The sequence below is a fragment of the Pinus tabuliformis genome, chromosome 3_1 (assembly GCF_031772625.1).
Source record: "Pinus tabuliformis cultivar Carrire ecotype Pingquan chromosome 3_1, CPIR1, whole genome shotgun sequence".
Taxonomy (NCBI): Eukaryota; Viridiplantae; Streptophyta; class Pinopsida; order Pinales; family Pinaceae; genus Pinus; species Pinus tabuliformis.
This window is the reverse complement of record NC_142301.1, coordinates 232,402,146-232,690,503: the sequence shown is the minus strand read 5'-3', so window position 1 is coordinate 232,690,503 and position 288,358 is coordinate 232,402,146. Positions and strand designations below refer to the sequence as shown.

General features: G+C 38.7%; 1 protein-coding gene across 4 annotated transcripts; it reads right to left on the bottom strand.

Moving 5' to 3' along the window:
- Positions 1-68,497: 68,497 nt before the first annotated feature.
- LOC149186655 (uncharacterized) lies at positions 68,498-226,693 on the bottom strand. 4 transcript variants are annotated; one of them, XM_089411078.1, is made up of 18 exons: positions 226,339-226,692; positions 226,118-226,210; positions 225,992-226,036; positions 225,784-225,882; positions 201,565-201,675; positions 155,804-155,978; positions 155,520-155,576; positions 134,797-134,933; positions 134,602-134,661; positions 134,382-134,513; positions 134,106-134,149; positions 133,834-133,918; positions 133,457-133,567; positions 71,271-71,330; positions 70,233-71,148; positions 69,659-69,882; positions 69,408-69,480; positions 68,504-69,304 (listed from the first exon to the last, which is right to left on the bottom strand). In XM_089411078.1, the coding sequence occupies exons 1-18, from the start codon at positions 226,348-226,350 to the stop codon at positions 69,192-69,194; spliced, it is 2,547 nt and encodes an 848-aa protein (XP_089267204.1). In that variant the 5' UTR covers positions 226,351-226,692; the 3' UTR covers positions 68,504-69,191. The 4 variants fall into 4 exon arrangements, with proteins under 4 accessions (XP_089267206.1, XP_089267205.1, XP_089267204.1 ...); XM_089411079.1 differs by lacking the exons at positions 133,834-133,918; positions 134,106-134,149 and having other exon boundaries at positions 68,499-69,304; positions 226,339-226,693; XM_089411081.1 differs by lacking the exons at positions 68,504-69,304; positions 69,408-69,480 and having other exon boundaries at positions 69,732-69,882; positions 70,220-71,148.
- Positions 226,694-288,358: the final 61,665 nt, after the last annotated feature.

Below are 288,358 nucleotides of genomic sequence, written 5' to 3'. Positions count from 1 at the left end.
TTTTTTTATATGGTTGTAGCCGTAGGAATACCCAATCACCTACGTCAAAAATTCTTTCGCTGCGATGTTGATCTGCCTGTTGTTTCATTCTATTCTGCACCAACACGAGGTTATCCTTTAAGAGTTGGAGGACTTGTTGTTTATGCTCGATGTGATCTTCCACTGCTTGAACCTTAGAATTTTATTTTAAATATGATGTGATGGATGGTGGCTGATATCCATAAAGTGCCATAAATGGGGTCATTTTTGTTGCTATATGGAAGGAAGTGTTATACCACCATTAAGCCAGAGGCAACCATTTGACCCATTGTGTTTGTTTATCAGATACAAAGCAACGAAGATATCCTTCCAAACATTTGTTTACTATCTCAGTTTGCCCATCAGATTGAGGATGATAAGATGAGCTATGAGCTAACTGAGTACCGAGACAAGAAAATAATTCTGTCCAAAATTTTCCAATGAAAATGGGATCTCTGTCACTTACAATAAGCTTTGGGTTTCCATGTAGCTTTTGAATTGTTTCCATAAATGTAGTAGAAACTGTACTGGATTTAAATGGATGTGATAATGCACAAAAGTGTGCATACTTGGTAAGTCTGTCAACTACCACCATGATGACACTCTTTCCCTCAGACTTGGGTAAACCTCTGATAAAATCCATTGAAACCTCCTCCTAACGTTGGCTTGGAATGGATAAAGGTTGTAATAGACCCGGGGTCTTAATTGTTTCAACTTTATTTTGTTGGCAAACCAAACATTCCGCCACAAACTTTTGAATATCTGATTTAAGGCCATCCCAAAAAAATTCCTTCTTAACCCTGTGGTAAGTTTTTAAAAATCCTGAGTGCCCTCCTAAGGGAGAAGTGTGCAATTCCATAAGAGTCTTTTGCTTGAGTTGGGAATTCTTACAGAGGTATAAGCGATCTTTGTACCATAATGAATCATTTTGCCAGCTAAATGTATCAGATGTACTGGAATCTTGTTGTAACTTTCAAATAAGTGCCCACACTTCTTCATCATTCTTCCATTCCTCCATTCCTTCGTTTATCCAATCTGGTTGGATAATAGAAATGGCGCACAACAATGCTTCCACATCCTCATCCTTTCTTGAGAGTGCATCTGCCACCAAATTTTGCTTCCCTTTTTGTAGATGATTTCAAAGTCATAACCCAACATCTTTGTGACCCACTTTTGTTGCTCTTCAGAGGATAATCTTTGTTCTAAAAAGTATTTAAGGCTATCATGATCCGTTTTTACCTTGAAGTGTCTTCCCATTAGGTAGGGTCGCCATTTCTTAAGTGCATGTATTATTTCCAACATTTCCTTCTCATAAATAGCTTTGTATAAAAACTTTCCCTTGATTGGACGACTTTCAAAAGAAATGGGTCTTTCATCTTGCATTAAAACAACACCAATTCCATTTCCTGAAGCATCACATTCCACAATAAAGGTTTTTGTGAAGTCTGGTGTAGCTAAGACCGGTGCTTGGCACATTGCCTCTTTAAGATGTTCGAAGGCCTTTGTTTGTTCTGAAGTCCATGAAAATGCATCTTTCTTCAATAATGTTATTAGAGGCGCTGGTATTCTCCCATAATCCTTAACAAACTTGCGATAATACCCTGTCAACCCGAGAAATCCTCGCAGATGCTTTATGGATGTGGGGATTTTCCATTCCTTAATGGCTTTAATTTTGCTAGGGTCTAACTTAACTCCTCCATGAGATACAATATGACCTAGATATTCCACCTCTTGTACTCCCAAGAAACATTTGGATCTTTTTGCATATAATTGTTTCTCCTCCAATAGTTGTAGCACCCTGTCAACATGTTCAACATGATCCTTCCAAGACTTGTTGTAGATTAGTATATCATCAAAAAATACTAACACAAATTTTCTAAGGAAGGGTTTGAAAATGGAATTCATCAAACCTTGAAATGTAGAAGGTGCATTGGTAAGGCCAAAAGGCATGACCAAAAATTCATAATGACCCTCATGAGTTCTAAATGTTGTTTTTGGAATGTCTTCAGTCTTCATTCTGATTTGATGATATCCTGAACAAAGATCCAACTTGGTGAATTAAATTGATCCATGCAATTCATCCAGTAATTCATCAATGACAGGAATGGGAAACTTATCTTTAATAGTGAGCTTGTTGAGCTCCCTATAATCCAGACACATGCACCATAATCCATCCTTCTTGTGCACCAATACTACTGGAGCAGAGAAAGAACTTTGACTAGGTTGAATTATACCAGCCTCTAGCATTTCTGCAACCATACGTTCAATTTCACTCTTTTGGGCATAGGGATATCTGTACGGCCTGATGTTTGGAGGAACACTTCCTAGAATGAGATGAATAGCATGATCATGATCACGAATAGGTGGGAGACCTTTGGGAGTATCAAATACCTTGGAATGATTGTCCAAGACTTTTTGGAGATCTGGAGAAATAGATGATTTTGATGTGGAAACATCTAGCGAACATAATTGTGCAATTACACCTCTTTGTTCCTTTTTTAGAAACTTTGTCATACTGTTAGAGTTGATTATCTTTCCCGGTTTCCCTACAATACCCCTTAATTCAACTTCCTTTCCTTCTGCAAAAAATTTCATGAAAAGTTGAAAATTAAAAGCTATTGTACCCAAGGATTGTAGCCATTGGACTCCTAGTACAACATCAGCACCTCCCATTGGAATGGAAAGCATTGGGCTAGTCAATACATATTCTCCCATGGATAGCTTGATATTATGGCACTTTCCAGAGCAATTTATTGTTCCTCCATTTGCAACCATCACTTGACGCTCTGGTGTTGGATATAGGAAGCAATTCAATTCTTTTGCTACCTTACAATGAATAAAATTGTGGGTACTGCCTGAATCAATCAACACTATTACCTTTTTCTTCTTGATTTTTCCTTCTATCTTGATGGTTTGAGGAGTGGTAATTCCAGCCAATGCATTACAAGATATGGTTGGATTCATTTCTTCTTTATCTAGACTTTGTTCCTGGAGTATATCCTCTTCTTTTGACCTTTCTTGCTTTTTTTCTTCTTCCTCTTCACAATCTATGTAGAATAATTTCTTCTCAGCACACTTATGACCTTTAGTGTATTTTCTATCACAACTGTAACAAAACCCTTTTGCTCTTTTTTATTCCAATTGCCGTGGTGTCAACCTTATAGGTTGTGGAAGACTAGGGGCAACAACACTTCCATCTTTATAGTTGTGAGTGGTATGCTTCCTGGTAACTCTGAAATCTCTACTAGAAACACATCCTAAAACTGCTGCAAAACAAGATACCTCTTCAAGACTTAATCATCCTCAACATCCTCCTCCTTGTCACTAGAAACATGCACTGCAAATAATACACACTCTTTCCTGCAATTGCGCTTAGTTTTCATAGCTGTAACTATCCTCACCAATGTAGGCTTCTTCTTTCCCTGCAAGATTCTTTTTTATCCATCATCATCCAAAAACTCAATCACATTCTCATAACAATCTACCTTGGTCCTGTGAGTAAACAACTTATCCATACCCAAAAGCATGCTATATGAACCCAAAAGCAACACATTTAGATGTGTTGATGTAAGAATACCATTCAGCTCAAATACACAAACTCTCACCCAATGATGAACTCTTTTCTTGGTCCCTATAGCTAACTACACCAACCAAGACTTTGCATGCACTTCTTTATTCAAGCCACACTTATCCACCGGGTCAGGTGTAACATAACTATAATTAGATCCAGGATCAATCAAAATGGAAACAACTCGATAACAAAGCTTACCTTCCATCTCAATAATGGATTCCTGATGATACATATGCCTGTTATCAAGTGCTGCATAGGTTCAAGTAATGTTATGCCCAACATTACCAAATGTCTATGCTTCTTGAGCATTATAGATATGAGGTTTGCCACCCTTGTACAACTGGAAAACAACAAATCCAACACTGCAACAGTTCTCTACCACTACCTTTATTCTGCGGCTCTTCAGGCTAAGGTCCATGTCCCTTCTCAACTACACTAAACTTCTTGTAAGGGGCCAAATTTATTTCTTACATGCATAGTGAGGTCTTTCCTGCTTCTGAAGCCATTTTCCTTTAGCATTCTCATTCCCTTTCCAATCACGCTTAGACTTCGACTTGCGATTCAATTTCTCATAAAAATGCTTCAATTTCCCGATGAATTCCTCTAATGACCGAGGCCCATCATACTTAATCTGATTCTTGAATGTTAAAGGAAATCCACTGATGAACCTTTGAACCTTCATCTTCTCATCCTTGAGCTAAGCCACATACCTCAACAACTCTAGAAATTTGGTCGTTTACTCTTCATCTGTCATAGATCTCATCTTCAACTCATAGAATTCCTTATCCTTTCCATCATAGTATCTCTCAAACAAGTACTTCTTCCTGAAGATTCTTTTAAACTCATTCCAACTTATCTCTTCTATCTTGATGCCTATGACACGCTTCATGTCTTCCCATCAGATATCTGATTTTTCTTTGAGATTGAAAATAATTATCCTGGATTTCATATTCTCTTTATAATCACACATTTCGAAGAAATTCTTCATCCTAAGTAGCCATGATTCTACATATTCCAGTTTCTTCATCTCTCCATCAAATGTAGGAGGCTTGGATTTCTTGAACTCATCTTGCAAGTAGACTCTCTCACTCCTCTTGTAAATATGATGGCGGTGATGACAATGATGTCTCGCTAAACCAGAACTAGAATATAACCCATAATCAATACCTCTCCTGTCAGGTGTATCCAACCATCTGCCACCTCTAACTATGTCATCCTTGTCCAACCTTTATCCTAATCGAAACCTGTTGCCATATGCCCCATTAGTCCTTTCCTCTTGTCCATGATTTATTCTTGGTTGTCCCTATCTCTACAAATTCGATAAGATTTGAAGGATCCCTGCATTAACCTCATCTTTATTTTCCTAAGATCTCACAAGCCATTCCCTTGACTCAATTATCTTGTCATTATCTGCCTTGCAACTTCTGATCTTTTCCTTCAAGCTTCTTAGTGTATCTGCTATATCAAGAGAGTACTCATCTCCTTGCTGCTTGACTGATCTATAAGGAGAATCACGTGAGCTGTAATCCACCATTTTGCTCGTCATCTCTAATCTTCTTCTTCTTGCTAACTTTTCCTGTTAGATAAACCAAAAAGAAACATGATCAAACAAACCTTAATGAAGTTTAGGGGAGGTTATCTCGTCTGCAAAAATCAGTCCAGATTAGCATGATATATATATATATATAGTGACATCAACATATCGACATCATGCATGATAACTCAACTATAACACTGCCTATATACATGACAACCATAGCCACTGCAATGCATACATAACAATCACATCCACCCATATAGTCCAAGTGTTTGAACTTGGAAGCCTTGATACCAATCTGTAACCACCCCTCTGAGAATTTACCTACTTTTACAAGCTCCCACAGTAAAGGTGAGGTTGAGTGCTACTATGACATGACCTGACCTCCAAGTTTCAGTTATGGAAGTGAGGTCTACAATACGATCACAAACTGACAACCCTTAGGGACTAGATACCACTTAGGAGGCTGCGAACCACCCCTTTGTTAGAAAATTATATATTACGGAGCAATGGAACACATAAATTATTGCAGAAATATAAACACAGAGAACGCATAAAACAAGAGAGACACAGATATACGTGGTTCACCCAGTTTGGGCTATGTCCACCCCGAACAGCCAGTCCTTCCTTTCTATTATCCAGCAAAATGAAGAGACACAACCTACAGCAAATCCGCTGTAATATCCTCTGTTTTCTCTCACAGTCTCACCTCTCAGTTTCTCACTCACAGAATACACATCTATATCTCAGCCTCCAATACAATGCCCTCATACAAAGAGAGGGGTTGCCTTCTAGGGCAAAAAACCCTAAACTAAACATAAGTTCTACCGTCAGATCATCTGCCTAATGAACGGCCCAGATTGACTAGAAATTACTATACTTTTACAAGGAAATTTTACATTTGTTTTTAGCTTCGAGGGCACTGCCCCCCCCCCCCGTGTGGAGGGGTGTACAAATTTCCTAGGGTATACATCCGGCTGAAACAAAGACCTCTGAACAATCATGCTCCACACACAACAATCTCCCACTTGGAGAATGATTGTAGAAACTCCACCACTGCTTCATTTGCTGGACAATGACTCCTCTTTGGACCTGGCTGTTTCTCATCTTCATCGTCATCCTTGAAAACCAATTGAAACTGAGCATATTCTCAGTTTCTCCCTGGTTACAACTTTTGTTAGCATATCTGCAGGATTCTGGCTAGTGTGTATCTTTTCCAGCTTCAACTCTCCATCTTCCAACACTGATCGTATGAAATGGTACTTGAGATGTATGTGTTTAGTCCTAGAATGAAATGCTGAGTTCTTTGCAAGATGAATGGCACTTTGGCTATCACTGTATAACGTGCCCATATCATGCTCCTTACCCAATTCACCCATAAACCTTTGTAACCAAATCATTTCTTTACTAGCCTCTGTAGCAGCAACATACTCTGCTTCTATTGTTGAAAGTGCGACAACACTTTGGATTTTTGAAATCCAACTGACAGCTGTTCCTCCAACAGTAAATACATATTCTGTAGTGCTCCTCCTGTTATCTCTGTCACCTGCCATATCTGCATCAACGTATCCCTGTAGAGAAATGTTTGCACCACCAAAGCATAATGCTTGATTTGTGGTACCTTTCAAATATCTGAGAATCCATTTCACTACCATCCAATGTTCCTTTCCTGGATTGTTCATGTACCTGCTTACAACTCCCACTGCATGTGCAATATCAGGCCTTGTGCAGACCATTGCATACATTAAGCTTCCAACTGCTGATGCATATGGAACTTTAGACATATAATCCATGTCTTCTTGGGTCTTTGGGCACATTTCCTTGCTAAGCTTGAAATGGCTAGCAAAAGGTGTACTAACTGGTTTTGCATTGTGCATATTAAATCTTTTCACCACCTTTTGTATGTACTCATTCTGAGACAATGTTAATTTACGATTTTTCCTGTCTCTAGTTATTCTCATACCAAGGATTTGTTTTGCAGCTCCCAAATCCTTCATTGCAAATGAATTTGCCAATTTTCTTTTGAGTACATTTATTTCCTGCATGTTAGATCTTGCAACAAGCATGTCATCCACATACAATAATAATATAATATAGCTACCATCATTTTGCTTTTTCAGATAAACACAATGATCAGAGTGACATCTAGTATAACCTTGTTCAGACATAAACTTGTCAAATTTTAGATACCACTGCCTTGGAGCCTGTTTTAAGCCATACAAGCTCTTCTTCAACCTGCACACTAGTTTCTCCTTCCCTTTCACCTCATATCCTTGTGGCTGCTGCATATATATCTCTTCCTCCAAATCCCCATGGAGAAAGGTTGTCTTTACATCTAACTGCTCAAGATGCAAATCTTCAGCTGCTACAAGAATTAAAATAGTTCTTATTGAAGTCATTTTAACAACAGGAGAAAATATTTCATCAAAATCAATACCTTTCTTATGTGCAAACCCTTTCACCACAAGTCTAGCTTTGTACCTCTGTTTTTCTCCATCTTCTTCCTTCAGCCTGTAAACCCATTTATTCTTCAATGTAGTTTTTCCTGCAGGCAACCTGACTAAATCCCAAGTCTGGTTATGCATTAAGGAGTCCATCTCTTCTTCCATGGCTACCTCCCACTTCTTCCTGCTTTCAACCTGCATTACTTCTTCATAACATTCGGGTTCACCAGAATCAGTCAACAATAAATAATATAATGAAGGAGAGCATCGTTCAGGGGGTCTACTTATCCTGGTAGATATTCTAACACCACTTTCAGGTGTTTGGGATGCCTGTTGCTGTTGTGGTGGTTGTTGTTGTTGATTATTATTATTTTCAGGCACCTTTACCTTTTCAGTGATTTCATCAAGAACTGCATATTCCTTGTTTTCTTTTTCCTGTTTCTTTTCCTGCAACTCATTCTTATACAAGACATTTTCATTGAAGATTACATCTCTGCTCCTAATGATTTTTTGATTTTCGTAATCATATAAGCGATAACCAAAATCATTAACACCATATCCAATAAAGGTACATTTCTTTGACTTTGCCTCAAGCTTTGTTCTATTTTCTTTATCAATATGGACAAAGGCCTCACAACCAAAAGGCTTTAAAAAGGAGTAGTTTACCTTTTTACCTGTCCATGCTTCCTTCGGAACACCACCATCCAAGGAACTTGAAGGCCCTCTGTTTATTAGATAAACAACAGTATCTACAACATCTGCCCAAAACTGTAAAGGCAATCCTGCATGCAATCTCATGCACCTTGCACGCTCCATGATTGTTCTGTTCATCCTTTCTGATACACCATTTTCTTGTGGTGTTCTTGGAACTGTCTTCTCTCTGCGAATTCCATGTTCTGAACAGTACCTATCAAACTCTTTACTGCAATATTCACCTCCATTGTCTGATCTAAGACACTTCAATTTCTTTCCTATCTCAATCTCAACCAAAGCTTTCCATTTCTTGAAAGTATAAAATACATCAGATTTATTCTTAATACAATAAATCCAAGTTTTTCTAGTTGCATCATCAATAAAAGTAACATAATAACGAGAGCCACCGAGAGATGATACCTGAGCAGGTCCCCATACATCTGTATGCACAAGCTCTAATTTTTCGCTCTTCTTTTCTTTCCCAACTCTGAGAAATCTGACTCTCTTCTGTTTTCCATAAATGCAATTCTCACAGAAATCCAAATCAACATTCTTCAAACCCGGCAACACATTCCTTGAGTGAAGAATCTTCATCCCCTTTTCACTCATGTCTCCGAGCCTATGATGCCATAATGTTACATCTGCTCCTTTGGAAGTTAAAGCATTAACAGAGTTAGAAATACCATTGCATAAATACAATGTACTAACCTTTTCGCCTTTTGCTATTACCAGGGCTCCTTTGGTGACCTTCCAAGCTTTATTTGTGAAAGTTGTCACACAACCTTCACCGCCTAGCTGCCCTGTTGAAATCAGATTTTTCTTTAGATCTGGAACATGCCTTACCTCCTTTAGTAGCCATTGGTTTCCATTCTGTTGTTTTACAAGAACCTTACCCATTCCAACAATTTTACAGGGTTTATCATCACCCAAATGAACTTGTCCAAAATCTCCTTAAACATATTCATGAAAGTATTTCTTATCAGGTGTGGCATGGAATGAGGCCCCTGAATCTACCACCCAGGAATCAGTAATATTTTCGAAAGAAAGAATCAAAGCATCTTGTAACACCTCACCTGTCACATTTGCTTCGTGATTGTTTTCTTGCTGTGCATCTCCTTCTTTTCCCTTCTGAGATCTACAGTCTTTCTTTAGGTGTCCTTTCTTTCCACATTTCCAGCACACTATCCCCGATCTGGACTTGGATCTGCCTTTCCTTGATTTATTGCGATATCCTGAGCTCTTTCCTCTTTCCATTTTTCTTCCCCTAGACTCTGCACTCAAAGCATTACCCGATGTCTCACCGGAGCTTTTCCGTCGCATTTCCTCGCTAAGGATAGCACTGACAACATCATCAAACTTTAAAGTACTAGATCCAGACACAGAGTTACTAATGGCCATTACTAAACCATTCCAACTTTCTGGTAATGAGCACAAGAATAACAAAGCTCTAACTTCATCATCAAAGTTTACCCCTACAGAACATAACTGAATTGTAACAGTATTAAAATCATTTCAATGGTCTGCAACAGATCCACCTTCCGACATATTCATATTAAATAACCGTTTCATAAGAAATACCTTGTTTGAGGCCGAGGGTTTTTCATATAGTTTCGACAACGTCTACATCAAACCCTCTGTCGTGGTTTCCTTCGAAATGTTGAAGGTGACTGATGCAGCAAGGCACAACCGTATTGTTCCGAGTGCCTTTCTATGGAGAAGGTTCCATTCTTTGTCTTTCATACCCGTCGGCATCTTTGTTTTTCAGCCCAATGGTAGGTATAGATCTTTCTGATACAGATAATCTTCCATCTGCATCTTCCACAGCGAGAAGTTTTGGCCGTTAAATTTCTTGACGCTAAACTTACCATCTTCCGCCATTGCTCCCACTCGAACCAGGAACCCTTCTTTCCTGCGAGTTTATCAGCCAAATAGACCTTCGGCTCTGATACCAGTTGTTAGAAAATTATATATTACGGAGCAATGGAACACATAAAATATTGCAGAAATATAAACACAGAGAACACATAAAACAAGAGAGACACAGATATATGTGGTTCACCCAGTTTGGGCTACGTCCACCCCGAACAGCCAGTCCTTCCTTTCTATTATCCAGCAAAATGAAGAGACACAACCTACAGCAAATCCACTGTAATATCCTCTGTTTTCTCTCACAGTCTCACCTCTCAGTTTCTCGCTCACAGAATACACATATATATCTCAGCCTCCAATACAATGCCCTCATACAAAGAGAGGGGTTGCCTTCTAGGGAAAAAAACCCTAAACTAAACATAAGTTCTACCGTCAGATCATCTGCCTAATGAACGGCCCAGATTGACTAGAAATTACTATACTTTTACAAGGCAATTTTACATTTGTTTTTAGCTTTGGGGGCGCTGCCCCCGAGCCCCCACCGGGGGACCGCTGGCCCCCGGACCCCCCAGCCGGGGGGATCGGCCCCCCCGGACCCTCGCGGGGGGGGACAAGTCCCCCCCGCGTGAAGGGGTGTACAAACTTCCTGGGGTATACGTCCGGCTGAAACAAAGACCTCTAAACAATCATGCTCCACACACAACACCCTTGTGGTAGGTCCTTGAGCTGTAACCTTTTTCATTGACCTAACACCCCAACTGCATGCACAACAAGGCCCAACAACGCAAGAGTGCAGTTATGAGTCCCCAGCCGCACGCACAAGCCTGTTTCCATGCAGTTATGACCTAAATCCTCCAATTCAGTTCTAACGGTTCTGAGAACTGAGCCACTTTTCCAGGCTAGCCTCCATACCGCTACCCATAAATGCCTATAGCTTTTCATAATCATAATTAACATGACGACAATGCCAAACATTCAAACAAGAATAAGAACTTTCCCTATATTGCTTACTAGAACAAGATATACATTTTGTCAAACATATAGTAAACATTTAAGCTACAAGTCATGAATGCATATTTGATCTTAAATCTCCGAACTTCATCTGAGAATCACCAAGAAGGTCTAATGCCATATAAGTAGTTGTAACAAAACTTGTTAGCCCATGCAATCATCAACCATTCAAATACTTATCAAATAATGAAATAGAGCCATAGCTAGATAACATCATAGGACCATGCTTATAACCAACATATAACCAAAATATTAACTATGAAAAATCAACCATCAAATCAACATAATAACAAGTACAAGTGCTCATAGATAACAATAGGAAAAGAACTATTATTAAGATATGCAAAATCTAACTAAGTCAGGGACTTCCACATACCACTCGACCATAGATTGGGTTGAACCAAATCTTTCTTTCATCCAACCACCCCTGTGGACATAATCAACCAGGGACTCTAGAGGTTAAACCACCTCCACACTCAAGCTACCGTGATCTTACCTGAACCTGTCCGGAGATCACGAAACCGAAATGAGTTTGGATGCCTCAAAATTTCTTCACCATACCTTGAGGAATTTTCCTATCTCCACCCACATATCGAGGGCTTCTCGGATAAAACCATTTCCATCCCCAACCCTTGGGAATTTTCCTGAGCCCACCTCACATGGTTCTAAAACCTTCCAACAATACAAAGCTCAATCAAGAATGAATCTCATCACACCATGTCTATCCAGGAAATGACAAAGCAACACTAAAACCAATGTTGTGAACATTACGATCAAGATTAAATTGACAAGGGTCCAAAATCGGTAGAAACCATAAAAATCAAGATAAAATTGGTAAAAATGGGGAAAAGTGGCAAAATTTAAAAAATACAAAAAAATTAAAAGAAATAAAAGATTTTGAAAAAAAAAATACAAAATCAAGATTTTTTTAGGAAAAAATCACGATTAAATCATGATTTTCTCAAAATGAAAAAATCACCGATTTAATCGTTTCGGGCAAAAAATCGCGATTTTCACAACACTAGTTGAAACCCCTATCAAACCAAGCAAAACCCATGCCAATGACAACAAAAGAACCAAATACACAAATGCTTGTACCATGCATTCACACCTCATCTAGGAAATTAAACATTCAACCTGTTACCTGCAAAATCCTCTTGCTGAAGTTGCCGATCCAACCTTTTCCTTATTTTCCTTTCTCCAAATCCAAGTGAATGACAAAATGCTCCAAGAATACTCTAAGTGTGCAAGAGCACATGAGAGAGAGAGTGAAAGGAGAGAGCAAAACTGAATTGAGAAAAGCTCAAATGACAAAAGTTGTGAATTGTTTATTTGATGCCCTTTTATTATTGATGTCTCTTTTTTCTTCTCTTTACTTCATTTTTCCTCTAATTTCCTTAACATGCAAATCTGTGCCCCTTCACGTTCCTTTTCTCATGTTTTCCTTTATTTTCATAAATAAATGTCAATTATTAATTCTTTGCCTTTGCCAATTTCCATAGCTATAAATAAACCAAAAGTGATGCCCACTATAATGTTTTTCCCACCATTCAACATGGAATACGTCTCCCATGACCTTGGTCTTATTTTTCCTTTATTATCATTTATTAGGCGAAACTTTAACCCAGGGTTGTTACAGATTCACCCCCCTCTCAGTGTTTCTGAAAAAGAGCACATTCAATAATTCCAAAAGTTGAGTTTCAAAGTAAAAATATTACAAAAGATGATTTGTTAAACCTATTCATGGGAACTTTAAAGGAAATCATCCAATATGAGGTGCATCTTTTTTAACCTAAATCTTTAGTGCATGTTTTCAGTTTGGCAAGGAAATTTGAAAGTAAAATGTGGCCTCTAGAAATTTGGTCATTAATAACCATAGCTAAGATCATACTCCCTCTCCTAAATCAACAAGGTTGTAGACTCAACAAATGGATGAAGGAAGAGAAAAGGGACTATATTGCATCTGTGACAACAAGTACAGTAAGGGGTGTTAATGCAGTGAAAATAAATTATTCTACATAGGTTGTGAGGGGAAGAAGATAAAGAATTGAAACTGTCAAAAGATATAGAGCTAAAAGTGACTACTCTAACAATATCCCTTCATGCATTGGATGACATCAATACTCCAGAAACCCTCAAGATAAGAGTACATATAAAAAAGGAACAGGCAACAATGTTGATTGATATAGGTAGTACCCATAATTTTATCAATTACAAATTAGCAGAACTTCTCAATTGTTTTGTATATCCAACACCCGAGTTTCAAGTAATGATTGTAGATGGAAGGGAGTGCCATATTATTAAACTCAATATGACAGAGTATTTGTTGGACAATCCCATAATTACAATACAAATGGTGCAAATGTTGTATTAGGGATCCAATGGTTACAATCATTGGGAATAATGACCTTTAGTTTTCTAAAAATCTTCATAATATTTGCCTCAAAAGAAAGGAAATTGAGCTTAGAGGTATCCAAGGGAATCCCTATAAAGTGATAAGCTCCAAATCGAATGACAAAATTATTTAAAAAAAGGGGCACCATGTTGTAATGGCACAATTATGTTCACTAAATGTTCAAATGTTAATATCTTCTATGTTAGGGGATATCCATAAAGTTGTAAAGAATCATCCTAAGGTATTTGGATTAATACATAAGGATGTTCCACCAAATCAAGATCATGACCAAGCTATTTACAACTGAGAAGTGTACCAAAGATAAATCAATAAGTAAAAATCATACTACAAGTAGAAACAATCCTTAAAACAAGGATTAAACAACTAAGTAACCCAAAAATTGTGAAGTACATCATTAAACAAAATAATCTACCAATGGAAGAGATGGCATATTCTTGCGTAATCACTAGTATTTAGTCAAGTGTTAAGCTCTATATAAGCCCCATGTTAACCCTAAAACCCCTTGTTATGCCCTATATATTGAATGATTACATTTCTATTTTTATATTATTATGTAGGCTAAAACCCCTCACAGTGTTATTTTATTATAATTATACCTCTTGTCTCTAATATACATACTAAGAAAACCTAGTCTTAGAATCATCAAATATTGCCTTGTACATTGTATTCATTGTAAAAGGAGGTTTCCCCCTCAAAGAAAACTGTAATTATTGGTTTCTTATGAATTTTAAGGTGCAAGGATCATAACATCATCCTTCCGAATTTGGTTGTCTTAAGAATTTTTATACTCTAAAACATGAAATGTAATTTTGAAGTCCCTATACCTTTCTTTTGTGTCATTTTTTGGCTAGAGATTTCACTCCTAGATAAACTCAGCTCTTTAGTTTTTTGTCTTTGATATTGATTTAGGAATTCTTTCCCATTCCCACATCATATTTACTTTAAATCTACCTTTTAATCCCATTTACTTGCTTTTTTTAAATCATTTTTTGGACATTAATATAATTATGTCTGCTTATAATATCCCCCCCTTGTCAAGGAGAAAATCAATAACTAGAACATGCAATCATTGCTACCACCAAGGATCACATAATACTACTACTAAAAAAATACCCCCTAGTCCAAATGATAGCCTGCAAATCATACCAGACAAACTTAGCCAAGGTTTAAATTGAGATGAGTCGCATTAGCACAAGTTCCAATCACTCAAACTATCTTTGATGGACAAATTATAATAATTCTTATGTTACTCTTTTTGTTATAAAATTTAAATAATCAATAAAATTATACTATTGCGAGCCTAGATCCATCTAACTTCGGATTTGGAAGGTTTGCACATCAAGGGATTTGATCCCTCTCGACGCATGATAGAACCAGAGTTAGATGGATCGAGGTTGGTTCCAGTAAAGGGCATCAATGTCATATTTTTAGATTATCATTATTATGTATATGTTGGAGATATACTTCATAATTTGAAATTTACATTGTTTTCTTTGCCTAACATGACCATATAATTATGTTCTTTAATTTAGTCTATGTTGTTTGCCTTGAATGTTTTGTGCATCTGTGTTTGGATGTTTTTCATGGTTTGTGTGTTTATGTGTTTGGATTTGGATGGTAATGTTTGTGAATGTTACAATTTTTGTGTTATAATTCTATATGTTTATGTAATTGCCTATTAGTTAGTGATGAAGAAGGAATACAATCAAACTTGTTAATAGCTTGCAGGAGGATTGATACTGCATATATTTCATTTAATTTTAGGTATCACAGTTTTGACAACTAATTAATTCTTAATAGTGTCCCTCCAAGTATTACTAAACATATCTTGAAGAGTAGTTTAAATTTTAAATTTGCTCAATTACCTCAATCTTTTGAGATGATAGATATTATTAATAAATTTAATTATGAAAAATGATGAAATAAAAATTTTGAATGCAAAGTGACAATGTAATAGTGTTGAATGGAAAAAAATGTGAATAATAAAAATGTAGTCAATTAAAAATAGTCTTCATTGTGATCAATCTAAAACTATTTTCTTCTACTATTCTTATTTTCATGCCTGTTAGTTTTGCCATATTTTTATATCGATTATATGAAAAGTGGAGTTGAAATCAGAAGCCATTCAAATCTTTAACTGGAGCTATTGTAGTAAACATCTTACATTTCTCTATTGCTCTCCAATATTAATAGGTTGAATTACTATAACACAAAAATCAATGCACATTGTCAATATTTTTTTGTGCTTAAACCAAAATCAACCACATTGTTAATCCAATCACTTTAAAATTAATGTACCATCATACATCTAGTTACATCAAATCAGAAATCAACGTCTACTTTGAAATCAATGCATGTAATGCAAGCAATAAAATATGATTAGAAAAAATATCTACACTAAAATCAATGCATCTAATGCAAGCAATCAAATAGGATTAGAAATCAACACCTGTACGAAAATCAATGCATCTAGTGCAAGCAATCAAATATAATAAAAAATCAACATCTACACTGAAATCAATACATCTAGTGTAAGCAATTAAATATAGTTAGAAATCAAAATCTACACTGAAATCAATGCATCTAGTGAAAACAATCAAATAGAATTAGAAAAAATCTACATTAAAATCAATGCATCTAGTGCAAGCAATCAAATATAATTACAAATCAACATCTACATTAAAATCAGTGCATCTAGTGCAAGCAATCAAATAGGATTATAAATTTCCATCTACAATGAAATCAATGCATCTAGCGCAAGCAATGAAATAGGATTATAAATAACCATCTACATTGAAATCAATGCATATAGTGCAACCAATCAAATAGAATTAGAAAACGTCTACAGTGAAATCAATGCATCTAGTGCAAGCAATCAAATAGTATTAGAAATCAACATCTACACTGAAATTAATGCACTTAGTTCAAGCAATCAAATATCATTAGAAATCAACATCTACACTAAAATCAATGCATCTAGTGGAAGCAATGAAATTTGATTAGAAATCACCAAGTATGCTAAAACCATTGCATCTAGTGCAAGAAATATTATTCCCTCTCTCCCCCTTCCATCTATATCTATATCTTCCTCCATATCTCCTCCTTTGTCTCTCTATCTCACCCCCAAACATACACACACTATCTCCATCTCTCCCATGTTACTCCCTCTTTCTCTCTCTCTCCACTTCTCTCTCTTTATGTATTTATTCTTCCCTCCCTCTCTCCCTTTCCAACACCATTTATTTGTCCCTCCCTCTCTCCTCATCTCTCTCGTCCTTCCTCTCTATCCCTTTCTCTACCCCCATCTCTCTCTCTCTCTCTCTCTCTCTTTGCCCTCCAACTTTGTTACTTTCTCCCTCCCTCTCTCCTCCTCTCTCCCCCCTCCATCTTTGTGTATCCCTCTCTCTCTTAGCCTTCTCTCCCCTCTCATTCCTCTCCTCTCTCTCTCTCTCTCTCTCTCTCTCTCTCTCTCTCTCTCTCTCTTCATTCCTCCTCTCCCCTCTAATTTAGTTTATCTCCTTCAATGCAAGCAATCAAATAAGATTAGAAATCACCATCTACACTGAAATCAATGCATCTAGTGCAAGAAATCTTCTTCCCTCTCCCCCCCTCTATTTCTCTATCTCACCCCCCACCCCCCAACACACATACTCTCTCTCCATATTTAACTATCTTTCCCTTTATCTATCTCTCTCTTCACCTTCCATTTACATCTCTATCTCCCTCTGTCTCTCTTTTATCTTTCTATATCACCCCCAAGACATACACACTCTTTCTCCATATCTATCTATCTTCCTCTCCCTCATTCTCTCTCTTCCCTCCTACTCTCTTATCTCCCTCTCTTTCCATCTCCCTTATCACTCTCGCCCCCTTTCTCTCTATGTGTCTTTGTTCTTACCTTCCTCCTTCTCCCTCTCACGTCCTCACTTTCTACTTTCTCTTTCCCTTTCTCTCCCACCTCTCTCTCTCTCTTCGCCCTCCAACTTTGTCACTATCTCCCCCCCGCGACCCTTCTCTCCATCTCTCCTTCTTTGTCTCTCTATCTCTCCCCCAAGCACAAACACTCTCTTATATATTCCTTGTCACTCCCTCTCTCTCTCCACTTTTCTCTCTCTATGTCTTTATTCTTCCCTCCCTTTCTCTCCTTCCAACTCCATCTCTCTATCCCTCCCTCTCTCCTTTCTCACTCCCTCTATCTCTCCACTTCTATCACTCTACGTATTCGTTCTTATCTCCCACATATATCTAGAGTTAATATAGATGATGATATATTATAATATATTATAATATAAAAAAATTAATATCGTATTGATTAAAAATTATTAAATTGAATAATAATAATATTAATATGAATAGTAATCTCTCAATATTAGTATTAAACTTAATGATGTTTTTTACATGGCATGATAACCAAATTTATAACAAAACTACATCAAATGAATATTTTCAAATATTACAACTTTTAGGTGGAAATATTTATGTGTATAAAGATTTTAATATATCCCTAGGATATGGTTTTCATTTTAAAGATTCATTTTACAAATAATTAATTAAAATAAATATTAAAAGGTTTTGGAGCAAGATTTTCGATGCTTTGTGTTGAATTAACCTTTTTACATTTACTTAACGAATGGTAGTGGCTTTAGTAAAGAGTAAAGAAGTTTAAAATTTTAACCAATTTGGAATTTTAATGTGGTAAATGTTTTTGTTGAAGTTAAATTTATGATCCATTCAAATTCAACTTTTTCTCTTTGATGTTATGTAGCAATCGATGGAGCAAAGAAGGTGAATTGGGTCGAGAGCTGCATATTTTGAAAATTCGTGTTGCTATTTTGTGGATTGGGAATGAAAGATGTACGTGGCGATTCAGGGATACAAGGTGAGTTTGACGGGTTTGATGTATTTGAAGAATCTGGTTGTTGAGTTGCTTCATTATTTTGATGTAGTTGATCAGTTGTAATATTCAAATTTTGACAGATAACGTTCAATGCCACCATTGCTTGAGTATGATTTTGATCAACCTTAGTTGAAAGGGTTTCTTGTTCCCTTTTTATTTCATCATAATTTTGCTAGATCTGATTCTCTATTCTCACCGTCGTATCCTAGAGCTTCTTAATATCTTCAACATTTCCTGTGACCTTATTCTCAAGTTTTGTCAATTTTTTACTGAAGTCGATCATCATCATTGATGACATTGATCGAGTGTGTGGTGGTGTATATTTAGTCAAGTTAACTCGCCTTCTTAACTTGAACTTTATTTTATTTTTCTAAATATAATAATTAATTAATATTATTTTGGTAGGAGCAGTATCAACATGAGGCTTTGATACCAAATGAAGCACAAACAATTTAGTTGTGCAAATTAATAGTTGATATATATATATTTTATTAGAAAACAATATGATGAATTACAAAGGCGGTAGGCCCTATCTTAAATATAGCCTAGGTGCTTTTACATGAGGGGGCATAATCTTTTGATCGTGCCCCTTAATTTAAACATTAAATTAAACTAATTTTATACATAACAGTTGAAGTTGTTGCCTGCTCCTGCTTCTCCTTCTGATCCTTCTTCCTCTTGGGAAACTGGGTATTGTAGTGACCAAACTCACCACATCTGAAGCATTTGATATTCGATAGATCTTTCTTCTTTTTTTTTCCTCATTGTGAGCCTTGTCCTTGACTAGGACCTTTTTTTGCCTTCCCATTTGATGCAAGGGCTACATTCTTCTCATCCTTCACACTCTTCAGTCCTTTTCCACTACTGGCTCTAATATTGCTCTCAACTAGAGCAAGCCTCACTTCTTCTTGTGTGAAATCAACCCATAATCGATCCCAACTTGGTAGATTATCTCGTCCAGTGATACCTTGGATGAAGGTAGTCCACTTCGGGGTGAAACCATTGAGAGTTGTACACACTAGCTCACTCTCTTGAGATGCTTCTGCAACTGCTGCAAGCTTGTCTCAGATATTCTACATTGTAGTGAGATAAGGAGTGACTCCACCCTTATGCATCATGGTGGTCCTCAACTTCTCTTTCAAGAACATCTGCCGGTTCTTGGAAGGATTCTGGAAAAGCATGGCGACTACATCCCACATTTCTTTTGCCATATTCTTGGCCGCTAAGTGTGAGAGTATATGACCCTGAACACCATCAAGGATCAACCACTTTGCCTTGGCCATCTCCTTATTTTAGTTCTCTAGCTGCTACAGGTTTCTAGGTACGACTACAACTCTCTTTGCATACGTCTTCAGACCATGCTCATCTAGTAAGAAAGACATTTTGGCTTTCCAAATACTAATTTGATGCTCCATCTAGCCTATCTTGATCTCAAAGCCCTGTTGAGGCCATTTCTACAAAATTGAAAACTGGGAAAATAAACAAGAATCTCCTCCCTTTCCTACTTGATTGCCTACTTTGCTACTCTCATTCCCTCTTGGAATGGGCAGATCTACTTTGCTACTGCCTTATGCTACCTGAAATCACAAATTTCCTCCTACCAACTGCATCTGGAAACCCTCTAAGAAATTCCTCTATGTGTGTTTTTCTCTTTCTTGCCCAATGCTGATTCTGCTACTGCAAAACCTGTTGCAAAACATTGCACCTATATCTGCTCAACAAATTCGTTGATCTCCTCACCAAAACTGCTTCCTGGAAAATCCACTACCTGCTAGAACTACTACTGGACAAAATTGAACTTTTCCTCTTGTCTAGATTTGGAAATTGAATTTCTTGCACAACAGTTCTAATTGCTTGGCAGGCTCTCTGTGCAGATCTGGAAGAAATTCACTCAGACTCCCTCTGAACTTCGAAATTTCTCCCTCTTCGTTATTGAGTTCCTGATATTGTCAATAACACGACTGTGATACCATGTGAAAATTTCTTTGAATTGTGGCAAATGGAAATTTATTCTTCTAACTAATTAATCATGCAATTTATTTTGTTACGAAAAAATAGCAAATAAATCACACTACAATTTCTTCACCATAAAAAATAATGCGGAAAAAATGGAAATTGGGAAATATAAAGCACACACAATAAAAATGACAACATTAGTTTTGGACAAATGCCCCTAGAAAAACCAAGTGTGGCAGAACCGGTGCAACAACTGAGGGTTTTATTATTATTCTTCAACAACAAAATTTCAGAGTACAATCAAGATGCCAAACTGGAAATCCTCTCCAAAGGAATCATTAGAAAAATTAAGGGATTTTTTCCCTTCTCCACAAGCACTCTGGCCACTCGAACTAGCTATCCAAGACCCCTGCGCAGATGTTGCACAACTTGTAATTCACATTGATTGAATTTGCATCTGATTAAGACACCTTGCCTGCTGCTGCTACTGAAAGTGATTCTTCAACCCTCATGAAAATTATCATGCCCTTCGACAACTGAATCGACTTCTCCTCCGGCTGAATCAAATTGCCTTCTTGAGGCACTGTGTAGGCCCCTGCGTAGCTTCCTGTGGAATAAATCGACCTCCTCTGGTTGACTCTTTCGACACGGGAAACCTCCACATGAATCTCTACTGCTGCTCCTCTGCCTCTACTATTGATCTCTTGGCTTGAATTCTCTTCCCGACTGAACCTCTGCTTCTCTAGGAAATCCGAACTGCGAAGATTATTCACCCATTCGATGTGTCTATCTCCATCCCGACATCCTGCTTTTATAATCTTTCGTTGGTGAACCAACGACCATGATTAGATCCCCATTAATGACTAAGATCATCTCAAACTCAATCTGTGTGAGTTTCTAGAACATTCTCACATTTCTCAATTAATTGTTGTTAATTAATCACTTTTCCTAAGTTAGAATTAGGAAATATTTAATTATTGATCAATTAAATTAATTGAGCAGTCTCTGAGTGTTTTCTCTCGAAACTTTCTCTGGGTTTTGAAGATCTCATATTCCTTTCTCGACTTCATGAATCAGGTCTGTAATATTTCAGGCTTAGCTTCAACTCTTAACTCGATTATATGTTCTGAATTCCTTCGCTCTAGATGGAGGCTTCTATTATGGTAATACAACGTCAGTATCACCCTAACTTTCTCTGTGGATGAACTGTAATAACTCGTCTTTTTCTGCATCCCCGTACCTTGCACGTGTGAATAGTATCCACCCAAAACAGATCAGAAATAACCTTGGTTATGTTCTCCCTTCCTTTTCTTGGTGATAGTCTGCCTTCTTTATGAACCTCACACTTCCTTTTAGCTTTAGACTTTAATCGAATTGTCTCTGAAATAGGGCCTAGCTGCCCTACTTATAGCTGTTGCCCATGCTAATTGGGCGACATGACATGTGGTGAACTAATGTGTCCTTTTATGAAGATATTATTATCTTTTGAAGCCGACTTGTAGGAGGAAACTTTTCTTGGTCTTGGAGGGCTATTTATACTTATCTAATGGCTCATACAAAATGCAACATGCCGAAGAAGGGTCCTTCATACATGGCATTCACTCTCTTTGACTTTTTGACCAATCCTAAAGGCTCACAATGGGAGTTGTTGTACCTTGGAAGACAACCTTTGGCTGAGGAGATGTCAGTGCCCAAGACTTTTATTCAAGACTGTGAAATTATAAATTTGCTGTCCCATTTTTCAAAACCCCAGAAATATTTGTTTTAAAGATAACGCCTTTAAATCTTTCTTGGGAAAAACACTCTTTCAAAGTGGCCTTTTAATGGTGAATGTGATTTTAAGTTGCAGTACAGTGAGTGAAATATTTCGAAGAAATATTTAAACAATAGGCTACTTGAAGCATAATCTCGTCATAAACTTTAGCAGAAATATGGAAGTAAGATGAAATGGAATACAGAAAAGAGGAGTGCATATTAAGGATATTTAACTTTAACTTACATATATCAAAATTTCAGTGAAACTGTAATGCTAAAGGGCAACAACTTCATTACTCTCTTCTATAGTAGAATAACATTAAATTGAAAGATAACAGGAAACACATATCACACTCAACATATGTCTGGAATCACTTTGAAAAATTTATTAAAAATCACCAAGAAGATCAAAATTACAAAGGAAATTTTTCTTATGAGGTCCAAAACTCGGAGCCTTTCCTCCTTCAAAATTGTCTTTTATAGTATAATTACAATAAGGACAATTATGAAACTGTCAACTGTCAAAAACTGCTAACTACTTAAACTGTCTACAAACTACTTTGTCCTTCGAAAACTATATTCATGAAGAAAATAAAACAAAATTACATCATTTTACAAAAATGTTTTTCAAAATTTCTGTTGAAGTAATAGGTGGCATTAGCTCATTGAGTCAATTGAGATTTTGATGCAGTTGAAGGCCCAAATTCTGTACTTGCTGTTGTAGGTGACATCCATTCTCTACATCTCTTTCAGACTGTAATATTTGAGCTCTGGCTTTTGACAAACCTAGTGTGATCCATTCTGAAGTTGGTAATCCTACTATAAGTTGTCTGGTTAGTAAAAAGAGTCCTTATTAACCACAACAACTGAAAATCCCTGTGTAAATAATTCACTAGTGTTGCTCTTTTTAGAATTGCAGTCTTTTCATGTGAAGTTCCAATCTTGCTCTTTGCTTCCACCATCAAAGTTTCATAAGTCTCCCAGGGAAATAGATTTCCCTATTGATCCCAGAATGAAGGAAGTCTTGCTCTGGTTCTTTTGTCAAACTCAGTATTGAATTTTAGAACAGATTCTTTAACCTCTGTCAGCTTTGTCTCAAATGTTTTCCTATATACATTCTTCAAAATCATCTTGTTTATTTCCAATACCAATTCTGTTCTATCTTCAAATTTCATTTCTCTTAACTCTTGTGATGATTTAGAGTTAAGGAAATCAATCATCTTCTTGGAAAATTGGGCACGTTGCTGAAGCTTTTTCTTGTTGGCAACAATTATGCTTTCTAGATCTCTGACAATGGCCTTTTCTTCTGCAATAATTGATAAAAATTCCCAAACATTCCTCACTGTATAAATTTTTTCATTCCATATGATCTCGTTGACTTGAATAAGGGACATATTTCCCTTCACTTTCTCCTTCAATTCCTTGATCTGATGAGAAGCAACCTGAAAATCATTTTGATATTTAGTAGTGGTTTCCTGAGCCATGGCTAGTTCGCTCTTTGTTATCTTTAAAGTTTTCTGTGTATCTTAAAAATTTCTTTGTATCTTTTTCATTTCATTCTTTGATATCTGTAGCTCGGTCATCACTTTGGTCAAATTTTTTGCAGGATCTTCAGAGTCTGGTTGTACTAAGATAGTACAAACATGTGAGCCTAATTTTCGTTGCAAAACAGAATTCATCTCCTTAAGATTAGCAATCTCATTATTCCTCTGCAAGAGTTCATTAGTTAAAATCTCCTTTTCTTTCTCCACCTAGGCTATTTCTGGGGCCATAACATGCTCCACAAAAGGCAATTTTAGCTTCTTTCTCAGTACTTGGATTTCAGTTTCAACTCCCTGCAAAAGTTTCTGAACAACACTCCTATCCTCAGGGTTTACACCGATCTTTACAATTATCTTTTTCAGCTCTTCATTTTGAGTGGACAAAGCTCTGGAATTTTCCTTTTCCAACTTCAATTGATTAACCACTTTCCCTAACAAAGCTTCAACTTTGCTAGCAACCAAGGATGTTTTGTTCAAATCCATGTATATTAGTTCTCTAGTTTTCCTGTGTAACTTAATCTTGTCAGACAATGGGATTTCTCTTGCATCTACTGTCAAGTTGATAGTCTTGAAACCAGATGATGATGAAACAATTAATGCAGAAGGATGAGAGAAATATAATTTCAATTGATTTCTCTCAAGGTCCATGGCAGAAAATGTAGGTTTTAACCCCCTACAGAAATTACCTGCATAAGACTTCTAAAAACAAAAAATAGACAATGGCGAGAGAATAACACAAAACAAATATACACAGAGATTTTCCCCTGGATCCAAAAACTGGGACTACCAGATTGATTTTTCATTATGTTACTTTCAATGTTACAAAACATATATATACATGTTGAAGCATCCATAAACCCCAATCCATTAACCTTGGATTAGAACATAACTGTAGTTCCCATGACCGGATCTACAAAATACCATGGACCAAAAACCACCGCACCCAAAACCATGTGCGAAATCCATGCACAAAACAATAGGTAGGTCCGCCCACCTAATATAGGGCCTTTGGCAAGATACAAGGTGTGGAAGATTTATTGATAATGGAATAAGCAACTAACAAAAAAGAAGTAGTGAAATATATAAAACCCTCATAATTAGCATGACTTCTTATGGTATCTGTCTAATTCACCACTGATTGCTTGTTTTTATGTTTGTCCATTATATTTAGTCCCAAGTACATGAATCTCTCCACATGAGTATACAAGAAAAGGTAGGTTACTATTGAGGGAAATCTAAAACATCCAATGAGAGAAATGTCTGTTAATTGTGAATTAACCATTTTTTTCCCAATAAGCAGGTATATCAAATACTGTCTCAGGTTGCAACATTAAATTAAACATTCCCATAATGGCCTGATCAATGACATTTGAATCCTCCCTTCCCAAAACCTTGACAATATTTTGCTGAATTGGCCTCACTTCTTTGGTAAAAATTTCAAGAGAAAACTGAGTAGGTTCCATAGGAAAATGCTATCCTGAGGGCATTGAAAAGAAAGTCATCTATGCATAGTCTTTTGCAAATAGGTTTTGAAAGGTTGACAACAATAATAATAATGAATTTCAATACAAGATTTGCTTCATCAAGGCTTCAAGTCAACACTAAGGAACTACTATATTCCAATAATAGATACGAGGAAGTTTGATGCTAATGATATTGTAACATGAACATTTCAAATGAAGCAATACTTTGATCTACACTAAGTGGCATCCTTACAAAAGGTAAATATTGTATCCATGTTTTTAGAAAAAGACCAACACGTATGATATCAATGGCTTTGTGAAAGGAAAAATGATTTTTATATATCTTGGTGTATTTTTACAGAAGAATTGACTTTAGAGAGTGTATATTTCCACAATTATTCATATTGAGAGAATTTTTTAGATGAAATTGTGTGGAGGATGTTTATTCATGTCCAACATTTCGGGTGGACACTCCACCCATTGTGAGGGACCGTGAGAATTAAATTCAATTCTCAAAGTCCCCGACGATGGGTGGAGTGTCCACCTGAAACGTTAGACATTATTAAACATTCTCCACACAATTTCATCTAAAAAATTTTCTCAACATAATTGACATTATTTAGTCAATTGGTAAACATTGAAAAAATGGTCTAGTTAAAGAGTGTCGAGTATGTTACCATTGATGTCAAAGCAGGTGCAGGATGTCATCATTGATATGTTGGCATGCATGGATGAGATGATGCATTGATTATTGGAGACTGATGGTGCAGGAAAATGAATTTACCTTGGAGACCATCATCATTGAATTCTACTCATCATGCTCATTTTGTTGATATGTGGAGTGCTTCGTGGGTCCTCACAGTTTGAGAGATGCTCGTCAGAATATATGAAGCCCCACCTTGTAGTCCAAAACCCTAAGGTATGATGATATGGCATCAAATTATTGGCTAGACTATGGAAAAGAAGGATTTTTTTTTTATTAAAAGGGTAAATCTACTAGTGATTTTTATTAAAAATTCAAAATATGTTAAGGTGCAAATCAACCTATTTACAAAAAGGGATTCTTGGCTCCAATAAGGTTTAAATTCAAAATTCAAAAATTGGAGGGAGCATTTTGGCTCCAATGAATTTGAATTTTTGAAATTCAAATGTCCCTCCAAATTTTAGTCAGCCTCTCTCTAAAGCTTAAGTCGGTCCTCATTCCAAAAGTGGTCTCCTCTCCTATATAAACATGGCACTTCCTCTATCCAAAGAAAATGAAGAAATTGTGAATCTGTAAGGTTATATCTACAGCCAAGGGTGTCCAAGAAAGTCAAAGTTGCAGAAGGCTTTAGGGATTATTTTCTTGACTTTTGGGGCTAAGATTTCTTTCATTGGATTTCTTAAGTTTTCTCTGCAGATTGCTACTTTAATCTCATCCCCTATAATAATATTGAAGCAACGCCTTATACTCCACGACCTAAGTAACCTTCATCTCTACAAATTTGTATCTTCAAAGACCAGCGAAACAACAAGAATAATTCTTAAGTATGATCTAAAACAAATTACATACCTAGCATTAGAGAAATTTTGAGGTCTAAAATAGGTCTCAAAACAAAAATGTAGAACCAAAATAAAATTTATCATAACCAATTGGATTCAAGATGATGATGTAAACCATGGGGGATGATTCACCATTTTAGGAGTAAAAAACAAAAAAAAAAAAACTATTTTTTTCAACTTATCTCCCTATGGTTTTACTCAAATTTCAAGTGAGAGAACTCGTTGGATGCACAATTTAATTCCTCATCCAAGGAGTACCCATGTTGCATATTTTCATGAAAAATGAGAAATACATGAAAAACATGACTGCAATGACATTTTTTCATTTATTCCTCACTTTTTGTGTAGTAGGGTCCATCAAAAGTATGTAACATGGGTAATCCTTGGATGAGGAATTAAATTTTGCATCCAATGAGTGCTCCCACTCGATATATGAGTAAAATCATAGGAAGACAAGTTGAAAAAGTAGTTTTTTCTTTTTCCCTCTAAAAAATTGATGATGTAATCTAATCTTATTTTATAATATTCCTTAGGAGGCCCATTTTAGACTTCAAAATTTCTCTAATGGGGAAGTCTTGTTGATAATCCTCTATGGCTTGGAGTTTATTGGATGTATAGCACATGTGACCAAGAAACTTGTTAGAAAATTTATATTACAGAGCAATGGAACACATAAAATATTGCAGAAATATAAACACAGAAAACACATAAAACAAGAGAGACATAGATATACGTGGTTCACCCAGTTTGGGCTACATCCATGGAGAAATAGCTAGTCCTTATTTTATCATATTATCTAGCAAACTGAAGAGATACAACCTACAGCAGATCTGTTGTAACACCCTCTTTGCTCTCAATCTCCTATCTCTTCCTCACTCAGCATATCGATATGATAGACACAATACAATTCCCTCGTATATAGTGAGGGGTTGCCTTCTAAGGCAAAAAACCCTAAATTAAATATAACTTCTACCGTCAGATCATCCGCCTAATGAACGGCCCATATTGACGAGAAATTACTAGACTTTTACAAGGAAATTTTACATCTGTTTTTAGCTTCGGGGGCACTACCCCTGAGCCCCCGCCAGGGGACTGCTGGCCCCCATACCCCCCAGCCGGGGGGATCGCCCCCCCGAACCCCCGCGAGGGGGACAAGTTCCCCCCGCACCCCCTTGCATGGAGGGGTGTACAATCTTCCTGGGGTATACATCTGGCTGAGACCTTTGAATACAGAAGATAATCAGGCCCCACACCCAACAATCTCCCACTTGGAGACTGATTATAGCAAATCCACCGCTGCTTCATTTGCTAGACAATGACTCCTCTTTGGACCTGGCTATTTCTCATCTTCTTCATCATACTTGAAGACCAATTGAAACTGAGCAGATTCTCAGTTTCTCCCTGGTTACAACTTTTGTTAACATATCTGTAGGATTATGGCTAGTGTGTATCTTTTCCAGCTTCAACTATCCATCTTCCAACGCTGACCATATGAAATGGTACTTGAGTTGTATATGCTTAGTCTTGGAATGAAATGTAGAGTTCTTTGCAAGATGTATGGCACTCTGGTTGTCACTGTATAACCTGCCCAACTCTTGCTTCTTACCCAATTCATCCAGAAACCTTTGTAACCAAATCATTTCTTTACTAGCCTCTGTAGCAGCAACATACTCTGCTTCTGTTGTTGAGAGTGCAACAACACTTTGTAGTTTTGAGACCCAACTGACAGCTGTTCCACCTACAATAAACACATACCCTATTGTGCTCCTCCTGTTATCTCTATCACCTGCCATATTTGCATCAACATATCCCTGTAGAGCAATGTTTGAATCACCAAAGCATAATGCTTGATTTGTGGCACCTCTCAAATACCTGAGAATCCACTTCACCGCCATCCAATGTTCTTTTCCTGGATTTTCATGTACCTGCTTACAACTCCCACTGCATGTGCAATATCAGGCCTTGTGCAGACCATTGCATACATTAAGCTTCCAACTGCTGATGCATATGGAACTTTAGACATATGAGCCATTTCTTCCTGAGTCTTGGGACACGCCTCCTTACTTAATTTGAAATGGTTGGCCAAAGGTATACTAATTGGTTTTGCATTCTGCATATTAAACCTTTTCAACACCTTTTCTATGTACTCACTTTGAGACAATATTAATTTGATATTCTTCCTGTCTCTAGTTACTCTCATACCAAGGATTTGTTTTGCAGCACCCAAATCCTTCATTGCAAATGAGTTTGCCAATTTTATTTTGAGCACATTTATCTCCTTCATGTTAGAACCTGCAACAAGCATGTCATTTACATACAATAACAATATAATATAGTTGTCATCATTTTGCCTTTTGAGATAAACACAATGATCAGAGTGACATCTAGTATAACCTTGTTCAGACATAAACCTGTTAAATTTTAGATACCACTGCCTTGGAGCCTGTTTTAAGCCATACAAGCTCTTCTTCAACCTACACACTAGTTTCTCCTTCCCTTTTACCTCATATCCTTGTGGCTGCTACATATATATCTCTTCCTCCAAATCCCCATGGAGAAAGGTTGTCTTTACATCTAACTGCTCAAGATGCAAATCTTCAGCTGCTAATAGACTTAGAATAGTTCTGATTGAATTCATTTTCACAACAGGAGAAAATATCTCATCAAAGTCTATACCCTTTTTCTGTTCAAACCCTTTCACCACAAGTTTAGCTTTATACCTTTTTCTACCTCCATCTTCTTCCTTCAACTTGTAAACCCATTTATTCTGCAATGCTGTTTTACCTGCAGGCAACCTAAATAAGTCCCAAGTCTGGTTATGTGCTAAGGAGTCCATCTATTCTTTCATGGCTTGCTCCCATTTCTTCCTGGTTTCTACCTGCACTGCTTCTTCATAACATTCTGGTTCACCAGAATCAGTGAAAAATACATAATATAATGAAGGAGAGTATCGTTCAGGGGGTCTACTTATCCTGGTAGATCCTCTAACACCACTTTCAGGTGTTTGAAGTGCTTTTTGCTGTTGTGGTTGTTGTTCTGGCTATTGATCATTATGATTTTCAAGAACCATCACTTTTCCTGTTATATCGTCAAGCATTGTGTATTCTCTGTTTTCTTTTTCCTGTTTCTTTTCCTGCAACTGATTCTTATACAAGACCTTTTCATTGAATATTACATCTCTGCTCCTAATGATTTTGTGATTTTCATAATCATATAAGCGATAAACAAAACCATTAACACCATATCCAATAAAGGTACATTTCTTTGATTTTGCCTCAAGCTTTGTTCTATTTTCTTTGTTAATGTGGACAAAGGCTTCACAACCAAAAGTCTTTAAAAAAGAGTAGTTTACCTTTTTACCTGTCCATGCCTCCTCTGGAATACCACCATCCAAGGAACTTGAAGGCCCTCTGTTTATTAGATAAACAACAATATCTACAGCATCTGCCCAAAATTGTAAAGGCAATCCTGCATGTAATCTCATGCACCTTGCACGCTCCATGATTGTCATGTTCATCCTTTCTGACACGCCATTTTCTTGTGGTGTTCTTGGAACTGTCTTCTCTCTGCGAATTCCATTCTCAGAACAGTACCTATCAAACTCTTTGCTGCAATATTAACCTCCATTGTCTGATCTGAGACACTTCAACCTTTTTCCTGTCTCATTTTCAACCAAAGCTTTCTATTTCTTGAAAGTATCAAATACATCAGATTTATTTCGAATACAATAAATCCAGGTTTTTATGGTTTCATCATCAATAAAAGTAACATAATAATGAGAGCCACCAAGAGATGATACCTGAGCAGGTCCCCATACATCTGTATGCACAAGCTCTAATTTTTCGCTCTTCTTTTCTTTCCCAACTCTAAGGAATCTGACTCTCTTCTGTTTTCCATAAACACAATTCTTACAGAATTTTAAATCAACATGCTTCAAACATGGCAACAAATTTCTTGAGTGAAGAATCTGCATCCCCTTCTCACTCATGTGCTCGAGCCTATGATGCCACAATGTCGTATCTTCTCCTGCAGAGGTTAAAGCATTAACATAATTAGAAATACCATTGCATAAATACAATGTACCAACCTTTTCTCCTTTCGCTATTACCAGGGATCCTTTAGTGACCTTCCAGGTTTTATCTGTGAAAGTAGTTACGAAACCTTCACCTCCCAACTGCCCTGTTGAAATCAGATTTTTCTTCAGATCTGGAACATGCCTTACCTCCTTCAATAGCCATTGATTTCCATTCTGCTGCTTTATGAAAATTGTACCCATTCCAACGATTTTACAGGGTTTATCATCACCAAAATATCCTTGAACATAATCATGAAAATGTTTCTTATCAGGTGTGGCATGGAATGAGGCCCCTGAATCTACCACCCGGGCATCAATAATATTTTCTAGTGAAAGAATCAAAGCATCTTGCAACACATCACCTGTTACATTCGCTTCAAGATTAGTTTCTTGTTGCGCGTCTCCTTCTTTTCCCTTCCGAGACTTGCAGCCTTTCTTTAGGTGTCCTTTCTTCCCGCATCTCCAGCACACTATCCCTAATCTGGACTTGGATCTGGCTTTTCTTGACTTACTGCGATATCCTGGGCTCTTTCCTCTTTCCATTTTTCTTCCCCTAGTCTCTGCAGTCAAAGCATTCCCTAATGTCTCAACGGAGCTTTTTTGTCGCATTTCCACGCTAAGGATTGCACCGACAACATCATCAAACTTTAAAATACTAGATCCAGAGACAGGGTTACTAATGGCCATAACTAAACCATTCCAACTTTCTGGGAATGAGCATAGAAATAACAAAGCCCTAACTTCATCATCAAAATTTACCCCTACAGAACTTAACTGACTTGTAACTGTATTAAAATCATTTAAATGGTCTGCAACAGATCCACCTTTTGACATCTTCATATTAAATAAACGCTTCATAAGAAATACCTTATTTGAGGCCGAGGGTTTTTCATATAGTTTGGCCAATGCCGACATTAAACCCTCTGTTGTCGTTTCCTTTGAAATATTAAATGCTACCGATGCTGCTAGGCACAGCTGTATTGTTCCAAGTGCTTTTCTGTCGAGAATATCCCATTCTGTGTCTATCATACTCATCGGTTTCTTTGTCTTTCTGCTCAATGGTAGGTACAGGTCTCTCTGATACAAATAATCTTCCATCTGCATCTTGCACAGCTGGTAGTTTTGGCCGTTGAATTTTTCGACCCTAAACTTACCATCTTCTGCCATTGCTCCCACTCGAACCAGGAACCCTTCTCTCCTGCGAGTTTATCAGCCAAATAGACCTTCGGCTCTGATACCAGTTGTTAGAAAATTATATATTACAGAGCAATGGAACACATAAAATATTGCAGAAATATAAACACAAAAAACACATAAAACAAGAGAGACACAGATATACGTGGTTCACCCAGTTTGGGCTACATCCACGGAGAAACATCCAGTCCTTCTTTTATTATATTATCTAGCAAACTGAAGAGATACAACCTACAGCAGATCCGCTGTAACACCCTCTTCGCTCTCAATATCCTCTCTCTTCCTCACTCAGCATACTGATATGATAGACGCAATACAATTCCCTCATATATAGTGAGGGGTTTCCTTCTAGGGCAAAAAACCCTAAATTAAAGATAACTTCTACCGTCAAATCATCCGCCTAATGAACGACCTAGATTGACTAGAAATTACTAGACTTTTACAAGGCAATTTTACATTTGTTTTTAGCTTCAAGGGCGCTGCCCCCGAGCCCTTGCCGAGGGACCGTTAGCCCCCAGACCCCCCAGCCGGGGGGGATCGGCCCCCTCGAACCCTTGCGGGGGGACAAGTTCCCCCTGCACCCCCTCGCGTGGAGGAGTGTACAATCTTCCTGGGTATACATCCGGCTGAGACCTTTGAATACAGAAGATAATTAGGCTCCACACCCAACAATCTCCCACTTGGAGACTGATTATATCAACTCCACCGCTGCTTCATTTGCTAGACAATGACTCCTCTTTGGACCTGGTTGTTTCTCATCTTCTTCATCATAATTGAAGACCAATTGAAACTAATCAGATTCTCAGTTTCTCCCTGGTTACAACTTTTGTTAACATATTTGCAGGATTATGGCTATTGTGTATCTTTTCCAGCTTCAACTGTCTATATTCCAACGCTGACCGTATGAAATGTTACTTGAGTTGTATATGCTTAGTCTTGGAATGAAATGCAGAGTTCTTTGCAAGATGTATGGCACTCTGGTTGTCACTGTATAATGTGCCCAACTCCTGCTTCTTACCCAATTCATCCAAAAACCTTCGTAACCAAATCATTTCTTTACTAGCCTTTGTAGCAGCAACATACTCTACTTCTGTTGTTGAGAGTGCAACAAAACTTTGTAGTTTTGAGACCCAACTGACAATTGTTCCACCTACAATAAACACATACCCTGTTGTGCTCCTCCTGTTATCTCTATCACCTGCCATATCTACATCAACATATCCTTGTAGAGCAATGTTTGAACCACCAAAGCATAATAGTTGATTTGTGGTACCTCTCAAATACCTGAGAATCCACTTCACCGCCATCCAATGTTCTTTTCCTGAATTTTTCATGTACCTACTTACAACTCCCACTGCATGTGCAATATCAGGCCTTGTGCAAACCATTGCATACATTAAGCTTCCAACTGCTGATGCATATGGAACTTTAGACATATGAGCCATTTCTTCCTGAGTCTTGGGACACGCCTCCTTACTTAATTTGAAATGGCTGGCCAAAGGTATACTAGCTGGTTTTGCATTCTACATATTAAACCTTTTCAACACCTTTTCTATGTACTCACTTTGAGACAATGTTAATTTGTGATTCTTCCTTTCTCTAGTTATTCTCATACCAAGGATTTGTTTTGCAGCACCCAAATCCTTCATTGCAAATGAGTTTGCCAATTTTATTTTGCGCACATTTATCTCCTACATGTTAGAACCTGCAACAAGCATGTCATCTACATACAATAACAATATAATATAGTTGTCATCATTTTGCCTTTTGAGATAAACACAATGATTAGAGTGACAAGTCCCCCCTGCACCCCCCTCGCATGGAGGGGTGTACAATCTTCCTGGGGTATACATCTGGCTAAGACCTTTGAATACAGAAGATAATCAGGCTCCACACCCAACAAAACTTTGCATTTGGATACATCTAAAGTATTCTATTTGAGGGTGTATTGCCTAGGGTTTTTGGTTTTATGGGCATTGTTTGGGTTTCTTCAAGTGTATGCACGTGGATCTACATCATATTGAAAGGCAAATAAATACGCTCAAATATTCTGAAAAAAAATTGATCTTCATTGAAGTATACCTCTATGGAATTAAGAAATCATGAAGCACCTATTTGGATATTTTCGCTAACATATCCTAAATTCAAGGATGATGTGGTATATAACATAAATAAGGAGTGTGTATTGGAATCTGGAGCTAATTGCAGCTTAGAATCTGGAGCTGAGTGTGATTAGAGTTGCAGGTCTAAGTCATAGCAACAATGTGTACAATCAAATATGGCTTCTCTCCCCCACATGTTCATGACAATTTATGTTGCACATCTTAAATGATTCAACAAGATTCGAGAAAGGGAGTTTTGTTTTAATTTATGGTGGTCCCATGCAATATCATGAGATATGATGCATAGTATGTTTGCAAAAGAGGAATGTCTTCCATTTGAGCAGAGTTTTCCAGCCTAAAAGGAACCAATTCCCTTTGAAGCACGCCTCTGAATGAGAATGAGACTTCTTTCAATTAGGGTTGTAGAAAGGATCAACATAATAATAAGATCACATATTTGAAGGCCTCAGTGGACTTCTTAAAACAACAATAGGATACAGTGACAGAGGCAACATCACACTATTGAGAGCAAGCAAAAAGAGGCAGAAACTTCAAATCATTCCAAGTTTTTCTACAACTAGGCTACAATGTTTTAGGTACTTGAGCTCTGAGGTATGAGCTTGTTTTGGTTGGAAGTTCGGTATGTTTTCATTGGTGAGGCAGATTGATGACTCTATACGCTTCATGACAAGGTTTTATATATTTGATTTGACCATTATTATTGAATGTAAAATTTTTGAGAGAATATAAAACTAGAGTGGTGATATAATTGTTACATATGTTGTTTGGATGCATTACCATGATGTTGTTGCAACTACTTCAGGCTATATTGTTGGGCCTATTCTTCTTGTAGCTAGAAGTGCCCTAGGTTACAGGCTTTCTAGAGGAAAACTCCAGTTTAGTAAGGGTGTCTTATTTCATTATTCATTTGAGTATATTAGGTTTTTTTGGGAATCATTGTAAGTGGGTCGTTTGATCAAATCCTCTTGAGGTCTAAATGTTGTTAGAGGGTCTATAAGAAGTCTATGTATGGAAATTAAGTTACAAGACTATGATATTTTGGATGTTTAGATCTTGCGCAACTTGAAGGTGAGAACAGACATCATCACACGAATTCTTGGATAGATATGAAGATTGTTACAAATTATCTTGAGCCTAACCCTAATTGTGATACTAGCATCAGAAGTTGATTGAAACTCTAATTGTGTACAATTTCGATATACTAATGTTGGTGTTGATAATGAATGCTTGATATGACTAGTATCTATATTCCTATAGCGAGCATCTTTTATGAGGCTCTCAACGGTGCCTTGGTATGGAAGTATATATGTAACAATGGAATTAGTATATATATGAATGTAGTGACCTTGATGACAGTCTCGTGATGACTACAATGACCTTGATGATAATCTCTTGATTACTGCAATGAAATTGATGACAGTCTCGTGATGACTGCAGTGACCTTGATGATAATCTCTTGATTACTGCAATGACCTTGATGACATTCTATTGATGGCAGTAACCTTTGATGTGTGGTAGTGTTGTTGATATTGATATGAAAATGTCCTTAACATGGCAGTGACCTTTGATATGAATGTAAACTTGCATAACAATGACCTTGATGTTGAAAGTGACCTTACTTTGAAAATGATATTCAGTATCAAGGAAGGGACAAGGAGGTTTAAAGGAGTTATATGATACATCAATTAAAGAGCATGAAATCAAGTGTTGACTTTCTTCAGAGTCTATAGTAGCAACAAGTTGTGTGGAGTAACAATAGTAAAGGAGTAGTAGTGGTAGTAGGAAGTATGGGGTAATAGTCATAAAGTAGTAGTGGCAGCAGGATGCTATGGAGTAGCAGTGGCAACAAACATTGAGTGAAGTGGATTGGAGAAACAAACATTGTGGAACAACAACAATGAAGAAGATTGGTGCAACAATGGAGGCAATAATTTATAGAGTGACAACAATGAAGAGGATTGCATCAACAATTTTTGTTGGTATTGTGGAGTGTCAACAACAATAGTAGTGACTGGGTGATTGGTTGATTATAAGGGAGACTAAGGAATCTTGTAGATTAAGTCTGCAAATATCTTCAGACTTGGGAGTCCTTTACTTCCTTCCAGTTTAGCTGGTAAAGCGGGTTTGTAATCATACACAATGAAGAGCCTTTGCTAAGACAAATCTTATGTGCATTGTTTTATGATGTGATGATGTTTCATATTTGTTTGATGCTCTAAATGTTTAAAATAATAATCTAACCAATTGTGTAAAAATAGGGGAAATATCGATTCACTCCCCTCTTAATGTTTCCAACAATTGGTATCATAGCAGGTCCTTTGTTGGATGCTTAACCACTTGAAGGCAGATATGTGGCATTCAAAATTTATTGGTGGAGCCTGCAGTTCAAGATAAGATGGTTGTTGATCTCGAAGAAGATGTTAATTCCCTCAAGAGCCAAATTGATCAATTGGAATGAGAAAGGGATAGACTCAAAGTTTTGTATAGTAGTCTTCATTCAGAACATAAAAAAATTAAGACCGAGAAGTTGAAGATATACAATAACTATAGATTAGTCATAGTTAAAATTAGTGTTCTTGAAAATCAAATTGATAACCAACAAATGCCAGAAAAGGATCGTGAACTTGATGAAGCAAAAAAATTAGCTCAAGGAAAACGAAAGGCCAAATAAACGAAAGCATGAAAAAGAACTTGACAAGAAAATCACTTTCTTGAAGAGGGAACTTGAAGAAGCTAAAAGGATTGAGGAATTCTTAAGAATTCAAATGAATCAGAAGGAAGAGGATTGCATGAAACATGAACAAGAAATAGTTACCTTGAGAGAAGAAGTAGACAAGATAAATCAAATATTGAGGATCTCATAGTTCTTGGATGACATTTTCAATTGCCAAAGATCACCACTTATCAAGACAAGTCTTGGATATGTTGGTGAGTCCTCATGCTGCAAGGATGAAGATGTCAAAGATGAAGAGACAACCAAATTCAAAGTTTTGCACAAGTCAACCAACACTAAAAGTTGGAAGACCAATTCCTTAAGAAATCAAGTCAATGCATTCAAGACACCAAATCATAGAAGAACATTCAAAAGTGGAGAGCAACAAAGCCTTGGATATTCTCAAGGGCAAGACACCTTTAGGAGATCATCACTCTATACACCCAGGTATGTAGGAACATTTCATGCTTATTGTTATGCATGTTTTAACTATGGAAATAGAGACAGAGAGTGCAGGGAATATAACAGGAGTAATGATAAACAGTTTTATCAAAAGAAAAGAAGAAAATTTACTGGAAGACAAGACAAAGTCCCATATGCCTATAACAACAAAAGTTACAACACATTTGCTCCATTGTTCAAACTATATGTAGAGTGCTACCTATGTCACAACTTTAGCCATTTTGCATGATATTGAAGAGGTAGCTTGAAGTGGACCTTGCAGAACTAAGAAGAAAAGACATTCACCAGGAAATAATATAAGACCACCAAGGTCTCGCAAAGAAAACATATTTCACAATGAATTGTTGCACAATTGGAAGATATGATACATTAGGAGAGTGTATTATCGGGGAGAGCCTATGTAATGGAAGAAATGTTGTAGCATAAAAGCACATTGTCATGGGGAGCTTGTGTAATGGAAGAGATGATGCAGTAGGAGAGCATATTGCCAAGGGGAGTGGATATAATGGAAGAGATGATGCAGCCAGAAAGCACATTATTAGGGGGAGCTTGTTGTGAGGAGGAGCCTATGCCAAATAAATATATCGTCAATAAGGACTCATCAGTCACCCTTTCACATTTATGTCAAAGGGGGAGAGAATCTTGGAAATAAATGAAGAGAAGAAGCATGACGTTAAGGGGAGCTTATGCAACACACCAGATGATGATCAATCATGTTGAGATCAATGACAAAGGGGAGATTGTTGAGTATGTTGTCATTGATGTAAAAGAGGGTGCAGGATGTCAAAGCAGGTGCATGATGTCACCGTTGATATATTGACATGCATGGATGAGATGATGCATTGATTAATGCAAAGTTTGATGGTGTAGGCTAATGAATTTACCTTGGATACCATCATAATTTGATTCTACACATCATGCTCATTCTATTGATATGTGGAGCACTTTGTGGGTCCTCAATTTGAGAGATATTCTAGACGAAATATATGAATCCCCACCTTGTGGTCCAAAACCCCAAGGTATGATGATGTGGCATCATATTATTAGTCGAACTATAGAAAAGAAGGATTTATTATTATAAGGGTAAATATATTAGTGATTTTTATTAAAAATTCAAAATATGCCAAGGTGCAAATCAACCTATTTACAAAAAAGGATTCTTGGCTCCAAATAAGGTTTAAATTCAAAATAAAAAAATTGGAGGGAGCATTTTGGCTCTAGTGAATTTGAATTTTTGAAATTCAAATGTCTGTCCAAATTTTAGTTAACCTCTCTCCAAAGCTTAAGTTGACCCTCCTTCCAAAAGTGGTCTCCTCTCCTATATAAACATTGCACTTCCTCTCTCCAAAGGAAAGAAAGAGAGTGCAAATATTTGGGGCTATCTTTGCAGCTAGGGGTGTCCAAGAAAGTCAAAGTTGCAGAAGGGTTTAAGGATTCTTTTCTTGATTTTTGGGGCTAAGGTCTTTTTGATGTATTTCTCAAGTTTTCACTGTAGGTTTTGACTTGAATCTTGACCCCTTGAAGACTACTGAAGCAACACCTTATACTTTGCGGCCTGAGTAACCTTCAACTCTGTGGTTTTGTATCTTAAAATACTAGAGAAGCAACAAGAATAATTCCTAAGTATGATCTGAAACAAATTACATACCTAGGGAAATGTTGTTGAACATGTTGAAGAATCTAGGGCAGATTGAATTAATGAGATTCTTCTTATCATGATAACTCTTTGAGAGGAATTTAGTCTTTAGATTATTAGCATAATATTTTGCTTATTATCATTAGTGTGACTATTTCTTACTTCAACAATTAACTATCAAAGCAAAGAGACAAGAGCACAAGATATGGCATTCTGCCAGGGCCAAAAACTCTCCCTCTTGGAGAGGAAAGCCCACACAAAATTCTTCTTATAGAGATCCTTATTGACGAACACCAAGACCACAACCATTGAATTCCTGAGCCACTCCAAGACCAAAAACACCAATCCTCTTCTTGCATTGTTGTGATCATCATCATTACTGCACTTTTTCCCAGATCATCGCTATGTCTGCACCACCGAGATCTTGATTGTTATTGCATCTCAAGACAAAGTATCATTGTAGGATTACATAGATCCTTTTCATAACAATGATTACTATGATCCTCCTTACTTTTATTGAGACTATGACTGTGCTCTTCTTGCATTGAGATCATACATACCAATGCATCAAAACTGTCATCATTGTATAACTGCTTCAGAATGGTATGATTCTCTCTATAGTATATACACCAAGACTTGACTGCGTTTTGAATAACTTCATTGAAGATGAGACATCGTATGACTGAGTTTAAATGTCGATAATATACCTTGACTGCATTTGAATATTGAACATATATCTCACAGTGAATGTAATGGCGTTGAATGTTGTAATCATTAAAGATCGAGACGGTGATTGCGTTATCATGACAATGTTTGAATGGAGACTGTATCAGGATGTCGAGACAGAGAGATTTATGCCTAGACAGACTGTGTCCTCCTGTGATTACTCTAGCTGCGTATATATAGGCATTGGTCCATGTATGCAAGCCGACGTGAACTTAGTGAACTGTTGCGTCATTTATGGAGCCGAAATGTCATATCTATATATTATGAAGCTGACTTGACTGTCTCCTCATTGTTTTGCTGGCAATATTCTTCTTTGGAGGATGGTTCTTATCTTGGAGGGCTACTTGACACTAGGTTGACCTATGTACATTACATAAATTCTCAAGAAGATCTCTTTAACACGATTTTTACTCTTTGACTTTCCAAGACCTACGGAATGAGAAAGAAACTCATTCATATAATTTACAAAAATAATATTTATTTTTCTTGACAAGTACAAAGATCAAAATTACATTGACAAATACCGAACCTAGCTACACTTTTCTTCAACACTTCCTCTTAACTAGGGAGGTATTTACAATGGTACTTGGTTATTCTCAATCTGAAGAATTTCTAATAAGAAGAATAGGATTGGTAGTCTCATCTATATAGAATCATATCAACCAGCATTATCACAATGCAAGTCCTTGACTAATAACTCCATCTCTCCATGAGACCATGAACTAAAATGTTGGCAAGACCAATGATTTATAAACACCTTCATCATTGTCTCGCAAGGTACATACCCATCTGGGTGTTCACTGAGTATGACCTTCTAAAACTATTCTTATCTTGGGTTCCCAGCCCTCAAATAATATTGGTCCTCTTGCCTACCCATATCTTGGATGCCCTACACATCCTCAAAGAGTACCAGATGCCAGATGATTACCCAACCCTCCATTATTTTTTCCCAGGTGAAGATAAGAATGTTGTGTCTATCATGTGTCTATATTTCCATTCATGGCCTTCACCTAGACTTATGACTGTTAGTCTTGGTCAAGTGCATGACACATGAAATAGAAAAACACAACTCTCACTCCTTTTTAATCAGGGGTGACCCAATCCAAGCTCGCTCTTGATCATGGACTTGTCAGAACTCCCTCTTAGCAAGGGACTCCTCTTTCATCAAAAACTTCTTTTTCGTGGGTCCTTCGGCTACTTGATCAACTTCTTGCCTTGATGTCATGAAATTCAATTAATCTTGTAGGGAATCAGCCATCGATCACTTTCTTTCTTGTTTTTTAATGTCATTCCTTTCTTCATGGAAAGTGGCCTCCTTGATACATATCTGAAACCTTCGTCATATGGTTACTTCTTCCTCATCATGTTATTTTCAGGAATTTCCATCCATCACATGAATGCAGTTTGTACTTGTACTTACAGTTCTTGTTCCAGTAACCCTGCATGAACTCATCCATATATTACTTCAAGAAATAAGAACATAACAATAAATCAAATCATACCTTTCAAGATGGATCTTCATCATGACATATTCATGTAGGTATCAACATCCTGTATATATGTTGACATATCTCCAAAGATATCCATTGTCAAGGATCTCCATCTTTCCAGACGTTCATAAGAGTCTTCATATATTTCTGGGATATTTCTTAGTCAAATCTTCTTGGTCCTTTGGATGTTGATTGCCTTCATCATGCTTGCATATCTCACAATATCTTCCTTCCTCACACATTCCTTTCCAAGAGATTTCAATCAGAGTTTCTTAATTGTAGTCAACCACCTCATACTTTATATGAGGACATATTATGTTGATTTCATCTTAGTGTGACTTTATGCCTTCATGCATCCTTTTAGAGGAGGAGATCCTTTTTCTCTTGATCATGCTTCTTAAGATAGAATTAATGACCCATGTTACCTACAACCATACAACATGACATTATAAAATTAAATATAGGCATACATACCTCATTTTACCTTTAGGTCATCTAGGCTTCTTCCATTAGCTTCCATGATTGAAGTGTCTTCAATCCATTAATATTCTTCTTTTCTTATGTCATCATAACATCATCCATGAATTCCATAGGTTGGAGTTCTTGGTGAAACACTTTCTTCCTCTTCTAGATTAGTGAATCCTCTGATAAGGATAACATTAGAGAATCTTAAGGATCTTGCATATCCTCATCCGAAAAATATTTCCTTTTTGACTTGATGTATGATGAGACCTATCCTGGATGAATTCTTCCTTTCCTTCAATGTCTAATGAGGCTCCCGTTATATCCTTTAATGTTTGACTATCGTGGATTTTGTTCTTCATGATTCCCATGAGCTCTTGCTTCCAATGTTTTTATGATGCCATGATGCATCTTATTATCATGATCATATCTAAATATTTGGAAGCTTATGATAGGACCCCTTTTGTGAGGAATACCATCTCACTCATAGCATAGATTTGTTAATCCCTCTTTCCTTCTCCATTTTCTTCAACGTCCTTCATCTTTCTAGCGATATGAATTTATTTCCATATAGCATTGAACCTTATATTATTTTGTCTTGATTGAGGACCAAACCTTTCTTTCCTTTCTGCACATGATTGAGTTCTTTAACCTTTAATAATTTTTTCTTCAACTTGTCTTTCTCTATGGAGACCACAAATTGACGAATGAGGTAACCTTTGTTCAAGTTTATAAGTCTACCAATTAGAAACCCTCCATGCACTCTACTAATTTATTCCTACCCACTTGTTCTGTTAATTAGAAATTTATTTACCATGTAAATACTGAAAATAAATACAAGTGCGTACTCAACATATTACAAATCATCAACTGAATGAAATAGAAACAAGCACACAAATGACACCGTTATTTTTGGACTAATGTCCCCGGAAAAACCCAATGCGGGAAAATTAGTGCAGCTATCCAAGGGTTTTATTAATAAGCAGCTCTTTTCTTAGTACACTGGGTACTTGACTGGTTAACCTGACAGAAATAAAAAATCTGGCAGCAATACCTCTCTTCGGAAACAGGTATTCGGAAAGCCTGCTCCACAAAAAATCCTCTCCAGCACAATCTGAAGCCTAGTGTCAGCCCTGTTGGCCTCTACGTCAGTCTGAAACCCTCTGCGTCAGCCTACTGAGGCTCTGTGCAGCCTCTCTGACTCTCCGTGTCACTCCTGCAACCTCTGCGTGGATGATGTAGGCCCTTCTGGCTCTACGCAGTCTTTGCTGCCTCTGCGTCGCTCCCTTTCACTCTGCGTGTACCTCTCTCTGCTTCTACGTTGGTCTCTCAACACTATCCCTGCCTCTCTGCCTCGTACTCGCTGCCCCTCGTTGCAATTGATCACTGATTCTATCTCTCTTAGCAAACCCCGCTCTAGAGAAAAAAATGACTGATCACTCTGATGTGTTCTCCAAGTGACCCTCAAGCATCCTCTTATACTTTTCTCTTTTGGACCATTCTAACACAATTTTATATTAATTCACATTAATATTTTAATTTCCCTAAGTTAAGACTTAGGGACTCCATTAAAAATATTAATTATTTTAATATCTCCCAAATTGTTTAGAATCTGCCCAAACCCTTTCTAGGTATTGGAGATCTCATGTACCCTAACCTCTCCACCAAATTTCATGGCTAGAGAACATCCGATGCTACCCCAAATCAACAACCTTATTGTTCAATGACATTAGTTACGTTGTTTATCAATGATGACTACCTTCTTATCATCTTTCCTAGATCTCTCAATTGAGATCTCATGAAGATATTCCTTCTTCATTGATACCTTCAATCAAATCTAAGTGATATGATCTTCTTTACTTCATTTCAAAGAGTATATCTTCTAGTATTTCACATATCTCTTTTATGTCTCCTTTCTTTCTACATAGGGATGAGATAACCTTAAGAGTTCCTTCCCATGAATTCAAAGGAGACCTTGATATGTTCACTGAATTCTCTTAACTATGAGGATAATTACAATCCTCCTTTTTCCATGCAAGGACCTTTAAGTGATTTCATATGAATCCTATGAGTCTTCTTGATGCATTCAAACAATGCTTGGCCTTCATAGACCTTTTCCATAGACATCAATGACTTCTCTTCCAGGGATTGTATCTATACTCCTTTCTGATGCAAGGAATTTCGATGACCCAATCAATTCATAGATCTCCTTGCATACATGAAGTCATTTAACCTAACTTGATTATAAAAATATACTTACTTGATTTGTGAAAACAAAATCTTCACTTTGATCATGTTGATGAAGAAGATGTATGAGGACTTCTTATTGGATGATCCTTTTTCAAATGAGAAAACCTTTCATCAATAAATGATTCACTGCTTCATCAGATGTTCTTCTTTCGTAGTATAGATCATGTTCGCTACTAGGGTTTCAACTTTCTTCAAGTTGATGTGATCTTCATTTTGAGGTCCTTCGAGCTAACTTACTTTGTGGACAACTTGATGAGTGTCTTGATGGCCTTTTGATGATGAAAATGGATGCAAAAGCTCTTGTCGTTGTAGAATTCTCTTTGATCTAGGGTTTGGTCAAGATTAGGGTTTTATTCTGCAATGTAGATCTTGACATCCTTTCAACTTTCTTTGATGCCTTGCTATAAATTTGATCCTTGAATGTCTCTTTTCTGAAGAATCTAAGGCAGATTGAATTAATGAGATTCTTCTTATCATGATAACTATTTGAGAGGCATTTAGTTTTTAGATTATTAGCACAATATTTTGCTTATTATCATTAGTGTGTGTATTTCTTACTTCAACAAATAGCTATCAAAGCAAAGAGATAAGAGCACACAATATGGAATTCTGCCAGGGCCAAAACCTCTCCCTCTTGGAGAGAAAAACCCACACAAAATTCTATTTATAGAGATTCTTATTGACTAACACCAAGACCATGACCCTTGACTTCCCAAGCCACTCCAAGACCAAAAACACCAATCCTCTTCTTGCATTGTTGTGATCGTCATCATTACTGCACTTTTTTCAGATCATCACTATGTCTGCACCACTGAGATCTTGATTGTTGTTGCATCTCGAGACAGAGTATCCCTGTAGGATTACCTAGATCCGTTTCATAACAATGATTAGTACAATCCTCCTTCTTAATTTTATTGAGATTATGATTGTGCTCTTCTTGCATTAAGATCATACTTACCAATGCATCAGAACTGTCATCACTGTATAACTGCTTCAGAATGGTATGATTCTCTCTACCGTATATACACCAAGACTTGACTGCGTTTTGAATAACTTCGTTGAAGACGAGACAACGTATGACTGAGTTTGAATGTGGAGAATATACCTTCACTGCGTTTGAATATCGAACATATGTCTCACAGTGATTGCGATGGCGTTGAATGTTGTAATCATTAAAGACCGAGACAGTGATTGCACTACCAAGAAAACGTTTGCGTGGAGATTGTATCAGGATGCCGAGACAGAGAGATTTTTTTCACCGAGGCAGAGCACAGAGATCATAGTCTGTTATAACCATCGAAGACTACATGGTCTTTCTTCCATCGAAGCACTCTTCATGTGAGATACATGTATCACTATGTCATGTGAAGTTTCAGAATGATCCGATTTGTGTCCTCCCGTGATTACTTTAGCTGCGTATATATAGGTGTTGGTCCATGTATGCAAGCCGCCATTAACTTAGTGAACCGTTGCATCATTTTATTGAGCGGAGATTTCATCTCTATATATTATGAAGCCGACTTGACTGTCTCTTCATTGTTTTGTCGACAGTCTTCTTCTGGGAGGATGGTGTTTGTATTGGGGTGATATTTGATACTAGTTTGACCCATGTGCATTATATAAATGTTACAGAAGAGCTCTTTAACATGATTTTGACTCTTTGACTTTTTTAGATCTATGGAATGAGCAAGAAACTCATTTATATAATTTACAAAAATAATATTTCTTTTTATTGGCCAGTACAAAGATCAAAATTACATTGATACATATCGAACCCAGTTACACTTTTCTTCAACAGAACATCCTCTATGGGTTGGAGTTTATTGGATATATAGCACCTGCAACCTAGAGACTTTGAATTTGGACAGATTTGAAGTATTCTATTTGAGAGTGTATTTCCTAGGTTTTTTGGTTTTCTGGGAATTGTTTGGGTTTCTTCAAGTGTATGCAAGTGGATCTACATCATATTGAAATACCAAATAAATCTGCTCAAATATTATGGACAAATCAGCTCTCCGTTGAAGTATACCTGTGTGGACTTAAGAAATCGTTAAGCACATATTTGGAGATTTTCGCTGACAAATCCTAAAGTGAAGGACGATGTGGTATGTAACATAAATAAGGAGTGTGTATTACAATAATGAGTACAATTAAAATATGAAGTTGAGTGCAAGAAGAGTTGCAGGTCTAATTCATAGCAACAATGTGTACAATCAAATATGGCTTCTCTCCCCCACGGGTTCATGATAATTTATGCTGCACATCTTAAAAGATTCGACAAGATTTGAGAAAGAGAGTTTTGTTTTAATTTATGGTCTCATGAAATATCATGAGACATGACACGTAATATGTTTACAACGGAGGAATGCCTTCCATTGGAGCAATGTTTTCTAGCCTAAAAGGAATTAATTCCCTTTGGAGAATTGGTTGCATGCCTACAAATGAGAATGAGACTCCTTTCAATTATGTGATTGTAGTTATGACATGCGTAATGTTATGCTCGAGAGAAATTGTTGGATGTTTAGATCCTGTGCAGCTTGAAGGTGAGAAGAGGCATCGTCACACGAATTCTTGGATGGATCTGAAGGTTGATACAAATCATCTTGAGCCTAACCCTAATTGGGATATTAGTATCAGAAGTTGCTTGAAACCCTAATTGTGTACAATTTGGCTACACTAATGTTGGTGTTGATGATGAATACTTGATGTGACTAGTATCTATATTCCTATAGCTCACATCTTTTATGAGGCTCTTGACAATGTCTTGGTGTGGCAATATTTATTAACAATGAACTTAGTATATATATGACTGTAGTGACCTTGATGACAATATCTTGATGTATATAATGACCTTGATGACAGTAGTAACCTTGATTACAATATCTTGATAACTGCAGTGACCTTGATGACAATAGTAAGCTTGATGACAATCTCTTGATGTCTGCAATGACCTTGATGACAATAGTAACGTTGATGACAATCTCTTAATGATAGTAGTAACCTTGATAACAAAGATGACATTATCTTGATGGAAGTAACCTTTGATGTGTGGTAGTGTCCTTGATATTGATATGAAAATGTCCTTAACATGGCAGTGACCTTTGATATGACTAATCTTTCATAACAACGACCTTGATGTTGACAGTGACCTTACATTGACAATGATCTTCAATGTCAAGGAAGGGATGAGGAGGTTTAAAGGATTTATATGATACATCAGTTAAAGAGAATGGAATCAAGTGTTGACTTTCTTCAGTATCTACAATAGCAATAGGTAGTGTGGTGTAATAGTAATAAAGGAGCAATAGTGGTAGTAAGAAACTACGGAGTATTAGTGGTAGTAAGCATTGAGGAGTGAAGTGGATTGAAGCAACAAGCATTTTGGAACAACAACAAAGAAGAGGATTGCTGCAACAGTGGAAGAAGAAAATTATAGAGCAACAAAAATGAAGAGGATTGGTGCAACAATTGCAGTTCGTATTGTGGAGCGTCATTAGCAACAATAGTGACTAGGTGATTGGCTGATTGTAAGGGAGATTGAGGACTCCTGCAAATTAAGTCTACACATATCTTTTGACGTGGGGAGTACTTTACTTCCTTCCAGTTTAGTTGGTAAAGTGTGTATCTAACCATACATAATGAAGATATTTTGTTGAGACAAATCTTATATGCATTATTTTATGATGTGGTGATGTTTCATATTTGTTTGATGCTCTAAATGTTTAAAATAATAATCTAACCAATTGTTTAGAAATAAGAGAAATATTTATTTTTTAACCAACCTTCCCAACATTTTCCTGCTTTTACAAGATTCCAGGGTAAATGTAAGGCTGAGTGCTACTATGAAATGACCCAACCTCCAATTTATAGTAATGGAAGTGGGACCTACAATCCAACCACAAACAAACAACCCTCAGGGACCACATACCACTCAAGAGGCCGCAAATTACCCCAAGTGGTCAATCCCTAAGTTGCAACCCTTTTTCACTAACCTAACACCCAAATTGCATGCACAGAAAGGAGAGTGTGGTTATGAGGTCCCAACCACATGCACAAGCCTGCTTCCTTGTGATTATAACCTAAATTCTCCAATTTAGTGCCAGGGGTTCCGAGAAATGAGCCACTTTTATAGGCTAGCCTCCAGACCACTGCCAAAACTGCCTATAACTTTTTAAAATCATACTTAACATGATGACAATGCCAAACATTCAAACTTCAAACAAGAACTTTCCCTAGACTGCCTAGAACATGATAGACATTTCATCCAACATATGGTAAACATATAAGCTACAAGTCATGAATGCATATATGATCTTAAATATCTTAACTTCATCCGAGAATCACCAAAAAGGTCTAATTACCTCTCAAGTAGCTACACCAACACTTGTTATCCCATGTATTCATCAACCATTCAAATACTTATCAAATCATGAACAAGATCCATAACTATAGCACATCATAGAACCATGCTTATAATTAACATATAACCAAAATATTAACCATGACAAATAAACCATTAAATCAACATAATAACAAGTACAAGTGATCATAGTTAATAATAGGAAAATAACTCTTATTAACATATGCACAAGCCAACCAAGTCAGGGACTTCCACATACCACTTGACCATAGATTAGGCTGAACCAAATCTTTCTTTCATCCAATCACCCCCATAACATATTTCAAGCATGAATGTGGGATCCCATAAGATAAAACAAGATATAATCTACCGAGGACTCTAGAGGTTAAACCACCTCCACCCTCAAGCTAACGTGATCTCACCTAGACCAATCCTGATATCACAAAAATAAACCAAGCTTGGATTCCTAAGAATTTCTTCACCATACATTGAGGAATTTTCCTGTCTCCACCCACCTATCGAGGCTTTTTGGAAAAAACCATCTCCAAACCCTTGGGAATTTTCTTGAGACTACCTCACCCGGTTCCAAAACCTTTCAAATCCAAAGCTCAACCAAGAATGAATCCCATCACACCATGGCTATCCAGGAAACGACAAGGAAATGTTGAAACCATTGTCAAACTAGGCAACATCCATGCCATTGACAACAAATGAACCAAATGTACAAATGCATGTACCATGCATTCACACCTCAGCTAGGAAATCACACACTCAACTTATTACCCGCGATATCCTCCTTCTGAAACTGGTGATCCAACCTTCTCCTTGTTATCCTTCGCTTTCCTTTCTCCAAATCCAAGTGAATTCCAAAATGCTCTAAGAATACTCTAAGTGTGCAAGAGTATATGAGAGAGAGAATGAAAGGAGAGAGCCAAACTGAACTGACGAAAGATCAACTAACAAAAGCTATGAAATATTTCTCTGATGCCTTATTATTATTGATGTTTCGTTTTTCTTCATTTTCCTTCATTTTTCATATCATTTCTTTAGCATGCAAATATGTGTCCCTTCACCTTCCTTTTCTCCTATTTTCCTTTATTTTCATAAATAAATGTCAATTATTTCCTCTTTGCATTTGCTAATTTCCATAACCATAAATAAAACAAAAGTGATGCCCACTATAATGCTTTTTCCACCATTCAGCTTGCAATATGTGTCCCGTGACATTGGTCTTATTTTTCCTTTATTATCCTTTATTACATGAAACTTTAACCCGAGGCTCTTACAACCCCCCCTCCCCCTTAGGGGAACACTGCCCTTGGTGTTATATGACACCTATGACCAATAAACCGTTGAAAACAAAAACATACTACCTATGGATATTTATAATATAGATCAATGCAGTATTTACAATGACATCCTGCTAAAAGAAAAGCAAACATACAACTTATTGAAGTTTTATAACCCAGCTCATTGCGTATTTACAACCATATACCGATACATATACCAAAAAATTATTTGTATGAACCAATAAATATTGAAGGATACAAAGCCCACAGATGATTAGCCATCTCCCATGTAGCTTCATTAAGCCCAAAGTGCTTCCACTATACTCTAACTTTCTTTATTGCTCGGTTCCGGAGCATGAGCTATTTCCGCTGCAATATGCACTGAGCTTCTGGCTAGAATTCTCCCTCTGGTTCCACCTGCAATACAATCTAATCAATGACATGATCAACATCCTGCACGTATCTCTTAAGCAATGAAACATGGAAAAAATCATGGACTTTCATTGTTGGCAGAAATGCAAGTCCGTAGGCCACTGGCCCAATCCTCTCAAGGATATTGAAAGGCTCACAATACCGAGGTGCTAACTTGGCACACGACCTAGTCCTCAAGGAGATCCTCTTGGGCTTGATGTGCAAGTATACATGCTCCCCAACCTTAAACTCCTTGAATTCCCTATGTTGATCTACATAACTCTTTTGCATGTCATGTGTTGCCTTTAAATTCCTCTTGATAACCTGCATTTCCTATTCCATCTTTGCCAATATATTTGGTCCAATCAACAACCTGTTCACTAGATCACTCTATCTGATGAGAGTATTACAACTCCGCCCATAAAGAGTCTCAAATAGAATCACCCTCAAAGACTCATGATTACCCATTATTATATGCAAACTCTACAAGTGGAATATACTCCCACTTCCATTTGTAATGCATATCATACATCCTCAAGTTACATATCATCAAGAATCCCATTAACACTCTCCGTCTATCCATCTGTCTATGAAAGATAAGTTGTATTGAAAGACAACTCTGTCCCCAAGCCTGCAAACAACTCCTAAAACCTAGAAGTGAACTTGATATCTCTATCTGATATGATCTTGTTAGGAACACCATGCAACCTCAGTATCTCCCTGATGAAAATCTGAGCTACCTCACTAGCTCAATTAGTATACTTAGCTGCACTAAAGTGAGCTACCTTACTTAACTTGTCAACAACAACCATGATGAAATCATGATGTCTCAATGTCCTCGACAAACTTGTAATGAAGTCCATGGAAATGTCCTCCCATTTCCACTATGGAATGAAAATAGGATGTAATAAACCAACTGGGTGTTTACACTCAACTTTCACCTGCTGACATTCCATACATATAGCGACAAACTCAACCACCTCTTTCTTCAAGATCGTCCAATGATAGAACTTTTTAACTGTTGTTAATGTCTTCTGATCTTGTGGGTGACCTAAATATGAATTGACATGAAACTCCCTCAAGATAAGCTTCTTGAGCTCACTGTTATCTGACACAAATCCTATTCATGAATCTGACCAAGCCATCTTCCATGAGGTGATACTCCTCATCCCTATCACCTTCACCCTGTTGATGTAACCCTTGCCTCAACTACTGGTACTTGTCATCATGTTGCTTGCTTGCAAAATCTTCTCCTGTAAATCTATCCCATAAGAGCTCACAACTGAAATGTGATTTACCTGCACTCTTCTACTAAGAGCATCTGCAACCCTGCTCTCATTTCCCTCAATATATCTGATCTCAAGGTCAAACTCACTAAGAGTAGCCAACCATCTAGCTTGCCTGGAATTCAAATTGGATTGGTCAAACAAGTACCTCAGTCCACTGTGATCACTCATTAGAATAAAACTCTTGCCAAGAAGATAATTCCTCCACATCTTCAAGGCATGAATGATATCTGTCAACTCAAGATCACATAGTGCAAGCAATGAAATAAGATTAGAAATCACCAAGTATGTTAAAACCATTGCATCTAGTGCAAGAAATATTCTTCCCTCTCCCCCTTCCATCTATATCTATATCTTCCTCCATCTCTCCTCCTTTGCCTCTCTATCTCACCCCCAAACATACACACACTGTCTCCATCTCTCCCATGTTACTCCCCTCTCTCTCTCTCTCCACTTCTCTCTCTCTATGTATTTATTCTTCCCTCCCTCTCTCTCTCCACTTCTCTCTCTATGTATTTATTCTTCCCTCCCTCTCTCTCTCCACTCTCTCTCTCTATGTATTTATTCTTCCCTCCCTCTCTCCCCTTCCAACACCATCTATTTGTCCCTCCCTCTCTCCCCTTTCAACACCATCTATTTGTCCCTCCCTCTCTCATCATCTCTCTCGTCCTTCCTCTCTATCCCTTTCTCTACCCCCCTCTCTCTCTCTCTCTCTCTCTCTCTCTCTCTCTCTCTCTCTCTCTTTGCCCTCCAACTCTGTCACTTTCTCCCTCCCTCTCTCCTCCTCTCTCCCCCTCCATCTTTGTGTCTCCCTCTCTCTCTTAGCCTTCTCTCCTCTCTCTCTCTCTCTCTCTCTCTCTCTTCATTCCTCCTCTGCCCTCTAATTTAGTTTATCTCCTTCAGTGCAAGCAATCAAATAGGATTAGAAATCACCATATACATTGAAATCAATGCATCTAGTGCAAGAAATATTCTTCCCTCTCCCCCCCTCCATCTCTCTATCTCACCCCCCCAACACACATACTCTCTCTCTCTCCATATTTATCTATTTATCCCTTTCTCTATCTCTCTCTTCACCTTCCATTTACATCTCTATCTCCCTCTGTCTCTCTTTTATCTTTCTATATCACCCCCAAGACATACACACTCTTTCTCCATATCTATCTATCTTCCTCTCCCTCATTCTCTTTCTTCCCTCCTACTCTCATGTCTCCCTCTCTCTCCATCTCCCTTATCACTCTCGCCACCTTTCTCTCTATGTGTCTTTCTTCCTACCTTCCTCTCACGTCCTCACTTTCTCTTTCCCTTTCTCTCCCACCTCTCTCTCTCTCTCTTCGCCCTCCAACTTTGTCACTATCTACCCCCCTCCCACAACCCTTCTCTCAATCTCTCCTTCTTTGTCTCTCTATCTCACCCCCAAGCACAAACACTCTCTCATATCTTCCTTGTCACTCCCTCTCTCTCTCCACTTTTTTCTCTCTATGCCTTTCTTCTTCCCTCCTTGTCTCTCCTTCCAACTCCATCTCTCTATCCCTCCCTCTCTCCTTTCTCACTCCCTCTATCTCTCCACCTCTATCACTCTATGTATTTGTTCTTATCTCCCACATATATCTAGAGTTAATATAGATGATGATATATTATAATATAAAAAAAATAATATTGTATTGATTAAAAATTATTAAGTTGAATAATAATATTAATATGAATATTAATCTCTCAATATTAGTATTAAATTTAATGATGTTTTTTACACGGCATGATAACCAAATTTATAACAAAACTACATCAAATGAGTATTTTCAAATATTACAACTTTGAGGTGGAAATATTTGTGTATAGAGATTTTAATATATCCCTAGGATATGGTTTTCTTTTTAGAGATTCATTTTACAAATAATTAATTAAAATAAATATTAAAAGGTTTTAGAGAAAGATTTTGAATGCTTTGTGTTGAATTAACCTTTTTACTTTGATTTAACTAATGGTAGTGGCTTTAGTAAAGAGTAAAGATGTTTAAAATTTTACCCAATTTGGAATTTTAATGTTGTAAATGTTTTTGTTGAAGTTAAATTTATGATCCATTCAAATTCAACTTATATGATAAAAGAACTATTGAACCCATGAGATGATTGTATTGTAATTTTTTTATTTAAACACATGAGATAATTGTATTGTAGTTTTTTCTCCCGACTTGATCTTACAACCCACCCTCTGCTTGCTCAAAACACTTTCAATCTTCTATTGACGAGACAGAACCAGGCAAACCTAGGTGAGGTAGACTCTAATCAGACAGGCTCTGGTAAGGTAGAATAAGGTAGGCTCAGGCGAGGAGACAGACTCGAGTGGGGACACCGGAACATATATTTGAATGACCCATTAGTAGTATTGACCTAACCACTTTCGTCAAAGTGAGCAGTTGGCTAGTACGGACTAAATCACTTTCCTTCAACCTTCAAGGTTAGCATGCATAAGCATCATGCATAAAGAAAGCTTTAGCAACCGATCCACTGAGCTCAGTAGCTTCCTCGAGTTCGTAGTCTTTCTTCTTGTCCCTATCCTTGCCGGGTTATTTTCATTTTGTAGGTTTTAACCCCGTACAGAAATTACCTGCATACGACTTCTAAAACACAGAAAATAAACAATGTGAGAGCATAACACATATACACAGAGATTTTCCCCTGGATCCCAAAACTGGGACTACCAGCTTGATTTTTCATTATGCTCCTTTCAATGTTATAATACATATTTATACATGCCGAAGCATCCAATACTATGGACCGAAAACCATCGCGTCCAATACTATGAACCGAAAAACCATCGTGTCCAAAAACATGTGCGAAAATCATGCACAAAACCATAGGTGGGTCTGCCCATCCTAACATAGGGTCAAAAACCAAAATTTTTGGGGCGTTGCCCTGAACCCCATAAAGTAGGGTTACAGGCACATCTCAAACTCCCTGTGGCCCCCCCCTACACAATCGGCGCAACGAAGGGGGGCTCTGCCCCCCCCCTCTAACCCCTCGATTAACTACGTGGACTAGTCGTGGAAAGAATATAACACAACCCAACATTCTCCCACTTGTTGTTTTCTTTCCACAGGGGGCCACAAGAGAGCTTAGTCATTTTTCTAGCCCTGAAATGCCAATTGTCTCTCTACACCAAGAGAACTTATCAGAGCTCACAGATTTTGTCAATGCATTTATAGTATTCTTCAAAGTGTCCACCTTTACCAACAACACCTTTTTGTCTTCTATCATATCCCTCACAAAGTGATACTGAAAATCAATGTGCTTTGTCTTTGAATGATATGCGGGGTTTTTTGCCAAGAAAATTGCACTTTGGCTCTCACAGTCTATCCTTATAGCTCCCTGTACTAACCCCATACTTGAACACAATCTCTGCAACCAAACTGTTTCCTTACTTGCATGAGTGGTTGCCATGTATTTTGCCTCTGTAGTTGATAGTGCCACTACAGATTGTTTCTTACTCATCCAACTGACTGCACCTCCAAATAGGTTAAACACATATCCACTTGTAGATATTCTCTGATCCAGATTTCCAGCCCAGTCTCCATCAACAAAGCCATGAATATCCAACATTTTGTCCAATCCTAGTCTTCCTTGGTAGCACAAACCATAATCACTAATGCCACACAAATACCTGAAAACCCGGTTCACTGTTGTCTAATGCTCCTTCCCTAGTTTTGACATAAACTTGCTCAATACTCCCACTGCATGTGCAATCGCTGGTCTAGTACAGACCATTGCATACATTAGGCTACCGACTGCACTTGCATATGGAACACGGGACATGTCCTCTTCCTCTTCTTGTGTATTGGGACATTGTTCAGCAGATAACCTCACACCTACAGGAATAGGAACCTTCACCGGTTTACTATCCTGCATATTAAACCTCTGCAGTATTGTCTCGACATACTTCCTCTTTCACCAGAGCTTCCTCTTTGCCCGATCTCTTTTAATTTCCATGCCCAAAATATAGTTTGCAGCACCAAGATCTTTCATGTCGAATTTGGAGGACAATTGGGTCTTCAAATCCTGGATAATTTCTTTGTCATTTCCAACCAGCAACATATCTTCCACATACAAGACCAGATAAATAACACAGTCACCAATTAATTTAAAATACACACAGTGATCTGCTTTGCTTCTGGTGAAGCCAAGTCCCCGTATAAATGTATCAAATTTCTGATACCACATCCTTGGTTACTGTTTTAACCCATACAGAGACTTCTTTAACTTGCATACCAGTTCTTTCTTACCCTTCACTGCAAAGCCTTCAGGCTTCATGTAGATTTCCTCTTCCAGATCCCCGTGAAGAAATGTTGTCTTCACATCCATCTGTTCTACCTCAAAATCAAAAGCAGCAGCGACAGATAAAAGTAATCTAATAGAAGTTACCTTGGCAACAGGAGAAAAATATCACTAAAATCAATTCCCGGCACCTGGGAATAACCTTTTGCTACCAACCGAGCTTTGTATTTCTCCACCTTTCCTTCTACATTTGTCTTCTTCTTGGACACCCATTTGCTGCCAATGGGTTTCCTTCCAGCCGGCAACTCCACCAGATCCCAAGCCTCATTTTTGTGCAAAGATGCCATTTCATCAACCATGGCCTCTTTCCAGAGTTTGCCATCCTTTGAATCTACTGCTTCCTTCACAGTTTTGGGATCATCGTCAGCAATAGATAAAGTAAAATTTGAACAGAAAGAAGATGGACTATACCTTTCTGGCTGCCTCCTTTCTCAAGCTATTATTCTCACACCCAGAGTTCGTGGCTCTTCATCTTCTGATTCCTTGTCTGCTATAGAGTCTGATTCTTCCTCCTTAAGCTCAAACTCTATCTTCTCAGATTCCTTTGGTTGGACTTCATGTTTAATAACATCTTTTACCTCTTTGAACACCACATCTCGGTTGTACACAACCTTCTGTGTGACTGGGTTCCAAAGCTTATAACCCTTTAAACCATCCTTATACCCAATAAAGATGCACTTTTCAGATTTACTATCCAACTTGGTTCGTTTCTCCTTTGGAACATGTACATATGCATCACATCCAAATACCCTTAGATGTGAAAGAGAGGGTTTATTACCAGTCCATACCTCTTATGGAGTCTTATCCTCCAAAGCTGATGAAGGTGACCTGTTGACCAGGTAACATGCAGTATCCACCGCCTCTACCCAAAATTTCTGTCCTAACCCGGCACCACTGAGCATGCTTCTTGCCCTTTCCATCAACGTCTTATCCATTCTTTTTGCAACTCCATTTTGTTGAGGTGTATATGGAGTAGTCTTCTGTCGTGCTATACCACACTTCTTATAGAATTCTTAAAATTCCTTGCTACAAAACTCTCCACCATTATCTGTCCTCGGCACCTTTATCTTCTTCTCTATCTGATTTTCCACGAGAGCCTTAAATTCTTTAAACCTGTCAAAGGCTTCAGATTTCTTCTTAAGGAAATATATCCATGTATTATTTGAGAAGTCATCTATAAATGATACATAGTACACAGACTTACCAAGTGATGGAACCTTCACAGGTCCAAACACATCACTGTGCACAAGTTCTAATATCTGTTTCGCCCTCTTACTACCAGAGGGGAAACTCGCCCAATTCTGCTTCCCATATACACAATTTTCACAGAAATCAAAATCCAGAGAGCTATTACTCATACCTTCTACCATACCTTTACCATGAAGTATTCGAAGGCCCTTCTCTCCAATATGTCCAAGCCTTTGATACCACAACATGGTCTTCTCTTTCTGCTCCACTTTTAGGAACCACAGAACTGTTGCATCCATCAATAACAGTGCTACCTTGCAGCTTGTACAGAGTTCCAATTCGAACTCCTCGCATCAATACCAGTGCTCCTCGAACCATTTTGCAGATATCCTTCTCAAACATTGTTTTTACACCTGCATCATCCAGCTTGCTTACAGAAATCAGATTTCTGGCCAATGCAAGAATATGCAAAACACCCAAAAGTGTTCTAACCCTTCCACCTTGCAACTTCAACTTTACTTTTCCACGATCAATGATTCTAGCCTTCCTATCATCCCCTAAGAAGACATCACCACCATCGTATTTCTCATACTCGCAGAACCACTCTCTATGAGAAGTGAAGTCAAAGGATGCACCTGAGTCAATCAACCATGCCTCATGATCTGCATGTGTACTTGAAGAAGCCAAGTACACATCCCCACCTTCATCTGAGGTGGTTTTCGCCTCTGTAGGAGCATCATCAGATCCCTTTCCTTTATCAGGAGATTTAGATTTACAGTCCCTTTTGTAGTGCCCTTCCTTTCCGCATTTCTAGCACACCACCTTTACAGGTTTTCCTGGAGATTTAGAACTCCCTCTAGACTTAGATCTCCCACTCGATGACTTATTTTTGTTTCTATTCTGGGACCGTCCTTGTACAGACAAGGCATCACCATTCTGGCTCTCCATATTTTTCCGTCTTATCTCCTCCGTCAGCAAGGATGAGACTATTTCATCAAAATGCAAGGCAATTGCATTGCTACCTATTGCAATAACTAGACTATCCCACGAATCTGGTAAAGAACACAACAAACTAATGCACTTATCTTCATTTGAAATTTTAATATCAACAGATGCTAAGTGACTTACCACAATATTAAATGCGTTTAGATGCTCTGTCACCAAGTCTCCATCTTTCATCCTCAGGTTATACAGATTTTTCTGCAGGAACAATTTATTCACTAGAGACTTAGATTGGTACAAAGTCCCTAACTTGTTCCACAAAGCCTTCGCCGTAGCTTCCCATGATACATTCAACAATACTGAATCTGAGACACACAATCATATTGTGCTCTTTGCCTTCCGATCCAACTTCTTTAATTCTTCATCGGACACTCCCGTTGGTTTAGTACCTGGATTTACCGCGATCCATTGATCTTTATCCACCAACAGATTCTCCATCTTGAGTTTCGACAACTCAAAACTCTGACCATTAAATTTCTCGATCTCTATCTTTCCACTACTGGCCATCTTCTTTCACCACCAGAATCGATCTCGCAGATCTCCCACTAAACAAGGTCTACCACAGGCTCGAGTGAAACCCCTCAGCAACAAAGGCATCCCCTTGAAGCCAAAATTGCTCTGATACCAAATGTAGGTTTTAACCCCGTACAAAAATTACTTGCATACAAATTCTAAACCAAAGAAAATAAACAATGCGAGAGCATAACACATAAAACACATATACACAGAGACTTTTCCCTGGATCTCAAAACCGGGACTACCAGCTTGAATTTTCATTATGTTCCTTTCAATGTTATAATACATATTTATACATGCCGAAGCATCCAATACCATGGACCGAAAACCATCACGTCCAATACCATGGACCGAAAAACCATCGCATCCAAAAACATGTGCGAAAATCATGCACAAAACCATAGGTGGGTCCGCCCATCCTAACATAGGGTAAAATGGGGTTACGGGTACGTATCGAACCCCCTATGACTCGTCCCCCTGCTACACAATCGGTGCAACGAAGAGGGGCTTCGTCCCCCCGCCCCTCTAACCCCCCGATTAACTACGTGGGCTAGTCGTGGAAAGAATATAACACAACCCAACACATTTTTTTTTCTGGCCAACATTTTTTTTCATTATTATTATTTATTGAAGAGACGAAAATAAACATTATTTGGATTTCTAATTTTTTATTTTTATGTTGGACGACAGTAGCTAAAATTTAACCTTGAGTATGAACATACTTACACATCAAGGTCACACTGGGCTGTAGAATGCGCCTCTCGGCGTAAACATCGGGGTCATACTGGGTCGTAGAATGCACCTCTCCACACAATAATATATTATGCTACTCTTTTTGTTGTAAAATTTAAATAATCAATAAAATTATCATATTATAACACATTTTCCTTTTAAGTAACCATTATGATAAATTCTCCTCTTTATAAAATTAAAACCATGAATCATAACACACATTTGTACCGTTGAAATTGAGAAGAAAATATATCTTACATATTAAAAAGATAACTTAAAGATTTAACAATCATCAACTATAGAGAATAATCATTTTTTTCCAACTTTTTAATACAATATAAACATTACGAGCGATTAATTGTGTTACCTCAAATTTGTATCATCGTTGAGTATATATTTCACATTTTCTAGAGACAATCATGTTGCAAATTCTCATGATCCCTCATGATCCCTCTCCAAATAAACTCACAAGACAAGATATTGCATTCCAACAAAACATATACAACGTTGTACTGGGGCTATTCCGAGTTGTGTGTTAAACGATATGCCTTCCAAGGAATTAAACTAACATTTGCACGAGATGCTGCAAAGGAAACGTCATAAGTCGGTAGAGCATGATATGTTAGGTGATCTAACTATAGCCAAATTTGAATGAAAAAAGAAATCTTAATGTTAAATGTAATACAATCAAACAATCTACTCAAAACAGAGGCATGCACAACTTCCTTCCCAAGTGCTCAATCCAAGAGCTTACTTTCATTAAAAATTGCATCCTAGACTGGACCTTTGTCTTTCATTGCCTTGTCTAGACTGAACCCTTCACCCTCATAAGTTCCAGATCAATTTTTTGTGCAAGTATTCTCTAAAGACATTTCCATTTATACACGCCTCCATTAACATAATCAAAGGCCTAGTTTTTTGATAAGGATTTGTGGCAACCCAAATTTCCTGCTCTGTAATCAATTTTGCATCATGAAATCCATAAATTATTCCCATGAAATATTTTTCCCAGAGTACTTGAAAGGCAACCCCTAATGTTTGAAAATTGCAGTGTAAACAAATAGTGTGCCTAAAACATTCGTCAAGCTCCAAGGAGAGAAGCCAAATATGTGTGTCAAGCGGTGAATGGACCAAGTTAATCCTTCTTATTCTTTGCAACCTCAAATACAATATCCTTGAGAGTGTAGTAAAAATTGGGCACATATAGCATAAGAAGCTCTTCACAAGGGGGCTTGGTCTTCCTTTCTTCTGTTTCTGACCTTCAAGCAAATCTTCTAAGCCAAGTTTATTCCTTTTACTACCAAATCTAGAAATTGCGAGTAGACCTTAACTTGACTTTTTGAGTTTCATTTCAAAATCCAATATTCTCACACGTAGCTTGTAAAAGGTGAACGTTACAAGCTGAAGAGTTGAAATGGAGTTAAATGTTAATACTAAACAATACCAAATATTTAGCATTGTGAATTTAAGAAATGTGATTAAGAATTCCCCAAAAGTAAATGCTAATGCTTAAGATGTTGGAAACGTGCCAAATAAATAGTAGTTTTGAAATTGGAATGACTATTGACCTTGAAATTTGTTATAGGTTTGCATTCATATTTAAGCATCATCCCATTCAACACATGGAAATTCAAAAGAGTATTGAGAACGACCCTTTGCAAAAGAAAGAAATGAGAGACTTGGGAAAGAAATATCATGAAATGCTTAACCAAATAGGTGTCCAGAATGAAGCTTGATGTTAAACTTAGGAATTCTTCAACAATGAAAATAATTATCAAATTTTTACCCAAATGAATTTTTACCAAAATTCAAGCTCATTTGTGAGTTTAGCAAGTTAGTGTTGAGTGATTAGACCATTAACCTTTCAACTTGCCATCTTAGGGGCCTCGACAACTCATAAATATACTGAGAAAAAAAAATGTATGCAGTGAATTAGATTCACAAATGTATATGTCATGAAGGTAACTAATCAATTTTCAGTGTTAAGACTGTGTATTAATGTTGCAAGATAAATAAATCCATGATTGGTAACCCAAATGTTTAGTCACCAAACAAAATAAATGACCAATCAATTATATTACTTCTGTGAGAGCATTTACCATGATTGTTTCAAATTATTTGTGCACAATATACATTTGATAGTGCCACTTATTGGGTGAAAAATCGTGAGAGCATGGAAAATGTAGTCAACCATGTATCTCAGTTATTTTTGGAGAAAATCCACAATGTTTATGCCATTTAACTCAAGGAAAACTATGTTGTTCTCAAAAGTAACTCATGATAAAATTGCAAATGTCCCTAGCCAACAAAGTATTAGATTAGGTTCGCCATTACACCATGAGTGAACTATAGGCTCGAAAGAAGTAATTTATCATCCACCATTAAACTTTTAAGAGAAACGTGTAGCTTGCAAAAAATGTAAAGAGCATTAAACCAAAGCAAACCATTTGGTTTCTATGCTGACTGCAGGGTTTCTTATCCATTAAGCAACTACAATCCTTGATGGTGTAGTGAAAAATAGAGAGGTGCATGATCTTTGATACAAGCAAGACTTTAATTGAGGGCTTATCTAAGAAAGGCCAAATGTTGGAAGCATTAAATCTTTTGCATGCAATGCTAAAAGAAGATTTCTTATTTGATATCAATACTTGCAGTGTCTTGATAAATGGTTTTTGTTTAAAGCAGCAAATGCATGAAGCATATATGCTCGTTAGCTTATTACTTGACAAGGATTACATTGCAGATAGTGACATTTATAGTGCATTTAAAAGTGCATTCTGTAAGTATGGTAATATTAATGAAGCCCTAAAGGTCTTTAATCATTTGGAATCTAAAGGATGCGCTCCAGATACAGGGACATGCAAAATTCTACTAGATACTCTTCACAGTGTAGGTAGAGTAATAGAAGTAGGTAGACCTAATTCTCCTAAGATTGCATCCACAACATAATGAAGCAACACATTAGCATCAAAGTGAGCATCACAACCTTTTTCATGAGGAATCTTCATTCCTCCAGTAATCAAGGGTAGTCTAGGTTCCAATCTATGCAAATCCAAACTGTGTCCAACTTTAAAGGGTAGCGCTGGGGCACACCTGGCTATATCACTTTCGTTTTCAATCTCAACTATGGTAGAGATAGCTTTGTATATTGTGCTTCTAAATTTGTGTCCTCTAAGCAAATTTTGGGCTTTGATAAGTACATGGATGTTGAATTTATTGTAGCGAAGTTGATGGGTTGTGATGACCCTTAAGTTGAGGGAAGTGTTGTATGTGCACTTCAGCAATACCACTACAGAGAATGCATTATCCGTACTTGTTGCTCATAGAACCTAAATCATGCAATAGACTTCCAGTGTCTACAAATAACTTCCCGAAGGAAACCCAATGAGTCCATAGAAGAATACCATGACCTTTTTATTACACCTCCCATAGAAGAAACGAGGGTTGAAATCCACAAAATCCATCTTTGAAGATCCATATGCCGCTGTAAACTTTCCAGAAAAACAAAATATACAACCATCAAAAGGTGCAGTGTTGGTATACAAAATGTTGATTTGACAGAGAATATGATATAGGAGAGAGGAAGGGAAACAAATCTTAATGCTCAACCAAAGGATATTCATATACTCTCATAAGCAGTACCATAGTATGTGGAAGGCCTTCGCGACTACATGCTAGTTGTAGTAAGTAGAACATAGTGTCAATGTGAAGATACAGATGGTAAGAATGAGGATAGCAATACATTGGAGATGAAAACATATGTTCCAAATATGTATCCATTTTGCCCCCAAAATAGAAACAAAGAGGATAAATGTTTTGGCATTTTGTAATGTCCCAAATGAAGAAATTTGGAACAAGCACTTCACATAAAACTAATCATGCATTTAACAGAAGATTGCCATGTAAAATTAAAGACAAACAGAGCACTGCAATCAATAACACACTGAACAAGAAAACTCTCAGCTTTTTTATATTAGCTAAGATGGGATTTTACATACACATACAACCCATGTAGTTGAGATGAAAAGTTGGCCTCAAATAGATCTACAATAATGCTGCAAATCGGCCTCCAAAACAAACTGAAAAACAATACACTACAACATGTGTGTCGATTTTGGGTAGCATTGGATGTGCTCAAGCCATGAAAATTGGTGGAGAGGCTAAAGCACATGAGATCTCCAAGGCCCAGAAATCGTTTGGAGAAATTCCACCCAAATGAAGAAATATTAAAATAATTAATATTTTTAATGGGTTCCTAAGTCTAAACTTAGGAAAATAAAAATCTTAAGGTGTATTAATATAAAATGGGTGAAAAAGTTCTGAGTGACGAGGATAAAGCCAGTTTTAATCTTACCCGTTGATTAGGGATTTAATCTCAGTCATTGAATTGTCAACATGAAATATATAAGAGGAGGCTTGAGAGTCAATTGGAGATACACCAAGAGAGATCAATAATTCGATTTTCTGGGACAAGGTTTGCTGAGGAAATCGAGTTAGTGATCAAAGTTGCAACGAATTGCAGTTCAACAAGGCATTTTCATCCAACGCTGAAGAATACATAGCAGAGAGGCAATGTAGTACCGGAGAGACAACACAGGCCCTAGTAGGGCTGACGTAGAGAACACAAAAGGTCGTAGAGGCTGACGTAGGCAGTGCAGAGGGTCGTAACGCTAACGATGGGATTCAGAGGTAGCGCTGGTGAGATTATATGGGGCAGACTGAGAGCAGATAAGCCGGGAAAGGGTGACGCAGTTTCAGAGCAGTGCTTGGAGCAACTTTCACTATCTAGCACAAGGAACAGTCAGAGTCACTGTGGGGTTGATCATCTGATTGTTCATTTGTCGGAATATTTGTCTCCGAATAGAGGTACTATTGCTAAGGATTTCTCTGTTGGATGAGCCATTTCTGGCACCCTAGCTGTATTCAGGAAATATGCTTAATAATAAAACCCTCATATTTGTTGCACCGATTTTCCCACATTGGGTTTTTCCGGGGACGATTGTCCAAAAATAACAGTGTCCCTTCTGTTATTGCTTCTATTTACTTCAGTGCATGATATATATATCTATGAAGGCTACATTTGTGTTTACTTTGATGTTTACGCAATTAAATAACTTGTTAATGTAAATAACAAGTAGGAGACAATAAACTTGAAATTGCAGTAGGGGTTTCTGATGTGTTAGATTCAAGAATTTTCACACTATGAGCACTGCATGGATTCACCAAGGGAAGAGATGGGTGCTTGCCCACTCTCACTGAATCACCTAAGGGTTCCCGTCAGAGTAGAGAATCGAGTTTTCAACCTCTCATATAAGAAACAATATCAAATCCAAGATATCTTGAAATGACCTCCTTGTCTTTTTATAAATATGATGGATAGATCTCCAAGCCTCTAGAAGCATCTTATTTTATTATTTTATTATTATTCTAGAAGCTCCTCCATTGACTTTATCTTAAGTAACCCTTTTATTTTATTTTATTTTACTGAAGTCACTTTTGGCCATTTTTACTCTAATTAATTATTTTTCTTTAATTAAAGTCATTTTTAACTAAGGAAAATGGTAAATCACCCACCATATTCTCTTCTGCCCCTGGAAGTCACTTCTCAACATCCTATCTTGTAGATTTTCTCGTTCTGGTTCCAACGAGCTATTATGCTGAGGCGTTCCATTGATTAATCTCCCTGGAATGCCACATCGAGCATAATTAATTAAGTTATGCCAATAATAACCCCGTTTTACAAGAATTATCAGAAACTCACGAAACCAAAAACAAGATGTGTGAAACTGCTCATGATGATAAATATGCCAAGCGAATGCCAATGGAGCTCATGAAAACTCCTCAAAACTCCATTGGAACCCCTAATGACATAAACCTGCTCCACTGACCTGGCCCATCCTCTACCCTGGAAATCAACCCTGACTGTACTATGAAGAAGAATGAAAATGGGGACATTACACATTTAGGTTGATCATTTGGCTACAAATTTGTGAATATGGAGAGCTTGTGTTGTATTTTGTCCATTGTTGAATATTAGATGATACTGCACAAGAATAAGGGGTTAGGAGCACAGATATAGAACTTGCCTTGAGAACAATTTATATACAATTAGTCCTAATAAATTATCTGAATCAAAATGCAAACTCAACTTAATACTTACACTGCACTCAAGAAGAACCAACCAACGATTACAAAAAACAATCTTGACTGAATCCCTAGATGTAGGAAATACACGACTTGAAGCCTTTCTTTAAAAGCCAGAGGAAATTCTTCATAGATCAACCGCAATGTAGACATCCTAGGGTAGTTTTCACCCCTCTGTACAAAAGTATGCATGTAAACAACACAATAAGGTCCTCTTGGAATTCATTCGAGATCTTATGGTAAACATATTTTTGTAGTCTTTGTCCACTAACAAGAGCAGTTGCAGAGATAAAATATAAACTACATCTCTCAGTAAAAGGTATGCATAATCTAAAAGCGAAAGATGCAGTACAAACCAAATTTATATTATGATTTATTTAACATGCTTAAAAATCATTAGATGGTTAATATAAAACGAGAACATCCTAATCTAAACCCCTTATTATTGCCTGCTAAGCCAATCAACTCCAGTGATTGGGGTGTAAATTCAAGTTTAACCCCTAAAATAAAGGCATCTAAGGAAGTGAAGACAAGATTGAATCAAGCTGCAGAACTTGAAGATGCACATGGAGATTTTGTTTATGTTCTGGATGAGGAACGAGCAATCGCTGAAATGGGCATGGGGAATGGTTCACATGCTCAAGGTAGAATCACAAAGGTATTCAACAAATTCAGGTGATAATAATCAGATGATGGATCTGCCTAAAAGTTATCATGACAATCATTCTAAAGCTACACTGTTAGACAATTCTCATTGAGAGTAGTCCATTCTTGGGTGCCCTTATGGTGCTAATTTACAAAATATTGCAAGTGTTGGTTAGGGAATTGCAACATTCATTGTTTCGTGCGGTATATTGTATGTTATCTCTCAATCTCTATGTACAAGGAAAAGTCCTAACCTTGTTCGGGGAGAACCTAACTGTACTATAAAGCAAATCACCTACTGCCATTTTGGTGATTTGTTAAACTCTTTAGATTAAGAAAAATTTAACCAACGAGAATCTTTGTATCAACCTAAACTTAATCATTGGTATAAGCGGAAAAGTAACTCAGGGAAACCTCACATAATCAATTAACTCATTTTGAGGATGGAATCTCCAATTGTGTATGTGTAAGAAAACTGCCTATGGTTCAAGGGTCATGTGTATGTGTAAGAAAACTCCCTATGGCTCAAGGGTCACAAGAAGGTCAACAATGCCAGTGCAAGTTGCCCAATTTGGGCAGGTTGAAGTAAAAAAGTGAGCAAATCATGAGGTGATTCAAAACCCAATATTCTTACAGGTAGCTTGTGAAAGGTGAATGTCACAAGGGAAAGAGTTGAAATGGAGTTAAATGTTAATACTGAACAATACCAAATTTTTAGCATTATGAATTTAAGAAATGCGATAAAGAATTCCCCAAAAGTAAATGCTAATTCTTAAGATGTTGGAAAAGTGCCAAATAAATATTAGTTCTGAAATTGAAATGACCATTGACCATGAAATTTGTTACAAGTTTGCATTCATATTTGAGCATCATCCCATTCAACACATGAAAATTCAAAAGAGTATTGAGAATGACCCTTTTCAAAAGAAAGAAATGAGAGACTTGGGAAAGAAATATCATGAAATACTTGACCAAATAGGTGTCCAAAATGAAGCTTGATGTTAAACTTATGAATTCTTCAACAATGAAAATAATTATCAGATTTTTACCCAAATGATTTTTTACCAAAGTTCAAGCTCTTATGTGAGTTTAGCAAGTTAGTGTTGAGTGATTAGACCATTAACCTTTCAGATTGCCTTCTTAGGGGCCTTGACAGCTCATAAATATACTGAAGAAAAAAAAACGAAGTATGCACTGAATTAGATTCACAAATGTATATGTTGCGAAGGTAACAAAACAATTTTCAATGTTAAGACTTTGTATATTAGTGTTGCAAGATAAATAAATCCATGATTGATAACCCAAATGTTTAGTCACCAAACAAAAGAAATGACCAGTCAATTATACTACTTTTGTGAGAACATTTACCATGATTGTTTCAAATTATTTGTGCACAATATACCTTTGATAGTGCCCTTTATTGGGTGAAAAATCATGAGCAGTGAAAATGTAGTCAACCATGTATCTCAATTATGTTTTGGAGAAAACCCACAATGTTTATGCCATTTAACTCAAGGAAAAACTCTATTGTTCCCAAAGGTAACTCATAATAAAATTGCAAATGTCCCTAGCCAACAAAGTGTTAGATTAGGTTCGTCATTACACCATGAATGAATTATAGGCTTGAAAGAAGTAATTTATCACCCACCATTAAACTTTTAAGAAAAAAGTGCAGCTTGCAAAAAAATATAAAGAGCATTAAACCAGAGCGAACCATTCGGTTTCCATGTTGACTGCAGGGTTTCTTATCCATTAAGAAACTACAATCCTTGATGATGTAGTGAAAAACAGAGAGGTGCATGATCTTCGATACAAGCAAGACTTTAATTGAGGGCTTATCTAAGACTCTCCCGTCAGTCGCTGGAGAGCTTGTTCCATCAAGCACATCAAGGGGCTCAAAACTATTATGACAACAATGACCATATTCTCCTGTGGAATCGCCAATCAAGTCACGGGCGTGCAAAAAAACACGTTCGCCATTTTGCAGGCCTAGACCATGGACCAGAGGCTCAGTCCAACGACTTCCAAATACCTGCAAGATCGTTCTCCGCTTCTCCCTGCTGACTCTCATCACATCGCTGCCATTTTACGAGAGGGTAGTGGTGCCATCGCTCGACACATAACAAGGTGATCACCATGCTTTAGAGAATGGATCGAATTCGCCTTTTCAACATTATCTATGCTCGTGGCCGGTTTAGTCGAAGTGAAGAGAAGGAACAGTGCCCTAAGCCATGGACTGGCGGAGCAGGCATCATCCATCGTCCTCATCTCCGCGTTGTGGCTTCTTTCCCAGTTTTGCATCGCTAGTGTGGTAGAAGTGTTCCACATGATCGGTAGTGCAGAGCAAGGGCAAGGTCAGCCTGCTGCGAGTCTTATAATTTGTAACTAAACGTGTAACTAATTTAATACTTGTCGAATTAATCAGATGGATCAAACTATTTTAATTGTCTAACACCTAAATCAAGGGCACATGAATGTACAAATAACCTGAGAGGGGAGTTGTTTTCAGAAGGGAATGCCTTACATCATAATTAAATATGAACTAATACGTCTTACGATTCATATCATACACACATTTTGGCAGCGAAAATAATCAAAATTGTTAAAATACTAAATCAATATGAATGTCCCTGTAAAATTATATGGTCAATATTTCTTAATAACTCCATTGAGTTATTTGTTGGTTCAACTGTTCAATGATTCTAGTAGGCAAGGCAGAAATTACATCTTACTAATTGTAAATAATTCAGGACCGTGCAATTTTACATAATGCTAGACAATTTAGAAATTCAATAACTGTAGTCCTGAAAATAGTGGAATTTTGCAGTTCATTATCAAAGGAAACGGGCATTCAACACTAGCACGATTAAAAACCATGCAAAAATACGTGCTTTCCTTGCAGTCTGACTGCAAATAGAATAGTGACATAAGAACACAAACAATAATCGAATTTTCTACCCAATAAAAAACATGGTTTCTTAAAATTGATTATATGATGGATTACTGGATAGCATTTTCAGTCGGATCTTGTACTTGAAAAAGATCTTCTACGCCTTCTGTACTTGGGTACATACCAACTTTTCCACTCATGTGGATTCTACAGACTTCATGTCTAACAGTCTGAGCTGGATTTATGGTATATTTTAGTGGCGAATTTTCACCAATGGTCAACTTCAGCCCTTTTTTTAATCAAAAAATGATATTTTTTTTCAATTGACCATTTTTTCTTTATAAATTCACTTGTATGTCAAAAATATAATATGCTTAGACTGGTAATATTTGCCAAAATTTACAATTTTTAATATTAAATTGTATTTTTTTCACCTACATCTCCATACGTATGGTTTTTTAAACAAAAATTATCACCTAATATACTACACTAAGGTATTTGAATCCTTAAAAAATACCCTCGTTTCAATTTGGTCAAATTCTTATTGTGTTTTTCAACAATATCTTTTGGGTACCAACTCTGGTGTGAGGAATCCAAGCTTTCTCCGCTTCTTGCCATGCTCATTTTTGCAGTTCTGACATGTATAGCTAAAATTTGTCAAAGCTACTGCATCACCAACAAATAAAATATATTTATCAAATTCGGTGTCACTTTCACAAATGAACAATATCAGTTTCAGATACATCACATGTGTAAATAAAATGCAAACCTTCATCTAAACCTTTTCCCTCCAAGTTCAAATGGGTATCAGAAAATCGCTGCTCACATTTAACACATTTGACCTGTATGAAAAACACAATCAGGTTTGTGAATCGGTGGTGGCTATATCACTGAGTGTGTTGCAAGCAATAGTGAACATCACTGTTTGAACTTCCTCAAATTTATGTTCTGCAGAATCCAGCAAGTTAGTTGAGTTACGATATGAAGGACCATTAGAGGTGCAATTAGTAATGGGCTTACTTTAGATGTTGACAAATTATCATCACAATCCTCATGTACATATCCCAATGGTTCAATAATGTTGGTTTCAGTATCATTGAAATTGCGGTTAAATTCCTTCTCAGCAGTGGAGCTGTTATCCATTTCAGTGGGGCACTGTATTTTCACTTCACCAGGTAATGAAGTCGAATGTGTACAAACAAGTGACGTAACCACCCTTTCCTGAATGTTATCTGGGAATATCCCTGCATATCACGTGCTATATTTTACACTCTGAAAAATTAAAGTGCCCATGTATTAAGAGATCAATCAAAGTGCAAGCAGTAACATGATATATATAGTAACAGTCAAACGTATCATATCTTATGGATGCCAACTGGAAGAGGGCACTTTCTTAAGGACAAACAATGGAAGCATCTTCTACATGCCATATCAGAAAAATTACGTTTGAAGCAAAGAATTGTTTTAACTGTTAGATGATGAACCGATTACTTGTTTGGTAAGGCTGTGTAAATGCAGATTACTAATAGGTAGAATTTCCAAGATCAAGAAAAGATCATGATCCAAGAAGCTCATACATACTTGTCATTATTACCATGTTTCATAAATCTGGGATGTTTTGATTCATTGCAAAAGGCAGTTAAAGATACTGAATCAAGTGCTTGTTCATTTTCCTCTCTTAAATTGCTATGTTTTGTTACATTATGAACTCCAATCTGATCAACTGAATCCCGTATTTCCTTGTTTTCCTCTGTTAAAATTTTCATGTTTGATCCATTTTGATCCACAGAGTCCACTGCCTGTTGATTTGCTTCTATTACATTTGTCTCATTTTTTGCATCCAAAGATGCAATATGATTTGCCAAATCCAGTGCCTGCTCTCGTTTTTCCATTATACTGGTTTGAAATGTCACTTTCTGAAAAGAAGCCCAACATGCTGAGTCTATTATTCTGTTGTTTTCATCTGTTACATTGGCTCCATTTGTTGCATACTCAAATACAGCCTGATCCACTGAGTCCATTACTTGCTTGCTTCCATTCATTACATTGTCCTCGCTTCTGGCATTTTCAGATGCATTCTGATTTTCTGCATCAATGACTTTCTTGTTTTCCTCTGTTATGTTTGTTGCAGTTTGATTTGATGAGTCCAATAGTTGTTCTCTTTCCTCTTTTACATATGTCTTGCTTGAAACTTCACCAATCAATGCTGAAGCTGAACCATCTGTGCTAAGGGATAACGATGATAATGAATGGGATGATGCACGATGATCTAAAGCGTATGGGTATAAATCAGTCTTTTCAGATGCTAGTAAGAAACCTGATCGGTCCAATTTCAGGAATATAGAATGTATGTTGCTGGCCTTATCCTGACAAGAGATTGATTTTTCTATATTTCTGTGATTCCTAACAGTTTGTCCGTAAGTCACTTCAGTTATAGGTGAGCTTTGAACATTAACTTGTGAAGCTTGCAAGACGGGTGCATTTTTAGATGCTGCCAGTTCTACTGACTCCTGCAATTGAAGTTCAAGATAAAATACTGTTCCAAATCTGCAACGTTCAACTAAAAAAAGATTCATGCTAGAAATATAATGGAATGCTATGGCCAATGAGTAAAGCGTCAAAAGGTTCATACCTTAGACAGTGTACATGTTTGACCACATTGAGATTTTTCCTTTCTAGTGCCCAAATAAACCTGCGTTGATTACAAAAGTCAATAAACTCAGACTAAAAGTTTTGCAAAGAAATATCATTGGTATGATGAGAATATGCAAGAAATATTAAATATTGATATATTGTTAATGAAACATACAAAGATACGAGTATGAACAGTCAAGAAAGACTGCCATATATAAAATAGAAGGGTAGGGTTACAAACAGATACACACCTGAACTGTCACATACCCCTACTAAATTTATTCTAACCACATTAGCAAAAACTTGATTTTCATCTCTCATACATTTTGTCAAACACTTTACACGTAAAACCTTTTTTCAAATACTTTGTATACAACCAAACAGTGTTGCACATATCACAATAATATCAGATTTATCACGATATTATCGCCAGAACCACACTTGCTGATATTGTCTCTTGAAATCATCATGATAATTTTCCCAGTCGAAATTATCACAATAATTTCAAAATTATCGTGAGTCGAAAGGAAATAATCACCCTACTGCTGGAAAAGGCAATATGAAGTTTCAGTTTGGGCTTTTTTAGGGTCAATTTCATTTTTTCTTGTGCTAAGATAAAGCTTTGAAGGTTGTATGAGTTTTCTGGTCATCTTTCATCAAGGAAACAAGGGAAATTCCATAAAAAAAAATTCCATCAACTGAGCATTTTTGGAGTGGATATATACTCCAATATACCAATGTTGTGAACATTGCGATCGGGATTAAATCGGCGAGAGTATGAAATCGGAAAAAATCGGCAAAAGAAAAACAAAACAAAACAAAAAATCAAGATTTTTTTTGAAAAAATCGGGATTAAATCATGATTTTTTCAACAACAAAAAATCCGTAGCCCCAAAGGATAGCTCAATTGGTCGAGTTCCCATTGCTAAGTACCCTGATAATTGGGAGGTCACAAGGTCAAATCTCCTCTACGCCCTTGGGGTTGGGCCCGACCAAATAAGCCGGCGGGTAGATCCCTTCGGGTGGATCTTCCCGGATTATTACTCGTGGATGTAGCAGTCACTTAGTGATTGTGAACCACAGTTGGAAAAAAACACAAAGAATTCCTTCACTAATCTTTGCAGTCCCTCGACCCTGCCCTCTCCAGTGCTGGATGTGCCACACACAACCAGGACCATTTGCAATCCTCAGAGTCATCTAGTCCAAAGAAAAAGAACTACAACAAATTCATTTTCTATTTGTGATATCCCCAAATGCATAAATTGATGAAGCGTAGCACAAATTTGTAATTTTGGCATTGGAGACAAGTTTGGGCCTTTTTGACTTAGGAAAAGTGGGTCGATGGGTTCCATGCTTAGGAAAGGGAGGCACTATACACCAAGAGGGAAAAATATAACTTCCACTACAATGTGGGGGCCACCAAAGGAGGCAATTCGAACCTCTAGGAAAAGGGAACGAATTGGTGGGTTATGGGGGCCACCAAGGAGAGAGAAGGACCCATGACTATAGAAGGCAACAAGGAAGCATTGGAGCTCATCTTTGGACCATTACATTTACAAATTCGACCTCTCTTGGAGTTGTTTAGTGCAAGGGATTGAAGTGTTGTTGAGCACAAGAATTTTAAGCGAAACTCCACCTTAGTTTTGTAGAACTACGAGTGTCTCCCCAGTTGGGCCTTTGGGGATTCCACTCCGGGTTTCAATAGTGCTAGTTTTTGGAGTAGCAGCAGATAAGTGTTATAGTCTCTATGGTTTCTAAGAGGCTAAGGAACATGAGATCTCTAAAACCCATAAAAGGTTTCATTAGAAAATCCTAAGAGACATCTCAATTAGAGTAATTAACCATAATTAAAATATTTCCCAAGTCTAGTTTAGGAAAAGTGGTTAATTAAATCAAATTAATTGAAGGAGGTCGATTTTGCTCTAGAGACTTCCGAAAAATTTAATTGACAAAGCCAAGATGATCATAGTCGTTGATTGAGATGTGATCATGGTCATTGGTTGCCCAATAGAAGATTATAGGAGCAAAGTCGATGGGGTTGGAGAGGACACAATGAACATTCAAGCAATTTGACTTACCCAGTTGTAGTGATTCAACAAGGGCACAGATGAAGCTAGGGAAGCATCAGAGGCAAGGGTTCAGCAGAGATTTTGGAGCAGGAGTTCGGAGGAGATTTCCTCAGTATTTTCCAGTGTTAGAGTGACAAGAAAGGGAGGTTGAATTCATCTGCAGAGGTGACTGATTCAACCAGTTCGTGTAGCCAATTTGATAGTGCAAGTGGCAGAGGAGCTTGTTTCAGAGTGTCAAAGCCAGATCTATCACCCAGAGGCAGAATGAGTGAACCTAACGCAATCCAAGAGGAAGGACGACTTGCTGGGAAGGGTTCCCAGTGGCTGTATGAATTTCTGAGAGCAACGGTGCACATTTCCGAGAGGCAGTGTGAATAGCCTAGAGAAGTGCAAGTTTCCTAGAGAGGGCAAGATCGAGAAGCAGAGGGAGACAGTTAGTATCCAGATTATTTTGCCTGAGGAGATCAGTATTTGCTGGAGGTTTTCTAGTGAAAGGCAGCGAGTTGTAATATTTCTCAAAATATTGAATAATAATAAAACCCTCATCTAGTGCACCGGTTTTCCCTTCGTGGGTTTTTCTAGGGACTATTGTCCAAAAATAACAGTGTCATAATTTTTGTGTGTGTGCGCATATTTCTCAGTTCCAGTATTTAATCTTCGCAAAGTTTTTATTTGTCAAGATCGCAATAGTGATTTAATTGTTATTTGCCATAAATTAAATTACACAAGACAAATAATCTCCAATAGATAAAAGATTAAATTTTGGTTTATTACAATCATGGGAATTTCACATGGTATCAAAGCAAATCGGATAAGAGACGCTCTAGAGCAAGGGTTGTTCAGTTCACAGGGAGATCTGAAGCACATAAATCCATATCTACGCAGGCCAAGTTAGGCGGTGTGAATTGCAGAGGAAGCAATTTGATTTCCAGTCCAAGGAAGTTATTCGAAGGAAGTGCAAGTTGTCTCAATTATAGGCAGCAGACAGTGAGGTTATCGGAAAATGGTTTCCAGAGGCAGATTAGATATTCACAGAGCAGATCTAGCGCAAAGGGTTTGCAGCGTAAGGGTTTTGCAAGTATAAATCAACACAGGGTAAGGAAGAGAAAGCAAATGAGGATTTCGACCCGGATTACATTTCTCCAGTATTCTTAAGGCCAGAGAAGGTTGAATTCAATATGCAGAGAGGGTCGAAGCAAGAAGAAAGGGATAGCCAGTTTACCCAGTTCACAAATTTGAAGCAGTAATTTTATTTCCAGTACCGGCAAGTGATCTAGAAGGAAGTGCTAGTAGCTTTGGAGGAAAGAGGTGTGAAAATTCCATGATTGCAATAAACTGGAAACTATTATTCTAATTGATGTAGTCTATTTGTCTTATGTTATTTAATTAACGACAAATAACAAATAGCTCACTACTGCAATCTTCACAAATAAAATAAATGATGCAAAAATAAAACAGGAACTAAGAAATAGATGCACACATAAAAATGGCACCAATGTTTTTGGACTAACGTCCCCGAAGGGAAAACTTGCCCAACAGATGAGGGTTCATATTTTATTATCTTCAACAAATTTGAGAGTACATAGATCTGCTTCCCAAAACACTGGCAAAGCTTTGGAAAATTTTCTCCACCACTCTAATTGGCAGATTGACTTGGAAACCTTTTGATTTCCTTGCAAAATCAAACTTGGCCTCCTCCAGTAAATGCGCACAAGAAACGTTGTTGCAGGAAATGCGCACTAACTGGAAATTGAGATACTGTTGATCCTGCACTCACACTAGGCAACTTGCTCTACCTTTTGTTATTGATTTCCAACAACTGGAAAAACGATCTGCTACCCAAATCTGTGCACTAAAGTATTCACACCCACTAGTACGACCTTTGCTATAGAAGAAATCAACCTTCCCTTTGACTCTGGAAATCTATCGAGAATCTCCCTTAGAAATCTCTCTCCAATTTTTGCTAAGCCCTCTCACTAATGCTTTTCTGGCTCGAACTCTTCCCTCGCTGAAAACTACGAACTGGGAAATTCGCACTGCCTCGCTCGCTTGCTCATTCGATGTGTCTTCTCCAAGCCCTGTTATCGCTCAAACTAGTAGGGGTCCTAGGAGATGATCCTGAAAGGGAAACTACTAGGTCAAGGGCAACAATGGATCGATAGCCCACTGTCACCTCAGCTAAGACACCCTGCTCTTTATGGACTTTCATCAATGGGAGGAGACCTAGTATAAAGGGAATCACTAGATAAATGAACCAATGAAAGGATGAGGAGTGATTCCTAAGGCCTATTCAAAAGGGAGACTCAATTGTATGGTTTGCTCGCTTGAGAAGCAAGGTATAAGGCTCCCTAGGAAGGGCCAAGGGGATTTCAAGGGCTAGGATTTGAGGATAAGACTTGTAAGGAAGATACCTAGTCTTAGAAATCCTTGTGAAAACTTGGTTTCCAAGAGGCCTTTGTGAAATTAACTTGAATAGGTTGTGGGGCCACACGAGACCAAGTGGACTTAAAATTAGGTCAAGGGGATGGAATTGATCAACCAGGGGTGTGCTTGACCTAATTGAGGGGAAGAAGGGGATCAAAGGAGAAATTTTTGGTGATTTTGATGCAATGATCCCAATGAGGGCACTAGCCAAGGGAAACCAAGGGCAAGAATTGATCTCGGAGCTAGGGCTTGAAATATCTCAAGATCCCATTGTCGGAATTGCTTCAAATTTGGATGGCTTCTAGAAGACACAACAATGCAGTAGTGGGCAAGAGATCGAACTTTTTAGATGGATGAATCGAGAGAAAATTGATGCCCTAGGTCACCCATGGATGTTAGGCCTAGAATGAAAGGGAGAGAGGTGAGGAAACATATGCTTTTGAGTGATCACCTATGGAGGATTAGTGCCTTGTCCTTTGGGAGAGATGGAGTCAAGGAGATTTTAACATTTGGAATGGATTCACTTCGTCAAAAAGGCCTTGGAAACAATTTTGCATGGCATTAGGGCATGCGAATAATTGCTGCAAGGTATTTATACTTGATCTACAATATTTGATGACTTGTAAAGATAAAATTTTGATACAAAACATCTCTAGGAATATTTACTCATTCATACATGGCCCATGACATGATGCAACGCTATAAAAAATCAAATTTCCACAATTTCGCATTAGAAAAACAATAAATTTCAGCCTAGTATAGCAAAAATCCCAGCAACATGCATGTGACAAGAGAAAATAACAAGTATAGCATTTAAAGAGTACTTACATGTAAGAAAGAGTATATCCAATCATCAACATATGCCAATAATGAAGCTCCAAGACAAAATGAAAGAGATCCAAACATCAAAATTCATCCATTCATCCAAACTCGTCCTCCAAGAAAGATAGCGAAAATCTCACAAGAGAAGATAACTCAATCCAAGTGATGATGATCAAAATGAATCATCTCACTTCTATTTATACACTCTCTATTGAATTCGATTTAGCTAAATTGGCCTAATTGAACCCTTAAAATAAAATGATGTGCATAATAACAATACTTTTCGTGACAAGCCTACCAAATAACCCAATAATACGTGAATAAGCCTCTCAAGAGGGCCAAATGATCAATAAAGTGAGTCGTTGGGCCTTTGAGGAGGCCTAATAAAGTCAATCGGGTGACATGATGTAGAAATGGACTCCCAACATAGTGGACAAGGGGTTGGCCCCTTGTTTTCCAAGCAAGAACCTGTGGTGCTCCCAAGTGGGTGTGGGGGCACAAAGACATCCAATTCTACCAAGTGGATCGAAAATGGGTATCCAAGTGGATCGAAAATGCTTGTCGACCATCTATAAGGGCTAGGATGGTGATGTGAGATTTCCATCTGCAGCGAGAGACATCCTCTAGACTCTGGAACATCTCCCAAGTGTATGGTGCAAGTGTGGAGCCGACTGGGCATGGTGCACCAGGTGCATCATCCTCATCCAAAAGGGTGGAACACAAGCAATCAATGATCGGTGCTAGGGATCCACGAAGTACAAGGCTAGGTTCGTGGAAAAGGAATATGCACAAAAAGAAGGGATAGATTATGAGGAGACCTTCACCCTAGTTCCCAGATACACTTCTATTCGGTCAATTATATCTCTAGTAGCTCAGATGGGATGGAAAATTCACCAAATGGACGTCAAGACAAGCTTCTTGAACGAGCTGATAGAGGAAGAAGTGTACATAGAACAACCAGAGGACTTTGAGACTCATGAGAGGCACACGCATGTGTGCAAGTTGAAGAAAGCTCTATACAGACTCACGCAGGCTCCTAGGGCATGGTATGGCAACAGATGGGGTTTGTCAAGAGTGATGCAAATCCCAACCTTTACTATTTGATGGTAGAGGATGAGCCTCTCATTCTAGTTTTGTATGTGGATGATTTCATTTTGACAGGATCATCAGAGCTCATAGTGGACTGCAAGTGGAACCTGGCAATAGAATTTGACATGAAGGATTTGGGGTTGATGCACTATTTCCTAGGATTGGAAGTGTGGCAAAAAGATGGGGAGAGCTTCCTTGGGCAAGGAAGATTCACTATAGATATTCTAAAGAGGTTAAGAACACAGGATTGCAGACCTATGTCTACGCTCAAGATTACCAATTGGAAGAAGATAGACGCATCAAATGACAAGGATGTCGACCCCACCTTGTATAGACATCTCATTGGATCTCTCATGTATCTGGTCAACACTAGGCCAGTTATCTACTTTGCAATCAATACCCTTAGTCAATTCATGGTAGAACCGAAAAAGGTACATTGGGCAGCAGCGACACATATTCTGAGATATATTCGTGGCACAATTGAGTATGGGTTGAAATTTAGTCAAGGAGATGGGGTCAGACTTTGTGGGTACACAGATGCTGATTGGGCAGGTAGTTCAGTTGACAGGAAAAGTACCTCCGGGTACTGCTTCAGTGTTGGATCGGGGATGGTTTCTTGGTGTACCAGGAAGCAGAAGTTAATAGGACTATGCTCTGCAGAAGCAGAGTATATGGAAGCCAACACAGCGACATGCAAAACTATATGGCTTCGGAAGCTACTAGTAAGCTTGTTCAGGCAGAGGATGGAGGCGACTAGTGTCTATTGCGATAATCAGAGTTGCATAAAGCTCTCTGAAAATCCCGTGTTTGATGACAAGTCAAAGCACATCAATATTCGATGTCACTTTATCAGAGATTGTGTACAACATGGAGCAGTCCAACTACAATATGTTCCCACAGAAGAGCAAGTCGCAGATTGTTAAAATTGGCAACTTGGGCCAAATAACACCTTAGGATAGCTCATATGATGGAGATAATTATTGCATTGGACTCCTCTTTTCGAGAGGTCCAATTTTGATGTAAAGATGATCTCATTCTGACAAGCAGAAGTGGAATTTTGAATTTATTCTCTCTCATGCACAAATTGTCAAGGTCGGCCTCAGTCAAATGTAGGCTCAAAAGCCCAATAGATGTGTCTCCTCACCCTCAACAAAGTGCATAAATAGGAGTGACCTCTCTCCTCATTTGGACATCACTCATATCATGACATATCTCTCTCCCCCTCTATTGATTAGTTCGTATAGCTTGGAGGCAACTTCTCTCTACTTCACACATGTGGCAGGAGGCCGAATTTCTAAGATTGTTTGCTGGCTGAATTTCTAGAAAACAAACCAGCGTTGACCAAGGCTCTTTTGAAAAACGATGACTGCGTTTTCTTGGGCAAAATTTTGATTTTTGGAGTCCGCATTTATTGGCACAAATATCGAGGAGTTTGGGACAATTTGACTAAGGTTGACTTCAACGTTGACTTCAGATTTGACCGTAGAAATTTGTAAGGCTCCTAAATATTTAACTAGAAATGTAAAGTTTCAGATTGTAAGGGCCATTAAAGTAGATTCATGAACCTGTAACTAATTTCTTTTATTTACAGAATTAACTAGCAGAATTTAATGAAGTTACTTACCTGTGTACTTGCAGTTGCTGATGTCTTCTGCAGCTCTCTGTGTACTTGCAGTTGTTGATGTCTCCTGCAGCTCTCTTACAATTACCAAAAGACCGAAACCACCCAGCCAAACTGAGCAGAACCTCGCTGCTCAGTCCAGTAAGCTTCTGAGTCGAAGCAGACTGTTCCCCCGTGCTCAGAACAATCCGCACTCTTCCTTCCTGTGGATAATTTCAGATTCTGCTCCTCTTCCTCCTTCCGTTCCTCTTTTTTTTTCTTCCTCTCATTCTTGGTTTATAAACTAATTCTTAGCGGTGGCCATCCTTCCTCCAGCACCCACCGCTTCCTTTCCTCACGACACCCTTCCCATGTCGTGTCAAAATATATTGATTTTAATTAACTTTCCTTTTTCTGATTTTTATTTTAATATAAAGATTAGACTTATATTAAATTACTTTATTATTAGTTTATTTTTATTATTTTATTAATTTGATTAATATAATTTATTTATTAAAATTTATTTGATATTATTTCTATAAATAGGTCGTTACATACACCCCCCCCCTTCAGAAAACTTCGTCCCGAAGTTAGAATTTTATCTTATATGAATATTCATGATAGTGCTTAGGATTATGTATTGAGGTTAAATTCTTACTTAATGTAAGAGCACTATAAATTTTGGTGGTTTGAATACTTTAGGTTTATGACTTTAATGATCATGTTTTATTTCATTAGGTCCCTCAGCTATTACAAAATCATCCTATCCTTCCTAATCTCTTCCGCTCCCATCCTATCCGTCCTCTACTGGAGTATGCCATGGCGTCAGTTATACTGACCTAACCATTCATAAACTCTAAGGATGACAACGTCGGTTATACCGACCTGATTCCCAGTAGGCATCCAGCAGTCATCATCACACGTCTAGGGGAGTGTGACTCGCACAGTCCTCCCATGACTCCAGGGTTTGGAGGATAAACGGTGGGCAACACCTCCACCCCTCTCAATAGAATTAGGGTTAATACCCTGTCATAGAATCTCTTTGAGCCTTAATTGTTCTGAGGTTCTGTCATCACGTGGTCATTTTGGTAACGGATATTATCTACAATCATAAACACTTGTCCATACATTTATAAAATGTGCATTAACATATTCAAAAACAATTAGCTTATGTATAATTTACACATGTCAACTACAGTATAACATACTTTGTCATATTCTATTCATGTCATTGACTTTCATATTAAAATGTAATTATTCTTTGATTTCTATTTCATCAATCATATTGGTACGCATAATAAAACAGAATTATCATATCTTGATTCCGATCAGAAGAAAAATCGCCTAAATATTTTAAACTTTATTATGAGAACTATAATTTAGTAAGATTAATATCATATTTCGTCTTGGTATCCCTATACCAGCGGAATTTAAACAGATATCATGTCATAAAAATTTACGTTTATATATGATCATTCAAAATGGTTCTGAACCTCTGATTTACAGTAAAGTAAATATATACAAAACATAGTTTAAAGTTCTTCAAAATTGACACAGATTAGGGTATCTTTGACATATGTTCTCTGTATCTTCCCAAGTAGCTGATCCAGGGCTATACTTGTCCCACTGGACCTTAACTTGGTCTATTAGACGATTTCTGAGTTGTCAAACTCTACGTTCCAGTATACGTAATGGTTCGACCGATATTATTCCTTCGTCCGAAACCTGCAGTTCCTTCCATTGAAGGTTATGAGATTGATCAGCTATATAGTGTCTTAATACAGATACATGAAATACATTATGAATTTTATGCAAGTGAGGTGGCAGTGCAAGACGATAGGCGACAGGTCCAACTCTTTCCATGACTTTAAATGGTCCAATAAATCGGGGTGACAACTTTGTCCCTTTTCCGAATCGAATAGAACTCTTATTTGGTCTGATGCGGATGAAAACCTGATCCCCTACTTCATACTTCCTATCAGTTCTGTGAGCATCAGCATAACTCTTTTGTCTATCATGTGCTTCCTTTAACCATTGTCTAATCTGTCTTACCTACTCTTCCATTTCTTGGATTAATTCTGGTCCTATTATCACTCGATCTTCTAACCTGTCCCAACTTAACGATGTTCTGCAAAGTCTACTGTATAATGCTTCAAATGGAGGCATTCCAATCGAACTGTGGTAACTGTTATTGTATGCGAACTCGACTAAGGATAAATACTTTTTCCAGTATGATTGCTGATCCATAACATACATTCTCAACATATCTTCAAGTACTTGATTTACCCTTTCTGTTTGCCCATCGGTTTCGGGGTGATAAGCTGTGCTTAAATTTAGTTGAGTTCCTAAGGCTGACTACGTGCAAGTCCAGAATCTTGAAGTGAATCGTGAGTCTCTATCGAATATAATATTTTTAGGTACTCCATGAAATCTAATAATTTCATTTATGAATACTCGAGCTACGTCAGCAACTTCGTAAGTATCTCTTACAGGAATAAAATGTGCGTTTTTCATTAATTTATCCACTACTACCAGAACGGCATTGTGTCTTTGAGAAGTAAGAGGTAGTCCAGTGATGAAATCCATAGAAATGATTTCCCATTTGGTCATAGGAATGTCGTGAGGTTGTAAGAGACTCGTTGGATGACAATGATCTACTTTTACTTGTTGACATTCCAAACATTTTGCAACAAATTGAATGATATTACGTTTCATGCCCGACCAGAAAAAGAGTTTCTTGGTATCTGCATACATTTTCCTTACTCGGGGATGTGCACAATACACTGCTCTATGGGCTTCCTTAAGGATAGTGTCTCGAAGATCTTTATTATCTGGAATATACATCCTTCCATGGAATCGTAAGATTCCATCATCTTCTAGTTCATATCCTTCAAACTTAGATTCTTTCGGCTTCTTACCTTCAAGACTAAATCTCACCCTTAAATACCAACTATCTTTTATGAGATATTCTAGTACTCGCTGCCTTAAATCTACTTTGATAGGTATGAGAGAGAATATCCGTGGTCTTCTGCTTAAAGCATCTGCTACTACATTTTCTTTTCCCTTAATATATGATATTCCAAAGTCATATTCACTTAGGAATTCACTCCATCGTCTTTGTCTAGCATTTAAGTCTCTTTGGGTGAACAAATATTGTAGACTTTGATGGTCGCTTTTAAGTGTAAAACTTCGTCCCACCAGATAATGTCTCCAGATCTTTAGAGCTAGTACTACAGCGGCTAACTCTAAATCGTGAGTAGCATAGAGTTCTTCATGAGGTTTTAACTTCTTGGAGGCATATGCTATTACTCCTCTATCCTGCATCAATACTGCACCCAGCCCTTGTTTGGATGCATTAGTACATACCATAAAATCTTTGTCCATATCAGGGACTCTTAAAATTGGTGCACTGGTTAGTAGTCTTTTGAGTTCAGAGAATGCTTTATTACATTCCTCAGTCCATTCATACTTAACACCTTTACGTTGAAGGGTTGTAATCGGCTTTGCAATTTTAGAGAATCCCTCCACAAATCTTCAGTAGTAACCGGCTAAGCCCATAAAGCTTCGTACTTCATGTGCATTTTTTGGTATTGGCCATTCCATGATTTCTTTTACCTTCTCAGGGTTTACTGAAATCCCTTCACCTGATATGATATGACCTAAGTAATGAATCTTTTCCTGAAAGAATGAACACTTAGATAATTTTCCATACAACTGATTTTTTCTAAGGCAGGACAATACTATTCGTAAATGATCTTCATGCTCTTTTTTATTCTTGGAATAGATGAGAATATCATCTAAAAAGACTTGTACAAATTGATCAAGATATTCGCGGAAAACACTGTTCATAAGATTCATGAATACTGCTGGAGCATTTGTTAATCCAAATGGTACCACAGTAAATTCATAATGTCCAAAACATGTCCGGAATGTAGTCTTAGAAATATCGCTTTCAGAAATCCTTAGCTGATGATAGCCTGATCGAAGATCAATTTTTGAAAAGACAGCAGCTCCTTTCATTTGATCGAAAAGATCATCGATTCGAGGCATAGGATATCGATTTTTTACTGTAGCTCGATTCAAGTCTCGATAATCTATGCATAATCTTAAGGATCCATCTTTCTTCTTGACAAAAATTACAGGAGCACCCCAAGGTGATATACTGGGTCGAATATGTCCTATATCCAATAGTTCCTTCAATTGAATTTGCAATTCTTGAAGTTCTGGAGTCGTCATTCTATAAAGTGTTTTAGAGATTGGTTGAGTACTAGGTTTCAATTCAATAGTGAGGTCTAGCTCTCTTACAGGTGGTAATCCTGGTAGTTCCTTTGGAAATACATCCGGAAATTCGGCTAACACCAGATATTGTTCTAAGGATGGTCCTTTTTCTTTACTTACTTCTTGAATTACATATGCCTGACAACCTTTTCTTAAGCAATGCTTCATTTTCATTGCTGATATGTAGCGTAAAGATACTTTTCTCTTGATTCCTTGAATTTGGATCGCTTCTCCTTCATCATTTATACCTAGAATTCTTTTCCCATAACAGTCTACCCAAGCTTGATGAGCTTCTAACCAGTCCATACCTATGACAAGATCATAAGTTCCTAAGGCCGTGACATAAACTTTCAATTTAGTCGTACAGACCCCTAGGTCAATTTTACATTGATCCACACTTAAGTCTACGGATTGGAGTTCTCCTGAGGCCATTTCTACCTGTCTAAAATCATTTTGTCTGCGAGCTGCCAACCCACATTTGTTTAATGCATATGATGAAATGAAACTATCTGTGGCACCAGTATCAAATAAGATTTTGAGTTTTATACCATTAATAATACCTGAAGATTCTACTACAGTGGATTGATGTGCTGCTTGGTCGTCGTTGACTATGGCATGAATTCTATGATTACCTTGATTATTTGACATTGGTTCCTTTCCAGTCCTATGCAATACACTTGATGAAGCTTCTGGACAATCACGTTGAAAATGCGGTCCTCCACATCCCCAACAGTTAACCTGCGTTGGTCCTCTTGAATCAGGACGTGAATTTCTAGATGAAGAGCTTCGTCCTCTCATGTTGTTTCCTCTCGAATTTCTTCCTCTATTAGTAGTTCCACGAGATGTCCATGGACTGGTGTTGGATGATTCAGCGGCTATAGTATTAATTGCCATGGGAGCTCTTGTTCCTACATTTCTTGGGGAAAATCTATTACCATAAGGTGGCCTTGAGCTGCCTCCTCTGAATGAATTTCGGGGAGCCTTTCCAGAAAACCCTGATTGTACAGGTTTTGCTAGCCCAACATCCTTTTGGATTCCTAGATGTTCTTCTGCATAACGGCCACATTCTACCACCTCAGCTACTGATGATGGTTTCCACATGTTCACCAAGGCCCTGATGCGAGGATTTAATCCAAATATGAAGCGTTCAGCCTAACGTTCATCAGAATCTAAGTAGTGAATGTATTTCACAAGTTCCATAAACCTTATCTCATATTCCTCGACTGTTTTATTACCTTGAACTAATGTATGAAAGGCTCTGGCTTCTTGTTGTTGAAAATATGGAGGTAAATACTTTGCGCGGAATTTTTCCTCGAACAGTGCCCAAGGAACATTATCTGTTGTAAGGTGTAGTTGTTTTTCCAGATTTCCCACCAAATCAAGGCACTTTCTTTTAATTGAAATACAACAATTTTTGTTTTTGCAAAAGAAGAATATTCTCTTAATTTAAAGCATCTGTTCATTCCTTCTAACCATGCCTCAACACGTTCTCCAGCTCGACCTCCTGAAAATTCTGGGAGTTTAATTTTCTGAAGCTCCCTAGAAATATCTTCCTTTGATCTTTTATATCCAAAATTCTTTGGTTCCGCTGAATTGGTTGTTAAGGGTTGCAGTTCTTCTTTGGTCTTAGCCATGGTTGACCCTTTTAATGTTTCCAATAAAGCTTCCAATGAGTTCATTATTACGGTCAACTCTGGTGCTGGAGTGGTTGGTGTTGATGGTGGTGGTGGTGATGGAGATGGTGATGACGATGGTGGTGGCATTAATGATGGTGATGCTGCCCGGTCACGTCGTCGTCGTTCATATGTCCTTACCATCATAATGATTCCTGTGTATATAAAGGAAATTTGTAAAAATTTAAGGTATTTATTCAGATTTAACATATATTTTGCAATTTCACATTTCTAGACGGGTATAGTTTTGCTATTTTTATCTGCTAGGCAGATCTTACTGGTACCGAGGTCAAGGAGGGTGGTCTCGCGACCTCCTTGTCCTAATGCAAGGTATTCTATCCTAATGCGTAACAATACTTATTTTAATGCATGGGTCTTGAATTTTTTTTATTTTTTTTTAATGGAAAGAAATATCGTATAATAAATCAAGGGTTATCTATAGTAGCAACTATATTGATATATAAAGCTAATCATAAAATACCTTTGAACCACCCCTATATTTCATTTAGTTTCATTTAGAAAAGTGTATCCTTTAAATTCTGGAATTACTTTTTTTTTTCATTTATTTAATATTTGTATCGTTACTATATTACATAACTAGATGTTTTTACATTTATGATTGTTTCACCTAATCACTGAAATCAATACAATCTTTATATTGATGATTAAATTTATATTCCATAATTAATTTCTAAATTTATATTATATACTTACATACTCAATTGTTATAGTCACTCTCATTACAACAATTCCCACATATCGTGCTCTCTCTATAAAAATAAAGATAAATAAAAATATTAAATACCTAAAAAAAAAAAAATCCAAATAAATTATTTTTATATATACGTAATACTTTCCCTCACCATTTTATAGTAATCAAATTAATGTTTAAACTCTTTTCAACCAGACTTTTATTAATTATCCTTATTCACATCTAATTTTCTTATTTTACAAATCAACTTAACTCTTTGCAACCAAAATTACTTTTACACATCTTTTATCATCGATAAACCTTATCCACATATAATCCTTTTAATTTCGCAATAATCCGTAAAGCTCCTTGTGGGCTCCTCCCTGCGGCTTCATGATTTTGTATTAAGCATTGCCTTGGTTTGTGACCTTCGTTAACATATATGGCTGGCGTTGAATGGAAACTTCGACATATAACATGTATCAATTTTTTTCTTTTCTTTTCTTTTTTTTCTTTTCTTTTTTCACATAATACATTAACCACTTCATATACGATGCTTCATAGCACCCAAATACTTTATTTTTTTTTATTCTTCACCTGGCCACTACTCGAACTCACACGTATCCGTGGGTATTCACATGAACTGCCACGACGGTGATGAGGACCAGCCTGCGGTTGTTCCAACTCGAACTCGCGACATAACCTGCAGCGTTTTCATAGGTTACCACAAGTCCGATTGCCACCGTGGAGTATTGCTAAGACATAGCGCTGGTGGATATGAAGTCGTGGGTTCAAACCACAATCCGTTTGCAAACCACTTTTATCACATAGAAGTTACGCACATCAGATTGCTAACCCTTCATATATCAATACGGATTTTTATCCTTATGATACTTGCCCACGGAGTATGCATGACGCGTGGATAAACTACAATTCTCAACCCATATCTTAACACGCAGCTAATTAACTGAGCGGGTGTCCAGTATAGATCCTTTGAATTTATGCGCAGAGATGAGAGGTCGATTTTCTACTGCAAAAAGGGCGGTATATCTGGCTGTGGCTTTAGAGGTATGGAGTCCATTTCATCATGGGATCATGAAATCCACGACGTTTGCACCTAAAGCACGAGTTTCTACCCCCTGCTGCTACACCTATGGCCACGTCCACCTAATAACCGCTCCCAGGAAGCGGTGGAGCTTAGGCTCCCTCACTTGGAACCAATTTGCGACGCTCCGGTTCGGGTGGTCATCTGTTACCAGGACGGGCCACTTCAATGTCAAGGCTACTGAACATAACAAATTGGAACACATTCCAAGGGGTAGCAGCAGGTCAGAGGACTGGAACTTAAGTTTGGATGGTGGAACTGCTCTTGAAGAGGGCTATATAGGTAATATAAAATCAATTTAAACTAACATAATATGAAAATATTTTTTTTTTTGAATCAACCTTCTAAAATTTCTCTTCATACACATTACTTGGACTTTGATTTTCTTGTCTGTACCCAGCTTGAGCACGCTTCTAGTTGGACAATTAAATATTGATACCGTATCTACCTAAGCATCATTCTTCTGCTTTTACAATAGGATGCAGGTTGTCTTTTGCAAGACGAAGCTATATGACATTACATATTACAGGAATGTGCTACCATTTAATGTTTTCTATATATCACTTTCAAACCTTTTCATTTTGCACATTGAGTATTTCATTTCATTTCAGTGAGTATAGAAAGCATTACATGAATTAAGTTCGTGGTACTCTTAGAGAAAGGAGAGATAGGCTTCTTATCTGGACAATATAAGGACAGAAGTTTGAATTCTGAAAAATATCATAATCTAATTTACAATACACAACCCTTAATTTGACTATTATTGACAGTCTTATTCTTGCATGCCTACTTACTTGAACATATTACTGTGCTAGGGACTTGAGCTTTAAAACAGTATGCTTTATTTCCCAAAATAAAACAGTATGCATGTGCATCTGTCATCAATACTGTATATAATTATAATATATATATCTTTTCTCATTAGTAGGGCAACGGCAGGGAGTATTGTTTAATGGGCCTTTAGGATTCCAAGGGTTTGAAAACCGGGCTCTGATACCAAATGTAAGGCTCCTAAATATTTAACCAGAAATGTAAAGTTTCAGATTGTAAGGGCCATTAAAGTAAATTCATGAACCTGTAACTAATTTCTTTTATTTACAGAATTAACTAGCAGAATTTGATGAAGGTACTTACCTATGTACTTGCAGTTGCTAATGTCTTCTACAACTCTCTGTGTACTTGCAGTTGCTGATGTCTCCTGCAGCTCTCTTACGGTTACCAAAAGACCAAAACCACCTAGCCAAACTGAGCAGAACCTCGCTGCTCAGTCCAATAAGCTTCTGAGTCGAAGCAGACTGTTCCCCCGTGCCCAGAACCTCAGAACAATCCGCGCTCTTCCTTCCTGTGGATAATTTCAGATTCTGCTCCTCTTCCTCCTTCCGTTCCTCTTTTTTTTCTTCCTCATTCTTGGTTTATAAACTAATTCTTAGCAGTGGTCATCCTTCCTCCAGCACCCACTGCTTCCTTTCCTCACAACACCCTTCCCATGTCGTGTCAAAATATATTGATTTTAATTAACTTTTCTTTTTTCTGATTTTTATTTTAATATAAAGATTAAGCTTATATTAAATTACTTTATTATTAGTTTATTTTTATTTTTTTATTAATTTGATTAATATAATTTATTTATTAAAATTTATTTGAGATTATTTCTATAAATAGGTCGTTACAAAATTACAACAGCGTTTTCTCTCTCCTTTGACTGGGTTGAGCAAACTATTTTGGGTTGACTTTGACTCTCTTGGAAGGCCAAATTAATTTGTTGTTGACCGAGCTGCTTGGAGGACATTTTGGTGTTGCTTTGACCAGTGTTGACTTTCTGGTTAGGGCTGCAATTGAATACTATTGAACGCTGATTTTGACAAGACTGTTTTGGGCAAGTTAATTTGATATTTGTACTCTCTCTCTTTGCTGAATTATTGAATAATAATAAGAAGATTTGATCAAAGGGTTTTCCCCACATTGGAGTTTTTCTGTGGCATTCACCAAATCTTGTGTCCTATTGTCTTGGCTTGTCTTCTGCACATGTTTTTATGTTCTATTTGCATTTACTATCAATGTGTTTAAGATAATGTGATTACTACTGGAAATAATTGGAAATTGTCATTGGGCTAAGAAGGAACATTGAACTAAATTGTGCTAAAGCATAGAACATACCATTGTCATCAAAAATTAGCATGGTATTAGAGCTCAGGTGAAGACAAAGCCCAGGCAAGAGTGAGGAAAAGCAATCACTAAGGGAAGTTGTTGGAGAAAAAACATGGAACTAGTCCCAATGACGACTACATCTTACTTCAAATCCGACTATCATGCATGGAAGATGTCTCTAGATCCAACATCGGAAGAAAATGATGCAATGGACTATGTCAAAGGAAGAGTAGTGGGGCCTCCTTCAAATGCATCCCCAACTGCACAAACAAAGTACAAGAAAGGTGAGGTTAAAGCTAAGAAAATTATTGTTGATTCTATTCACAAGCCTTTAGTTGCCTATATTTATGATTTGGAAACATCTAAGGAGATGTATGACAAGCTGGTTGGGATGTTCAAAGTAAATAATGCAAATCAAGTTCTCTTTCTCAAGAACAAGTTGAAAGACATCAAGATGGATAGAGGAGAATCCATCTAATGCTACTTCATGAGGATTAACGATATCAATAATGATCTCCCATCTACTGGAGAAGTCATTGGTGATAGGGAGCTCACTCTTATTGAACTTGGAGACCTTACAAGAGAATGGAATGTGTTCAACACCACCATCCTCAACAATGACAATGTTGGTATTATGATACAGGTATGACACAAGTATTGTCCTTGATGGCAACTCTCTCAGATGAAAGATCACAGTATAACAGGTAAACAGCAAGAATGAAGAAAAAAAGGTATACGCAAGTTCACCATTGACCAAGTCGCGTAAACACGCAGATTCACTGTATACAAATTCGCGTATACGAAAAGGTATACGTATGTTCACAATATACCAATTTGCATATACACGCAGGTTCACTATATACAAAGGCGTGTATAACGTACATACGCACTTTCACAGAAGGAAAGGCGTGTACATGTTGGAAAACTAAGTTTTGGTCGTGGTATTTGGACCATGGTATTTCGGTATTAGTCCATGGTATTAGGTCTGAGGTATTGACCCCAGGTATTGGGTCCAAGGTATCGGTCCTATGTGGTTTTGGACCATGGTATTGAGAGAAGCCTAAACCTATATAAGGAGAAGAAGATCATTAGGCCAAAGGGCAAGTGTGCAAGTGATGAATATCTGATGAAGTGTGAGATCTAGTATGCAGGTTATGGGTATGTGATGCTTTGCTAAGGATGCACCTATGTGGCGAATGAAGGTTGATGGACCGAGATCATGAAGACTAAAATGCACTATCATTATATGGTATGATCATAAATAGTTCAGATCTGAATACTGACGCATGTCTTATCCTTTATGTCTAATGATCTGGGTATATCTGAAGTAGAAAACTGCAACGAAGGTATAAGAAATTATTTTCAGATCTGTACGCTGGTTCCCTTTGGTGAAAGGGCGTATACACGCTGGTTAGACACAGCCAAGTAGCATATACATTATGAGATTTGATATTTGAAGTTGTTGTTGGTTCTAGTGGTTGTTGCAGAGTTCTTGGTTCTGCTTTGTGTTTTGGTGGTTGTGTTTCGACGACAGGGTTTTAGTGATTCAGAAATTGATAATGCAGATATAGTTGATGGTCGTATTGCAGTGGTGATTGATTTTGTATTGATGGATCCAATCTGAAAATTTATGAAACGTGGTCCTTGGAAGAAAAGAGAAGGTCGTAGCCTTCTGTAGGTCGGCGCCTACATACTAGTAAATATATCGGCTAGTACAAGAGCTAGGGGGTTGTAGCTCCCTTCCAGTAGAAGCTGCAGAACGAGAGAAGGTTGTAGCCTTCTGCAAGTGGGTGCCTGCGTACTAGTATGAGTCTGCGCCAGTACAAGATTGTAAAAAGGTTTTCTTATCTTAAAGAAAACATCAGCAGGTGGTTTTTGTCCTGCATTGGGTTTCCACCTTATAACATGGTGTTAATGTGTGTCTCTTATGTGTGATGATCTGTTCTATTTTTAATGCACCTGATTACTGTTTATAACTTTATATGGTTAATGATGTTCTGATGCACTGATTAAAGATCAACATATGATGAATTAACTGAATCATAAGTTTGCTGGATATACGCTAGTTGCATTAAACATAGTTGCATGTACACGTGGGTTTCCTTAACTGAAGTAGCGTATATGAATCTGATTATGGAAATGAAAAAGTTATTGATTTGCTAATACTGATTCACCCCCCCCCCTCTCAGTATTATTTCCAACAATTGGTATCAGAGCAGGTCCTTCAGAAGAAGCTTGATCGCTTGAAGGAAGATCCATCATCATGAGTAATCAAGAAAGAGAGGGATCCATCAGACCACCAATCTTCGATGGGAGCAATTTTGTTTACTGGAAGATAAGAACCACAGCCTATCTACAATCGCTTGGAATGGATATTTGGGAAATCGTGGAAGGAGGATATACATTTCCATCAGCAATTCCTATAGATACGGCAGGTAGAAAGCAATATGAAATCAATGCCAAAGCTGTTACTATCTTATTGGGAAGTTTGTCAAAATCAAAGTTTGTCAAGGTCATGTAGCTCAAATCAGCCAAAGAAATATGGGACAAAATCATTCTAAGCTACGAAGGAGACACTCAGGTAAAACGTGCTAAGCTTCAAACTCTCAGAATTCAGTATGAAACTCTTAAGATGCATAGTGATGAAAGCATAGCTAATTACTTCCTATGTATAGATGAGATTGTCAATTGTATGAAGAATCTGGGTGAAGAAATTAAGGAAGTTGTCTTAGTTGAGAAAGTTTTGAGATCAGTGTTGCAGAAGAAGCGCCCCCCCCCCCCCCCCGGATCCTAGGCCGGAATCGCGTCCCGTACGGAAGCGTTCCGGAAGCGCCCAAGGAAGCGCGATTCCAACTTTTCCGAAGCGCGATTCCTAATTTTTTATGCGCTTCCTGGTTTTTGAGAAGAGTTGGCCCCGAAGCGCGCTTCGGAGGGCGCTTCGGGCCTCCGGAAGCGCCACGCTTCGGGCCCGGAAGCATACGCTTCACGAGCGCTTCGGAGCGCTTCCGAAAAATCCGCGCGGGCTAAGGAAAGACACTTCATTTTTTTTAATTTTTTTAAAAGTTAACTTAACTTAGCAATGAGGGGGTGGGTTAGGGTGAGTTTAGGTGAGGAATGAAAAGCATAAAGCTCCCATTCATTTCTCATTTTCTCACTTTGAGTTTATGAGAGTTGGAGAAGAGAAGAGAGTAGAGGAGAAGAGAAGAGAGGAAAGGAGAGGAGAAGAGAGGAGAGCTTGGAGGAGTGAAGAAGGAGGAGCTAGGAGAAGGAGGAGGAGCTTGGAGCAAGAGCTTGGAGGACTTCATCTACAAGAGCTAAAGAGGTAAGTTCAAACCCCAAACTCCCTTGTTTTTTTGAAAAAAAAATTGTATTTTTCTCCTCCCTCTCCTACTCTTTCCCATTGTTTCTACTTGCTCCTTTATTTACAGGTTGTCCACCACCTATATCCATATTCCAAGATGGTGTTCTTTTGGCTTCTATGTATCATTCCACTCTTGGTTTTAATGATGGCAAGGGTGAGGAATAGAAGGGAAGAGGAAGGGGATGAACTTGGTCCTAATAGTAGTGACCCAATGTATGATGAGGAGGAAGGGTTTGAAGAGGAAGGGGATGAACTTGAAGGGGACACTGAAGCACAAGATGGGAAAGGTACATCAACACCCTTGTGGAACTATGTGACCAAACTTGATGGGGGAAAGGGTGGTGGATCTTACAAATTTGTGTGCCCTCATGGTTGTCATGGAGGAAAACCATATTGTGGTTCATATACCCGTCTGAGGAGGCATCTTTGTGGGGTGCTGGACAGTGATGAAAAAAAGGATTCTGTGGGGGTACAAATTTGCCCAAACATTTCAACTGAAGAAAGAAGAAAATACATCCAAATAGAGATGGCTGCACAACAAAAAAACAAGAAACAAAAAACTCATTCTGAATCAAGTGCAACCTCTAAATTTGGTAGTTGCCCATCTCCTCATGGTACTTCTGCAACCTCTGGAGGTAGAAGAACAATAGGGGATTTCCTTAATGTTGCTGGGAGGGATGATGTGGATGGAAAGATAGTCCGTTTTCTTTGTGCTTGCGGTGTACCATTCAATGTGCTTCGCTCTCCCTATTGGCATGACATGGTAAAGGCCATCAATGAAGCCCCAAAAGGATACAAGGCCCCCAACTATGAGAAAGCTAGAACAGTGTTATTAGAAAGAGAAAAAGCTAAGGTTCAAAGAGCTTTGACACGTTTTACACATGAGTGGGTGGATTCTGGGGTATCCATTGTATCAGATGGGTGGACAAATATTAGAAACCAACATTTGATAAATGTTCTTGGTGTTTCTTCTAGTGGTGCAGTATTTATTGCATGTCATGACTCCTCCTCCATCAGTGCAACTGCACAAAACATTGCAGATCTCCTATTGAAATCAATCAAAGATGTTGGTCCGAATAATGTGGTTCAAGTGATCACAGATAATGCAGCAAATTGTAAGGCAGCAGGAAAAATTATTGAGCGTACTCATCCACACATCTTTTGGTCTGGGTGCCTGGTTCACACATTGAACCTTTTGATGCATGATATTGTGAAACACAAAGATTGTGGGTGGATTGCTGAGGTTTACAGGAAAGGGAAGCAGCTCATTAAATTCATCACAGGGCATACAAGGGTAAACTACTTCTATGGCACTTACTCCAAGTTGCAATTGCTTAAAATTGCAAAGACAAGATTTGCTAGTTATTACCTCACCTTTAGGCGGCTAGTGAGGGTGAGACAAGCTTTAACTAATCTGGTGTGTGCTGAAACATGGGATGAAATTAACACTGACACAGATGGTGCTAATGCAGTCAAGGACACTGTTCTTGACAGTTACTTTTGGTCACAGGTTAAATATGTTTTGCAATTCACCAAACCAATTTATTACATGATCAAGTTTGCAGATTCAGATCGACCAGTAATTGGGGAGGTGTATGAGCAAATGGATAGCATGTTGGGGCAGATTAAAGACATTGTTGAGCCTAGAGATACCACCTTGTACAATTATATTCGTGTAGAGGTGCAAAACCGATGGGAAATGCTAAATATTCCATTGCATGCATTAGCATATGTTTTGACACCTAAATACTATCATCCATCATGGCTTTCAACACCAGCACCTGGGGGGGGAAGCAGGAAAAAACCACACCAAGATAGAGAGGTTCACGAAAAATATATGGCTGCATTGAGTAAATTAATCCCTGATGAGGAGGAGGCTGCATTGGTACGGAGACAGGTGAGCAACTATACGCTCAACACTGGTCCATTTGGGAGCATGCATGCAATTCAAGATCGAGAGACTTTTTCTGCTCTTGAGTGGTGGAACATGCATGGAGGGGGTACTCCACTTCTACAGAGTTTGGCATTGCGGGTGCTATCACAGGTGGTAAACACTTCTTCTGCAGAGAGGTGTTGGAGCTCTTATTCTTTCATCCACAGTGTTAAAAGGAACAGGTTGAATTTAGACCGGGCAGAGAGCTTGGTTTATGTTCATTACAACTTGCGATTGTTGTCCCATTATTGTGAAGATGCAAAGTCTAATAAAGACTTGTTGATTTGGGACAAGAATCCAAAGGAGCCCAATTTGGAGGATGGAGTGTTGCGACTAGAGCAATTAGAGGATGCTCTTATCCAGGTATGTCCATTGTGGTATGAATTTTCCAATTTTCCCTTATAAAGCATTTCTCTAATTCATGTTTTTAATTTTTTTGTTAACTAGTGTTTTTTTTTTTGCATGAATTTTTTGAGCGATTCTAGGATGATGATGACCGTGTTGATATGCCACCACCCCCACCCCCATCTGGTCCCTTGGTTCCTAGGTTCCATGGTTCAACACCAACAGCAGGGGGTTCTTCTTCATCAGTTTCAGTGCCACGACTTACACAGGGACCATCTTCTTCATTGCCACCACGTGGAGGCCCGCCATCACGTTCTATTCGTGATGGAAGGAGGAGAGATTAGTAGATATATTCACAATCTACTACTTTTTGTCATAGATTACTCATTAGACTTGTAGACTTGTGAATTTGAATTTTGAACCTTTTTGGCTTGGCGGTGACCAAGTGACATATTTTGTAAACATTATTATTTGAATTTTGGACATGACAAATGTTGACAGTTGCTCACTTGCTAGATAAATCATAATATGCTCTATGTTTTATGTTTTATAATATGCTTAAATGTTTTATGTTTTATAATATGCTTAAAAATTTGATGTATGTTTGTAATAGCTAGAATATAGATGATTGTTGTACATACTAGTAACTACAATGGAATCATGGATGCCATATCTATCTTGATTTATGCAAAAATATGCATGTTTTCATGTCTTCTACAATTAATTTGGTATTTGGGATGTTTGTTTTGAGTATAAATGCAAAAAAATATAAAAATATATATATATATAGCAGACGCTTCCGCGGACGCTTCGCTTCCTAGATTTTTGGAAAATGACGCTTCCGCGCTCCCGCTTCCGCTTCCGCTTCGCTCCCGCTTCGTGCAACATTGTTTGAGATCCTTGATTGCTAAATTTGAACCCAAAGTGTCTGCCATAGAGAAAAGCAAGATCTGCAGAATATCACTATGACGTAGCTTCACGGAATCTTAATTGCTTTTGAAATGAGAAAAGGATGACCATTAGATATGAGAGAAGCCACATTTAAAGTATCAACCAAGGGAAAAGAAAAACTCAATGAATCAGGATACATTTCAGAAGAAGAATATGAGGTAAATTTTGTCAAGAAGCTTCAATGGAGATCTAGAAGGTTCAAAGGTAAGCTACCTTTCAAATGTTTTTCTTGTGGTAGAGTTGGTCATTACGCTGCTAGATGCCCTCATAACAAAGGAAAGATGTCTGAAGAAGGTAATAGAAGTTATTATACTCATGATAATAGTGATGACTCATCCAATAGTGATGAAGATAATCAAGAAATTAAACTTCTCATGGCATATGAAAATAATGACGTAGAAAAAGAAGAAGTTACCAGATTAAAAGTTCAGCTGGAGACAGTAACCAGAGTAAGGGAGCAGCTGCAAGATGTAGTAAAAGATCAGAGCATAACAATCCAGAGACTTGAATCTAAGATCCTCTCTCTAAAAGAAGATCTTGAAGAATCAAAGAAGCAGAATGAAGAAGCTCTTGAAGAACAAGAACATGAAGTGCTCGAATTAAGGCAACAAGTGGAAAAAGGAAGAAAAGTTGAAGAAAACATAAAGAAGCAATATCTGGAAAAGGAAGAACAACATCAGGTTGAGGTAAATATCTTAAAAGGTAAATTAGAAGAAAAGGATAAACTGTTACGATTTCAAGACAATACTAAGATTTTGGATGATATTCTTAGTAGTCAAAGATCCCCTGCTATCAAAACTGGTCTTGGTTTTTATGAAACTGTTGAAGGTGAATCTAGCTCATAGGGTGAGGCAAGGAACTCTAATGCAAAACCTGAAATGCTCAACAAGGAAATAAGAGATCAACCCCAGCAACAACCAAGGAAAGAAATTCTTCAAAGAAAATCCTTTGCTCCTAACTGTGGAAGTGATAGACGGTTATTTCCTCCAATGAATAATGTTGAATGTTATGAATGTCATAATCTTGGACATGTTGCAACTAGATGCAGAAGTAGAATGGTTCAAGACCATCACACAGAAAGATCATCACGTTCCAGGTACTTTAAGGGATATTGTTTTGCTTGCAATATGTTTGGTCACAAAGCTATTGATTGCAATAAAAGGAATATGAAACATGTAAGATGTTATGCATGTAACAAGTTTGGACATAAAGTAAAGGAATGCAGGAGAAAAATTCGAACACCAAAGCAAAAGGAGCATACATCATCTCAATCCCAGGTATTGAAGAAGACAGAATTAGTGTCAGAAAGATGTGGCATAACTCAGTTAGCAGACATAACAAACCCAGGGGAAGCTGAAAGTGTAAACCTTCAATATTCCAATTTGCATACGCAGCTATTATGAAGAGAAGTCGCGTATATACGCAGCTATTATGAAGAGAAGTCGCGTATATACGCGAGTTAAAGGCTGCAGAGTCGCGTATATGGAGCTCTGAAGAAAAAGCAGCAGAACGGACTCAGGAAAAGAAGTCTGATATGGTTCGGTCATGATATATGTTGGTTGGCACAGGTTCAGGGGGAGCATATGCTTCGAATAATGCATTGTCGGCATTATGGTTAGAAGTCTTTGGTGATGATGCTTGTTGTCACACAGATTGTCCAGGCAACGCGACAACGCTCAGACCGAGGGCTATCACCCTGATCCCTGTTCTCTCTGTTTAAGCTGTCTCCCAATAGCAAGCTAAGGGGGGTAGACCCTGTGGGAAAAATGAAGACCAACTGGGAACCAATTGGGTTGGGAGACACGGCAGGGGGAAACAAGCACTTGATCAATTTTAGAATTTGATTAGATCTTTAAATGCTTAAGACCAGTGCCTTATGGAGTTAATGAAAACCAAGTAATTAATTCGTTGTTGCTGCTTATGAAGTAATTTAACGATTGCTTGAAAATATTTACAAAATATCCAACATATAATGAGCATAATATAATCCAAGCAATGATTGATTTCACCAGATGCAAAATATTCAACAGATGCGCAAAGTTCTAGCAATTAGATTTCAAAAGATCAAATACTTTAAGCAACCACGAAATTTAAATGCTAACCAGTTTCAAATAGTTAATCTCCAAATATAAACATTTAAGCACATTTAACTATACCACAATAGAAAAAAATGAATAAATAAATAAAAAGACTTTAAAAGGAATTTCCAATTTTTTAATTAGTCTTTTTTTTAGAATTTTTAAAAAAAAATTTATATATATTTTTTTATTTTTTATGAGATTTTTGTTAAAGTGAAATAAACAAAAATCTAAATCTAAATGATAAAAAAAATAATAATAATAATAATAATCTAAACTATACAATAAAAACAAAATTCCTAATAAAAGCCTAAGGATTAAATTTTTATGCTTTTTAGGATGATTTATTATTTTTATTATTTTATAACTTTTGATTTATGAAATCGGAATCAAAACAAAACTAAATTAAAACTAAAAGCCTAAAAAAAAAGCAACACCTAATCTATATACATAAAATGAAACAATCTAAATTCTAAATAAACAAAACTAAAAAAACTAAATCAAAATCGAAAATAAAAATCGAATTGTAAATAAAATTGAACCTATAATATAAACTTGCCAAAATCTTAAACTTACCATACGTACCACCATGAAAATCCTAACCCGTCATAACAAAAAAAAAAAAAAAAAAAAATTCGAATTTTATAATGAGTGACCCCAAATCTTACCCACGGCATATCGTTTCATTGTTTTTGCGTTGTGCGTGGGCGTGTGCAGGGCCGCGGAGGGAGAAGGGAAGAGCAGGATGGAGGCTCGATGGTGGAGCGATGGGATGAGGGACGGAAAGAAAAAGGACGGCAAGTGGAGAGCAATACGCAGGTGGGTTGAAGAAAAACAAGGCAGCGATGGCACGAGGCAACTACGAAGGATGGCAGAGGGTGCTGCGGATCAATGATGAAGAGCGATGAAGAGGGGAAGGAGGTTTTCGCAGCGTTTTGAGACTGCACAGGATGGAAGAGGAGATCTGTGGATGAGGATAGCTGGAGACAGACAGGCTTTCTAACACAGGTCATGAACGGTTCAATGATAGCGTGGATAATGAAAAGGGTGGTGGTTGCAAGGGATAGAAGGTAAGTCGATGGCGAAGAAAGGATGAGGGTTGCACGCATAGAAAGAAGAGTCATGGGAGTGTTGTAGTAGCATGAGGAAGGATAGTTGCAGATATGCGTGGAATGAGCAGCAGAAGATACAGGTTTGCAACAAGTTATGGCAGTTGTGTATGAAGTCCTGAAAAAAGGTAGATGCTGCTGGGATGATGGGCAACAATGTGGGAGAGAAATGGTGATGAAAACGGAGGAGAGAGCTGAAAGATGGCAACACGAAGGCTTGGCAACAATCCAAGAGCCTGCCTAAAAAAATTTTCGAAAATTTTCCTGCGAAAATGAAACCCCAGCAGACAGATAGCTTGGAGAGCCTCGAATTTCTCCAGAAAAAACCCTGCAAGAACTGATCCTGAGGCCAGATCTTACCCTCCAGGGCCTAGATCTGGTTTCAAACAAAAATTTCTTCTCAGACCTGTAACCTGCAATGGCAAAACAAAATACTTAGAAACAACATGCGCAAGAAACAAAACTAAAAACCCTAAACCTGCTAAATAATTACACTATTCACAGTTTAAAGGCTCTAAATAGCCAGATTTGTCAGTATGCCACAAAAATATTTTTTTAAGATTTTGAATATAAGATTATGTGCTTCAGAAAACCCTTCATGCATTCACCAGAAAATTTCAAATGATAAGCCCGGGATCAAAACTGGTTGGACTCTTCGAAAAATGCAATCCGGGAGTTCATTGGTTCAGCTGAGAACTTCCCCAAATGCTCGGTAATCTCAAAAAAAGGATTTCCTACACAACTTAATTCAACCATTAACAAAGAGGGAGAAAACGATACTAAAATCCAGATCTAATGGAGATACCTGCCATCATATTCAGAAATTTAACTACCATTCAAACCCTAGCGACTAAACAAGATACCTGTGTTTAAAATCACTCTTCATCAAGCTATCATCAATGGCTGAAAATAAATTTATGCAGAAAAATAAAACATCTTACAACACTTCCAGAAGAGTAACACCAGCAAGATTTCAACCCCAAAGTCTTTCTTTATTGCACATGAAAAATGACTACAAGAGAGCTTTCTTTAGCACACAACTCTCAGATCAAATCATCTCAAATGACCCCTGACACCCTATTTAAAGGAAAATTTCCCAACAGCTAGTTCGAGTGATCCATGTCAAAATGATCTTGACTGTTGATGAGGATCAAAATCTCTTTTAATCACATCCATCGAAATTTTAAATGCATTTTAATATATTAAAAAATTAAAATTTTGCATTTATTTCCTCAAAACTTTGACTTATTATTATTTTATTATTTTACTGTATTTTTCATTTTTTATTTATTTTTTATTTTATTTTATTTTAATTTTTTAATTATTTTTTATTTTTTTATTTTTATTATTTTTTATTATTTTTTTTTTTACCCTCGAACTTAGCCTTTGGGAAAAAACACCTAGGACCTAGGACTTATGAGGGGATAAAACATTTTCTAACCCTCAAGACACTTTACATCATGACTTTTACAATTTTACATCTTAAGGGGGAAAACCCATTTGACATAGACCCTCATAGACCACCCAGTTCTGCGACACAAATATAATCTAGCAGATCAAGCAATTTGTAATAATCTAACCAAGTAATCAGAATTATTTCCAATTACTTTTACATAGACTTGACCTAGCACACTAGGATTCCCCTAAGATTCTAATGACAAAATCCATTCCGGCTTTGGGGTTAGGCTGAAAGAAAACTCTGCCGATCATGGATTGGTGAGACAAAAAACCTTCCGGAACATAGATTATCACTAGAAAATTAGGTTTACCTAGGCAAATACATACATGACACAAATTTGCTAAGATTATTTACAATTTACACATGCAGACTGGGTTTACAACATAACATGATCGGGCTGATGATGATAGTCGAATGGCACGGACACGTCGATCAAGCGCTATCCCTTTTGCGAAAAAAGGGGGTGTACTGCTATGGGTAGTTGACACGTAGTGGTCAACATCTGGCTCTACTTGGGGACACGTTGCTGCATTGTAGGAATGTGAGAATCCAGAATCTGCATCCACGCAACACACAATAAAACATAAGTAGCGTCCATCCAAAAATCATCATATAACATTAAGCACAGGAAAGATATAAGCTCTTCATTTATTAATTATCTAGTAACATGAAATGTAAATCTAATCCTAAAACAAAAATGAAATGTTGAAAGGACAAAGTGTAGGGTTAGAAATACAAAGGATGTCCCATGGCATCAAATGTGTTAAATATAGTGTATACTAAGCAGGCAAATTTGTCGGCTGCTTATCGAATGTGCCATGTCCAATTCTGCATAACGTAGGACTTTTTCCTATCCGAAAATCCAGCTGCTCGCGGCCATTTGATGCATCAAATCTTCTTCTCGTTCTCTTTATTTTGCGTTTTTTCTTTGTGGCAGGTTGTATTACTGATGACGTGGAACTTTCTGCTTCAAAGCTTTCAGATGAAATATGTAAGATATGCGTGACATGTCTTTCTTCATTCTGCATTTGCCCTGTCAAGGATGATGGATCAATCTCACAGGTGCCATGAGTTATAACTTGATCTTCTATGACTGGTGGATTAACCGTGTGAGCATCAACCTGATTATTAATTTCCCTTTTATCCAAGTCACCTTCAATTAGCCACTTTTCAATGGAACAAAGGACCTCATAATAAGATGGAGCTTGTTGCAGCAGATAAGGAGGCTTTTGATCTATTGATGTTCCCTGGTTTCTTTCATCCTCTGACTGTTGTTGAAATTTCTGAACCTGTATTGTAATGGCATCCATCTGACTAGAGTGTTCAACCTTCATAGCACTGATTTCCCTGGCATGGTCTTCTTCCATGGTCAATAACTTATTCTGAAGACATATCTAATTAGCTTCCATATCTTTTATTACTTTGTCGTCCTTTGCCTTTATGGTCATCCAGCAATGTTGCATAAAGTTTATCTCTTTCTTATGATTTTCTTGCATGGTAGCTAACTGATTATTATAATCGAATGTCATGATAGTCATTTCTTCATCCATAGTTGACAATTGGTTCTGAATAGCACTTATTTCTTCTTGAAAACTTGCTTCCCTGGCAGTCACTTGATTTGAATGATTGAGTTCCATGATCATCATATTTTCCTCTAAGCCTGATAACTTGCTTTGCATAAAATTAATTTCCCTGTCATGATTAGCTTTCATGGTCTCAATTTCCTTATCATGCTGACTCTGTAAATCGATTATGTGATCATAATGTTTAATTTTCATGATTTCCATCTCCTTATAACGTTTTTCCAGGTGGGTGCATAAAGTTCTCATATCATTGGCGTAATTAGTTTGATTGATCTCCATATTTTTTACCAGCCGCATTAGTTCTTCTATAATTTGCTTATGATTTTCCCTTTCATTGTCGACACTGATTTTACAATTTGTCCCTGCTTTTCCACTATCATGGATTTGATTTGCAATGGTACAGGTGGATGGCACATTCTGATATGAAGAATTGTCTTGAAATCTTTCATTGACAACTGGACCTTTCATAAGATTACTTTCATTCTGTTGCACAATTTTAGGGGCACAAGGCGAGCTATCTTGATAACCATATCTATCTTTAAAAGCATTGACAATGTCTTGTAAAGAAGTGAAAGAATCTTCAGGACAATTATTAAACCAATTCAAAGCATCACCCTCTAAAGAAAGGACAAATAGACGCATTTTGACATCTTCATGATTATACTGAGGAGATCTACAATATATGATCATTATACGAGTAAACTTGCTTAAATGCTTTCTAACAGCGACTGAATCACCACCTGAGAACAAAGGTAATTTAGAAATGGCCACTTCCGGAACATCATGGAGAACATCAGTAAAATGACATGGGGTAAACGAATAATCCATGATGAATAATGAGGGACCAAATGGATGATAGAAAGAGATCTCTGCTCAAGAAAATCAAGAGATGAAAGAAGTGGAGTCGCCACTTGAACATGAATCTAACTCTAGGATCCAAAAAGCAACAAACAAGCAGATATGAGGGAGGCTTCTTGTCTAGGTAAAAATAAATGAAAAGAAATGGAGTCGCCACCCAAACAAGAAACGAACTGAAGAGTAGGTGTTGATTAAACGATATGACGAAAGATCAAATGACGCCAAAGAATGTTGGCCGTTTGACAGGCTAATGAATGGCAAAAAAGATGAGATGATGCCAAAAAATGTTGACTTTGCCGGCTCAAATGAATGATAGAAAGATAAATGATGAAAAGTCGTATAAACCAAGGACAGAAAAAACTCTATCCCCGGCAACGACGCCAAAAAATGTTGTCGCACAGATTGTCCAGGCAGCGCGACAACGCTCAGACTGGGGGTTGTCACCCTGATCCCCGATCTCTCCGTTTAAGCCGTCTCCCAATAGCAGGCTAAGGAGGGTAGACCCTATGAGAAAAAGGAAGACCAACTGCGAACCAATTAGGTTGGGAGACACAGTGGGGGGAAACAAGCACTTGATCGATTTTAGAATTTAATTAGATCTTTAAATGCTTAAGACCAATGCCTTATGGAGTTCATGAAAACCAGGTAATTAATTAGTTGTTGCTGCTTATGAAGTAATTTAACGATTGCTTGAAAATATTTACAAAATATGCAACATATAATGAACATAATATAATCCAAGCAATGATTGATTTCACCAGATGCAAAATATTCAACAGATGCGCAAAGTTCTAGCGATTAGATTTCAAAAGATCAAATACCTTAAGCAACCACGAAATTTAAATGCTAACCAGTTTCAAATAGTTAATCTCCAAATATAAACATTTAAGCACATTTAACTATACCACAACAGAGAAAAATAATTTAAAAAAAAAAAAAAAACTTTAAAAGGAATTTCCAATTTTTTAATTAGTCTTTTTTTTAGAATTTTTAAATTTTTTAATTTATTTTTTTTAATGAGATTTTGTTAAAGTGAAATAAAAAAAAAATCTAAATCTAAATGATAATAAAAACAAAAACAAAACAAAAATCTAAACTATACAATAAAAACAAAATTCCTAATAAAAGCCTAAGGATTAATTTTTTATGCTTTTTAGGATGATTTATGTTTTTTATTATTTTATAACTTTTGATTTATGGAATCAAAATCAAAACAAGACTAAATTAAAATTAAAAGCCTAAAAAGAAAAAATCAACACCTAATCTATATACATAAAATGAAACAATATAAATTCTAAATAAACAAAACTAAAAAAACTAAATCAAAATCGAATTGTAAATAAAATTGAACCTATAATCTAAACTTGCCAAATCTTAAACTTACCATATGTAACACCATGAAAACCCTAACCCGTCATAAAAAAAATCGAATTTTATAATGCGTGACCCCAAATCTTACCCATGGCGTATCGTTTCACTGTTTTTGCGTTGTGCGTGGGCATGTGCAGGTCCGCGGAAGGAGAAGAGAAGAGCAGGACGGAGGCTCGATGGTGGAGCGATGGGATGAGGGACAGAAAGAAAAAGGACGGCAGGTGGAGAGCAATACGCAGGTGGGTTGAAGAAAAACGAGGCAGCGATGGCACGAGGCAGCTACGAAGGAAGGTGGAGGGTGCTGCGGATCAATGATGAAGAGTGATGAAGAGGGCAAGGGAGGTTTTCGCAGTGTTTTGAGACTGCACAGGTCGAAAGAGGAGATCTGCAGATGAGGATAGATGGACGCGGACAGGCTTTCTAACGCAACTCATGAATGGTTCAATGATAGTGTGGATAATGAAAAGGGTGGTGGTTACAAGGAATAGAAGGTAAGTCGATAGCGAAGAAAGGATGAGGGTTGCATGCATAGAAAGAAGAGCCGTGGGAGTGATGTGCAGCGTGAGGAAGGATAGCTGCAGATATGCATGGAATGGGCAACAGAATATACAGGTTTGCAGCAGGTTATGGCAGCTGTGTATGAAGTCCTGAAAAGAGGTAGATGTTGTTGGGATGATGGGCAACAGCGTGGGGGAGAAATGGTGATGAAAACGGAGGAGAGAGCTGAAAGATGGCAACGCGAAGGCTTGGCAACAATCCAGGAGCCTACCTAAAAAAAGTTCGAAAATTTTCCTGCGAAAATGAAACCCCAGCAGACAAATTGCTTGGAGAGCCTCGAATTTCTCCAGAAAAACCCTACAAGAACTGAACCTGAGGCCAGATCTTACCCTCCAGGGCCTAGATCTGGTTTCAAACAAAAATTTCTTCTCAGACCTATAACCTGCAATGGCAAAACAAAATATCCAGTAACAACATGCGCAAGAAACAAAACCAATGTTACTTGGGAGCGGGAGCGACATTTTCAGAAGCTCCCGATTTGGGAGCAAATCCCGGAGCATTTTTTATAATATAAATATATATATATATATATATATATATATATATATATATATTATATTTTTATACATATATGTCAACAAAAACATGTAGAATAATGAATTAGATATAAAAAACATAAAAAAAACATAGATTGAACCATACAACAACAATCATCTAGAAGTTATAATCTTCATCAACCACGTCCACAAGTTAGTAACATAGTAACATACAACATATTGAGTCTCATGATTCATCAATATTAAAGTTTCAAGCTTTCAGAATTCAATATATAACATTTATCATCATTGATCACCATTACAACAAATAATATCTAACATGAAATGAAATGTTATAAAATGAAATGAAATGAAACAACTTTCAACTTTCATGAAGCATCATATTCATAATTCATTACTAATGAGTTATAATTGCCAACTTCAAACTTAAATTGTCATATATTGTTTAAAAAAATATCATAATAAATATGAAAGATACAATAGTTATAAAAGCTACTAGAAACTAGAAAAGAGAAATAAATCTATTATCTATTTCTTATGCTTGGGCCTCTTGCCACCACGAGAAATGTCTAATTTTTTAGTCTTGTTGGAAAATCAGGATCTTTGTCATTAATATCACCCTTTAAGCATTAATATCCAAAGGTATCTTTGTCATTACCTTTGTATCTGTATAGGGATCTTTGTCATTAATATCACCCTCTAAGCATTAACATAATATAGAACAAGCATAGCATGTCAAGTCAAGATTTTGTTTGAGTGATGTGTACATTTTTAGGAGGGTCATGATAGAGGAGTTCGACAACCAATGTCACTAACATCAAGGTACATAGAGGGATTGGTGCTCTCGATTAAATACGAGTTCCATACCCTAATACATGACAAAATTCAATGAAAACATTGCAATCCCCCAATCCTGAAATCTTGAAAAACTGATAAGTCTACTGGATTTTGAATGAAATCTAAAATTCTACTTTCTCCATATGAAATCCAATGAGGCCGGAACCACTCTCAAACATCCTGAGTCATTTCATGGTAATGTTAAAAATTTAAGTAAAAGGATGAAATTCTCCTTAATATTCATTTTCATCTTTTTACTTTAAGAATTTAACATTACCATAAATAGCATATCAATACTAGGGCCTAGACTTGATCATTAAGCTGCCCCACTCAAAAATTATTTGTTTCTTTCAAAACAAATTGCATTTCAAACATTACTACAAAAAAAAAAAATTGCAAAAAAGGTAAAACGCTCCCGAAAAAGCAGGGAACGAATTTTTTTTTAGGGAGCGCGCTCCCGAGTCGCTCCCGCCTGAAGCGCGGATTGGGAGCGGGATCGGGGGGGGCGCTCCCCTGCAACATAGAAAAAAACTAAAAACCCTAAAACCTGCTAAATAATTACACTATTCACAGTTTAAAGGCTCTAAATAGCCAGATTTGTCAGTATGCCACAGAAATATTTTTTTAAGATTCTGAATATAAGATGACGTGCTTCAGAAAACCCTTCATGCATTCACCAGAAAATTTCAAATGATAAGCCCAAGATCAAAACTGGCTGGGCTCTTCAGAAAATGCAATCCGAGCGTTGGCTAGTTCAACCGAGAACTTCCCCAAATGCCCAATAATCTCAAAAAAAGGATTTCCTGCACAGCTTAATTCAACCATTAACAAAGAGGGAGAAAACGATACTAAAATCCAGATCTAATGGAGATCCTTGCCATCATATTTAGAAATTTAACTACCATTCAAACTACCATTCAAACCCTAGCGACTAAACAAGATACCTGTGTTTAAAATCACTCTTCATCAAGCTATCATCAATAGCTGAAAATAAATTTATGTAGAAAAATAAAACATCTTACAACACTTCCAGAAGAGTAACACCAGCGAGATTTCAACCCCAAAGTCTTTCTTTATTGCATATGAAAAATGACTACAAGAGAGCTTTCTTTAGCACACGACTCTCAGATCGAATCATCTCAAATGACCCCTGACACCCTATTTAAAATAAAATATCCCAACGGCTAATTCGAGTGATCCATGTCAAAATGATCTCGACCGTCCATGAGGATCAAAATCTCTTTTAATCTCATCCGTCGAAATTTTAAATGCATTTTGATATATTAAAAATTAAAATTTTGCATTTATTTCCTCAAAACTTTGACTTATTATTATTTTATTATTTTAGTATATTTTTTGTTAATTTTTTTTTAATTTTTTAATTTTTAATTATTTTTTAATTTTTTAATTTTATTACTTTTTATTATTTATTTTTTGGACCCTCGAACTTAGCCTTTGGGAAAAAACACCTAAGACCTAGGACTTACGAGGGGATAAAACATTTTCTAACCCTCAAGACACTTTACATCATGACTTTTACAATTTTACATCTTCAGGGGGAAAACCCATTTGACACAGACCCTCGTAGACCACCCAATTCTGCGACACAAATATAATCTAGCAGATCAAACAATTTGTAATAACCTAACCAAGTAGTCAGAATTATTTCCAAATTACTTTTACATAGACTCGACCTAGCACACTAGGATTCCCCTAAAATTCTAATGACAAAATCCATCCCGACTTTGGGGTTAGGCTGAAGGAAAACTCTGCCGATCATGGATCGGTGAGACAAAAAACCTTCCGGAACGTAGATTATCACTAGAAAATTAGGTTTACCTAGGCAAATACATACATGATACAGATCTACTAAGATTATTTACAATTTACACATACAAACTGGGTTTACAACATAACATGATCGAGCTGATGATGATAGTTGAATGGCATGGACACATCGATCAAACGCTATCCCTTTTGCGAAAAAAGGGGGTGTACTGTTGTGGGTAGTTGACACGTAGTGGTTAACAATGCTTATGTGGCTAAATGATACATCTTGCTACTTATTGTTGGTTGGCCAAGAGAATGGTATTGTAGGTTACAGGGCTGGATGTTGGTGACAGATGCTTATGGTGCAAATCATATATGGTGTACGATAGTTGTTGATGACTATCATGGTCTTGTTTAGATTGTTGGTCTTTGTTATAAAAGTCATGAATATCATTTGGTGTAAAGGTCTTGCAAAGACCTAATTTGTACCCCCACTATGCATGGGAAGGATGATGTAATAATTTCTATTTTCAGTCATGTATAAACATTTGGTATACCCCCACTTGGTTGGGTGGATGAGTCAAAGTGGTGTATCCCCACTTAGTTGGGAGATTGATGTATGTATGAGCCATTGGTGATAGGAAGGTCATACTCACTTAGTTGAGTTGTAGAGTCATGTAATTCTTTTAAAAAATATTTTTGCAGACTCGGCATGTGCTCAGGGGGAGCATGGACGAATTGATACATCTTAGCATGTACAAAGGGGGAGCTCAATCAAATATTTCAGCATGTACTCAGGGGGAGTATGGACAGTAGAATGTATATCAAGGGAGAGAATATCTTGGTCCGCCCTTTGCCCTTAATGTCAAAGGGGGAGAGTGACTTGGTCTTGTTGTTGCCATCAAGTCCAAAGGGGGAGATTGTTGGCATTATGATATAGGTATGACACAAGTGTTGTCCTTGAAGGCAACTCTCTCAAGGTTAAAGATCACAGTATAGCAGGTAAACAGCAAGAATGAAGAAAGAAAGGTATACGCAAGTTCACCATTGACCAAGCCGCGTATACACACAGGTTCACTGTATACAAAGTCGCATATACGAAAAGGTATACGCAGGTTCACTATATACCAAGTCGCGTATACATGCAGGTTCACCATATACAAAGGCACGTATAACGTACACATGCACTTTCACAGAAGGAAAGGCACGCCCATGTTGGAAAACTAAGTTTTGGTCCGTGGTATTTGGACCATGGTATTTCGGTATTAGTCCATGGTATTAGGTTCGAGGTATTGGTCCTACGTGGTTTTGGACCATGGTATTGAGAAAGGCCTAAACCTATATAAGGAGAAGAAAATCATTAGGCCAAAGGGCAAGTGTGCAAGTGATGAATATCTGATAAAGTGTGAGATCTAGTATGTAGGTTATGGGTATGTGATGCTTTGCTAAGGATGCACCTATGTGGCGAATGAAGGTTGATGGACCGGGATCATGAAGACTAAAATGCATTATCATTATATGGTATGATCATGAATAGTTCAGATCTGAATACTAACGCATGTCTTATCCTTTATATCTGATGATCTGGGTATATCTGAAGTAGAAAATTGCAGCGAAGGTATAAGTAATTATTTTCAGATTTGTACGTTGGTTCCCTTTGGTGAAAGGGCGTATACACACTGGTTCGACACAGCCAAGTAGCGTATACATTATGAGATTTGATATTTGAGGTTGTTGTTGGTTCTAGTGGTTGTTGCAGAGTTCTGGGTTCTGCTCTGTGTTCTGGTGATTGTGTTTTGACGACAGGGTTTCAGTGATTCAATTGTTGGGTGATTCAGAGATTGATGATGCAGATATAGTTGATGGTCGTATTGCAGTGGTGATTGATTTTGTATTGATGGATCCAGTCTGAAAATTTATGAAACGTGGTCCCTAGAAGAAAAGAGAAGGTCATAGCCTTCTGTAGGTCGGCGCCTATGTACTAGTAAATATATTGGCTAGTACAAGAGCTAGGGGGTTGTAGCTCCCTTCCAGTAGAAGCTGGAGAACGAGAGAAGGTTGTAGCCTTCTATAGGTGGGTGCCTGCGTACTGGTATGAGTCTACACCAGTACAAGATTGTAAACAGGTTTTTCTTATCTTAAAGAAAACAACAGCAGGTGGTTTTTGTCCCGCATTGGGTTTCCACCTTATATCATGGTGTTCATGTGTGTCTATGGTTGATGATTTGTTCTATTTTTAATGCACCTGATTACTGTTTATATGGTTAATGATGTTTTGATGCACTGATTAAAGATCAACATATGATGAGTTAACTGAATCATAAGTTTGTTGGATATACGCTAGTTGCATTAAACACAGTTGCGTGTACACGCAGGTTTCCTTACCTGAAGTAGCGTATATGAATCTGATTATGGAAATGAAAAAGTTATTGATTTGCTAATACTGATTCACCCCCCCCCCCCCCCTAGTATTATTTCCAATAGACAGGATTCCGGATTTGATGAATTATTGGCTAGAGGTACTCAAGAAGAAATAAGGATGATGGAAAGAGACAAGCCATCCAATGGAAGCAATCCTACCACCTTCTCCGCTCATGCTAAGAGGAAGAACAATGTTGGTCCAAGAAGACAAGGTCAAGGGTTCAAGCCGAGATTCACATAAGGAAGGAAAGGAAGATGCTTCAATTGTAACAGGTTTGGCCACTTCGCTAGAGAGTGTCCTCACAAGTAGGATACTCCAAGAGATGATGACAACCATAACAACAACTTCAAGGGAAATGGAAATCAAAGGAACAACAGTTTCAACAACAAAGGAAAGAGGAATGCTCCCGCTGCTCGAAATGGAAATGGTCGTCCTCCCAAGAAGTTGAGAAACTCCAGGTATGAAGAAGTTAATGTTGTAAAGCAAAAAAGATTTTCTTATTTTTGCCCTCACCACCGCCTCTCCTCTGGATACATTAGATCATTGGTTGATTGATAATGGTGCCTCAAGGCACTTCACTGGGTACAAAGAGGCTCACTCAAAATTGATTGAAAAGAAGACGGATATGGAGATTATGCTTGGGGATAATGCCACTTATCCTGTGAAAGGAATTGGGATTGTTACTCTTCACTTAAATCAAAGTCGAACCCTTCATTTACAAGAAGTGTTGTATGTACCTGATCTAAAAAAGAACTTGGTCTCTATTTCTTCGATGGAAGATAAAGGTTTCAAGGTGACATTCACTGATGGAAAAGTTTGTGTTTGGCAAAGGAAACCAAGAGATGCATTCAGACTTTGATTCAAGGTTGAAAGTCTCTATAAGGTTGGAGGAAGTCTGTGGGGAGCAATGACTTGTGAGACCTCTCTTCAATCTGAATTATGGCACCGAAGATTTGCTCACCTTCATTTCAAAGCCTTACCTGAGGTAAGGAAGATGGTCACAAGTATGCCCGAATTCAACTTAGAATCTAGATCATGAAGGTGTTTGTCAGGGATGTAAAGCTGGAAAACATACATGGGGACCATTCCCCCCAAGTGAAACTCAAACCACTGATATTCTTCAATTGGTCCATTTTGATCTATCAAGTATGTTGCCCGTGATATCTTTGGGTGGATATTTGTACTATGCTATTTTTGTGGATGAATTCTCTTGCAAAACATGGATCTATTTCTTAAAGAAGAAGGACGAAGTGTTCAAATGGCTCCACTCTTTCAAAGCCTTGGCCGAGAATCAAATAGGGAAGAAGATAAAAATATTGAGGACCGATAATGGGACTGCCTATGAGTCAAATGAGTTCAATGACTATTGTAGAGAAGTTGGCGTTAAGAGGGAGACCACTACTGCATATACTCCTGAACAAAATGGTGTTGCTGAAAGGAAGAATGGAACTATCATAGAAGCCACTTGTGCCATGCTTCATGACCAAGGTCTACCGAAGTTCTTATGGGGAGAAGTTGCCAACACCGTTGTATATGTTCAAAATAGATGTCCACATCAAGCATTGGACTTCAACACACCCGAAGAAGTTTTCACCGGTAAGAAACCTGATGTTTCTCATTTTAGAACTTTTGGTTGTCCTGTATATTTTCATGTGCCGAAAGAAAAAAGAAACAAACTAGATGCATGTGGGAAGAAAGGAACGTTTGTGGGCTACAGTGAAACTTTGAAGGCATATAGAATCTATTTGCTTGGTCAAAGGGAAGTGGAGATAAGTCATGATGTCACTTTCGATGAAGATTCTGCCCTATCCCTAGGAACGACGATAATAATGAAGATGATGCAGGAAAGCAAGATGAGTGTAGTGACAAACACAATAACTAAAATCTGAAATACGGAAAGCCTGAAGAATTAATTTGTACTTACCTTAACTGCTGCTGGTTCTGCTACTGAACTGGTGATTCTGCTGTTGGTGATGCCGTGGCTATTTTGATCCAATCTCCGGGAAACCAATTCCTCCCAGCCAGACTGAACAGATGGCTGCTCAACCCAGTAAGCTACTCGCAGAAGCTTACTGCCCCCGTGCTTAGAACCTCAGGCCAGCTAATGCTTACAATATGTTTTGTATATATTTACTTCGTTACAGTCAGAGACACAGAAACATTTTGAATGATTATGGATAAACATGAAACCTTATGGCATAATATATGTTTAAATTTCTGCTGGTACATGGATACCAAAATGATATATGTGGTTCGTTTTACTAAATTATAGTTGTCAAGGTAAGGTTAAAGGCCGTTAAATGATTTTACTTCTGATAGAAATTGAAACAATATAAATCTGTTTTATTTATGCATGTTAGGGATGAGTAACTGAAATGGAAGACAGGAAGTGAATATCAAACTACATGCATAGAATATGACAAATTATGTTATGCTGTAGTATCATATGTAAATAATACATGAGTTATTTTGAATATGTTGATGCACATTTTACAAATGCATGGGTAAGTGTATGATTGCAGATAAACTATGATTGCAGATAAATGATCCAATCTCCGGGATGACCACGTGATGACAGAACCTCAGACCAATTAAAGCTCAAAGTGATTCTATGATAGGGTAGTAGCCCTAATTTTACTGGGAGGGGTGGAGGTGTTACCCACCGTTTATCCTCCGAACCCTGGAGTCATGGGAGGACTGTGCGAGTCACGCTCCCCTAGACGTGTGATGATGACTGTCGGATGCCTACTGGGAATCAGGTCGGTATAGCCGACGCTGTCACCTTCGTGTTATGAATGGTTAGGTCAGTAAAATTGACGCCATGGCATACTCTAGTAGAGGACGGATAGGATGGGAGCAGAAGAGATTAGGGAGGATAGGATGAGTTTGAATAGCTTGGGGACCTGGATAGAAAAGGTCATGTCCATTAAAACCTTGAACCTAAAGCTCTAACTTCGGGACGAAGTTTTCAGAAGGGGGGATGTATGTAACGACCCATCTAAATTGACCCATTAATAAAATTTTAAACTTTATAATATATATATATATTAAATTTTATAAAATATATAATTAGACTTTATAAAATAAATTTATAAAATATATCATAACTGAACTTTATAACATATATAATATGAATTTATAAACTATATCATTAAACTTTATAACATATATAATATGAATGTTATAAATATATATCATTAAACTTTATAACATATATAATATGAAATGTTATAAAAGATATCATTTAACTATATAACATATATAATGGAAATGTTATAAAAACATAAATGGACTTTATAAACGTAAATCTAAACTGTGTTAAAGAATCTATATATACCACAATTCATTAAAGGGGCGCGTCCAACCTGCTAAAAATTCATAACAGAGCACCTTGCCGGGAAATATCGGAGAGTTAATTGCATGCAGAGGCGTGTCAAGAGGGAGAAGAGCGGTGGCCGTAAGCAGGAGGGTGGCCACCGCCAAGCCTTCCATTATAAATCACGAATCTGAGCCGATCAGGGGGGAGGAAAAACGGAGATGGAGGGCAGGAGAGTTCAGACCAGAGGACTAAGAATTACCAGTGGAAGAGCATTAGCCGGCCTGAGGTTCTGGGCACGGGGGCAGTAAGCTTCTGCGAGTAGCTTACTGGGTTGAGCAGCCATCTGCTCAGTCTGGCTGGGAGGAATTGGTTTCCCGGAGATTGGATCAAAATAGCCACGGCATCACCAGCAGCAGAATCACCAGTTCAGTAGCAGAACCAGCAGCAGTTAAGGTAAGTACAAATTAATTCTTCAGGCTTTCCGTATTTCAGATTTTAGTTATTGTGTTTGTCACTACAATGAGCCTCTTGTTAGGATATTTTGACACATAGGAAATAGTTAAGTATAACTTGGTCTAGTATAGAGTTAGGTCACGATATGTAGTGATCCGACGATTCATTCTCTCCTCGGTATTACCGACACTTGATCCGTGGCTTAACACCCGATTGGTCCATGATCTCTATTTAAAGAGCATGGAGGGTCATTTGTAGGTTAACCGTTCATGAGAGAAGCTTATGTAAATTTTCATTCTTTTATTAATAAATTGCCTGAAGTGGCCGCGTTGGCTCAGGCTGTGGACTGTTTCCCTCTTTAAGGGTTTTAACCATGTCAAAAGTACTGGTGTATTGATCTGAGATCTGTTTGTGAGCGGTGTCCTTTGGTGTTCTGTCTGAGGAACTTACCCTGTAAATTCCTACATGGTATCAGAGCTATTTGAGGGCCGCGTCCGTTAGTGATCCAAATCTGAAGCCGGTAGAACTGCATCCGACTACCATTTCCTAGATCTACTGTTTCTGACTGCTTTCGGGCCGAGAGGACTGCTCTGTTGTGTTGGAAGCATCTGTTCCAGTGAGGAACCCCTTTCGTTTCACGCGAAAAGGTTTCCGGTAGCCCTAGCTGCGTCATTTTTAAGATCTGGAGGTATATAGTGTTTATTTGAAGATTACAATTATTTTCTCTATGTTTATTTCAGTTTCGGTTTATTTAGCTTTTTTTATTACCGGATCTATACCTTTCATTTTTGCGTATGCTCTTTGCCCCGCGACTCTGTGCGATCTGGGCAAATCAGAAACAGAAAGGAAGGATTTTTCTCATGCGTATGCTCTTTTCCGCTGCGCCTTAGTGTGATCTCGGAAAATCAGAAACATTGAGGAAAATATTTAGTTTCCAGCTAAAGCTAACTTCGAGCCGTAAGGTTCGTTTTTTTTTGTATGTCCGTGTTGGGTTTTTTGTTTTTTGTTTTGTAGGGAAAAAGAGCTTTCTCAAAGCAAGCACGCAACCCAAAGCTTCAACCCCCCTCTCTCTCTCTCTCAAACTTTTTGTATAGCTCACTTGGTTCAAAGCTAATTTATGAGAGTAGAGGTCTTGAGTTCAAGTCTCCTTTTTGTTGGAAAGGGGGCGTTTTTTTCATTTCCACACATTCCCACACTTCATCGGCATCTTCATCAATTTTTTTCAAAAAGCCATAACTTCTTCATCCGGAAGCCGTTTTCAGAACCGTTTTTTTTAAACGGCCTAATTTTTCGAAATCTTTCCATTGGAACACTTAGTTTCAGCATCTATAGCTTCAGTTTCTGTTAAAATGGGAAGTCCATGCCAAGTTATTCTTAACAGCACCAACTACTTCCAATGGTGGTCCTACATTGTGGATTTACTTAGAAGTAAAGGTCTCTACAGAATAGCCACAGGCCAAGAAACCAAACCGAAAGATGAAGATAAGGCAGCTAAATGGGAAAATAAGCAAGATCAAGCACGTGGGTTGATAGGGATGTCTATTTCTCCAGATCTTAGATTCCATATTGCAGAACTTGATGCTCCTGATGAAACAATGAAACAGATTACTAAAGTCTTTGGAATTAAAAATGAACTTAGAGCCCATCAACTTGAAAATGAGTTGCTTACATTGGACCCCAATAATTTTTCTTGCATTGAAGATTTTCTGTCCAAGTTCAAGACCCTTAGACTTCTCTTGGAAGGTGTTAAGGTTAAGAAACAAGATAGTAACCTTATATATTCCATTCTTACTAAGTTGGGACTAGCCTACTCTGTGTTTGTTTCCACCTTCCATTCTACAAGAGAAGCCTTCATTTCTCAAGGACAAGACTACAAGTCCCCTTCCTTTGATTCTTTTTGTGATTCCTTAATAAGAGAACAAGAAAAACTCTTACACCTTGGTCTTCTTAATCTTGGAAACTCTTCTAAGAAAACGTTAGCCGCCCAGCAGCAACCAAATCCAAAGAATCCTAAGAAGTTGTATCCTAAAAAGAATGGTCATAAACCAAACAAGGGTCCTAAGCAATTTTAGCCTCAAAATGAAAAGTCATTTCAACAAAATGATAAGACAAATAAAAACAAAGGGAAGAAGACTGATAGACATTGCAACTTTTGTAATCGAGATGGCCACTTAGAATCCAAATGCTTTAAGAAGATGGAAGCCTTGGAAGCAGCAATGAAGAAGCATAACATCCATTTGGAGCACTCTTCAACATCAACTTCATCTTCAGGAATGGCACTTTCTACATGTGGTTGTCAAGCATCTCGGTCTGGCTATGCACTAAATGTATCTTCTTCTTCTCATTCTCATGAGTGGCTCATTGATTCTGGAGCTTCTTATCACATGGCCAAAAACAAAGCCATGTTTTCTTCTTTAAATGATTGTAACACCAAAAATATATATGTTGGTGATGATAGATCTCTTAGTGTTGTAGGGACTGAAACTGTTCATATAGACAATGGTCAGTTTAATGATGTATTATGCGTTCCAACCTTATCCTGCAACCTTCTATCTGTATATCAGATAACCCATTCAGGTGAAGGTAAAATCGTCGAATTTTCACCTCACGATGTTGTAATTAAGGACCTAAGAGATCCTAGACAGATTTTAGCTACTGGCATTACTGATGATTCTACAAGGTTGTATAAGTTTCACAACTTTGGGTCATCAAATCTTCCCTCAGTATTTGTTGCTCATAATGATGAAGTGAGCAAACTTTGGCATGAGCGATTTGGTCACTTAAACTATCGCTCTCTTCAGAATCTATGTAAAGAAAATATGGTGACAGGTCTTCCAATGGTATCTTGCAGAGATGGTGTTTGTTCCGGATGTGTACTCGGAAAACATCATCGGGACAGTTTTGAAAAACATGCCTCTTGGCACACCTCAGCCTCTTTACAGCTTGTGCATAGTGATTTATGTGGTCCACTTCCAGTTGTTTCCTTCTCTGGCTACAAATATTTCTTAACTTTCATTGATGATTTATGCAGACGCACTTGGGTATACTTCTTAAAACTCAAGAGTGAAGTATTTAACATGTTCTTGGCCTTTAAGGCCTTTGTTGAAAAACAATCTGGACATTAAATTCTTAAGCTAAGATCTGATAATGGCGGAGAATATGTTAAAAACAACTTCATCAACTTTTGCACTAAGCATGGAATTCAAATGCAACATATTGTTCCATATACTCCACAACAAAATGGTGTAGCTGAAAGGAAGAATCGCACCTTAAAGGAAATGGCTAATTGTGGGCAGAAGCAATTAACTGTGCAAATTACATAATAAATCGCACTCCTACTAAGGTTTTAAAGAATATCACTCCAGAAGAAGCATGGAGCTCAATTAAACCAGATGTATGTCACTTTCGTGTTTTTGGAAGTGAAGGATGGGCCCATATTCCAGATGAGAAACATAAAGCTTTAGAACCTAAGAGTGAAAAATGTATTTTTGTTGGATATTCTGAAGATGTCAAAGGATATAGACTTATTCCACTTAAGTCCAAGAATGTTATCATTAGAAGAGATGTAAAGTTTGCTAAAAATATACCGGCCTACGAGTCTAGTTCGGCGGATGTGCCACCTCTTCCTATCTCTTCTACTTTTGAAAATATTTCTTCTTCAGATGATGAAAGTGAGGATGACAATCCTCCCCCACCTTCTCAGGATCCTCCTTCAGCTCCTCAGCTTCCAAAATGGGTCCGTGCTACTCGGGATGCAGCAGGTGATCTTGCCAGTGATCCTACAGATCAGCGACATACACGTTCTCAGTTCGAGAGAGCCTCTTCTTTACTGGCTCAAGCTTCAGTGAATTATGATCCTGACACCTTTGCAGAAGCTTCAGGCCATCCAGATTGGGAAGCAGCTATGAATGAAGAATATCATTCATTATTGGCAAATGATACATGGGATCTTGTTCCTCTACCAAAGGGACGAAAACTTGTTAGATGCAAATGGATTTATAGAACCAAGTATGGACCAGATGGGAAAGTTGATAAACATAAAGCTTGTGTTGTTGCTAAGGGATTTTCACAAGTCGAAGGCATTGACTACACTGAAACCTTCTCCCCTATTGCCAAAATGAACGCTATCCGCCTTGTTCTTTCCCTTGCTGCCTCTTTCAAATGGGAAGTCCATCAGATGGATGTTAAATCTGCCTTCTTGCATGGGGACTTGCATGAAGAAATCTATATGGAACAACCTATTGGCTTTATACAAACAGACTCCAGCCTTCTATGTCGGCTTAAGAAATCCCTTTATGGTCTCAAGCAAGCTCCTCGAGCTTGGTATGCCAAAATGGATAACTTTCTTTTAGAAAATGGCTTTTCTAGGTGTCATTCTAACAATATTGTCTACACCAAGAAAGTGGGCAAGTCTCTTATCATTCTTGTTCTTTATGTTGATGATCTTATCCTGACTGGTAGTGATCCCAACCTCATAAACCATGTGAAGTCTAGCCTTAAAAGGAAGTTTGAAATGACAAACTTAGGACACTTACATTATTTTCTTGGTCTTCAAGTCTTGCAATCCAAGGAAGTTATTTCCCTTTCCCAGTCCAAGTATGCTTGTGATATTCTACGCCATTTTCACATGGAAGACTGTAAGCCAGCCCCTTCTCCCTTCAGTCTGGAGTCAAACTTTCAGTCACTTGTACTTCTCCTGAAGTTGATGCTACCTTATACCGTCAACTTGTAGGAAAACTTTTGTATCTAACCCATACTCGTCCTGACCTTTCCTTTGTTGTTGGCCTTGTTGCTCCGTTTATGCAAAACCCACGTGAAAGTCATTGGAAAGGAGCTAAAAGAATACTTCGTTATGTTCGAGGTACAGTTCAGTTTGGGATTCATTACAGTGCCGAAGCATCTCCTCTATTGGTTGGTTTCACTGATTCCGATTGGGCTGGTGATCCTGATGATCGGAAGTCTACTGCAGGTTATGTGTTCACTCTTGGTTCAGGACCTATTATATGGGCTTGCAAGAAACAAGGTGCCATTTCTCTTTCTTCAGCAGAAGCAGAATATCGTGGTGCCGTAGAAGCTAGTAAGGAAGCCTTGTGGCTTTGTCAGATCCTGTCAGAGTTTGGCTTTCAGCAGCAACATCCGACTACACTTTGGTGTGATAATCAAAGTGCCATCCAACTATGCAAAGATCCAGTCCAACATCAGCGCAGCAAACACATTGAACTGCACATGCACTTCATCAGAAAGCTCATCCACGACCATGTTCTTGAAGTGCAATATTGTTCAACAGATGATCAAGTTGCAGACATCTTTACAAAGGCTATCACAGAGGCAAAGTTCACTAAACTTCGATTTATGGTTGGAGTTCAGGAAGTTGTCACTAAGGGGGGATAGGCTCTAGTGCCTCCTTCCTTCTCCTATTGTGTCATATTTGTAAATCCTTCAATCCTATCCCAAGTTGTTCTTAAGGGGGGATGTTAGGATATTCCGACACATAGGAAATAGTTAAGTATAACTTGGTCTAGTATAGAGTTAGGTAAAGTGTGTTTCTTTACTATGTACATTTTGTAACTTACAATCCGACGGTCACGATATGTAGTGATCCGACGGTTCATTCTCTCCTCGGTATTACCGACACTTGATCCGTGGCTTAACACCCGATTGGTCCATGATCTCTATTTAAAGAGCATGGAGGGTCATTTGTAGGTTAACCGTTCATGAGAGAAGCTTATGTAAATTTTCATTCTTTTATTAATAAATTGCCTGAAGTGGCCGCGTTGGCTCAGGCCGTGGACTGTTTCCCTCTTTGAGGGTTTTAACCACGTCAAAAGTACTGGTGTATTGATCTGCGATCTGTTTGTGAGCGGTGTCCTTTGGTGTTCTGTCTGAGGAACTTACCCTGTAAATTCCTACACCTTTGTCTGATGATCTGATGCTTGATGTTGAAGATCTGATGGATCTCATTGATCCACCTCCTAGTGAGCCCACTACTTCAAGAAAAAGACCTTTGTGGCTCAAAGATACTCTTGAAGATGTTGAGAAACATATTGCACCAAGGGGGACATTTCGTGAAAGTAAGAAGCAAAACAAATACCAAGGGTACTTAGTTGCCATGAGTACCATTGTACAATCTGAGCCTTGCACATTCAAAGAAGCCGTAAAACACCAAGTTTGGAAGGATGCGATGAACGAGGAGTATGAGTCGATCATGAAGAATGTTGTCTAGAATGTGGTTCCTAGACGCAAGGACAAGTTAGTGGTCACTTCAAAATGGCTCTACAAGATCAAACATGCTACTGATGGGAGTGCTGAAAAGTTCAAGGCCAGATTTGTTGCTCGAGGCTTCTCTCAAAAGGAAGGAATAGACTATGATCAAATATTTGCATTGGTTTCCCGATATACCACCATCCATTCGATCATAGCCCTTGCCACTTCGCAAGGATGGAGCCTACACCAGATGGATGTCAAAACTGCCTTCTTGCATGGCTCGCTTAAAGAAGAAGTCTATGTGGAACAACACAAGGGGTTCGAAGTTCAAGATCGTGAGACACAAGTATGCAGGTTGAAGAAGGCCCTCTATGGGTTGAAGCAAGCCCCTAGGGCTTGGTATGAGATGATTGATAGCTATCTTATGAAGTTGGGATTTACAAGGAGCGATGTTGACCCGAACCTATACTTCAAGATTGAAAAGGACAAGCCTCTCATTCTAGTCCTTTATGTGGATGATCTCTTTCTAACAGGTGATGACCCTCTCATTCGTCAATGCAAGAGGGAGTTGGCCTCCGAACTTGAGATGAACGAACTACGACTGATGCACTACTTCCTAGGGCTGGAGGTCTGGCAAAAGCCAGGTGAAATTTTCCTTTCTCAAGGAAAATACATTTTGAATCTACTTGAGAGATGTGGGATGGTGGAATGCAAGTTTGTATCTACTCCGATGGAACTAACCTTTAAGAAGCTATGTGGAAGCAAAAATCGGTTGCACTAAGCACCACCGAGGTCAAATACATTGCTGCAAGTATGGCCTGTTGTGAAGCTGTTTGGTTGAGGAAGCTCTTCAGTGAGCTATTTGAGCATGTGCTGATATCACCGTGATCTTCTGCGACAACCAAAGTGGGATTCGTCTATTAGAGAATCTTGTGTTCCACGACCGCTCCAAGCACGTTGATATCAAGTACCATTTTATCTGGGATATGGTACAACGGGGAGCAATAAGGCTCCAACACATCAAGACAAACGAGTAGGTCACAGAAATTCTCACGCAGCATTTGGGGAAGGTCAAATTCTTAACCTTCTGAGAGAGACATGGAGTCGTGGAATCACCCTCCTATGAGGGTCGGGTATTAACTGGACACTGAACTCTGGGAGCTCCTGGGGGCTTGGGGTACTTCTTAGAGCTATGAGCGACCATAGGGTGAGTGGTTCACCTTCCCCTAGTGGTGCACTAGATACAGGGTGAGTGGTTCACCTTCCCTTGTGATACCCCATGATGGTTGACATGTGTGTAAGGTGAGTGGTTCACCTCCCCCTACTAGGACACATGTATGTAGGGTGAGTGGTTAACCTTCCCCTACGATTGACATATGCATAAGATGAGTGGTTCACCTTCTCCTATGGCATATAAACAGGATGAGTGGTTCACCTTCTCCTGTTGATGCCCCAGCGCACATCCTACCCATAGAGTTTGGGACTCATGGGAAGTACCTCTTGTCTGGCCAATGATTTGGGAAAAGATGGTTAGGGACCATAGCACTACCAATGGACGCATTGTGCACTACCGTACTCCCTATGACTAGGATGCTTGGTGTTCAACAACTTGATCTAGGATTAAGGACTAGCTTTTGTTAGTGGAGAGTGGTATGATCTTATGACTCACTCTCGATCACTCTTCATTATTACTTCATGGTTCAGTAGAGCAGAGTGCAATGATGACAAAAATGGTGCATGATGACAGGATGGCATGATGATGATAGATGGATTGGTAGGTGGAATTCTTCTTAGTTGAGAGGGAGTGTTAAAATTGGCAACTAGGGCCAAATTCCACCTTAGGGCAACTCATATGATGGAGATGATTATTGCAATGGATTCCTCTTTTTGAGATGTCCAATTTTGATATAAAGATCATCTCATTCTGACAAGCAAAAGTGGAATTTTGAATTTATTCCCTCTCATGCACAAATTGTCAAGGTTGACCTCAGTTAAATGTAAGCTCAAAAGCCCAATAGATGTGTCTCCTCACCCTCAACAAAGTGTATAAATAGGAGTGACCTCTCTCCTCATTTCGACATCACTCATCTCATCACATATCTCTCTCTCCTCTCTTGATTGGTCCGTACAGCTTGGAGGTATCTTCTCTCTACTTCGCACGTGTGGCAGGAGGCCGAATTTTTGGGATTGTTTGTTGTCTGAATTTCTGGAAATTAGTCCAGCGTTGACTACGTTTTCTTGGGCAGAAATTCGATTTTTGGAGGTTGCATTTATTGGCACAGATATCGAGGAGTTTGGGACAGTTTGACCAGGGTTGACTTCAGATTTGACTGCAAAAATTACAACAGTGTTTTCTCTCCTTTGATTGGGTTGACCGAACTGTTTTGGGCTGACTTTGACTCTCTTGGAAGGCCGAATTAATCTGTTGTTGACCGAGCTGCTTGGAGGACATTTTGGTGCTGCTTTGACCAGCATTGACTTTCTGGTTAGGGCTGCAGTTGACTGCTGATTTTGACAAGACTGTTTTGGGCAAGTTAATTTGATATTTGTACTCTCTCTCTCTTTGTTGAACTATTGAATAATAATAAGAAGATTTGATCAAAGGGTTTTCCCCACAGTGGGGTTTTTCCTTGGGATTCGCCAAATCTTGTGTCCTCTTGTCTTGGCTTGTCTTCTGCACATGTTTTTATGTTCTATCTGCATTTACTATCAATGTTTTTAAGATAATGTGATTGCTACTGGAAATAATTGGAAATTGTTATTGGGCTAATAAGGAACATTGAAGTAAATTGTGCTAAAGCATAGAACATACCATTGTTATCTAAAATTAACACAGATAAACTCACGAAAGCTCTAGGGAGAGCTAAGTTCGTTTATTTTAGAGAACATATGGATATGGCAGAGAACCCATTTCAGTAGTAGGGACAAGCTATTTTGGATACCTTTCAGTTGCACATGTTGCAGTTGCAGTAGCAACAGATGAGAGGGAGTTGTAGTGCAGAAGCAGTGTTAGCAGCAGTTCAGCAAGGTCAACAACATCGTACATCAGAGTTGCGCAGTGGTTGGTGGGCAGCATGGCCAAACATCAGCAACGCGACAGGAAATGATACAGAGACAGGGTGCTGCTACAAGATGAGCGTAGCACTAGAACACATTCCTCGCTAAGAGGAAGCGTTAGTTTTTGTAGCATCAAATGTGTTCTAGCTTTGAAATTTTGTGGAGAGGCTAGAATACATGAAATCTCCAAAACCTAAAAATCGTTTCTGGAAATTATACCTAGAAGTGTCTCAATTAGATCATTAACTGATTTTTAAATATTTCCTATGTCTAAACTTAAGGAATATTGTTAATTAATCAGTATTAATTGAGATAAGGTGAGAATCATCTAGAAACTCACACAGATTGATCCAATGATGATCCTAGCCATTGATTAAGTTTTAATCTTGGTTGTTGGTGCTCCAACAGAGGATTATAAGAGGAAGTCGATGTGGTGATCGAGAAATTATCCAGTGTAGATACTCAGTTGCCCAGGCAATTCGATTTTCTCAGAAGCAGCAACTCAGCAGAGAAGAGAGAGCTAGAGGGTGAGTAGTAGGTTGAAGAGGAGGGCAGTAGCATTTCGGGAGGAAGTTTTTCAGTGCTCGAAAGAGGCAAAGGAGAAAAGGCCGAAATCTCCAGAGGGCCAACGTAAGCTCTACGCAGAGGGTGACGCAGGGAGCTCAGCACAAAGGCTGGGGAAGTGATTTCGGAGGAAGAAAATAGTTGCAGGGTTAGAGAAAATGATCCAAAATGGATTTTGGATAGACTCCTAAGTCTAAGTAGTCCTCACAGAGGAAAAATGGAAGTCCAAGGAAGTTCCTGGAAATAGCCCCATTGCAGAGATCTTTTTCTTCTGAATCTACTGCAACTTGAATGGGCTAAAATGGACTTAGGATGTAGAAGTTATCGCATGCAAAAAATGCCCAGTTTCTTTGAAAAAAGAGGCAAAAACCCCTAAAAATGGCAAAAACCCTTAAAAAGAGAAATCGCATCAAAAAAAGGCAATGGCCAGATTTTACGCGAAGGTGGAGGAAACTCCGATCCATCGTTCTGATTGATCAGATCGGAGGCAAACAAAGTTGCGATATCGGCGCCTGGATCAGCCGATCGTTGATCACGTGATCGCCGATCGCCGATGATCGGATCGGTGAATCGGTGTCGGCGATACACAGAACCCCTAGCCAAGCGACATTGTGATCACTGATATTGGCAATCGACGATCGACGACCCCCGATGCCGATGAAAAGGCCAGACTTGATAAGATCACAGAGCCCGATTGTATAAAATTTCAAGTCCAGAAAAAGGACTTTTTCAATGTAAATCGCATTTTTGTTAAATGAACGAAAAACCAAAGAAATGTGAATAAAGCGATGAAACCAGACCCAAAAGGGTTTGTTAATGCAAATATATATTATTTCAAGTCCGATATGAGCGGGATTTTCTTGTTTCAATGTATTTTTAAATACAAAGGGAAATCACGATACAAGCGGGATTTCGGGTGGGCCGAAGGCAGTAAGTGGTTTTGGTCGAGCTCCACCCGAGCCCATACAGTGGCTGCCGTATATCCAAGCCCTGGAGAGAGAAAACCACTCTTTCGGGCGGTTAACTCTCGTATGCATGGGCCGCCCGAAATGAACCACAGTCGTTGGATCTAGATCTTCCAGATCAATGGTGGAGATGCGATAAGCAATTAAAAGGTGGACCCGATAGAAATATAGGGCAGATTTATGGATATTTGAAGTCCGATGAATGGTGTTTTGGCTTATTTTTCCGTGTTTTGCAGTGTTTCTCTATGTAAACAGAGAACGACTGTTTCTAGGGATTTCAAGCGTCGATGGGTCCATTCTATTACGGAACAGGTGGCCACCATCCCTGAAGGCATTTAGCAATGATTGCTAATGCTCAGAGGGGGATTCGAGCGGACAGAGGCCAGGAAGCCAGAAGAGGGAAAATGAACAGACAATCACCGATTGGCTTAAAAGCCATGAATGTCAGAGACAAAGGGGGTTGTTGGGGTTGTTGCTAAAACAGAGAATAAGCAAGAGCGTAGAAGCAAAAAGAAGCCGAGAGAGCAAAAGCTGAATGCGCAGAGCAGCCAAGGGAGTCACTTGGAGTTCAAGTGAAAAGCCAAAGAGTTGTACATTGCTGAGAGCCAAAGAAGCCAGAGCCAGAGCCAAGAGCCAGAACCAAGAGCCAGAGCCAGAAAGCCGAGAGCTTCAAGAGCCAGGGATAAAATGATGTCTAAACCCATTGTTTCTGTGTAAAACCAATGGAGTTGAGCCAGGGAGCTTGTAAAATGACTTTACCATAATCCCAGAGAGCCTAGTTGAATTGACTAGAGCTCGCGGAGACGTAGCCCAAGAGTTTTGGGTGAACTCCTAATTAAATTGTTGTCTTATGTGTTTGTTCTTACTGCTGCATTATTTACTGTTATATGTATTTATATATCAGCTTCAACTCATTAAATTACAACAAATAAACAACACCAACATACACCTTCTATTCAAGCACATATTTAATTCTACACTGGTTAATCATAAAGACTTGGGAATATTTAAAGCTTTGGAAGTGGGAGAGGTTCTTGTAAGTTAGACAAGAAGCCTAAGTGCCCTACTGTTCAAATCAAAAAAAATTCACAATATTTTTTCCAGTATTTTCCTCATATTAGATTGTCAGTTGGGCATCTAAATTATTGTACTCAAAATTGTTGATGAACATTAATAATAAAACCCTCATCTTCGGCACCAGTTTTCCCAAGTTGGGTTTTTCCAGAGACAATTGTCCAAAAATAATTGTTTCAAAATCATTGTGTGTGTGCTATAATTTCTCAGTTTCTAGTATTTTATTTTCTGTAGTATTTTTATGGTCAAAATTGTAGTTGTGATTTTATTCGTTATTTGTCGTAGCAAATAAATTGCATAATTAATTTTTGAGTTAGAAGAATAATTTCCAGCAGCTACAATAGATAAAATTTCACACCTTATGCATACTATCCATATGTAGTGGGTAGCAAAGGCATTTGTCCAAAAATAACGATGTCACAATTTTTGTGTGTGCGCTAACATTTCTCAGTCTCCAACATTTTTATTTCTGCAACGTTTATTTTATTTTGTGAAGAAATTGTAATGTGATTAATTCGATATTAATCAGAAAATTAATAAGCTGAATAATCAATTAGGAGAATTAATTCCAGTTGTTGCATTTCAAGGAATTTTCACATGATATCAAAGCAGGTTTGATGGGCAGGAAGCTCAAAGATGGAAGAGAGAAAATTTTGTCATTCAGAGGGAGCAGCAAGTCAAAATTTTTAGGGGTTGTGCAATGCCTAGCCAAGCAATGCGAATTGTTGGGAAAAGGTTCGATTTTCCAGTTGCAGTGGTAGGAAAATTTGATTTGTCCAGAAAAGCGATTACAACTAGCAGAGGGAGCAGCAACTCAATATTTTCGCTAAGCAGATTTCTTGTCTGGGCACAAAGGGTTTGCAACAATTTGCTAGAGTAGATTCAGTGTCGGGTGGAAGAGAAATTGCACACACAGAGGGAATTTCTCTCAAAGGGTTTCTAGCTTTAGAAATCCAAATTTCCAATTGCAGAAGGTAGTAGCAGCAGGAAAAATTTCTCTCCAGGAAGGACTGCGAATAGTAGAGCTAGAGGCCAAGTTGGGAAGACAGATATTCTGATATCAGTCTCCCAGTTTTTGAGTTTCGCGGATTTTGTAGCTTTTCAGAGATAGTCGTACTAGATTTCCAGAGGAGGTCAGGCGAGTTAGCCAGAATTCAAATATGGGCAGTAGATCGAATTCTAGTCGTCGGGGCAGGTGCTGAAGGAAGTATGAGTTATCCAGTGCGAGTTGCAAAGAGAAAAAGTGTCCCAGACATGGACCAAGCTCAAAAGGAGATAGTGAAGCACCAAATCCAGGAGGAGGAGGAGCTTGATACTCCAGTGTGCCAGAGCAGGGTCTAGTGCAAAAGCAGCAAGGAGATCAGTTAGATCAGTCCCAGTTGTTGTAGCAGGATCATCACCTTTGCTATAGGGGCCCACAGTATCATAGTAGCAGGTTCAATGTCAGCAGGTGCAGTCAGTTATTCAGATGACAACTGCATAGCAAGTTGTAGTCAATACTCGAGAGAAAGTTAAAGATCTAGTTGCAGTGACATAGGCAATACGAATTGCAGTTGCAGTTCACACAAGAATATTCCAAGCGCAGAGCCTTGCAATTCAATTTCCAATGCAGGAGGACAATGCAAGTTCCAAGGAGGGAGTAGAGAGATTTCCCATAGGGAGATCGAGACTCAGAGGGAGTAGCCCTATGGAAGCTTAATGCTTCAAGATCTGAGAATATCAAGTACACAGCTACAGTGATAGTAGCAACAGCAATACAATTGCTTCAATAGTATCAGATCATAATTCACCATTTTTGCGGCTATACGTCCAGGAGTGAGGTGGGGTGATATGGAGCTTGAGTCCCAGAGTTGCGCAAAGATTTGTGTAAGGTCCAATGAGGCGAGCATCGAATGGTGTTTCCTCATGGATCATTACCCTTGCTACAAGGGCCCACAATATTCAGTAACAGGAGGATCAGTGTCAGTTGGTGCAATTAGTTCCAGAGTGACAGTTGCAAACTAGTTGTAGTCAAACGTTGAGGAGCGCAAAGCAATGTTGATAGCAGAGAAAGAGGCTCAGTAACAGAGTCAGCAACAAAGCAGATTTCTCAATAGACAGTGCAGAGGCTAGTAGCAGTTAGAGGCTCAAGAGACAGTTGTAGCACAAAGATGTTGAGAAAACTAGGGCAGCATAGTTAGGGCTTCTTATTTAATTGATTTCTCTTTCACTTGACAATTTCTTGTGATTAGTTCTTATTTCTTCTTCTTTGTTATTACATGTTTATCATCAAGACAATTGCCAAAACTTCAAAGACAATAAGAGTACACATGATGAAGGCACTTAGCCAAGGCAAAACCCCTAACAAGGGGAAAACCCAGTCAAACTCTTCCACTATTAGATTCAAATCAATTTGAGACAATCTTGACCACTTGACCCAAACAATGACCTCCTTCAATCCTCCAAGTCAGCCCAAGATTCAAGGGTTTGACTTCACATACTTCAATAGTTAACAAGACTTGAAGTAGTCATCAGAACTTAACATACTTTAAGAGAACTTCGTTTAGGGACATTTGTACTTCGTAGGAGAAGAACTTCACATGACAATAAATCTTTACTTTGAACCCTTTCCAATTGCAACTTTATATTTTTTGCACCTGCAATCTACCATTGATATCTTCGCATATGTGGCAGATTAATAACAAATTTTCGACTAATCTTGACCTCCTTTTCTATGCCTTCGATCCTTTCTTTAGATTTCCTTTTTCACACCCTTTAGTTGCAAAGATATATTGTCGATGATAATCTTCATCCAATGGCTCAAATACATGGCTACATATAGGCTTCTATTGGATGGTCGAGTCCTTTCATGAGGGCAACTTGATATCTGCTTGCGGCCGACATGGAAGATGAAGTATACGTGACACTTTTGACCTTAAAATTTCTTTCTTGATTTTAAAAAGCCCAAGAAGGGTCTAGTACAAAATAATGATGACAATGACTCAAGATATAATCCTAGAAGCCTACAATGGAGGCTTGACCTATTAACTATTGACGCAAGCATGAAACCCATGCTTTAATAAATCAATTTCTTTTAATAATAATAAAATATTTTTCTTTCTTTTAACCAATACAATTATGAAGACCGACACTAGTTACATTTCTCAACAAGAGACACAGTTGACTCGGTATTTTGGATGCTTCTCAATTGCAGTAATTGCAGTAGCAGCAACAACATTCAATAGGGAGTATTAGTTGGGTTGCATTGCAGATGTAGAGTTGGCAGTTGTACAGTGCAGTGTCAGCAACAACATAGATGCAGCATGGTTCAACTACAGTCAACGAAAGATGAATCAAAGTTAGCATTGCAGTGCAAATGTAGAGTTGGCAGTTGTACAGTGCAGTGTCAGCAACAACATAGATGCAGCATGGTTCAACTACAGTCAGTGAAAGATGAATCAAAGTTAGCGTAGTGGCTAATGGACAGTGACTAAGGTAACAACACAATGATTCAGGGAGCAACACTGTGACTAAGGGAGAAATGCAATCATTTCCAACAAATTTTCTTGTGAGACATCAACAGCGTATGTGGGAGGATGATGCAGATGCCAGAAACAAGGTGTTGCAGCGGTTCAACACTAGAACACCTTCCTCACCAAGAGGGAGTGATAGTTTTTGTAGCATCAGATAGTGTTCTAGACTCGAAACTTTAGGAAGTGGCTAAAACACAGGAGTTCTCCAAAACCCAAAAATCTTTTCTGGAAATTCAACCTAGAGATGCCTCAATTAAATTAATTGGCCATAATTAAAAAATTCCTAACTCACACGGATCAAATTGGAGATGATCTCAGCGATCAATTAAGTTTTAATCTCGATCGTTGGAGTCCCAACTGGAGATTATAAGAAGAGGTCGCTGGGTAGATGGAGAACACACCAGTAGTGTGAGTGCCTTGACAAATTGAGCTATCCAGCATCTGAGGTCGAGCAGAGGAAGAGAGTTCGATCCAGAAGGGATGCAGGTGTCAGAGGTAAAAAGACAATGATTCTTGAGGAGAAATTCCAGTTTCGGAGAGTCAGCAGCAGAAGTGTTGCATTTCCCAAAGAGGTTGCGCAGAGACTGTATAGACAACTTTAGAGGGAGATTGATTTTGCTGAAGGGAAGCGTGATTCAGTTTCAGTGGGCCCGGAAAATCTCCAAGAGGCCAAGCAAGTCACTTCCAAAGGTAGAGTCAGCCAAGACGTCATCATTCCAGCAGTTCCAGGGGTATACCGAGTAGAGCTTGCGCAAGCATTGCGCGGGGGATCACACAGATGCCAGAGACTGTATGGGAAACTAGTTTTGCCAATTTTTGAAGCAGGATCAGACATGGTGTTGAGGTATTTGCCTCATAGATATTTTAGCCATATCATTATATTGATTGGATAGCCAGTTGGGCATCCAGAGATTGTACTCGGAATTTCATTGTTGCATAGTAATAAAAACCCCATTACTCCACCGGTTTTCCCATATTGGATTTTTCTGGGGACTATTGTCCAAAAATAACGATGTCACAATTTTTGTGTGCTAGCATTCATTAGTTTCCAACATTTTTATTTCCCTAGTGTTTATTTTGTTTTGTGAAGAAATTGTAGTGTGATTAATTTGATATTCATCAAAAAATTAATAAATTGAATAATGAGTTAGGAGAATTAATTCTAGTTGTTGCATTTTAAGGAATTTTCACAAAAAATACATAAACTTGATAACACTAGGACTCACCTAAGACCTCATCAATGAGCTTCACTCTAGCTTTGGGGTATGTCTGGGAGAAAAACCCTCAATTATCCATGTTTACAAACACAGACAATTTGGTGAGGTTAAAAACTCGCTAGAGTGGAAACCGTTGAGAATAATCATAGGCTTACCTAGGTGTTGTTACATGGCTTAATATTCATACTATAATCATTTTTACAATATAAAAGCAGAATTTGGGATTATAATGATGACATAGACGAATAAAAAAAAATATGTTGCTTTATACCTTGCTTCTTGGACGGTTGACATATACATGTTCAACATGCATCATTGTCATCTACAATATTTTGTAGGTCAGTTTCAACATGCAGAAGATTATCTGGTGGTTGTTTTTCTCTCAACTAATTCTAGCTATTGTACCAATCTATTATATCATTGTTAATAAAGCTCAGTTGTCGTATTTCTTATGTGTTTCTGAGTTCCAAGTTGTAAATCTATTTCATTTTATTGTAATTTCATGGTGCTTGCTTTATTATTGATTGGAGGAATTTATGGTTGAATTTTTATTAAGCAATTTCCTAGCAAAATTATAATTCGACATATTACACTAATAGAGGTCCAACATCCTAAGTGTATAGTGTAAGGAGGGAGAAATCATGGAGGCATGAATTACCCCTTTCCTCATCTCTCTTTTACCACGCTTATAGTGCCCCTTTTACTTATTAATGATTTGCTTTGATTTAGGTGCATAGCTTAGGAGCCCAAGGTTGCCTTTTGAGATTTAGCATTTAATACCCCTTAATGATGAGTCAATGTATCACTAATCAAGGTTGGGACAATACAAGAGTTCCTTTTATAGATGGAGCATCATGTGCTCAAGGACTGGGTGATGGCTAATGAGGAGAGTAGAGCTCATGCTAGGCTTTTCCCCACATGCTAATCAAATATCCCAAGTTCCAACCATCTGTTGCACTTTATCTTTCTCTTTCATTGTGGATTTCTTATGTTTTTAACTTTTTTTTAGTTGCATCAACCTCTAGGGCAATGTTTTCTGGCCCAGACTCTAGGATGAAGATGAAAAGGTGTCAATCCTCATGACCAATAACCACCAACCCAAAGAAAGGAGATGCAATAATGGAAAAGATGGAAAGTGGAAAGTATGGAATATCACAGACACACTATTTCAATCAAAGCCTCCCCAATAGTGTCCTTCCTAAAACCCTAAGGCCTTAGAGGAGGTCCCACTGGATTAGAGTCAAACACTAACCTCCCAATTGAAGTGATGTTACAAGAATACAGTCAAGATTGATATTCATCTAGTTCACCCTTTGATCCATATTAATATGCCCAAAACATTAAGTGAAAGCACATGATTACCAAATGGTTAAAGTACCTGCCAATGGATCACGTGCCTTTCTTTAAGAAGTAATGCCAGACGGGAGAGGGAAATCTAACCAGAGCAAGAAGTGGATGATCTTGGCATCATGTCATGTGCTGATGTAATGTCCCAAATCATAAACTTTTGGAACAAGCGCTTCATATAAAACTATCATGCATTTTCCAGAAGATTACTATGTAAAACCAGAACCATAAATCTATAAATTGCACAAAATCTCATTAAAAGATCACAACACAAGGAACAATGAGAAATGCAGCAACCAAAATCCAGCTTTATTATATATAGATAGATGCCAATACAATAGATGGGAATGACCCTCTGGTCTCCAAACTAAAATAGAAAAACAATCACTACACCTATGGATTCAGAATGAATCCACCAAGGGGAGATGGGTGCTCGCCCAATCTCTCTATATCACCCGAGGGTTTTCATTCTGGGGCTACCAAATGAAGTAGAGAACCAGGTCCTCAACCTCTCATACAAGAAACAATATCAAAAACCAAGATGTGCTCCAATGGCCTCCTCCTCTTTTATAGATCTGATGGACCCCTCTAGAACCTTCTATTTTATTATTATTTTAATCATGGAGCACTTTTCCCTCTTTTATTTTAATTAAAATATTCTTTTTAATGCGGGAAAAAGGTAAATTGGCCACCATGTCTCCTCAGGTCACTGAAACTCACACCCAGAAGTCCCATCATGTAGATCTTCTCGTTCCGGTTCCAATGAGCTATTACACTAAGGTTTTCCATCAATTAATCTCCCCAGAGTAACACCTCGAGCATAACTAATTAAGTTATACCCACTAATAATGTTGATTTTTGAAAGTTGTCGGAATGCAACAGAACGAAAGACAAATTGTGCTGATGATGGAATATGCCAAGCGAATGCCATCAAATCCCATAAAAACTTCTCAAAACTCTGTCTGGACCCCTGATGACATAAACCTGCTCCACTGACCTGGCCATCCCCTGTCCTGGAAGTCCACCCTAGCTGTACTATGAAGAAGAATAAAAATGGGGACATGACAGCTGATCAGATAGGGCTGCTGGCTGGCTGGTCATCCAAGGAGGAGAAAAGTTCTCTCCCATCAATTACCCAATTTTTGGTGGATAAAAAGCCCCTTCATTTTAATAGCTCATACTATTCTTCTTTGAACAACTCATCGCATCAACAATTTATAGAAAAAACTAATTTATGTAGAGTCCGCAGGATTTTGAATAAATACTTCTTTCAAATATTCAAAATACTTTGGAAAACAAAGGAATATATTTTGCTTTATAAAGTACAATGGAATGAATTAGAAATAAGTATCCATTAATGATGATTCTTTAACATTGATAAAAAGTATAATGATTTTCAATGCAATTAAAAAGTTTCTTGGTCTTGCAATGATTTTCTTACCTTTTCGCTTCTTCTCATCTGCATTTCGTTTGTGCTCGAAGAGTCCCTTTGATACTGATTCAGATTATCCACTTCTTGTTTCACGTATGGAGAGCTTCCTCTGTCACAATACTGTGTTGTATAGTGTCAAAATCATCAACATTGATACTAGCAATTTGTTTAGAAACATGATGAACGATGCATTTATGATGCAAAAAAAAATCCATGTGAAACGAACCAACTCTATCATCTGCAATAATCAAAATGGAAGATGAATTGTCTAATGCCCATATGTTAAACATGCCAAGAATAGTTCATTGCACTGAAGTCATACAAGAAAAGTATGATACTCTTGTTGCCAAACCTAATGTTGCTCTCCTGATCATAAACCTCTCTACCTGAGTATTGTTCTCTGTCAAATCATGAATTTGAGCTAGAAGTTCTGATCTCTCACTCTCCGAGTCATGATTTTCTTTTTCAGCCCTGATAAATATAAGTAAATACAATTTTACAATTGGATCATGCAAAGAGATGAAGTAAAATCTTGATTAATATTGTTTAACATAGACTGTATTCAGTTCAACTCATAAATAACTTATATTTACTGTTATTGGAGAGTGATACGACTGTTCTTCAAGTTGAATAATAGTTGACTTGATTGCATATTTACCTCATACATTCTTCTTGGTTTTGTTGGGTAAGTGTTTCTTCTGCCTAAAAATAGCATGGTCGATTTAACTTCAATAAAAACAAATGAAGGAATCCACCTATTTAATTAAATATCATTATTCCAATAAGGATAAAATCTAAAATTCTTCCCGCAATTAACACCAGTATGTCTATTACCTTGTTTAATTGGCTATATGCATTGTCATTCTTCCATTGAAAAATTATATCAGCAACATTTACAAACATCCAAAATGGATTCTGTGAAGTGAAAACATACTCTCAGTATCTGCTCTTGGAGAGTGTATTCCACTTCTTGTGATTCCAGTAACCTTTTCGGAGATGTTTCCATTTGCAGATCCTGGAACTTGGACAAGACTAACTCTAAACTTTGTACCTCTGACAATAGTGCCTGTTAATTTGTAAGGTTCAAAGTCTTAAAAATGAGAGAAGTATGGGTGAGTGTACTGCATCATTTGAGACGAGATATGAAATATTACCTCTTTTTCCAAAAGAAGATTTTGTATAGCCTCTTCTTTGACTTCAACAAGCTTCTGAAGGTAATTTCAGTAGAGTTAAGTGCTTCATTCTGTACAAATATGGTGGTAAAAGCAACTAAAGAAAAATGATTGTAAACCACTCCATATTTTATCTATTTTGTCTGACAAAGTTTCCCTAAATATCAAATTGGATATTTCTTCAATTTGTAGCTGAAGCTTGCGATCATTGATCATGTATTCCAATCTATCTTTCAGGTCTGCAATAACTGTATCCTTCTTTGAGAGTTCAATCTGCTTCTCCTTCATATGATTTTCCAACAGATGAATTTTTTCTACCATCATTACAAAAGAAACAATTGACAAAAGAATGGTCAAAATACACACAAACTAAGGGCATGAGAAAAACAGTTAAATCAACAATGATTCAAAAATGTGTTTTCTATAGATAAGGTAAGAAAACAACATGAAAGGAAAGACATGGAGTGTATACCAGGACTATACATGCTGAGCTTCATATAAGAGGACTTATTTGAGTTTATATTCCACATTGATAAAATGCAAAGATCAGGAAGCACTTCAGAACCAGAAGCAACTTCAGCGTCCTAAAGCAGTACAAGCCCAGATAGAATTCACACATAGGGATAGGGCCCATGGTTGTAAGCAAATGATATGGAGATGCATATCAGTCAAAGGTTGCCTAGGGAGACAACAGGGGGTCCCTGAACAAGGTGTTGCATCTAAAAGAGATAATGATGTGTTGTTTGTCAAACATTTTTTGGTACCAACTATCAAGTATCTAGGCTCAACAAATCACCTGATTCATAAGTACTCAAATTAATTACAATTGAAGGATAGTGATTCAAATACAAGTTCATACCTTTATAAGTCTTGGATTCACAGGTAGTTGTCAAATCAACTTCAATAAAATAGCTCATATCAGCAAAACACCATAAAGTGGTTCATCAAAAGTTAATATTGAAATCATCACTCACAACAGTGTAGGAAATTAGGATGCGTAAACAGAAACACATGAGAGAAATAGATACATACAAAATATATTCTTAGTTAACAAGGGAGTCATTGAAGACATCTCCATAAGCTTCTTTTATACACTGACAGATATAGGTTATTTAACTACTACCTCAACTAACCTATATTTAATGTCGGGCCATCAACATTTATTGACACCCACTAACATTAGAACTTGCTAGCACATTGTTGACCACTACGTGTCGACTACCCATAGCAGTACACCCCCTTTTTCGCAAAAGGGACAGCGCAGGATCAACATGTCCATGCCATTCGACAGTGATCGTCAACCTGATCATGTTATGTTTTAAACCCAGTCTGCTTGTGTAAATTGTAAATAATCTTAGCAGATCTGAGTCATGTATGTAAACTGCCTAGGCAAACCTAATTTTCTAGTGATAATCTACATTCCAGAAGGTTTTTTGTCTCACCGATCCATGATCGGCAGAGTTTTCCTTCAGCCTAACCCCAAAGTCGGAATGAATTTTGTCATTAGAATCTTAGGGGAATCCTAGTGTGCTTTGAGTCTATGTAAAAGTAATTTGGAAATAATTCTAACTATTTGGTTAGGTTATTACAAATTGCTTTATCTGCTAGATTATATTTGTCACAGAACTGGGTGGTTTATGAGGGTCTATGTCAAATGGGTTTTCCCCCTTGAGATGTAAAATTGTAAAAGTCATGATGTGAAGTGTCTTGAGAGTTAGAAAATGTTTTGTCCCCTCATAAGTCCTAAGTCCTAGGTCCTAGGTGATTTTTCCAAAGCCTAAGTTCGAGGATCCAAAAATAAAAAATAATAATAATAATAATAAAAACAATAAAAAATAAAAGATATAAATAATAAAAAATAAAATTACAAAAACACAAAATTTAAAAAAATTAAAAATAAATAAAATAAAATTTAAAAAATAAATTAAAAAAGATGAATAAAAATTTGAAAAATAAAATAAAATAATAATAAGTCAAAATTTTGAGGAAATAAATGCAAAATTTTAATTTTTAATATATTAAAATGCATTTAAAATTTTCAACGGATGAGATTGAAAGGGATTTTGATCCTCATCGACAGTCGAGATTAGTTTCACATGGATCACTTGAACTAGTCGTTCGGATTTTTTCCTTTAAATAGGGTGTTAGGGGTCATTTGAGATCATTCGATCTGTGAGTCTTGTGCTGAAGAAAGCTCTCTTGTAATCTTTTTTTTGTGCAGTAAAGAAAGACTTTGGGGTTGAAATCTTGTTGGTGTTACTCTTCTAAAATGTTGTAAGTTGTTTCATTTTTCTGCATAAATTTAATTTCAGCCACTGGTAATAGCTTGATGAAGAGTGATGTTGAACACAGGTATCTTGTTTACTCACTAGGGTTTGAATGGTAATAGAATTTCTAAAAATAATGGCAGGTATCTCCATTAGATTTGGATTTTAATACTGTTTTTTCCCTCTATTGATAGTTGAAGTGAGTTGTGCAAGAAATCTAGATTGTAAAGATTAACGGGCGTTTGGGGAAGTTCTCGGCTGAACCAGCCAACTCCCGGAAAGCATTTTCTGAAGAGCCCAGCCAGTTTCGATTCTGGGTCTATCATTTAAATTTATCTTTTGAATGCATGAGAGGTTTTCTAAACTGTCTCATAGTAAATCTAAAGTTCTGAAAATATTTTTGTGGATTATTGACAAATCTGGCTACTTAGAGTCGTAAATCTGTAAATACTGTAATTATTTAGGGTTTTTAGTGTTTTAGTTTTAATTCTTGCATATATTGTTTATGGGTTTTCAGTTTTTGTTATTGCAGGTCGCAGGTCGGAAAAAAATATTTTGTCTGAAGCCAGATCTAGGCCCTGGAGGGTAAGATCTGGCCTCAGGTTCAGTTCTGGCAGGAATATTTACTTCATATCTGGAAAATTTTGCAAGGTTTTCATCAAGCAATCCGAAGCAGAAAGATTTAAGATTTTAATTAAGTTTTCTGAAAATCATTTGTTCAAGGGTTTCTGAGCCACTGGTTTCAGTTTATCTACTGCCCAAGCTGTTGTACCTGTGTTTTTCGAAGCCCCCCCAGGCGTCCCTCAAGTTGCAAGACTGGCCATCAAATATTTCACACTGCCCATTTATGCGCAGTGAGTCTCCCTTTCCATTCACGTAGTCTCAAACTCCAACGTTCAAACCTGCAAGGAATCGAATTTTTCTTTCACGCTGCTTCATTTATGAAATCTCTCCCTTGCTGCCCTGGTCATTACTGTTAAAGTTGCCATAAAAATACCCACGCAGCTCAAAAACTTCACGCAGCTTTGTCCTCTCCACCTCCACGCAGCTGCCTCTGTTCCACGCATACCTGCACACACAACAAGTCAGCAAATCCATCAAACTCCTCTATGTATCCATCTTTTTGCTACATTAACCCTGCGTGAAACCCATCTGCAACGCATCTACAGCCATATATACACTTTTGCATGTGTTCATACCTCAGTCCTTCAAACCCGCAGCTCCTTGTCTGCTGCCCGCACATTCCATCGCAGCTTCCATTCTCCCATCGCTGCCTTCTGTCTGTCGTCGAAGCACTCTTCTGCAGCCCATACCTATCACATTCCTCTTCACACTGCTCAGCCACCTGCGTGTTGCTCCTCACCTGCAATACATTTGTTTTTTTGTCCTACTCTTCCCATCGAATCTTCGTGGACCTGCACACGCCCACGCACAACGCAAAAAAAACGCTATAACGTATATGACGTGGGTAAAATTTGGGGTTTTTTTTATATGCGTTGGCCACTTTTAGGATAAGTTTGTTTAATTTAGATTCAGTTATGAGTCTTTTTAGTTAGGTTTCGATTTTAGATTAAAGTTTAGATTTATTTTTGGTTTAGCCGTTAGCTCATTTTAGTTTTAGATTCATTAAATTTTTGTTTTAGTTTTAGACTTAGATTTCTTTAAAATATTAGATTTAATTTTTTAAAGTTTGATTTTAAAAATAATATCAAAAAAATCATAAAAATTAAAAATTAAAAAAAGCATAAAAAAATAGTTTTCTTTTATTTTAGATTTAGTTTAGTTTAATATTTGATTTTTTAAGTTAGGTTTTAGTTTTAGTTTATTCTCTTTTTCATTTAGTTTAGTCTAGTGTTAATAATTTTAAGTTTCATTTTTTTGGCTTAAGTTTAGTTTTGTTTTATTTTAAACAAAAAAAAAAAAGAATTCCTTTTTGTCTTTTGTGGTATTTGTGTTCCACTTCTCTATAGTTAAATACGCTTAAATGTTTATTTGAAGATTAACTATTGAACAGTGGTGGATTATTGTGTGAACTGGTCAGCATTTAAATTTTATGGTCATTTAAAGAATTTGATTTTCTTTTTTTTTAAGTTTAACTGCTAGAACATTATTAAAGCATTGTGCATTTATTGGATATCTTGCATTGCTTGGGTTATTTGATGATAAATAATTGTTTTACAAGGCTCATATTTCTGCAATATTTAATAAGTAATCATTTAATCATTAACTCCATAAGGCACTGGTACATTAATTTCTAAAATCAATCAGGTGCTAAATTGCCTTGCTGTGTCTCCAACCCAACTGGTCCATAGTTGGTCTTCCTTTATCCCATAGGGTCTACCCCACTTAGCCTTGGGAGACGGCTTAAACAGAGGGATCGGGGATCAGGGTGACAGTCCCCGGTCTGAGCGTTGTCGCGTTGCCTGGACAATCTGTGCGACAACATTTTTTGGCGTCGTTGCCAGGGATAGAGTTTTTTCTATCCTTGGTCCTTTCCTTTCGAGCTTTTTCGTGTTTCACTTCTTGTCCAGGTGGCGACTCCACTTCATATATCATCTGCAAGAGCGTATACTAGAAGACATCCAAGCAGTTTGTGCAATCCTGCTCCTAACCCTGAAAGGGCTCTCTGGGTACGATTACACAAACTCTCTTCTCGTACACTTCTTGTTAACTTCGGACAAGAAACCCTCTCTGATATCCATTTGCTTTTTACTTGCCCGGTTGGGCACGACATCGTGGATATATATGCCCCTTGCGATTTTTCTAACATTCAAGGTTATCCCAATGATCTTCCAACACTTGGGATAGATAAGTTGTCTAGCTTTCATGGAAATAACATGATTAGTGCTAATTCACATTTGAGAGCTTTTAGTATATGGATGGCTAAGTATGCAAGGTCAGTTGATTTCGATCATGAAGATGTTAGAATGACTCTTTTAATTATAACCTTGGAGGGCGATGCTCGTGACTAGTTTTCAGAAAAGCCTCGAAATTCATTTAATTCCTTACAATCGATCATTGATGCCTTTAAGGAAAAGTATGGAGATAAGAGAGAAGGAAGACACCTCGTGAAACCGTTGAAGAATTTAACAAAAGGTTTAATGATATTATTAAAGAATTACCTCAAGATTATAAACCTACCGACAAATCTCTTCGAGATTTTTACATTGATGCCTTTAGTCCTGAGCCCTCTTATGAATTGAGGCGTGCTAGACTTAATGATTATAGGGATTGCCAAGCCTTAGCAATAGAGCTTGAAAAGGACAAGGCGACATCTAGGAAGTCTGAGATCCCAGGTTTCGATAGGGCTGCTACGAAACTAAAAGAACCTAAAGGAAAAGCAGTTCAAGAGCCTGAAAGCGAGCTTGTTCAGAAATTGCTCCAAAAGATCGAAAGCATGGAAATTAATCATAATAAGGAGATAGCTACTTTGCAAAATAGGTTGGTCCAAATGGAAAGAGCACAAACGCAAAATTTCCAACCTAGAAATAATAATAACAGAAATAACAATTGGCAAAAGAAGGGTCAATCTAGTGAGCAGAGACCTCTTAATCCGCTTACTAATTTGGTCGATAATGCTCCACCTTACTGTCGGGTTTGTGATGCTCTTCATGAAGAGGCCACTTATCCCATCGTTAGAAGAATTTTAGATAATGGAATGTTTGGGTTAGGTGATCAAATAAATGTAGTGGGTAACAAGTTTCCTTTGTCTATGGATGATTGGATTGAGGTCAAGGAAAATAGTCGTGACGTTATGAATCCCTCGTTAGCTTTTAGTATATATAACCTTGAAAATGAAGATGACATTTTGGCTAAGTTATATGGTGAATAACCCTCTCCAGAGCAAATCATGGAAATTGCTAGAGATACAGGTTTAACCTATCAGAGAAGGGATAAAGATCAGAGCGGGAATCAAATTCCCCCTCGAACTTTTAACCCTGGTTTAAACTCTAGATTAGATGTTGATTTGGGAAGTTGGTTTAACAATGCGAAAATCTGGGTTCATGTCTCCAAGATTGCTAAAATCCCTTCCCAAAGAGATAAGTTACTAAAAGCTATTCAAGGTCCTCAATTAAATATTTCTCAACAGAAGACCCAGGAAGTTGACTATCACGATGCTCCCATATATTTGCAAAGCTTAGATGCGGATAACAAAGATCACCAGCCTTTCTTTATCACCTTGTTGGTTAATGGATATAAATTGAATAATTGCATGTTGGATTCTAGTGCGTCAGCTTGTGTCATGACTAAAAGGATCATGGAACAGCTTAACTTAAGAGTTTTTAGACCCTACTATAATATATGTGCCATGGATTCTAAGAAGATTGAAGTGCATGGTTTGATCAAAGATTTACAAGTTCATCTATCAGTTTACCCAAACATCATGATTGTTATGGATATTGTTGTTGTTGATGTGCCTGATGCCTGGGGTATGCTTTTATCTAGAAAGTGGGCCTTTGATCTAGGAGTAAGTATTCAAATGAATTGGTCATATGCTATGATTCCTTCTCCTAGAGGTGATGGTTTTGTAAGACTTAATAGGGAGCCCGAAAGAAAATTCCATGTTGAAGATCCTAAGAAACCTCACAACGAGATAATTAAAGAACAATCTGACATTGGGAATTACGCTATCATGTCTAATATCATAATTCCTCCTGATGATAAGATTAAGGATCTCAATGATAAAGTTTGGCACATGTACTTTGATGGCGCATCGTCTAGGCATGGTAAAGGTGCAGGGATAGTGCTTAAATCTCCCCTTGGTCACATTTTCAAGTTTGCCTATCGATTAGAACTTGAAGCAACCAACAATGTCGCTAAATATGAGGCTTTATTATTGGGTCTTTAATTGGCAAAATCTTTGAGAATTAATTTGCTTAGCATTAAGGGGGATTCTGATTTGATTATCATGCAGCTTAAAAATAAATTTACATGTAAAAATCACAAATTAAGGAATTATCGAAATGTTGTGTGGGATACTTTGGAACACTTTGATGCCCTTGACCTTGAAGCTATCCCAAGAGAGCATAATAGTTTGGCGGATGAACTTGCCGTAGCTGCTACTACCTTCCAGTTATCTAATGAGCTAATTAAGGATAAGATCAAAATGGAAGTTATATTTAGACCGTCTGTTCCAGATAACTCAGAGCATTGGCAAGTCTTTAATGATGAAAAGCAAGTGATTCGTTTTCTTGATAGTCTGGATGAGTTTGAAGATTTTCGGATAGATTCTGAGGAGGATGGATCTGTTGATCATGAGCATATCATAAATCCTACTCCTAGGAATGTGGTTGCCTTAGAGCAACACTTTGATCGTCATGATGCCACGAAGTTGAGAGAGGAAAATAAAATGGACCCAGGTGAATACCTCGAGATAAACATTGGTACTCCTGCAAACCCAAAGATTGTTAAAATTGGTAAAGGTACTAGTGTGGAGGAAAGAAAAAAGTTAACTAATTTACTTCGCGAGTATCGAGATGTTTTAGCATTCCCTTATGATGAATTAAAAGGCTATAGGGAAGATGTCATGGAACATACTATCCCCTTAAAAGATGAAAATGCTAAACCCTTTCGCCAAAAGCTTAGGCAAATTAATCCTAAGTTAGCCCCTTTGGTTCAGAAAGAGCTTTCAAAAATGCTTGCGGTAGGAATTATCGCTCAAACAAGGCATTCGACATGGTGTTCCAATCTGGTGATTGTTAGGAAAAAGAACGGTACGATAAGGCTTTGTGTCGATTTTCGAAATCTTAATCTAGCATGTAAGAAAGATAATTACCCTCTGCCAAAAATGGAGACTTTGTTGCAAAGAGTAACCGATTCTAGAATGATGTCATTGCTAGATGGTTTTTCTGGGTATAATCAGGTATGATTTAAAAAGGAAGATAGTCACAAAACCACATTCACCACACCATGGGGTACTTTTGAATACATTAGAATGTCGTTTAGATTAACCAATGCCGGGGCTACATTTCAAGGGCTATGGATTATGCCTTCAAGGGGTTAATCAGGAAATTTATTGAAATTTACCAAGATGATCTTACTGTATTTTCTAAAGACAGTATCAGTCATATAAATCATCTTAGGCAGGTTTTCGATAGATGTAGAGAATACGGGATTTCTTTGAATCCAGCTAAGTCTTTTTTTTGGAGTAACCGAAGGGAAATTACTTGGCCATATCATTTGTAAAGATGGAATCAAGATTGATCCTGAAAGAATTGAAGCAATCCAAAAGATTCCTCTTCCTCACAATCTTAAATCCCTTTAGTCCTTCCTTGGAAAGACAAATTTTCTTAGAAGGTTTATTCCAAATTACGTAGAAGTAGCTATAAGCCTATTCAAAGTCTTCTAAAGAAAGATGTAAAATTTGTTTGGCAAGAAGACGGCAAAAAGGCTTTTCAGGAAATCAAATGCGCTATTGCAAGAGCCCCTGTCATAGTGAGTCCCGATTATTCCAAGGATTTCATGATTTTTTCTTTCGCTTCTGAAGATACCATTGCTGGTGTCCTGTTACAAAAGAATAAAGATGGTCACGAGCAGCCTATTGCTTTCATGAGTAGAGCGCTTCAAAATTCCAAATTAAAGTACATTACCATGGAAAAGTAGGCCTATGCTCTGGTCAAGTCTCTTAAGCATTTCAAAACTTATGTGGGTTATTCTAAAATCATTGCTTTCGTCCCACATTCTGTTGTTAAAGATATATTAACTCAAACCGATTGCTTAGGGACTCAGGCTAGGTGGGTTACTAAAATACAAGAATATGATTTGGAGATCAGACCCACCCAGCTAGTCAAAGGCCAAGGTTTAGCTCAAATGTTGACCAAAGGTAACGAAAAAACCCTTGGTTTGTTTTGTCTTAGCGATCTATCTTCGCCTAAGTTGCAAAGATTAGGAGAGCATGAGTGGTACAAGGACATTGTTTACTATTTGATGAATCTTACATGTCCTAACCATTTAGTTGCTCATAAGAGAAGGGCTCTTAGACTAAAAGCCACTAAGTATTGCCTTATGAAGGATGGCCTTGGATGGAGAAATCCTGAGGGCATAGTACTTAGGTGTGTTGATGAAATTGAGTCCAAGAAATTATTCTCTGAGTTTCATTCAGGATTTTGTGGTGGTCACTATGCTGATAGAACTACCACCCACAAAATTCTGAGAGTTGGTTATTATTGGCCTTCAATTTTTTCTAATGTGCATAAGTTTGTTAGAACTTGTCAAGCCTGTCAACTGTTCACTGGGAAACAGAAGCTTGTTTCCCTACCCTTACAACCTGTCATTATGGAGGCACCTTTTCAACATTAGGGTCTGGACTTCATCGGGAAGTTCCATGAAAATTCTAGCAATGGATACTCATGGATTTTGACTGCTACTGATTATTTCACTAAATGGGTTGAAGCCATTCCTGCTAAGAATGCCACTGAAAAGGTTATTATGGATTTCATTGAAAATAATATCATTACTAGATTTGGTGTCCCTACTAAGATCACTACTGACAATGCCAAAGCTTTTAGTTCCTCAGAGTTTTCATCTTTCTGTTTCAAGTATGGCATTGTCTTGTCTCATTCATCAAATTACTATCCTCAGGGTAATGGTCTGGCTGAATCAAGTAACAAGAATCTCATAACCATTATCAAGAAGATAGTAGGAGATAATAAGAGATCATGGGATAGAAAAATCAAGTATGCTTTATGGGCAGATAGGATCACTAAAAAGAAAGCTACTGGTAAATCTCCCTTTGAATTAGTTTATGGCTTGGATGTAACCTTACCTATGCGCCTGAAATTCCTAGCTTATTAGCTCCTTCAGCATTTTTCTACTAATAAAGATGTCGTTCAAAATAGAATAGATCAGATTGTGGAGTTAGATGAAGCTCGTAGGACAGCTTTTGATCCTATATGTAAAAATCAAGAAAAGCTTTGATAAATCCTCTCGATCTAGATCTTTGCAGGTTGGAGATATGGTACTTCTTTGGGATCGCAAGAATGAAAAACCAAAAAAACATAAGAAGTTCGACAGTTTGTGGCTGGGACCGTACATCATCCGAGACATTGTTCGACCAAACTCATTCCACTTGAGCAGATTGGATGGTGAACCACTTGATTTACCTGCAAATGGCCAAATGCTCAAGCTGTTCTTCAAAGATGATATCTAATGCCATGGGGCATCCTCTATATTGTATTTCTAACCTTACTCCTTGTTTTTTCAGTGTTTTCATTTCTGTTTTAGGATTAGATTTACTTTTCAATGTTCATGTTACTAGATAGTTAATAAATGAAGAGCTTATATCTTTCATGTGCTTAATGTTATATGATGATTTTTTGGATGGACGCTACTTATGTTTTAATGTGTGTTGCGTGGATGCAGATTCTGGTTTCTCACATTCCTACAGTGCAGCAACATGTCCCCAAGTAGAGCCAGATGTTGACCACTATGTGTCAACTACCCATAGCAATACACCCCCTTTTTCGCAAAAGGGACAGCGCAGGATCAACATGTCCGTGCCATTCGACAGTTATCGTCGACCAGATCATGTTATGTTGTAAACCCAGTCTGCATGTGTAAACTGTAAATAATCTTAGCAGATCTGAGTCATGTATGTAAACTGCCTAGGCAAACCTAATTTTCTAGTGATAATCTACGTTCCGGAAGGTTTTTTGTCTCATCGATCCATGATCGGCAGAGTTTTCCTTTAAGCCTAACCCCAAAGCTGGAATGAATTTTGTCATTAGAATCTTAGGGGAATCCTAGTGTGCTTCGAGTCTATGTAAAAGTAATTTGGAAATAATTCTAACTATTTGGTTAGGTTATTACAAATTGCTTGATCTGCTAGATTATATTTGTCGCAGAACTGGGTGGTTTATGAGGGTCTATGTCAAATGGGTTTTCCCCCTTGAGATGTAAAATTGTAAAAGTCATGATGTAAAGTGTCTTGAGTGTTAGAAAATGTTTTATCCCCTCATAAGTCCTAAGTCCTAGGTCCTAGGTGATTTTTCCAAAGGCTAAGTTCGAGGATCCAAAATTTAAAAAAAAAAAAAAAAAATTAATAATAATAATAATAAAAACAATACAAAATAAAAGATATAGATAATAAAAAATAAAATTAAAAAATATCTAAAAAAGGAAAAATAAAATTTGAAAAATAAATTAAAAAAGATGAATAAAAATTTGAAAAATAAAATAAAATAATAATAAGTCAAAATTTTGAGGAAATAAATGCAAAATTTTAATTTTTAATATATTAAAATGCATTTAAAATTTTCGATGGATGATATTGAAAGGGATTTTGATCCTCATCGACGGTCGAGATTAGTTTCACATGGATCACTCGAACTAGCCGTTTGGATTTTTTCCTTTAAATAGGGTGTTAGGGGTCATTTGAGATCATTCGATCTGTGAGTCTTGTGCTGAAGAAAACTCTCTTGTAATCTTTTTCTAGTGCAATAAAAAAAGACTTTGGCGTTGAAATCTTGCTGGTGTTACTCTTCTGAAATGCTATAAGTTGTTTCATTTTTCTGCATAAATTTAATTTCAGCCATTGGTAATAGCTTGATGAAGAGTGATGTTGAACACAGGTATCTTGTTTACTCATTAGGGTTTGAATGGTAATAGAATTTCTAAAAATAATGGCAGGTATCTCCATTGGATTTGGATTTTAGTATTGTTTTTTCCCTCTTTATTGATAGAGGAAGTGAGTTGTGCAGGAAATCTAGATTGTAAAGATCAACGGGCGTTTGGGGAAGTTCTCGGTTGAACCAGCCAACTCCCGGAAAGCATTTTCTGAAGAGCCCAACCAATTTCGATTCTGGGTCTATCATTTAAATTTATCTTTTGAATGCATGAGAGGTTTTCTGAAGTGTCTCATAATAAATCTAAAGTTCTGAAAATATTTTTGTGGATTATTGGCAAATCTGGCTACTTAGAGTCATAAATTTGTAAATACTGTAATTATTTAGGGTTTTTAGGGTTTTAGTTTTAATTCTTGCATAGATTGTTTCTAGTTTTCAATTTTTGTTATTGCAAGTCGCAGATCGGAAGAAAACATTTTGTCTGAAGCCAGATCTAGGCCATGGAGGGTAAGATCTGGCCTAAGATTCAGTCCTGGCAAGAATATTTACTTCATATCTGGAAAATTTTGCAGGGTTTTCATCAAGCAATCCGAAACAGAAAGATTTAAGATTTTAATTAAGTTTTCTGAAAATCACTTGTTCAAGGGTTTCTGAGCCACTGGTTTCAATTTATCTGCTGCCCAAGCTGTTGTACCTGTGTTTTTTGAAGCCCCCCAGGCGTCCCTCAAGCTGCAACACTGGCCATCAAATCTTTCACGCTGCCCATTTATGCCCAGTGAGTCTCCCTTTCCATTCACACAGTCTCAAACTCCAGTGTTCAAACCTACAAGGAATCGAATTTTTCTTTCACGCTGCTTCATTTCTGAAATCTCTCCCTCTGATACCCTGGTCATTACTGTTAAAGTTGCCATCAAAATACCCACGCAGCTCAGAAAATTCACGCAGCTTTGTCCTCTCCACCTCCACGCAGCTGCCTCTGCTCCACGCATACCTGCACACACAGCAAGTCAACGAATCCATCAAACTCCTCTACGTATCCATCTTTTTGCTCCATTAACCGTGCGTGAAACCCATCTGCAACGCATCTGCAGCAATATATACGCTTTTGCGTGCGTTCATACCTCAGCCCTTCAAACCCGCAACTCCTTGTCTGCTGCCCGCACGTTCCATCGCAGCTTCCATTCTCCCATCGCTACCTTCTGTCTGTCATCGAAGCACTCTTTTGCAGCCCATACCTATCACGTTCCTCTTCACACTATTCGGTCGCCTGCGTGTTGCTCCTCACCTACAATATATTTATTTTTCGTCCTACTCTTCCCATTGAATCTTCGCGGGCCTGCACACGCCCATGCACAACGCAAATAACCAAAAAAAAAAATTGTAACGTATACGACGTGGATAAAATTTGGGTTTTTTTTTTATATGTGTTGGCCAGTTTTAGGATAGGTTTGTTTAATTTAGATTCAGATATGAGTTCTTTTTAGTTAGGTTTCAATTTTAGATTAAAGTTTAGTTTTATTTTTGGTTTAGCCGTTAGCTCATTTTAGTTTTAGATTCATTAAATTTTTGTTTTAGTTTTAGACTTAGATTTCTTTAAAATATTAGATTTAATTTTTTAAAGTTTGATTTTAAAAATAACATCAAAAAAATCATAAAAATTAAAAATTAAAAAGGCATAACAAAAAAAAAAATAGTTTTCTTTTATTTTAGATTTAGATTAGTTTAATATTTGATTTTTTAAGTTAGGTTTTAGTTTTAGTTTATTCTCTTTTTCATTTAGTTTAGTTTAGTGTTAATAATTTTAAGTTTCATTTTTTTGGCTTAAGTTTTGTTTTGTTTTATTCAAAATATATAAAAAATTTGAAAAGGATTAACTAAAAAAAAAAAAATTGAAAATTCCTTTTTGTCTTTTGTGGTATTTGTGTTCCACTTCTCTATAGTTAAATACGCTTAAATGTTTATTTGAAGATTAACTATTGAAAAGTGGTGGATTATTGTGTGAACTGGTCAGCATTTAAATTTTATGGTCATTTAAAGAATTTGATTTTCTTTTCTTTGAAGTTTAACTACTGGAACATTGTTAAAGCATTGTGCATTTATTGGATATCTTGCATTGCTTGGGTTATTTGATGATAAATGATTGTTTTACAAGGCTCATATTTCTACAATATTTAATAAATAATCATTTAATAATTAACTCCATAAAGAACTGGTACATTAATCTCTAAAATCAATCAGGTGCTAAATTGCCTTGCTGTGTCTCCAACCCAACTGGTCCACAATTGGTCTTCCTTTATCCCATAAGGTCTACCCCACTTAGCCTCAGGAGACAGCTTAAAAGGAGGGATCGGGAATAAGGGTGACAGCCCCCAGTCTGAGCGTTGTCGCACTACCTGGACAATCTGTGCGACAACACACCTGAAATTACATGCTTTGCAATTGTAACTTGGAAATTTACTTTTACATCCATCACGTTGTAGCACTCAAAGTTCCATGGAGGATTCATCAATTCATTCACCAATGCTAGTTGAGATTCAGTGTGCTTGCATGGATGATTCTATTCAATCTACTATCATTCAGTTGGATGCATGCCACATTTGATGCTTTGGAAATGATTTAGGATACATGCAAGAGTCTCTAGGTGCTTCAAAGGTGCATGTGGAGTTTGTGGTCAGTTTGCATCAACATCCATGCAAATCAAAGACACTGTTATTTTTAGCAGTTGGTGTTCCAATGTTTGCATGTTGGGTTTGTCAAAACATCCTGGTTCCTTGGTATCATGCAAGTCGAGGGAGGTCATTTTCAGCAACATGTCAATTTTTTGGTAATACAGCTATTTTTAGCAATTGAGGTTGTACATCTTCCATGGAAAAACAACCCACATATTCTCGATCCTTTAAAGCACACGGCTACGATGATCCTATTACACACCAAAAGTGGGTGACCCCATAGGGAAAATTTTCTCCTAGAGCTCTCTTCAACTGGCAGCCAGTAGCCCCTAACAGCCACCACTGTAGCCGATACATTGTGTCGTTTGATCTCCGCTCCCTAGATTAGTCATATGCCCCCTCATCCATCTGTCGAGAGTGTATGTCAGAAGATGGGCAATCCAACCCAAAAGGTATGTTTTTCATTGTGCAATTGTGAAAATTCCTATCCTCAAGGAACCCCTACTGCAACAAAACTGAATTTACTTCTCCTACTTGATTTTAATATGCATTATCAAGTTATTTTCTGAAAGATACTAAACTAAATTACTTCTGCAGCCTACACCAATTTAACTTGATTACATGAAACAAGAAACTGAGCAAAGAACAAGATACATAGGACACCGTTATTTTTGGACAAAATAGTCCCCAGAAAAACCCAATGCGGGAAAACCGATGCAGCAGCTCTGAGGGTTTTATATTATTAAGCAATAGTTTTGAATACAATGTTGGATGCCCTCCCGACAATCCAGTTACAGAGAAAAATGTAATGGCGGAGAACTGAGTGAGATTACCTCACTTCACCAGGTAGTCTCCGGCTGATCCAGCAATAGAACTGCCTAACCCTGACTATCTCTGCATTGGCCCTGCATAGGCCCTATGTCAACCTTACAGGCTCTGCGTCATCCCTGTGTTGTCTCTTCTACCTCCTGGAGTTTTTGCGTCAACGTCTCTCGACTGTTTCGGTAGCTCCCCGACAGTTCCGAATTTTTGCGTGAGGGCAGCTTCTCCTCTGTGTTGGCTCTCCCTGGTTCAGCATTAGGCCTGCATGGGCCCAGACTAGCCCAGCTTCAGTCCCTCCAGGTGTTGCGCTACCTCCACTAGTGGCTCTCCACCTCTCTGTCCAGTATTCCCAAACTATCCCTGCCCCTTTGCTGCAGAATGATCACTTAGTTCGAATTTCTCAGCTTCCTAGCCCCAGAAATTTCGAACTCTAGATCAATTCTTCTCTTGGTGTTTCTTTCTAAATAAACCCCCAACCTCCTTATACTTTTCTCATTGAGACTTCAATGGCCGAGATTAAGTCTCTAATCAACGAAGAAGAATAAAACTTGACTTTATCTGCTTTCTAGAACATTCTCACCCATATTTTGATTAATACCCATTAATACTTTAATTTTCCTAAATTTAGACTTAGGAACCCAATTAAAAATATTAATTACTTTAATAAAATACAATCCAGGTGGAATTTCACCAAACGGTTTATGGGTTCTTTGGAACTCATGTGTCTTAGCCTCTCCACCAATTTTCAAGGCTAGAGCACATCCGATACTACCAAAAACTAGCACTCCCTCTTAGCGAGGAATGTGCTCTAGCAACAATGTCCAACTGCATGTTGCTCTGTCTCTGAAGCATCTCCTTTCCGCATTGTTACTGCCACCAACACTGTGTTGCTGCTGCTACTGTATTGCTACCCATGACACCGCCACTGCCACTGTTGCATCTGTGCTACAGCTCCCTCTGCATCTGCTACTAACATTGCCATTGTTAGCTCCGCACAGCGTCATTTTCCAATTGCTGCTGCTCAACAACAGAAAAGCATCCCAAATTTCTGAACTAGTGTGTTCAACATAATACCATGTGAATGTTGGAATCTGACTGCTACTAGTCTCTGACCCTCTGAATCTTTTGTGTTGTTGTTGGCTTCTGCACTGTGCCATCTACACTGCTGCCAACCTTGCTCTGCGTTGATCAGTCTTTGGTCTCAGGCTACTGCATCTGTCTTTCCAATCAACCCATTGTATCATCTGTCACTAAGACCATCTCGCTACTGTTGAATCTTTGGGCGCCTGTAGCAAGGAATTGATCCAAGAGGTGGGTTCCTCAAGGATCCTGCACACATTTAGTCCTCATGACTACAGTTCTATACCGCCCGATTTCCATCCTAGAGATGCGTGGGCACTCATGGCAAACTCATCTTCGTCAATTTTTGCTAGAGTAGCCTTAGGATCATGTTTCTCATCTTTATTCTTTTGCTTCAAAGGACACTAGGATGCAAAGTGGCCCATCTCGCCACATCTGAAACATTTCACCTTCGAAATGTCCTTCCGCTTCTGCTTCTACTGTCCCTTTGATGCTAGAGCTGCATTCTCCTCCTCCTCCTTGGTCTTCGTGCCACTCCCACTGCTACCATTGAGGTTGACCTTAACTAGATCCCTCCTTAATTCTTCCTGTTGAAGGGCTGCCCACATCTCCTCCCATGAAGGTAGTCTTTCCCTGCCCAATATACTTTGGACGAAGACTTGCCATTCATCCGAGACTCCATTCAGGGTTGTCCTTACCATCGCGGTAGACTGAGGAGTAGACCCCACTGCAACAAGCTAGGTCTCTGGTGTCCTGAAGACGTTGAAAATAGGAGTTAACCCATTCTCCCTTCTGCATCAATGTCCACTGCAACTTTTGTTCTAAGTACATCTTCCGTTGTTCGAAAGAACCTTCATACAGTGAAGACAAAGCTTCCCACATTTCTCGGGCTGTATCTTTGCCCTGCAAGTGTGAGACCACATGATCTCGAACTCCATCGAGTATGAACCTCTTCACCTTTCCCTGCTCGGCCTTGTACTTCTTCTTCTGATCATTGTCTGCGGGAACAGCCACAACACTCTTGACATAAGCTTCAAGATCGTACTCCTCCAGAACAACTAAGATTCTGGTCTTGCATATGACATAGTTAGAAGCTCCTTCCAACCTGTCCTGATCTCTGAGCCCATGTGATGCCATCTCACCCAAACTGTCGAACTGACTCCTCTAGTCACTGCACAACACTGGTCTGCTACTCGACAAGTGAAAAATTTGAACTTTTGGCGAGAAAAGTCCTCTGAGGAGAAAATTCCCCTTTTATGTGTCTTCGCTATTTTCCGACGGATTTCTTCCCCAACAGAAACTGTGCGTTTCAAACATTGCGCTAAGGCTCTATATCACTCCCTCTGCCTCTGCCTCTGCCTCGGAGGTGTTGCCACTTCTGCTAAGATAGATGCTCTCACGAAGAGGTTAGAGGAGGAGGACTTTGCTATGATCTCTCATTTCTTGCAGGGTACTATTGATAAGGTTGGATGGTACGTGGACAATGGTGTGTCGAAGCATATGACAGGGTCACAAGATGTTTCTAAGACTCTAGTTGAGTGGTACTCAAAGTTGCACATGGTGTTGGGTGACAAGAGTCAAAAGGAGATCCGAGGATCGAGAGTTGTGCCATTTAGAATGGACACAGGAGTGATGTGAGTCCAAGATGTAAGTTTGTATTAGGACTCAGATATAGCGTGATTTCTGTCTCGATGATCAAGAGGAAGGGATTCGAGGTCTTGTTCCAAGATGGGATGGCAAGACTCAAGCCCAGAGGCTCTAGATCTGCAAGTATTGTACTTGGAGTTAGAGAGCATGGTCTATACAGGCTAACGGGTAAGCCTATGGACCATGGGAAGAAAAAGAAGGAGCAAGTGCAGGTTCCAAAGAAGCAGTTGCAGGTGCAGGCTTCAGAGCAGGTATAGGTTCCCGAGAAGAAGATCCAGGTTCTAGAGGCTCAGAGGGATACAAGTTCTAGTAGGATCTTGCAGATTCAAAGGAAGACTTTGCAACCCAAGAAGAATGTGTGGTCAATGGGGAGCAAGGGTGCTTCCACATCTGGCAAGAAGGAATCATGGAGGGATTGGAAAGTGATACAGGAGAAAAAGAAGAAGCAGGATACTCCCAATGACAGCGACACTTCTGAGAGAGGCGTAGTTCATGCTACAAGGATTGTTGTAGTGGTAAGAGCTAAGAGTTGGGCAAGTGTTGCAAGTAGTGATGATGATGATGAGTTACTTCCTAGTCTTGGAAGTACCTCCCTCGCTAAGAGGGAGTGTTCATTTTTGTGTAGCTTGGGAGGTACTCCAAGCCCTAGGGTTCAGGGTTTGGAGGGCAAAGCGCCACAAGAGTCACTTGTGGGCTTGGAACCCAAGGTTGGGGTTTTGCACCCATTGTGATTTGGGCCAAAACCATGGACACATTTCAACATGTGATGGATGAGGATGATAGCTCTCATCGAGACGAATCCGACGCAACGAAAATCATCCGATTCCGAGTTGTAGAAATGGAGTTATGAATTTTTGAAGGTTATGTGTGGGCATGATGGCACAAGGTCAAGGTCGGCTTGATGTTAATAAGCCTTGTGACAGGTTGTCTAGCCCTATGATGACGTTTTGAGGAGCCCTTGTATGTGGTATAAATAAAAGGTGAGTGTGAGACCATTTCTCACATCCAAAAGTGCAACACAAGCATAAGAAGAAGCTCGTTGGAGGAGAAAGAGATTTTTTGTTTTGGGCCGCAGGTAGGAGGGCATTTCAACAAGAGAAAGAGGCTGCGTAGGAGCCTTTTCATGGTTGTTGAGGGGCCATTTTACACCTACATGTAGGTTGAGTAAGCAGAGGAGGACACAGGTCTGATTGGGGCACATTTTAGGGACAGGCATCTCTGTTTTGTGCAGCCGCAAAGCCTTGAAGACTGGTGTGCTAGGCTGCAAGCCTTAACACCTCAGGATAGGCATGCAAAGGGCTGTTTGAGGGCTAATTAGTGCCCAGAACTTCAGCGTAGAGGCAGAGTATGCTTGTGAAGGGAAGCCGCAGCAAATGAAGGGACTGTGTGGGTATTTTGTTAGGGTTGTTGCAGCATGTTAAGTGTTCTAACCAGGAACAGTCAGGGACAACTGTGATATATCAGACTTGGAGCAGTATTTGTCTTGTGTTGGGTCATAGTATTGACCAGTTTTGGATCAGAATTGATTGGAGCCTATAAGTGCCATGTGTGGAGGTTGACTTGGGCAGTTGGAGACCTCAACTAGGAGCAGAACTTATAGTGAAGTGTTGGCTGCCATTGGACTGGTGGAGGGCAGCGTTTTGGCTACCCAAAGTAACCCTTGACAAGCCATCATAAAGTGACGTTGACACCTGAAGGACGAAAGAGGCTAATAGAAGGCAGTTTGGAGCTCAGGTATTGGCCAGCCTAGAAAGCAGATTGGATCAGCCCATGTTCATTGCAGCAGAAGCGACTTGCAGCAGCGATAGGTGGCAGCCCTCCTGGAGACTCTGTGTTGTCCTTTGATGGACTAAGGGGCAGCTAGAGAGCAGAACGGGAGCAAAGGACTGGCAAGACGAGATACGACATATCGTCTGCAACATGATTGTCACTGTATCTTGTATTCCATAGACTGTTGCATTATTCAGATTGGTCTAATATAACGAAGCTTGGGTTGTACATTATTGTACAATATTTTGTTAAAAATTGTGTATACTTGTGCATATGTGATTTACTGCTTTATATTTTCTGCTGTGCAAAGTAATTCTTAATGAGATTCTTGGTTTGGTAGCGTCAGCGATTCTAAGATTCTATCCTAGACCCAAGATCGTGGAAATTCAACACTTCTGGCATACTTTTCTATGGTTTTCGATGATATGAATGAAGTACTGCACATCTAACATAATTACCTCCATAACACTACTTAGGCAATCACATGATAATGAACAAATCATGTCATAAATAAAGAACCATACCATACCCTAAAAGAATAAGAGGGATGAAACATTAATAATGTACATAAAATTAACGATTATAAAATAGACATTCCCAGGCGATCTAAATGTAAGTATCACATTGTTTAAACCAGTGACATCACTATCCATGGGCCAGCTACAACTATTCACCCAAATAACTACTAACTATGCAGGATTTGAGGTATGTAACAATGTAACACAGTTGTACAGACTACAAATGTAAACATTTTATCCATAGTATTTCTCATATCTTCTCCATTTTTCTCCCTCTCATATATGATTCGATTAATTTAATTCGAATGAAATGCACATTAGCAACAGAAAATTAATAAAACACAGGAAAATCCCGTATGACGCTACAATCTGCTTTTCATATATTTATTCTGCAAGTTAGTCTGGTCAATCCTTTTTCAAAACAAAAACCCTCAACAGTAATGTAGTTAATTCCATACTTGATATCACTTATACCGTATAGTTGTTGAATGAGTTTAACATGTGTGCATGTGTGTGTGTGTGTGTGTGTGTGAGAGAGAGAGAGAGAGGAGATACGAATCTTACCAATAAATAACTTCTCATATTCCATGACCTTATCTAGCTTTTGCTTCAACCCAAACACTGTATAAAATTTAAATTAGCTTAATTAAGACTTGCATAGAACTGTGGCTGACTGCAGTCTAGATTGTTTATAATTTTCCAAGTATCGTGCCACCAAAATAAGCTAATCAGTCAATATCCTTTTTAGTGAAGCTCAATTTTGTACACATTTCCTTGTAACCAACTTACAGTCAACTGACCTTAAAATTTTGAGAGAAGGAAAAGTTTGAGCATTATAAATAACTTGCCTTCGTCTTCCTTACCCCGGAGCATCTGGCAGGTTTCATCTATAGCAAGTTTCACACAAATAACTTCTCTTTCTACTGCCTCAAGCAAGGCCAAGTTCCTACTCAACTTTCCCTTTAAAAATGCAAGCATACTTTCTTTTGTATCAATATCACGCTTCAGTTCATAATTCGATGCCTGCATAATACTTACCAAATTTAAGAAAATGTTTCAAGAATGTTGTAATCAGTTTACTGAAAGATATTACAGTTCCTTTAATTAAGGTAGAACTTTTCCAAAATCCAAAGGCATGTTTCAGTTCTCACCAGAATATGACAAAAACTCGGTTTAGAAAAGATATTGTCCAGGCCAAGAAAGCTCAAAACATGATCACAGAAATTTCATACATACGTACAAGCATGCATCTAATGTATTAAATTATGTATTACAAAAAGAGAAACATGAAAAATTATAGTTGAAATTTTACCAACTCCAAATCTGCAAAGCAATAGGATGCAGATAAAGCAAGACACAAGCATATCTGCTGCAGAATAGAATCGGAAAAGCAATAATCATTTCTAGGATTATCAGAAAGCTTTTTTGGTCCTCTATGTTTTCACTGTCCACCCAACTTGTAATGAAATTTATGGGAAGCTACATCAAATGTTTCCAATTTTTGCAAAAGAATTCAAGAAGAGATGCACATACTTGTTTTCATAAGCTTTGGACCATAAAATGGATTTTCAGTTAGAATTTTATTTATGAACCATCATACCAAAATGTTAACCGCCAGAAAGACTTCAAACAATGACAATTTTTTCAAGTGTCTGGTAGGTAAAAGGGCTGCCAATTTATCTGCAGAGAAGTTGTCTGCTACAATTCCAGAAGATGAAAAAATCAATGTCACATTTATGGTATCGGTGAATATCTCACCAAGGGTCCATAATATAACTTACTGGAAAATCAAGGAAAATATTGGAAAATATGAGAGCTTGGAAAAACTAAAAGAATACAAAAATAATTATTTTTCCCCTTTTTTAAACATTAAAGCAGCAACAACATCAACAAACTTTGTTGCATAATGTAATAACCCTTTAATTAATTTATCTAAAATTCCTAGAAGTTTTATTATGGATTTTCTTCAGGAAAATAAACCATGATTTTGCTGAGAAATTCAACTCACTCATAAAATCACTTGTCATAATCTCAAGATCTAATATCTTCTTGAATGGTTAATATTCTTTGAATTGCTCATTGGACTTGGGCATATTCGCATTTCTTGTTCTTTCACATTAGGATTGGAGATCTAATTGTTCTACATGAAATTGGCATTGTGATAATTTGTTGTCATAAATTCAAGAGTTGCTAATTGTGTTTAAAGAACATTAATCATCTAAATTTTCAATCTCTTGAGCAATTGTTTATTGGTACACTTTTCATTCTTGTATTGTCTCTAAAGAACCTTGACTAATTGTTCTAAGTAATATCGTGGATAAGGGATCTAATTTTTCTTATTCACCATTACTGTACACTTTTCATTCTTGTATTGTCTCTAAGAACCTTGACTAATTGTTCATGGCTGATCTATTACGATAATCTAATTCTATCTTTGACATATTGGTGAATTGTTATAAAGAGCGTTAATTTTGTCTTTTATTTAGTGCTTGAGCAATTAATCTTGTCTTTTATTGGTTACATTGAATATATCTTTTGGGCACTATTGAATTTGAGCACTCTATTTTGTGGTTGAGATTATCCTTCATTCGTCATTTAAGTACTCTTTTGTCACATCTACAAAGCATTTTTCATCTTGCATTTGCATCCTAGGAACAGTCTTGCATTAATTAACGAACCTCCAAGCCTAAGCTTGGTTGATAGAAAGATAGAACCACCCTTCATCTTGTAGCTTGCAAACGATAGACCCTCTCTAGTGGTTAACATGATGACCTTGTAGTCATCAGAGCCACAATCTCTGCAGCGCCAGAGGCATTGGGTAGTTAGATTTCAAGGAGAGGTATCATTAACCAAGCCATTGTTTGCTTCACCTTGACTTCTCTCTACAACTTACTTTAGAGACTAGCCTCAAAACAGCTAAGGATTAAGGGATTCACCTAGCTAGGCATTTAACTAAAATAAACCAAGACTTTGCACCCCACCTAGGCTACAGGATTTGCATAGCATATAGGATAGCAAAGCATCTTCAAGCAGCAACTATTCATCCCGTCATTTGGTATATAATTTATATAAAGAAAGTATTTGACTCCATAAGGCACTGGTCTCACGCAATAATCTAATCTAATCTCTAAAACTTGCTAAATCAACCAAGTGGCTAGGCCATTCAATTGTGTCTCGTAGATTTGTTGGTTGCCAACAAATCTCACATTCTCACATTCCATAGGGACTACCCCCCATAGCTTGTTGTTGGGAGATAGCTAGAATGGAGAGGGTAGGGATCAGAGTGACCACACCCCCTGAGTTGTTGTCGCATCGTGCCTGTACAATTTGAACAACAAATTTTTTGGCGCTATTTCCGAGGATAGATTTTTTCTATTCCCCTTTTCACGACATCCTTCTTTTTACATCATTTTGTGATCTTTCATCCTTCATTTTAGCTGGCAAGGCCACAACATTTTTGGCATCATTGTCAGAGATAAGTTCTCAGTGTTTCCACGACATTTTCTCCATCCTTTCATCTTCTCATCTTCATCATCACACCATCTATGTTTCTATCTGCACCTTAGCACTTGAACATTTGAGTTAGTTTCATGTCTGGGTGGCGACTCCACTTATTCATCCATTCACAAGAGCTCATACTAGAAGAAATATTGTTAGTTTTTGTAGCTTCAGATGTGTTCTAGCCACGAAATTTGGTGGAAATGCTAGAATACATGAAATCTTTGAAACCCAGAAATAATTTTTGGAAATTCCACCTAGAGATGACTTAATTAGATTATTAACCATTTTTTTAATGTTTCCTAAGTCTAAACTTAAGAAAACTGGTTAATTAATCAAAATTAATTAAGTCAAGGTGAGAATTCTCTAGAAACTCACACGGATCGATTCAAAAATAATTTGAGCTATCAATTAAGATTTAATCTTGCTCGCTGGAGTCCCAAACAGGCAGATATAAGAAGGGATCGATGTGGTGATGGAGAACAAACCAAAGTCACTTGGAGAATTCGATTTTCCAGAGTAGTAGCAGTCAATTTCCGGACAGTTCGAGCTTCAATGAGGAAGCATAGAAAGTGAGGGGCAGGGACATTGAGGTTGGAGGAAGATTTCCATATCCAATGAGTGCATTTGCAGAGAGGCAGAAGAGGCATAGTGAGGATGACGCAGGGACTGCGCAATAGCCTCTAAAGGCAGTTCAATTTGTAGATTCGGGAAGTCGTTTCAGCGTTCCCGTGGCAGAAGAATTTTGCAGAGGCGAGAGAAGTGTTTCCATAGTCAGTGGCAAACAGAAGAAGCAACTCAAATTCAGATCCAAGCCATACGAATTAGAGCCTGCGCAGAGCCCACGCAGAGGGTGACGCAGGGCAATTCATAGAGGGTTTTAGAGGTCAGTCTTCAGAGCCAGATTTGCCTGTGGGGTTAGGAAAATTCATCACTAGACTTTTGCCGATCTTTTTTCTCTGCAGGATTTCCAAATTCGGCATCCAGATTATTGTACTCAAATTTCACTGGTGCATAATAATAAAAACCTTGATCGTTGCAACGGTTTTCCCAAGTTGGGTTTTTCCAAGGACATTTGTCCAAAAATAACGCTATCATATTTTTATGTGTGTGTGCTAGTATCTTCTTACTTTCTAGCGCTATTATTTCTGTAGTTTTATTTGTGAAGGTTGCAGTGTGATTTATTTGATATTTGCCATAGCATATATATTGTTAAAATAGTTAACAATTAGAAAAATAAATTCCAGTTACTGCAACAAGATTTCAATTTTGGAATTTTCACATGGTATCAGAGCGTGAGTGATCAGCCGGGAAGCTCAGAAGAGGAGGAAAGAATTTCATTGCTCAAAGGGAGCAACATGCCGAAATTCTAGAGGTTGCGCAGTTCATTGACAGACAAACCAAATCGTTGGGGCAAGAATTCGATATTCAGTTACAAGATTGCAGAAAACTTGAGTTGCTTGAGAAAGTGATTCTAGCAGTCAGAGGGAGCAGCAACAACTCTGATTTCTGCTGAGTAGATTCCTTGGTTGGACGGAGAGAGTTTTGCAATAGCAGAACCAGCATCAGGTGGAAGAGAAAAGCACGCACAACAAAGTGAAAATTTCTCTCAAGGAACTTCAAGTTCCAAAGGTTCGATTTTTTCTAGGAAGATTAGCAGTAGCAGCTAGCAGATTCGCACATTCCAAGCGGGAGTGCGAGTAGCAAAGCAACATCCAAGCAGATGGAAAGGAGTTTTCGACTTGATCAGAGATGGCCACAACAGGGCTTAGAGATCAAGATAGGTTGGATGGAGCTTCCAAATATGTCATCTGGAAGGCTAGGATGTCTTTCTTTTAGATGAATATGGCCTCAAAGCCTACATGGATAATGTGGTGGCAGTTCCCCAGGATGCAAATCAGCTCAAGGAATACAAGAAGGAAATGGCGAGGGCGAAGTGGTTGTTCCTAGATGGAGTCTGGGATCATATACTCTCACATATAGCAGCCAAGGGAACGACCAAAGAGATGTGGAATGTGTGAAAATTTCTGAATCTTTACAAACATAAATCATACTGCAGTTACCGGTTTAACATCTCCTACTTGTTATTTCATTCAACAAGTTATGTAATTAGATAAACAATGATGTAAACAGTACTGCAGACTACACTGACATACAGATCATAAACTGAAACAATAGACGAGACAATCACACAAGGAACAATGTTATTTTTGAACAACACATCCCCAGAAAAACCCAATGTGGGAAAACCATTGCAGCAAATAGAGGGTTTGTATTATTAAGCAAGAAGAATCTAAGTACAACAGGTTGCCTCTCACACCAACTAAACTTACATAGAAATCACGGCAACAAGAAATACATTTGAAGGTTTACCTCGTTCCCCATGTCACAGCTGATTTAATGAGTGATCTGACCCTCCCGGCAAACACTGCGAAGTCCCTGCACAATCACTACGTGGAACAACGTCTTGCTTCTAGAAGACTACATCACCCCTTCGGCTGGATCAATTTGTTGGAAGAAGACTACTATTAAACCCTCCTGTCTCAGAACCTCGCTTCTCCAGCAAAATCTCAGACTTCTAACGAATATTTTGCATTGCCACTACAAGAGACCCTCCTGGCCTGCGTCAGCAATGCGTGAGCCCCTTCCTCGGCTGCGTAAGCCTCTGCGCTGCCCCTCTCTGATGCTACTGCTGCCACTCTACCACGTACTCTTTGGCTCGGAACTCCTTTCCAATCCAAATCTTTGCTTCTGCCCCTCTCACTGCAACTCAGACCACTTGTTCGATTTTCTCAACAAACCTCACCCCAGAAAAATCGAACTAACTGATCACTTGGTGTATCTCCAACTAACCCTCAAGCTGTAATGATTGTCCTAAGTTAAAGAGTCCTTACCGAAACTGTAAAGATTACTGAGACTGTGAAACTGTATTAATAAATTTGATGGAGTACTTACCTGATCTACTACGACTGTTGCGATGATCTGCTGCAGAACTTCTCTCGTTACCGAATGACCAAACCACCCAGCCGAACTGAGTATACCTGGATACTCAATCCAGTATGCCTCTCAACCGAAGCATACCATTCCCCCGTGCCCAGAGACTTCAAAACAAGTAAGGCTCAATAGTTCCGAATTATAAGCAGTATGGATAATTTCCTCTCCTTCAGCACTCTCCTTTGTCCTTCAACAGCCCCCGGTTCAGTTTTTTTCACTCACAGTCAATCCCACCTTCCCCCTGAGACATAGAACACCCCCCCTTTTATAGCAGAGGTTCCTCCCTCTCTACGCACCAGTTCACCGCCTTTATGAAAGGATAAGATTTTGTTAGGCGGTGACCGCTTTGTCAAGATATTTGCCTTTAATAGAATCCGATCTTCACACATCGGATGGTGTCACTTTAATTTATGACAGATGGTACTTTAATTTAAATAGTATAAAACCATGATGATTTAAATATTACATATTATTTTATGTCTTATAAAATATTAAGTCTAATCATAAGGTTTATGGGTCTAGTTTTATTAGTACACCTTTTGGGTTATATGTATGTAACCATATGAATAAACTCAACTATATTTCTCAGTGAGTGTATATTTCTCTATTTACGAGAATTAGGTATTTAGTTACACCTTTGATAATTAATTCATTTATCTTATATTTTAGACATTCTCCATGAATAGTCGATATATAGTCGACGTGTATATATATATATATACTTATACTAGTGCAATGTAAATGATGCATGCATATGTAGCTATCATATGCATGCCTCACATGCATGCTAATATTGCTATGCTGTTCGGGATTTGAGATGGGTTGTTACACAAGCCTCCTCTTATACTTTTCCTATTGATGAATCAACGGCCGAGATTAAGTCCCTAATCAATGGCTAAGATTAAAACAAACTTGATCCTCATCTCTTAGAAGCTTCTCACCCATATTTTTATTAATACCCATTAATATTTTTATTTTCCTAAGTTTAGACTTAGGAACCCCATTAAAAATATTAATTATTTTAATAACTCACAATCCGGGTGGAATTTCTCCAAACGATTTTTGAGTCTTGGAGATCTCATGTATTCTAGCCCCTCTACAAAATTTCAGAGCTAGAGCACATCCGATGCTACCCAAAATCAACACTCCCTCTTAGTGAGGAATGTGCTCTAGCAATACTTCCCAATAGAAGCATCACACTGATCCATGACATCGGTCCTCTGCGTTGTTGATGCTTGGCCAGCTGCCCTTCATCCACTACACTGTTGCACCTTGTACCACTGCCCATGACACTTCCACTTCCACTGCTGCATATGTACTACAACTCCCTCTCAAAATGCTGCATCATGATGCCCATAACACTGCCACTGCGAACTGCTGCACTGCAACTCAATCGTTGAGAAGTAAGCAACTGAAAAGCCACCCAAAAGATGACATGTTGGTCAGTCTAGATGCCTCGTGATGCTAAAGCTATCTCTGTTGCTAATCTGTGCTAACCCTCTATTGCTACTACGCTATTGCAATTTGCTATGTGCCTCTCGCACCTCCACTGCGTTGCTTCAGACTCTGGCACTCTAGCTCTGCCACTGTTGCTCCATCGTCCCTCGCACCAACTGACTCCCGTCAATCTGCGACTGTCATTAAGGGCTCCCATAGCCGTATGTGATCCAAAAGTTTGGGCACCTCAAGGATCCTGCCCCTATGTAGTCCTCCCGACTAGAGCTCTATGTTGCCCCACCTCTTCTCTAGACCTGAATGAGTTGTTATGCAACCAGCGCACAAAATAGAAGAAAAGATACATCAATGACTTCAAAATCAGTCTCTTTGAGGGAGCAACCTCCTTTACATTACACAAATGAACAATTCTTGGATGATTCAAATGACAAAACCTCTTTTCTATATATAGGAGTCTAAGGGGTCACAATATAATCAAACCCGACATAACAATAATAATATAAGGGCACAACAATAACAATAGTGGGATTCTTTGGGGCACAATAATAACAATACGGGGACAATAGGGGCACAACAATAACAATAAGGGGCTACAATGACAATACTAATGGGGAATCGTTATTATTATAGGGACCTAACATGCCCGTCTCCTTCAAAAAAGTGTTGTCCTCACGCTTGAGTAGTTCTAGATGCTTCTGTATAAAATTCTCATCCTCCCATGTGGAATCTTCAGTGGGTAAGTTCTTCTACTTGATGAGACACTCTGAAATTGATCGATTTTGTAGTTGTCGTTTCTTGTTTCTGTGACTACTTCAGGTTCCAATATGATTTTTCCTTTCTTTTCAAGTTCTGGCAACATTGTTTGAACTGGGAGCTTGTTACCTATAACCTTCTTTAAGCATGAAACATGGAAAACTGGGTGCACTCAAGAAGCTGCAGGAAGCTCCAATTTATATGACATAGTACCAATCTTCTACAACACCTTGTACGGACCCTAATACTTTGGTGATAATTTATTATCCTTCTTAGCTTGCTTGAGGGACATTTGTTTATATGGTTGTAGCCGTAGAAATACCCATTCACCTACATCAAAACTTCTTTCGCTGCGATGTTGATCTACCTGTTGTTTCATTGTATTCTGCGCCAAACTGAGGTTATCCTTTAATGTTAAAATTGGCAACCAGGGAAAAACTTCATGTGGGTCATCTTATTTATGGCAGCTGATATTTTTCTTGGATTCCTCTCATAGAGAGGTGTACGATTGATCTAAATATAATCCGATTCCGATAAGTATTCATGGAGATATGAATTTATTTGTGTTATGGGACAATTTGTCAAGGTCGGCTAGCAACCAAACCGCCCCCACTTGTGCTCCACATTTTAGTATAAATATAAGTGCCTTGCAAGTCATTTGAACACACAACTCTCTTGAGATTTCTTCTTCTCCACTTGTTTTGGGTTTTAGTGGAAAGAAGAATCTCTAAGGGAAAAACGCAATCCTAGAGGATGATGCCCTAGCTCATGAAAGCCCTACGCATAGATCCAAGACAATGTCATATTAATAAGTAGACATGTCGAAATCCTCCTCACTGTCATAGAACATAGCCCTTGTCTAATACGTTGTCCAAAGGGAGACCCTCACTGCTGTCATGAAGGATATTGAAGTAGGCTCCCTCGTTGTCCTATAAGGGTTTACTATATGCCCTAAACTGTTGTGCGTTCAAGCCCTAGGTCTAAAGGAAGATCCCTATTTTGAGGCCACAACATGGGAGGCTAGGGCAACATGGGTTGGAGGACTGTTTCATGGGTTAAACAAAGTCCAAAGTCTGTTTTTGAAGGCTGAGACAGAGAGGATAAGTTTCAGGGCTATTTGTGGTGGTTCTTGGGTGGAGAAGCCTTGGGAGAGACAATGTAGATTGATGTGGTTAGGCCGCAAGCCCTACCTCACTGTTGAAGGGCGGTGTAGGGTATATTGAGGGTTGTTCATGCCCAAAACAACATCAAGTCGGGTGAGCATCTCTCCTAGTATAGGCCGCAGCCAAGGAGGGTTGTTTGGATCACTGTTTAGGGGCTGCCAATATGCCCTAACTAGTTACAGTCACAACAGCTATATTGCAAACCTGAAACTGCAATAAGACATAGTGATAGTGCAGTAAGATGCATGGGTAGAATGATGCAGTAAGGTGCATAAAGAAGCATGATAAATGCAGTGACTATTGTAGGCAGCATGGATGCAGTACAGTGCAGCACATTGGTACAACCTGGTGATGATGAGCATGATGTGAATAGTGCAACAGCAAAAGGTATTGACGCAGCATGTTGAAGTGATGATACATTGCAGTATACATTGAGCACAGTGATGGGTATAGTCATGATTAGTGAAGCATGGTGAGATGCAGCATAGTGATGATGGGTGCAACATGGTGCAACACTGTGAGGTGCAACATGATGATGAGGTGCAGCACAATAATAGGTGCACCATGGTGATGGAATCACCTTGGAGAATCAGTTGAAGCAGCATGTCTTCAACTGAGGCCAGCTACCTCATGTATCATCTTCTTAGAGATGATCTCTGCTCTTATTTAGATAAGTCAAAGTGTTGACTTTTGTTGTATATGTACTCCCTCTCTCTCTCTCTGTTGATCTATTGAAGAACATATAAGAAGAATTGATCAAGGGTTACCCCACATTGGGGTTTGTCCCTGGCTAGCACCACATCTTGTGTCCTCTTGTCTTGGCTTGTCTTCTGCGGTTTATATTTATGTTCTATCTGCAATTTACTATTATACTGATGTGATTGCTAATCTGGAAAAGATATTGAGCTAACTGTGAAAATTGAAATAAATTGCTCTGAGCATAGAACATATCTAAAATTAGCATTTAAGAGTTGGAGGACTTGTTGTTGATGCTCGATGTGATCTTCTGCTGCTTAAACCTTAGAATTTTCTCTTAAATATGATGTGATGGATGGTGGATGATATCCATAAAGTGCCATAAATGGGGTAATTTTTGCTGCAGTATGAAAGGAAGTGTTATAACACCATGAGCTATGAGCTAACCGAGTACCCAGACAAGAAAATAATTTTGTCCAAAAATTTCCAGTGAAAATGGGATCTCTGTCGCTTACAATAATCTTTGGGTTTCCATGTAGCTTTTGAAGTGTTTCCATAAATGCAGTAGCAACTGTAATGGCTTTAAATGGATGAGATAATGCACAAGTGTGCATACTTGGTAAGTCTATCAACTACCACCATGATGACACTCTTTCCTTCGGACTTGGGTAAACCTATGAGAAAATCCATTGAAACTTCCTCGCAATGTTGACTTGGAATGGATAAAGGTTGTAATAGACCTGGGGTCTTAATTGTTTCAACTTTATTTTGTTGGAAAACCAAACATTCCGCCACAAACTTTTGAATATCAAATTTAAGGTCATCCCTAAAAAATTCCTTCTTAACCCTGTGGTAAGTTTTTAAAAATCCTGAGTGCCCTCCTAAGGGAGAGGTGCAATTCCATAAGAATCTTTTCTTTGAGTTGAGAATTCTTACATAGGTATAAGCAACCTTTGTACCATAATGAATCATTTTTCCAGCTAAATATATCAAATGTATTGGGATCTTGTTGTAGCTTTTGAATGAGTGCCCACACTTCTTCGTCATTCTTCCATTCATCCCTTGCTTCGTTTATCCAATCTGGTTAGATAATAGAAATGGCGCAAAGCAATGCTTCCACATCCTCATCCTTTCTTGAGAGTGCATCTGCAACAACATTTTGCTTCCCTTTTTTGTAGATGATTTCAAAGTCATAACCCAACATCTTTGTGACCCATTTTTGCTGCTCTTCAGAAGATAATCTTTGTTCTAAAAAGTATTTAAGACTATCATGATCCGTTTTTACCTTGAAGAGTCTTCCCATTAGGTAGGGTCGTCATTTATTAAGTGCATGTAGTATTTCCAACATTTCCTTCTCATATATAGCTTTGTGTAAATACTTTCCTTGATTGGACAACTTTCGAAAGCAATGTGTCTTTCTTCTTGCATTAAAAGAACACCAATTCCATTTCCTGATGCATCACATTCCACAATAAAGGTTTTTGTGAAGTCCAACGTAGCTAAGACCGGTGTTTGGCACATTGCCTCTTTAAGATGTTCAAAGGCCTTCGTTTCCTCTGGAGTCCATGAAAATGCATCTTTCTTCAATAATGTTGTTAGAGGCACTGCTATTCTCTCATAATTCTTAACAAACTTGTGATAATACCCTGTCAACCCGAGAAATCCTCGCAAATGCTTTCTGGATGTGGGGATTTTCCATTCCTTAATGGCTTTAATTTTGCTAGGGTCTACCTTAACACCTTCATGAGATACAATATGACCCAGAATTCCACCTCTTGTACTCCAAAGAAACATTTGGGGGTTTTTGCATATAATTATTTCTCCTCCAATAGTTTGAGCAACCTATCAACATGTTGAACATGATCCTTCCAAGACTTGTTGTAGATTAGTATATCATCAAAAAATACTAACACAAATTTTCCAAGGAAGGGTTTGAAAATGGAATTCATCAAACCTTGAAATGTAGAAGGTGCATTGGTAAGGCCAAAAGGCATGACCAAAAATTCATAATAACCCTCATGAGTTCTAAATGTTGTTTTCGGAATGTCTTCAGTCTTCATTCTAATTTTATGATATCCTGAACAAAGATCCAACTTGGTGAAGTAAATTGATCCATGCAATTCATCTACGACAGGAATGGGAAATTTATCTTTAATAGTGAGCTTGTTGAGCTCCCTATAATCCGGACATATGCGCCATGATCCATCCTTCTTGTGCACAAATACTATTGGAGCACAAAAAACTTTGACTAGGTTGAATTATACCAACCTCTAGCATTTCTGCAACCATACGTTCAATTTCACTCTTTTGGGCATAGGGATATCTATAAGGCCTGATGTTTGGAGGAACACTTCCTGAAATCAAATGAATAACATAAACATGATCACGAATAGGTGGAAGGCATTTGGGAGTCTCAAATACCTTGGAATGATTGTCCAAGACTTTTTGGAGATCTAGAGAAATAGATGATTTCGATGTGGGAACCTCTAGCGAACATAATTGTCCAATTACACCTCATTCTTTCTTTAGAATCTTTCTCATGTCATTACAGCTGATTATATTTCCTAGTTTCCCTGCGATACCCCTTAATTCAACTTCCTTTCCTTCCGAAATTTTTTTCAAGAAAAGTTCTTGAAAATTAAAAGCTATCGTACCCAAAGATTGTAGCCATTGGACTCCTAGTACAACATCAGCACCACCCATTGGAATGGAAAGCATTAGACTATTCAATACATATTCTCCCATGGATAACTTGATGTTATGCCACTTTCCAGAGCAATTTATGGTTCCTCCATTTGCAACCATTTTCAATTCCTTGGCTATCTTACAATGAATAAAATTATGGGTATTGCCTGAATCAATCAACACTATTACCTTTTTCTTCTTGATATGTCCTTCTATCTTGATAGTTTGAGGAGTGGTAATTCCAGCCAATGCATTACAAGATATGGTCGGATTCATTTCTTCTCTCTAGGGTTTGTTCTTGGTATATATCCTCTTCTTTTGACGTTTCTTGTTCCTTTTTTCCTCCTCTTCACAATCTATGTAAAATAATTTCTTCCTAGCTGTTGGGAGCAAGTCCCCTGGGGTCAATTTTGGGGTTAAAATCCCAAGTTTTGGGGCTAAAGGCCCAAGTTTTGTGTAAAGGAATGTAAAGTCTCCGCATTTTATGGTCATGGAGCGCGAAGATGTCAAGAGTCAAAAAAAGGGATTCCTCCCTTATTTTGTGTAAAAACATGCCAGCTTTAGAGATCTACTCATGGTCCGGACCATGGGATCGTATAAAAAGGAGGTCTTAGAGGTGTCTAAGAGAGTTCAATTGATAGTTGATACTTGATGTTTATGCATGGGTCTACGAGAACTAAGAGCGAAGAGTTTTAGCGTAGGAAGAGGCTCTGCAGCTGAGTGCGTAGAACCCTAGGGTAGAAGTCCGTCGCTGAGTGCACGGACCCCTGTAGCTGTGTGCGCAGGGTAGTCAGAGTCTGTACTGGATATTTGAATCAATAATAAGAGTATTCTGAAATTAACTGTGTATTTTACTTCTGTTCATTGCATGCAATTACGTTATGTTGAATACTGGGTTTATGTTTTAAAGCTACTATGATGCACGAATCTATAGGTTTCTCTGTTTTATATGACCGCAAGTAGAGATATATGTTTTCGCGAAGCTCACTGTAATGCATGTTAAAGTAACCAATACTTAAGCAAATCTAGGCAGATATAGAAGTAAGAGTAATTATAGAGGCGCGTAAGTGCCTGATCCATCTATTTAGGGTCCACGAAGGACGATCGAAGGCTTTTGCGAAGGCTTCAAGGACGAATAAGAGAAATACTTTGATAAGCCCTAAAGGGCTTATTGATCTGCGCAAAGGAAGGTTAGGGCAAATAACCGACATCACAACCATCTCAAGGTGCAGAAACTTGGTTCCTTCACCCCCCCCCCATACTGCTTCGGGTGAGATTTCAATCTGCGCTCCGTGAATTGATGCCGAAAGGGCCAGTAGTGTAAGGATTTGCTTAGTTGCTTAACGCTGAACCTGGGTCAGGGCCCATGAAACCAACAAATGGTTCCGTTGTCGGGACCGGGATCCACATAACGAGATGTGTGATGTCGCATCATTGGAATCCAACTAAGGAGATTGAAAACTAGTTGGATAGAAAGATCCACGAATTCGCGGCGCAAGAAAATAGGAATCCGCGATTGATGAAAGAACAGTGGTTGGACAGATATCTGTACACAGAGATACACGAAATCTTCTTTTTGTTCCTTCCCAGTTGAATTATACGAGTGGATCGCGAAGTTGGCAGACGGCCAAGGGAGGTGGAGGCTTGACGGTCCAATTGTCTGGACCCTGGAGTTAGTGCAGAAATTGGAAGCCTCTGAAGATAAGATCGCACGCGCTGTTGATCATTGGCTCGACCGTATCATAGGAGGGTTTGTGACAGAGTTCGCGGTTGATACTTCGGTCAGTTACAGCAAAGCAGAGCGCCGCTTCTTCAAGGGTCGCGAGGTAAGTATTTGAAATCATTAAATACTTGGATTAAGATGCTCTTGTGTGAAAAGCGGGTTATGCAGTTACCTTGATGTTTGGGGCTACGCGAAGTGGAAGGACTTTCAGGGACAGAGGAAGAAAAGGCCCTGAATATAGCCCGCTGATTGAGCCTCCTCTGAGTGATGACAAAGGAGCAACACAGGCTTCTCCGCTGAGCATTATTCAATTGATAAGACAGGGGTTCCCGCGAATACCTACACCGCCTCCATCCTCACCTCCACCGCTTACCCCCTCACCCACACCGCCGCCACCTCCACCACCGTTCAACATGGCGAACTCCGTAAAGCTACCTGTGTTCAAGGGCGTAGGAAATGAAGATCCGGACCAGTTTTGGTTCGTCGCGAAGGCTATATGGGAAGCTCAGGGTATCACGAATGATCAAATGAAGAAAGCAACGTTGGTTAGTGCTTTGTAGGACCGCGCACTAACTTGGTACATTAAGTACTGCACTGATAATCCAACGTCCACGTTGGCCGATATCCAGACCGTGCTGAATAAGGAATTTAGTAGACCTAAGTCTGAGGCACAATCAATTGTTGGATTCAAGGTGATCATGATGAACCCTGGAGAGATGCCGTGGGATTTGAATCAAAGATTGAACTTTTGAAGTGTACGATCTGTGTAGCCAACATGAATCTAACTAATGGGCAGCACCACGAATGGCTTGTGGCCTCGCTCCTGCCTCACCTAAGGGTTGCGTTATCACAATAGAAGATCGAGACCTAGGCGAAAGCTCTGGAAATCGCAATGAGACTGCACGACACACCAATGCAAGATGTTAATCTAGGGGTTTAGCAAATTCACGCGCAGTTGCAGAACCTTTGGCTCGAAATGCAAAGTCTGAAGAAAGATAGAACAGCTCGACCAGAGTCACGCGAAGAAGTGTGGTCCCTAAAGTGCAAAAGCCCCCGGGCATGACAAAGATCACTATCCTATTTTCGCAAATTATGTTGCATCAGGGGGACCAATGCCTCTGAGGTCAGAAGCTGCAGCAGGGCCAAGTACAAGGCCCGCGCTATGGTGTGCTATCTGTCAGGTAGCTGGGAAACATGCAACAAACAATTGCCATTTGCTGCAGAAATTTATACAGACACCGCAACAGCTCTTCTGCAACTTTTGTCAATCTATGGGTCATGATGAGCACAATTGCCGAAGTTATGAATTAATGATGGACAGGACACCTACATACAGGGTGCAGGCAGAAATGCAGCCTCCGGACCAAGGCACTGGAGGAGTGCGAGGCGAGTATCAGGGGCACGGACGAGGTCGAGGTGGAGGAGGACCTAGTAGAGGTCAAGGGCAAATTATTTGTTACAATTGTGGAGGACTAGGACACTACGCGCGAGACTGCCCGAATCCGACGTGGCTGTCATGCCGCTATTGTACTCAGTTTGACCATGCGACGAAGGATTGCCCTATATTGTTAGCCAAAATACGTGAGAAGGGGATGCAACCTCCGCAACCAACTCAGAACCTGCAGATGATGAGGGCTGAGCCTTGCGAGGAAGACCCTCAAGTAAATATTGTGTTGCGGAGTGAAGTGACAACTGGTGAGGATAAGGGGAAGCAACCTGAAGAAGGCGACTGGGTTCGCAAAGCACCAGAAAAGGAAACCGGGTTTGATCTAGAACACACAAAAGAAACATTTATGGAAGCAAAGAAAAGTTTCGCTGAGGCCTCTACCTCAGGGAGTCAGGAGAAACCGGTTGAAGAAATGGACCCGTCCATGATTACCACGTTCTTAGAGACCTGCATGAAACTGCTCCGCGATAGTAAGGCTGTGAAGGGACTGCAGGAGCTAATCAATAGGTGCACTGGCAAGGAAACCGCTACTGACGAACCGCGCGTAGTTAGGAAGCTTGGTAAGCATAAGGCACGAACTGGACGTGAGATGAGACTCACTGTGCAAATAGGAGAATACGAAATGGACCAAGTTATCTTGGACCTAGGGTCTGACGCGAATGTTTTGCCGAAACAGACATGGGAAAGAATGGGGAGACCTATGCTACAGTGGTCTCTGATTCAGTTAAGGATGACGAATCAGCAAAAAATCATCCCAATGGGGAGGTTGCAAGGAGTAACACTTGATATCGAAGACACGAGCATACTAGCGGATTTTGAAATGATAGAGATTGTGGATGACAGCAATCCCTACCCCGCGCTCCTTGGGATCGTGACGCAGATTGCCAATTGAACAGCCGCGAGCAATTGAACAGCGTCGCAATTGAACAAAAATCCGCAATTAAACAGCAGTCGGATTGAACAGCAATCCGTAATTGAACAGCAACCAGACTGAACAGTAATCGGATTGAACAACAATTCGTAATTGAACAACAGTCTGGAGATTGAACAGCACTTCCGGAATTGAACAGCAAGTGCGATTGAACAACACTTCCCTCTACGTCATTGATCTCCTCTCCAGATCTAACGGTCACCAGTGATATCGCATCGGGGAACTTGCGTGACGTTTACCCGCCTCACAGAGCCGATATGATTTATAAACCTTGGTCTATAAAAGTTCGGGTCTGGGTTTAGACTTAAACTCCGATCTCTTTTAAACCCCGATATCCCTTGGATAACAGAATCAATCAATCCTACGGCTCACGAGATTTCAACTAACACACAGGCTTAACCCCACTGTTGATGGTGACGTCAGTTGTTGACTTTGCGATCGACGACACGATTGCGTATGGGACTTCAACCCCATCAAGTCTCTTTATGATCTTCTATCCCCGCTATTGATACTAATGATTGTGATTAGTGCTAAAACACCTGATTAACGATAAACACAATAATTAACAATTTAAAGTGCGAAACAGGGAAAATACCCGATTTTGTTCAGAATGCGAATACACAGAGTTAAACAAGAGTTTCCACCAAGATCAACACACAGATGCACACTAAAACAAATTCATTCAATATAATAATGGTTACAGAGTCTTGGCCCTCTCGGCTCAATCACAGCAAATTAACAGACCTCTGTTTCAATCTAAAAACCCTCTCTATCACTCAACTCTCACCTCTCGCTCAATCCTCAATCATCTCAGCTAATCCTTCTACATTACATTTTCTTCTTTTTATGAGTCGAATCCTACTCTAACTGTACGAACAACTCAATCTCTATTTTAAACAATCTAACAATCAAATCTCTATTTTCAAGCTCCATTACACACCTACGCTAACAACTTATCCTTCAATCTAAAATAAGACAATTTCCTAACTATTACAATAATGTATTACAAATCATTTTCGAGAGATCCAACCCTCTCGACTAAACTGACTTTTGACCACTCAGGTCAATGAAATTCAACTCTTTTAGCCACAACATGTGAACAAACCTTCACATTGTTGGCTAAGTCCAAATGCTTCTGCATCAAATCGATTGGGCCATTGACGTGAATGGGATAATCAACCTGAAGAAGCGAAAGATGATATTTGAGAAGAAATCGCTCCACGTAGTGGTGCCACTGGACCCTGCAGAAGGACCGCGCTATACTGAACTGGTCCGCGATTATGAATGTGACGCGCGATTATGAAAGTGATGACGATTTGGACCAAATTTACAAGATAACGACGCGAGATCAAGATTGGGTAAATCCGACAGCAGACGGACGTATTGCATGGGACCGCGAGAGCTACTGTACATCATATTCAGACGAAGAACTGGAACACTAGCAGAATCAACTACATGGAGCATCTACGCTGCGCTGTAATATGATGACCAAGTCGTTTCACTATGTATCATCAGAGGTAAGATATCAGCCTTACTCTGATGGGTTAACTGACGTTGATCACTTTTTGGATGCATTTGAAAGGGAAGTACCAAAGAAGCATTGCTTCTAAGCATTAGATTGGGCGTTGCATGCTACGCCCGCAAGATGGTGGGGTATGCACAAAAATAGTTTTGATGATTGGCGCGAATATAGGAGGATGATGAGGGTATGCTTTGGTCATCTGAAGGTGCGATTAACAAAAAAATATGATGTGAGAAGTGATCTACACGACCATTTGGCCAAATGGACTGAAGCGTACAGAACGAAGCCTCAACCGGAATGGGTCCATCTATTTTGTGACACCTTGGATGTTAAACCAATGAATTGGTACTTGGAGACGGAACTCTTCCATGGCACCAAAGAATGGGATATTTTGTGCCAGGGATTTTTGATGACGTTTAGTTTTGAGGATGGATTTGAATCTATCAATGAAGTGTTGCAGGAGGTTAAAACGGAAACTCTCAGGATACCGTAGGATCCTCTAGATTTGATTCAACCTGATTGGACCACCCAACGGAGCCGCGTGCTAGAGTGCTACAATATCACAACGGAAGAAGAAGACGAAGACCCGAGGAAGATCAATATTCCAGAGACTAAAGGACACTGTGAAGTTGAAGGACCACAACTAGAGAACCCAGACATAATTGAGCTGCTCAAAACCAGGCAGGTGAATGTTGGCACAGAGGTAGAGCCGAAGTTTGCAAAGATTAGGGATTACTGGGACGACGCGACAGTAGATAAGATCGTCGAACTACTCCACGAATATCAGGATCTTTTCCCCACGAAATTTTTAGATCTGAAAGGGATAATAGGAGATCTGGGTGTCATGAAGATCACCCTAAAACCCGACGCAAAACCTGTAAAGCAAAGACCTTACCGCCTCAACTCGAAGTATAAAGAAAAGGGTCTGCTTAGAGTTAGATAAGATGATCGCGACAAGCATTATTGAACCAATCGAAGAATCTAATTGGGTGAGCCCAATAGTAGTTCAAGAAAAGAAGCAGAAGGAAGAAATAAGGATATGCGTAGCTTTCAGGAAATTGAACGATGCCTGCGTGCGTGATCCCTTCCCAACTCTGTTCACCAATTAGGTCTTGGATAATGTTGGCGGCCAAGAAGCATATTCTTTCACTGATGGGTTCTCTGGGTGCCATCAGATCAAGATCACGCCGGACGATAGAAGTAAGACGACCTTCGCGACTGAATGGGGATGCTTCCAGTATACAGTGATGCCTTTTGGGTTGAAGAATGCGCCAACAATCTTTTCGCGTGAAGTCATTGCAACGTTCAAGGATTTCATTCATAAATTTCTGGAAATATACTTTGACGATTCGATAGTGTTCGGACTGGTGAAGCGCCATGTGGCAAGTTTGTGCTTGATGCTAGATACATGCCGAAAGTACTAGATTACGCTCAATCTGAAGAAATGTTTGTTTTGTGTCCCTTTTAGAATCTTGCTGGGCCATGTGGTATGCAGACAAGGCTTGATGGTAGACCCTGCGAAGATCGCAGTCATAATCAATTTGGAGGCACTGAGTGTGAAATAGCTACGCGCAACATTGGGGTATACAGGGTACTATAGGAAATTCATCAAGAACTATGCCCAGATCACCGCGCCGATGGAAAAACTTGGAAAGAAAGATGTTACGTTTTGTTGGAATGAAGAATGCCAGAAGAGCTTGGATGTGCTAAAGGAGAAAATGGTCACTGCGTAGATCCTAGTCTTCCCGAATTGGACGAAGAAACTCCATGTGCATGTGGACGCGTCATGTATTGCGCTGGGAGCAATACTGACACAAGCCGGTGAAGGGGACTTGGATCACCCAATAGCGTTCGCAAGTAGGAAGTTGTCCAAAGCTGAATAAATTATTCCACGACAGAGCGCGAAGGATTAGCTATGGTGTACGCGCTCCAGAAGTTCAGGCATTATCTGTTGGGCGGACATTTTAAGATGTATACAGACCATTCTGCATTAAAGTACCTGGTCAACAAGCCTGTGTTGGGGGGAGATATGCAGGTGGTTGTTGTTGTTCCAAGAGTATGATTGTGAAGTTATTGCGAAACCAAGACGCTTGAATGCTGCACTGGATCATCTATCACGCATTGAAACAGGAGAGGAACCTACGAATTTGGAGGAAGGGCTACCTGACACGCAGCACTTTGCAGTACGCGTCGCAGACAGCCACTTTGAAGATATTATACACTTCCTCACAACAGGTACGACTCTAAAGGATATACAAGCCAACGGAAGAAGGAACTGGTGGTGCGCGTGGCAAACTTTTATGTCATTGTAGGGCACTTGCACAAAATGGGATCAGATGAAATATTGCGACGTTATGTGCCAAAGTTTGAATGAAACAGCATCCTCGCTGAGGCTCATGGCGGAGCTGCGAGAAGTCATTATGCAGGAAAAGCAACAGCGCAGAAGATTCTATGCGCTAGGTTGTGGTGGCCGACCTTGCATAAGGATTCAAAAGCGCATTGTAGGGCATGCAACGCATGCCAAAGGACGGGCAGACCCTCGCACATGGATGTGCTGTCGCTGAATCCACAAATCTTGCTACAGCCCTTCGAGAAGTGGGCGATTGACTTTGTAGGACCAATTCAGCCTCCAGGGAAGAAGACGGGTATGCGGTAAATCATCACCATGACTGAGTATTTAACAAGATAGGAAAAGGCGCAGCCAGTTAAGGACTATACAAGCACGACAGCAGCGAAATTCATCTTTGAGTACGTGTTGACAAGGTTTGGATGTCCAAAAATTTTAATGAGCGATCGCGGTACACACTTTCTTAATGAGACGATTAGCACAATGACAGGGGAATTTCAGGTCTACCATCAGAAGAGCACGCCATATCATTCGCAGGCTAATGGAACGGTAGAAGATTTTAATAAGATACTGTAGAACGTGCTAACAAAGGTTTGCAATGCTCAAAGAAACGACTGGGATGTTCGCGTGCCCGCGGTGCTATGGGCTTATAGAACGACTTGCAAGAAGTTGATTGGACAAACGTCGTTCAGACTGGTTTATGGCGTGGAAGTTGTGATGCCGATGGAGTACATTGTACCTAGTTTGCACATAGCGGCATTCATAGGAATGGCGGATCGCGGAGCCCTGGAGGAGAGGCTCACGCAGCTAACAGAGCTTGAAGAAGATAGATTTCTAGCTAGATTCCATCAACAAGTTCAAAAGGAGCGCGAAAAGGCATGGCACGATTGGCACATCAAACTGCGCACCTTCAAGGTAAATGATTTAGTTCTATTATATGACAACAAGTTTGATAAATTTCCATGAAAATTTCGAATGCATTGGCTGGGGCCCTATGTCATTAAGGAGATTACCAATGGTGGAGCAGTTCAGTTGGTAAAGTTGAATGGGGAACCATTCCCAGGGCAAGTGAATGGCAGCCAATTGAAGCCATACACCGGCGATCCGGCTAGATGACTACATGGTGGAAGCACAGTCTTAGCGCTCCAGGCAGCTGAAAGGAGGCGCGGGACTATAAACTACACTGCCCGGGTTGGGGAGCTGCGCGATTGGGGAACTACGCGGAATGAAGAAATGTCACAGTGTCAGTAGAAACACGCAGAGAGTTGCGCTATCCAAGAACGGACCTTGCAAGGCAACCAGAAAGTGACCATTATGGTCACTATTCATGACTTGACAGTGGGAAAACGGCCAAATGGAGTGGGGGGGGGCATTTAAGTCGGAATTTAAGGGCAAGATCTGTGAAAATTTGTCGCCAATCCAACATTTATGAACGAATTTTGGGGGGAACAGTCGGATTTGAATTCAAAAATGCCTATAAATTACAGGTGGCTGCCCAACGAAAAACACTTGGCATTTTGAGAATTGAGGTGTTGAGCTCTCAAGCAGATGGCGCAGGGCCAGGGACAGAGCAACTGGTCGAACAGATGATGCAGGCGGCAACACAGTGCACCGCCGAAGTTGCAGTCGTACAGGTGGAGCTAGGAGGTCTTCACGACAAGATCTTCGCACCAGCAGAGTGACTAGAGGGCGAGTCACCAGATTTGTGTTGGGAGCCTGTTGGAAGCGGGTCCCCTGGGGTCAATTTTGGGATTAAAAGCCCAAGTTTTGGGGCTAAAGGCCCAAGTTTTGTGCAAAGGAATGTAAAGTCTCCGCATTTTGTGGTCACAGAACGCGAAAATGTCAAGAGTCAAAAAAAGGGCTTCCGCCCTTCTTTTGTGTAAAAACATGTCAGCTTTAAAGATCTACCCATGGTCCGCGAACCATGGGATTGTATAAAAAAGAGGTCTTAGAGGAGTCTAAAAGAGTTTAATTGATACTTGATACTTGATGTTTATGCGTGGGTCTGTGAGAGCCAAGAGCGAAAAGTCTTAGCGTAGGAAGAGGCTCTGCAGCTGAGTGCGTAGAGGCCTAGGGTAGAAGTTTGCAACTGAGTGCACCGACCCCTACAACTGTGTGCGCAGGGTAGTCAGAGTTTGTACTGGATATTTGAATCAATAATAAAGAGGAGTATTCTGAAATTACCTGTGTATTTTACTTATGTTCATTGCATGCGATTATGTTATGTTGAATACTAGGTTTATGTTTTAATGCTACTCTGATGCGCGAACCTATATGTTTTTGTGTTTTATATGACTGCAAGTAGAGATATATGTTTCCGCAAAGCTAACCGTAATGCATCTTAAAGTAACCAATACTTAAGCAAATCTGGGTAGATACGGAAGTGAGAGTAATTACAGAGGCACATAAGTGCCTGATCTATCTATTCAGGGTCCATGAAGGACGATCAGAGGCTTTCGTGGAGGCTTAGAGAACGAATAAGAGAAATACTTTGATAAGCCCTAAAGGGCTTATCAATCTGCGCGAAGGAAGGTTAAGGCAAATACCCGACATCATAACCATCTCATGGTGCGGAAACTTGGTTCCTACATCCCCCCATACCGCTTCGAGTGAGACTTCAGTCCACGCTCCACAGATTGATGTTGAAAGGGCCAGTAGTGTAGGGATTGCTTGGCTGCTTAACGTTGAACCTGGGTCAGGGCCCATCAAGCCAACACCAGCACACTTATGACATTCAGTGTATTTGTTATCACAACTGTAACAAAGTCCTTTTGCTCTTTTTTCTTCCAATTGTTGTGGTGTCAACCTTGTAGGTTGTGGAAGGCTAGGAGCAACAACACTTCCATCTTTATTGTTGTGAGTGTAGGCTTCCTTGTTGCCATAATTTTGCTTTCAATTTTTCTTTCCAACCTGAATGTCTTCTCCAATGAATCAGGTTCCTAAAGGCGAACCTCATGTTAGATGTTATCCTTTAAAGTCCCTATTAACACATCAATCCTATGCTCCTCTGGAATATCTTTTACCCTTATATTCAATTTCTGGAAGTCCTCAATGTTCTCCACCATTGAACCCTTTTGTTTGAGATTTATCAATTGGCTAAAAAAAATGTTGCTTTTGGTATCCTCATAATGTGTTATCATTTCTTCTGTGAAAATTGCCCAAGTGACAATTTGTTTACGAGAGCAAAGCCATCGATACCATACAAATTAATTGGATTCCAAATATAAAGTTGCAATGCGTACCTTTTGTGTGTTTTGCACATTATGGAGATCGAAATATTGCTCCATCTCAAGTATCCATGTTACGGGGTCCTTGCCATCAAACTTCCTCATATCGATCTTTGGAACATGGTGGGTCCTCAATCCAACGTTAGACTCTAAGAAATCATGATTAACATTTCTTTTGTTCTCATCATGAGTTTCCTTTACTACCCTTTCGCCATTAATAAGCATTTCTTGTAGCAACTTTGTCAAACCTATCTTCAAATATTCCATGTTGCCTTTAAGTTTTGCTTCTATACCATCCATCTTAGCTTTTGCGCCATCCATCCTATCTTCCATGCCTTTCTTTAAGCCATCCATCTTAGCTTCTATTACTTTTTGTGAGAGTGAAAATTGTTGCACTTGGTCTTGTAATTTTGATATATCATGTTGCATGTCTTCCTCTTCTTCATGAGTCATGGTAGAGTTTTCAGGTTGCTTACTAGGTGCTTCCATTTTCTTTCTTCGAGGCATTAATAAATGATAATTATGCCTCACTATGCCCTTTAAATCAATTCAAACTAATTTTTCAAACCAAACTTATGCAAATTTTAAAATAAAAAAACTACACACATTTTTTCTCTTTATAGGAGCTCAATATTGAATCTGTTGTATCTCTGTAATTTCGGATCTCCAAGGTCTGAAATTGTGTCCTATCGTAGCCCTCAGATTCCTCTTTCTAACCCCACCAGTCTGATCAATATTGGATTCTTCAAAAAAGGGTTATGCCAAATCTCCAACGAAGACCTGATTATAGAATAGTTCAGTAGAGCAGAATTGTACGACTTGCCACGTGTCACTGTTTTGACCTGAAAGTGATACACAGAAAACTTCAGCCTGACTTCTTTTATAACTTCTTACAAAATTCAATCCGATGCTCAAAGAGAAAGTTATGACGATTTTCCCAAGGTCACCTGTTTGGGATGTAATTCAGAAGCCTGCAAAAACCCTAACTTCCTATCTCTGAAAATATAGCAAGAAAAGCACTGAAATTCGGATTCGAGGTTCATCAAGATTTCGGCTCAAATGGGTTTTAATTTCAATGTCTGAAACTTCGTATAAAAAACGTTATAGAGAAAATGCCACGATGGCATGTTTGGAGCAGCGAAACCCTAGAATCCAAAGCTCCAATACCAAATGTTATGCAACTAGCTCACAAAATAGAAGAAAAGATAGATCAACGACTTCAAAATCAGCCTCTTCGAGGTGGCAACCTCCTTTCCATTACACAAATGAACAATTCTTGGATGATTCAAATTACAAAACCCCCTTTCTATATATAGGAGTCTAAGGGGTCACAATATAATCAAAGGTGACATAACAATAAAAATATAAGGGCACAACAATAACAATAGTGGGCTTCTATGGAGCACAATAATAACAATATGGAGACAATAGGGGCGCAACAATAACAATAGTAATGGGGGAATCGCTAGTAGTATAGGGACCTAACATGAGCACTCATGGCACAATCCTCATCATCGTGCTCCTTGTCAACTTTTATTGGAGCAGCCTTCGAGTCAAACTTCTCTTCCTTGCCCTTCTTCCGAGGACACTATGTGGCAAAATGTCCTAGTTCCCCACACTTGAAGCATCTGACTTTGGATATATCCATTTTCTTCCTCTTTTGCTGCCCTTGCTATCTCGATGATGCAAGAGTTGCATTCTCCTCCTCCTCCTTCTTGGCTCTAACTCTTTTGCGGCTACTTCCCACCTTGGTTAACTACCTGATCTCTTCCTGTCGAAGAGTTGCCCACATCTCCTCCCAACTGGGGAGAGAAGCCCTGCCCAAAATTCTCTAGACAAAGGTCTCACTGTTTTCAGTGACTACATTCAGGGCAGTCCTGACCATGAATTCAGGATCTGGTGTAGACCCTACGAAAGTCAGCTGGTCTCAAATCCCTTGTGTTATACTCCACAATATCCCAAGGCTGAGAAAAGAGATCAACAAAGGTAACCTCAAACCACTTAGGGTTTCGCAGCTAGCCGTACTAAACCAGAGAGGGATCTCCCTATAAAGCTCATAGCCAAATATGATTGGAGTGGAACAAGATATTAGACTAGGTATGTTCAACTCTAGGGTTTTGAAATTTAAGGTTTCGTTGGATCAGCAGTGAAAATCAGGAACTGGGTCAAAAGATCAAAGGTTCCAGTTGCAAGAGATATAGAGCAAGGTAGGTATGCTTTTGTGATAATTTGGGGTTTTGTCGATGTAGTGTAGGGTGGAAAAGCAAAGATTCAAAATGAGCATGGCAAGGATGAATTCATTTATCAGAAGACTAAGTACACAAAATGATATTCCTAACCAAAACAAAGCTTAATTAAAAAAAATTGTTTAAAACCTCTTAGGAAAATCACTGAGGAAGGAAGATATGGAAAAGAGGCTTGTTTATCATTCATATAAAACTATAACAAAGAAAAAACATTATCACAAACTCACAACACAAGAATTCCTTAATAATCGCTGCAACTGTCCTTTGATTTCCTATAAAAAATTGATAAGTACAAGCTCCAAGCCTTTCACTCACTGATGTCCAACCCACAATACTTCGAAATCTGAAGTATTTATATAACGTTTTAAAAAAAAAAAAAAAAATCTTGAAAACAAATTTCAAGGTTTGTTACAAAAAATTCATAAAAGTAGATCAAAACCACTAAAGATATCATTTTGCTGAGCTCTAGTATTGTTCTGGGCATTCTAGTGTAACTTAGGCCTCGAATAGACATTTCTGTTAATCCTGTTGACTGATGAACTGTTTGTTGTTCCATATTTTCTGCATTTTATTCTGAAAGTTGTTGATGTGCAATGTTGGCTCCCTTTTTCTGTTGTTTTTCTATTAAAAGTGAGTCAGGGGGACCGATTATTCCTCTATCGTTGATCCTTATCGCAATCACATTCGGGACAAACCTGTGTGGTATCGCAATCGCAATACAAAGAAAGGGCTTTTACACTAATTTTCGATGTTTTCCCAATAGGACGGACTTGAAAATTCAAGAACCGCAATATATAAAATATTGCATCCATCCAAGGCCTTCCACATTGCAATCACAACCGGGAAGGGAGTAATGAGAGTGGGACCATACATCCAGACCCGAAACCTTTCAAAACTCAATTAATAAAACAGGCAGGTCCGGAAAGGGGGTCGTGTATTGCAATCGCAATTACAATTGGGAGTAGGGCCTTGCGGGGGAGGGACTTTGGATTGGTGCGATCGTCAGGGTCCGAGACTATCACAATCAAGGGAAGGACCATGCGAGGGGAAAAGACTTAAGGTTGTGGGACTTAACGCCAGGACTTATCACCGGGGTCAGGATTTTAGATTGGTGCAAGGGCCGGAACTTGATAACTGCGGGGATGTTATCGCAATCAGGAGTCGAGGGCCAGGATTTATCGTCAAGATGCGGGATTGTTGGAAACTTTAACATTATAGGCAGGCGAGTCTTTTGCGATATGCGATAGCGGGATGGTGCAAGCACGGTTTATGCCTCGGGGGTGGTGGATTTATATACAATGTATTACATTGTAATGCATTACAACGTAATGTATTACAAAGGCAATGTAGGCATGTTTGACGATATGGGAAAACAATAGAGTTTATATATGAAATGGACATTTCGGCTAGAGAATTGGAATTTTAAAAGGGATTTCGGCTAAGACTCAATGTATAACAATGGAAATACAGCTAAAGGAATATACAAAGGATTTTTGGGATAAGACTAGAGTTATCAGTGACCAATTTTTTATTTGAAGACCTACTAAAAGATAAAAATTTGACCAAGGACCCTAACAAAAACTTTGAAATAGCACATTTGATCACTAGTGACTGGAAGGACTAACAGACACTAACATTGACTCCAGTAGGGGATGAAATCTCCTTTAGGAGGTGTCAAGAACACCATAGACCAAGTAGCCTGATCCATTGGGCATGGAGTCAAAAACAAAAAGACCAAACTCAAAACTGAAAACTGACTGACAAACTAAACTGACTTGACACACTAAAAAAAATTGATTTAACTCTAAAACTGACTACTAACTGAACTTATTTATCGCAGTAGACCATCGAGATCTTAGGGCCTTCACCTCGGGCTTCAAATCCTGAAGATAACCGCCCAACAGCTGAGGATATATATACAATCATGTGAAATGATCCCTCCGGTGTAACCATTCCAACAAATGGCTACTTATTTGAATAACACTCACACTTTCCTTGAGCAGGTAGAAAAAACAAAAGGTAGGCCACTCCAAGTCTGCACTGAACATGTATACATGATCCATAAATTCAATAAAACTCATCTCCCTTGATGACTGCAGCAAATCGACAAAAGGATCCTGAAACTCGCGCATGACTAGCTTTTCTTGATGATCAACAACAAACATTGGTTGTTTTATAAAATGAAGTTTGTCATTCTCAAGCGAAATAGATGTAGACTACAAATTTTTGGATGAACTTTGTAACGAGACTCCCGTTGAACAAGACAATGAAGCCAACTGCCTGATCAAATTCGTGTCATCTTTGTTTTGAAGCTCATAATTAACTAATGGAGGACTTTGATCACAGATATCATCCAAAAAAACAACTATTGGGTCATGGAGAACTTGAGAGGACTACTGCAACTTGTCATACGTTGGTCTAGTCGGCATATCACTAGAACTCCTCAACAGTATGACAAGTTGCAGCAGTCCTCTCAAGTTCATGAGAAGGCTGCCCATTTATGCTATTGACAACTCGCTTATCCGCTTGCTTATAGTTTTCTCTTATTTTTTCAAATGAGGAGAAACACAAGGGTAAGGAGTCTTGATCAAGAAGTTCATTGTCTTCTTCGTGCTCAATATCACAACTGAAAGACTGTTGATTTCTAATCTTAGGAAAGTTTTCTCTCAATAATTGAAATGAAGTAAAACATAAAGGCAAAGACCTTTCACCTGCTTTGAAATTTTATGGATTCTCTTCATTGTTGTCATGATTGATATGCATAGGCTGAGTGCTATATTTGAGTTGTTGTAACTGAACTTCCTCCTCCCAACAACATGTCGCTGATTGCCTTGAAGAGTCAGCCTCTATTTCAACAATATAATCATCATCATACTGATCATACTTGGGTAACTCATCAATATAAGGAATGACATCAAGCATACACATTAGATCAGCAGATTGCTTCTCCACAAGTTGATCTACAAATCCATTTTCATGACTATCCATAAATGAATACATAAAACAATCATTTTCTGATCTATGGTAACTGGAATTAGCAAGAAAATGATTAGGGCCAACAACCTTTTCTTCTTCTGCAATAAGTGGGACATGATGTTTCTGAACAACAAGTTCATCTCTCATGGTGATATTTTGTATCATTTCTTCCATTGTACTTACCAAAATGTCGAGCTTCACTTCTGAAGATGTCAGGTGTTCCTTCTCTATGTTCTCCCTCTTTGCTGCTTCTTTCAACTTTGACCTTTTGACCAGTAGATTAGCTTCCACAGCTATTGCACTGTCCTGCATTTCTTCAAGTGTTGTAGTGTTCCTTTCTCTCAATTGAAATGCCATTTCCGGATCAAGGCATTCGGGTAGTGTAAGAGAGCTAAACCAATTGGTGGTTTGATATCAGCAGGAATTGAATGGAATACTTGATTGAACGTGGCTGAAACGTGTTGCACTGTTTCTCCTGGCTGTCTTTTCAAATGATTATATCCTTCTAAAATCATAAGAGGATTCCTCTTGATCACCCATTTATTAAAGAAGACTTTCACAAACTGATGGAAATCAAGAATGATTGCAACTCGCAATTTTTTGAACCATTTCTTGGCTTCGCCTTGCAAAGATAAAGAAAAAATCCTGATACTGACATCATCTTCTTCAACCTCAAAAAGGTCAAGAAAATTTTCAAAATTCTGAATGTGTTTTTCAGTAGTGATGTTACCATATCCTCCATCAAACCTAGGAAGATATTTGTAATAATTTTCAAGGAAATCATGGAGTATAGGAGGTAAGATGAGTGGCTAGTATCTATCTGGAATTTTACAAGGTGTAGGAGTATGTACAGAGTTTGTAGGATTAGTCTTGATCTCTTGAGCCTCATCAAGTTGAAGATGATCAACATAAGATACGGAAGAAGGGTCTTGATCAAAATCAAAATTTGTATTCACAATCTTCAAAGGAAAGCAATCAAATGCTGGAATCTTTTCTCAAATACAGTGTACTTTGGAAAACCTTCTTGACATTCTCAGTAAAGGAAAAGAAATAATTTATGACAAAGAACATAAGTCTTCGATGAAATTATAGCTTGAATACCTGATCTTCCCATATTGTCCTTTCATTTCTCTATTGCTAAGGTTCACCCTCCAGTGGAGTCTTTGAATTAAATTTCAAATTGATTTGGAGTCACCAGGTGAATGATTTCAACCTTCATATGTGTCTGATCGTTGTCCACCATCAGCAAATCATATTTGATCCTTGTCGTTCTTTCCCAGGGAAAATATGATCTTGCGTTCCCCGACAACGACACCAAAATGTTATCCTCCACAATATCCCAAGGTTGAGAAAGGAGATCGACGGAGGTAACCTCAAACCACTCAGGGTTTAGTAGTTAGCCCTACTAAACCACAGAGGGCTCTCTCTATAAAGCTCATAGCCAAATATGACTAGAGTGGGAAAAATATATTAGACTAGGTATGTTCAGCTCTAGGGCTTTGAAATTTAAGGTTTTGCTGGATCAGGAGTGAAAATCAAAGAACTAGGTCAAAAGATCAAAGGTTTCAGTTGCAAGAGATATAGAGGAGCAGGATAGGTATGCTTTGTGGTAATTTGGGGTTTTGTCGATGTAGTGTAGGGTGGAAAAGCAAAGATTCAAAATGAGCATGGCAAGCATGAATTCATTTATCAGAAGACTAAGTACACAAAATGATATTCCTAACCAAAACAGAGCTTAATTAAAAGAATTCAGTTTAAAACCTCTTTGGAAAATCACTAAAGAAGGAAGATATGGAAAAAAGGCTTGTTTATCATTCATATAAAACTATAATAGAGAGAAAACATTATCACAAACTCACAACACAAGAATTCTTGAATAATAGTTGCAATTGTCCTTTGATTTCCTGTAAAAAATTGATAAGTGCAAGCTCCAAGCCTTTCACAAACTGATGTCCAACCCACAATACTTCGAAATCTAAAGTATTTATACAATGTTTTACAAAAAAAATATCTTGAAAATAGATTTCAAGATTTGTTACAAAAAGTTCATAAAAATATATCAAAACTACTAAATATATCATTTTGCTGAGCTCTAGTACTGTTTTGGGCATTTTGGTGTAACTGAGGCCTCAAATAGACATTTCTATTAATCCTGCTCACTGATGAACCGTTTGTTGTTCCATCTTTTTTGCATTTTGTTTCGTAAGTTGTTGATGTGCAATGTTGGTTCCCTTTTTATGTTGTTTTTTCTATTAAAAGCAAGCAAGGGGACCGATTCTTCTTTTGTCGTTTATCCTTATCGCGATCGCATCTGGGACAGGCCTATATCGTATCGCAATCGCAATACTGAGAAGGGGCTTTTACACTAATTTTCCATGTTTTACCAATAGGAAGGACTTGAAAATTCAAGAACCGCAATATATAAAATATCGTATCCATCCAAGGCTTTCCACATCGCAATCGCAATCGAGAAGGGAGTAACGAGAGTAGGACCATACATCCAGACTCGAAACCTTTCAAAACTCAATTAATAAAACCAGCAGGGCTGGAAAGGGGGCCATTTATCACAATCATAATCGCAATCGTGAGTATGGCCTTGTGGGGGAGGGACTTTGGATTGGTGCGATCATCGAGAGTCGGGACTATCGCAATCGAGGGAAGGACCATGCGGGGGGAAAAGACTTAAGGTTGTGGGACTTAACGCGAGAACTTATCGTCGGGGTCAGGATTTTAGATTGGTGCGGGGGCCGAGACTTAATAACTACGGGGATGTTATCGCAATCAGGAGCCGGGGGCCGGGACTTATCATCGAGATGAGGGACTGTTGGAAACTTTAACATTATAGGCAAGCGGGTCTTTTGCGATATGTAATAGCGGGATGGTGCGGCCCAATTTATGCCTCAGGGGTGGTGGATTTATATAAATGTATTACATTGTAATGCATTACACTATAATGTATTACAAAGGCAATGCAAAATGTTTAACGATATGGGAAAATGGCTAGGGTTTATATATCAAATGGACATTTGAGCTAAAGTTTTGGAATTTAAAAGGGATTTCTGCTAAGATTCAATGTATAACAATGGAAATACAGCTAAAGGAATATACAAAGGATTTTTGGGATAAGGCTAGAGTTATCAGTGACCAAATCTTTTATTTAAAGACTTACTGAACCATAAAATTTTGACCAAGGACCCTAACAAAAACTTTGAAAGAGCACATTTGATCACTAGTGACTGGCAGGACTGACAGACACTAACACCTTATAACCTGAGAAGAAAGGAATTGATTTCTTCTCCCTTCTGCATCTAATATTATTTTATCTGATTCTCCAGCAACATCTTCCGTTAGACGAAAGTTCCGTCATACAAGGTGGTCAAGGCCTCCCACATTTCCATTGTTCTTTCCTTTTCAGCAATATGTGGAATCACATGATCTTTGACCCCATCCAAGATCATGCACTTCACCTTTGCTTGAGCCTCCTCGTATTTCTTAAGAGGATCAACATCGACCGAAACAACAACTACTTTCAAGGCATAATCCTTGATGCTATTCTTGTCCAAGACTGCCAGGATCCTAGCCTTCGAGATGACAAAGTTGGATGCTCCATCCAATCTGTCATGATCCATCAGTCCATTGACTTCCATCTCTGCTCAAACAAGTATAGAAAAGGTTCTCTTCTCCCTCTCTCGTTGCTGCGCCAGTAAGACTCGGATCTGGATTTATTTGGCGCTAGAAATCCTCTAAGGAACAAGTTCTTTCTAGACTCACTTTGAGTTCTCATTTCCTTCACGAAAATCCTCCCGCCAAATAATGTCGAATCACCCCTTCTCCAATCCTCCTTTGTTGTTGCTCAGCAACCCGGACCTAGATTTCTTTGGCAAGAAATTCGTTAAGGCAGTGACTCCCTCTACCTTGGCTTTGTCTCCACAAACAATGTTCTACAACAACAACAGCAGCATCCCACCAGCACCACAGATCGAATTTGCATTGCTCCTACTGCCCCGACAACTGAAGAGTTTGAGCTCCTCTAGCTCTGCGCAGTCACTGTGTGAGCTAGATCAACTCCTCCTTGCCACTGTGTCACTCCTTCCTGGTCTAGAAAGATAACGTGGCTCTGCTTTTGTGCTGGCCTAGATAGCTGACACAATCACTGCGTGGGCTCCTCCCAGCTACTGCGTCACCCTCTCCTGGCTCAGAAAGCTGACGCATGCACTACGTGAGCCTCTGCGTCACCTTTTATGCACTGCATCACCCTTCCTCTGCGTTCGGCTCTGGAACAGCGATGTCACTCGGGATAGCTACCTCTTTGTAGCAGATTTTCTAGATCTCCTAGATGATGGCTTCAGTATCCTATGATCTGCAATGCTTTGATACCGTGTGGAAATTTTTGAATCTTTACAAACAGAATTCCTATTGCAGTTACTGGTTTAATATCTCCTACTTGTTATTTCATTCAACAAGTTATTTAATTAGAAAAACAGTGATGTAAACACTGCTGCAAACTACACTGACATATAGATCATAAATTGAAACAATAGATGAGACAATCACACAAGGGACACCGTTATTTTTGGACAACACGTCCCCGAAAAAACCCAATGCGAGAAAACCAGTGCAATAGATAGAGGGTTTGTATTATTAAGCAAGTAGAATCTAAGTACAACAGGTTGCCTCTCACACCGGTTAAGCTTACAGAGAAATCACGGCAACAAGAAATACATTTGGGGGTTTACCTCGCTCCCCAAGCCATAGCTGATCCAATGAGTGATCTGACCCTCCCGACAAATACTTTGAAGTCCCTGCACAATCACTGCGTGGGCCAGTGTCTTGCCTCTAGAAGATTGCGTCACTCCTACTGGATCGATTTGTTGGAGGAAGACTTTTGTTCAGCGCTCCTGGCTCAGAACCTTGCTTCTCCGGCAAAATCTCGGACTTCTGACGAATACTCTACACTGCCACTATAGGAGACCCTCCTGGCATGTGTCAGCATTGCGTGAGCCCCTTCCTAGGTTGCGTAGGCCTCTGCGCTGCCTCTCTGATGCTACTGTTGCCTCTCTGCCACGTACTCTTTGGCTCGGAACTCCTTTCCAATCCAAGTCTCTGCTTCTACCCCTCACTGCAACTCAGACCACTTGTTCGATTTTCTCAGCAAACCTCGTCCCAGAAAAATCAAACTGACTGATCACATGGTGTATCTCCCACTGACCCTCAAGCCTCCTCTTATACTTTTCCTTTAATGAATCAATGGTCAAGATTAAGTCCCTAATCAACAGCTAAGATTAAAACAGACTTGATCCTCGTCTCTTAGAAGCTTCTCACCCATATTTTTATTAATACCCATTAATATTTTTATTTTCCTAAGTTTAGACTTAGGAACCCCATTAAAAATATTAATTATTTTAATAACTCACAATCCGGGTGGAATTTCTCCAAAAGATTTCTAGGTCTTAGAGATCTCATGTATTCTAGCCCCTCCACAAAATTTCAGAGCTAGAGCACATCTGATGCTACCCAAAAATCAACACTCCCTCTTAGCGAGAAATGTGCTCTAGCAATACTTCCCAACAGAAGTATCACACTGATCCACGACATCGGTCCTCTGCGTTGTTGATGCTCGGCTTGCTTCCCCTCATCCATTGTGTTGTTGCACCCTGTACTACTGCTCATGACACTGACATTGTCACTGCTGCATCTGTACTGCAACTCCAACTCAATATGTTGCATCATGTTGCCCATAGCACTGCCACTGCTAACTGCTGCACTGCAACTCAGTTGCTGAGAAGTAAGCAACTGAAAAAGTCACCCAAAGATGACATGTCGGTCAGTCTGGATGCCTCTTGACGTTGAAGCTACCTCTGTTGCTAATCTGTGTTGACCCTCTAATGCTACTGCGTTGCTGTTGTATCTGCTCTGTGTCTTCTGCACTGCTACAACACTCCACTACGTTGCTTCAGACTTTGACACTCTAGCTCTGCCACTGTTGCTCCATCATCCCTTGCACAAACTTTATCAAGCCATCTTGAACAAAGACTCAAGAGTTTAAACAAACTTGAAGCAGATATTGGTCAATACAAGGAAGGGGTCTCCTCCCTTAGATCTCAACGAGACAAAGCAAGGAAACAAGCACAAGGAGTTGAGAAGGTGATGGAAGCTTTGGCATTCATAGAAGGACAAGTTGATGAAGCAGAAAAGGAGAGAAACACCATGACATGCCAACTAGAAGAAAAGAATGATGACATCACCAAGTTAAGATCAGAAATCACTTCTTTTAAGGCCCAATAATGTGAAGCAACCAACATGAAGGAAGAAATGGAGATCATACTATCAAAGAAGGATGAAGAATGCAAGAACATGAAAGAAGAAATTATCTTTCTTAAAAAGGAAGTTGACTTGCTAAATAAGAACTTGAAGAGCTCTCAACCCCTAGATGACATCCGAAGTCATCAAAGATATCCCCTTGATAAATCAGGTCTCAGCTATGCAAGTGAATCCTCAAGCAAGAATGATGCAAACCCTAATGCTTCAAACAACAACGATGTGAGGAAGCCCGGAAGAAATGTTGATGCTCCCAATTCAAGCAAAGGCAATGAGAAGAGTCAAGAACACATTGAAAGAAATTCTACTCCAAGAAGGCTTGCAAATGGTGTCAAGAATACAGAAGGCAATGAATATCATCAAAGAATCCCAAGGCAAAAAGACTTCAGAAATACATCAAGGAAATCTTCATCTCCCAGGTGCCAAAGTATATTTCTTGGTTATTGCTATTCTTATACAAACTTTAGGCACATGGAAAAAGATTGTAGGGCATATCACAAAGACAAATATAATGGTCCCCATCAACATCCTAGAACCAATTTTGCAAGAAGTGTGAGAATTTGTAACATGAAATTCTACTGCAACAACTGATTTATTTCTCCTACTTATTTCCACAATAAGTTATGTACAAAACCATTCAATAAACATCAAAGTAAATTCTACTACAGTTGTCACATAATAGCATAGAGAAAAGAACATGGAAATACAAGCACAAAAATCAATCACAACAACACAGTTATTTTTGGACAATAGTTCCCAGAAAAACCCAATGCGAGAAAACCAGTGCAGCAGATGAGGGTTTATTTATTATTCTTCAGCAACAATCTCTTTACAAAGAATGATTTGCAGAGCATAGAGAAACCTTTGTTGAAACACCTGAGACAATTTTCCTCCAAACACAAGAGAAATTATGACACTCGAGACCATCCAACCTCCACTATGTCACCTTTGCATCATCTTTTGCATGAGGACTGCGTCCTCTGCTACACTGCCTCTCTGAGTTGTCCCTTTGCGTTGTCCTTCTGATGCACTTGGTCGCCTCCTCCTCAGTCTCCAACTAATGCTGATACCCTCCTCTTCCTTCACCCTGCAACTCTCCCTCTGAAATAGAACTCTTACTTTTGAAGAATTGACTTCCCTCAGGTTACTGAGTATTTTGCCGATGTGTCTCCAAATGACCCTCAAGTCTTCACTTATACTTTTCCTGTTGAGATATCAACGACCGTGATCTAATCTCTAATCAGTGGCAAAGATTAAATTAGACTTGATCATCATCACTTAGAAGCTCCTCACCCATATTTACATTAATTCACTTTAATTATTTTAATTTCCTAAGTTTTAACCTAGGCACAAAATTTCTAGGTCTTGGAGATCTCATGTGTTCTAGCCCCTCCACAAAATTTCGGAAATAGAGCACATCTGATGCTACCCAAAAATCAATACTCCCTCTTAGCGAGGAATGTGCTCTAGCAATACTTCCCAGCAGAAGTATCACACTGATCCATGGCATCAGTCCTCTGCGCTGCTGATGCTCGGCCTATTTCCCTTCTACTACATTGTTGCTGCTATTGTAACGTTGCCCATGACACTACTGATGTCAATGTTGCATCTGTGATACAACTCCCTCTTAAGTACTGCACTATCCGTTTCTGCTACTGAAACAGATTCTCAATCATCCCCACCTTCTCTCTGAAATAAATAAACTTTCTTCTTCCTAGAGCCTTGGTGAGAATGTCTGCCACCTGTTCTCCTGTCAGAGTGTACTGTAACTGTACTGCACCCCGCTAGACACAGTCTCTGAAAAAGTGACACCTAATGTCAATGTGCTTCTTGATGCAACTCTGATTATCACACAAAATATTGTTCGCTTCCATCCTTCTTTTGAATAGATTCACAAGCAACTTTCTAAGCCATATGGCTTCACACGATGTTGTCTTAGCTGCCATATATTCAACTTCAGTTGAGCTCAAGGCTACAGACTTTTGTTTCCTACTGCATCAGGAGGTCATCCCTGATCCAATGTTGAAACAATACCCAATGGTACTTTTCCGATCTATTGAACTTTCAACCCAATCTGCATCAGTGAACCCGCTCAGTCTAATATCATTGCCTTGGGTATACATTAATCCATGCTCGACTATTCCTCATATATATCTGAGAACATTCTTGGTTGCTGCCCAGTGTGCCCTCTTCAGTTCCACCATGAACTGACTGAGGGTGTTGACAGCATAACAAATGTCTGGCCTAGTGTTGACCAGTTACATCAGGGACCCTATGAGCTGCCTATACAAGGTGGGATCTACTTCTTAATCTTTAGATGCATCAATCTTCTTCCAATTGGTAATCATTGGAGTAGCCATGGGTCTACAATCCTGCATTCTGAACCTCTTTAAAATTTCTGTAGCATATCTCCCTTGTCCAAGGAAAATCTCACCCTTCTACTGCCAAAATTCCAACCCCAGAAAATAATTCATCCGTCCCAAATCCTTCATGTCAAATTCTGTAGCTAGGTTTTCCTTGCAATCTTTGATGAGCCTAGATGAACCTGTCAGAAAAAGGTCATCTAAATATAACACCAGAATTAGAGGCTCATTCTCTACAGTCAGATAGTAGAGGTTGGGATCTGCGTCACTCTTGACGAATCCCATCTTCTCCAAGTAACCATCAATTTTATCTTACCATGCTCTAGGCGCTTGTTTAATCCCATACAAGACTTTCTTCAGCCTACATACATGAGTTTTCTTCTCATGTGTCTCAAAACCCTCTAGTTGTTCAATGAATACTTCTTCTTCTATCACCCTATTCAAGAACGCAATCTTGACGTCCATTTAGTGAATCTCCCACCCCATCTGTGCTGCAAGGGATATCACGAATCTAATAGAAGTATACTTAGCTACTGGGGCGACGGTTTCTTCATAGCCTATCCCTTTTGTTTGAGCATACCCCTTAGCCACGAACCTGGCTTTGTATTTTTCCACAATGCCATTTGCAGCATACTTGACCTTGTAGATCCATCTTGAACCTACAACTGATTTCTCATGAGGTCTAGGTACCACTTCCCAGACATCATTGGTCATTATAGAACTGTATTCCTCCACCATAGCATCTACCCATACTTGATGTTGAACGGCCTCCTGAAAACTAGAGGGTTATCCAACCTGAGCCACCAAAGCTTGGTATCTATCTAGTTGTCTACGCTTCCCTTTTTTCATTCCTAGGAGCTCCAATGAAATCCTCTACGTCCCGTAGTATCTGTCGAATTTCACAGCACATTCTTCCACTAGTAGTGGGTGGATCTATTTGCTCCTCCTCCTGAGATTCCACCTACTGTGCTGCTTCTGGATTCTTATGCCTTGGAGAAATACTAGTTTTGGTTTATGTTGGTCGAAGTGGCTGGACCAATGGATCATCCTTTGACTGCTCTTCAGAAGGAATTTCTCGGGATTTCCTAAAAGTTGTGTCCTCCATGAACTTTACATCCCGTCATACTACGATCTTTCTAGGTCCGGAAGGTAGATTCTATATGCCTTAGCATTCTAGCTATATCCCACAAGATATCCTTTTTTTGAAGTTTGATCCAACTTCTTCCTCTTTTCTTAGAGTATATAGCAGTATGGCAAGCTCCCAAATATCCTGAAATGACTCACTTCAGGCTTCTTGCTGGTGAAGACACTCTCCGAGTAATCTTACCTAATGCCCTGTGAGGAGTCCTGTTATGAACATATACTGTTGTGTTTCATGCTTCTGCCCATAGAAATTTGGGCATATCCTGATCATACAATGTTGCCCTCGCTGCTTGAACAATAGTTTTGTGCTTCCTCTCTGCTACTCTATTCTGCTTCGAATTATATGGAGATGTCCATTCCCTTTTGATGCCTTCCCTTGCGCAGAACTCAGTGAAATCTTTATCAATATATTCTCCACCATTGTCTGAGCGCAACACTTTTATGCTCTTCCATGTCAGATTCTCTACCAGAGCTTCAAACTCTTTGAATCGATCAAAAACCTCATCCTTGGTTCTTAGAATGTAGGTTCAAGTCTTCCTGGAATGGTCATCAATGAAGGTGACGAAATATTCGGCACCACTAAGAGATTTTGTGGACATTGGTCCGCAGATATCTGAGTGTATTAATCCCAGAACACTCTTTGCCCTATTGTTACTTCTAGAATAAGCCGCTTTGGCGTACTTGCCCAGTATGCAACCTCTGCATACATCGTCTCGTTTGGTACTTAATTCTGGAACTCCTGTGACAGTTTCTCTGAGAATTCTTAGAGCCCCATGGTGTAAGTGCCCCATCCTTCTGTGCCATAGTTCATTCAAATCTTTTTCACCACTGCTGCCTATCAGTGCCATTGGAGACTAGTTGTAACTTATACAATCTGTTGCATTTGACTCCAATTTGGGCCTCCTTCCAACTTGGATGTTTGACATATACTTTCTTCCTAATGAAGTATACATCATAGCCCTTGTTCTGTAACTGAGATACAGAGAGTAAGTTCATTCCCAATCTAGGCACATGCAGCACATTGGTAGCTCGAAGCCGATCCCCTGCTTTTGTTTGAAAAACTATAATACCTCTTCCAACAAGAGTACATTTTGCCTTATTTCCCATGGTGATTTGGAAGTTCATCTATTCTTCTTGATAGCTTGAGAAACATTCTCGTATTCCCATGATGTGCGCAGAAGCCCCGCTTTCAATATACCAAACCTCAATGGAAGCAAAACTTGACAAGCAAGTGACTTCTTCTTCCAGTCTGGAAGCCAATACAGAACTGTCGTGATCCATTATATTCTTTGTGCTTTCCTCTTTCCCAGGAGAACTGCGTGAGTACCTTTGAGTTGCTTCTCTAGCAGGATCATTTCCACGACTCATTGCAGATTCTCTAATCCTGTTGCCCGATGCCATGTGAAAATTTCTAACATGAAATTCTACTGCAGCAACTGATTTATTTCTCCTACTTATTTTCCACAATAAGTTATTTACAAAACCCTTCAGTAAACATCAAAGTAAATTCTACTGCAGTTGTCACATAATAGCATAGAGAAAAGAACAGTGAAATACAAGCACAAGAATCAATCACATCAACACAGTTGTTTTTGGACAATAGTCCCCGGAAAAACCCAATGTGGGAAAACGGGTGCAGCAAATGAGGGTTTTCTAACTTAGCAACCGGAGAACCCACAGTAAAAACAGTCCTGATGATGGCTCCCTGTTGGGATTTGAAACGTTGACAATGAAAGGTTTTCACTGTGGGTTCTCCAGTTGCTAAGTTAGAAGATATTAACCACAGAAGTCTTAAATCAAAAATGAGGGTTTATTTATTATTCTTCAGCAACAATCTCTTTTCAAAGAATGATTTGCAAAACATAAAGAAACCTTTGTGAAAACACCTGAGATAATTTTCCTCCAATCACTGGAGAAATTTTGACACTCAAGAGACACTTCAGCCTCCACTGTGTCACCTCTGCATCATCTTCTACGTGAGGACTGCGTCCTCTGCTATGCTGCCTCATTTGTCCCTCGATGCACTGTGTCCCCTCTTCCTCAATCTCCAACTAATGTTGATACCCTCCTCTTCCTTCACCTTGCAACTCTCCCTTTAAAATCAAACTCTTACTTCTGAAGAATCAACTTCCCTCGGGTTACTGAGTATTTGACCGATGTGTCTCCAAATGACCCTCAAGTCTTCATTTACGCTTTCCCTGTTGAGATATCAACTGTTGTGATATAATCTCTAATCAACGGCTAAGATTAAATTAGACTTGATCCTCGTCACTTAGAAGCTTCTCACCCATATTAACATTAATTCACTTTAATTATTTTAATTTCTAAGTTTTAACTTAGGCACCATTAAAAATAATTAACTATTTGAATAACATGTACTCCGGGTGAAATTTCTCCAAACGATTTCTGAGTCTTGGAGATCTCATGTGTTCTAGCACCTCCACAAAATTTCGAAAATAGAGCACATCCAATGCTACCCAAAAATCAACACTCCCTCTTAGCGAGGAATGTGCTCTAGCAATACTTCCCAATAGAAGTATCACACTGATCCATGGCATCGGTCCTTTGCGCTACTGATGCTCGACCTGCTGCCCTTCATCTACTGCGTTGTTGTTGCTACTATATTGTTGCCCATGACACTACTGTTGTCAATGTTGCATCTGTGAACAAGCTCCCTCTTAAGTACTACACTATCTGTTTCTACTACTGAAACGGATTCTCAATCATCCCCATCTTCTCCCTGAAATAAATAAACTTTCTTCTTCCTAGAGCCATGGTGAGAATGTCTACCACCTGTTCTCTTGTCAAAGTGTACTATAACTATACTGCACCCCGCTAGACACAGTCTCTGAAAAAGTGACACCTAATGTCAATGTGCTTCGACCAATCATGAAAAACTAGATTCTCAGAGAGCTTGATGCAACTCTGATTATCACACAAAATATTGGTCGCTTCCATCCTTCTCCTAAATAGATTCACAAGCAACTTTCTAATCCATATGGCTTCACACGATGTTGTGCTAGCTTCCATATATTCAGGTTCCGCTGAGCTCAGAGCTATAGACTTTTATTTCCTACTACACCAGGAGGTCATTCCTGATCCAATGTTGAAACAGTACCCAATGGTACTTTTCCGATCTACTGAACTTCCAGCCCAATCTGCGTCAGTGAACCCACTCAGTCTGATATCATTGCCTCGGGTGTACATTAATACATGCTCGATTGTTCCTCGTATATATTTGAGAACATGCTTGGCTACTGCCCAGTGTGCCCTCTTCGGTTCCACCATGAACTGACTGAGGGTGTTGATAGCGTAACAAATGCCTGGCCTGGTGTTGACCAAAAACATCATGGACCCTATGAGCTGCCTGTACAAGGTGGGATCTACTTCTTTATTTTCAGACGCATCAATCTTCTTCCAATTGGTAATGATTGGAGTAGCCATGGGTCTACAGTCCTGCATTCTGAACCTCTTTAAAATTTATGTAGCGTATCTTCCTTGTCCAAGGAAAATCTCACCCTTCTACTGCCAAACTTCCAACCCCAGAAAATAATGCATCTGTCCCAAATCCTTCATGTCAAATTCTGTAGCTAGGTTTTCCTTGCAATCTTTGATGAGCCTAGATGAACCTGTCAAAAAAAGGTCATCTACATATAACACCAGAATTAGAGACTCATTCTCTATACTCAGATAGTAGAGGTTGGGATCTGCGTCACTCTTGATGAATCCCATCTTTTGCAAGTAACCATCAATTCGACCGTACCATGCTCTAGGCGCTTGTTTAAGCCCATACACGGCTTTCTTCAGCTTACATACATGAGTTTTCTTCTCATGTGTCTCAAAGCCCTCTAGTTGTTCAATGTATACTTCTTCTTCTATCACCTCATTCAAGAACGCAGTCTTGACGTCCATCTGGTGAATCTCCCACCCCATCTGTGCTGTAAGGGATATCACAAATCTAATAGAAGTATACCTGGCTACTGGGGCGAAGGTTTCTTCATAGTCTATCCCTTCCTTCTAAGCATACCCCTTAGCCACAAACCTGGCTTTGTATTCTTCCACACTGCCATCTGCAGCATACTTGACCTTGTAGATTCATCTCGAACCTACAACTGATCTATCCTGAGGTCTAGGTACTACTTCCCAGAAATCATTGGTCATTATGGCACTGCATTCCTCCACCATAGCATCTACCCATACTTGATGTTGAACAGCGTCCTAAAATCTAGAGGGTTCTCAAACCTGAGCCACCAAAGCTTGGTATCTATTTGGTTGTCTACACTCCCTTTTTTCGTTCCTAGGAGCTCTACTGAAATCCTCTGCGTCCCGTAGTATCTGTCGAATTTCCCAACTCGTTCTTCCACTGGTAGTGGGTGGATATATTTGCTCCTCCTCCTGAGATTCCACCAGCTGTGATGCTTTTGGATTCTTATGCCTTGGAGAAATACTGGTGCTAGTTTTTGTTGGTCGAAGTGGCTGGTGTGAAAATTTCTAACACGAAATGCTACTGCAGTAACTGATTTATTTCTCCTACTTATTTTCCACAATAAGTTATTTACAAAACCATTCAGTAAACATCAAAGCAAATTCTACTACAGTTGTCACATAATAACATAGAGAAAAGAACAGTGAAATACAAGCACAAGAATCAATCACATCAAAACAGTTGTTTTTGGACAATAGTCCCCGAAAGCATTGAGCCTTTTGTTGTGTCTCTCCCTAAATGGAATTTGCAGAATCACTTCATACCTAAATCACTGCAATTGTCACATAATAACATAGAGAAAAGAACAATGAAATACAAGCACAAGAATCAATCACATCAACACAGTAGTTTTTGGACAATAGTCCCCGGAAGCATTGAGCCTTTTATTGTGTCTCTCCTTGAATGGAATTTGTAGAATCACTTCATACCTTAATCATTGACCTATTCATTCTAAGTGATTCTCTTCCTACCAAGACTCCTTCCATCGGTGAAATTTCGTAAAGAGCAGGGGACTTTCACTGAGGTGACAATGGGCCAATGTCCCATTGTTCTCACTTAGTCTAGTAGTTGTCTCCATAATATTAAAAATTGGTCGTTCTAAACTGGAAATCGGTCAAACCGGTCGGTTCATTGGCCAAACCAACTGAACTGGTCAAAAAACCCAGTCAACCGTCCTCATTCACCCTTTTTTTTAGACAAATCGGGCATAAACTAGCCAATTTGTGAAGGAACCAGGTGACTTATGATGAAATTGACTGGTCTTCCCATAAACCGACCGGTTTTCTGTCATAAACTGGTTGGTTCATTGCCAGGCTGGCTGCGGACCCACCAAAGACATTCTTGGAGGCTTGTGAGGTGGTTTGGGGGGGAATAAGGGTTGTTTCCCTCCAAAAACAACCCCTCCAAGCCAATAAAAGGTGGTCTCCCCTCTCATTTGCCTCACACATCTCATTTAGAGTTTTTGTGAGCTTGGAGAGTGTTGAGTTTTTGCTATACTAGTGGAACAACAAAGAGTTTGAGCTAAGTAGTAGTCACCATGCCTCCAAAAGCCAAGGATATTGCATGGGCTTATTATGATATGATTGATGGCAAAATGATCTGCAAATATTGTCAAAAATCTATTGAAAGAGGGGGTATTAACAGGTTCAAGCAACAATTGGCTGGGATAGGAGGCCATGTAAAGCCATGTGGAGAACCAAATGAAGTAGTAGGGCATATTAGGGCAGAATACCTTCAAAAGTTTGAGACTCAAGTCACTGAACCAGCAGAGAAATTTGTGACTCAAGCAGTTGCAAAGTTTGGGAGTCGAGACTCAACCAACGAAATTTGATCATGATGAGAAGTTTCAAGTGATAAAGTTGATCACTAATATCATATATGTAGACTTCTAGTAGGCCAGTGACCCCATAGCTTGTAGGCTTTGTTTTTGGACTCTAGAAACCATTTAGAGCCTCATTGATTATATATTTTGTTGCTGATATGCATTGCACTTGGTGCCATTTTGATATATTCACATTTACATGGTATATATATGAGCAAAATTTTCATATTTTGTGTCTATTGGTTTGAAATCATGGTTTTAAATCTTAAAAATAGTTTATTTTCATTAAAAATTAATTATTTCGTGTTTTTTTTAAAACCGGTTCTTTGAGATCTAACCAGTCCCATTTTGACCAGTTCTGGTTTGACACCCGGTTTATTAGGTGGACCGGTTCCGGTTTTGAATACTATGGTTGTCCCTTGGGTTTTCCCTTCCTTGGGGCCCTGCTAGATTGTGTGGTAACAGGCCACAGGCTGCCACAGATCTAATATAGTGGACAGCAACCAAAAACAGATTTTTATCACTCTGTCCTGAGAATATGAACAAACCACAGGTCGTTAACACTCTGCCACAGCACAAGGTTCATACAATACTGTGTCGGACTACTGCAGGGATAATGATTGTATGTTGTAAAGACAGTGTCTATCATTTTTGGAGCAATATATTCCTGCAACCATGGTGAACAGAACTGCCTCATGAGATTGTCCTCCTCCTAACCAAAAGCTGCCACCTGCTCCTGAAACAGACACTGCTCTAAATCAACTACAATATAGCATTAACTTCTGAGGTAAAAGCAACTCCGCTGTTGCACATTAACTCTCATAACAGACCCTAAAATAGGAGTGTAATTGCTCCTCTAATCTGTCCTTGCTACTTCCAATGAATCCTTCTAGAACAAACATTTTCCTTGGTGACATATATCCCGAATAGGTGAACCCTCAGGCCGCTCTAAGTTCACTTCATTAGCTCAAAAAATGATGCCCTATGGAACCCACCAGAGCACTAAACAAAGCAGCGGGTAAAGTGAACCATACAAGAATTCTTGGTGTGCAGTCAAAAAGGCTATGATATACATGACAGATAGTCATTAGGTATATTACAAACATAACATGCAATAAAACTCCACACAATATTCACAAATATAAAATGGTCTTATGTAAGGTTGTTTCTCCCTTTGCATCGACAGTGGGAAACATAAATATCTTTTGTCAATCATGTATGTATCATCATGTTAAATTGTTCTGTCTAATATGAAATTTCACATATAATTTACTACCATTTTCCTCAAGTAAAAGAAAAACTTGGAAAAAATTACCTTTAAATCATTTGTCAACTTGTCATTGGATTGAAGCAGGCTATCTATGACTCCTTTTGATTCCTTTTGCTTATTTGCCATTATGGAAATTTCATTCTGGAGATCCTTTACCTGTTCAACATTTAATTAAATATTACATAGTCAATTACTCTAAATTACAACGTAATTTCTTCCATGCTTAAAAGGAATACCTTCAAGTTGGAGATCACTATTACTTTGTGTCGCTTCATTTGTATTAAAAAGAAAGGTAAAGTAAATTTGCATTCAAGAACACTAGGAATAATAAAAGACCAAAGTAGTAAATAACTCTTAGGCTTTAAAATGTCCCTTTAGGTTATCAACTTATGATTAGAAGTGATTTATAATTGTAAACTCCCTTAAAGCAATTAGACAATAAGATTTATGGGTAGGCCGACAAAGAAGAGAAAAGAGTAAAATGACATGGATGTTGATTTTGGGTAGCATCGGATGTGCTCTAGCTCCGAAATTTTGTGGAGGGGCTAGAACACATGAGATCTCCAAGACCCAGAAATCGTTTGGTGAAATTCCGCCCAGACCGTATTTTATTAAAATAATTAATATTTTTAATGGGGTTCCTAAGTCCAAACTTAGGAAAATACAAATATTAATGGGTATTAATGAAAATATGGGTGAGAAGCTTCTAAGAGACGAGGATCAAGTCTCATTTGATCTTAGTCGTTGATTAAAGACTTAATATCAGCCATTGATTCATCAATAGGAAAAGTATAAGAGGAGGCTTGAGGTTCAATTGGAGATACACTGGACAAATACTTAGTAATGCGAAGGAAATCGATTCTCAAGGAGTAAGAATTCGATTTCAAAGGGAGAGTTGCAGGGTGAAGGAAGAGGAGGGCATCAGCATCAGTCAAAAACTGAGGAGGTGACGTAGTGCATCAGAGAGACAATGCACAGGGAGAGCTCTGAGAGACAACGCAGCTAGGGACGCAGTTCTCACGTAGTACTCACACAGATGACACAGAGGTGACGCAAAGAAGTATGGAGGGTCTCTGGGGTGTCAAAATTTCTCCAAAGAGAGGAGATAAATTATTTCAGGTGTTTTCTCAGAAATTTCTCTATGTTTTGCAAAATCATTCCTTGTAAAGAGATTGTTGATGAAGATTAATAAATAAACCCTCATTTGCTACATCGGTTTTCTGGCATTCGGTTTTTCCGGGGACGATTGTCCAAAAATCACTGCGTTGATGTGATTGATTCTTGTGCTTGTATTTCTCTGTTCTTTTCTCTATGCTATTATGTGACAACTGCAGTAGAATTTATTTTGATGTTTACTAAAGGGTTTTGTAAATAACTTATTGTGGAAAATAAGTAGGAGAAATAAATCAGTTACTGCAGTAGAATTTCGTGTTTGGAATTTTCACATGGTATCAGAGGTGAGATCGGGTAACAAGATTAGAGAAATTTCAATGAGTCGGGAGCATGATGCGAGAGCAGCAACTCAAAAGGACTCACGCAGTTCTCCCGAGAAAGAGGAAAGCATGAAGAATATGGATCACGATTATTCTATGTTAGCTTCCAGACTGGAAGAAGAAGTTGCTTGCTTGGCAAGTTCTGCTTCCTCAGAGGTTTGGTATATCAATAGTGGAGCTTCTGCGCACATGACAGGGATAAGAGAATTTTTTTCGAGCTATCAAGAAGAACAAATGAACTTCCAAATCACCATGGGAAATATGTCAAAATGTACCCCCGTTGGAAGAGGTACTATAGTTTTTCAAACAGAAGCAGGGGATCGGCTTCAAGCTACCAATGTGTTGCATGTGCCTGGATTGGGGATGAACTTACTTTTTGTGTCTCAGTTACAAAACAAGGGCTATGATGTTTTCTTCATTGAGAAGAAAGTATATGTCAAACATCTAAGTTGGAAGAAGAAGGCCCAAATTGGAGTCAAAAGTAATAGACTGTATAAGTTATGGCTAGAATCTCCAATGGCACTGATAAGCAGCAGTGGAGAAAAAGATTTGAATGAACTATGGCACAAGAGGATGGGGCACTTACACCATGGGGCTCTAAGAATTCTCAAAAGGACCGTCACAAGAGTTCCAGAATTAAGTACCAAACGAGACGATGTATGCAGAGGGTGCGCACTAGGAAAGTACGCCAAAGCAGCTTATTCCAGAAGTAACAGTAGGGCTAAGAGTGTTCTGGGATTGATACACTCAGATATCTACGGACCCATGTCCACAAAAGCTCTTAGTGGTGATGAATACTTCGTCACCTTCATTGATGACCATTCCAGGAAGACTTGGATCTACTTTCTAAGAACCAAGGGTGAGGTTTTTGATCGATTCAAAGAGTTTAAGGCTCTGGTTGAGAATCTGACAGGGAAGAGGATAAAGGTGTTGCGCTCAGACAATGGTGGAGAGTACATTGATAAGGACTTCACTAATTTTTGCACAAGGGAAGGCATCAGAAGAGAATGGATAGCTCCATATAATCCGGAGCAGAATGGAGTAGCAAAAAGGAAGAACAGGACTATTGTTGAAGCAGCAAGGGCAATGTTGTATGATTAGGATATGCCCAAATTTCTATGGGCAAAAGCATACAGCACAGCAGTATATGTCCAAAACAGGACTCCTCACAGGGCATTAGGTGAGATTACTCCGGAGAGTGTCTTCACCGGCAAGAAGCCTAAAGTGAGTCATTTCAGAATATTTGGGAGTTTGGCATACTACCATATACCCGAAAAAAAGAGGAAGAAGTTGGATCAAACTGCAGAAAAAAAGATATCTTGTGGGATATAACGAGAATGCTAAGGTATATAGAATCTACCTTCCGCGAAATAGGAAGATCGTAGTACGACGGGATGTAAAGTTCATGGAGGACAGAGCTTTTAGGAAATCCCGAGAAGTGCCTTCCGAAGAGCAGTATAAGGATGATCCATTGGTCCAACTACTTCGACCAGTAGAAACCGGCACCAATATTTCTTCAAAAGACAAGAATCCAAAGATATCATAGCAGGTGGAGTCTCAAGAGGAGGAGCAAATAGATTTACCCACTACCAATGGAAGAACGAGACAGGAACTTCAACAGATACTGCAAGATACAAAAGATTTCATTGGAGCTCCTAGGAATGAGAAAAGGGAGCGTAGACAACAAGATAGGTACCAAGCCTTGGTGGCTCAAGTTGGAGAACCCTCTAGTTTTCAGGAGGTCTTTCAGCATCAAGTATCGGTAGATGCTATGGTGGAGGAATACAGTTCCATAATGGTCAACAATGTCTGGGAAGTGGTACCTAGACCTCAAAACAGGACAGTTGTAGGTTCGAGATGGATCTACAAGGTTAAATATGCTGCAGATTGCAATGTGGAAAAATACAAAGCCAGGTTCGTGGCTAAGGGGTATGCTCAGAAGGAAGGAATAGACTATGAAGAAACCTTTGCCCCAGTAGCCAGGTATACTTCTATCAGATCTGTGATATACCTTGCAGCACAAATGGTGTGGGAGATTCACAAGATGAACGTCAAGGCTGCATTCTTGAACAGACTGATAGAAGAAGTATACATTGAACAACCAGAGGGTTTTGAGACACATGAGAAGAAATCTCATGTCTGCAGGTTGAAGAAAGCCTTGTATGGGCTTAAACAAGTGCCTAGAGCATGGTACAGTCAAATTGATGGTTACTTGCAGAAGATGGGATTCATCAAGAGTGACGCAGATCCCAACCTCTACTATCTGACTGTAGAGAATGAGCCTCTAATTTTGGTGTTATTTGTGGATGCCCTTTTTCTAACTGGTTCAACCAGGCTCATCAAATATTGCAAGGAAAACCTAGCTACAGAATTTGACATGAAGGATTTGGGACAGATGCATTATTTTCTGGGGTTGGAAGTTTGGTAGCAGAAGGGTGGAATTTTCCTTGGACATGGAAGATATGCTACAAAGATTTTGAAAAGGTTAAGAATGCAAGATTGTAGACCTATGGCTACTCCAATGATTACCACCTGGAAGAAGATTGATGCGTTTGAAGATAAAGAAGTCGATCCCACCTTGTACAGGCAGCTCATAGGGTCCCTAATGTATTTGGTCAATACCAGGCCAGACATCTATTACGTTGTCAACACCCTCAATCAGTTCATGGTGGAACCAAAGAGGGCGCACTGGGCAGCGGCCAAGCATATACTCGGATAGTGCGAGGAAACAGTCGAGTATGGATTGATGTACACCCGAGTCAGTGACATCAGGTTGAGTGGGTTCACTAACGCAGATTGGCCTACAAGTTCAGTAGATCGGAAAAGTACCATTGGGTATTGTTTCATCATTGGATCAGGAATGACCTCCTGATGTAGTAGGAAACAGAAATCTGTAGCTCTGAGCTCAGCTGAAGCTGAATATATGGTAGCTAGCTCAGCATCATGTGAACCCAGATGACTTAGGAAGTTGCTTGTGAATCTACTCAGGAGAAATATGTAAGCAACCAATATTTTGTGTGATAATCAGAGTTTCATCAAGCTCTCTGACAATGCGGTTTTTCATGATCGGTCGAAGCACATTGAAATCAGGTGTCACTTTATCAGAAATTGTGTCTAGTGAGGAGCAGTACAGTTACGATACACTCCGACAGGAGAACAGGTGGCAAACATTCTCACCAAGGCTCTAGGAAGAAAAAAGTTTGTTTATTTCAGGGAAAAGATTGGGATGATTCATAATCCATTTCAGTAGCAGAAGTAGATAGTGCAGGATGTTGCAATACAACAATTAGTAGTGGCAGTGCTATGGGTAGCATGATGCAGCATATTAAGAGGGAATTGTAGTACAGATGCAACTGTGACAGTGGAAGTGTCATGGGCAGTAGTACAGGTTGCAGCAACGCAGTAGATGAAGGGCAGCGGGCCGAGCATCATTAGCGCAAAGGACCAACGCAATGGATTAGTGTGATACTTCTACTGGGAAGTATTGCCAGAGCACATTCCTCGCTAAGAGGGAGTGTTGATTTTGGGTAGCATCGGATGTGCTCTAGCTCCAAAATTTTGTGGAGGGACTAGAACACATGAGATCTCCAAGACCCAGAAATCGTTAGGTGAAATTCCACCCGGATTGTATTTTATTAAAATAATTGATATTTTTAATGGGGTTCCTAAGTCTAAACTTAGGAAAATAAAAATATTAATGGGTATTAATGAAAATATGGGTGAGAAGCTTCTAAGAGACGAGGATCAAGTCTCATTTGATCTTAGCCGTTGATTAAAGACTTAATATTGGTCGTTGATTCATCAACAGGAAAAGTATAAAAGGAGGCTTCAGGATCAGTTGGAGATACACCAGGAAAATACTCAGTAACCCGAGGGAAATTGATTCTCAAGGAGTAAGAATTTGATTTCAGAGGGAGAATTGCAGGGTGAAGGAAGAGGAGGGCATCATCATTAGTCAGAGAATGGGAGGATTAGGTAATCATCTGGCATCTGATACTCTTTGAGGATGTGTAGGGCATCCAAGACAAGAGTAGGCAAGAGGACCGATATTCTTTGAGGGTTAGGAACCCAAGATAAGAATAGTCCTAGAAGGTCATACTCAGAGAACACCCGGGTGGGCATGTACCTTGAGAGACAATGATGAAGGTGTCTATAAATCATTGGTCTCGCCAGCATTGTAGCTCATGATCTCCTGAAGAGATGGAGTTGTTAGTCAAGGCCTCGCACTATGACAATGCTGACTGATATGATGCTATAACAGATGGATTAAAAATCGGGTTTCTCTTATGTGAATTCTTCAAGATTGATAATAGCCAAACACCTTGTAATGTTGTATGAATACCTCCCTTGTTAAGAGGGAGTGTTGAAGGAAATTTAACTAGGTTCAGTCTTCATAAATGTACTTTTGATATTTGTATTTATTCAAGAAAAGAAATATTATTTTTATAATTTAGATCAATGAGTTTCTTGCTCATTGAAATAGGTCTAGCACATGTTAAGTGCTATAGGTGAGTCAAATAGTCAAAAGGAAATGTTGAAGGCCTTAAAGTCATGTTACACCATGTATGATTATGTATTAGGGTCAAGAGAATACCTCCAAGCAAAGTCAAGTCCCCTCCTATGCAAAGGCACCATCAAAGAAGCTCCTTCAAGCATGTTACACCACCAAAGAAGCCATCCGAAGCAAGCTCAACAAGTCGGCCTACAAACTATCCTCAAGTCGGCCTAAAAGGAAGACAAAGGCTACAAGGTGGCCTTCATCGATGACAAGGTACGTGTATGGAAAAAGAATTTCAAAGATGCTTTCACTCTTGGGTTTCGAGTTGACTCTCTATATCAAGTTGGAGGAAGTTCATTGGGAGTCATGTCTTGCAACACGACTCTTCACTCTGAATTATGGCACCGGAGGTTTTCCCACCTTCACTATAAGGCTCTACCCGATGTGAGACAAATGTTGACCGAAATGCCCGAATTAAAATGGATCAAGAAGGTGTATGTCCAAGGTGTGCCGAAGGACAACTCAAAAGGGGACCATTCCACTCAAGCCATAGCAAGACCTCGGACATTTTGTAGTTGGTTCACTCCGACATATCTGGGATGATGCCTATGAACTCTTTAGGCGGATATTTATATTATCTCACTTTTACAGATGACTATTCTAGCAAGATGTGGATATACTTCTTGAAAAAGAAGGATGAAGTGTTCTCCTGGTTCCGTCACTTCAAAGCCTTGATCGAGAATCAAACTGAGAAAAAGATCAGGATCTTAAGGACTGATAATGGGACCGAGTATGAATCCCATGAGTTCCATCACTTTTGTAAAGAGGTTAGCATTAAGAGGGAGACCACTATACCATACACTCCTAAGCATAATGGTGTGGCGGAAAGAAAGAACTGTACGTTTTTGGAAGTTGTTCGTTCCATGCTCCATGATCAAAGACTTCCGAAGTTTCTATGGGCTGAAGCTGCAAATGCTATCGTATATGTTCAAAACCGATGCCCTCATCAAGCATTGGATTCCAATACTCCCGAAGAGATGTTCACTGGTAAGAAACCTGATGTCTCTCACTTTAGAATTTTTGAAAGTCCGTATATTTTCATGTGCCGAAAGAGAAAAGGAATAAATTGGGTGCATCTGGAAAGAAGGGAATCTTTGTGGGCTATAGCGAAAATTCTAAGGGCTATAGAATCTATGTGGTTGGTCAAAGGGAAGTCGAGATTATTCATGGTGTCACCTTTGACAAAGACATGCCTCTTAGCAAGGTTGACAATCTTCCTATTCTGAGAAAAACTAAAGAAGCTGACACCAAGAAGCCAGATGAGAAGGAAGATGAGACAATGCCCGAAGTGGAAGAACCTATGGATCCTATTGATCCCCCTCCGCAAGAGCCTTCCTCTTCTAGGAAGAGGCCCTCATGGCTTAGGGGGACACTTGATGATGCCGAAGGACACATTGCACCCAGAGGGACTTTCCGTGAAAGTAAGAAGTCGACCAGGTATTAGGGATACTTGACCATTATGAGCACGATCATTCAAAATGAGCCTTCATCGTTCGCAGAAGCCCTGAAGCATCAAGTATTTAAGGATGCTATGACTGAGGAATACAAGTCCATCATGAAGAACGATGTCTGGGATGTGGTCCCCAGACCCCAGGACAAAATAGTTGTCACTTCGAAGTGGCTTTACAAAATAAAGCATGGAGCTTATGGAAGCGCTGAAAAGTATAAGGCTTGTTTTGTCGCTCGTGGCTTCTCTCAAAAGGAAGGTATAGATTATGATGAGATATTTGCACCTGTTGCCCGATACACCACCATCCACTCAATCATAGCCCTTGTTGTTTCGCAAGGATGGAACCTACATCAGATAGATGTCAAGACCGCGTTCTTGCATGGTTCGATCAAAGAGGAAGTCTATGTGGAACAACCCGAGGGATTTGAGATTCATAATCGGGAATCTCACGTGTGTAGGTTGAAGAAAGCCCTCTACCGGTTGAAGCAAGCACCCGGAGGTTGGTATGAGAGGATCGATAGCTACTTGATGAAGTTGGGATTCACTAGGAGTGAAGCCGATCTGAACCTTTACTTTAAGGTTGAAGATGATAAGCCTCTCATACTGGTGTTGTATGTTGACGACCTCTTTCTCACAGGTGCAGACCCTCTCATTCACAAATGTAAGACGGAGTTGGCTTCTGAGTTTGAGATGAAGGACCTAGGACTGATGCACTATTTCCTAAGGCTGGAAGTCTGGCAGAAACCAGGGGAGATTTTCCTATCTCAAGAAAAATATGTGGTGAAGATATTAGAGAGATTCGGTATGGTAGACTGTAAGCCCGTGACTACCCTGATGGAGCTTGACTTCAAGAAGTTAAGTGGTAGTGCTGTCGGACCTGCTTTGGGAACTGCTACCAAGTATCGTCAACTCATAGGAGCATTGATATTCTTGATGAACTCCCGTCCGGATATATGTTTTGCAGTCAACACGTTGAGCCAACATATGGTTGAGCCTCACCACTCACATTGGATTGGTGCCAAGAACCTTCTGAGATATCTTCGAGGCGCAATCACTCATGGGTTGAGATACACTACCAAAGATGTGAGAATACATGGATATACCGATGCTGATTAGGCATACAGTGTGGTGGATCGAAAGAGCACTTCCGGGTGTTGTTTCTCTTTGGGATCTGCCTCGATATCCTAGATGAGCAGGAAGCAGAAGTCGGTGGCTTTGAGCACCACTGAGGCAAAGTACATTGCTACAAGTATGGCCTCTTGTGAGGCTGTCTGGTTGCGAAAGCTCTTCAGTGAGCTATTTGGATATACATTGGATACTATCGTGATCCTTTGTGACAACCAGAGTGGGATTCGTTTATCAGAGAATCCCGTATTTCATGATCACTCCAAACATATCGATATCAAGTACCACTTTATCTAGGATATGGTACAGCGAGGAGCAATAAGGCTCCATTATATCGGTACAGGTCACCGACATTCTGACGAAGCCCCTGGGAAAGGTCAAATTCTTGACTTTCCGAGAACGACTTGGAGTCGTTGAGAGACCCTCTTATGAGGGTCCTGTATGATGCATGCATTGAGCTCTGGAAGCTCTGGGGGGCTTGGGGTACTTCTTGGAGCGACAAGCGACCATAGCGCAACTCACCCTCCCCTAATGGTACGCCATGTACAAGGTGAATGATTCAGCCTTCTCCTATGATGCCCGTTGGCAACTTATGGACAGGATGAGTGGTTCTCCTGTCGAGGCATCCTACCAATGCAATCTGGGACTCATGGGAAGTACCTCTCATTTGGCCAATGAGTAGGGAAATGGGGTTAGGGACCATAGTAGTACTGATGGACGCGTCGTGTATCTACCGTACTCCCTATGCTAGGATGACCGACATTGGTCTGGGATCAATTGGAACTGACTTCGGGTCAGTAAGAGTGATATAGCTCACTCTCTCTTGGAACTGATCTGGGATCAGTAAGAGTGGGATGACACACTCTCTGGAATTGACTCAAGATCAGTAAGAGTGCTATTGAGCACTCTCTTTTATTTGGGACTGACTTTGGGTCAGTAGAGGATGGTATGATACATCCTCAATCATTTCTTCTTCTTCATAGTTCAGGAGAGCAAAGCAGACCAGTGCAGGGCAGTGCATTTGATGGCAAAGATAGTACTGATGGACAGATGGATTAGCAGATGAAGTTCTCCCTAGTTGAGAGGGAGTGTTAAAATTGGCAACTAGGGCCAAACTCCATGTGGGTCATCTTATTTACGGCAACTGATATTTTTCTTGGATTCCTGTCGTTGAGAAGTGTAGGATTGATCTAACGATCATCTGATTCTGACATGTATTTATGGAGATATGAATTTATTTGTATTTCTTGACAAATTTATCAAGGTCGGCCAGCAAGTAAAATTGTGTTGCACGCCCCCAGCTAAACCCCAACGTGGCATATAAATAGAAGAGACCTTGAGGCATTATTTCACATCATCTCAACACTCATCTTCTCTCTCTTCATCTCATTGGGCCAGCGTAGGAGCAGATTCTCTCACACGTGCAAGAGGAAGGACGGATTTTATGTTTTAGGGCAGCATTCACTGATTCTAGGGAAGCATTGACTTTTCTAGGGCTGTGTTGACCAAGTGCAGGGTTGTTAAAGAGTGCGTTGACCTACACGTGCTATTTGGGTGCTACGTTGACCAGCGTTGATCTATTTGTTGACCAGTGTTGACTGGTTAGGGCTGACCGTAGGCTGCTGAGTTTTGACTGCTGTTTTGACCGTTGACTGAGGGTTGTTTTGGGCTGCTGAAGTTTGTTGTTGAAGACCGAGTTCTTCAAGGTTGACTAGAGGTCAATCCAGGGTTGTTTGACTAGCTTTGACTTTGCTGGTTGCTGATTTATTATTGCTGATATAAAATATCAGACTTGTGATATTGTACTATCTCTCTCTCTGTGCTGAATTATTGAAGATTATAGAAGAATTGATCAAAGGGTTTCCCCACATTGGGGTTTGTCCCTGGCTAGCCGCCACATCTGGTGTCTCTTGTCTTGGCTTGTCTTCTGTCGATTTATTTATGTTCTATCAGCATTTTACTTTATGTTAATGTGATTGCTAAACAATGAAATTGACATTGGGCTAATAAGAAGAAATTGAAGTAAATTGCACTAAGCATAGAACATACCATAACTTAACAAGTCCAAACCTACACCTTGAAGAAAGAGCTCATTTGGTCAAGCAGAAGAAAGGGATCATCACAAGAAAAGGAATTTATCAAAAGTTGTCTCTTCTACAGAAAGTGCAACAAGGTCTATCAACAATTGAGAGAAGAACGAAGTCTCAGAAGAAGGAGATCGAAGTGCCAAAAGGAGGAAGTGTCGAGGAAACAAAGTGTCAGAAGGACTTGATTGGAGATTCGAGGATATTCAAGTCAGGGGTCTAGGGTTTGGCATTGATCAATAAGAAGCTTCAATAAGAGAAACTTAGTAAAGGGTTTTCCTCTCAAGAGAGGAGAGGTTTTGGCCCTGGCAGAGAGCCAACATCTTTTGTTCTTGTTCTCATGTTTTGGTAGCAGTTTGATGAAGTTCACACACATCCATTAATAATAAGAAGAAGAAGATTAAGCTAAGTAAGAAAAGGCTCCACAAGTTGTTATCAAGTAACGAAGAATCACACTACACTTATTTTCTCTAGATTCTTCAACACAGATGACGCAAAGGTGACACAAAGGTGACGCAGAGAACTCTGGAGAGTCTCTGTAGTGTCAAAATTTCTCCAAAGTGAGGAGAAAAATTATCTCAGGTGTTTTCTCACAAATTTCTTTATGTTCTGCAAAATCATTCCTTGTAAAGAGATTGTTGTTGAAGATTAATAAATAAACCCTCATCTGCTGCACTGGTTTTCCCGCATTGGATTTTTTCGGGGATGATTGTCCAAAAATAATTGTGTTGATGTGATTGATTCTTGTGCTTGTATTTCTCTGTTCTTTTCTCTATGCTATTATGTGACATCTGCAATAGAATTATTTTGATGTTTACTGAAGGGTTTTCTAAATACTTATTCTGGAAAAATAAGTAGGAGAAATAAATCAGTTACTGCAATAGAATTTCGTGTTTGGAATTTTCACAATGGATATATAAGCCAGATAAAATTTGCCAATAAGATTATTTGTAGACACCATTGCTTGTATTATAGATAATAGTATAGGACTGTAAATATTTAGTTCTTAATTTCCAATTTTCCTACCTTTTGAATCAAGCAAAACGGAGGAGCTTAGAAAGATAATGACATGGAGGCAATCAAGAATTTTTATGTGTGCTTACTAATTAAATAAATATGGAAAGGGAAAAAAACATCATTCACAACAACGCGGGAATTATCAAGAAGCATTTTTTCAACTCTTGCTATTACATAGAGATATGTAAACATGATCAGAAAAATAAATTTATTATAAACAATATACAATGAGAATGTAGTTGTTTTATTATAATGGTCATATGATAATATTATAGTTTAGTACATTAGTGTTAGGCATTTAATAAAGTTAAGTGACATGTCATAAATAATATTAAGTTATTTTAATTTATTAGCTTAATAACTAAATAAAATAAGGTGTACAATACAATCCCCGCCTTTTCACTCTTTTTTCTCTCTAAATTATTCCATATATCCAATCTCTGACATGGTATCAAATCTTGTAGTGTTGGCATCTAGATGACATGGTGAAGCTTGATGAAAACAATAAGGGACTATATGAGCACATAACATAGAATAAGGCCTTGTTACCTCGCATGTCAATAGAGGTGCATACAAAACTTTGTAGCATTTTATCACCAACATTGTAAGCCAAAGATCACAAACCAAAGGATTGTAACAACCATATGAGGTTTGATATTAGGTATCCCAGGTCTCTTGTTAAATCACCTAATACCAGCCCATATTTATTTTCCTGTAACAATTATTTATTCCCAGCAATTTATTTTACTAACCAAATAAATTATGCAGTGTTGAAAAATAAAATCACTAGTATTTTAACTTCCAAAAATATGCGGTGGAAATAAAAGATAGAGAGGATCAATCACACATTACAACAGGGAAAGACCCACAACAATTCTCCTTTATTAATTTAATCTCAGGAAAATCAAGGATTTGACCCACAAGGAAATATGCATTGACTGGAATTTGCAACTTGGCCCCACTGGATAAATTCGGCCCAAGAAATTTTGGCCCATTGGAAATTAACCTCAGAATAAATTCGTCCAAGAGAATTTTGGCCCACCTCATCACTATCAACTCGACCCTGTGTCTTCCCTTTGAACAAACTCTATGCTTTAACAAATTTGGCCCTAGCAAATCAACCTCTCCAACAATTCAACCACCTTCTCACTTCAGCAATTCGACCCTGCAATCTCAAGCAATTGGCCTCCAGGAAATGCTCTTGAATGCACCTACACTCTTCCTCCTCTGTACTACAGTATAGGTGAGCCACTCGTGTTAATTTGGCAGTTGTGAGGACCTATTCTAGGTCTTCTAACTAAACCAATTTATCATTTAATTTAAACACAATAAAAAGGAAAATAGTCTATTTATAGCTCAATATTTATTTGATGATAACATACAAGTAAAATTTATCTACAACATATTAAACAAGTAAGAAATTTCATTGCAACGATTTACATAAGTGATCAACAATGGAAGAATACATGTATCAGTAGCTTGGTTGGGATGCTCTTGACTCTATTGAGATGCTCCTACAGGGCTACCCAACTAAATTTACCTCCCAACTTACTAGGAATGATTTCCTAACCCAAGTAACCTCCACAGGTTTTTTTTTCACATAGGAAAATGGAATCAATCAAATCCCGCCAGCCAGGGCCTAACCCCAAGGGTGTCAAGGAGAATTGACCCTATGACCCCAAGGGCGTCAAGGAGAATTGACCCTATGACCTCTCAATCAGTGAGGCACTTAACAACAAGGACTCAACCAGTTGAGCTAACCCTTGGGGCTTTTCGCCTTTTCGGTTGTGATTGCGATGTGGAAAGCCTTGGACAGATGCAATATTTTATATATTGCGATTCTTGAATTTTCAAGTCCATCTTATTGGTAAAACATGGAAAATCAGTGTAAAAGCCCCTTCTTTGTATTGTGATTGCGATACGACACAGGCCCATCCCGAATGCAATTGCGATACAACATAGGCCCGTCCCAAAAGCGATTGTGATAAGGATCAATGACAAAGGAATAATCGGTCCCTCTAACTCGCTTTTAATAGAAAAAACAGCAAAAAAAGGGAGCCAACATTGCACATCAACAACTTTCGGAACAGAATGCAAGAAAGATGGAATAGCAAACAGTTCATTAGTCAGCAGGATTAACATAAATGTCTATTTGAGGCCTAAGTTACACCAGAATGCCCAGAACAGTACTAGAGCTCAACAAAATGACATATTTAGTAGTTTTGATCTATTTTTATGAATTTTTTGTAACAAATCTTGAAATCTGTTTTCAAGATATTTTTTCTATAAAACATTGTATAAATACTTCAGATTTCAAAGTAGTGTGGGTTGGACATCAGTGAGTGAAAGGAGGAGTTGGATGAGAAAGGTTTAAGATGATCACCTTTGAGTGGACCAGTGCCTAGAGTCAAGTAGAATTATGAATATGGACCTTAAAATTTTCTAGGACAAGGAGGCCTCAAAGACAACTTCACTTGGCACTAGGGCAGCAGCAAAAGCAGCTTCAAAGACTTTATACTTCGTTTTGCACGATAAATGTCTTATCAAGATCAAATTCAGCAATGAAACATCCCTAGGAACATTCATTCATTATACATGGCCCATAGATGAAGCATTCACTATCCAAAAACAAAATTTCCACAACTTCGCATAAGAGATGCAACAAATAAGCCCTAGCATAGCGAAATCCTAGCAACAATGTATGTGACAAAATTAGAAAGAAAGAATAGCATTAAAATGTACTTACATGTATAAGAATATATCCAACCATCCAAAAACTTGCCATCAAGAAGCTCCAAGACATATGAAAATTATCCAAGCATCAAAATTCATTTCATGCTCCCAAAATTCGTCCTCCAAGAAGGATGGCGAAAATCTCTAAAGAGATACAAGTTCCAAATCCAAGTGATGATGCTAAAATGAATTCACATCACTTGTATTTATACACTTCTAATGAGTTCGATTTAGCTAATTAGGCCTACATTAGCCCCTAGAATAAATTAATGGGCAAAATAACTAACTTTTGGTGACAAGCCCACCAAACTAGCTCATAAACAAAAGAATAAGCCTCTCAAGAGGTCGAATGATCAATAGTACATGTCGTTGGGCCTTCTAAGAGGCCTAATGAAGTTCGTAGGTGCCACAATGAGAAGTAGGACTCCCAAAGGTAGTGGACAAGGGATTGGCCCCTTGTTTTCCAAATAATAAAAAGGTGGTGCTCCCAATGGGTGTGGGGGCACACAAGTGTCCTCATGGGTCTCCAAATAGATTGAAAATGCTTGTAGACCATCTGCAAGGGCTTAGATGATCGTATAAGTGATGCCACATCATCATACAGATCCTGGGTTATCTGCGAAGTGCATGATACAACTCGGGCCGGTTGGGCATGGTGAACCAGGTGCATCTTCCTCGTCCACTAGATGGAACTCGAGAAATATTTGAACATCTCTGGGGATCCATGGAATGTTGTCTACTGTTGCGGGGGCCCATGGCTCTCTACACACACCCTACATGTGCCAATGTAGTTCTCTGAAGAGTTAGGACCCCGTATAGGGAGACCAAACCCAAAATGGGGACCATCTGCAATCCTACATAAGATCCAATGTGTCCCCCTACCTTCCTGGTACAACAAGTCATTTAAAGAAATCGAGTTAAGGAGCTTACAAACCATAGACAACAATTGGGCACTTCATAATGGGATGTCCTTCCATAGTGGGCTTTGGCATGTGCTAATGCCTCCAAGCTCCAAAGGGGGTTAACCAAGTACCCTATTAGGTGGTTTCTACTTTTAAAGGGAATGATGTGTCCAAGGTACATCCTTCAAATGGTGGTGGCATGTGATAAAGTGATGGAACCGAGTAGGGGACGGACGGGGAAATCTTGGGTCACATGCCAAGGTATAAGGGTAGCTAATAAAGGGGAAGCCCACACTTGGGTATATAATGTATAGGAGGGAGCAATCATGGTACATGAGTTACCCCGGCCTTGATTTTTCCACCCTTCTTCATATGCCTTTTGCCTTTTATGATTTTTCTTTGGTTAATTGCTCGAGGCTCAAGGAGTAAGAGCATGATGTGTAAAGTATAGCAGTGGATACCCCCTTTGAGGTGGGGCAGTTCATTGCCCACCAGGGGTTGGGACAATCATGGGTTCCTGAATGATAAAAGAGGCTCATCTAGGGCCTATAGGAACCAGGGTGATGGCCATGAGAATGGGGTAGAGCTCATGCATTAGCTTTTGCCCACGTGCTAAATGTGTTTGTCCCGACCATCTTTTGCATTTTGTGGTACATTTTCCTATTGAATGTGCCAATTATGCTTTTACTTTTCTTTTCAGCTACATCAACCTTTGCGGCATCGTTCCAGGCCCGACCCAAGATGTGGGCAAGGGGAAGGGGAGGTTAACCCTATGTGGACCCAATGGAGGAATGTGGGCCTAGGTGGGAGAAGTGATGAATGGGGTTATAATTAGTGGAGGGGAGTGATGTATGTGGATGAGGGAGCGGGACCACGCAACCAAAATCGGGGTTTCCCATGAAGTACCATCCCGAGAACCCAAATGTCAGTAAAAGAGATCCTACAAGACTAGGGTCCAAGGGTAACATCCAAATGAGGTCTAGGAGACAGAAGCACAGACCTAGCTCACTCTTTCCGTTGAATCCTCCCATTAATCCATTCCCAGAAGTGTCCATGATAAGCAAACTACAATACTCAATTAGCAAATGACAAGACATACCCTTAGGTTCGGAGGCCCACCTTCAAACATACGATCATGACAGATGGATGAGGGACCACTTGCTTGGCTCAGGTGGCGAAGAAATGGCACAACGAGCTAGTTGGTGGTTGCAAGGGGCTGCTAGCTGTCGGTTGAGGACCATCTTGGAGAAAATTTTCTCCTAGGGATATCACCCACAAAATTGTGGATAACAGGCAGCTTATAGGCTCTCTCATGTATCTAGTCAACACAAGGTCAGACATTTGTTTCGTGGTCAAAACTCTCAGTCAGTTCATGGTGGAACCAAAGAGAGTACATTGGACAATAGCAAGACATGTACTGCAATAGCTATGAGGTAGAGTCAAGTATGGTTTGAGATTTACTCAAGGTGATGGTGTCAAATTGATGGGATACATAGATGCAGACTAGGCAAGTAGTGTCGTGGATCGGAAAAGCACCTCAGGGTGTTGCTTCAGTATTGGATCAAGAGTTGTCTCTTGGTGCAGGAGGAAGTAGAAGTCTGTGGCACTGAGTTCTACAAAGGCAGAATACATGGCAGCAAGCATGGTTACATGTGAAGCTATTTGGCTTCGGAAGCTACAGCGTGGATCAATTCGGCTATAGTATGTTTCCACAGATCAACATGTTGCAGATATTCTAACGAAGGCCTTGGGTAAGGCAAAGTTTGTCTACTTCAGGCACAAGTTGGGAGTAGTGGAGAACACCTTCCTTGCTAAGAGGGAGTATTAGTTTTTGTAGCTCAAACAAGTGTTCTAGTCTCTATTGGTGTCAATGAAGCTAAGGAACACAATAGGATAATTATCTCCAAGACCTAGAAAGAACAATAAAACAAAAACAAAAACAAAAATCTAGGGGAAATGTCTTAATTAGATTAATTTAGCCAGTTTTTAATTATTTTCCGAAGTCTTAGGAAAAGTGGTTAATTAAATTAGATTAATTGAAACAAATCGATTTTCCTCTAGTGACTTCTAGAAAAGTCATGAGAAGGGGTCAAGATGATCTTAGCCATCGATTGGAGTTAGATCGTGGTCATTGATTCATCAACGAGAGAATATAAGAAAAAATTGATGGGGCACTTGAAGATCATACATTCGAGACATAGAATTACAGTGCTAGCAAGGCCCAGGGGCGCAATGATAGTGTGGAGGACACCAGCAGCGTGGTTTCAACAGAGAAATTTAGGAGAGAATTTCTGCAAAAATTCCTCATCAAGATTCCAGTGTTCCGAGAAGAGAAAGGAGGTTGAATTATTCTGCAGAGAGAAGGTCAAATCAGGTAGTGCATGTAGCCATTTCAGCAAGTGCGAATAGCCAAAGGCTCGATTCAGTTGCGAGTTGTTGGATATCTCTCCAAAGGCAAAGCAAGTGGGTTTATCAGGTTGTTGGAGGCAAGATTATACACAAGATTAATTTTCTCAGAAGCGGTGCGAGTTTCTGAGTGGCCAGTTTGAACTTTGTACTCTTCAATTTTCCAATGCGAATTTCTGGAGGAGGTGTGAACAGCCTGGGAGAAGCTATGTGGATTTGCAGAGGGAGACTTTTGTTTTCCCAGTTCGATTTTGCTAGTAGGAGTGGAGAAAAATATTTGTCGGAGCTTTGCTAATGTTAGGCAAGCAATTGTTGTATTTCTCAATTGTTGAAGATTTATTAATAATATAAACCCTCGTCTGCAGAACTATTTTTCCCCACACAAGGGTTTTTCCAGGGACTATTGTCCAAAATATCAGTGTTTATTTTTTTTTTGTGGATTACTTTTCTCAGTTCGTGTTATTATGGTGAAAATTGCAATAGTGATTTTATTCATTATATGTCGTGATTAATTTTTGAAGACAAATAATTTACATAAGGTAGAAGAATAATTTCAAGTAATTGCAATAAAGGAAATTTCACAAGACACATATAGATTGGAGCGAGTAGAGTCTAGACCCCACGCTCTACCAGTAGTTGATAGGGCCACTTATGTATTTAGTGAACATGCGGCAAAACATATGTTTTGCAATTAACTTTTTAAGCCAATTCATGGTCGAGCCTACCAAGGTGCATTGGGTTGCTACCAAAAACGTATTGAGATATCTCAAGGGGCCAGTAGAGCGTGGATTGTGATATAGACAAGTTGATGGAGTGAGGCTTGAGGTCTTCACTGATGTATATTGGGCAGTGAGTTCCATAGACAATAAAAGTACATAGAGTTGTGCATTCAATGTTGGATCAACAACTATTTCTTGGTTTAACCGAAAGCAGAGATCAGTTGCATTGAGCTCAGCAAAGGCCGATTAAATGGCTGCCATCCTGCCAACGGCAAAGCTATCAAGTTAAGAAAGTTGCTCGTGGGCTTGTTTGGAGCCTGGATAGGAGCTAGAACCCACCGTGATCCACTGTGACAATTAGAGTTGCATCAAGCTCTTTGAGAATCCAATGTTTCATGCTCGCTCAAAGCACATTGAAATACACTATCATCACATCAAGGACATTGTTCAAAGAGGTACAATTAGACTCCAATACATACCTACATAGAAGCAAACTGCAAACATTCTAACAAAGGCTTTGCGAAGAAGGAAGATTTGTTTACCTCAGAGACAGGTTGGGTGTATTGCAAAACACCTTCCTCTCTAAGAGAGAGTGTTTATTGGAGAAGAGCAACAAGGGTTCTGTATGCCTAGGTGCCTAGGCTTATAGAGGGACCCACAAGATAGCCACTTAGCAAAGTATTAATTTAATTTACTATTTCTTAATGTTGCACTTAGGAAAAATTAAAAAGACTAAATTCAATAAATGATAAGATCTCAACCCTTCATCATGAGTTAATCTCAACGACAGAGGTTAATTTTAGGCAACAATGGTATGTTCTATGCTTTAGAGCAATTTTACTTCGATTTCTTTATAATCCCAATATCAATTCAATTTAGCAATCATGTAAGTAAAATGTTGATAGAACATAAACATAAACAGTAGAAGACAAGCCAAGACAAGAGGACACAAGATGTGGCACCAGCTAGGGACAAACCCCAATGTGGGGAAACCCTTGATCAAATCTTCTTTTAGTCTTCAATAGTTCAGCACAGAGAGATAGTACAATTTACAAATTCTGATCATTTATAACAACAACAAAAGAGCCCTACCCAGAAAAGTCAACGTTAGTCAACAGGGCATATTTGACCCTCAAAGATTCAGTCAACTTCGGCCTCCAAACAACACGCTGAAACAGCCTTCAAAACAGTCGAATTCTTCCCAATCAAAGTCTAGTCAAACAGTAAACCTGTGGTCAGCCCTAACCACAGTCAACATTAGTCAAACAGTACGGATTGCCTCGATTTCTGTGCCCAAAAATGTGGCCTGCCCAAACAAAAATTTCCCTCACTAAAATGCAGTCAAACAAGTCAACATTGGTCAAAACCCTTCCTTAAATTCGGTCAATGCTGGTCAACGCCCAAAACAGAAAATTGTTGTCCTTTCCTTCACATGTGTGGAGAGAGAAGCTGCCCAGAAACTCGTACTCAATCAGAAGAGGAGAGAGAGATGGGTGAAGATGAGTGATGTCCAAATGAAGATGATGCATCGTGTATTTATAGGCAAGCATTGAGGATGAATAGACGTGACTATTGGGCTTCTGAGCCTACATGAGTTTGTTGGCCGACCTTGACAATTTGTCCATAATATAAATAAATTCATATCTTCATTTGTACATGTCAGAATTGGATGATCTTTAGATCAATCCTACACCTCTCCGAGAGAGGAATCTAATAAAAATATCAGTTGTCATAAATGAGATGACCCATGTGGAGTTTGGCCCTAGTTGCCAATTTTAACAACAGAAGATCATGGTGCGGCCCAGGTTGACTTATTAGGGGGTGCAAAAGTGGCCAATTCGATTTTCGGCATAGAGTATGTGTTAGCTCACGAAAGGAGATTAGGGTTTCAGTTGTTCAACAACCAAGTGAGAGGAATAGAGAGCAGCACAACCTCTACCTTAACTCAACATCAGCGTGGTTATACAACACGCAGAATGGCAAAGGAAGGTCGTACAACACGCAGAAGTGTGTAGGAGACCATAATGCGCAAGTCATATAGCATGCAGAAGTTTGGAAGGGACCATAGAGGGTAAATTGATTTGATTGGGAGTTGTTCAAGGGGTTTTTGTTGTAAAAAGGAAGTGTTCCCTTGTCATAAGAATTTGTCAAGAATTATTTGTTGAAGCTAATAGAAAACACACACACAGATAGCAGGTTCTCTCCGGAGTTGGGATTTCTTGGGTATATCCCATGTTTTATGTGTTGCATGGATTTGTCTTCAATTTTATTTACTTTCGTTGTGCATCCTATGGTTAGAAAACTCCAATGTTCCAGAGGGACGCATCTCCAAGGTGGGGCGCACGTACCCCATGCTTCCCACGCACCTGGGACAGGGGGACGGCTGGGGAAACGTTCCCCACTTCCCCCTTTTGGAGAGACATGGGGAAACGTTTCCCCATTGTGGGGGACGCGTCTCCCCAAAAAGGGTGCTTCTTGATGCAGCACCTCAAAAGGGGGGCACCTAGAAGCACCCCCTTTGAGTTTCAAGTACTTTTTTGTGGGGAAGCCTAATATTCAAGCCTGTGGCCCTATTATTGCTATGAAATTCATGGTAATGTTTAAGTAAAAGTGACATTCTCCTTTATCTTTCATTTTCATCCTTTTACTTAAATTTTTAACATTACCATGAAATGACTCAGGATGTTTGAGAGTGGTTCCGACCTCATTGGATTTCATATTGAGAAAGTAGAATTTTAGATCTCACTCAAAATCCAACAGACTTAATAGTTTTTCAGTATTTCAAGATCAGGGGGATTGCAACGTTTCCATTGGATTTTGTCATGTACAAGGGTATGGAACTAGTATTTAATCAAGAGCACCAAGCCCTCTATGTACCTTGATGTTAGTGGCATTGGTTGTTAAACTCCTCTATCATGACCCTACTAAAAATGTACCTATCACTCAAACAAAATCTTGACTTGACATGCTACATTTTTTCTATCTTATTTTAATGCTTAGAGGGTGACATTGATGACGAAGATCCCAATATAGGTAATGATTTTGATGATATGTAGGTATTTGTTGTAGCATGATTTTTTTTTGGATGCTAGAGGCCATCTAGAGCCTGTTTGTTGATGTATTTTTGATTCAGAGATGGATTGCACTCAGTGCTATTTTGGTTATATGCACCCTTACATGCTATATAAATGAGAAATTTTTCTTATTTGTGTATAAATGGTTTGGATTCATATGGATGCACATAAATATATATGTTTTTCTTTAAAATTTGAATATTTTAGGTCTTTTTGGTTGATTGTTTTTTGGTCCAATTTTTTTACCAGTTCCAATCCAATTCCGACCAATTCTCGGTTTAGAGGGCTTTCCAGTTCGATCACTGATTTGGTTCTGATAACATTGGTATCTACTATAGTCTATTTTTCTTAGTACTAATTAGATTCCAGAATGATGAATGATGAATTTAAATTTTAAATCAATTTACATTCTAGAATTATGAATGATAAATTTTATTTTTAAATCAATGTAAATTCTAGAATGATGAATGATGAATATGGATCAATGTATTTCATTATTGAATCTCGTGATGTATGGAAGAATGATGAGTATGAATGATGTATGTACCAGTATGAACAATGAATATGGATCAATGTAATTCATTATTTAATTAAATGGATCAATATATTTATGCTTTCATTATTGAATACAAATTTGAATTATATATATATATTGAAAAAAATTATATACCCTAACATCTCCCCGTCCACCCTAAATTTCCCTAAAATTTGAGGGTACTCCCACATGTCCCCTCTGTGCGTCTCCCCACACCCGTGTCCCGCCGTCTTGAAGTCTTGGTGGAACATTGGAAAACTCAGTAGTATATGTGATTTAAGTTTCAGAACATCAATTTAGTTGTATTTTTGGTTACATGCTTAGAAAATCATAAATCAATTACTAGGTTTTAAGGAAATGGTAAGGAAATCTAACAAAAAGTTAGCCAGAAAAGGCTTGTTTCTCAGGAAGAACTTGTGGAATCAAGACACCCAATAATGGCACACATCAAGGACTCTAAACCATGCTCAAAAGCTATCTAGTGCTAACTAGGTTGTTTTAGAGGGGCCATCTCATATGATTCCATAAAGTTCTTTATGTAAAATGCAAATGAATGGGAAAAACTTGGTATGGAGGGATTGGAGATAAAGAGGTAGGGAGCTTATTGAATCTATGAGACAGAATCTTTATGAGTTGATTAAACACTCAAATGACTTGATACTTGGTTAAATAAAAGATAGCGCCTTGGAGATCCAATGGTGCAATGGTTGAGGAGGTCATTAAATCATTTGGAAAGCTGAGATTCTCCAACATATTTTTTTGGAAACAGACTGCCAAGGTTTTGGGCATGGTTTCAAGTTAGATTCCAATCCCTTTTTGTAGCTCCACTCTCATGGAAGGGGCCCCTCATAGGAAACATTTGGATGGTTAGGGGTGGCTGCAAATTGCATTGGCAATCAATTTGATTAGTTGCAATTTGCTTTTTGTGGGAATATTGTAATAAAGTTATATTCAATAAGGATCCCCACCCCTTTACTTTAAGGGATTTAAGGAGCTTATAGCAAGAGTTGGCTTTGCCCCTAAGAGTTAACCTCAATGCATTCTTCCATGATGTTGTGTCTCTTCTTGTGGGGGTTGGGCTCAGATGCTAGCCTTTTTAGCTCATAGACAAGGACTTTCATGGCACCCCTGTTGTCTGCATGTTGTGACCACCTTAAATCCTGATTTACTTATTTGTCCTCTAAAGTAATACATGAAGCATTTTCAAAACACAAAGAAACAGCAATGGTTACAATTCTTTCCGTGTCTTTCTTAAATGTTTACTTACAGAATTATCATTATTGAATCTAGATCAGGTTTGCGTATGCTAAAAGTTCAAGGACGAAATTTTGTCTTCTAGTCGTAGTTCAATGTGCTCAACGGAGTGTATTGTAGCGTGACCGGCTCTTCCCATAAAAACCCTTTGGCGAATTAGGAGCCTTTTTAATATAAGTAAGCTGGCGTCGTATTGAAGGGTTAAGGCCTTATCTAAAATTTTAAATCGCTTAATTCTCAGTGACAAGTTATAGATCAAGAGGCGGCATGCTGGCCAGCTCGTTGTCCATAAAGATGTTGGTCTCCGTTAAAGAGTCAAGCCCGCATGAAGACCTGTGCTATGCCACCTCTCCACAGGCTCGTGTGCCGGGCATTTAATACATGGGCCATAGGGTTGTAATAGGCCTAATAATACCCTTACACCAAAAGAAAACGAGGGACAAGAATATCTGTTTTAATGAGAAGAAATTTGAGCTCTGTTATTTGATCTATATTCTAGATAGTATACGGGGGAGGGATATTACATTTGCTCAATACACAAAGATGCCTGATATACGAATTTTCTCATCGTATACCCAAGGGGAGTTATTATTTGTCAACAAAACCCTACCATACCTAACCTTCGGCTTCTACACATCTTCCGTAAAATTTAAGCGCTTAACTTCTAACTTTTGACCGAATTCTCTCAAAAACGTCTATAACGAGTAACCTTAGATAATTATGAGCATCGTGATCTTTCACTTTATTCCATTCTTTAAGACACCATACAAGGAACGTATATAAACTGTACAAATTTATCTAATGTAGTTATATATATCGAATTTTTAAACCAGCTTCTTTCACACAGGAATCCTCAGTTATAATTTTTCTCATTCTTTACCATTTTCTCTACAGAGATTGAACCTTTGCCGTACCTTGTTTTCCAAATTCGACCGGACTTTGCCAGCTGCGGCTATTTCGGCATGTAGAGCTGCACATTTTTTATGCTGCTCGGCTTCATCATTTCTCTGCTTCTGCATTAAAGCATAGTGACATTACGGTAAAGCTTAAAAAGAAGCACCTAAATTACTACAAATAACCCGACATAAAGAGTATTTACGCAGAACCTCGAATTGTACGGACCTGGACGAGAATTTTCAAGTCTCTCCTCGTATTTTGCTCTTTTTCCTGTCAAATAACATAATAAGTGAAATTTGCGTACATTTCAGGCATGCAAAAAACAAAAAGAGTGCTGGAGCCTCATTTTACTCGAAGTTGCCGGACTTCTGTGATGAGATTTTGGAGCTTGTACTTGAATTTGGAAAATGTAATATGCGCTGGGTATTCTGCGCCTTCCTGCCTCTGCACAACAAAGCATTGTAAATAAATAATTTAAATATTTAAAATAAAATAAAATAAAAACAGAAGTAATTTTAACGAAGCTTATCAAAAGATCGCAGCAGATAGGGTAGCCAGCAACAATTACTTACTCTTTCCATCATTCCCGCCTCCAATGGAAATTCTCGTGAGAATTCCTGCGTTGGAGACTCACAGAAACTGCATTTCTGAAAAGAACCTTTACAATCCGCGAAAGAAAACCTCGGGATCAATTTTCTAAGAATATTCTCCCTCTTGAATGAAAAAGCGGAACAGGACGGCCTCGGGAGAAAGCCACATCTGTTAACGCATGCATATTTTGGAGGAAGAGTTCCAGAATTATCGCTATTTTGAAAGCGCAATTCGTACTAAAACAAGCGCCAAAGCCCTAAATGGAGTTATTCTTAGGCGGCGACTTATTTCGCTGGACATTCTCCACTCGCTGGAAAATAACATAACAATTTGTGTTTTCATACAAGTGAACTTGTGGTTTTAAACAATAAGGCTAGAATGTTGCATGTCATTTGAAAATGATTTAGGGAGTTATAGAATGGTTTCACCGTCAAAGATATGATCTTTAGTTTGAAAGTTTTTAAGATTTAAAATTATCCTAAACAATTCAATGATCTGAAACTATTTTTACAGTAATAAATTGTATAAAATGATAGGGTTCAATTGGTGAATATAATAAATAATATTAATTTATTAAATATCACCAAGTGTTGATTGCATAAATTAATTTATTAAACGTTATTAGTGATTATTTATTCGAATTAGATTTTATGGTAAATTTCACTAAAAAGTATATTTTAAGAAATCAATTAACTATAACACTTACATGTTAAATTATGAAGATGTGTTAATACAAAAATTAAAAATATAAAGAAACATGAAAACTTTATATAAAGGAATAGCATTGTTATAAATTAATGATATTTTTTTACATCATGTTTGTATTAATAATTTGAGATGAACTATTTCTACAAAATAGGTAATTATGTCAAATAAAATTCAAAAATAAGATAACAAGTTGCACAAAAATACATTACATGCATATCAACACATCCCTATCTTTATCTCTACCTTTTCTTTTTTTCCTTGATATATAATACCACAACCATATTAAGGCATTGCATATATATCGACACATGTACATCCTTACCTCTTTCTTTTTCCTTAACATATAATATCACAACCATATGACACTAATGACATTTATATCCATCTACACCTTTAGCCTGAAAAAACATTGATTTACATGCATATTTGCAATTAATTTGCTATGTTGGTCCATTGAAAGGTTGTAAGATTAGTTCAAAGATTAAAACTTATTGAAATTGTGTGAATATGTTATAAGATCTATTGTATAGTCTAACTTATAGATGAAATGGTCTTTTTCATGATATTTTTTCTCGTTAATTTTAATCAAAATCCGATGGAGATTTTAAAAACTTGAGTTTAAATTGTTTAATCTGCATAATTCGAGTGCCGGAGGGATTTTTCATGGAGCTGAATTCATTTATGTATTCAAAAATGCATTTTAAACAACAAAAATTCTTCAAATTGTATTGCCAGATTTTGGTGAATTCCGATGAGAAAGGTTATTTCGTCTATAAGTTAGACTACGCCATATATATATATTGAAAAACTTATTTGGGTTTTTGAGAAAGATGAAGCTTGCATGTATCAATGCATATTTTCATTTTTAGGAAATTGAGGGTAGCAGTTTTGTGAAGATTTTGGTGGCAGATGGGTGGTGTAATTTTGAATTGGAAGGCTTGAAGATTGCTTTTTAAGGCTATTTTTTTACGATTGGTTGCTTATATGTAAGGTATGAGGATTGAATTTTGCTTAGAAAACAGGGTTTTAGCTATATGATTGAAGTTGGGTATTAAAATTTTGTTGGTCAAATTTTTCAATACATATCTCCCACCTTTGTTAAACATCAACCTTTCTTCATTTTGATCATTGTTCTAGAGTGGGGGTGAAAATGCCTTCAAATTTGAAAAAATAATGGAACACCAAAACTTTTCGAGAAAACTCTCATGCTAAGTTTCTTTATATCCCCTAAAAAAAAAAATCAGTATTATATTCCTATATCATAAATGAATATATATGCCCGGCTACATAGAACATTTAAATAAACAACAATTTTATGTCTTTTTAATTGTTATAATTTGTTTTAAATTCATAGTTATTGTTGGCTTATTAGGGCCTGACCCAGGTTCAGAAATGTTTTAGCCAAACAAATCCCGAAACTACCGGCCCTTTCGGCAACAGTCTGCGGAGCGCGGACTAAGGTCTCACCCGAGGTAGTATGGGAGGGTGTTGGAACCAGGTTTCCGCACCCTAGGGATGTCTTGATGAGGTCTAGAGAGTTCGCGGACCGATCTTTCGCACTTGTACTGCTTCGCGCAACTATCCGACCTTCGCGTAGCCCTAGTACCAAGCGCGAAGAGGCGTTGTCTAGATCCCTTATCCTTAGTATGTTTTTATTATAGATCTAACTTAATTCAGTAGTTTTTATCAATCATTCAATATTTGTAACTAGTGTGCGCAAACATAAACCTTAAAGAGATGCATAAAACCATAACAAAAGAATAACCACACAGATCTACGAGCAGATGCACAATATTTCAGAAACACTTATCTTTTATTAATCTTCTGTTCCAGTACAATCCAATTCCACCCTGCACACTTAGCTGCAGGGGTCCGCGCACACAACTGCAGACTCTACCAGGCCTCTGCGCACACAGCTGCAAAGCCTATTCTACTACTACGACCCTCGACTCGGACTTACAAACTCAGAGCGAATATCTCATTCAAAAACCCATACCTTTCAACATCAGCAAAAGCTACTTTCTACACTTAGAGCCTTGCTCTATTTATACATTCCCATGGTCCGCAGACCATGGGTAGGCCGACACATTCTAGATTAAATTTAGGGCAGCCTACCCTTTGACTTGACTCATTACAATTCGCGCTCTACACACTTCATGGAGCCTTTACAATACCAGTACCCAAAATTGTGGGCTTTAAGCCCCAAAATTGTTACGCAGGGGATCCGCTACCCAACACGCCCCCAACACAATCATCGTGACTCATCTCAAGTCACTCGTTGGTGTGGCAAGATGCGCTGCCAAGGCTTCACGGTCTACCAACCCTGTGAGTGACACACTATGATCTGTTGCTCCATCCTTGCCTCTTGCAACACTTCTTCAAGCTCCTGCTCCATTGCCCCTACTAATTCGCTTAACTGATGATGCTCATTCTGCTCTGCTAGGTTAACACAAAGCGACCCCTCATAGGATTTTAGCTCTAGCTGAGATGTCAAAGGTGTGAACTTTTTGTGCAAGAGCAGCAAGCTTGCGATCTCTGGTCCAATATACTCAATGTTTGTTGAAGCTTGTGTTGCATTTTTGCAAGAGAGATGTTGTTGTCCGCGAGGTCCCAATCTTCAAGTTTCGTCGTGGGCACGCGGCCCAGGGACGCACTTTTCAACGAAATTCTGTCTTTTATCCCAAGATTCACCATCTTGCCCTTATCTTTCATAGATCACTTACCAGACCACAGGTTTCGCGGCGACATCCGAACCGGGCTATCTGTCTGGGAATTTGCGGTACATCTCCCACTGCTGGTGTTGGGCTCGGCACGGCGGCCTTAGCTGTCGACATTACGCTGTCCCGAAGGTCCTGCGTCTCTTTTGGCAATGTCGCAACCACGGGGCTTACTCTCAAAGCATCGAATTTGGATGGGTCCATATCTATCGGATAGCGTAATAACTTAAGTCTCAAGATGCCACGGTTTGTTCGGTGGATGAATAGTTGTGATTTATAGGCCTGTTGATATTCAAATTCGACCGTTCCCTCCTTTTCTGGCTCATTAATGCGATACTGGCAGTAGATCGTTTCAAATCCAGTTCTGACTCCATGTTTTAATTGCCCGTCGTCCGCTCCTCGTTGTCTTAAATTGACCATCTTGTCATGAACAGTGACCTCAACAGTCACTTTCCAGCCTGTCTACGCAGCAGCGCAGCCCCTTATGCGCGACCGCGATTCCTGCAACAGACTTGCCCTACGCGGAACCCTGTTTCCGCGCAGCTTTCCTGCAGACTTGTTTATAGTCCCGTGCCTTCTTTCAATTGCTTGGAACACTGAGACTGTGCTTCAGTCGGTTAGTTAGATAGCCAGCCCACTCATGTATGGCTTCAGGCGACTGCCATTTACTCTTCCGGGAAGGGCTCTCCATTAAGCTTGGCCGAGCTGGACCGCGCCTCCGTCTGTGACCTCTTTGACCACATATGGTCCCAACTAATGCATTCGAAGTTTTCCAAGGAATTTTTCGAACTTGCTTTCACACAACAATACTAAATCGTTTACTTTGAATGTGCGCAACTTGATATGGCGATCATTCCAAGCTTTCTCGCGTTGTTTCTGTACCTGTTGATGGAATCCCGCCATAAACCATTCTTCCTCAAGTTCTTCCAGTTGCGCGAGCCTCTCTTCCAAGGCTTTGCAGTCTTCCATGCCTGTCATCGCTGCTATCTGCAAACTGGGTACAGTGTATTCCATTAGCATGACGGCTTCCGTGTCGTAGACTAACTTGAAAGGTGTTTGACCCGTCAATTTCTTGCATGTGGATCTATATGCCCATAGCACGACAGATATGTGCAAATCCCAATCATTTCATTGCACGTTACATACTTTGGTCAACGCAGTTTCCAGAATCTTGTTGAATGCTTCTACTGTCCCATTCACTTGCGAATGGTACGGCGTACTTTGCTGATGATACACCTGGAATTCCTCAGTGAGTGTGCTGATAGTTTCATTTAGGAAGTGCGTTTCGCAGTCACTCATTAGAATTTTCGGGCATCCAAGCCATGTCAACACGTTGTCGAACAAAAATTTCACAACTGTAGCGGCCGTGCAGTCCTTAACCGACTGTGCTTCCGCCCATCGAGTCAAGTACTTTGTCGCGGTGATGATATAGTGTGCTCCCGTCTTCCCTTGAGGTTTGATGGGCCCCACAAAGTCTATCACCCATTTTTCGAATGGTTGCAGCGTAATCTGTGGATTGAGCGGTGTCTCATCCCTTCACGATGGTTTCCCAATCCATTGACATACATCATAGGCCCCACAGTATGCTTTCGAATCTTGATGTAGGGTTGGCCACCATAGGCTGGCGCGAAGAATCTTCTGTGTTGTCGCCCGTCCCGCATAATGTCCTCCTACCGCCCCCCAATCTGCTTCTGCGAGGATCTGTCCTCGTTCAAATTCAGGTACATATCTTCGTAATATCTCGTCATTTCCCATTTTGTAGAGGTGCCCCGCGATAACAGAAAAATCCGCCACGCGTACCACCAATTCTTTCTTCTGCTGGACTGAATATCCCTGCGGCGCGGTCTGTGTGGTTAAGAAATGGATTGTATCTTAGAAGTGGCTATCTGCGACGCACGCTGCATAGAGTTGTGCATCAGGTAGTCCTTCCTCCAAATTTGTTGGCTCCTCACCGTTCTCAATTCGTGATAGGTGATCTAGTCCTGCATTTAAGCGTCTCGGCTTTACGATGACCTCAAAGTCATACTCTTGAAACAGTAACAACCATCTACATATGCGCCCCCCCAACACAGGCTTGTTCACCAGGTATTTCAACGTGGAATGATTGGTATACATCTTGAAGTGCCCACCAAGTAGATAGTGGCGATATTTCTGGAGCGTGTATACCATCGCCAATCCCTCGTGCTTAGTAGTAGAGTAGTTCTTTTCGGCTTTGGACAATCGTCGACTTGCAAACGCGATCGGGTGATCAATGCCTTCTGTTCCTTCCTGCATGATTACAGCGCCCAGCGCGATACACAATGCATCAACATGTACATGAAATTCGATGTCCCATTTTGGGAAAACCAAAATGGGAGCGGATGCCATTTTTTCCTTGAGAACCTCCAAACTTTTCTTACAATCATCATTCCAACAATATGTAGCGTCTTTTTTCAACAATTGTTCCATTGGTGCCGTGATTTGTGCATAGCTCTTAATAAACTTTCAATAGTAGCCAGTGTGCCCCAACGTGGTGCGGAGTTGTTTGACACTTCGCGGCGCTTCTAGATTGAGAATGACAATAATCTTCGCAGGGTCCACCATCAAGCCTTGTTTATAGACCACATGGCCGAGCAAATTTCCAAAGGGGACGAGGAAGGTGCACTTCTTAAGATTCAGTGCAATTTGGTGTCGTCGGCAAGTATCCATTTGTCGGCTTATTGGGGCCTGACCCAGGTTCAGAAATGTTTTAGCCAAACAAATCCCGAAACTACCGGCCCTTTTGGCAACAATCCGTGGAGATTGGACTGAGGTCTCACCTGAGGTAGTATGGGAGGGTGTTGGAACCAGGTTTATGTACCCTAGGGATGTCTTGATGAGGTTTGGAGAGTTCACGGACCGATCGTTCGCACTTGTACTGCTTCGCGCAGCTATCCGGCCTTTGCGTAGCCCTAGTACCGAGCACAAAGAGGCGCTATCTATATCCCTTATCCTTAGTATGTTTTTATTATAGATCTGACTTAATTCAGTAGTTTTTATCAATCATTCAATATTTGTAACTAGTGTGTGCAAACATAAACCTTAAAGAGATGCATAAAACCATAACAGAAGAATAACCACACATATCTACGAGCAGATGCACAATATTTCAGAAACACTTATCTTTTATTAATATTATGTTCCAGTACAATCCAATTCTACCATGCACACTCAGCGGCAAGGGTTCGTGCACACAGTTGCAAACTCTACCAGGCCTCTGCGCACACAGCTACAGAGCTTATTCTACTACTATGACCCTCGACTCGGACTTACAAACTCAGAGCAAATATCCCATTCAGAAACCCATACCTTTCAACATCAGCAAAAGCTACTTTCTACACTTAGAGCCTCGCTCTATTTATACATTCCCATGGTCCGCAGACCATGGGTAGGTCGACACATTCTAGATTAAATTTTAGGGTGGATTACCCTTTGACTTGACCCATCACAATTCGCGCTCTACGCACTTTATGGAGCCTTTACAATACCAGTACCCAAAATTTTGGCTTTAAGCCCCAAAACCATTACGCGGGGGATCCGCCACCCAACAACCCCCCAACACAATCATCGTGACTTGTCCCAAGTCACTTATCAGTGCGGCGAGATGCACTGCCAAGGCTTCGCGGTCCACCATCCCTGTGAGTGACGCACTACGATCTGTTGCTCCATCCTTGGCTCCTGCAACACTTCTTCAAGCTCCTGCTCCATTGCCCCTACTAATTTGCTTAACTGATGATGCTCATTCTGCTTTGCTAGGTTCACAAAGCGACCCCTCATAGGATTTTAGCTCTAGTTGAGATGTCAAAGGCATGAACTTTTTGTGCAAGAGCAGCAAGCTTGTGATCTCTGGTCCAGTATACTCAATGTCTGTTGAAGCTTGTGTTGCATTTTTGCAAGAGAGATGTTGCTGTCTTCAAGTTTCGTCGTGGGCACGTGACCCAGGGACACACTTTTCAACAGAATTCTGTCTTTTATCCCAAGATTCACCATCTTGCCCTTATCTTTCATAGATCGCTTACCAGACCACAGGTTTCGCGGCGACATCTAGACCGGTCCTGTTATCTGTCTGGGAATTTGCGATACATCTCCCATCGCTGACATTGGGCTCGGCGCGGCGGCCTTGGCTGTCAACATTACGCTGTCCCGAAGGTCCTATGTCTCTTTTGGCAATGTCGCAACCACGGGGCTTACTCTCAAAGCATCGAAGTTGGACGGGTCCATATCTATCAGATAGCGCAATAACTTAAGTCTCAAGATGCCACGGTTTGTTCGGTGGATGACCAATTGTGATTTATAGGCCTGTTGATATTCAAATTCGACCGTTCCCTCCTTTTCTGGCTCATTAATGTGATACTGGCGGTAGATCATTTCAAATCCAGTTCTGACTCTGTGTCTTAATTTCCCGTCGTCTGCTCCTCGTTGTCTTAAATTGACCATCTTGTCATGAACAGTGACCTCAATGATCACTTTCCAGCCTGTCCGCATAGCAGTGCAGGCCCTTATGCATGACTACAATTCCTGTGATAGACTCGCCCTACACGGAACCCTATTTCTGCGCAGCTTTCCTACAGACTCGTTTATAGTCCCGCGCCTTCTTTCAACTGCTTGGAGCGCTGAGACTGTGCTTCGGTCGGTTAGTCAGACAGCCGGCCCACTCGTGTAGGGCTTCAGGCGACTGCCATTTACTCTTCCTGGGAAGGGCTCTCCATTAAGCTTGCTGAGCTGGACCGCGCCTCTGTCTATGACCTCTTTGACCACATATGGTCCCAACCAATGCATTCAGAGTTTTCTAGGGAATTTTTTGAACTTGTTGTCATACAACAATACTAAATCGTTTACTTTGAATGTGCACAACTTGATATGGCGATCATGCCAAGCTTTCTCGCGTTGTTTCTGTACCTGCTGATGGAATCCCGCCAGAAACCGTTCTTCCTCAAGTTCTTCCAATTGTGCGAGCCTCTCTTCCAAGGCTTCATGGTCTGCCATGCCTATCATCGTTGCTATTCGCAAACTGGGTACAATGTATTCCATTGGCATGACGACTTTCATGCCGTAGACTAACCTGAAAGGTGTCTGACCTGTCAATTTCTTGCATGTGGTTCTGTATGCCCATAGCACGGCAGGTATGCGCAAATCCCAATCGTTCCGTTGCACGTTACATACTTTGGTCAACGCAGTCTCCAGAATCTTTTTGAATGCTTCTATTGTCCCATTCGCTTGCGGATGATACGGTGTACTTTGCTGATGATACACCTGGAATTCCTCAGTGAGTGCGCTGATAGTTTCATTTAGGAAGTGCGTTCCATGGTCACTCATTAGAATTTTCAGGCATCCAAACCGTGTCAACACATTGTCGAACAAAAATTTCGCAGCTGTAGCGGTCGTACAGTCCTTAACCGGTTGTGCTTCCACCCATCGAGTTAAGTACTCTGTCGCGGTGATGATATAACGTGCACCTGTCTTCCCTTGAGGTTTGATGGGCCCCACAAAGTCTATCACCCATTTTCGAATTGTTGCAGCGTCATCTGTGGATTGAGTGGCATCTCATCCCTTCACGATGGTTTCCGAGTCTGTTGACATACGTCATAGGCCCAACAGTACGCTTTTGAATCTTGATGTAGGGTTGGTCACCATAGTCCGGCGCGAAGAATCTTCTATACTATCGCCCATCCCGCATAATGTCCTCCTGCTGCCCCCCCATGTGCTTCTACGAAGATATGTCCTCGTTCAAATTCAGGTACATATCTTCATAATATCTCGTTGTTTCCCATTTTGTAGAGGTGCCCCGCGATAACAGAAAAATTCGTCATGCGTACCACTAATTCTTTCTTTTGTTGGACTGAATATCCCTGTGGCATGGTCCCTGTGGTTAAGAAATGGATTATATCTTCGAAGTGGCCGTCCGCGACGCGCACTGCATAGAGCTGTGCATCAGGTAGTCCTTCCTCCAAATTTGTTGGCTCCTCACCATTCTCAATTCGTGATAGGTGATCTGGTCCTGCATTTAGGCGTCCCGGCTTTACAATGACCTTGAAGTCATACTCTTGAAACAGTAACAACCATCTACATATGTGCCCCCCCAACACAGGCTTGTTCACCAGGTATTTCAACGCAGAATGATCGGTATACATCTTGAAGTGCCCACCAAGTAGATAGTGGCGGTATTTCTGGAGCGCGTATACCATCGCCAATCCCTCGCGCTCAGTAGTAGAGTAGTTCTTTTCGGCTTTGGACAACCGTCAACTTGCGAACGCGATCGGGTGATTAATGCCTTTTGCTCCTTCCTGCGTGAGTACAACGCCCAATGCAATACACGACGCATCAACATGTACATGAAATTCGATGTCCCATTTTGGGAAAACCAAAATGGGAGCGGATGCCATTTTTTCCTTGAGAACCTCCAGACTTTTCTTACAATCATCATTCCAACAATATGTAGCGTCCTTTTTCAACAATTGTTCCATTGGTGCCGTGATTTGTGCATATCTCTTAATAAACTTTTGATAGTAGCTAGTGTGCCCCAACGTGGTGCGTAGTTGTTTGACACTTCGCGACGCTTTTAGATTGAGAATGACAACAATCTTCACAGGGTCCACCATCAGGCCTTGTTTGCAGACCACATGGCTGAGAAAATTTCCAAGGGGATGAGGAAGGTGCACTTCTTAAGATTCAGTGCAATCTGGTGTCGTCGGCAAGAATCCAACATCAACCGTAAGCTCGCTATATGGTTTTTTTACTAGCCTAAATACAGTCCAATCGTCGAAATAAACCTCCAAAAACTTGTGGATGAATTCCTTGAACGCAGCCACCACTACGCGCGAAAATATCGTTTGCGCATTCTTCAGCCTGAAGGGCATAATAGTGTACTGAAAACAACCCCATTCCGTCGTGAAGGTTATCTTGCACCTATCTTCTAGCACGATCTTGATCTGATGGTACCCTGAGAACCCATCCGTGAATGAGTAAGCTTCCTGTTTGCCAACATTCTCCAATACTTCATCTGTAAACGGTGTCGGGAAGGGATCGTGAACACAGGTGTCATTAAGCTTCCCGACGTCCACGCAGATTCGAATTTCGTCGTTCTGTTTCTTCTCCTGCACTATCATAGGATTCACCCATTCGGATTCTTCCACTGGTTCAATAATTCCTGCTGCAAGCATTTTGTCCAACTCTTCCCGGACCTTTTCCTTATACTTCGGACTCAAATAGTAAGGATGCTGCTTAATTGGCTTCGTGTCTGGTTTCAGAGTAATCTTCATCATCCCTAAGTCACCAAGGATCCCTTTTAACTTCATGATTTTGGTCGGGAACAAGTCTTGATATTCGCGAAGTAACTCGGCGACCTTATCCACTGTGGCATCATCCCAATAGTCCCCAAGCGTTGTGTACTTCGGCTCCGCATCTGTACCAATGTTTACCTACTTTGTTTTGAGCAGCGCAGTGATCTCGAGGTCCTCGAACTTCGCGACTCCCTTCAGTTTTTGGAATATTAATATTTCGGGAGTCATCATCATCCTCCACTTGTACGTTGTAACATTCTAGGGCATGGCTTAACTGAGGTGACCATACTGGTTGAGCTATTTCCCGTGGTTCCTGTGGTATTTTGAAAATGGTGGCTTTCATGGCTTGCAGCGCATTGTCAACAGTATCCGCCCATGGGTCTTCAAATGAGAATGTTAACAAAAATCCCTCGCGCAAGACATCCCATTCGCCCATACCATGTCGGAGTTCTGTCTCGGTATACCAGTTTCTTAGGATGACATCCAGGGTATGGTAGAATAAGTGTACCCATTCAGACTGAGGTTCTTCTCCATAGGCCTTGGTCCATTTTGTTAGGTGCATGCACGGGTCATCACGTCCATCGTATTTCTCAGTTATTCGTAGTTCCGGTTTCCCAAACCGTAGCCGCATCATCCTCCTACAGCCGCGCCAGTTTTCAAAGTTTCCTTGATGTGTTCCCCACCAATGCGCAGGTGTCGCACGCAGTGCCCACTTTAATGCATCGAACCTCTGGTGCTCTGGTACTGCGCTCTCAAACTTGTTCAAGAATTCATCCACCGTTGTCAATCCATCATATGTTGGTAGATCTCGAGCCTAGGTTGTTACGCAATGCAGTGATTTAGTCATCATGTTACAATTTAGCGTCGTCACTTTGCTCAACTGATTGTGCCAACGTTCATCTTCTTTGTCTGAATCCGAAGGGTAGGAACCTGCGCGCTCCCATGAGACCCTTCCATTTGCAGTCAGATTTAGCCAATCCTGGTCTCGCGCAGTTATCTTGTAGATACAATCCAGCTCCTCGTCGCGCACGAGTTCAGTGTAGCGCTCTCCTTCAGCTAGATCCAGTGGAACTACTACGCGTAGGGACTTTTTCTCAAATATCATCTTCCGTTTTTTTAGGTTGATGACTCCATTCATATTCGTGGCCCAGTCTATTCCTAGCAACGCGAGGTAAGGGTTACTGTCATCCACAATATCTCTTACCTCAAATTCTGTCTGCGTGCTCGCACCTTCGATATCCACTGTTACCCCTTGCAATCTCCCCATGGGAAAGACCTTTTTTTGGTTCGCCATCCGTAATTGAATAGGAGACCATTGTAACATGGGCCTACCCATTCGTTCTCATGTCTGTTTTGGTAACACATTCGCGTCTAAGCCCAAGTCTAAGATTACCTGATCCATTTCATACTCGCCAATCTGTGCTGTCAATCTCATTTCCCTCCTAGTGCGTAGTGCATGCTTTCCCAGTTTCCGGACTACACATGGTTCACCTGATCCTGCGCACCTAGCGATCAGCTCTTGTAGTCCTTTAACTGCCTTATTGTCACGCAACAGTTTCATGCATGTCTCTAAAAAGGTAGTTAGCATAGAAGGATCTAGTCCTGTCTCTAGTTGATCCTTACTACCTGAAGTAGAGGCCTCCACGAAGCTCTTCTTAGCTTCCATAAACGTTTCCTTTGCGCGTTCCAAGTCAAACTCAGGTTCCTTTGTAGGAGCCTTGCGAACCCAGGTATCTTCCTCAGGCTGCTTCCCCTTATCTTCCCTTGTGGTTGCACCACTTCTGAGCATCATGTTCACGTTGGGGTCTTCTTCGCGCGGTTCGGACCTCATCATTTGGATATTTTGAGTTGGAGTAGGTTATAGTACCCCTTTTTCACGCATTTGTGTGATCAGCGTCAGACAATCTACCATTTCATGATCAAACTGCTCACAGTACGGATAAGATATTCTCGTAGGGTTGGTATAATCGTGATCATAGTCCCCTGGTCCTCCACAATTGTAACATATTAGCTGTCCGCGGCCCCTTCTGAGCCCCATTCCTCCTCGTCCTTGACCTCGCCCTTGAGATCCACCCCATGCTATTGCTACGGCTGGATCGAGGCCTCGTGTTTCTGTCTACATTCAATAATCTGGGTCCTATCCATCATTAGCTCATAGCTCCGACATGTCCACTCATCGTGGCCCACTGATCTACAGAAATTACAATACAGTTGTTGTGGAGTCTGTGTGTACTTTTGCAACAGGTGACAGTTGTCCGTCGTGTGCTTTCCTCCCAGAGCGCGGGTGCCACACTTGGGCCCACCTATGCCTCTAGTCTCAACGGCATTGGTCCCCCTCCCACCAAATAGTTCGCGAATACTAGACAATGATCCTTATCGTGGCCCTGACCTTGACATTTTATGCACAACACTTCTTTGCGCACTACTAGCCAGGGCGCCCTATCCTACTTCAAACTCTGCATATCCAAGCATAGGTTCTGTAGTTGCACGTGGATCTGTTGGACTCCCAATCCTGGATCCTGTATCGGTGTTTCATGCAACCTCATTGCCATTTCCAATGCTTCTGCCTGGGTCGAAAGCTTATGTTGTGACAACGTCGTTCTCAGGTGTGGTGTCAAAGACGCCACGAACCACGCACGGTGTTGCGCATCCGTTAGTGTCATATTAGCCTCACAGATCGTACTCTTCAGTCTCTGATCCAGATCCAAAGAGTCTCTCCTGGAAGCATCACGATCTCCTAAAATTTGATGATTGACTGCGTCTCTGATTTCAGCCGGCTAAATTCTTTGTTTAACGAAATCTAAATCTTTGTTATTCCTGCATTTGGGTGATCCTTCGAGTGCTTGATATACCATGTCAATGCGCGATCCTGCAGTGTGCTTACCAAGGTATCCTTCTTAACGTTATCATCCGTAACCCCTTGTGCTTCCCACACTGCTCTTACCATGAACCAAAACTGATTTGGGTCCTCATTTCCTACTACTCTAAATATGGGTAGCTTAATCGCGCTTGCCATACTGATCTGCTGGTTTTGTGGAGGCGGTGTAGGCGAAGATGGAGGTGAAGGAGGTGAAGCAAGTGGTGGCGTAAGTGGAGAGGGTAACTGTGGAATGCGCTGTCTAATCAAGCTAACCGCACTCCTCATAGACACCCGAGCGCGCTCTTCCTTGCTCGCTCGCGGAGGTGAAATTAAAGGACTGCTTCCTAGCCCTTCGATACCTTTGTAGAACTTTCCGCTTCATGTCGTTCCAATCGTTAATGTAATCACCCTTCAATTTCCTTCTTTGTAGGGTTCCAGTGCTCCGACATCAGATATCCCTTAGGCAGATCCCGGTCCCGCCATCGTTTACAGATGAAGTCTTGGAGAATGTTGGCGGACAGGAAGCTTACTCATTCACGGATGGGTTCTCAGGGTACCATCAGATCAAGATCACCTATCACGAATCACAGCGGAATGGGTCTCGGCAACAGAACCATTTGTTGGCTTATTGGGGCCTGACCTAGGTTCAAAAATGTTTTAGCCAAACAAATCCCGAAACTACCAGCCCTTTCAGCAACAGTCCGCGGAGCGCAGACTGAGTTCTCAGCTGAGGTAGTATGGGAGGGTGCTGGAACCAAGTTTCTGCACCCTAGGGATTTCTTGATGAGGTCTGGAGAGTTCGTGGACTGATTGTTCACACTTGTACTACTTCGCACAGCTATCTGACCTTCGCGTAGCCCTAATACTTAACACGAAGAGGTGTTGTCTAGATCCCTTATCCTTAGTATGTTTTTATTATAGATCTGACTTAATTCAGTAGTTTTTATCAATCATTCAATATTTGTAACTAGTGTGTGCAAACATAAACCTTAAAGAGATGCATAAAACCATAACAAAAGAATAACCACACAGATCTACGAGCAGATGCACAATATTTCAGAAACACTTATCTTTTATTAATCTTCTGTTCCAGTACAATCCAATTCCACCTTGCGCACTCAGTTGCAGGGGTCCGCGCACACAGCTGCGGACTCTACTAGGCCTCTGCGCACACAGCTGTAGAGCCTATTCTACTACTATGACCCTCGACTCGGACTTACAAACTCAGAGCGAATATCTCATTCAGAAACCCATGCCTTTCAACATCAACAAAAGCTACTTTCTACACTTAGAGCCTCGCTCGATTTATACATTCCCATGGTTCGCAGACCATGGGTAGGACAAGACATTCCAGATTAAATTTTAGGGAGGACTACCCTTTGACTTGACTCATTACAATTCGTGCTCTGTGCACTTCACGAAGCCTTTACATATACCAGTACCTAAAATTGTGGGCTTTGAGCCCCAAAACTGTTACGCGGGGGATCCTCTACAAATTGTAAACTAAGTAAATATGATGAATCCCCTTCAATAGATGTTACTCTTTACAAATCAATTCTTGGATCCTTCCTATAACTGACAACTTCACAACCAGATATTATGTAGGTGGTAGGAATGGTGGAAATATTCCAATCAGCTCCCAAAGAAACCCATTTAATGGTAGTAAAAAGAATCCTCAGATATAGGAAAGGTTTTCTTGATTTTGGACTATAGTATCCTAAGAGTACAACACTTACCTTAACAACATAAATTGATGTAGATTGGGTAGGAAGCATGGACGATCGAAAAAGTACTAGTGGGAATGAAATTTTTATGGGAGATTGTCTTGTATCTTGGCTTAGAAAAAAGAAATAATCTATATCTCTTTCCACAACTGAAGTCGAATACATAACTACTACATATTGTTTTACACAAATCCTATGGATGAAGGAAGCTTTGAAAGATGTCAACACAGAAACTAATTAACATATTACCATCTACTATGACAACACTAGCACAATCAACCTTTCAAAGAATATGGTGATGCATTCAAAGACAAAACATATCCCAATAAAATATCATTTCCTCCGAGAACAAGTTACAGAACAAAATGTGAGATTGGAATACGTAAATACAAAGGAACAAATCTCAGATATCTTCTCAAATCCCCTACCACGAGAAGCATTTGAATATCTTTGGAAAAAGATGGGGGTCATATCTCTTGCATCTCATTATAGTAGCATAATGATAGGGGGAGGAGAATAATGACAGGGGGAGAAACACCATATGAAGAGGTTTCCATTAATGTCAAAAGGGGAGAAAAATGTTGAAAGGGAGAGGATATTGCGATCAATCACAAAGGGGGAGATTGTTGGATAAGGTAGTCATTGATGTAAATATGATATCTAGACCCAACCCTAACCCTAAATTATTCCTTCTAATACCCTAACCTTAATAATAAAAACCTAACCCTGGCTCTAACCCTAACCCTAACCCTAATCCTTGATGTCCTAAATTATTATATCCTCTATTCCTATGATAATGAAACCCTAATACCTTATCCTAATTACATAATACACTCCATATTACATTGAAACCCCATACATTCCATATTACATAATACACTCCATATTACATAATACATTCCATATTACATTGAAGCTTCATAGTACATAATATGATGAATGAATTACGCTGGACACTAGTCAGCTCCACCATCACAAATCGACTCTTTTCTTTTCATAAGTATTCATGAAAAAGAGTATAAATACAAGTTAATAAAATTCATTGAAAACAATCCACAGAACATATTGAAGACAAAGATATAGCGAAGTTCACATCTCGTGAACTTGAAAAGCAGAAAAATATGAATTGTGAAGACTTATTTCTCTTTGCGAATCAATAGATAATCTATAAAAGTTTGTATTTTAAACCTGTGGATGTATTTGTATACCTCTGTTGTAGATTTATTAGAAACTTTTGTTATGGATCGGTGGAGATATTTTCAATTCGTGAAGAGTTTATGATGCAGCAAGCTTCACCGATTACATAATTCCAGAATTTAAATTAATGACATGCAATTAAAACCCATGTTTACCAACCTATCAGACCTCGATCTTTCGCATGGATCCCAAACAAAATTAAAATCCAGTTCAAACCTTATCGCGTCTGAATCAAATGCTAACCAGAACGCATCTTCCGGAGCGATATCCATCGAATCTCGTCCATTCATAATGAATGGCTATGATCGATCGGGAATTCAACTGGATTAAATCACAGTCCATAAAATATCGCGTCATAATTTTAAATTAACCAGTGTGCATCTCCTGACGCGATTATCGTCAGATCTGATCCCTTCAAACAGACGGTCATGATTAACTGAGCTATTAACTCAGTTCTATAAATTATCGCGTCTGATTTTGGAATTATCGTCTGCGCTTGTTGGCACGCGATGACCGTCAGATCACTTCAACAGTCACGATCGATTTATCAATTAACTCGATTTTATAATGTTATCGGGTCCGTTTCTTGTGCTAAAGTGCGTGCACATTCACCAACGAACACCATCGATCTTCTCCCAAATAGATCATCATTGATCCACCCTGTGATCAATGATGATTTGTCAGTTCATTCAATCTCTGTCCACTTTCAATCGGCGATCAACAAATTAAAGCCTTTGTCTAGGTGATCCTCAAACGCCGGACTCCACTAAAGGTTTTAATTTAACACACAGTTTCCTGTATTTAATAGAGGATTCAACTACGATTTAAATAATCAACAAAACCAACTCACCTAATAAAAGATCACACAGAAACAAGTTTTGAACATAAAACTCCTTTCATTCATAACAGTATTTGCATATATATTCAGAACATCCCGTGCTATGATTTATTCTCTCCACTACTTAGTTCTCTCTAACACTATTTTTCACTCTCCTCGCAAGCTTACATCTATAGATTAATTACATAATTATGGAATATACTAAATCCATGATTTTTCCCATAATTTACTCAACTAATTCCTATTCGAGGATCTTGTAATCCCAAAGATCTCTACGAGATCTACACATATCAATTATCCCTAATATTCTCACATAGTTGAGAATATTTCACAACTAAAAACCTCACACATAGATTTCTCACTCAATCTATACAAGATTCCTAAAAATAATTAAAAACATCACCCCCCTAAATCAACCAAATGAACAATAATATTCTGAGCAGGATGCTCCTGCATCAGACTCTCGATGTAGAAAAAAAAATCATAGACTCCTGTCTATGAGGTCTGTCACTTTTCTGTAGTAATGTGACAACTACAAGTCTGAATGACTTGCTACCTCCAGGATTCCAAACTCTGTTTTGTTGATGGTCCTTCAAAGGAATAACTTCATCATGTAGTCTGGCATTAAATTCACAGAATAATATCTTCAAAGAATTATTAAACATGATTCTCGACTTTCCATACCTCATCATCCTCTGTTATGGAAATATAGACTTGTGAACTGCATGTGGAAACTTGAATACCCATTTTCCTGGTTTCCAAATTTTGAATGAGTCTTGAACTGGTTCACCGTCTGCACCTATAGCTTTTCCAGGTAACTCTGTCATGCTGAGATTAGTAAGAACTAAATCTGAAAGTTCACCATCATCATCACTTGAACTGTCAACCAAATTCTGTATATTTGTAAAGCAATTTTCTCCACCATGCTCTAGGAGTAATTCCTCTTTGTTAATCACATCAACATAGTTGATGTTCTCTATGGTGTCCTTTCCTCCTTTTGTTATAGTTTCTTTGGTTTCAACTTCTTTGGCTTCTGTCTCTTTAGCTACTGTTTCCTTCTCTAATTGAGCTGCAAACTCAACTTCATGGAATGAAAAACAATCATCCCAATTTCCTTCACGTTCACAAAAGAATTCTTGATAATAACAATGGTCATTAGCTATCTCTATAGCAACAAATTCCTTGTTTAGTTCCATACCTGTATTCACAGGCAAAATATCAGTTTTAAAAATACCAGACCCTTTAGTCTCTTTTGATGCTTCAAGCACCAAATTCCCACCATGGGATTTCTGGGTTTCAGCAAATCCTCTTTGTTGTGACTCAATTCCTATGAATCTCTCCTTCTCCAACAAAGAAATATGTATTTGTTCAAGTTTTTCATCAACATAGCATTCCATTTTTGTTGTAATCTATTCCACTTGACCCGTTTCCTTATTCTCCATCCATGTCTTTGGTCTTCATTATCTTTCTCTTGAAACCATTCCTGTAGTATTTTCAACTCTGATCTCATCACTGCAATACTTATCCTATGCTATTCATGACTCATCTGACATTTATTTGAACCTTTCCTAAGTTTCTCCATGTTCATTTTCACTAATTCTTCAAACTCAAATCAATATTCAAAATTCAATAAAAGAAAATAATTACCTCAATCAAATTCTAAAACTAACTCCTCTTCTTTTCCCTTTACTTCCGCCACGCCTCAGATTTTCCTTGTCATATGCTTTCTTGATCTCTCGTAACAACATTCATGAGCTGCAACAAAACCTTTACAGTAACAAGTCCTCCTTGCTACACGATACCTCACCAAGCTTCTCTCCTCTGAGCTTAGTCTTTTGGCATTTCTCTAGTTCTCTTCTCTGGAACCATATGAGCACTCCTTTCTCTAGGCTACTGCAAATCTTCTCACCTTCCTCTGCTGTTACTCTGCACAAAAATTATAAAGACTAATGCTGAAAAATCTGCAATATAATCATACTTCACGCAGAATCTTCTTCTACTCTCATACCACTTTGATGCAGCAAACTTCACTGATTACATAATTCCAGAATTTAAATTAATTATGTGCAATTAAAACCCATGTTTACCAACCTATCAGACCCCGATCTTTTGCGTGGATCCCAAACAAAATTAAAATCCAGTTCAAACCTTATTGCGTCCAAATCAAATGCTAACCAACACGCATCTTCCGGAGTAATATCCGTCGGATCTCGTCCATTCATAATGAACGGCTATGATCGATCCATAATTCAACTGGATTAAATCACAGTCCATAAATATCGTGTTCGAAATTTAAATTAACCAGTTTGCATCTCCTGACTTGATTACCATCAGATCTAATCCCTTCAAACAGACGGTCACGATTAACTAAGCTATTAACTTAGTTCTATAAATTATCGCGTCCAATTTTGGAATTATCGTCTACGCTTGTTGGCATGCGATGACTGTCGGATCACTTCAATGGTCATGATCAATTTATCAATTAACTCGATTTTATAATGTTATTGGGTCCATTTCTTGTGCTACAGTGCATGCACATTCACCAACGAACACCATCGATCTTCTCCCAAATAGATCATCGTTGATCCACGCTGTGATCAATGATGATCAGTTCATTCAATCTCTGTCCACTTTCAATCAGCGACCAACAAATTAAAGCCTTTGTCCAGGCGATCCTCAAACGTCAAACTCCACTAAAGGTTTTAATTTAACACGCAGTTTCCTGTATTTAACAGAGGATTCAACCTATGATTTAAAGAATCAACAAAACCAACTCACATAATAAAAGATTACGTAGAAACAAGTTTTGACATAAAACTCCTTTCATTCATAACATTATTTACATATATATTCAGAACATCTCGTGCTCTGATTTATTCTCTCCACTACTTAGCTCTCTCTAACACTTTCTAACACTGTTTTTCACTCTCCTCGCAAGCTTACATTTATAGATTAATTACATAATTATGGATTATACTAAATCCATGATTTTTCCCATAATTTACTCAACTAATTCATATTCGAGGATCTCGTAATCCCAAAGATCTCTACGAGATCTACACATATCAATTATCCCTGATATTCTCACATAGTTGAGAATATTTCACAACTGAAAACCTCACACATAGATTTCTCACTCAATCTATACAAGATTCCTAAAAATAACTAAAAACATCACCCCCTAAATCAACCAAATGAACAATAATATTCTGAGCAGGATGCTCCTGCATCAGTTTGCGGACCTGTAGAAGTGTTATTCTATGGACCTTTACAATATTTTTTTTTCACGGAACTGTGAAGATATTTCATTGCATATTTGAGAAAACCTTATTTCAAATATGAGGAGACTTTATTCATCTCATGCAAATCTATAGTTTCTATTGCAAAACTACAATAGAAATTTGAATTTTGCTACAGAAAGTTCGAAGCTGTGGAAGTTTGGAAATAACAAAGTGCTTTTAGACCTGAAGTGGACATACATGCTCAGACCTCAAACTTATAGTGACAACAACTCAGACCTTTAAAAGGATTACTTTTGAATGGTGACAAACCTCACTTGTGAAAGCATTTACTGCATATTTGAAATATTCTTGCAAACCTATGGTGATTTGAAACATGTATGAACATTTTTTTCATATCTATGCTTTCTTGGAATAAAGGAGGAACATAGTTGTATCTTGGGGTGGGTTTGATTATTTTTGTTTCTTTGAAACTTGGTGAATTGGTGTCCTATATTTGTCAAGTTGGTGCTTTACTGAGAGGATTGGTGTCCTCAACAAGATTGGAGTCTTGGGAAGTTTCTCAAGGACTGGAGTCCTAAAGGTTGGTGACTTGGAACATCTTGGTACAAGTTGGAGCTTGTAGATATTGTAATAGAGGATTGGTGTCCTCTATTTTTTATTAATAAAATAAATTTATTTTTTTTATGGTTCAAATTGTCCAAAAATATTAACTGGTATAAATAACAATTGTAATAAATACTAATTCACCCCCCCTCTCACTATTTCAACACTTTCTTCCACAAGGGTTGCCTCCCTACCCTCAGAAATTGTGTAATCCTGCCTCCCAGCGAGTCTCTTGTTGCGCATTGTGCAGTCTCATTCATCAAGTTTCCTCCCTGAGTCCTTGAACTGCGTAATTGCATAATCCCCTGGCCTCTCTCTCTCATGTACTATGCATTGGATAATCTTAAGGCTCAAGACTGACTCACTAAGCTCCTCAAATACATAGTCATCTTTCCTAGGCCTCCACAATTGTGCTTTGCACAATATCAAGCTTCAGTCCATCACTCCTAGCCCTTGGAACTGCACACTACATAATCCCTGATTCTTCCTCCTTGTCCAATGCCCAGTCTTAGCTAAATCATTCATTTTCATGAAGCAAGCTAGACTAGGAGATTTTCATATTGATGTTGTCTTTTCATGAGTGGATTCCACTTACAAGTACTACATCTTGACATGAAAGGATGATGATCAGAGAGGACGAGAAGGAGATCATACGAGAAGACACTTGTGAAGCCGGAACCAGGGAGAATCCATCGAGCAAGAAGATGAAGGGACACTAGCTTACCACAGAAGATCAAAGATCTAGATCACGTAAAGACTCCATATCAATTTTGGAGGATGAAGATGAAACACATGCAATATCCATTTTGAAAATGCAAAGAAAGGAGCAAAAGGAGTAGCTTGGAAATGCCACATCATCATGAAGTTCCATGTCATCATTTTCAAGATTTATATCAAGAGTCACATGTATCATAATGTATTGCCACATCATTTCTGGAATGTATTTGTATAATTTCCCAAAATGAGAAAATGCAAAATATGTGGAATACTAAAGGTCCCACATGGAATATGAAAAGTCACTATTGAGTCCAAAAGTCATATAGAAACTCAGAGGTCATTTAAGAATTTGAAAAGCCATTTTAGAATCTCTAGAGTCATGAGGAAGGTCAAGCGTCACATGGGAGGTGGAGAGTCACCTCATTTGTTAGAAATACACCCTCATAACTCAAGCAAAAGGACTTTTAGAACTTGAACTTCCCACCTTGGCTTCTCTAACATTAACATTTGAGAGAAGATCTTTCTTTGGAGGATAAAGTGGTGAATTAATGTTCCAGTATTAGGGCTAGTGTGGTAGCATTGTACTTGCATATCTTGGAAAGTATACTTAACATATGAAGCTCGATGAGCCAACACATTTTCATGCATGTATCGTGAATGTTGTAGGACTATTCTTTAGATGTTTGCCGTATATGTTTCATTCATATGTATTAAGGGAGTTGAAATATTTTAGTAGCTTTGGTACTTATCTTGTTGAAGGTGTGTTTTATTTGGTTTTATGATCATGGTTGTCTTGTGAACTACTTTGTAGGTTAACTAATGATCCTCTTATGATCTTGTGTGTCTCTTTTAGGAGAGTACTATTACTTTTCTTCTAGAGGCTCACTCTCTTTCTCGTTTCTGTTAAAGTACCTTATATACATCGCAATTGTATGCCTCACTGTGTCATCTTACTTGATTATTTAAAAGAATGTTTGTATAACCTCTTATGTTAATAATGGAAGCTAGGGAAAATCCCTAAGGACAATGGCAATCGACCATATTTTCGATTGGGGCTACTACTCCAAATGTTGTCAGCTCTAATTAGGATTTCACATAAGGGAGACCCCCTTGGTTGACGTATATCTAGCTTGTTAACGCACTGTGATTGCGCAATGCACAAGGAAAGGTAGGGTTGATTAAGACTACACATTGGGCAAGTGGAATTGGAAGACTTGGGTTACTAAACACTAGGGTTGTGTAGTGCACAATTGTGGAAGGTTGTCCTCTAGGACTACATAGTGTACGGTTCCAGGAGGCAGAGGGTGCTTCACTATGGCTTAGGACTGTGCTGTGCATAGTTCCAAGAGGTAGAAAGGTTGGTCAAAGATTGAGCAAGTTACGAGGATAATGAAAGCTACAAAAGTGACAACATGGGATCAATACGACAAGAAGGTAAGAATGAAAGCATGACAAGACACGAACATGATAACACACTTACTGATGATCAAGTACATGATTAGGAAGCACTTGATACCCAAAATAAACTTCATTCACTTAAACAACAACAACACGACACTTACCTCCAAGTGCAACACTTAAGATATACCTTACGACACAAGTGTTGACTGCAAAGAGAAAGTGTGCAATACCTTAGGAATGAGTCTAATGCATTTCCCCATGATAGATTGGATCCATTAATGAAAGATAATTCACCAAAGTGTTGGAAATGTTGGCATTGATGTCAAATAATCATGTTAAGGAAGCCTGGTATCATTGAAATATGTTGATTGGTTATGTCGAATTCCATTGTTGCAAGATTGCTTCGAATACAAAAGCTGATAAGTGATGTGAAGTTCAAAGGTTGATCATTATTAAATATGTTGATTGGTTATCTTGAAGTGTGGATTACATTTAAATAAGAAATGGCACATGATATATTTAGGCATAATCTTAAAATGTATGTTTTTATTGAAAAGAAAAATGTATGTTACAAATTGGAAAAATATAGCCAAAACAAATATGAAAAAATTTCAAAATTTTGTCTCTTGCAATCATCACTGTTGAGCTGTATTTTGGCTTTATTCTAATTTTTAGATTTGAAAATGAAGAGGCATATTGTGAACAACTTTAAAAGACTAAGAGACAACTCCTCATTTTGTATTTCTGCATAGAATACAAACAATCAAAAGTTATACTTATAAAATATGCATTGTTGAATGATAAAAGAACTTTTGGTGTTAAGCAATTTGTACGAGAGGGTTCATGAGAAACATTTTGCTGAGGAGAAGGACAAAAAGTAGCAAAAGGGGAACATAATTGAAGAAGAGAAGCTAAGAAGATGAGCAACAAACTTGAAAGCAAAAATTGATATCAGGTAACAAGAAAACTTGACTTAATATTGCGATTGGGAGATTGTAGTCTCCTTTCAAGTTGTAGTTTGATAAAGAATAGGTTGTCTAGCCTGATGAGGTAGAATCCTCCTATGGGTTTTAGCCTACATAAAACTTTGTGGGAGTTGGAGCTTCCTTGAGGTAGCATCCTATTGTAGTTTGGAGCCTACAAAAGTATGATGTAATTGGGGAGTAGGAGCTTGCCTTCATATCACTTTCAGCTAAAAAAAATAGTGGTTTTCTCCCTTATGGGTTTCCACTTATATCTAGTGTCTTCATGTGTTGTTTTTTGAATGTTGTGTGAATGTTGTTGAATTCTTAATAAGTATATCTGCAAATGTCTCTCTCTAGTAACTGCAAAAGAAACCATTAATAATTGAACATATACATAAGTCATTAGTTGCATAAGAAGATAATAGTAAAGGAAAATTAAGTTGAGAAAAAATTAAATTATTGATTCACACCCCCCCCCCCTCAGTAATTTATAAGCATACATCAATTGGCATCAAAGTCGAATCCTGTTGAAAATGCAATAAGAAAGTCTCAATTTGATTTTGCCTTGGTCAAACTGAGAAAATTCGAATTTCCACATCAGTAGACAACTTGGATGTCGTTAACTTGTGTGACATGGCTCTTGTCACAGAGTTATCTCAGTAAATTCGCGTTAGAGGAGTTGGAGTTCAATTAAGCATGTGTGATTACTAATTTTCATAAACCAAGATCAGTTATTTCAAGTTGTTTTTAGTTAAACTAGTTCTAACTATTGATAGAACCAACATAGATCCATCTTAAGTATAGATCTAACATGAGCCGAGAGGGATCAAATTTCTTCACGTGCAAACTTTTTTAGAGTGCAAAATACAATGTGTTATTTTTCATTGTTTAAATTGTATTTTTGAATGCTAAATAGAGTATATATAGGACCAAATAAAAAATTTAACCATAAAACTTATTTTTTCTATATATAGATATATATGAAGTTGATATCGACATAAATTAGTTAACATAGATATTCAAATAGTTTATTTAAATCTCTTGTTAAAATATTTTTGAAAAGTATAAGATTTAAACATCTGATTCACACATTTTTTTACTTCTAATTACTTTACAACATATTCATTTTTTTTTAGTCGACATTATTTTTCTATTTAGAACATAATTTTTATTTTTATTTTAAAGGGGCAAAGACGAACGGACAAATTTACACATCCTCTCATACCGGGTTGTAGATTGAGCCCCTCAGCTCAACTAGTGGAAGGTTAGTTGTGTATTGGGACAACAGTCCAACTCAGTGATCATCTAGTTAATAGATCAATCAACACAAAATGTCTAGTGCATGCAGAGAATTTGAGTTCCTGAGATGTGGTGGAGATTCCAAGGCAGTTTAATATGAGTTGTAGACTAGTCTTGAGCGTACAGGTGTTGCATGCAATCAGATGATCAACATTGGGAATTGCGCAATCATTTTAGAGGAAATTCCTAAATAATAGGGGCCTAATTTACTAAGGAATTGCGTAAGGAAAAAGGGACTCAAACAGAGGGAGAAATTGACTAAGTCTGGGTTAGCGTTTCTCAGTGAGCAGAGAGATAGGTTATTCACTTGCAGGTTGAGCTTAGATTGAGCTAGAAATTGTAATACATCTCTATTCATCAGATTAATGCAAGCGAGAAAAGGGGTTTTTAGAAAATTTCTTTCCTCTAGAAAAATATATTGTGCATGTGTGTTATTTCTCATTACATGATTTTTGATTGATGTTCTAAATTGTGAATTAAATTCTTCAAAGCAATAGAGTAGGATTGTGTCTTATGATTTAGATCAGAATTTCATGAGCAATTGTAATTCTACATCATAATTTCTACAATTCCTTTAGTATTAGTCTAACAATTGGAACGAGGTCCTAAATCAATAGAATGGCTAATCAGGAAGGATTCTCAACAAATAAAGCCCCTTTATTCATTGGCATAAGTTATGCATTCTGGAAATTAAGGATGAAAACATATTTAATGTCTCTTGGAGTAGAACTCTGGGCTGCTGTGTTGATGGGATCTGAATAACCAAAGAAAATGAGTAGTGACAAAGATGAAAAACTAAATTTTACAGCTAATGCAAAAGCTATGAATGCTCTTCTTAGTGGATTAAGTGAGTCAAAATTTATTAAAGTAATGCATTGTAAAACAACTAAAGAAATCTGGGATAAACAACAAAATATTCATGAAGGAGATAGAAAAATAAATATAGCCAAATTACAAGTATATAAAATGTAGTTTGAGACATTAAAAATGAATGAAGATGAAGATATTGCTAAATTCTTTCTAAGAGTAGATGAAGTTGTTAATGTCATGATGGGTCTAGGAGAAACAATCAAAGAAAATGTAATAGTTCAAAAAATATTGAGGTCATTACCTTCAAAGTTTAATCTTAAGGTTTCAGCTATAGAAGAGACAACAAACTTTGAGAATTTGAACAGGGATCAAATACTTGGTTCTTTGACAATATATGAGATGAGAATTTCAAAAGGAAAGTCAACCACTAGAGATGAAACTTTTAAAGTAGACAAGCTTATGGAAGACAAAGAATGTTCATGCTCATGCTTTGATGAAGAAGAGGCAAAATCTATTAGAAGATTGAAGAAAGGTACAAGTAAGTACAAAGGAAAATGCTCATTTAAGTGCTTCAGTTGTGGAAGAGTGGGGCATTATGCCTCCAGATTTCCTTATAATAAAGAAGAAAATTAGTCTAGAGGGAAAGAAAATAACAAGACTAATAAAATGCTGAAAGAGAAAAAGTTTAAAAGAAAAATATTTTATGCTCAAGTTGATAACAATGTATCTGAAAGCTATAATGAATCCTCCAGTGAAGAGGGAACTAGTGAATTCATGTTGATGACCTTAGAGGAACTTCTAAAAGATTGCAAGGAATATGAAGAAGAAGAGGAATGTTAGGTAGATCTTGAGGGGGAGTTGAACAGTGCCCTGGATGAATAAGAGGTAGAAAGAGATTTTATTGAAATGTGTAAAAGAAGAATAAAATTTAGATTAAATTATCAAGTTGAAGGTTGAACTTGAAGAAGACAATAAGGTGGAATACATTTTGCTACAACAAATAAAAGAGAAAAGTCAGGAGTGTGAAAGATTGGAAGAAGGGGTGGCAACTCTGAAGAAAAAGCTAGAGAAGGCACATATTGATCTAAACATGAACACTCAACATACAAAAGGATCTAAAAAAATAGATGTAATATTAAATGCTCAGAGGTCTCCACTCATGAAGGTTGGGTTAGGCTATGAAGGAGAATCTAGTGAAATTAAAACAAAGGACAAAAAGACAATTAGTTTTGTAAAAGATATTAAGGGAGACAATGACAATTCATATTAGTTTGAGAACAAAAAGTCGAGTAGCACTTTAGCATCAAGTGAGGAGCAACAAAGAAGCATTTTCAGCAAAGTGCAACATACAAAAGGAGTGGACAATCAAACAACAAACTATCAGAGACCATACTTCTTCAAGAAACAAGATTATCAAATGTCAAGATGGTTATATCCTCAAGCGTCATCCGCTACCAGGTACAAAAATATTTCTTTGGGTATTGTTACTGTTGTAAACATTTTGGGCACAAAGCTATAAATTGTAGAGCTTATGTCAGAAAAAATCGGCTTAGGAATCCTAAGAGAAGTGAGGCTAACAATAGATTTGAAAACATCAAAGCATACATGAATATAGATAGAAACCCATTTGATCCTCTCTTTGATATCACTGAATGTTTCTACTGTCATAATTTTTAGCACAAGTCACATGAGTGTCATCTTAAAACCTGTAGATCACTATCTTAGAACAATTGCAAAACAAATGAATGTATGCAGTGGATAAAGAAGAAGGAAAAGAAGAAATTTGATAAGTGTGGCCTAGTTCTGTATGCTCAATATCAAAATAGTAAATGGTATGTGGACAATGACTACTCTAAACATATGATAGGAGATAAAAGCAAGTTTGCGTCCCTAGATGAAAATAAAAATGGAAATGTCACATTTGGAAATGATGAAACAGGAAGAATTAGAGGAAAGGGCACTGTTAGTTAGAATAATGGAAGAGGAAAAAATCTAGATGTACTGTTTGCAGATGGCTTGAAACATAATTTATTGAGTGTAAGTCGGATGTGTGACAGAGGCTATGCTTTTCTCTTCAGGGCTCGAGACAGAGAAATTAGGTCAACAACTACTAGGAATATTTTGGCTAAAGGAGTTCAAACAAAGAATAATGTATACATTTTGAAGGAAGATAATGAAGAGTGTTATGTTAGTAAACAAGATGAATCTTGGCTATGGCACGAGATATCGGGGAGTCTATTACAGGAAAATTTGGGCACATCAACCTCGACTTCCAGATCCGTATATTAGGGTCCATCAACCCCTAATTCAGTTGTTTTCATTCCCTAATGAAGTTAACCTACATCATGCTTTCCTCCCAAGAGTTTCATGACACCATTCATCCAAAAAATGCCCCTAGAGAGATCAGTGCAGATGGCTCTTTATCAGGCTGCAATGCATTGCAGGAACTGCACTGTCTGGGTGCTATGCATCGCACCTAGCCTTTGTTCTGCCTGCGATGAGCGAGATCCATCGAATTTTTGAAATGAATCCATTGGATTCCTCATCCAATGGATGCTTCTGGAGGTTTCTAGAAGGATAGAGCTCACATTTAGATGAGGAAGACGATGAATGAACCTTAATCCATTATCCCTTCCTCCATGGAACCACTTCCCAATTTTGGCAAAGCATTCATGAGGGCCATTAATGGCCTAACATCCCCCATTTAGCTATAAATGGACCAAGCATTCAAAGGCTTGGGGAGGTTGGAATTTCTTGAGCTAAGGAAATGCTGTTTGAATGAGATTAGTAAGAGTATTGTAATGATGTCAAATTGTTGCTTCATGAGGAGAGAAGGGTTTGAAGCTGGAAGGATGACACTGAATCGAGCATGCATCTACATGGGTTATAATCTTTCCTTCTATCAATAGATAATTCTTAGCTTTTTCCATTCATGTGTTTATATGATGTATATTGTATTCTTGATTCTATGATATGTTTAGTTAACAGATCGTCATTATTGTATGCTTTGATGGGTTTCTGTCTCGGCTTGTGTGCAGGTACTTTCCAAGCGAGTTAAGTATGGAAAGGAGTGGCGAAATCGGTTAAAGGAGAGAGGGATCGAGTGAAAGTTATAGGTTGCTACCTTTGTTCTTGTTTCTTTTATCTGTTAACTATAGGAAAAGAAACGAATTACTTTATTTGTTGTTTCTAGACTAGCTACTAGGTCTAGAGGGTTAGGTGTTTGAAGAAACACTAAATTTGCCCATAATAGAGTCTCAATTTTTATCACATCATCAGGCTTAGTAAGAAGAGAGAAGTCAAATATCTACCAAAGATAAAGAAGCCTCAAAACACTACTTGCAAGTCATGTCAAATGGGAAAAAAATCTCAGGCTTCATTCAAAATCAAGGATAAGTTGTCACTGTAGTAAGCCTTTGTTGTTAGTACATATGGAACTATGTGGTCCTTCCAAAATAGAAGCACGGAGAGGAGAAAAATATTTCATGTTGATAATTGATAACTATTCTAGATTGACATGGGTAACATTCCTTAGAGATAAGTCAGAAGAATTTGAGAAGTTCAAAAGATTCAAAACATTAGTAGAAAATCATACAGGGTGCAAGATAAAGTGCATAAGGTCATACATAGGAGGTGAATTTTCTTTTTATGAGTTTGCAGACTTGTGTGATGAACTTGGCGTAAAAAGGTGTTAGGATATTTCGACACATATGAAATAGTTAAGTATAACTTGGTCTAGTGTAAAGTTAGGTAAAGTGTGTTTCTTTACTATGCACTTTTGTAACTTACAATCCGATGGTCACGATATGTTCTAAACATGAAGTGATCCGACGGTTAATTCTCTCCTTGGTATTACCGACACTTGATCCATGGCTTAACACCCGATTGATCCATGATCTTTATTTAAAGAGCATGGAGGGTCATTTGTAGGGTAACTGTTCATGAGAGAAGCTTATGCAAATTTTCATTCTTTTATTAATAAATTACCTAAAGTGGCTGCATTGGCTCAGGCCGTGGACTGTTTCCCTCTTTGAGGGTTTTAACCACGTCAAGAACACTGGTGTATTGATATGTGACCTGTTTGTAAGCAGTGTCCTTTGGTGTTCTGTCTGAGGAACTTACCCTGTAAATTCCTACATGGTATTAGAGCTATTTGAGGGCCGCATTCGTTGGTGATCCAAATCGAAAGTTGATACAACTGCATTCGACTGTAGTTTCCTAGATATACTGTTTCTGACTGCTTTCGGGCCTAGAGCACTACTCTATTGTGTTAGGAGCATCTGTTCCAGTGAGGAACCTATTTCGTTTCAAGCGAAAAAGTTTCTGGTAACCCTAGCTACGTCATTTTTAAGATCTGGAGGTATACAGTCTTTTTTGCATTTTTAGCTATTAATCTCTCTGTTTATTTCAGTTTATTTAGCTCTCTGTTTTTTAATTACCGGATCTAAACCTTTCATTTCTGCGTATGCTCTTTGCCCCGCGACTCTGTGCGATTTGGGCAAACAAAAAACAGAAAAGAAGGTTTTTTCTCATGCTTATGCTATTTTCCACCGCACCTTAGTGTGATCTCAGAAAATCAGAAACATTGAGGAAAATATTTAGTTTTTGGCTAAAGCTAACTTCAAGCTGTAAGGTTTGTTTTTGTTTGTATGTCCGTGTTGGGTTTTGTAGGGAAAAAATAGCTTTTTCAAGTAAGCACACACCCCAAAGCTTCAGTGACTAACAAAAAAAAAAACCCCTTCCTCGTTTCCAAAAATTACTAACCTTTTAAACTAGCTCACTTGGTCCAAAGTTACTTTATGAGAATAGAGGTCTTGAGTTTAAGTCTTTCTTTTTGTTGAGTTACTTTTTCAAAAAACACATGTAACTTATGTTTTAAAGTTACTTTATGTAAAAGTGTTCTCATCCATTATAAAAAGTGAGTCACTTATAATTCTAAAGTCTTTTTATCTTTTATTTAAGTTACAATTTAGTGGGTAGCTCAAAAAGTACCATTGTAAAAGTGACTTTCACTTATTTATAAAAGTGAGTCACATAAAATATTTTTTTAAAGTGAGCTAATTAGATTAAGTTTGGAAGGTGGGGGGGAAGAGGGGCGTGGGAATTTTTTAAATATAACATTGTCATTCATTTCTACACATTCATGCACTTCGTCGACATCTTCAACAACTTTTCTTCAAAAAGCCATAACTTCCTCATCTAGAAGCCATTTTCAGAGCTGCTTTTTTTTTAATCAGCCTAATTTTTCGAGATCTTTCCATTGGAACACTTAGTTTCAACATATACAACTTTAGTTTCAGTTAAAATGGAAATTCCATGCCAAGTTATTATTGACAACACCAACTACTTCCAATGGTGATCCTGCATTGTGGATTTACTTAGAAGTAAAGGTCTTTACAGAATAGCCTCAAGCCAAGAAACCAAACCTCAAGATGAAGATAAGGCAGCCAAATGGGAAAATAGGCAAGATCAAGCACGTGGGTTGATAGGGATGTCTATTTCTCTAGACCTTAGATTCCATATTGCAGAACTTGATACTCCTAATGAAGCAATGAAACAGTTCACTAAAGTTTTTGGAATTAAAAATGAAATTAGAGCCCATCAACTCGAAAATGAGTTGCTTACATTGGACCCCAATAATTTTTCTTCCATTGAAGATTTTTTTGTCTAAGTTCAAGACCCTTAGACTTCTCTTGGAAGGTGTTAAGGTTAAGAAAGAAGATGGTAGCCTTATCTATTCCATTCTTACTAAGTTGGGACCAGCCTACTCTGTGTTTGTTTCCATCTTCCATTCTACTAGAGAAACCTTTATTTCTCAAGGACAAGACTACAAGTCCCCCTCTTTTGATGCCTTTTGTGATTATTTAATAAGAGAACAAGAAAAGCTCTTATATCTTTCTTAATATTAGAAACTCTTCTAAGAAAGCCTTAGCTGCCCAGCAGCAACCAAATTCAAAGAATCCTAACAAGCAGTATCCTAAAAAGAATGGTCCTAAGCAATTTCAGTCTCAAAATTAGAAATCACTTCAACAAAATGATAAGGCAAATAAAAACAAAAGGAAGAAGACTAATATACATTGCCAATTTTGTAACCGAGATGGCCACTTAGAATCCAAATGCTTTATGAAGATGGAAGCCTTGGAAGCAACAATGAAGAAGCATAACATCCATTTGGAGCACTCTTCAACTTCAACTTCATCTTCAAGAATATCACTTTCTGCATGTGGTTGTCAAGCATCTCGGTCTGGTTATGCACTAAATGTTTCTTCTTCTTCTCATTCTCATGAGTGGCTCATTGATTCTGGAGCTTCTTATCACATGGCCAAAAACAAAGCCATGTTTTCTTCTTTAAATGATTGTAACACCAAAAATATATATGTTGGTGATGATAGATCTCTCAGTGTTGTAGGGACTGAAACTGTTCATCTAGACAATGGTCAATTTAATGATGTATTATGTGTTCCAACCTTATCCTGCAACCTTCTATCTGTATATCAAATAACTCATTTAGGTGAAGGTAAAATTGCTGAATTTTCACCTCACGATGTTGTAATTAAGGACCTAAGAGATCCTAGACAGATTTTAACTATTGACATTGCTGATGATTCTACAAGGTTGTATAAATTTAACAACTTTGGGTCATCAAATCTTCCCTCGGTATTTGTTGCTCATAATGATGAAGTGAGCAAACTTTAGCATGAGAGATTTGGTCACTTAAACTATCGCTCCCTTCAGAATCTATGTAACGAAAATATGGTGACATGTCTTCCAATGGTATCTTGCAGAGATGGTGTTTGTTCCGGATGTGTACTCAGAAAACATCATCATGATAGTTTTGAAAAATGTGCCTCTTGGCATGCGTCAGCCCCTTTATAGCTTGTGCATAGTGATTTATGTGGTCCACTTCCAGTTGTTTCATTCTCTGGCTACAAGTATTTCTTAACTTTCATTGATGATTTCTCTAGATGCACTTGGGTATACTTCTTAAAACTCAAGAGTGAAGTATTTAACATGTTCTTGGCCTTTAAGGCCTTTGTTGAAAAACAATCTGGACACCAAATTCTTAAGCTAAGATCTGATAATGGCGGAGAATATGTTAAGAAAAAATTCATCAACTTTTGCACTGAGAATGGAATTCAAATGCAACATATTGTTCCATATACTCCACAACAAAATGGTGTCGCTGAAAGGAAGAATCGTACCTTAAAGGAAATGGTTAATTGTATGCTTCAATCTAAAGGACTTAGTCTTAATTTTTGTTCAGAAGTAATTAACTGTGCATATTACATAGTAAATCACACTCCTACTAAGGTTTTAAAGCATATCACTCTAGAAGAAGCATGGAGCTCAATTAAACCAGATTGGAAGTGAAGCATGGGACCATATTCTAGATGAGAAACATAAAGCTTTAGAACCTAAGAGTGAAAAATGTATTTTTGTTGGATATTCTGAAGATGTCAAAGGATATAGACTTATTCCGCTTAAGTCCAAAAATGTTATCATTAGAAGAGAAGTAAAGTTTGCTGAAAATATATCGGCCTATGAGCCTAGTTCGACAGATGTGCCACCTCTCTCTATCCCTTCTACTTTTGAAAATATTTCTTCTTCAGATGATGACAGCGAGGATGACAATCCCGCCCCACCTTCTCAGGATCCTCCTTCAGCTCCTCAGCTTCCAAAATGGGTTCATGCTACTCGGGATGCAGCAGGTGCTCTTGCCGGTGATCCTACAGATCAATGACATACACATTCTTAGTTCGATATAGCCTCTTCTTTACTGGCTCAAGCTTCAGCGAATTATGATCCTGACACCTTTGCATAAGCTTCAGGCCATCCAGATTGGGACACATCTATGAATGAAGAATATCGTTCATTATTGGCAAATGATACATGGGATCTTGTTCCTCTTCCAAAGGGACGAAAACTTGTTAGATGCAAATGGGTTTACAGAACCAAGTATGGACCAGATGGAAAAGTTGATAAACATAAATCTCATCTTGATGCTAAGGGTTTTTCACAAGTTGAAGGCATTGACTATACTGAAACCTTCTCCCCTGTTGCAAAAATGAACTCTATCTGCCTTGTTCTTTCCCTTGCTGCCTCTTTCAAATGGGAAGTCCATCAGATGGATGTTAAATCTGCCTTCTTGCATGGGGACTTGCATGAAGAAATCTATATGGAACAACCTACTGGATTTATACAAACAGACTCTAGCCTTGTATGTCGGCTTAAGAAATCCATTTATGGTCTCAAGCAAGCCCCTCAGGCTTGGTATGCCAAAATGGATGACTTTCTTTTAGAAACTGGCTTTTCTAGGTGTCATTCTGACTATACTGTCTACACCAAGAAAGTGGGAAAGTCTCTTATCATTCTTGTTCTTTATGTTGATGATCTTATCCTTACTGGTAGTGATCCCAACCTTATAAACCATGTGAAGTGCAGACTTAAAAGAAGTTTGAAATGACAGACTTAGGACACTTGCATTATTTTCTTGGTCTTCAAGTCTTGCAATCCAAGGAAGGTATTTCCTTTTCCTAGTCCAAGTATGTTTGTGATATTCTACGCCATTTTCACATGGAAGACTATAAGCCAACTGCTTCTACCCTTTAGTCTGGAGCCAAACTTTCAGTCACTTGTACTTCCCCTGAAGTTGATGCTACCTTATACCGTCAACTTGTAGGAAAAATTTTGTATCTAATCCATACTCGTCCTTACCTTTCCTTTGTTGTTGGCCTTATTGCTCAGTTTATGCAAAACCCACATGGAAGTCACTGGAAAGTAGCTAAAAGAATACTTCATTATGTTCGAGGTACAGTTTAGTTTGGGATTCATTACAGTGCAGAAGCATCTCCTCTATTGGTTGGTTTCACTGATTCTGATTGGGATGGTGACCCTGATGATTGGAAGTCTATTGCAGGGTATGTGTTCACTCTTGGTTCAGGACCTATTACATGGGCTTGCAAGAAACAAAGTGCCATTTCTCTTTCTTCAGTAGAAGCAGAGTATCGTGGTGCCGTAGAAGCTAGTAAGGAAGCCCTGTGGCTTCGTTAGATCCTGTCAAAGTTTGGCTTTCAACAGCAACATCCGACTACACTTTGGTGTGATAATCAAAGTGCCATTCAACTATGCAAAGATCCAGTCCAACATTAGCACAACAAACACATTGAACTGCACATGCACTTCATCAGAAATCTCATTCATGACCATGTTCTTGAAGTGCAATATTGTTCAACAGATGATCAAGTTGCAGACATCTTTACAAAGGCTCTCACAGAGGCGAAGTTTACTAAACTTCGATTTATGGTTGGAGTTCACGAAGTTGTCACTAAGGGGGGATAAACTCTAATGCCTCCTTCCTTCTCCTATTGTGTCATATTTGTACATCCTTCAATCCTATCCCAAGTTGTTCTTAAGGGGGGATGTTAGGATATTCCGACACATAGGAAATAGTTAATTATAACTTGGTCTAGTGTAGAGTTAGGTAAAGTGTGTTTCTTTACTATGTACTTTTGTAACTTACAATCCGACGGTCACGATATGTTCTAGACATGAAGTGATCTGACGGTTCATTCTCTCCTCGGTATTATCGACACTTGATCCATGGCTTAACACCCGATTGGTCCATGATCTCCATTTAAAGAGCATGGAGGGTCATTTGTATGGTATCAGTTCATGAGATAAGCTTATGCAAATTTTCATTCTTTTATAAATAAATTTCCTGAAGTGGTCGCGTTGGCTTATGCCGTGGACTATTTCCCTCTTTGAGGGTTTTAACCACGTCAAGAATATTGGTGTATTGATCTGTGATTTGTTTGTGATCGGTGTCCTTTGGTGTTTTGTTTGAGGAACTTACCCTGAAAATTCCTACAAAAGGCAGTATACTATTGCAGACATCACAACAAGATGGAGTTGCAGAGAGGAAAAATAGATCCATTCAGCAAATGGTTAGAGCCATGATGCAAGACAGAAACATTCCTCAGACCTATTGGGAATAAGCAATACACACAACAATTCATATTCTTAATAACTGGCACATCTCCGACCAAACTATGACAAGATACCATATGAATTGTGGCACGATAAGCCAACCTTGGTCAAACATTTTAAAGTGTTCAGAAATAACTGCTATATCACAAATAATGATGAAAAGTTAGGAATGTTTGATGCTTGATCAAATGAAGGAATATTTTTGGTATATTTGTCAAAATGTAAGGGATACATGTACTATAATAAAAGACTTCATATGATTATGGAAAGCATAGATGTAAAGTTTCATGAAGAGGTGCCTGATAAGAACAAGAGCACAAGTTTTATCAATCCTCCAGATCACCATCATCATGACAGTAAAGAAAATGAAGTACACCATGAAGAATTAAAAAATACAGAGACTCATTCAAAATGTCCCTCAAGATATACGCAAAAGAATCATCGTGAAATTCAAATTATTGGAGATAAAAGTGAAGGAGTGCAAACAATGAAGCAACTTAGAGAGAAATTAGACCAAGCTCATATTGCTATGTTGTCATAGATTGAACCAAAGAACTTTGATAAAGCAAGTAAAGACAAAAATTGGATAGATTCTATGAACTAGGAGTTAGACCAAATTGAAAAGAACAAGACTTGGGAACTGACACCAAGGCCAACCATAAAGAATGTCATTGGCACAAAATGTGTATTCAAAAACAAGATGAATGAACAAGGTCAAATTTTTAGAAACAAATCCAAACTAGTGTGCAAGGGTTACTCACAAGTAGAAGGTCTTGACTATGAAGAAAATTTTCCACCAACTGTGAGATTGCAGGCAATCAGGAAGTTTTTGGCCTTTGATTGTTATAATGATTTCAAAGAATACCAAATCGACATGAAGTTTGCTTTTCTAAATGGAAAATTTGAGGCAGAGGTCTATATGGAACAACCTAAGGGATTTTTGTTATCAGATAACCCTAACTATGTTTTCAAGTTAAAGAAAGCATTGTATGGCTTTAAACAAGCACCATGAGTATGGTACTTTAGGTTGAACATGTATCTTCAAAAACATGGCTTCAAGAGAGGAGGATCTGATAGTAATCTGTACATAAAGGTTGATGATGATGAATTACTAATTGTGGTTGTGTATGAGGATGATATTATGTTTGCAAACAATAAAGATAATCTAATTAAATGATTTGTTGAAGAGATGAAGTTTGAATTCGAGATGTAAATGATTGGAGAACTTACCTTTTATCTATGGCTACAAATTCTACAAAGGTCAAGAGGCATATTCATTTCTCAAGAGAAATACCTAAGAGATACGTTGAAAAAGTTCCAAATGGAAGATTGTAAACTTGTCTCAACCCCCATGGAAATTGTATGCAAGCTATGTGCAGATGATGAATCATCTATTGTTGACCAGAAGCTTTACATATCTATGATAGGAATCCTGCTATACCTAACATCCTCTAGACTAGATATAATGTTGGCAGTTGAATTAGTGGAAAGATATCAATCAACGCCTAAATAGAGTTGTCTATTAGAAACAAAGAGGATATTCAGATACTTGAAAGGGACTACATACTATGGACTATGGTACCCAAAAGGTAATAAATTTACATTGACAACATACACAGATGTGTACTAGGCCAGTTGTGTGTAAGATATAAAAAATACAAGTAGCAGTGCATTCTACTTAGGAGAGTCTTTGGTTGCATGGTTAAGCAAGAAATAGTCATCAGTTTCTCTATCTACAACATAAGTTGAATACATAGCTGCTGTTACTTGTTGCACACATGTTGTGGATGAAATGGAATCTACAAGATATGAAGGTAAATTTCAATGAACCTATATCATTAAGCACGACAATACAAGTGCAATAAGTATTTCAAAAAATCTTGTGCTTCACTCAAATACTAAATATACACCTATAAAGTACCACTTCCTCATAGAACAAGTGGCTGAGAAAATAGTAAAGATGGAATACATACCCATAAAAGAACATATAACAAATATATTTAATAAGCCACTTGCTAGAGAACCTTTTGAATATCTGAGGGGAAAATTAGGGACAGTCCGTGCAAACTCCTCTCACTAGTTTGATTTTAAAAGAAAATCCTAAAGAATGATGATAATATGAAAATGAATGCACTATATAAGGGGGAGACTATAGAGAAGCAAGAAGCATATGGTTGTGTCAATATGTTGAAGCAGTCAAGAATAAAAAAGAATAAAGGACCATCCTACAACTACAACATCTAGTCATTTTCTTGATGAATAGGCAACATCAATGAGATTCATCATTCAAAGGTTCATTCTTTAATATAAAATTTTATGAAAAAAATGTACATATGTATAATCCTTTATATAACCATGTAAATAAACATTCTCAAATGTACATAGTCTAGTTAAACATTTGCATATCTAATCAAAACATGTTGAAGATGAGCCTAGCTCAATGTATATTTACATCATTAAAATTTTCTCAAAACTCTTTAGCTTCTAATGAATCTAAATATTTATATGGCATGCATTAAAGTACATTAAGATAACTCATGTAAGATACTAACATTTCATCTATGAAGAAAGAAAAAATGAGATCTCTTCAAATATATATCTATATATATATATATATATATATATATGAAAGCAAAAGCAAAGGTGCTACCATCAAGCCTACATGAGCATTTCCTATACATTTTTATGTCTGGTTTCTAGAAGCCTTCATCATGAAGCATCATGAGATCGACATCTGAACCATATTATTTGCAAGTTCTATATGAAGATATCTAGTCCAACAACTAATCTATCACAATATTGGTGTAAAGAGTCATTTCATGCAAATATCTTCTATAATTGCAAAACACTGCTAATGAAGAAAACTACAAAAATGGTTCTATGACCAGAAAGCTAGCAAGTGATTAAGCTACATTGCATCACTAGGAATCCACAATCCTTCGACGTTGTATTATAAGAGCAAATATTTGAATGTTATATTTTTGACCTAACCTCATGTATACAAGTGGTGAATGCTTGAAGTGTTAACCTGTATTTATCATCCGTAGAAAAAATCTCTTCAATAGCTTCAACAACATAGTTGAAAAAAATATTTTTTTTATTAGAAGAATATCCACTATCTCATGAGGATTTGAGTGTAGAATCCATTCATTAGGATCTCATCGTTGTTATAAAACGAAACATTCAAATTCAAAGGAGCTCATGTAGTGATAGCCCATGAGTATTGCGTTGGATGAATATTAATATATGCAGCGCTAGCCTTGGATGAATATTGATATTGATATGCAGCGCTAGCCTTGGATGAATATTGATATTCCTGCAACAACATTCTCTTTTATTCCTGCAACAACATTCTCTTTTATTATTTCCTTGGAGCAACGTTCTTTATTGTCTCTTTGCAGCGTTATTGATAAAGCCAAAAAAATATATATATGCGGCATATGAAGCAACATAACTGAAGCCAAAAGAATATTATTCATTGCACTCACACATGCGTTGAATTGCAGCCTTCAAGAGCGTGTTCTCAAGTATGAATTTCAACCTTTGAAGTATGCAGATATATCGTTGGAGCCTTCTTTTATTTATTATTGGTGACATATATTATTGGCATACAGAATTGCAGCGTATTATATTATCGTTGGAGCTTTTTTTCTTATTATTATCAGATCTAAAACAGAGTATATATATATATATATATATATATATATAATATGCAAAATTTATATATATACAATGCAATACAGCGTTATGTAAACAATTATTTTATATGGGAGGTTCCAGTGATAATTATTTTATATGTCAACAATTATTTCATTTATTTTTTAATATTAGAGGTTTTAATAAGAATTTAGGGTTTTATGCCTTAATTCTCTTTCAATCTTTTTCGCTGTCTTAATTGCTTTCAAGTGGCTGATATGCCTGACATAACATTGAAAATTGAAAATTAGAGGCATTTCATGAATAGGGAAGACATTTTTAATTTGAGTAATATAATGTTTGGGCAATAGGTATCTTAAAACCCCTTGCAATTGATGTTAAAGGGGGAGGTCAGCAGAGGTATGACAATAAAAGAAATAATTGTGTTTCCATCAATGCCAAAGGGGATAATGTTGGCAATGTTGGCATTGATGTCAAATAATCATGCTAAGGAAGAGTGGTACCATTGAAATATGTTGATTGGTTATGTTGAATGCCATTGTTGCAAGATTTTTTGGACTACAAAAGTTGATAAGTGATGCAAAGTGCAAAGGATGATAAGTAATGTGAAGTGAAAAGGTTGGAGCTTCCTTGAGGTAGCAACCTCTTGTAGGTTGGAGCCTATAAAAATCAGATGTAATTGGGGAATAGGAGCTTGCCCTCACATCACTTTCAACCAAAAAAAATGTGGTTTTCTCCCTTATGGGTTTCCACTTATATCTGGTGTCTTCATGTGTTCTTTGTTGAATGTTGTGTGAATTCTCTTGAATTCTGAATAAGTATATCTGCAAATGTCTCTCTCTCTTTGGTGACTGTAAAAAAAACCATTAATAAATGAACATATACACAAGTCATTAACTATATGATAAGATAATAGTAAAGGAAAATTAAGTTGAGAAAAAAATAAATTATTGATTCACCCCCCCTCTCAGTAATTTCCAGGCATACATCACAAAGTCACCTCCTAAAGTATTTTCCAAAGTTTTCTTTCACAAAGAACGACACTTCCCTTAACAAAAGATGTCGCTTAGGATTCCTTTAGAAAGGGACTCGAAAACTTAGAAAAAAAGTGTAAAATCATTCTAATAACTAGAAACGAAAGTTCATATGATCAAAGGGAGGCTCCAAAATTTGAATGCATGCCAAAATTTGGAGGGTGTTATAGCAATGACAACACTTATATATTAATTTTTTATATCATTAATAATAATGATAATGATTTTAAATAAAGCTATAATTTAGATATTTTTAATTACCCTAATTGGCGTGTTTATTTTAGAATAAGGCTACCAAAATTTTGATTTACTTATCAATAATTATTAAGTGGATGGAGGGGATTTAATATTTAGGCATATCAATTATCAATAATTATTAAGTGGACGATAAGGATTTAACCTCCATAGAATGTTCTAGAATATTCTTGTAATATATACAAAATCAAAGGCCAAAAATGATTTCCAAACTAGTTGTCTTTTTTTGCCCCTTTAATTAAATTTATTAATTATAAAAAAAGTCATATGAAATGATTAATGTTTTTTTGGCATGTGGTATTGATAATCCATGGTATTGTAACAATGTCCATAATGAAGTGGAGTAAATCTCCATGGTTAAGAATCTTGGTACATGTTTTTTTAAAATGTATATATGTTTAACTTATATATTGATTCCTTTTATCACTATGTTTTCTTTTTTTAATTACGTTGATAGGGTGTCTATTTTGAAATAGGATTTCCATAATTTTAATTTAATTATCAATAATTATTAGGTGGATGGAGGGTATTTAATCTCATTAGAATATTCTACCCTGAATGGGTTGATGTTTGAGACAAATCGGGTGGGGGGGATGTACGCGGGTACACTATCGTCTCCCTACTTGGCTGTGGGGAATGGGGACGTGGCAGTCCATCCCCAAGAGGAGTTAAGCAAGGCAGTATCACATAGGTCAATCATTAATGAGAAACAATTCATCTGGTCATCCTGAAAAGGACCGAAGGTGGTGGGATTGTGATTCATATCTCGAGCTGCTTACTCATGTGGCATCGGTTGATATCAAGAGCCCCCCCACTCACTTCACATGCAGTGTAATGATGTCGATAATAAGATTAAAGCTAGTTTACGACACTTGAAAGAGGAGGGTAATGTGAAAAATGTTGGTCCTTTGTGTGGGTGGATTCAAAATGATTTTGAGATGAACCTAGATTATATTGGCATAGAGCATAGATGATGAGTTTTCTAGCCTAAAGATCTATTTTCAACTCCAATTAGCCTAGAAAACCAACGGTGGGAGGGTAAACTTCTATTTTCGTTGGTCTTGTTCTTTGGTGTTTCTTGGTTTCCCAAGGGTAATTGATGATAGGACTTCTTATGGGCGAGTAGAGGGTTTGGTGTGGGTTTTGTATAGGGAATTAAGATGGCTATGGTCATTAGTGGCTTGCTCTATTATTGATTGTGAAGGGCCAATATATTGCAGTCTTTTTAAACCACACAAACTTAGGTTTTATTTATATGATGTTGGTGTGCAATAAACTCTATTGGTCTTGGATAAGGAGGAAAGTTAATCTTTTCTAGTGAATTATTGCTTCTCTCTACCCTATAAGTCAGCAAGGAAGACTCCCCTCTCCAAGGTGAGTATAATCAGGTTCCTGTTTGTAATTATCTTTTGTCCCTTGGTTATGTTGGTGAGTTATTTTAGACAGATATTGACAAGTCTATTAACATGTCCTTTGTCAAGATAAAAGCTATCAGGTTACTTTTTTATCAAGTTCCAAAGAGGTCCAAGTATTCAGTTTATTTTTTTGACTTTGCCACTAAAGTCTCTGTATCCCAGGGAGTTTCTAATTCTAGCCTACATGGTTTCAATCTTATTCTGGTTGGAGATGGAACCTGAAGTGCACAGTTAATCTCCCTTTTCGCCAGAGGACTTGTTTTTTAGTTGGAAATCTCCTTCACCTGTAGCGTATTATCCTTTATATCTTTCATTGGTTATTATCAAGACCCATGCACTGACATTGTGGAGCACTCCTAGCTCTTAAGATGCTCTTGCTAGAAAGGTGTATTTCCGGGGCTACTAGTCTGGATTAGCAAGAAGTTGGAAAGCCCCGACGTCTCATCCTCAACTGTTGAGGCTCGGTTGGACGTTATTTTGTGGAACTTTTTGTCGGGAACATGACACATTTTGAGTTCACTCAAGGGTGGTTACATCATTGGAAGACTAAACAATACAAGGATCTAGTTACATGTTTGCTTTGTTTGGATCAACTTACATATGCTATAATGTTGTATCAGTGGGCCAAGGTTCGTGGGGGGAAGCATACTATTAAGAGAGGGTCCAAAGAGGGAAATATCATAGGCACCAATGTTTACAAGAATTCACAGGTTATAAGGAGCTTACACCTGATCCCATTCAGAAAGAAATTGATAGAGATGAGAGTGAGTATCCCTCACACAAATCCTCCCTCTCTAAAGCTAAAGTGTTGGTTAAATGGGCATAATGGATCCCTAATACAGGGCACCCGAAAGGGTGCTTCAATTAGTATATATATTTACCATTGATTTATACTAGCAGATGAATTTTATTTTGGGATGCACACTAGTAGACAGGAAGAATCATAAGGATGATGTTCTCCATTCTCTAGAGTGCCTCCACAACCACTTGAACACTAAGGATAAAAAATCAGAATGGATAGAACTGCTACAAACCAGGACAATACTAAGAGGGATGGGTGAATCAATATTGTGAGAATTTTAAAACTTTCTTTCACAAGTAAAGAATACCAGGACACCAATACATACTTCAAAAACCATTCATATAAGAATCATTAGAATCAACACAAGAAGCAAAAACAAAAAGCATAGATTTCTCAAACTTCTCTTCAATTACTTTCAGAAAGGAAAGCTTCAACTTGTTGTTACAAAGTTTTCTGGCTCCAACCAGAAGGAAGCTACTACTCCCTAATTTATTAGCTACTACTGAAAGGAGCTACAACCCCTGATTTATCAGTTGTTACTGAAAGGAGCTCCTACCCCTGATTATTTACCGACTACTACTGGAAGGAGCTACAACCCCTAATTTGAAACCTGTCACTTGCTTGACCTCCTTTATTCATATTTCATTCCATTTTCAAACTCAAATCATGAAGTCAACTTCCTTTCAAAAAAAAAAAAAATTCCTCCTCATCACACACCCCAAACACCATCAAAACACCTTTTGCATCCTCTAATCTCTGATCAACGCACACAACACGAAAACCGATAGCAATAACATCAGCTACAATCTTGCAAATTCAATTATGCTAATAAAATATTAGTGTTGATATTTTTATATTTAGAACTTTTAGTTAAGCCCATCTCTTCTTGAATTCTTATTTTCAACTCATATACCACTTCTATTAGTTATTCTCAATGTGATAGTGAGTCTTCAATATTTGATATGCTATCTCTGTGAGAAAATCTGAGTTAAACTGCCCAAAATTACAATTATGAAAATATCAGGGTTTAGCTAGACTTCTATCTTCAGTTCCAACTTTAGTTGACCTCTAGTATTTTCCAAAATTTCCAAATCTATCTCATTCCACCAAAATAGCTACCAATTCATTCATGCACATTGATTGGGCATTTAACACTCTGCCAATTTAGCGCCACAATGCCAAATATATAGTTATCGTCTTGTTCATGCTTGACCCGTGCTCTCGATCAAATTATATCCATAGGATCGAGTGTTGGAGCCAATCCTTTAGCCCTTGGATTTTATTTCCCCTAGAATAAACAATGGCGCCACCACTTGATTCCACTTGTGCGCCACCGATTAGTGCACATAGATTGTGCTTGCCACCATATCCCGATGCCTGTTACCTTAGAGATTTAACATTGTGCACCCTTGTAAACTCCTGGGGTCATTCCACTGGGATGATGTGTCAACTCGTAAAGCCTCCAAAACTGCCACCTGTATGCCAACATGTCCTGGTGCTTCATCAACCCGAAGAAAAACCTTGTAGCTCGCTTGGAAATTGTCGGGGTGCCTAAATTTCTGGGGCCCAGGGTGACGTGTTAGTGTCAGTCAGTTCAACCTATCACCAGCGATCAAATATGCTCTTACGAGGTGTTTTTAGGGTGTCAAGTCAATTTTTTTTCATTTCAGTGAGTCTTCAAATAAAAATTGTCACCGGTTATCGTGTCTAGGTCACTGCTGCTCCCTTCACTTACTCATGGTCTTCAGCACTCATCATGGTCATTGTCTTCTTCGAGGTATCATATCTTCATTTAAGTGTCTTGGGTCATGAAATGGTTAAATTCCTCATTTTAGGTCATGGTCTAGGGTTTCACTTCATGTATCGTCACGATACCATATGTTGCCAAAAGTATGTCCATCATGTGATTAAGTGGATAAAGGGAGTTAGCAGCTCAAGGAAAGAAAAATAAAGGTAAAGGTAATATTTAATTCCAAATAAGACAATGTTGCAGTACACTACCTCGCCTCATCATTTCTCATAGGGATGTGTTTGCTTCAAAATATGTTTTTGACAAAATTGAGAATAATTTTACAAAGTGAAAGAGGTTTTTGTCCATTATAGCCCAAAGAACAAAAACCTCCTTCATTTTATGCACGAGTGTTATGATTTGAAAGAAATTCCCAAAATACACTTTCTATGGGAGAGTTAATGCACTTCTGAATAGCTTGACTTCAAGACAGTTTTTCAGGGGTTTGGACCAGGTGTTGGTAGTTCTTAAGGACTCTATTGTGTAGTAGACATCCTAAGGTTTCCAATGGTACCTTCAGATAATTATTTGGATTAGTGGAAGGCATCCAAAAGTGCTATGCAAGTTGGAGCTTCTCTTTTGTCAGAGAAACCCTCAATTTTTGGAGTGACCTTGGGAAAATCAATTTTTCTCCCTCATGGAGTGTCCAAATTACATGCTTGAGGTGTCCATCTTATAGAAGACTTCAATAGATTTCCAACGAGCCATCAATCTCTCAATTTGGAGCAGTTTAAGGCCTCCAAAAGTGGTTTGGAAAATGGCACTGTGCTTTTGTGAATTGCGTGCGCTTTGGCGCTGCGCGTAGGAACACTGCACTGCGCGCAGGACAGAGTGCCCAGAAATCCTTCAAAACTCTCCCAAATCTCAATTTTTCACTTGAAAGCTTGATTTTATTGACTTCTAAGCCAAGGGACAAGTAAGTACACCATCATTATCCCTCTTTTTCTTTTCCAAATTCATCTCATGTCAATGATTCTTCAAGTTAGGGTTTGTAGTGAAATTTGCATGGGAAATGATAGGGTGAAAATGGCCATCTTTATTTTTGGTTTCTAAAACATGTAAAATGATATCCTACACCTGCATACATGTTTAATGAGCCATTTTAACCATTTTACCCACCTCAAAACAAAGTTTAAACACTCAAAAAGCAAAACCCTAGCTCATTCCTACCGGTTTTTTGGCAAATTTCATCATAAACCCTCTTGTTTCCACCTACAAGCAGATCACTCTTCCACTGTTTCTTCACTTATTTTCATCAGCTTCCAAAGTTCATATCCAACCTTTTCAAACCTCCTCTATCATTTTGTCAAAATCCACCTTCACATCACTTCATTTTCATTCATACCTCACAGTTTATTTTTCATTCAAATGGAGGTGGGGTCCTCTAGCAAAATAGTGGAGAAGACTCAGTTATCTAAACCTGAGGTGACTAAAGTGTATAAGAAAGGGTAGAGGCTTGTGTTTTCTTCTCACAAAGAGAAAGGGGCCAAGCCTTCTTCATCGACAAAGCAGGAATCTGCAACAAAGGATAAAGACATAGTAGAACATGAGTTTGAACTAATTGATCCAGAGACTGAAGATCAGACCACAAACATGAGACAAACTATCAGGGATAAGGACTACATAATGAAGGAGATGGCGATCAATTTGGAAAGGGCAAAATATGTTATACCATTCCTTGAACAGGAAAACAATCAACTCAAAACAAAGGAGTTGATACTGGAAAAGGAAAAAGCCAAGTTAATGCAGCAAATAGGCAAAGGTAAGGAGATCATGACATCAAGCACGCCTAAAGCATCAGAGGTGAGAGGAAAAAGGAAAAGACCAAGAACAAGAGGCCTCAAGAAAGCTTTGCAAGAGGAACAAGAACAAATTCTGCTTAATGAGGATCTTGACCTAGAAGAAAGGATTGCCCTAGAGGTTCATGAAGATAATGAATATTGGCTTAATATGGTGAATGAACACTTGGAGAAGCTCCTTGAGAAGGAAAATAGAGACAATAAATTGCTCAGACACATGGCGCATCACTATCAAGCTCAAAACATGATCACCAATGTCAAGGTAAAACAACTTGAAAACAAGCTCAAGGAGGCCAAAATATACCAAAAGGATGAGGGAAACTTGGAGATGCTTGTTGAAGCATCCATGAAGCTATAAAAAACCTATTTTTATACCTTCCCTCCAATTTTGAGCCAATTCTGAGCATTTTAAGTTTTTTGGCAAATTTTGGTCTAAGTTCAGAAATTTAGCCTTTCTAGGCGCTGCGCTTTTTCCTCAGGCCTCCATTTGAGGAAAGGTATACATTTTTGGAAATATCTTGGCATCCTCTAAAAACCCATTTGCCCATATTTTTCAAAGGTGGCTTAGTTTTGGAGAAAAGTGCAAAAAAGTGGCAAAAACTAGCATTCTCGACCATTTTTTGACAAGCGCTGTGCTTCTGGAGTGACCTTGGGAGAATGGATTTTTGAAGGTCTTCCCATGCTCCAAATTCAGAAATTAAAATTGTTCTAGAAACTAGACAGGAAGGGCTAGTTGACCATTCTCTTAGATTTGAGTTTTGACCCCTGGAAGGCACCTAAAAATCAGCTCAAAGTTGGTGTTGTGCTTCTACACTTTCTGTGTTTTTATTTGAAAAATTTCACTGTGTAAAATTTCTAGTTTCTAGTCTGACTTGGTCAAAGTCAAGATTATCTATGTAATGGCACAAGTTACGAGGTTAGGTGATGTAGGCATGAATAAATGTATATCATCGGTTGTTTTTGATGTTTATTAAGCCTCATAAAAGAAGAAAACTCCTAAACAAACTCTTCATGAGGTGTTTGAGTTGCACCTTCTCACTCTCACCTGTTGGTTGAGAGAATCTTGGAGTTAGTTCCTCCACCAAGGAATTCGACTCCTGAAGGTGGGAAAGCGGTCAAGGAGAGTCTATAAGTACTATTTCACTTCAGGAGAAGAAGGTTGAACTTTTTGTGAAGGAGGCTTGCATTGTAATCATCTTTCAGCTAATACAGATACATGTTGCAGCTATTTTCAAGGAACTCTAGCCCAGTGAGTTCATGGTGCTTGTACTTAATTCTTTTTGTTTTCTCGTGGTCTAAACATCTTTATCTACATTATATCTCTTATTTCTATGAAGGCCTTGTGATAAAATATTCAAAATTCTTGTTTTTCAAGCTCTGTTATCTGGTTTTCATAGTTATGTGTTTTGTCTTCCTAAGCTAATGAAATCATTTTTATTTATGCTCATTAGTTTCTTCCACACTATATCCTCTATAATATACTAAAAAATACTCAAATTACACCATGGCTTCTGATATCTAGCTCCTTCTTATGTTTGCTCCTGTATTCCCACAGCCTAGACCTTCTTGTGGCTCCAAACCCTAAGTTCAGCAAATCCTTAAAAAAACCAAATTTTCACAAACAAATACACATATATAGCCTAAAATTCATTTTCTTTAAAGTCATATCACTGATAAGAGACTTAGAGAGATCCCTCTCATGCTTAGTAGGGCTAGCTACTGAGCTGAAGCGGTTTGAGGTTACCCTTGTCCATTTCCTTTTCAGCCTAGGAGATTGTAAGCACTAACAACGTGTACTGTGGGACCTCTTCTTAATTTTTCAGGGGTGATGTGTCATTTCCAGTCTATATGCCACCTCTGCAAGGATGTCATGTGTCACTCGCTGAGTTGTGCTACGTGTCACCCATTTTTATCCCACTTGGACACCTAAAAACACAAAAGCTGCATGCCATGTGTCATCATCCTAGAGTGCCATGTGTCTTGCTAACATCATGTTAACGTCATTATTCCATCGTGGCTCCATGTCACATCTGTGAGCCAATGAAAATGTGCCATGTCTCCTTCTGCCATTAGTCCTTTCTATCAAGTGCTACGTCATCATACAAAATAAAGGGGTCATGGGCCTATGTTTTTCAATGAATTTCTTTATTAAAATTTTTGGGTTTTTTGTTGGGATGGGAAGTTCTATTGTAACTAGCAGAGACTTTCCCATTTCCTTGGATCTATTACCCAAGACAAAATAACATGGAAGTCCCTTTAAATCTTCTGGGGAAGGACCTCTAGGGTGATGTGTCTCGTGGGGTCCTCCCTTCACCAACCGACATTTGCCGCTCAACCACCTGATTGCCATGTCCTCCCAACTCCCCTATTCCTGATACTTTAAACTTGCACTCCCTTTGAAACTTCCAAGGACAAGACTCCAAGGTGATGTGGCTATGGGGTCCTTCGCCAGCCAACGAAACTAGCTCTTCCTGCCACACCATCTCGCTTCCTCACACGGTTGGAGGTTTGGAAATACAACCCAAAGCAAACCCCCTTGTTGGTTAACACTTGGGAGGGCATGCCCGCCCACATTATTTATGATCTGTTGGTGGTGATGCATGGCGTGCACGCGACACACGATCGATCCATGAACACGAATGTTGTTTAACCTTCATTCACCTCTAACTACTCTACCAGCCTTGGAAGGACCACTAATTTGGAGTGTGCTAACCATGCGCTAACCCTTACCCCATATTTAGCTCTACAACTCTTGAAATTTTTGACCTGCAACCTTTGACTTTGAATATCTTTTGATCCAAGAGGTATTTTGTAGACTTCCATATATGGAAAAATATTTCCGAGCTCTAACCATCTGAGCAGTTTCTGTTGAATTTCCACGACCTTGGGTCTAGGTTAGAGGCTTAAAATCACTGACACTACCAAACTAAGAATATCAACCATAAACTACTTTGCACAACAGAATAAAATAGCAGTAAATCACACATGCACAAAATATAGACAATTTTTTAATTTTCAACCCAACTTCATTATATTAACATCATATAATACAAAAGTCCAATGATCCTGTATGAGGGATAATGACCCTTAGTACAAGATAAAAAACTAGGGGTTGGTGTCAATCCATCGACAACCAATTTCCCTCAACAAGATACATTGACCATCTGGTTGATATAGTCCACTCTCTCAACTCCCCTCGGTTGTACCATGTACCTACCCGGTCCTTCAGCTCCCAATCTGTAACTCCTACCTCTATCAATGCTCCAAGTCCATTTGGTCACTGAATCTCAGCTATCCAATATGCTCTCTAGTTATGCCTTCGTACATCAAGGCCACAACACATAAATACTCCTATCAAGTTGTTCACAACTCCACTTATGAACAACTCTCGATTTGCCCACTGCTTCTCATCAGCTACTCAGGGACTTCAACACACTATGGTCTTCCTGTGCTACTATGATGAAGACCAACATAGGGCACGAAGGGCTGCCACCTATCATTGCAAGATGTACACCTACCACAATGAACATGGGCTAGGAGGATTGCCCATCATCTGCTGTAGAAGTTCTTCTCCACACATAAGTCTCAGGCTCCACAAATTGCTCCTGGTTGATCAGACCCATGAGCTCAACAACTGCCTCTCTCGCACCTACATTTTTCCATTAAGGTGTTTCTCATCGGGCTCCAACTTGGACACTATGACACTATCCTCTAGCAGACCATAAGTGCCCAATCACATCCACACTTAGTCTTCTCTCATGCTGCCCTCCAACAGTTGACGAGAGATCAAGTCCTCAATGTGTCCTCACCTAGGACACCATCAATCCATCATACATGGGTCCATCTGCAATATACCTTGCTGATGTCTTCTTGCCTCTTGATCTAATGTGTCTGTTGTCACCTTGGCTGCTTGGTAGGCCTCCCAACAGTTCATGTGGTCTGCTCCAAACAAATCCTAAGGCCTCCTACAAGCAACCCGCAAACTGACCCAAGCAATAGTCAACACTTTATCCAATGCACAACAATCTTCTGCTGCAATTTTGTTGCTTAATCACTATGGAATTTGTCACTAGTTTAGGGCCTCTAACCATAAGTTCTTCCACTCCTCTTTGACTTCCACAGGATCCCTATCAAACTAATCCAAAACTGATCCTAAACTAGGATCCAACACTCATCTGCACCATTGTCCATGTCTGCGTTAATTACTTTTACCTTGGTGACTGGCTAGGGCACATTCATTTTCTGTAATAGCCCCCAATCAACCACCAAAACAAATCTCCTTGGCTGCGGCCTGCTCTTGGAGGAATGTTGACACCCCTAGCTGTTGTTCTAGGCATAGACAACCCTTAAACTACTCCATGCTGCCCTCCAAATACAAGGTAGGGCCTGCGGCCCACCTACAACAGCATATGTTGCCCCTCCTCCAAGATTTCTACACCCAATCTACCTCCACGTAGCCTAAACCAACCTCTCTGCTCCTTGACTTCTCCAGCAAGGTCCACGACTTCCTCTCAGCTATTCAGATCCCAGATCTAGGGAAAAACTAGCCCTTCTCCTACCTCGCTGGTTTGCCCTTCTTCCTTGCTGATTGCCCAACAATCTCGGCCTAGGAGAAAACCCTTAAGCAGCCACAAGACAACCTCCTTAACTAGGTACGCTGCCCCTACAACACTCGGCCTACCACAAACCCTCATGCTGTCTCTAGGGCTCCTTCATGCTGCTCCTCAGCTTCCTTTTCCAGCTACGGCTAGCCTCCAAAATCAGAGTTTCCTTTTTGAGAGTATTTCCCACACAATGGATAATCAAATAACATCAAAAAATCCTTTATTTATAGCCTTTAAGGCTTGCAACAAATCACATGAAGAGACCCATCTTTTGGCACCTTTTTACACCAAGCCGACCTAACTTGGCAACCATAAATTACATAGTCAACTTCAAAAATTCATTTCTCTCTAATGACAACTCAGGTTTGGATGATTCTCAATGCGTTGGAATCATATCACCGAGCAATATCATCCTCATCCATCACATGTCGTGTCTTCATCTTGGTTTTGGCCCAAATTGCGATGGGTGCAAAACCCCAAGCTTGGATCTCAAGCCCACAAGTCCATTTATGGTGCTTTAACCTCCAACCCTTGAACACTAGGGCTTGGAGTACCTCCCAAGCTACACAAATCAACACTCCCTCTTAGTGAGGGAGGTATTTCCAAGACTAGGAAGTAACCATCATCATCTGATGAAGACACTAGCCTATCTGCAATCCATCACTGCAACATACCTTATAGAATGAATCCGACAATCTCGGTAGTACCTCTACCTCATCATATCCAAACTTGAGGATCCCAAACCTCAATAGGGCTTCTCCCTCTTAGGCTAGACTCCCTCCGAGCCTACACGATCTCCACTTTCTCAGTCCTACAAACACTCATCTTCCTGGATCAAATACCACTCGTGCAAATTTCGCCAATCTCAGATATGCAACACCATGATCCGATGAAGACTCTAGCCTGCCAATATCCAGTCCATCACATGAAGCGATCTCAATCAACTTGATATCGTCCATGCCAAAGAAACCCTCGAGCTTTCCCAACCATCCATGACAAGACATAGAAAGTCCACGATCTACAAACTGCCACACAACATACTGAAGTGTACCAGGTTCACAACCGATCCACCATAACTCCCAGCCCATCTCATCATGTAGTTTGTCGAGACCATATCTTCATGTCTCTAACTGAACCCTCTGCTCCATGATCTGAACACTGACAACTCCCTATGAGTTGCTTTGTTTTGCACACTTTGATTCACTATCCCTCAAAGTATCTTAGATATGCTCTGATACCATGTTGAATTTCCACAACCTTGGGTCTAGGTTAGAGTCTTAAAATCATTGACACTACCAAACCAAGAATCTCAACCATAAACTACTTTGCACAATGGAATAAAATAGCAGTAAATCACACATGCACATAATATAGACAAACTTTTAATTTTCAACCCAACTTCGTTATATTAACATCATATAATACAATAGTCTAAGGCTCCCATACCAGGGATAATGGCCCTTAGTACAAGATACAAAACTGGGGCTTGGTGTCAGTCCATCGACAATTAATCTGCCCTCAACAAGATACACTGACCATTTGGCTAATGTAGTCGACTCTCTTAGCTCCCCTCAGTCGTACCTTGTACCTTCTTGGTCCTTCGGCTCCCGATATACAACTCTTGCTTTTATCAATGCTTCAAGTCCATCTGGTCATTGAATCTCGTCTATCCAATCTGCTCTCTATTTGTGCCTTCTTCAATTAAGGCCACAACACATCAAGACTCATATTGAGTTGTTCACAACTCCACTTGTGAACAACTCTCGATCTTCCCACTTTAGCTCCTCATCTACTCAGGGACTTCAGCCCACTATGGTCTTCCTGCACTACTCCAATGAAGACCAACATAGGGAACAAAGGGCTTCCACCTATCGCTGCAAGATGTCCATCTCCCACAATGAACATGGGCTAGGAGGACTTCCCATCATCTGTTGTAGGAGTGCTTCTCCACACACAAGTCTTAGGCTCCACAAATTTCTCCTGGTTGATCAAACCCTTGAGTTCAACGACTTCCCCTCTCCCAACTAACTTTGTCCATCAAGGTGTTGCTCAAGGGGCTCCAACTTGAACACTATCACGCTATTCTCTAGCAGACCATAAGTGCCCAATTACATCCACATTTGGTCTTGTCTCATGCTGCCCTCCAACAGTCCATGAAAGATTAAGTCCTCAATTTTTCCTCACCTAGGACACCATCAATCCATCATACATGGGTCCATCTACAATATACCTTACTGTTTTCCTCTTGCCTCTTGATCTAATGTGTCTGATCTCACCTTGGCTGCTTGGTAGGCCTCCCAACAGTTCACGTGGGCTCCTCCAAAAACTCTTAAGGCCTCCTACAAGCAGCCCACAAACTGACCCAAGCACTGGTCAACACTTTGATCCAATGCACAACAATATTATGCTGCAAGTCTGCTGCTCAATCACTGTGGAATCTGTCACTGGTTTAGGGCCTCTAACCACAAGGTCTACCCCTCCTCTTTGACTTCCACAGGATCCCTATCAAACTGATCCTAAACTAGGATCTAACACCCATATGCACTGTTGTTGAAGTCTGTGTTAATTACTGTTACCGTGGTGGTTGGTTAGGGCACATTCATCTGCTGTAATAGCCCCCAATCAACCACCAAAACAACTATCCTTGGTTGCGAACTTCTCTTGGAGGAATGCTGGCACCCTAGTTGTTGTTATGGGCATAGGAAACCCTTAAACTGCTCCACACTACCCTCCAAATACAATGTAGGGCCTGCGGCCCACCTACAGCAGCATATGTTGCCCCTCCTCCAAAAGTTATGCACCCAATCTACCTCCATGCAGCCTAAACCAACCTCTTTGTTCCTTGGCTTCTCCAACAAGGTTCACGTCTTCCTCTCAGTTGTTCAGATCCCAAATCTAGGGAAAAACTAGCCCTTCTCCTACCTTGCTGGTCTGCCCTTCTTCGTTGTTGATTTCCCAACAATATCAGCCTAGGAGACAACCCTTAAGAAGCCATAAGACAACCTCCTTAACTAGGTATGCTTCCCCTACAACACTCAGCCTACCACTAACCCTTACGCTATCTTTAGGGCTCCTTCATGCTGCTCCTTGGCTTCCAGGTCTAGCTGCGGCTATCCTCCAAAATCAGAGCTTCCTTTTTGAGAGTATTGCCCACACAATGGATAATCAAATAACATCAAAATGTCCTTTATTTATAGCCTTTAAGGCCTCCAACGAATCACATGAAGAGACCCATATTTTGGCACCTTTTTACACCAAGTTGACCTAACTTGGCAACCAGAAATTACATATTCAACTTCAAAAATTCATTTCTCTCTAACGACAACTAGGATTCAGACAATTATCGATGCATTGGAATCGTATCACTTAGCACTATCATCCTCATCCATCACATGTTGTGTCTTCATCTTGGTTTTGGCCCAAATTATGATGGGTACAAAACCCCCAAGCTTGGATCTCAAGCCCACAAGTCCATTTGTGGGGATTTTACCTCCAACCCTTGAACACTAGGGCTTGGAGTACCTCCCAAGCTACACAAATCAACAATTTCCAAGTGCACTCGAGCTGATCTTCTAATCTAGAAATGGCTCCAAAGTCTCTTCTCCTTAACCAGTCTACTTGCAACCACTTTTGCCTTTGTCATCAATGACAACATATGTCTAACAAGAACAATACCTTGGCCTACCTCTTATGGGAAGCACTACTCAGGAGAACAAAAAACACTTGTTCGAATTATTATTTCTAACTTGAAGCCCTTAGAATAATTTCTCATGTCTTTGCTTTCCATGTACTATGACGTAATTCACTCTAGTTAGTATATCTTAGGGTAGAAATCCAATTACATTGAGTTTTTCACATCTTCTTTTTCCTTTTTGGCATCTCAGTCCTCTCTTGGGAAGGTTATTTTTTTGTTATGGTCAGGTCTCCCTAGCGAGACATTGGCATAGACTATTTGTTTCATGATGTAATCTTGAGTTTTTTAGTTAATATATATTCACCTTACAAAAAAAATGTCAATGGGATATTTTAGAACATTCATAATAGTTTACACAAATTAAAGTTTAAGATTATCTCCAAAATAGTTGTGCTCTATTTGTCCTTTTAATTAAATTGATTAATTTGAAAAAAATGATCATATGGACAAGTGTCATATGAAGTGAGTTATGACTTTTGGGGCATGTGGTATTAATAAGCTATGGTATTGTAACAAAGTCTATCTATAGATTAAGAATTTCCATGGTAAAGTGCGGGTAAATTTCCATGGTTAAGAATCTCGTTCCATGGCTATTTAAATGTATATATGCTTAATTTATATGTTATTTTTTTATAATTAATAAAATAATAATAATAATAATAATTTAAAATAAAGTTATAATTTAGTTAATTTTATGGATTATTATTTAAGCTACATGAGATGTATAATGAAGTAAGTGTTTTGATGCTTATTATAAATTGATGAAGTAAGTGTTTACCAACGATTTAATTTATATGGTTGCCCTCGTTTTAGCAACTTAAGATGTATAATGAAGTAAGTGTGTTAATGCTTATTATGGATTGATGTCTATCCACATTTACCACGCATTTAATTTATATGGTTGCGCTAATAGTTATTAACAACAATTTAAATATTTTTTTTCTTTCTAAATTTCAATTATTTCAATTAAAATTTTAATAGTTATTAACAATACAACCAAAATGATATTTTAAGCTTTTCATATTTAAAATTTAATTTCCATAAAACATTCAAAGATATTTTGTATAGCAAATAGAGTTTTGGATTAATGGCGAATGAGTGATTATTAGGGCACTCCTTACCAAAAAGTCATCAAATCAAATACCCCATAGAATATTTGATACAAATAAAAAATAAATATGTTTTCTTTGGAGCTAAAGTAGAGTATCAATATACAATAATAAAATTATTGGAAACCAACCCCAAATATCCTAGCGAAAAAAAATTTAAATTAATAAAAATAGATATATTGTAGAATATTCTTAGTAGTGTCCATAAATCAAAGTTAATATTTATCTCCAAATTAATTGTATCTTTTTTATCCTTTTAATTAAATTGATTAATAAACAAATGTCGTACAAACAAATGCCATATGAAATGAGTTATGGTTTTTTGGGCACATGGTATTGAAAGAAAGAAAGAAATAAAATTATTTTAACTTCCACGAGGCTAAAGATAGCCTATGGGACATATCGCTTCTTCGTCTGCGTGATATATTCAACTCTTTTTCTCCGAAGCCTCACAATAAATTCTCCCAGCTTCTCGACAAACCCCTCACTAAATAGATTATCCCAAGAGCTCGCTGCCAACATATCTGCATAACTTTCCCTGTTGTCTTTGAAGGCCTCACATTCTAAAACGAATTATTATTATTATTATTATTTATTTATTTATTATTATTATTATTATTTATTTATTTTATTTTTTATTTATTTATTTTTATTTTAATTTTTAATTTTTTAATTTTTTAATTTTTATTAAATTTTTTATTATTTTTATTATTATTATTATTATTATTATTTTATTTTTATTATTATTATTTTATTTTTATTTTTTTATTTTTATTTTTATTTATTTTTATTAATATTTTTAATTATTTTATTTTATTTTAATTTTATTTTAATATTTTTTTTTATTTTTTATTTTTTATTTTTATATTTTTATATTATTTATTTATTTTATTTATTTATTTTTTAATTTTTAATTTTTAATGTTTAATTTTTATTTTTTTTTTCTCTTAATTTTTTAATTTATTTTTTTATTTTAATTTTTAATTTTTTAATTTTTTGTTTTTATTTTATTTTTATTTTTATTATTTTTAATTATTTTTTATTTTTTATTTTTTATTTTATTATTATTATTATTATTTTTCGGAAGAACAAAAAATGCGTACTCTTTCCTCCCACACTTCTTTTGGCCTTTTCCAGTACCCTGTTTCACAACAGAGTTTATGAGAATTAGTCATTAACTGGGCAATAAGAATTTTGGCTCTCCAAGAGATATTGGCCTCTATGTATGATTTTGGTTGATGACTATGAGTGGGGTTAAACACTTCAATATAGTACTTTTTCTTTCTTCCTAGCTCCTTATCCCAAGTACGCTTGTGGAACTTATCCATAACAAAAGCTTTTATCTCTTTTCTGTTTATGGGACACATGTTCAAGAAAATACCCCATTTACTAAAACATTTGTTATTTTGCTGCATCCAAGTCTTTTTCTGTTGCACAATATGTCATTAAAGACAACCTTAGGCCATCTACCCTCTTCCATTTGCTCAATTTTTTTTAAATACCTTATGACTCGCACTATAGCGATTGCTTCAATAAGAGAAGCCCTTGTTTCACTTAACAAGATAACATAAGGAATTGCACTTTTAATCTTGAATTTGTTTGTAATCAAACGCTTCTGAATTTCCTAAATTTATTTCCACTACAGATGTACTGCTAACCCATAGTTCACAACCACAGAGAATCACCAGAATCACTAGAAGCCCAAAAAGAGTTTGAGTGGTTTTCCAGTCCCATAACTTTGCCTCTCTACACTTATTTTGAAAAGCATAAAATGCTTTCCAACCCCCCAAAGTTCTTTTCTTTCTGCAACCATCCTAACTTATATTTTTGTTGAAGTCAATTCTGAGGTATTTGTAATCCATAACTTCTTCTAGAATGTTGCCTTCAAAGTAGAACTTATGCTGGTTATGTTTTCTTTTTTTAGAGAAAACCACTACTTTTGTTTTGCTAATATTGACTTGCATCCCCACACTTCCACAAAAATGCTCAAGGGATAGTAAGTTCTCTTGCAAACCAAGAGCTGATTTAGCAATCAGAATAAGGTCATGCATACAAAAGAAGCCTTATAAAAAACTTGCCCAAATAGATATCATCACCCCCTTGCGAATTTAACCACTCCTCAAGCTTGTTGATATATAAACCAAAAAAGTGGGAGGGCGCTGGTAGAAAAATCGTAGAGCTAGGGTTTATAGTAGGAGTTCATTGTTGGGCACCATGGAGAGGCAAAAGGGGGGGAGTTCCACTCCCTCCTACAGTCAGGCAGTCTCTAATAGATTCAAGAAACCACTGGGGACTGAAACCGAGGTTCTAGGAGGAGGGAAATAGGAAAATAGAAGCTCAAAGGGGAAGGAAGATACGCAGGAAGAAGTCAGAAGGGAGAAGCAAATAGAAGAAGGAAATCAGAATGCTGACACAAGAAATCGGACTGGACCATGTAAGCCTAGGGCAACCATCACACCCCGAGTGGTGTTAAGTGATCCAGCGCTACAGGCGCATAGGGAACACATGGCGACTTATGCAATCATTTGTAAATTCATGGGGTTATGGCCTATGGAGAAAGCTTTACATGTTTGGATAAAGAATCATTGGAAACCTAAGGGGGATATAGATCTGCACCTTGGATCCAAGGGTTTCTTCACTGTAGTTTTTACAAACATAGAGGATAAAGACAGGGTGTTTGAAGGAGGGCCGTACTTCTATGCTGTTGCAGGCCTCTATATGTGGCGTTGGGTGATGAATTTTGTCCCGGAGTGTGAGACGTTCACTTCAGTCCCGGTTTGGGTAATGTTCTATTCCTGACCTCTAGATTATTAGCAGCCAGAATCATTAAAGGCAACAGAAAATAAACTAGGGAATTTTGTAAAAATATCAGAGGCCACAATGCGGGGAAAGTATACCTCCTTTGCTTGTATATGCGTACAGATGGACCTCTCCGGAGCTCTACCGGATGAAGTAATTCTAGAAGTTTTTGATGAAGAATGGGTGCAAGCAGTAGACTATGAGCACATTCCTTTTAGATGCCGTAAATGTCATGAACACGGGCATTTATTCATAGACTACCCACTAAACAAAGTGGAAAGCAGAACTAAAGCAACATCAGGGAAATAAACTGAAAGCTACAACAAAGTGGGGAGCAGAGGTATAGAAGGAAGAAAGTACCAAAAAAAAATCAACGAGGAAAAGCAGTTAAATCAGAATAGGTTCAAGGTATTAGAAGAAGAAGAGGAACATGATAAAGAGAACTAGACACTAGAGGAAAGCCCTGTAGAGAAGGAAGAGGAAGAGAGCATGGAGGATATGCCTGAAAACAACCAAAAAAAGGAGGATTTACTAAATAATATGGAACTCGATAGGGACCAAGAGATGACCCCGAGCGAGGTGGGAACAGAGGATCATGAATTGCAGGACATTCTTGATAGGGAGCATCTAGATCTGGAAAAGTTCCTGGAGCAAGGAACTACCAAAGGAATGGATTCGCTACCTCAAGAGGAGTTTAATAGAGTGCAATAGTTATTCCTATGGAGAACCCAGGAAAAAGGTTCGGGTTTCAAAAGAAACCATGATAGTCAGGACAACGAAGGGGTGAAAACAATGAAGGCAACATCAGGACTAGCTCCTAGGAACCCAGGCAGGAAAAGAGGTAGGAAAAATAGAATGAGCTGCTGATAGAATGTGGAAAACTCATGATAGATTCAGGTAAGATGAAAGACCTAACTAGTTACTCATTTACAAATCTTTCCTAATGAAGCTCACAACATGGAATATTAGAGGTCTAGGAAGTAAAAGGAAGCAAAGAAATCTTAGCCATAGAATGAAAGAAGAAAAACTAGATATTATTTTCATCTAGGAAACAAAATGTTCAATAGAAAAAATAAGAGAGATGCATAACAAATGGCTTATCAAATATGAATATCTAGAAGTTAAAGCAGACAAAGCAGCATGAGTGATTCTCACACTCTGGAACCCTCAGAAACTTGGCATCCTAGATGCTGAAGCATCTAGGAACTATTTATCAATGGTTATCCAACCTTTGGGGGACAAGGAAGTTTATTTACTCACAAATGTTTATGGTCCACAAAAGCCAGATGATAAACTTAGACTACTAACTTCATTGGAGGAGTTAAAAGCAAGACATCTAGGTATCCCCTGGATTTTGGGAGGGGACTTCAATATGATCAGGTCTTTATCGAAAAAAAGGGGGAACCAGATCACTAGGCAGAGATTCTATAACATTTCAGACTTTTATACACAACATGAAACTGGTTGATACAGAGACAAATAATGGCATTTTCACGTGGAATAATAAGAGGGAAGGAGCAGCTCAAGTGTCCTCTAAACTTGATAGATTCATTATCTCGGAGGACCTCATCCTCACAGGCTATAACCTGGTATCTATGATACTTCCTTTTGGAGGCTTAGACCACTGGCCCATTCAACTTGAAGCATCCTTTATAGGAACTCCAAGAAATAGACCATTCAGGTTTGAAAACATTTGGCTTAGCCATCCTGACTTCATCAACAATATTAAAAGATGGTGGACAAAAGATACACAAGTTCAGGGCACTAAAATGTTCCTTTTGCAGCAAAGATTGAAACACGTTAAACAAAGGCTTAAAGATTGGAATAAGAATGCATTTGGCAATATATTCAAAGCCAAAAAAGTAGTAGAACAGAAATTGCTGGAAATTAACCAAACCATTATTATAGAGGGCTTCACAGAGGAGAGTAAGGAATAGGCTGATCATGTTCAACAAGAATGGGAAGGCTTATGCAAGCAAGAGGAGATTTTCTGGAAACAGAAATTGAGGGTTCAATGGTTAAAAGAAGGAGAAAGAAATACAAGGTTTTTTCACAAATCTACCATGGATCATAGGTTGCAAAATAGGATTTTAAAAATCAAAGATACTCAAGGAAAACAGCTCACCACACACCAAGAAATAGAAACAGTTTTGGTTCAACATTTCCAAGACATAGCCAAGGAGCCTCTCATAGACAGATCTCAATTTATCAAGGACTTCTCAAAGCATATTCCTAAGCTAGTGACAAGAGAAGACAATTATAATCTTAACAGGCCAGTGAATGAAGAGGAAATCAACGAAGTCATCAAAGAAATGCAAAATGGGAAAGCTCCAGGTCCGAATGGTTTCAACATTGACTTTTTCAAAGCATGCTGGGAAATAGTCAAGCATGATATCCTCGATGTGGTGGAGGACTCAAGGAAGAACAAAATTGTTCTGAAAGCGCTCAACACCTCCTTCATAGCCCTGATTCCAAAGCAGGAGAATGCTATCACTCCAGAAAGATTTAGACCCATAGCATTATGCAACGTGGTGTATAAAATTATTTCAAAAGTAATTGGCTATCATTCCAGAAAGATTTAGAGCCATAGCATTATGCAACGTGGTGTATAAAATTATTTCAAAAGTAATTGTGAATAGACTTAAACCCCTGCTCCCAACTCTCGTGTCTGAAGAGCA

Excerpts from the sequence above, each read along its gene's own strand:
- LOC149186655 (XM_089411078.1), bottom strand. Across the intron at positions 226,037-226,117 it reads CAGAAGTCCGGCAACTTCGA|GAAAAAGAGCAAAATACGAG; the intron begins GTAAAATGAGGC and ends GTTATTTGACAG. Across the intron at positions 69,305-69,407 it reads GGGAAAAGGTTTAGATGAAG|TAGCTTTGACAAATTTTAGC; the intron begins GTTTGCATTTTA and ends TTGGTGATGCAG.